General features: G+C 38.1%; 17 protein-coding genes and 3 long non-coding RNA genes across 31 annotated transcripts; 16 read left to right on the top strand and 4 right to left on the bottom strand.

Annotated features, from left to right (window-relative positions):
• Window positions 1-9,926: 9,926 nt before the first annotated feature.
• LOC306897362 lies at window positions 9,927-10,744 on the top strand. The gene is made up of 3 exons (XR_013787000.1): window positions 9,927-10,017; window positions 10,094-10,203; window positions 10,279-10,744. It is a non-coding gene; the product is annotated as an uncharacterized lncRNA (long non-coding RNA).
• A 5,422-nt stretch (window positions 10,745-16,166) lies between these two features.
• On the top strand, window positions 16,167-16,990 carry LOC306898091. Its single transcript, XR_013787080.1, has 3 exons — window positions 16,167-16,257; window positions 16,334-16,443; window positions 16,519-16,990. It is a non-coding gene; the product is annotated as an uncharacterized lncRNA (long non-coding RNA).
• A 632-nt stretch (window positions 16,991-17,622) lies between these two features.
• Window positions 17,623-24,567, top strand: slc43a3a (solute carrier family 43 member 3a). Its single transcript, XM_079462996.1, has 12 exons — window positions 17,623-18,051; window positions 18,143-18,272; window positions 18,876-18,922; window positions 19,049-19,125; window positions 19,189-19,281; window positions 19,407-19,546; window positions 20,847-20,980; window positions 21,098-21,238; window positions 22,669-22,776; window positions 22,863-23,049; window positions 23,156-23,276; window positions 23,649-24,567. The coding sequence occupies exons 1-12, from the start codon at window positions 17,853-17,855 to the stop codon at window positions 23,790-23,792; spliced, it is 1,521 nt and encodes a 506-aa protein (XP_079319122.1). The 5' UTR covers window positions 17,623-17,852; the 3' UTR covers window positions 23,793-24,567.
• cabp2a (calcium binding protein 2a) lies at window positions 23,963-34,153 on the bottom strand. Of its 3 annotated transcripts, none has more exons than XM_079462998.1 (7): window positions 33,936-34,145; window positions 33,171-33,356; window positions 26,218-26,248; window positions 25,703-25,837; window positions 25,429-25,538; window positions 24,992-25,139; window positions 23,963-24,749 (listed from the first exon to the last, which is right to left on the bottom strand). In XM_079462998.1, exons 1-7 carry the CDS (start codon window positions 33,996-33,998, stop codon window positions 24,724-24,726), a joined length of 699 nt encoding a protein of 232 aa, XP_079319124.1. In that variant the 5' UTR covers window positions 33,999-34,145; the 3' UTR covers window positions 23,963-24,723. The 3 variants fall into 3 exon arrangements, with proteins under 3 accessions (XP_079319124.1, XP_079319123.1, XP_079319125.1); XM_079462997.1 differs by lacking the exons at window positions 33,171-33,356; window positions 33,936-34,145 and adding exons at window positions 28,501-28,719; window positions 29,035-29,343; XM_079462999.1 differs by having other exon boundaries at window positions 23,967-24,749; window positions 33,171-33,341; window positions 33,936-34,153.
• A 6,366-nt stretch (window positions 34,154-40,519) lies between these two features.
• On the top strand, window positions 40,520-50,346 carry vwa11 (von Willebrand factor A domain containing 11). Its single transcript, XM_079462129.1, has 17 exons — window positions 40,520-40,611; window positions 40,987-41,175; window positions 41,965-42,243; window positions 42,344-42,437; window positions 43,378-43,506; window positions 43,723-43,909; window positions 44,914-45,083; window positions 45,328-45,440; window positions 45,663-45,779; window positions 45,881-46,054; window positions 46,309-46,441; window positions 46,546-46,695; window positions 46,821-46,913; window positions 47,228-47,493; window positions 47,603-47,736; window positions 48,016-48,175; window positions 48,250-50,346. Exons 2-17 carry the CDS (start codon window positions 40,987-40,989, stop codon window positions 48,643-48,645), a joined length of 2,784 nt encoding a protein of 927 aa, XP_079318255.1. The 5' UTR covers window positions 40,520-40,611; the 3' UTR covers window positions 48,646-50,346.
• A 519-nt stretch (window positions 50,347-50,865) lies between these two features.
• On the bottom strand, window positions 50,866-56,420 carry LOC306897008 (uncharacterized protein). Its single transcript, XM_079461449.1, has 4 exons — window positions 56,077-56,420; window positions 55,456-55,604; window positions 54,900-55,011; window positions 50,866-54,770 (listed from the first exon to the last, which is right to left on the bottom strand). Exons 1-4 carry the CDS (start codon window positions 56,405-56,407, stop codon window positions 52,678-52,680), a joined length of 2,685 nt encoding a protein of 894 aa, XP_079317575.1. The 5' UTR covers window positions 56,408-56,420; the 3' UTR covers window positions 50,866-52,677.
• A 381-nt stretch (window positions 56,421-56,801) lies between these two features.
• Window positions 56,802-67,822, top strand: LOC306897119 (uncharacterized protein). Its single transcript, XM_079461599.1, has 8 exons — window positions 56,802-57,462; window positions 57,692-57,819; window positions 61,511-61,619; window positions 61,923-62,978; window positions 63,687-63,807; window positions 64,065-64,438; window positions 64,581-64,702; window positions 64,867-67,822. Exons 1-8 carry the CDS (start codon window positions 57,195-57,197, stop codon window positions 65,941-65,943), a joined length of 3,255 nt encoding a protein of 1,084 aa, XP_079317725.1. The 5' UTR covers window positions 56,802-57,194; the 3' UTR covers window positions 65,944-67,822.
• Window positions 67,823-68,243: 421 nt separating this feature from the next.
• Window positions 68,244-74,681, top strand: LOC306897292 (uncharacterized protein). Its single transcript, XM_079461908.1, has 7 exons — window positions 68,244-68,312; window positions 69,187-69,500; window positions 69,749-70,281; window positions 73,445-73,519; window positions 73,593-73,682; window positions 73,819-73,923; window positions 74,577-74,681. Exons 2-7 carry the CDS (start codon window positions 69,209-69,211, stop codon window positions 74,655-74,657), a joined length of 1,176 nt encoding a protein of 391 aa, XP_079318034.1. The 5' UTR covers window positions 68,244-68,312; window positions 69,187-69,208; the 3' UTR covers window positions 74,658-74,681.
• A 486-nt stretch (window positions 74,682-75,167) lies between these two features.
• On the top strand, window positions 75,168-80,153 carry LOC306898159 (uncharacterized protein). 6 transcript variants are annotated; one of them, XM_079463431.1, is made up of 8 exons: window positions 75,181-75,311; window positions 76,003-76,337; window positions 77,102-77,204; window positions 77,536-77,927; window positions 78,054-78,576; window positions 78,688-78,755; window positions 78,885-78,928; window positions 79,388-80,147. In XM_079463431.1, the coding sequence occupies exons 2-8, from the start codon at window positions 76,026-76,028 to the stop codon at window positions 79,449-79,451; spliced, it is 1,506 nt and encodes a 501-aa protein (XP_079319557.1). In that variant the 5' UTR covers window positions 75,181-75,311; window positions 76,003-76,025; the 3' UTR covers window positions 79,452-80,147. The 6 variants fall into 6 exon arrangements, with proteins under 6 accessions (XP_079319553.1, XP_079319557.1, XP_079319554.1 ...); XM_079463432.1 differs by having other exon boundaries at window positions 75,187-75,258; XM_079463427.1 differs by having other exon boundaries at window positions 75,168-75,311; window positions 77,536-78,576; window positions 79,388-80,152.
• Window positions 80,154-80,355: 202 nt separating this feature from the next.
• On the top strand, window positions 80,356-82,146 carry LOC306898063 (uncharacterized protein). Its single transcript, XM_079463292.1, has 4 exons — window positions 80,356-80,729; window positions 80,988-81,326; window positions 81,419-81,460; window positions 81,675-82,146. The coding sequence occupies exons 1-4, from the start codon at window positions 80,699-80,701 to the stop codon at window positions 81,821-81,823; spliced, it is 561 nt and encodes a 186-aa protein (XP_079319418.1). The 5' UTR covers window positions 80,356-80,698; the 3' UTR covers window positions 81,824-82,146.
• Window positions 82,147-85,818: 3,672 nt separating this feature from the next.
• odam (odontogenic, ameloblast associated) lies at window positions 85,819-91,224 on the top strand. Of its 2 annotated transcripts, none has more exons than XM_079462947.1 (6): window positions 85,819-85,995; window positions 86,622-86,679; window positions 88,936-89,238; window positions 89,364-89,681; window positions 89,759-90,040; window positions 90,133-91,224. In XM_079462947.1, the coding sequence occupies exons 2-6, from the start codon at window positions 86,628-86,630 to the stop codon at window positions 90,438-90,440; spliced, it is 1,263 nt and encodes a 420-aa protein (XP_079319073.1). In that variant the 5' UTR covers window positions 85,819-85,995; window positions 86,622-86,627; the 3' UTR covers window positions 90,441-91,224. The 2 variants fall into 2 exon arrangements, with proteins under 2 accessions (XP_079319073.1, XP_079319074.1); XM_079462948.1 differs by having other exon boundaries at window positions 85,843-85,995; window positions 89,759-90,012; window positions 90,133-91,204.
• Window positions 91,225-91,752: 528 nt separating this feature from the next.
• scpp9 (secretory calcium-binding phosphoprotein 9) lies at window positions 91,753-93,489 on the top strand. The gene is made up of 9 exons (XM_079462949.1): window positions 91,753-91,875; window positions 92,055-92,130; window positions 92,316-92,453; window positions 92,524-92,643; window positions 92,732-92,797; window positions 92,872-92,922; window positions 93,016-93,066; window positions 93,143-93,217; window positions 93,317-93,489. The coding sequence occupies exons 3-8, from the start codon at window positions 92,385-92,387 to the stop codon at window positions 93,188-93,190; spliced, it is 405 nt and encodes a 134-aa protein (XP_079319075.1). The 5' UTR covers window positions 91,753-91,875; window positions 92,055-92,130; window positions 92,316-92,384; the 3' UTR covers window positions 93,191-93,217; window positions 93,317-93,489.
• Window positions 93,490-126,226: 32,737 nt separating this feature from the next.
• scpp5 (secretory calcium-binding phosphoprotein 5) lies at window positions 126,227-128,540 on the top strand (the record flags this gene model as incomplete). The annotated part of the gene is made up of 10 exons (XM_079461929.1): window positions 126,227-126,280; window positions 126,394-126,441; window positions 126,743-126,811; window positions 126,896-126,949; window positions 127,041-127,109; window positions 127,337-127,366; window positions 127,453-127,491; window positions 127,608-127,658; window positions 127,781-127,870; window positions 128,250-128,540. 10 exons carry the CDS (start codon window positions 126,227-126,229, stop codon window positions 128,322-128,324), a joined length of 579 nt encoding a protein of 192 aa, XP_079318055.1. The 3' UTR covers window positions 128,325-128,540.
• Window positions 128,541-134,956: 6,416 nt separating this feature from the next.
• On the top strand, window positions 134,957-139,707 carry cnga1a (cyclic nucleotide gated channel subunit alpha 1a). The gene is made up of 7 exons (XM_079461936.1): window positions 134,957-135,461; window positions 135,576-135,746; window positions 136,202-136,261; window positions 136,349-136,495; window positions 137,129-137,233; window positions 137,511-137,617; window positions 137,725-139,707. The coding sequence occupies exons 2-7, from the start codon at window positions 135,589-135,591 to the stop codon at window positions 139,200-139,202; spliced, it is 2,055 nt and encodes a 684-aa protein (XP_079318062.1). The 5' UTR covers window positions 134,957-135,461; window positions 135,576-135,588; the 3' UTR covers window positions 139,203-139,707.
• Window positions 139,708-150,861: 11,154 nt separating this feature from the next.
• Window positions 150,862-181,736, top strand: tacr3a (tachykinin receptor 3a; the record flags this gene model as incomplete). The annotated part of the gene is made up of 5 exons (XM_079461598.1): window positions 150,862-151,494; window positions 160,314-160,502; window positions 162,440-162,590; window positions 177,434-177,630; window positions 181,481-181,736. The coding sequence occupies exons 1-5, from the start codon at window positions 151,127-151,129 to the stop codon at window positions 181,734-181,736; spliced, it is 1,161 nt and encodes a 386-aa protein (XP_079317724.1). The 5' UTR covers window positions 150,862-151,126.
• A 12,535-nt stretch (window positions 181,737-194,271) lies between these two features.
• On the bottom strand, window positions 194,272-285,648 carry LOC306897037. Its single transcript, XR_013786974.1, has 5 exons — window positions 285,626-285,648; window positions 195,230-195,299; window positions 195,011-195,136; window positions 194,825-194,900; window positions 194,272-194,443 (listed from the first exon to the last, which is right to left on the bottom strand). It is a non-coding gene; the product is annotated as an uncharacterized lncRNA (long non-coding RNA).
• On the top strand, window positions 205,994-210,467 carry bdh2 (3-hydroxybutyrate dehydrogenase, type 2). Of its 2 annotated transcripts, XM_079461525.1 has the most exons (10): window positions 205,994-206,063; window positions 206,549-206,623; window positions 207,421-207,499; window positions 208,077-208,173; window positions 208,317-208,425; window positions 208,622-208,682; window positions 208,936-209,049; window positions 209,140-209,198; window positions 209,755-209,847; window positions 209,973-210,467. In XM_079461525.1, exons 2-10 carry the CDS (start codon window positions 206,552-206,554, stop codon window positions 210,024-210,026), a joined length of 738 nt encoding a protein of 245 aa, XP_079317651.1. In that variant the 5' UTR covers window positions 205,994-206,063; window positions 206,549-206,551; the 3' UTR covers window positions 210,027-210,467. The 2 variants fall into 2 exon arrangements, with proteins under 2 accessions (XP_079317651.1, XP_079317650.1); XM_079461524.1 differs by lacking the exon at window positions 205,994-206,063 and having other exon boundaries at window positions 206,281-206,623; window positions 209,973-210,322.
• Window positions 211,118-220,887, top strand: LOC306897984 (sodium/hydrogen exchanger 9B2). Of its 3 annotated transcripts, none has more exons than XM_079463174.1 (14): window positions 211,118-211,370; window positions 212,073-212,263; window positions 213,006-213,219; window positions 213,345-213,515; window positions 213,929-214,071; window positions 214,551-214,678; window positions 214,765-214,940; window positions 215,204-215,310; window positions 215,415-215,564; window positions 215,643-215,751; window positions 217,175-217,234; window positions 217,912-218,048; window positions 218,204-218,387; window positions 219,573-220,887. In XM_079463174.1, exons 2-14 carry the CDS (start codon window positions 212,168-212,170, stop codon window positions 219,632-219,634), a joined length of 1,737 nt encoding a protein of 578 aa, XP_079319300.1. In that variant the 5' UTR covers window positions 211,118-211,370; window positions 212,073-212,167; the 3' UTR covers window positions 219,635-220,887. The 3 variants fall into 3 exon arrangements, with proteins under 3 accessions (XP_079319300.1, XP_079319302.1, XP_079319301.1); XM_079463175.1 differs by having other exon boundaries at window positions 211,339-211,370; window positions 212,077-212,263; XM_079463176.1 differs by lacking the exon at window positions 217,175-217,234.
• On the bottom strand, window positions 222,245-225,322 carry cisd2 (CDGSH iron sulfur domain 2). Its single transcript, XM_079463400.1, has 3 exons — window positions 224,913-225,322; window positions 223,531-223,745; window positions 222,245-223,281 (listed from the first exon to the last, which is right to left on the bottom strand). Exons 1-3 carry the CDS (start codon window positions 225,013-225,015, stop codon window positions 223,192-223,194), a joined length of 408 nt encoding a protein of 135 aa, XP_079319526.1. The 5' UTR covers window positions 225,016-225,322; the 3' UTR covers window positions 222,245-223,191.
• suclg1 (succinate-CoA ligase GDP/ADP-forming subunit alph) lies at window positions 225,408-236,963 on the top strand. Its single transcript, XM_079463399.1, has 9 exons — window positions 225,408-225,650; window positions 226,938-227,038; window positions 228,646-228,762; window positions 229,021-229,233; window positions 229,966-230,023; window positions 231,464-231,547; window positions 231,649-231,800; window positions 234,824-235,012; window positions 236,603-236,963. Exons 1-9 carry the CDS (start codon window positions 225,617-225,619, stop codon window positions 236,627-236,629), a joined length of 975 nt encoding a protein of 324 aa, XP_079319525.1. The 5' UTR covers window positions 225,408-225,616; the 3' UTR covers window positions 236,630-236,963.
• Window positions 285,649-287,836: the final 2,188 nt, after the last annotated feature.

Raw genomic sequence — 287,836 nt, 5'->3', positions numbered from 1 at the left:
TCATGACTGGTATCTTTCGTTTTTTTTAATTTAGTCTTTGGTTGACCCCTTGGAAACAGATGAATACTTTATGCATTAGGAGCAAATGAACAGCATCAAAATGAGCTGACTTCACATAATGGTGGCAAGGAAATCTTATGCCGTTTTTATTTTTATACTGTTGCTTTCTGGTTTATTAAAGTAGAATAAAACAGACAGGACACTAATGTGCACATATGTCAAGATATCCAGTATAGCTGATGAGATCTGAGGGGCTCGACAAGCAAGTTTTTCGTGTCTTTGATAGGAAATTCCCGAAGTTCAAGTTTTTGACCCTAAAGTAAACGATCTGGATTTTGCAATCTGGAGTTTATTGCCTCGACATTTCCTACACATCAAACTCTCCGGTACTTCTGTTTCTATTTATTTTATTATATGCAGAAATGGATTAAAACAATTGTCAACCATTGAGAGAATTATCATAAAGAATGTACCATATTTTAAAATGATGATTATTTGCCTTATTTCCATGCTTTTCAAGGACCTCAAGGTTTTTGGGACCTCTGATCTCTTGCACTGAAGAACTGCAACATTTTTATTCTAGCTAGAGGTGTGACACCACAAATTCTATGACATGTTAATTGTGGCGTTTGTTTCATTTGCCACTGTTCACGAGACAAGTCACACCATGTGTGGTTTTACTTCTAATTTATTTGTATACGCATATTTAATATTGTTTTATTTATGTGTGCGTATTCTGATATTTATGGATCTCAAAATGTATGTGTTTTATAGACAAATATGACCGTAAGGTTCTGTGATTACATAGCATATACAAATAGATTGACTCAATTATTTTACCCAGAGCTCCACCTATTGGCCATTTATGCCTCTTTCATTTTTGGAAAAAAGTCGTTGGAAAAAAGTCCCAAAATGTACACAACGTGAGGAAAAAACATAACACATTGTTAATAAGTTGTCACACAACAAGAATATGTGAAAAACTCAATTTTGTCAGGGAGAACCTTGGCCATTTATTGAATGTATTAGGCTAATTATTTTTTTTCTTCATTGTATTTTAGAAACCACAGCCTTCAGACACACACAAACCACTTGAATATATTTAAGTGTGGATTTAATCAGAGTAAATCAATGCTTGAGAACTACATCTGTTGTATTACATTATTTCTTGCTCGATATTAAAAACTTTTTGATTGAGGCTGAGTTTCTCTTACAAATGTTTACACAGATCAATGTTTTCAATTTAGTGTCCCTCTCAGTGTTAACTCATTCTTACTACATGCATTCATGAGCATTTCCTTCAGCTATCTGAACATTATGTTAGACATTCACGTTGATGCACAAGCAGACGTTTTTATTCAAAGCAACGTCCAGTGCATTAAACAATTTTTTTATCAGTACAGTATGTGTGTTTTCCTGGGCATTGAACCCACGATCCTTGTACTGCTTTTGCAATGTTGTATCTGGGCTGCAGAAATATTCAGACTGTTCCTCTGTTTTGAAGTCATGTTTGAGCACAAAACTACTACTGATTACTGACCTGAAAGTCATTGTTTTGCAATTTATATCATACAGTAAATATTGATAGCATACATATTTCATTACTTGCACTTATTGATCTCATATACTATGATGTTTTTTGGGGTGATCAATAAATCCCTGCTGAGTTTTACATTTACTGGTCCCTGTGATGTTATTATATAGGCCTATATGTGTTTAAACAAATATACTATTTCTACAGTTTCCTAAATTAACTGATTTATAAAGTAAAAATTGTTAACTACACAGGGTGTATAATAGGTGCATGCTTGTAGGGTAATATGAATTATAAGGACAATTTCTAATAAATGTTAGCATGTTATCTACCTTTTTCATGATACCATTTGACACACGTGCACTGATTGCAATGCTGTGCACGCACACCGTATGTATGGCGCTCGCTTTGTGTCATTTATTTCCTTACCCAGCTTAAAGACGTGTTAACGTGCGCGTGACATGCGTGTGGAGAACGTGCGTTCATCTTAACGTCTAAACTAACGTAACGATTCTTTCTGAGTTTACAAACAGAGTGCAGGGTGTGCTCATGGTGGTATCAGTTTCGTAGTATGGTATTGCGCAATGTTTATTCTTTAGCTTAAGAGACTTAAGAAAAGAATAATAAGATATATATATTCAAACGGCCAAAATGGCAAGTGGGAGTAACAAGGTTGGTTCGACTTTTTTATTTTTTATTATTGAAATATAACAATATAACAAATGCACAACACAAAATTCAACAAATCCAGTTGTTCCTTTCTTTCTTTAAAAGGGCATAAGCATAAACATATTAGACAACCACAACGATAATAAAATAATATAAAAATGATATCACACAAAGGGGAAGAATCATAATGACACCGCTCTATTACAGTTTTTGCCCATTGCTTGAACACTTTTTGCAAAACTTCGGCTCATTGTGTCAAAACTTTACACACAAGCACACAAGAAAAAAACTATTCACATTTATGTCGAATTAAAACTCTGCTATCAAAACCTAACAATCCTTTGTCAAAATATCACTCTGATGACAAAATGATACTCACTTGCATCATATGAATACACTTTTAGATTAGCAGCAACACACAGTGTACTTTAAATAAAACACTATGTTTAATTTTCACTGTTTTTAATCAGTTACCATTCTGTGAAGCTCCAACAAAGGTTTTCAAAACAACCAAAAATGAAAGTACTGAAAGGTTACAAATGACATCAACTCAATACTGTGCATCACAGTACTATACTATACTATACTTTACAGGACAGTACAGTACAGTAAATGCAGTAACACAAAAAATACAACAAAAATATAACCAAAAATACATTATTGTTCATACAAAAAACAGGCCAATTGTACATGGCTGGGATAATGGACCCTGTCGTCTGTCTGGCCACAGGATCTCATCAACAACACAAGTGATATTTTTATCTCCTGCTAAGCTTCTGTGAAGATATCATCTTTTGTGCTGAATCCATCCATGATTTGACCATACCTAAAGGGCATGTGAATGTGGTTGGTGGTCATATACGTGCCATGAAAAATATTCAATAGGGTTTGGAAATGGCGAGTAAGGTTGCAAGTATACTGATCAGGGTTGGTGAACAGCAAACCTGTACAAGTATACAATGTGTATAAATGCGTATACAGTTCTACACTTACAGAACCCACCACACTCTTAAAAAAGGTGCTTCAGAGATCCTTCGATACCATAGAAGTACCTTTCGGTTCCACAAAGAACCTTTAACATCTGAAGAAACGTTTTGTGTTTCAGGTATAGTTACAAAAGCTTTAAGTTTTGATACTTTGGTCTAAGCATGCATGTGGCTACAGTGTTTAAGCAATGGAAAAAAACTGTAAGATTACTTAATGGTTCATGTTTAAAAAAAAATTAATAAACATGAATATACATTCTGATGTTCTAAAAAGAAAATTTCTCTTTTGAGAAATGCATTAACTGGTTTGCAAATCTTAAGGGTGATTCAATAAATGTACCTATATGACTGAGACATTTTTTTAAATGAAATACAGCCAGAAAAAAAACAGTTTGTGCAAAGGAGTATAGTGATTTCATTAAACGTTCCTGAATCAACGTCCTTTGTGATCTCGGATCAACACTTTTTAAATTTATATACTTTGTATATCTGTGCTGCAGCATTACATTCAGTACAAAATCAGTGGTGTAGTGGTTGAAACGTGCTACAAACGATTTTGACTGTGCTGAGAAGTAGGTTCGAATCCCATATCATATATGCTTCCATTTGTTTTTGAGAAGTGAATAAATCAGTTTGCATGTGATAGCTCACACGAGGAAAAATTGTTCTGAATTTTTGAAGAGATTCACACTTTAACTGAGAATCAGCAAATCAGTTTTGATCAACAGGCCATGTACTTTTAGATAAATAAACTGTTAAGAATTTTACATAATTTGCCAAAACACATGCAAAGACTCTTTCGAAAAACGAGCCAAAAAGGAACAACATTAACTGCTTTTAAAACACCTACCTGTAAAGAAAATGTTTGCAGATAAGATAATCACTAATATTAAATTGCAAATTACTTGTTGCTAAGAGTTAGCTTATTAAGACAACTGATTTCCATAGCTAAGGGATAACGTAGACCTATTAATGTAAGAAAATCGTTTCTGGATGGAAGACTTGTGTTTAAGCTCATACCTAAAGAGAATTTAAATGGATCATTTGATTTTGGTTCATAGACAAACCTGTTTTGAGTAATAATTATGGCAGTGATTGGACACAAATATCTGTGTATGGCATACAATCATTACTTTCAACTGGAACTTTAAATCACCGGATAATAGCCAAGAATCAGTCATCTTTTACCTGAAACAAGATAGATATGTTGGTAAACATTTTAAGAAATAGTGACAGAGAACTTACTTTGAAGTTCCCTCTATACAAACCTATCTCCAGCTTTAGTTTGGTCTTTTTATATCGTCAATATCGTGTATTGAATTTTTGATTTTGCATTCATTCAACTTGAAATTTTATAGCCATGGGTGTACCTTGTGTGGAGAGAAATGAATTATTCACAATACATTGTGACATTCTTCTGCAACTGCTAATGATGTTTAAAAATGTTTTCTTCTTTGGACAGTCATCTGAGATTCTTCAGTGTCCTATATGCAATGAACCCCAATGGTACTAAAGAAACGAATTGTCTTGTGAAGGAAATGTATATAAAATGCTGTTTACTGTAACAGTACAGCACAACGAGCGCTTCAGAGCTGCGTTTAATATGGAATGAACGCGTCAAATTACACTCATGCACAGTATTTAAAAGCCATAATAGTATACCTTTTTGTTTATGAAATTAAGTGTGTTAAATCCTCAAAAATATAAGGGGCAAAACATGAGGGTGGGTCTTGCCCCTAACTCTGAATGAATGCAGCTTCCTCACGGGTTCCTGAATAAACTGTCATGCCATTTTAATGTCTGAATTCTTTTTAAAACTGAAAACCCAGAGTATCCCGTTTTCTCGGGTAAAATTACTCTGAGTTTGCACTTACCCTGCTTTCTGAAACGGGAACTGGGTCTGTAGCCTACTACAAGGATATTGTAAAACATAAATCCATTGTGTGACGTAAAAAATCATTAGTAAATGTATTTTTTAGAAAATAAGAAGAATATACAGCATTCTCCAGGCGTATGGAAGACTATGGAATGCCATTTAGGCAGAAATGTCTTTAGACGTAACGTACAGGCGTTATTGCGCCTATATGGCGTTCCAAAAAAATGACTAACTAGCACAAACACGCAGTGGCGGTTCTACACGGAGGCCTAGGTAGGCCCGTGCCTCTGTAGAAATGTCCCTGGCCACCCCCGTGGCCACCCCCGTGCTGACCAAAAAATAAGTATCAATTAATTATGATTTTACATGCGAGCGCCAAAAGCGGTATGGCAAGCCATTTTGACATAAAATACGCCTGGCTGTACTAGTCATAATTTAGTTTTGACTAGTAAAAATTCCGATTCCAGATATCTCTTCTGTAATTTTGAGTCGTCGCAATTGGAATTAGTATATCTACAATGTGATTATTACTAGTCATAACAGGCAATGAAGATATCTATAATGTTATTCTGGCTATTCATAATATACATTAGAGATATCTACAATGCTGTTTTGACTAGTCATATTCTTCCATTGACTTCCATTGAAAATATTTTCAGATATCTACAAATGTGTTTTGACTGGTAGAAACTGCAATTAAAGATATCTATAATTCATTTTGTACTAGGCATAATTCCAATTAGAGATATCTTGAACTAATTTTTACTAGTGATAATTCAATTAGAGATATCTCTAACTGAGTTACCACCAGTAGAAATCATAATTAGAGATATCTGTAACTGGTCTTTGACTAGTCATAATCACATTTAAGATATCTTTAATGAATCATTTTTAAAGATATCCAAAACCACATTTGCAGATATCTGAAAGCAACTTATTACTAGTCTTATTTTAATTGTAGATATCTTGAATTGGATTTTTGACTCGACAAAACTAAATTAGAGATATCTTGAATTGAAATTCTTCCTAGTGATATCTCATTTAAAGATATCTGCAATTTAATTATGAATATCTCAGTCTGATTTGTAACTAGGAAGATATTTCTTTGGATATATCTTCATTTAGCTTGGCGACAGGAAGAATTTCAATATAGATATCTGGAATTAACATTCTAACTAGTCAAAATTACTTCATAGATATCTAAAATGAATGCATGCAAATACACTTTTTCTAAGCCCCACCTTAAGCGTTTTTAACCAATCCTTCCTTGGAAACTGTTGTCAGCTGCCATTTTGTCAAATAATTATATAATAAAGGTCTTACATTTTGTGTCATTCAAACTGCTTCATACAAAAGTCATTTTAAAAGAATGAAAATAAAAACTTAGTATAAGGTATGCAGAGGTATTAGTAAAATATCGTAATGTTGGAGATTTGGGCTGTGGATTAAATAGTGTTTGCCTTTATTCCAAATGAACTCATGTAAGATAAGCATCTGTATAGGCATCATGTCTGGTGCAACAATTTGATTCATTTGTAAATATTTAATTGCACTGGACTCATCACTGCACACAACAGAACATCACCATCATTGATCTCTTACTATAATATAATACAATACTCCCACCTTGTGTGTAACTACCTAAAGACACAACTTAACCTGCATTAACAATACATACTGTATGCATACTTATAAATGCCATTAATGAATGTTAAACTATGATTCACTTGTAATCTTCTTCAAAAAAAGTTATATATTTTGTATATATACAAAATAAATTACAACAAAAGAAGCAGTTTGCTGATCTTTGTATTTATTGAACATTACACATTGCTTGGTCCGTTTTGTCACAAGACTGCAATTAAAATCTCAGCGCTATCCAGACATGCATGTTGGACATCTTTTACCACATGAATGCATCCAAATATTATTTAATAATCACGTAAGAAGCATACTTCATTCGGTTCTTTTCTCTCCTTGACAAGTTACAAACGCTGTCTACTGTTGTTAGCCGTTAGCACTAGGTATAAGGAGGGGTAACCCTTATTTTAGTTAGATGGAAGGGTCTTTAATACATCCAACTGGAGAAAGCGAAACAGCTAACAAACCCATAGACATCCATTTTAAAAACTAGCCTGTTGTCTCCTTGCTGTGTTCCGATGAAGCTAAGGTGATAGCATTAGCCGTTGCGCTTTTGGCTTTGGCTCTGGTGTAGGGGAGGAGTTGAGCAAATTAAGTTTCACGTCACACAACAGCAGATTCGACTAGGAGCAGGCACAATTCAGATATCTTAAAATATAATTGTGACTAGTCGAAACTGAATTCGAGATATCTTTAAATACTTTGCGTATGTGTGACGAGATAATTGTAGATATCTATGACATCATTACAGATATCTCAAATAGAGTTTTGACTAGTCAAAACATATTTACAGATATCTCGAATCAGATTTCTTACTAGCGCAATTATAATTGCAGATATCTCTAATTATCAATTTGACTAGTGAAATTACAATTATGACTCGTCGAAATACAATTAAAACTATCTAAAATATATTTTATGGATAGTCAAACCCAAGGTTTTTATGTCAAAACGGCTTGCCATACCTGCGGTGCTGCTCGGCTCAGCAACTACTCTTGGAGAGCGGAGCTACAATTTCTCCTGGTGCAAGAGTCGAAGCAGGTAAGAAAAAATTATTTGATCTCATAAGTGACTTGTTGTTCTTGCACATAACCATGTTACTTTTGCTCCTTACATTGATAATAAAATAAAGTTTGTAAATGTCTGGTTTCGATATGTTTAGAAACATATTAAGCGAACTTATTGAAGCAGAAGCGAATATCTAAATGTCAGTATCCTTGCTACTAGGTCTACACAATGCCCTTACGGAACAAAAATATATGGGAATATACTTCAAAATGTAATGCGATATAGTAGCCTACATAATGCATCCTTTTTTTCCCGAATAAACAAAAAAGTGAGAGAAACAAATCAAGGTGTTGAGGAGCAGGTAGAGGGAGAGCCAGATGAGTCAGTGGAGGTTGGAGAGAGAGCATGTGATTAAAGTAAGGGCTCTGACACAGAGAGGGAAATTCCAGAGGGTGATGAGCATGAAGAAGAGGGTGAGGAGGAAGAAAATATACAGGGACAGAGAGGGGAACAGCCAGAGGGACAGAAAATGGATCCATGTGGATCAAGTACTGCACCATCAGGTTTGTGATGAAGAAGGTCTTTAGTATTTGCAAAACAGTGCAATGATAATTTCCTTGTTGGCCTACTGTGTGTCCTTAAAATGGTCCTTTCTGCTGTAAATTCCTTTTTGTGACAATATAACTCTAATGTTTATTATTTTAAGTAAATACTTGGCTTATAAATTGAAATACATGTCGATATACATGCATAAGTCGTTAAATGTGTGTTTACTGAACATCTTTCTACAGATATCAGCAAGTCCAAGAATGATGTACCAGTCTTGCCCTGCCATCTTGAATATATTCCCAACCACTTTGATGGGGGACAGAAAACGGAGCTTCAGGCCAAACTGGTATAATCCAGCATTGTTATGCCAAGTTAAGTGTGGACTCAACTGTCCACAATAGGAAATGGCACATTGTTGTACCCTGGATGCATTTTTTATGGCCCTACCTCTTTTGCACCTGCACTCACTCTTGCACTATGTACAAAATAAATGTTTATATGATTGTAAAGTAAAATAAAGTTTGTAATCTTTAAATATCATTTGTTGCAATTTTTTTAATGTGCCCCTCTGGTTAAACACTGGCCCCTCCTTGGCCCCCCTAGTAAATTTTGTCTAGAACCGCCACTGCACACACGTCTCACTGAACGTCTAACTCCGCGTCTTAATTTTTTTTAAATTCTTCACTGCTAGACGTGATTAAATCACGTCTAGCAGTGAAGCGTCCAGTTAGGCGTCACGTGTCATTCACGTGTAGCAGTGAAGTCATTTGTTTTCATTTTTGCTAACACGTATTGTAACACGCTACTATACAAGGCTTAATACTATGGAAGGCCATTTAGGCAAAAATGTCTTTAGACGTAACGTGTACAGACGCTATAACACGTGTACGCGTTATTGCACCTAAAGACGTAATTTCGTGTACAGACGTTTTGGTTTAGCCAATTGTAAGCCCCAAAACGGAAGGATTTGCATAAAATTGATTAAACATATAGCCGTGACGTCATCGTTCACGTAGCCACGTGTCATTCATGAATAATGCATTTAAACGTGACGCGCCATTATGTGTGGCATTGCATATAACTGCGTACACGCGTTATAGCGTCTGTACACGTTACGTCTGAAGACATTTCTGCCTAAATGGCATTCCATAGTTATCTGGCATTCCATATTATGCGTGCTAGTCACGTTTGCTAATGACACAAAGCGAGCGCCATAGTATGGAATTTACAACAAGTCCTTCACATGGCAGACATCCACGTCAATTAAACTTTAGTTCTGAGTACAATATCAACACAAACATAGTCAATTTAACGGAGAATCAAATAGGTGTACGGTCAAATAGCTGCGAATTATGTCAATTTAAATCTCGATTGACATAGTTTTTATTATTGCTGCGGGCGAGAAAGAATCCTCGTAATGGGTTTATTTGAAACATTTACAGTCCTTAAATCGAATGTTGTGTATATCAGAATTAATAATGATATTATATCATTACCCATTGTAAGGTTGTAACATCATGTTGTTTCAGAGAGATTAGTGCGCACAGATGTCGTAATCTGGTGTAGCGGGTACGACCGAAGGCGTTAACCAAGAGAAGGGGCGTGGCTGGAGGGATAAAGGCAGCCGGTAGGAAGGAGTTGTGAGTGTGTCTGTTGCTGGCCGGCAAGAATAGCGGGTGACACACCGACTCTCAGGTGGATGTTGTTGCGTGGTAGACGGGTCTTGTGCAACACTCAAGTGGAACTTCGAAAAGGTAACCCGTCTGATTATGGTGGTGTATAGGATGGTGGTTTTAATAGGATAAAGTTTTAACGTGTTGTATATTGTAGTTTGGTGACGTCGGAAGTAGGTGGATGTGCATGCCGGAATCGTGGAAGTGTTTGTGCGAGACCGTGTGCGAGGGCGCACATGGGCGGGGCTCATTGGACTAGTTATACGGGTATGGAGGGTTGTATGATTAGGGAATGTGGAACAAGGTTTTAATATAATAAAGTGGTTTGTTTTTCCTTTGCAGTGTGGCAACAGCTATTTGGACTCAGTGTGGCCTAATCGTTGCTCTTGTTATTCCTTTATTTTTGGGGTTGTTTTTCAGTTTTGATGTATGATGATGTTTCCTCTAGTCCGCCAGTAAAGCAGGGTATTTCGGCCTAGTATGGTGGCCCAGGCGGACTAGTTATTTCTTTGTTTGTTTGTTTGTTTGTTCTTTTGTTTCCTGTCAAACTCCTCTCACTGTGTGAGTACCACAGGGATGGACGGTAAGGTGCTGTAGGCAGAGATGAGCCATCTATTAACCGTATGCAGAGTGTTTCACTATGGTGTTCCTTTGAAGTTATTTTATGATTTGTTTGTATCTCTTTTCTTCAATTTGGTTTGCTGTGCTGTGGATGTATGTGAACGCTCATCTCTGCTGAGGTAATTTGGGGACCATCCTTGTGTGTAGCCTTTGTGTGAGTGCCACCAATAAACTCTGGCAACTTTTACCTGAACCGGTTGGGTGTGCGAGTATTCATTGTAACATTTTGGCGTAGTCGGCTTTTCTTTATTGGTGGCATAAAGATAATTTTGGTGGGAGTAATTGTTTTTTATTTTTGGGGGGGTTAACAAGAGCAACCTTAGGCTGTGGTGGACGGCGGAGATTGTGGAAGGATTCGGATTACATCGTTGGAAAAGAGTGCAAGTGGCTCTATGGATTCCGAGCAGCAAAGACGGGAGGTGGATTCACCAGCCTCTCCAGGGTCTTCAAGTGGAAATATGGCCAATGCTGACTCAGCTGTAATGGACAGAGGGCAACAAGTGTTGTTTATTCAACAGGCTGAGAAGGTACCAAAATTCTCAGGAGTTTTGAATGGGACTGATGCTCTTACTGTAGAAGAATGGATTGAACTAGTTGAAATGCATGTTCATACTAAAGCTACAGCTAAAGAGAAAGCATTGTGGGTGTATAATCATTTAGAGGGTGCCGCTCGATTAGAAGTTAAATATCTCCCAAAGGCAGAAAAGGAATGTGTAGAAAGTATATTTAGAGTGCTAAGAGAAGTTTATGGGTGTTCACACTCTCATATTTCCCTGCAACGTCGATTCTTTAATCGTAAACAACGGGAGGGGGAATCTTTGTTAGATTATTCCCATGTTTTGATGACTTTAATGGATCAAATTGTGAAATCAAACGAACTGGCCGAGGCTAAAGCTCAAAAAGATCTTCGTGACCAATTTTGTGATGGGGTGAGAGACCAAACATTGGGTGTGAGACTAAGAGATCAAGTACGGGCAAATCCGAATTGGACGATTCGTGAAGTACGCAGGGAAGCTGTTCAATGGATAGCACAATGTGAGGGACAGTATTTTAAACAAAAGCCAAAGGATACCCCATATTTTTCTGATGAGGCTCAGGTCACAGGGTTCAATGAGCAGAAACCTGTAAATCAATCTGAGTATGCAGAACTTAGAGCTCTAATTGAGGCACAGCAGAGTCAGTTGGATTCCCTGGTAAAGGCACTAAACCCATTAAAAATGAGTGTAAATGCTCCCTCCCCTGCTCCTCCCTCTAGAAATAGAAGGAGGGTGGAGAGCGAATTGAGATGTTTTCGGTGTGATCAGTTGGGTCACATGGCACGTTATTGTTCTGCTCCTCCACAGCTTAGGGTAATACAAGCAGGAAAGGAAAATGTGACTCAACAGGGAAACTAGAACCCGCCAGTGTGCAGAGCCACACGCTGGTAGGGAAAGCACCAGGCTCTGTTTGTGAGACCACGCGAATACTTGTAAGCCATTGCCCTGTAGTAGAGGTGATGTTTGGGGATAGGATAATTCCTTCTTTGTTGGATACGGGGTCAATGGTTACAACTATAACCGAGGGTTGCTATAATGAGTGGTTTTCTCAATTTCCGCTGAAGAATTGCTCGTGGTTAGACCTGAGGGCGGGTAATGGGTTAGAGTTACCTTATCTGGGCTATCTGGAATTAGATGTCACGATTTTGGGGAATTACATGCCAGCTATGGGCGTACTTGTAGTGAAAGATCCCAAAGACCCCCAGATGCGTTTTAAGAAGCTAGGAACACCGGGGGTGCTAGGAATGAACATTATCAAGGGATTTTATCAGGAGTTGTTTCAGCAACATGGCACTAGCCTCTTTGACATTCCAGTAGTGCAAGAGTTGGACTCGGGATGGAGAAGAGCTTTGAGGCATTGCCAGGTTGAGGAAACAATCCTGAACTCACCCGAAGCCTATAGGGTTAAAGTGCGGGGAGGGGGCTCGGTGCATGTGGAGGCGGGGGCATTAACATTTGTCCCCGTCACATGCCCTAAGGTCCCGTCGCAGGGGCATGTTGATTTTTTGGTGGAGCCGTCGGATTTTGAAGAGGGCGGGTTGCCAGAGGGGTTACTGGTATCGCCAGCACTTATCCCTTCAGACAATGGAGTGGCATATATACCTGTGACTAATGTGGGCAATTCAGACGCGTGGTTAAGTCCGCGGAGGGTGGTGGCACGGGTGCGTATAGCCAATGTAGTGGGCGAACAGTCATCACAAAATGAGTCTGTAATTCCATCTAGCGACAGGGGGAACACTACAGTGGCGATTTCTCAGCAAGCTGAAGTGTTGGAGGGAGGGTGGAATCTTCCTTCCTTTGATGGGTTGAATGAGTGTGAACAGTTGAGGGCTAGGGCCCTGCTGACTAAGTACCGTACAGTGTTCGCAAAGAACGACTTTGATGTTGGTTGCACTAACCTAATAGCACACGAAATTCCCCTTTTAGACGAGACTCCGGTTCGCCAACCCTATCGGCGGATTCACCCCTCACAGTATGAGGTGGTGAGAGCTCATATTAAGCAGCTGCTGGATAGTCAAATCATCAGGGAGAGTAGTAGCCCTTATTCATCTCCAATTGTGTTAGTGCAAAAGAAGGATGGAGGTTTGAGAATGTGTGTGGATTATAGACAGTTAAATGCCAAGACAAGGAAGGATGCTTTTCCATTGCCACGGATCGAGGAGTCTTTGGATGGGCTCACTGGGGCAAAATGGTTCTCTACGCTGGACTTAGCCAGTGGTTATAGTCAGGTGGAGGTGGCAGAGAAAGACCGGGCTAAGACTGCTTTCTGCACCCCGTTTGGACTATTTGAATTTAATAGAATGCCATTTGGGCTATGTAATGCGCCTGGTACTTTCCAGCGCCTTATGGAGCGTATGTTTGGAGACTGTCGGTACCAATCAGTGTTGTTATACCTGGATGATCTAATTGTGTTTTCATCTTCGGTGCACCAGCACTTGGGGAGGCTGGAAGAAGTGTTTTGTAGGTTGCAGAGACAGGGCTTGAAGGCAAAATTGTCTAAGTGTAATTTTTTTCAGACACAGGTGAAGTACCTTGGCCATGTCGTCTCGACGGAGGGGGTGGCGACAGACCCTGATAAGGTTGCAGCGGTGAGGGAATGGAAAACTCCTAGTGACTTGGCAGAGCTACGTTCTTTTCTTGGTTTTGCCAGTTACTACCGCAGATTTATTGCAGGGTTTGCAAAGATGGCAGCACCGTTACATCAAGTAGTAGCGCAGTTAAGTGTGGCAAGGAAGCGGGGTAAAACCCAGAGGAAGCCTATTGCCTCATGTTGGAGTACAGCGTGTGATACATCTTTTGATCAGCTGAAACAAGCTTTGATTTCCGCTCCGGTTTTAGCCTACGCAGATTTCCAGAAGCCATTCGTGTTAGAGGTGGATGCCAGTCACTCGGGGTTAGGGGCAGTATTATCGCAGGAACATGATGGGCAGCGACGACCAGTGGCGTTTGCGAGTAGGGGCCTTAGGCCATCAGAGAGAAACATGCAGAACTATAGTTCAATGAAGTTAGAGTTCCTGGCCCTTAAGTGGGCAGTCTCTGAGAAATTTAGGGAATATCTGCTAGGGTCACCCTGTGTTGTGTACACGGATAATAACCCTTTGAGTTACTTGAATACAGCTAAATTGGGAGCAGTAGAACAAAGATGGGCTGCCCAGCTAGCCGCATTTGATTTGACTCTGAAGTACCGCCCAGGGACCCGAAATGGTAATGCGGATGCATTGTCTCGTCAGTATAGTGAACCACAGCTGCCTGAGACGTCAGGGGATATAGTAGATGCGCTATGCTTTGGTGTTCAGGCAGAAGTTTCTACTTTCCCAGGGTGCTCCGAAGTCGAGTTGGCTAGGCTACAGGAACGAGATCTGGTGATTGGGCCGTTGATCCCGTATTTGAGGGAGGGGCGGTTCCCCGGTCCAAAGGAGCGATCAGTGTTTGGGGTAGGGACAAAGGAACTTCTCAGGCAGTGGGAGCGCCTGAGGGAGAAGGATACAGTGATGTATCGTTGCCTGCACACTCCGGATGGAGGAAAGGAGGGTTATCAGTTAGTTTTGCCAAAGTGTTTACAGGAAGAAACATTGTCTAGCCTCCATGACAAGCATGGGCATCAAGGTGTGGAGAGAACTCTGCAGCTAGTGAGGGGACGCTGCTATTGGCCAGGTATGACGAGGGATGTGGAGAAGTGGTGTCAAGAGTGTGGTAGGTGTATCTTGGCTAAAGCCGTGCAGCCTAAGGTTAGGCCCTTTTTGGGAAGCATCCAGGCGAATCGGCCCCATGAGGTTGTAGCAATAGATTTTACAGTGTTGGAACCAGCATCTGACGGCCGAGAGAATGTACTGGTGCTAACAGACGTTTTCTCAAAGTATACCCAAGCCATCCCTACCAAAGACCAACGGGCTAGCACAGTGGCAGATGTGTTAGTGAAGCACTGGTTTAATTTGTTTGGCCCCCCTAGTAGGATTCATTCCGATCAAGGCAGAAATTTTGAGAGTAGCTTAATACGGCAGCTGTGTAAAATCTATAATATTCAGAAGAGTCGTACAACACCGTACCACCCACAAGGTAACGGGCAATGTGAGCGGTTTAACCGTACCTTGCACGACTTACTACGCACTTTACCCCCCGATCAGAAGAGACGCTGGCCACGGTACCTAGCGCAATTAGTCTATGCCTATAACACCACAGTCCATCAGTCAACGGGTAGGACGCCTTATTTTCTGATGTTCGGTAGGGAGCCCCGTCTACCGGTGGATTTTCTGTTTGGAGAGGAGACTGCAGAGGGAGACGGTGGGGTGGAAGATTGGGTGAGGGAACATCAGGAGGTATTGGGGAAGGCCTATAGGCATGTAAGGGAACGGTTGCAAGCAAGGAGGCAGTTACGAGATCGGAATTACGAGCCCAAGGTAAATGACACTGGTATAGGAGAGGGGGAGTTTGTGTATACCCGTAATCATGCCATTAAGGGCCGTAATAAGATTCAGGACCGGTGGGATGCCACTCTGTATAAAGTGGTGCGGCAGCCTAGGGAAGGGGGTGCCCCTTACACTATTATCCCTGTGGGCCAAGAGGGTCCAATACGACAGGTACACAGAGCGGAACTCAGGGGTGTACCCGCTGCAGTGGTGGGGATAGGAGACCGTTCTGGGGCCGAAGGAGAGGCCCAGGAGGAAAGTGAGGTTCATATGGCTGATTGTGAGGTAGAGTTTCACCCGGTGGCGATGTCCCAGGATGATTCAGGGGAAGAGAATGGATCTCCAGACTCACCGGTAAGCGATCTTGGAGAGGAAAGGGTGTTTGAAGGGATAGAAGACGCCCCGCAAATAGGCAAGGGTCCTCGCAGATCTGTTAGAAGTACTGCTGGTAGACATTCAAACCCCTATCGGTTGCTAAGATCAGCTGGGGGAACGGAGGAGGTAGATGATTAGAAAAAATGTTTTTTTCATCGTCGGGTCGCCGATGCAATTCGAGGGGGTGGAATGTAGCGGGTACGACCGAAGGCGTTAACCAAGAGAAGGGGCGTGGCTGGAGGGATAAAGGCAGCCGGTAGGAAGGAGTTGTGAGTGTGTCTGTTGCTGGCCGGCAAGAATAGCGGGTGACACACCGACTCTCAGGTGGATGTTGTTGCGTGGTAGACGGGTCTTGTGCAACACTCAAGTGGAACTTCGAAAAGGTAACCCGTCTGATTATGGTGGTGTATAGGATGGTGGTTTTAATAGGATAAAGTTTTAACGTGTTGTATATTGTAGTTTGGTGACGTCGGAAGTAGGTGGATGTGCATGCCGGAATCGTGGAAGTGTTTGTGCGAGACCGTGTGCGAGGGCGCACATGGGCGGGGCTCATTGGACTAGTTATACGGGTATGGAGGGTTGTATGATTAGGGAATGTGGAACAAGGTTTTAATATAATAAAGTGGTTTGTTTTTCCTTTGCAGTGTGGCAACAGCTATTTGGACTCAGTGTGGCCTAATCGTTGCTCTTGTTATTCCTTTATTTTTGGGGTTGTTTTTCAGTTTTGATGTATGATGATGTTTCCTCTAGTCCGCCAGTAAAGCAGGGTATTTCGGCCTAGTATGGTGGCCCAGGCGGACTAGTTATTTCTTTGTTTGTTTGTTTGTTTGTTCTTTTGTTTCCTGTCAAACTCCTCTCACTGTGTGAGTACCACAGGGATGGACGGTAAGGTGCTGTAGGCAGAGATGAGCCATCTATTAACCGTATGCAGAGTGTTTCACTATGGTGTTCCTTTGAAGTTATTTTATGATTTGTTTGTATCTCTTTTCTTCAATTTGGTTTGCTGTGCTGTGGATGTATGTGAACGCTCATCTCTGCTGAGGTAATTTGGGGACCATCCTTGTGTGTAGCCTTTGTGTGAGTGCCACCAATAAACTCTGGCAACTTTTACCTGAACCGGTTGGGTGTGCGAGTATTCATTGTAACACTGGATTAGGCAACTGTCCAAAGGGGGCGCGCGCAAATTCCAATTCAATCTTTAGATTTAAACCAAATTTAAAACATAATATTGTCAAAAACTAAATTTATATTTTGGCCATTTTTTCATTATAGCTATACATTGACATAAATAAACGACATAACATTTCTTTACGGTTTTTACACCATCAAAGCGGGGGGAATATAGTCCACAATTCAGGGTTTTGGCTGTGGAGCAAGCCTGGTCCGGCACCTGCGAAACCGATCCGGTACCTCATTTGGCAGTTCCCGCTCCTCAAGCGCTAGAATGCGTTCGTGATGACCTATTTCATTAAAAAGCACGTATAATAATTATAATGGCAATAACTATTTTATTTGGATAATGAACAGGCTATCAAGTTGTTGCAATGCGCAATCGCTTGAGCTGTGACTTCATCAGAAACATAAAAAAACCTGTGATTAATGGTCAAACAGATATGAGGTCATTCGAGTAATTCCAGTCATTTACAAATGAAGCACTACCTACTTCCATACTTCTGTATCCACTAAATACTATGTCACGTTGTTTTCAACAGTTGATCTTTTAGGTCCCTCCCCTGAGAGGAGCATGCACAACTTCACAAGATTTTATCTCTAACACATAACTATTTCTTCTTCTGGTCATTTGTAAGAGTAAAGGGACAAAGGGAAAAACAAAGAGAGATTCATTTACATTTAAAGAGGTTGCATTTGCAAACCAATATTGTGCAACGATTATAAAGGCAAACTGATATTGATATACAGCACACTCTTCTAACTCAAGTGAACAGTTCAAGAGTGGCTCCTGACTTTAGCCGTGTGGATGCATAAGATGCTGGGATGTAAGGAAAAAAACGTGATGAGGGTGAGATACAAGCTGACCCTGGCTAGCGGCCTGCTGGAGTGTTTATGTTTCGCTGGCATTGTGTTTGGTTGGGCATCACTCATGTTTGTATTGAAGTCAGAGGGCTACTTCGGTGATCTTTGTGTCAATGTGACAGACACTAGTGGAGAAAGCTCAGGTGAGGCTATTTGAAAATTTATTTTTTAATATGCTTCACTTTATTATGCGTTTCATCATTGTGCTTGGTTTGTTTCTTCATTTTTCATTAGATTGCAGTCCACAGGATGAGAATTTCTCGTTAGTCTTTACTGTTGCCTCGTTCATGAACAACTTTCTCACTCTGCCCAATGGATTCTTCTATGACCACTTTGGCACAATGGCCACGCGGCTTCTGGCTATGTGAGTTGGACCCTTATAGCATGTAAAATAGAGGTCAAACATTAATTAACTGCACAACAATATCCATGTGCGACGGAGCCATGGAGTTTATCTGATTGTGAGGGGGTGTGCCTTAAGCAGATAGTAGACATCAGCATGGGCGTTTTGACTGGACTCCACAAACAGGGCTGTCCAGCTAAACAACCAAAAATTTAGCTTTTTGGATAAACATTATTTAACCTAAATTTTTTGATGTAAACATGATTTTGGGGCTATATGTCCATAATTTCAGAAGAATTTTTTTGTAAATGTTCCATTGTTTATTAAATAAAACACTTGAATAACAAAATAGTTGTCACTTGAATAACAAAATAGTCATTGTTTAAAGGGATAGCTCACAATAATGAAAATTCTGTCATCATTTTCGATCAATGCAAGTCAATGGGTACTGCTGTTGTTCGTGTTCTCCAAAAGAAAGACAGTCATACAGGTTTGACAAGAAGGTGTAAATGATGACATACTTTTCATTTTTGGGTGAGCTATCCCTTCAACAAACACACCATAGTAAGGCAATTATAACCGAAGTATTGCACATTCATCCTCATATGTTTTATGTTTTTGTAGAATTCTTTATACCACAGGCACCTTGCTAGTGGCACTATCCAATCAAGGTATAGGCCAAATCTATATTTATTACATACTAAACAATGCTAATTATAAACTAAATATTACAAACATGCAGACTATTCAAAGCATTTTTGTCAGAACTAATCTTTCTTTTCTTTCCTCTCAACCAGCTCTCTCTCTCCTGCTTTTTCCTGCTCTATCCTTCATAGCTGTGGGGGGAATTCTATTTCTAATGACGAATATGCAGGTATGTCTGTGAACGATTATATTTGATACATTTTATAGTGCTTTTACAGTGTCTATGTTACAGGTGGGCAACCTGTTTGATACTCACAGATCAACCATTATAACCATCTATAGTGGGGCCTTTGACTCTTCATCAGTAATTTTTCTCATTATTAAGGTAAGCGGTCCGTTTAAGAAAGGTACTGTATATTAAGTAAGGTACTGTATATTTACATTTTCATTACTTGTACATCTATGACCAGTTTTAAAATTCATGACTTAAATAAATCATCCTTTTTGAAGGTGCTGTATGAGAGAGGAGTTTCTCTTCGCTCCTCATTTCTCTTCCTCTCAGCTTGTAATGTTATTCATCTCCTCCGGACTGTCTTTCTGATGCCGAAGTCACACATTCCCTATCCAGTCCCAGAGACCTACACGTATGGGTCAGTGAATTTATTTAGAGTAGGCTAATATGTCTTATGTGTGACACACACACGCACGCACACACACACACACACACACACACACACGGGTTGCCAAACAATTAATCACGATTAATCACATCCAGAATAAAAGTATGTGTTTACACAATACATGTTCAGTATGTGTACTACTTCTGTGCATATTCATTTAGTATTTATAAACACTAAAACATACACAAACAGTACATGTATATATATTTAGGAAATATTAAGATATTTATTTATATTTACCAATAATTTAAATTATATATATATATATATAAACATTGATTTTCTACATATTTTTCTTAAATATATATGTCATGATTCCGCTATCATGTCATGTTTATTCTTGGTCTTGCAGCGGAGTCATGGCATAGCCTTAGGTCTTGTGTGAGAAAGACATGGCTTTGTTTTGATTCTGACTTGCCATGTGCTTTCTCGTGTCTCGTCAGTGTTTCCCGCCCTTATGTCTCGTTAACCTTCCCTGAGTGTTTCAGTGCCCGCAGCTGAACCTTGCAAATAATCCTTTGTTAGTCTCCCTATTTAATGCCCTCTTGTCTACAGTCTTGTGCTCGTTTGTTGTACATGTTTCCTGGCTTGTACCTGTTTCCATGTCGTGGTCCTGAAGATTACCTTGCTCCTTGTTTTGATGCATGTTTAGTTAGTCTTAGTTATCATAGCGTTAAGTATTTGTCTTTTGTTTTATGCCCCCTCGTGGGAAGTCTTTGTTTTGTTTTTGATTCGTGCCTCAGTTCAGTTTTCCCCCCATCGTGGGTGTATTATTTGTAATTTGTCTTTTATTAAAGTCTTTGTTAAACCTCAACGTCGCTGCCTGTAATTGGGTTCTTCCCCTAACCAAACCGTGACAATATGTATGTGTGTATTTTTATAAGCACAAAATGAATATGCACAGTAAACAGACATATATTATGTAAACACAAACATTTATTCTGAATTCAAATTAATCGCGATTCGTCATTTGACAGCCTTACATAAAAACATGTAAAACATCCATGGTACTTCTATGTATTTTGTTTTTGGCCATGGTATCAGATTATACCATGGTATAGGACCCTTGACCTACTAAAATATGTACTATGTAAAATATAAACATTTCAGTAGCATGTACTGTACTGATATTCCATAAAGTAACCATGATTTCATTGCTATATGTTTATGTTAAGGAATGTTTACAGTTAGTAAATTGAATAGGCTAAATAAATCATAAACAATTCATACCCTCAAAATGATTCAAATGTAATATTGTTTTGCTTTTTAGCATGAGCTGTGCCAAATCAAACAGCAACAATGTTGAAGAATACGAGGCAGAGCGAGAACAGAGTTTAGATAAAGGCGGATGTGAAGATGATGAGCCACTGGAGACTGCAGACACGCCAGACAACTCTGAGAAAGGCACTCGTCTGCCATCATACTGCCAAACATTGGCTACTGATTTTTTTCTTTAAATGGTTTAAATTGAAATATTGAGCAATTAGAGAACCTACAATCACATTTTCTTCTTTTTTATAGTGAGTTTAAAGAGCTGTGTTCTGTCCTGGTTCTTCTTGTGGCATCTGGTATGGCTGTCAGTCATGCAACTTCGACATTATTTCTTCATTGGGACTCTGAATCCAATGCTGAACAGACTGGCCGACCAAGACCCAGTCGCTGGTATTTTCATTTAATTTCATGCATCCCAAAATTTGTTCATCTTTCATTGTGGGAGGAATGTGTTTAGATTTGTATAGTTAAAGGTCACAAGGAAAACAAAACTTTGTTTACACCACCCAGAGAGGATCTTACCCCTCCCCATCTTGGCACCTCAGACCACATCACTATCATGCAAATGCCTGCATACAGACCGGTCAATAAAGTCACCATAACAGATCAAAAACAGATACAAATGTGTCCAGAAGGGTTGTCAGAGTTACTTCAAGACTGTTTGTCAAGCAGGCTACCACACACAATAACATCAAATGGGGGCCTCCCAAAGATGTGCGCTTAGCTCCCTCCTCTACACCCTGCTGACCTACGACTGCACATCGTCACATGACTCCGACCTCTTCATCGATTTTCGGTACGACATGACTGTGGTGGGTCTCATTACCAGGACAGATGAGACAAACTACAGGAGCGAGGTGAGCCAGCTGGTGCAGTGCCAACAATCTCTCGCTGAATGTGGAGAAGACGAAGGAGATTGGGGTTGACTTCAGGAGAGTACACACTCAGCATGCTCCTCTGACCATCAATCGTGCGACTGTGGAGAGAGTGAGCAGCACCAAGTTCCTGGGGGTGCACATCACTGAGGATCTCTCCTGGTCTAACAACACCGCAGCACTGGCCAAGAAAGCACAGCTGCGTCTCTACTTCCTCCGCAAACTGAGAAGAGCCCCAGGCCCCATCATGTGCACCTTCTACAGAGGCACCATCGAGAGCATTCTGACTAGCTGCATCACTGTCTGGTATGGCGCCTGCAACGCGTCCTGCCGCAAGACCCTCCAACGCATAGTGAGAGCAGATGAGAAGATCATTGGTCCCCTCCCTCCAGGACATTTATGGAGCCCATCTCACCCTCAAAGCCCTCTGCATTCTAGGTGATCCCACCCAACACACAGCTTCTTCAGGCTGCTGCCATCAGGGAGGAGACTGCAGAGTCTCCAGGCCAGGACCAGCAGATAAAAGGAGAGCTTCAACCATCAGGCAGTCTGGAAGCTAAAATCCCTCCCACCCTGCTCCCCCTTCTCTCTCTTGCCCCATGCACCACTGAATTCTGACCACATCCGCAGGTCCTTCCACCCCCCCACAACCTACACTGACCCACTGACTAGTCATTTTATGCAGCATCGGCCTGCATTAAATATCCCTGCTTGTAAAGTTGTATTTTATATATATATATGTTTTTATATTATTTAATTCTGTGTAGTGTTATTTGTACGCACAGTGGGTCTGAGAGTAATGCAATTTCAATCCTCTATATGTACAGTATGCACTGTACATGTGGCAGAATTGACAAAAAAGCAGACTTTGACTATTAGAAAGCACCTCATTTTGTTACAGACTAGCAAGCTGACCGAAGTCCATCCATGATTTTTCTTTCTCAGTGAGCCAGTACACCAATGCGTTTGCCTTCACTCAACTTTGTGGAGTTCTCTGTGCTCCCTGGAATGGTCTTCTAATGGACAGACACAGAAGAAGACCACTAGCTCCAGGTCAGTTGACCAAGACATGCAAGATCCAACCTTTTATTGACACATTAACTACCAAAGATACAGGTTTCTTCATCATCATTTTGTAGGCCTGTCAGAACGAGAAGCAGACCTGCGCTCCTCCATTCTGTCTCTCCTCCTCACCTCCCTCCAGTGCCTCCTTTTCTCCATCTGTGCCAGCGTTCCCCTCCTCCCTCTCCAGTATCTCACCTTCATCCTTCAGGTCCTCAACCGTTCTTTTTTATATGGAGGCAATGCTGCATTCATCAGTATAGCGTAAGTTGATAAAGTTTATGAGAGGTAGAGCAGACTGCAACTTATTATAAATTAAGTGAATTGTAATTGAGTGGAATTCAGTGCAACAAATGCAAATTTCTCACAGGTTTCCTGTCCATCATTTTGGAAAGCTATATGGTCTGGTGATGTCTCTGTCTGCCTTGGTGTCTTTGCTACAGTATCCATGCTTTGCGCTCAGCCGAGTTCCTGGAGGAGATCCCTTTTATGTAAGGAAGGAAAAGTTCAGCCATTATGCCTTTTCCCCCCTTGAGTTGTTCCAAATCTGTATACGTTTCTAAGTTCTGATGAACACAGAGAAAGATATTTGGAAGAATGCTTGTACAATTCTTGGCCACCATTGACTACCATAGTAGGAAATTTTTAAATGTCTTTATTTTGATGAACACAAAAGAAGATATTTGGAAGAATTAGGAAAGTAAACAGTTCTGGAGCACTTATACCATTGTAATTGTCCCTGCTATACATTTACCTTACATTTCCTACATTTTTCCTACATTCCCAAAGTGTAAATTTGCCACAATAATTTGACTTTCTATGGACTTTGAAAGTTGACTGAATCTCTGTTTTTCTCTTTGTAGGTGAACATCATATTAACTGTCCTGACTCTCTTGGCCTTCATACACCCTCTTAATGTTTTCTTTCACTGCAGAGAGCTGTCAAAACAGAGAGAGAACTTACAGAGCATGTCAGAGTCCTCAATAACAGAAACATCAATATATTAACTTAAATCGTGGCTTTCATCTACAGGAGTACTTGTGATATGATTATGCATATCTATCTAGGTATTTTGTAAAACGACAAAAGGAAAACATTTACAATTGTGCATTCAAATGACTTTGTATCACCACTGTCTTTCTAAAGAGTGAAAAAAACACTCAGAATACTCAGAACTCATTGTGATAGCCAGAAATGTCATATAATTTAATTCAATGTAATTTAAATATTTACAACCTTTTTCAGTACAGAAATGACAATGAAATACAACAAAAGTAACTTAGCTGTAAATGAACAGAGCAATATTTAGAAAAAAATATCAGCTTACACATAATAATGGAACATATGTTATGGTAAAATGGGATTCAGAGACATGGGTCCTAAAAGATCTCCAAAGAATGTTGTGTGATAGCCAATTGTGCATCAGGAGGAATGCAAATAACAGTTCCTTTACTGGGAAAGCATTAACACAGCTTTCGAAGACTCATGGAGTAACCTTAGACCCATTAGCCAATGGCCCGCTTTCCAAAACAAATAACACTGATTGATACTGCCGGTGCATGCCATCCCACAATGCATCTCACAGGTTTAAAAAAGTGCATTCAGTTCACTGATCAAGAATTTCATGTAAAGATGCAGAAAACATGGTGCAGGCTATGGTTTGCGCTATATATGAAATGCTGTATTGATTTGTTTTAGTCTGATTTGATTTCATCTTATTTTAAGTTATAGTTTACGTCATTGAAAATTTGTGGAAACCATGAATAAATAAAAGATATATGGAACACTTTCCTGCTTTTTCCTCAAAACAAGCAAGTAAATGAAAGAGTTATTTTGGAAAAGAACTATGGTTTTAATAAGTAGCAATTACAAGGTTTTTATTTAAAAAAAAGTACTGCATTACACTTCTCATAACTCCCTTTTCGTACATTCTCAAAGTTAGCGAGACATCATACGCACAAACTCTGTGAGGGAAAGATAAAAAATTGGTTTAGCTGTCCATGCATAAAATGTATTTGCAGCATTAAGTTAAAAATATGCAACTTTAAAATAAAGGATGGACATATTTGCATCCGATTATTTTTAGGTTTAGACTAGTTTGAGTTCATTATGATATCTCAGACTAAATCGGGATCAGTGGCATTCGGGCCTACAACTCATTTGATCTCAGATATTTATTTTAGGTGCCATTGAGGACAACTCTCACCTTCAAAGTCGACCAGCCCATCTCCATCGAGATCAACATCCCTGAGGATTTCGTCAATCTCTCTGTGGTTAAGCTGCTCTCCCATCAGTTTCTTCATGGCTTCCCTTAGTTCAGCCAGACTGATCTGACCATCGCCATTGGAGTCAAACTTGGAGAAAAGTGTTTTAAAGGAAGTTTGTGACAGTCACTAAAGGTCACTAAAATGACAACAGTCTGTGTTTAATATTTTATTGAATATTAATTGTACTTGATTAAATTAAAACTAGATATTGATTATTTTGTCTACTGGAAGTTATAGGTTAGGGACACATAACATTTGTTTTTGCCGCTGAAACAATCAGAAAAAAATCGGACCTTTTAAAGACAGAGTTTTTAGTATAACATGTGGTAAACACAATATGTAAACAATGCTTTATTCAGTAGCATGAAACACCAACCTCTCTAAAAGCCCCCCTCAATTCTTTCACCCCGATCATGTCTGCTGTCTCTGCCAACATCTTTGGTCCCATCAGATCTACAAAGTCCTCAAAGTCGACTCTCCCGCCACCTAGTGGACAAAGATGTTAGTGTAAGTATCAGGTATTACCTTAAAACCTGGCTGCTCAAGTTCATCTTTTCCTAATTCTAAACGTAGCTTTGTAGAAATAGCTAATCGTTGGCTCCTTACTAGACTCCTTATTCGCTTTGAATATGAATAAATGCAAATCTTACAGATCTGCTGACTGAGTTCAATCAGCTCCATCTCCGTGGGCATGTATCCCATCGTCCTCATACACTCGCCCAGATCCTTACAGCTAATGAAGCCATCTTTATCTTTGTCAAACTCTCTGAAGGCTTCCTTCAGCTCTGAATAAAGAAGAGAGACGGAATCTTCTTTAGTGTGTTGAAATCAATATCTAAAGTCTAGCGAGAGGATTCAGAGGGATAAAGGTACAGAGACCACTACCATTTGTTAAAGGGACAATTCACACTAATTTTCACTCTTAACTAGTAGCCCCTGTTTATTCTTGCTGTTGGGGAACACAAAAGGAGATTGACAGAATTGTTTACATAATTTTTTCGGGTGAACTATCCTTTTAAATGTATGTTGACACGGTGGTTATACAGACAAATAAATAGACAAAGGCAATTGGGATGGAATGAACGGAGTCAACACTATTTTGGTTGGTGGGTAAGGTTAGTCAACAACATAAAACGCATCCGTGATGTTGGATATTTCTCTATACCTTCAATTTCCTCTGGACGTAGATCCCTGTCCTGTAATGATTGTAGGTTTCAAAGAAACATACAGAGACAAACAGTGAACACACAGAAAAACAAACATACTGGATGTTATGTGAAAATGGTTAAAAATATAATAGTAACTCCAATGTACTGTGGCATAGATTTAACCATAAATGATTTACCCAACTAAAGGTTTTGTTCATTTATTATATAATTTTTTATGTATTTAAATAACATAAATCATGCAAACATTTCAAGATCTGCTTTGCATTTGAAATGTTATAAAAATGGTCTCCACAGTCAGGTTTATACAGTATATTGGAACAGCAAACCTCAACCACACCTGTCGTGTCGCCCCACACAACACAACTAAAACATTATAGTAATATGCTGAGATATTGCGTGAGGTTTGAACTGTATAGTTCCACACAAGTGTTACGCTATCATCAACTATATTTTAGGTTTTCAGGATAGACAGGCTTTTGTGTTTAGTCAGGGATTTCTGGTTATGGAAATTCTGTCATAACATCAATGCACAGCATAACTCCATCCAAATATGAACAAGTAAACAAGCAGAAAACTCCCACCCCTAAAACCAACATTACATAAGATCATAGCAAATGGCAGACTGATTTAGAGTTTGATCTGTGTTTTGGCAGTGGTCATCCAGAACATATTCCCACAGCTGGCGAGTATTTAGGCTGATTACTACCATGAATTGGCAAGCATGATGCAAGAAGCAGTCTGATGGGGTCACAACAGTTAACAGATTACAAGGGTCCGGGTTGCCAGGCAACAAATAGAGTTGAACGGAGTTCAATCTGCTTTGTGCTCATCGCCATTATAACATGCAACTTTAATACATCTTCACGTTTTAACATTTGTTTTAATGACAATCCCTTGTTTATTTTTTTATTTTTATTCAGATACACACCTAAAATAAAGGGATACCATAGGAAAAGTCTATATTTAGTGTTACCTTCCTTGGCACCAAACACACCCTGAACTATTTTGGGGAGACTGTCCAGAAATCATTAGATTAGAATAATAGATCAGGGTTTCTTCACATTTAGATTCAATTTAGCCAGGTGCCTTTAATTGCTCAAGATTAATTTACCTATAGAAGCTGCTTGTTTTGATGTTTTAATACTAAATAAAAAATCCTGTTTTTTCTAGTTGTGGTTTAATAAGAAGACTGAGAAATAAATGATATACGCTGACTATTGCTTAAACCCCACTGCTGAAATTCAATGGTGCCCTAAGACTTTTGCGCAGTACTATATGTATTTATCACATGCTACTCTAAATTCGGTGAATAAGAGACAGCCGACATCAATCTGAAACAGTATATAAAGAACTATAAATGTTTTGTCCTCATACTGGAAAATCTCAGAGATGCTTAATGAAACATGATGTTGATAGAATTGTCAACGTCCTATTGAAATTAAATATGAATCTGATAAAAGTTCTACAGCATTACTGTTTTTATCTGGTCTTGCAAAATAGGTAAAAAGTACCCTGTATGCTGTACTACACTTTTGCTTTGATCCATAGAGCTCAACTAGTTTGACAACTAGTCAATTCAGACAAACCCACTTCACCATTATGTCACATTACATATATTTATATATAAAAAAAACCTTTCCCTTACTTTTCTCCAATAAATAAAAAGTTTTTTCCAAGTGTATATTCACATGTGATGAATCATGCCAGGTTGTTGAACAGAAAACTTGAATTTGTTCCTCTCACCTTCTCTATTGCATGACTTAAGATTCTGTACAAGTTCCGAACCAGGACACATTGACAGATGATTGGTGGGCGATGAATCAGCATCCTTCAATAAAAGTGAGGCAGGTGATGGGTCTTTAAAGTGATATTTCCCCTCAAAAATACAAATTCTGCCATCCTTTACTCACCCTCTTGTCATTTCCAACCTATTTGGAGTTTCTTTCTTCTGCAGAACACAAAATTATTTATTTTGAAGAATGTTGTTAACCGGCACCCATTCACTTGCATTGGTATTAACAACATCTTCTTTTATATCTTGTTTTGTGTTCTGCGGAAGAAAGAAAGTCATATAGGTCTGAAATTACAAGAGTGTGAGTAAATGAAGACAGAATTTTCATTTTGGGGGGAACTATCTCTTTAAAGAAGTGATGGAGCAAATGATGGAGGGGATTATGGGACTTGACTCAACACAGGTTAACAGGACATTAGATGCACAAGAGAGATGATGTTTGGTGGTACTTCTGTGGGTCCCGAGAAAGGTAAGTGCGTGTACATACGAGCTGAGCCTGAGCGAAGCTCTGCCGGAGGAAAATGCAGGCGGGGCCCACGATGTTATGTAGGACGGTACAGTTCTGAACCAAAGCACATATGGGGTCGTCAAATTGCCTCCTTTCCCCTAACTCTTCATCATCCTCATCCTCCGCTGCAGCGTCACCACTTCCCCCTAACACGGCAGCTGCCAGTGGCACTCCGCTGCCCTCCATGGGTAGGACCCCCTATGCGTGGAACCAATTCATTATGCATCGATCCATGTGATCATACAATTCCTGACCATCTGTCCCTCAAAATGAGTTATTGTGATGTTATTGAATCAATAAACAATCTTTAAATTGAGCTAAAACTACTTTGTTTAGATGTTAATCACACAAAGCTAAAATGTGTGAACTACATTTTGTTCAACACACATAGAACTAGAACATAAATATATAACCTTGTCTAGCCAAAGTGAATCAAAGTCCAACTCTACAAGCTCTACAAAACTGGCTCTATGTCCTCTCTGCACGTTTCGCCATTTAAAACGAATTTCTTACCTTCTTCATGCTGCTTCTTTTCGATGGCTTTGCTCCCATTATTTGTGTTCTCTCTGCTCCAACACTTTCTTTCCTAGTGTTCTTTCCCTGCCTCCCCCATCGCTCACTTGTGGTTCCTGCGCTCAAATATTACATAAGATTTAACGCCAAACGCAAACCCCATCCTTGTCGAAGGAGGGGGCGGAGCCGCTTAAAGCAGAGGTGAGGGGTAGTGATGTTAATACCACTAAAACAGTCTAATACAGGATGTTTTTGGACCATCGAGACCTGTTTCTTCAGCCAGCAGTTTATTCAGTACACACTAATCCCGATTCTCATCATACATGATGCATCTGTTGTACATTCTCTCTCTCTCTCTCTTCCATTCTCAATCCTTCTAATTTGTTCTAACTTGACCGAGAGTGAGAGAGAGCGACACAGAGAGAGGGAATGATGGGACAGGCAGACAGGGGTGAGAAAGGGTTTCATAATCCTCAACATTCCAGATTACATGGAAAGTGGAATACAGCTGCAGCGCTGATGAGAAACTGTTGCATTGTAGAAAGAGAGAAAAGGTAGAAAGTCATCAGATGGACTTTAGAAGCGTGATGAGGGAACGAGAGGACATAGAGTCAGGCCAGTCTTGGCCAGAGAAAATCTATTTAACGTTTTCAGATATATAGGCATTTCAGCCAACGACTCAAAACTGAAAAAAAACATTGAACTAAGAAGTATTTTAGGAACCATCTCGGTTTAACATGTTTTCTGTAATTCGCAACCCCGAAATCATTGTATGTCCAGTGAACTTGTTCTTGGCCTCGGAGGTATCATTACAAATGAACTTCACAGAGTTTATCATACATCACAACCAGCAAACACTGGAAATGAAAGGAGGATTGAGGTCTATGAGATTATAGGGGTTTAAACGTGTTAAGATGACTACAAACATGTTTTCTTCTGAGATCCGTTGCCCTCTCACCCCTTCCACTCAGCAGTGAGAGGAGATTTTGGTGCAGATAAAGGCATTACATGCGTTCAATCCCACATTCGTGCAACATTAGCATTTAATCTCATTAAATTCCATGATAGACTTTTTTCTTTTTTTCTTATTACAAGATAAAGTTGCAGAGCATACCAAAAGTATCTTAAACAAAATAATAGTACCTAACTAAGTAACTGTTTTAGATACTTATGTGTTTTCACATATTAGATTGTTCAACATTGGTGTTTATTGATAGGTTTTTTGTTGTTGATTGATTTTAACACTAACAGTGTGAAAAAAATCAGGATGTTTCATGTATTAAGTTTTACGTGCATTATTTTAAGACTATTTTAAGGGTCTTTTTGAAGGAATAATATATTTAACTTAATTTCACACTCGGTAACTGCATTGAGTAAATCTAACCACGAGGGGGCACCAGACAAACATAATTGATACAATGCACTGGCGTTTAAAAAAGTGAAACAGACCAACACACAATTTGCACTTTTTAAAATTTGTTTATGTATTGTTAAAAATATATGAGTGTTTACTTCTCTACTTTTATTGTTTTTAAAGTGTAATGCTTGTTGCGAGAGAACAGAAGATAGATTCCAAAATGTTTTCATTAGCTTTCCTCCACATCTCTAAGAAAATGGTTTGTGCTTTGCAATTCAGGCATTTCAGCCATTTGTTTTTTAAAGATTACATAATTGGAGTAGATGTAGGTTCAGATACCTTCTGTACTTTAGTGTTTGTGTATATGTATGCTATAGAGGAGATTTGTGTTGTCTGCTGTGCATTGGTGGGCTGTCAATGGATTAAGGCCAGTACCCAAGAGATGAGCGAATGCAACAGACAGAAAAGCAAAGAAAAAAGGATGTCGCTTATAGAATTATATATGTTTGTGTAAACAATGACCGCATTTTAATTTTTTTGATGAACTATCTCTTTAACACGCTTAAGGTTCTGTCTTTATTAGTGTTGTCTTATTATAAAGCTATTCTCTATCAAGTGTCTGATAAATTAAAATGCTTTTATGATGGCCAAATCTGTAGTGTTAAGCAGAGTTCTTGTGGGTGAATCCATTTTTAACAGGATCTGTGCTTTTGAGTGTTTAATCTCACTCATGTAATCCTCTTCTTCTCAATCTTTCTATTATAATTAGGGTTTCGAGCCCGAAGGACTGAAAACCTATTGTTTTTGTAGTGATTTTTATTCTTCTTCTTCTTTTTCCGCCTTAAAACGCATCGCCCAGCCCAAACCGTAAATCGTAGAAACTCGAGACTTTGTCAATTGGTTGTATCTGTGCAGGTTACTCAGATACAGTGAACCAGCCAAATCGGCCCATAGGTGGCGCTATAGTGATGGCCAATGCGTTTGGGATGTCGCACAACAAAGTGTTTGGTGTCATTGGAATCCTTGGCTCCAAACTCCAAACTCCAAAATGGCTATCTCCGACTTCATTTCCGGTATGCAAATTCTTTCGCTAATTTGCATTTTATACCAAAAAAATTAACTAGTCCCTGGATTTTTGCCCGATAGGAACCAAACCAACGCTGATGAATTTTGTGGAGTGTGAATGTAAATATTGAAATTTCGACTCGCTAGGGGTCGCTAGGGGGCTCTAAAACGTCTGAACCGATAGTTGCCTATTTCACTAAAATGGCCATACCTAGAGAACGGTTTGAAATATCTTCACGGGGCTTAGACCATTTAGGAAGACCCTCAGTCCGGGGGCACAATAAAATTAACTCGGTTTTTGGCCACTAGGTGGCGCTATAATAGCAAAGAACTTGAAAAGGGCTATAACTACGCAACCGTTTGCCCGATCGACTTATTATTTGGTATGGTGTGTCTTTGTGTCATGCACCCTGACTGTATAAAAGGACTTTGGCGTTTCTCAAAAAACATGGCCGCCATCGGCCAATGAAATTTTAGCACTCAATAGACAGGGTTAACGGAGGCCGATCAAAATGACACTCGCTGGGCTTGTTCGTGTCCTGGTCCTGAAGGTCTGTAAGAAATATGAACTCATTTGGCCACTGGGGGCGAAATAACGTTTTTGGAGTGCTTAAACAATTGTGTATCACGTGACATACATCTCGGCCTAGGAACTTCAGACTTCTTGAGTTTGAAAGCACCTTCTCTTCAATTTAAAAGCCAACAACAATGAAAATCGGATACTCATAAACGAATTGTCCAAATGATTTGACAGTCAGAAAAATAAGATTCTTGTAGTATATGTGCATGTTTCTGTAAGCATGCATAGTTTCTATGAGTTGATACCTGTCATTTTTCTGTGCGTGTGTGTGTTGGACTTTGATCCTTCATGCGTGTGTTGAGGTGTGAACCCCCTAAACTGTTCATGAATGCATGACTGCTTTTGACTGCCTTAAAATTCGAAACCCGGTAAATGCTGCTTGCAGCTTTAATTGTTCTTATATGCCTTACGGTCTTTGATTTTCACTCTTTCCGCCTTCTCAGGTTTGTACTTTATTCCTTTCATCTATTGCTTGACCACTTTAGATTACACAACCTTGCACGTTTATACTTCTATTATACTTCAATTATAGTTCACAACTTCATATTCAAAAACAGATTTTGAAAACAAAGTGACATGTCAAAACAGGGATGAAAAGGGACTTCCGTTTCATTGAGGAGATACCAAGAAGAAGAAAAAAAACTAATGATCTACACAACTGACAATATATAGACATTATTCATATTTACAAGCAAATGGGCTACAGCAAGTATGCCGTATGGTGACCGCATTTAAATAAAACCAAACTAACTTACCAAACGCACAAAATATTAAAGAGCACTGTACACAAACTCAACCAATAAATGCATCCGGCCCTTTAAGAGATCTTATATCATATTATGATTTGATTATTTCCATGCAGCTAGTGAAAATGAATGGTGACTTAAGCTGTCAGTAACTCATAACGAAACGAAGTGAGTTTAATTGAACTACCTCATTGAAGTAACATCTTATCAAGACATTTCAATAATGATATTTCTAAATGAGCACACAACCCAGACACTGCCCAAAGTTCTCTTAAACATCTTCTGTCTTAGTCTAGACAGTTCAGCAAGCCCAAAGGTTATTAAACACAAAAATGACCATGACTGAAGACAGAGCAGCTCATACATCACAAGCAAAAAAAAAACATACCTGACCAAAGACAGATGCCACAATAGGTCTAAGCTTCCTGCGCTCTGTCTCACATTTGAAGGGTTCTTCTTCGGGTTCAGTGGGTGAGTTCAGGCTGAGGGTCTTTGTTTTCGGTGGCCTTTTGAAGCTGCCACCTGAAGAAGTGCTCCATCTCCTCAATTTCTCAATCTTCTTCCTAAAAGACCCCTACATTTAGTGTAAGGAGATGTATCCTTTTAGCCAGCAAGTAAATATATTTACAAACCACAGCATACCACATCTTAAATGTATTTGCTGTGGCATAAGATTAAAAGTGCATTCAATTCTGTTACTGTTATTTATTGACATTAGCAAAACGACAGATAATGTTCCCAATCAATAACATTAAATACCGCGAGAGAGGATAAACTGCACGGCTGCCGAAACCATCTCGCGGTACTTTGACGGACACCTTACGTTTGTAGTTAAACAACAATGTTTTTCTGTTCAGACTAAACTGGTGGAATGTTCTGAGAAAGATTTAACAGAGAAGACTGACATTTGTTATTTTCTTAGCAAAAACGAACAAAATGCACGTGCCTCGAGAGTTAAATACGGGTGCTTATAGACACTGCACTTATGGCGAGAGGGAGTTAAAACAGGCGCGAAAAAGTGATGGTGCATTTTTTTATCAAAGGAACAATGATTATTACTGAATACCATTTTTTATATCGTACATTGATTACACTTGTATTTTGTATCATTCTACACGTTCTCCACCTATGCTTAACCACACAGCTCACATACCTTTTTGACAATCTTGTCCTCCGGGATCTCAATTGTTTCCATGCTGCCTGCTCCCATTGACATTTTCTTCTGAGATGGGCATTAAAGATTTTCTTTTACTCAATTGACCGTTTACTCTGCTCAGATTTTGTTGTAGTAATGCATTCTCCATCTCCTGGACATCACTTGCCCCTCCCCTCTCCATCCAGCCCCTCTCTCTCTTTCTCTCTCTCTCTCTCTCTCTCTCTCTCTCTCTCTCTCTCTCTCTCAATCATGGTCTTTATTGCTTTCATTCACCCTTAATCTGTTTGTTTTTAATACTGTCTCTTCATCTCTCTCTCTCATTCATACGCTTTCTTTGTTGCCCGTCTGCTTTAGAGGTACTGTGGTCAAATTAAGCTCTTATTAATAAGCATAACTATGAGATAACATACACCTTGTCCATTGTTAATGTGTTGTTTTTTTAGTCAAAGTATTAATAGCTTATTCATGACTATTATTCACATTAACAGTTTTTTTGTCTTGTTTGGAGTCGATTTCTTTTATTTCACATCGACTGTATTTGTCTCACATTATGTATGTACAGTATGTGCTAAAAGTGTTTTCACTAGAAATCAGGAAAATGGTCCATTCATTTCATTGTTTGCGTCTGATTTAATATTTTATCCCGTCTCCTGTGCTCTCTCTCAAAATCCTCTTACATGTGCATATTCTTGTCTATATTGTTTTATCTCTTATGGCTTCCGTTTCCAGAAGCCAATGCTGAAATATGAAAATTGTTCTTCAAACCCAGTTGACATTTATCAACCTCTTGGAGTCATACGAATTACTTTTATAAGTGGATGATTGGACTTTTTGGAACTTCAGAAGATTGGTATTACCTATATATAAAGCATTCAATATAATAAAAAAAAACGATTGATCTTTGTCTTTTCATTACAGTTAAGCATGATACGTGTCATGTCAACGACTCGTGCAACTTTTCTGTGAATGTGGAAGAGAATGCCATGTGTTTTGACATCAACAATTTATTTAAGGGTACAATCATCTGAGTTGTTGTATGTTGTGTGTTGCACAGACGGCGCGTCACCCACACATATACAATAATATTACGTAAAACCAGAAGTGGAGTACGAAGGAAAGCAAATTCTGCATGTTACATATAATTCCAATCTCAAGATCCTTCCCTTATAACGCTCTCATAAATGCTACGGATGTGTTCAAACGATAATCTGATTGCTGTTAATATGGACATAACAATCAAGTCATTCCAGGGCAGCTCAGTGTAATAAGAGCAATGTTTAAAAGGACAGGGAAAGAATACAAGGTGTTATGGGATAATCATAAATGATGAGAACTAGGATACAGTAGGAATGGCAATGAAATTAGCTAAATAATCATTCTTATTTGTTCTCATAAAATATAGCATTTGTAAATTAGATATATTGTATAGATCAAATATTGAGCACCATTTGGTTTCTCGTTGTGCTCTGACTGGCTGCAAGCTCTATGCACACACAGTGTTAATACCACTGAAAGCATCTGTTTTGTACAATTACAGCAGAGCTCACTCTTTTACAGCTTAAAACATGAACTGTTCCGTCTGTCCGCTCAGTGCTCCTTCTGTTCACCAGTTTGCAGTTATTTTCTCTAAATAAAAACTCTTTCTAGCTACAGCTGCTAATAAGAACTGAGTCAGCTCACAGATACGGTGGGAGTTCTCTCCTGTAAAGTCCAAAGGTCTGAGACCAAATTAAAGATGTGGCATTTCCTCAATCATTCTTGAAAAATATGGATCAAGTTTTGCACAAATCAAAGCACGCCATCAGCACTAATGTATAGATCAAAGTAAGTAGTTATACGAAAATTTACGTAAATAATGACAGCAATGTTTCTTATGATAATGTTAATACACTAAAAGAATGTACAGATTTGTATTTTTATCTGTTCCCATAATTAATACCTGTAAAGATGGAAATGTTTTTAAATAATGTTATGTGTGTATGTATGTGATTATGTGTTGAGATAATCTGAGCAGTAATGTTGTATATATGAATGTGCAGGGGGGGGTTAATCTGTGTGCTGTGTGAGAGCCGAGGCAGGAATATGGGCCATGTTGGTCTTTGATTGAGGGATTTTTGTTTTTAGTTTATTGTTTTTTTTTTTCACGAGCAAGGACACACTCTCTTTAATGCTGTCAACAACCTGAGAGTTAATCCAGCATGACAATGGCTTAAACCTGTAGATAAAAGAAATGGGATATAGGCTATAGCAGTGGTTCTCAACCTTTTTTGAGTACCGGAGACCATCATATCTCACACCATCCTCATAGAGCCCCAACACATCCATTTTTATTTCCCCAGCACAACAACAACATATTTCCACTAAATTAGAAAAAGTAAAAAATAGTAAAGTAACAAGAAAAAATAGTAAAGTAAAAAGAAATATTTTGTTAAATCAATATACAATATTGTATTATTGCTCCTGTATGACATATTGCTCTATTGCTGCTTGAACTCTCTGTAAATCGCTTTTCTAAATATTTCCCTGCGCACTCAGCAGTCTCATAGCTTATATTTTCTACCTTGTTTTTTTTAAGTTGCCATTATTACTCATAAAAAGTAGGTAGTGCAGGTAGAATGTACCCATTATTATATACTGTAATATAAATTTTCTAGTCTTGCTTCATGACGTGTTGGTCTTTATGTTTTTGAAGTGTTATTCTTTGTTTTTCATTCGTGTTATTCTATCCTTGCTTCATGAAGTGTTTATCTTTGTTTTCTTTAAAATGTTTGTAATGTTTTTCTCTATACGCGTCATACCACTCTGCCTTTGCCCTCGAGCAAGGGCCAATATGTTCTGTTTGGAATAAGGCGCATCACATCTCGTAAACCAGCTCGGCATTCTTGCTGGGGGGCAAAGGGAGGGGGTGTCACGTTTGAATACTACATAAACTCTGTGTTCGGGAGAGAGGAGGGCCTTTTTTCTGTTCCATGCTCATTGCTTATGATGCAGATTAAACAACAATACAATTAGAACCTCATGCCTCTCTGTGCGTTGCGTTTTTCTGGGCTGACTCACCTAGTTTAAGGAATAAGAAACTTCCACAACAATACACTGCTAAAAAAATAAAGGGAACACCTGATCGTCCTGAACCATCAGGACTATCAATCAACTCGATAAGTAAGCATGAGTGATTGTGAACCATTTTCACTTGTTTTGGTGCAAATAAAAGTGACAACAGTTACACTGGAGAGACAACAACAAGGGTGGTCTGGGGAGGACCATTCTCAGAGGGTGCTATGAAGTATTGGGATGAAATCCTCAACTCTATTGTCAGATCTTATGCTGGTGCTGTGTAGAGCCGTCCTGGTGCATGATAATACCCGACCTTATGTGGCCAGAGTCTCTAGGCTGTTTCTGGATGATGAAGCCATTGATGACATTGACTGGCACCTCACGTTCCCCAGACCTAAATCCAGTTGAGAACCTCTGGGATCTCATGTGCCATTAAGTAGCACCATAGACTGCCCAGGAGCTCACTTATGCTCTGATCCAGGTCTGAGAGGAGATTTCACATATGCCATCTCATCAGGAGTACGCCCAGACATTGCGGGGAGTTCATACGGGCACGTAGGGCCATGCACACTGACTAACATTATGAGTTTCTGTGGTAAAACTTTAAAAGTTAAATGAACCAATGTTTCAATTTTTTACAGTGATTTTACTGTTATTCCTGCCCTGAATGTGTTTATTATTTTGGCTTTCATTATGCAAAGTATGTAAGTGAAGAGATTTAACCTGGATATTTTTTTTTCATTGAGATCTAATGTAGTGTGATTTGGGTGTTCCTTTAATTTTTTTGAGCAGTATATTTTATTCGCTGACCAATATTTTTAGGTAGCATTAACTGATTTTAATGGGTTGTATTTAACACCCTCCAGAATAGTTTTTACAGTGTTTCAACTTAGAAAAAAGATTATGGGAATCGAACACTGTGACAAACTGTCAGCTTTGTCAAGGCATTTTCTACAAAGTCTGCCAATAACTGCAAATTTGGTGTAGGCTATATCAGATCGATACAACAATTTTGGTTTACATCAGATCGATACAACAATTCGATTTGTCAAGAATTCTCATTTTCTGGATATTTTGTACAAGTTTTTAGCAGTTTGCACCAATAATAAAAACCAGGAGCGAGACATTAGAAATCAAAAATACAAAAAACAAGCGATCAAATTATTAATTCTGCGTTTCAAGCACTGTCTGTAATGTGGTTAATGTCCTTACAGCTTATTTGAAGCTCAGTGGTAAGGGCATGACACTAGCAATGCTGAGGTCGTGGATATGATCACAGAGGTTTGCACATACTTAGAAACAAATGTACAGTGTAATGCAATGTAAGTCACTTTGGATAAAAGCCTCTGCCAAATGCATGTAAATGTACAGTGATGGGATGAACTTCTTAAACTGTCTTCACTCAAGCGCGCTGACAGAGACTGTCTGTGAGTGATACTGGGGAGCGAGGGGGAAAGCACGGAGCGCATAACGCTTCATTAAACCTCTCAAGATATAGTTATGTTATATTGCATTTCTGTCAATAGATCCTCCAAAAAATGACACCAAGCTCATTTAAGACACTAGTCAAAACTCTGTCAAATTTCAAGTTGCTTGCTTCATTCGTGCTGTTTAGCTTGCGCATAATTTCCCCTTGTTTCGTGTTTGCTATAATACTTAAATAAGAATCCCGTACTTAATTCATATCCAAGGTAGCTTATTTATGGGTACGTTGTGATAACAAAAATGTAGTGTATGTTCATGCTAAGAATGCACTGTTAAAATGCCTTTGAAATTAACTGTGAAATTCGGTAGTTTTCACAGAAAAAAACTGTTGTCAGAAAACGTCTGTTAAAAATATATATATAAGTAAAATAAAATGTTTCTATACTTTTACTTTATATATAATTTTATTTACGGAAATACCCTGCCACACATTGTAAAACTGTCAGTTAAATTAACAGTGAAAATAAGCAGTTTTTACGAAAAACCCCGCCTTACATTGTAAAACTATCAGTTAAATGAACAGTGAAATTCCGTCATTTTTACAATAAGTTTTAAGTCCACAAAAACTATTACTATCTTCACTTACAGACACAACTGTCACTTTATTTCTGTAGCACGTCTACAAAAGTTTGTATAGAAAATGAACACAAGTTTACATGTTGATGGTTCGAAGTTTTTTTCGATGAAAAATTAGTCCCTTATTGGACAATTCTCCTGGAAAACTACGCATCATCCATGGAGAGCGGAAGAAGGAGCATGTGTACAAGTCACTTTCACTTGTGTGCAAATAATCGCACAGCTTTATCTGTCTTTTATAAATGTGATCAAACTAAAGACTAATGATATTTGAAGGTTTTTTCTTTTCTGACAGTTAATGTTTTATGGGTCACCACTATGCTGAAGAGTGTTTTAGTCAAGGTCAGGTATTGCGTTACTGATGTTATGCTGCATGTTGCTTTTTTAACAGGGACTTTGATGGTTATTGATGGTGTATTACTATAAATAAAATAAGTAAATGTAATGTTTTCACTTTTAAAATATAAAAGTCTCATATTAAATAGGTTCATACACAGCTTAAAACCCTGAGGTCTAAAACTGCAAAGCTGTTTCCTTGCCTTTCCGGCATTTTTTCGGAATTTAGCTGGCAAGCTGCCGCTATTTGTCCGTAAAAACTACGGAACATTTTTCACAGTGAGCTTCTTGTTATAGTGTGTGGGAGCAGTTCCTGTCCCAACCAAAACATGTTCTTAGAAAACAGCGATTCAATTGTGGAGTGTGAAAAATGGAAAGAGTCATGTTGTTTTGCTTAAGACATTATCTGCAAATAGAGAACCCTTGATTATAACTTAAAATTGTATTAGATAATTAATATTGAAAATTTGCAACCCCCTCAGAGAATATTTGATCTAGAATTTTATGGCTGTTTATCAAAGAAAAACCTTTGGTAATAAAGATAGTGTAAGTGACTCATTTACTTTATTCTGTGATCGAATAAATTCAAGGCCTGAAGAAAAGGTGAGGTCAAGTTTTGGAATGTTTCCTAGGATCATAATTTAGGGTTTGTATGCTCTCCCCAAGAATTTATCGAGGTTTTATGGTGGTTTAGGTCCAATGACACTTATTTGGCTTTCATATCTGGAAAAACACTGTGATTTCTAAATTATCTAATACGTTGTCGTGAAAGTTGACAAGCAGTTTTTAATACTTTTTATTAGTTCGATTTTGCAAAACCGAGTGTATAAAGGGTATAACATTGATTTACTGTATGTCCAAAATTTAAATCACAAAATATGGACACACAAAGTTTTAGAAGGATAGGAGCGATACGCTATTTTGATGCTCAGAGATCAGTTTTAAGGGACAAGAACTGTTAAATACACGATTAAATTTTATTTATTTACTGAAAGCATGTAATACATATGGTGGTAAAACATATCATAACATTTTATTTCTGTATTTGATAATGTAATATAGACCCTTCATGGTTAATTATTTGCTGAGCTTTGACACTGGTTAACTTTTGGACACTGCGGGATGTGACGAGTATATACAGTATGTGTGTGTGTACATCATCAATTTGCAACAACAAGTCATATCGGTGCAACAGGCGGTTTGAAAAAAAGGATACTAGAGAGTAAGGCAATCTTTATTCTTTTTAATAATTCATAAGCAATGAATTGATTTTATATTATTTTCTCTTTGAAGAGTTACATTTAATTGGTTATTTGTTAACATTAGTAACATAAACAATAATCAATACTTCTTAAGCATTTTTTTAAAGTCAAACAGCTAACATTAACAAATATTAACAAGGCTTAACAAATGCTGAAAAGTCTACTGCTATTTGTTAGTTCAGGTTAGCTAATTTACCAATGTTAACAAATACAGCCTTATTGTTAAGTGTTACCCCAGGTTCTCCCAGTTTAATAAAACTGAAAATTTGTCAAAGTAAGACAAAGTAAAATAACACTCATGAAAGAAAATGTTTGTCTGTGTTCTGTTCATTCAGATGATGATGAAGTCGTCAGTGTCTGCTGTGGCCCTGATGGCATTAGTGGTCTCCAGTGCCCAGGCATTCCTGTCTGTTGGGGGTAATGGAAACACACATGTAACCATTACTGGTAACGCCATAATGACAAAGATCTATGAGGTGTGTAAAGTGGTGGCTGAATCTGAGGGAAGAGAATTCAAACCAACAGTGAGTCGTGTTCAGATAGTTTGTACTGTTATTCAGCCTATATTTTCATGTGTGAATATTCAGATTTAAATGTATGCTTTAATTTGTTGTTATGAATGTGTCAGTATCAGAGGTGGACAGTACTTGCGTATCTCAAGTATGTTTTGAAGTATCTAAGTTTTTACGTTAGAACATTTTTCTTTATTAAAATGCATAAAATTGAGTTTTACGCCAACATTTCATAAATACATGTAAAAAGAATTTAATACAAAAAATCTATTACTTTCTTACTAACTTAAGAAAAAAATAGTATTAGTACTAGATTTTGAAGTATCAAAGGTAAGAGCTTATATATATATATATATATATATATATATATATATATATATGTATATGAAAAATGTAGTAGTAGAATTCTCCAAAATAAAAACACAGTTTGAAAAATGCAGAAAAATACTGTAAGAAAGTACTATCCACCTTTGCTCAAAATAAGAAGTTGTTTTATAAAATTATTTTGTTGTTTTATAAAGAAGCTTCAAAAGGTTTTTTGTCTGTAACAGCATTTCATGTGGATTTTTTTGTTCGAGTAAGGTTTCTTATCATTTTAATGTTTTCCTGTTTTCGGGGTCTGAACAGAACTGAATGAGTCAGACAATGGAGTGATTTCATCACTCGGAACCTCTCTTTAGTCAAAATTAAAACAATTTAGACAGAGATTTAAGTTATTATTGAATCTTCAGAAGCCTTTTTCAATGTACAAAATTATGTTTTGGTAAACTATTTGTAATGTTTTGTTTCACCTAAACTAAGGGGTCATCAGTTGAAGAACTCTTACGTGCCTGCATGGGAACGGCCATAGGTGAGGTTTCAGGGGCCAAGCTCCTCACGGTATTGAATCAAATCTACATGCAAAACGGCCTGGTGGATCACGACTTCATGACTATCGCACCACACCATTTCAACAACGAGGCCTTTAGCGAGGGACGTAACCTCATCATCCAAGGAATAGCAGCCATTAAAGCTAACGTCCGCGCAGACAACCTTCAGTCAGCCCGAGAAATACTAGGCAGAGTGTGTCACACACTGCAGGTGCGGAAGAACCGGATGGCAACATGTTCAAATATTTTTAAATATGTTTTATAAATTTTTAATAGTAACCACTGATTAATAGTTCAATCTTTTTTTTCAGGATTTCTACAGCCACAGTAACTGGGTTGAATTGGGTTACAAAAGTCCATATGCCAATCTCATCAGACCGGATCTTACTATTGAGAACACAGCAGGTACAAACAACCAGTGGGTCGATGATGTGCTTTAAGTGTTGACAAGGCCATGTGTAACAGCTCTTAAAATCTATTTTTTAATTATAACTGTAGGTTAAAGGTTAACTTGGAGTGATAAAATAATGTCACACCAATGTGTAAATATGTTGTAAAATAAATCTGTGTTGACTGTTCCTGAATGGTTTTAAAAAGAAGGAAATGTAATCACTTTTACACATCCACAATAGCTCTTATCTGAGTCCATGTCAGGGTTATTAAGACTTATTACCTGGCTCACTCACATAACATTTCCATTTTTTTTTCTCATGTGGCACAAATAAGATCCTTTAGTGTGATACCTGATCACATTGTCGAGGCTTGTTTCTGCTATAACAACCGTATGCCTGTACTTTATCCCTTACTAAAACTATATTAACATTAATTAAATATTGACCTAAATATTATTTAAAAAACTAACTAGACTGAGGAATAAACTGAAGTAATATTAAGTTAAATATAAAAATGATACGAATAAAATAGTAACACTTTACTATAAGGTTGTATTAGTTAATGCATTAGCTAACATGAACTAACAATGAACAATACTTCTACAGCATCTTATTTCATATTAATTTCAGCATTTACTAATACATCAACAAAATGAAACTTTCCAACTGTTAACATTAATGCACCATGAACTAACATGAACAAATGTGTACGGATTAATACAACCTTATTGCAAAGTGTAACTAATAAATTCAACTTAAATAATAACATAAAAAAATAATGACAAACAAAATAGCTAAAGATGAAACAAAAATGTACATACAAACATAAAATATAAAAAAACTTTATTGTTATTAATAAAATGACAATAAAGATAATAAAAATAATTGATGTTTTATTGATGTATGCTGCTGTGGTTGGATCGTATATAAATACATAATTTTTTGACATCCAGATCTTAAGATGCCAACATGCAGTGACTGTGCCAGTGGCCAATGCCCAAACCAGCTACAGCCTGCTATTCTGAATGGAAAGTACCTGACTTCAGGATACATGGGGTTGTTCTCTTCTGTCAAACCTCAAGGTGAGGAGACAGTTCAGGTTTCTACCTTCATAAAGTTAGTCATAGAAGCCTGAGGATGAACTTTCATTTTTGCGTGAACTGTCCCTTTAAGTTGCTTAGCCTAAACATTATCTGTATAGATGAACATGTTACGTACTCATTATATTTTTACATTACAACATTATGTTCTTGATATTACATTTTCATAATGTATTTTTTTCATGTTTCTGTGAAAAGGTAAATGCAGCCATGGTGGGGACGCTGATCTAAGCAGTACCCAAAATCCTCGTGGCGGAATCAGTAAGGACGAGAGCCACTCTTATAATGCAGATCTGCACAATACTGCTGTAAATCTGGCAGCCGACGCCACCCTGGAGCTGTTAGAGGATGTCCGCATTGCTATAGGTGACAAGGAGTACCTTCGGTATGGGGCTAGATTCCCTAGATGCATACACTTAGATAGCCACCTATATATCTAACCATCAAAACACACACTGTAAGGAATTTCTGTAGAAATTACAATATTACTGGCAGCAGATTTCCAGTAATGTAATTTACTGGCAGCTGTCATGATTCTCGTGGTGAGACACGGAGAGAGGACCCAGGTGCAGACAGCGGGTAAGGGGTTAACAAATAATTTAATAAATAAAACAAAGACCCACGAGGGGGTAACAGAACAAAACATGGATACAATAACACGACTAAGACTAACTACACAAAGACTTAAACTCAAAACAAGAACTACAAATACACTGAACTAGACTTGACAAGACACATGGACTCACCACACAACCACAATGAACCAGCACAAGACAGAAGACACAAGGGCATTAAATAAGGGAGCAAATCAAGAGGGAAACAGGTGAAGGGCATTAATCAATAACGAGGTAACAAGAGGATGGGAACAAGGACGAGACAGGAGAGAGAGTATGGAAGGCCATAAGAACAATTGCCTCTCTCCACACAAAACATGAGATTCTGTCATGATCCTGCCACTAAACCAAGAGAAACATGACATGATGCGGCAGAATCATGACAGCAGCAGTTTGTTCAAAGATAAATGATCATTAAACACTAATAAGTCTTTATCCTTACAGAAAAACACTTAAATAACAGCCTCAAAGCATTCTGGGAACCAACATTTGAAAAAAACTGAAAATGGTTTGCAGGTCACGCTTTGCATGAGGCCGTTATTTTGCAACGATAAAGCCTTGTTCATGTTTAATGTTCATTTGTCTTTGAACAAACTGTTAGCAATAAATTTGATAATATAAATCTACAGTAAGTAACTGGCAACTACCTGCATTATAACTATGGCAAAAATGTTTACAGTGCATGAGATATTCTGACAGTATCATGCAAATTATTTACTAACATGGTAGGTATATGATAATATCTAACTCATCCCTCTGTTTCTTCCTGCATCAGACTGATGGGTGTAGCACGTTCTGTAGTGCTGGCTTTTGTTATTGATACTACAGGTAGTATGGTTGATGACATTGTAGAGGCCAAGAGAGTTGCCTACAACATCATTGACAGTAAAAAAGGAACTCAAGATGAACCATCTGAATACATTCTAGTGCCGTTTAATGATCCAGGTGAGTTTAAAACTCTGTCGACAAGGTTAACTCAAAAGAATTGTCTTTTTCCATAATTTGCAGGTCTTTGATCGTATTTCAAAAATCTGTGAAAAATCTGTAAAACATTTTATTTTTGAGCATTCTGAGATAAAATCAGAGCAGCATGGGACCACCATCTCATGCCATAATTGTACAATGGTATTGCTATAGTACATGGCACATTTTTTAATAATATTATAATAGATTCTGTTTAAATTTGTAGAATTCGGACCACTAATGAGGACCAGAGACCCAGATGTGATGAAGTCAGAGATTTCTAATCTCAAAACTAATGATGGTGGAGACCTACCAGAAATGTGCTTTTCAGGTCTTCAGGTATTGCATTTTTTCAGCCAATCAGCTTGAATCATTACACGTGAAGGATATCAAATAAAAACTATAAAACTGTGTTTGTTGTACAGTAAAAAACTTTTTTCTTGTATTATGTATTATATAATATTTTGTATTATGCTTTATTAATTTTTATAAATGTAGACTTTAGATCAATACAAACTACACTCACTATTTACCCAATCTCTCTTTTTTAAACCCCTACAGTTGGCATTGGTAGGGGCACCCTCCTCCTCGCATATATATGTATTTACAGATGCTCCACCTAAAGACGTAGGGCTACAGAAAACCATTATCTCCCTCATCCGTAGCACCAAGTCAACTGTAAAGCAAAACAAAAACATGCACAAAAAAAATTTTAAGCTTTAAATAACTTTCAGCGATTTACAGAATGTTATAACAATGGAAAATGTGCCTCTGTCCAGGTGTCTTTCTTCATGACGTCCACAAGAAGAAGAAAGAGGGGCATGACACCGCGCACAGACTTTCAAGTGTATTATGATGTGGCTTTGGCTTCTGGAGGTCAAGCAATTGAGGTCTCCAAGTCCAGCCTCTCTCAGGCCACTGACATCATTGTTGACACCTCTACTTCATTGCTGGTACATTGGTCTAATACTCATTTTTAAACTAAGAGCAGAACTAGTTTTTTTATTATACAACATTGCCGTTAAGCAGGTGGTACACTCTAAGGTTGTTACTTCAGTACAAACCCACAATGCAAATTTTTAATGAATGAGGTAACCAAGTCAGTCCTTTACATTGTTAAACTATTTTATATTTCGATGTGTTGAAACCTTTTTGAGAAATGCAACTACTGCAATATTGAGTATCACTAAAGCTTTTTCTGTGTCAGGTTACAATTCTGCAGTGTTCCAGGAGTCCAGGACATGTTGAGAGTTTCCACTTCCTGCTGGATGAGTCTGTATCTAAGGCTACAGTCTACGTCACAGGAAATGGTCTTGAGTACACCCTACGCACCCCTTCAGGTAAATACAGACCCAATGTACTCTTAACTACATGCTTCATGCACAGCTTTAAACCATCCAAACATCCATTTTCAAATGAGTCAAATGTAACCTCCTTGCTCCAGGTTCATCTCAATCTAGTACGGTTTTAAACGGAATGCTGGGAACAATTGATAAAGTTGGAAACCTGCAACGAATCCAGTTGAACGGAACTGAGAAGGGCCTGTGGCACATTGACATGATGTCGACTCTGCCCTACACCATAAGAATCACCGGTGAGATAAACAAACCTAAACTAAATGGACATATTGAGATTACATGATCTTTACTTTTTTGTGCTTTCATGGTATACTGTTGTATAACTTTTGTGTTTAATCTTCAACAAGATAATGTTTTTCAGGTCAGAGCACTATTATGTTCATTTATGACTTTGTGGAGGAGTTCAAGGTACCCCATCCTGGTTACGCTGTTATAAATGGACATCCACCAGCAGGTTTGAACTATTTTCGTGTTAAAACTGTTAAAGAATTGTTAACTTAAATGTCCAGTCAGTAATATCTAGCGGCAAGGTTGTGAATTGCAACCAACCGCTCACTCCACACCTCCCTTTCAGGGGACCTGCGGTGTATGTAAATAGAAATAGCTCATTCTAAGGTAATAAAAACATAGTGCTTCATTGTTTAAGCTCTTTGTCCACCTCTTATGACAGTTATGTGTATTATGTTGCATTTATATCAATAGATCATCCCAAATATTACGGACTGGACCTGTGGATCATTTACCATTTGATCATTTTCTTTTATAAAGGCTCTCCAGCTAAGCTGTTGATAACGCTAACTGGAGAGAAAGGTCCGGAACTTTTGGAGGTACAGGAGGTATCTCTCGTGGAGGTTTCTGGGCTTGCGGTGTCTAAAGGAACCATAGAGAAAATGAGTGATGGAAACGTCATGGTAACAGTGACAGGGGTCCCAGAAGAGTTTGTCGTATTGCTAAAAGGGAAAGACATGACTTCCAATAGCCTGTTCCAGCGACAGACCACCACGCAGATGTCTCATTCCAAACTTACCATCAAGGTAGAAACGGCATCCTTTGCTGGAACATAAAACATCTGATTTTTATGATAAAATTGTCTTTGCAGACATAGTAAATTGACATTTATTTACTTTGCGTTTCCTGCTACAGGTAACGGCAGATGGGTCCATGCTACCTGGACAAGAATTTCAGCTCAATTTTACTGTTACAACCAAAGGAACGGGTGGTGTCTACACAATTCGTGCAAACAATGACAAAGACTTCAAAATGAAACACACCTCAAAGTAAATTTATTTGTAAAGGAACAGTGCACTCCAAAAATATAAATGTTGGTAACCAAACAACATAGTCTCCCATTGACTTTCATTGTATGGTCCCAAAACCTACAAGACATTTCTCAAACTATCATCTTTTGTGCTAGACAGAAGAAAGAGATATTTTGAATGACATGTGAATTAATTATGAGAATTTTTATTCTTTGTTGAACTTTCCCATTATAACTCTATTATGACTGAACTCTTACATTAGCTTGAATGAGCTCTTCTGTTTTGTCATTATCACAGACTCACTCTTGAGAGTGGAGGCAGTGCTCAAGGCAAAGTGTCTCTCACTCCTCCTGTTGACACTGTCTCTGGCACAGACGTCACTCTCACCCTTGAAGCAGAGGCTCCCGGAGGAACCGATTCAAATTTTGCAGTGCTTCGTCTTTCTGTAGTCTCAAAGGTAACCTCACACCTAGCATTAAGAGGCATTTCAGGTGATATTTCTCTTACGCCTTTACTTCCCCTTCCATCCAGGCGACCGACTTAACACCTCCAGAATGCAAGATGTTTGACATGCAGGGGAATTGCTCATCCTCCTCGTGCAGCTCATCCATCTGGGAATTGTCCGTCAACATTACGGATGGGCAGGGCAGTGGTATCGAGAGCATCACAGTTCAGCAAGGCAGTGGAAAATTCACCCAGAATCATGTGGAAGATGGTGGTGTAACCATGGTGATGGGACATTTTGAGGCCTCGTGTTGTTCACCTTCAGTGACTTTGACATCAGTCGACAAGGTGGGAAATGTTGGGAGATGCTATTTTAAAATAGACACCAGTGCTGGCTCCGCCCTCGTCAGCATGAGCCTCCCGTTGTGGGCGTGTCTACTTGCATCCACCTTGAGTTTGCTGTGTGACACTTTCTCTTTGTGATAAAATAGGGATCATCTAATTAAATATACAAAATGTCCTTCACTTTATCTAAAAACACAACAAGCTTTGAAATAGTACTATGAAGTAAAACATTTCAACCAAAGGATTAATAGAAATTGCCTTTTCAAACCCTACATAGTCCAAAAATGACTTATGTTGACAGGTGTAATATGTTGAAAAGTATTTTTCATTAACATGGGGTTGTATATGTTTTGTAAGGTGACTTCATGTGCTTCATGTAACAATATCTAAACTTGATGGTTTTATTCAAGTGTAAAATAAGTCATTGGGTTACATAAAAATGAAATTTCAAGTACTTTTTTGGTAAGTGGTGTCTTGTTTTATTGTTGTTTTATCTGAGTTGTCAAAATGCTAAATAATGTTGCAAATATGTTTTCTAATCTGCAGTTTGGCCTATTTGTCCCACTTAGGTAATACCCTACACAGTGTAAACATAATTTATGTAGTCACATAGCCTACAACTAGAACGTATGTGTAATGAGGGGTCGGAAGCATGTGGATCCATTTGCAGATAAACTTTAATAATCAAGATCAGGGTCAAACAGGCAGTGATCAAACAACAGTGGCAGGAATATCAGAGGCTGAGCAGAAACAGAAACGATACCAGGCAAGAGTCAGGGTTGGCAGCAAAGCAGTCGAAGTTCAAGAGAGCAAGGCCACAAGGGCAGGCGGCAGAGAATCAACAGTAGTCAAACAATCCAGGATAATACACAAATGGTCACAGAATGGTCACAGAATGGTCACAGAATGGTCACAGAATGGTCACAGAATGGTCACAGAATGGTCACAGAATGGTCACAGAATGGTCACAGAATGGTCACAGAATGGTCACAGAATATCAAGGTTAACGCTCAGAAATGTTAGCTGGGACAAAACAAGACTTTGCAATGAGTAAGAGTGTAAATGCTGCTTAAGTAGAGCAGATCATGGAGAACACCTGTGCAGGTGATTAGTCTCTATGCGGGGTGCATGAGAAATGTTGTCCGGGAAAGTCAATACTCAGGAGAGGGTGGCCATCGGAGAGAGTCTGATTCATGACAGTGTGTATCATTCATAAATAGGTGCAATTACAGTTTTTATATACAGCATAAAGAGGCTGTATCTGAAAACGACACTCATTCCTGTATAAACCTTAAAACCCGTTTGCATCTTTTTTTTCTAGGCATGGCTGCCTTGTCATTTGCAAAAGGCAACAATATATGCTAAAGAATAAAACCAAATAAAGAGAGATTATTTTGGCCTATTTGGCACTAAAGGCAGTAATAATAATAACAAATTGCGCTATTTATTTAGCCACCTCAAAACCAGCAAGTGCATGCATTTGTGGATCAGTGCACGCATTTGTGGATGGCTCTCTGTGCATTTGTGGATTTTTAAACATTTCTAACCTCAAAGCGTGCACACAATCCACAAATAGGTGGACTCCACCCACTATCTACGCAAGCCAATCGGGTAACTTTCGCTTTCGTTGACCAATAGGGTAACTTCAGCCAATCACGTTTTTGCACTAAGATTCAGGGAGCAAACTTCTGTGTCTTCTGTCCTGTGCTGGTTCATTGTGATTTGTGTGGTGACTTTCTGTGCCCTGGCAAGTCTCAGTCTCAGTCCTGATACATCCCTGTTTTGTTACCCCCTCGTGGGTTTTTGGTTTATTATTTATTATTAAATGTCCTCACCCGCTGTCTGAGTCTGGGTCCTCTGTCATTGTGTCTCACCCTGGGTCGTGACAAATATAAAGAGCACTATACATTACAGCCAGTGTTGGGTAAGTTACCCTGAAAAAGTTATGAATTACTAGTAACTAATTACATATTAGATTACTGTACATATTACTCCCTCTAAAAAGTATTTAATTATTTCTTAGTAATTACTTTCTATACTCTACATTAACCTTGATTTGAATTGATTCAAGGGCATGAAAAGGCTTTTTTAATTCATTCAAATAAATAACTACATAGATTATTAACTGACCAAATTATACAAATGTTAAAAGGATACATTATACATTTTAAAGTTAAACTTAAAAATGTTGTTTTCATTCAAGTATTTAGTTCAATTACATAACTGTAATTAAATAACAGAAAAAGAGTAATCCTAACTTGACCTTTTCAAGGGAAAAGCAATTAAATTACAGTAGCTAGTTACTTTGTAACTTACTCCCAACACTGATTACAACACATTTATAAATGCAGCAGAAATAAAATACAATCTGTATTCATGCTTTATTATGTATTTTCTGCTTAATCAACATGGATGTATTTACAAAATCAGAATGACTTTCATGAATATCAAACAGAAGATATTTGACTAAGCTATCTGGTGTAGGACCTACATCCCTGCTGTTTTTAATGTCTATGCAAAGATTTGCAGTTACAGGCTTTTTTTTAATTTAGGAACTATATAAGCAAATCATTGCAAAATATTTTTGACAGGTTCCTGAATGAAAAAAGCTTAACAGAGAATCTACTTTGCAGCTGTTACAGGCCTTTCTCAATCAGGAACCTGTCAAATAATATTTTTCAATGAATATAAAAGCTGTAACCAGGAAGGTCCATTTGAGCCTGTTGTAAAGCCTCTGTCTGTTTACATTGTGATAGTAGATAATGCAGCTGTGTGTAGAGCTATGAAGTCATTAAACTGAGCACATCTAATTTTTGATGAAAAAATACTAATACTCTATTTATGAATGTCAGTTCTTTAGTATAATAGTTTATCAGAATTCTACCGTGCCAGACTAAACTAATTGAATGCAACTTTTTTTTAATTCGTTTTTTTTTATAAATGCTCTGATTATGACATTGCATCTTTTTTTACATAAACATTCTAAACTTTATTTTTCTAAGTAAAGGAAACAATGGTGTACAGTACATACAGTGTACCTCACCAGTTTGGGAAACCCCAAGTACCCCAGAGTGCGGTTTGGTGTCGCCCTGCCAACTTTAACTTGCATTGGATCAGCTTATTGATTTAGACAAGTGTGACGCTTTAGACAAGTTGAATGAGGATGTAGACAACAGTGACAATAAACAACCGAATAACAATCATAGAACGAACGTTAGTATGTTAAGTTTCATTTAGTAAAAATGTCAACAATAGTGCAAAGTTGGGGTTCCTAGCAAACATTAAAGAAATTCATATGCACGAACACAAACAGTGGTCTGGTTACATCAAGTGCAGAACATCTTTGTGTGTCAAAAACGTATAGCTTGGATGCTATGGATTCTGCTAAAGGCATAAATGTATAAAATGTACATGTTTACAGTTTTATAACAATAAATATTAGCACAGCGTATGGTCACAATGTTGTCAATAAATGTAATGTCTTAAATAGGAGTACTGTGAAACAAATACGGGTGTGAAATGTTAAAGAATGTGATGTTTTCTATGAGACACTGCATTTGTAAAATTACAAAACGGGCAGTTTAATATATATAAAAAAAACATATTCTTCTCTGGTTTAAATTTTGTGGTGCTTTTTCGTGTTTGCTGGAGATATGGTTAGTCCATGACATTTTCTAAAGTGTAAAAAACAACGAACATTTTAATTGTAGAAGTTAAGACACCGTGGTACGAGCTGCTTCCGAAAGCTTACTTGTTGCCTTGCTGCCCTAGCTGTCTATCAATGACTTCGGAGGCAGCGTGTTACGAAACTTCGCCACGTTAAATTCTCAAACATCATGCTAAACATTTAAATATGAAGATAAATAAACTTTTTGACTATCCTTATGCTGTCCTTATAATCCAAAAAGCTGTAAAGGCATCACACTTTTCTTCACCAATAAGCTCCTTCTGATCATGAACCAATCAAAGGTGAAGTGGGCGGGGCGACACGTGTCGCTCCTTCCAAATGTGTTGCCCCGTCCCCATCATCCAGACTGCACTCTGGGGCTACTTGGAAACCCTGCTGCTGTAGAAAGCTTAATTTAACACTGTCATTAATTGCCACAAACCTTGAGTAGCAGCTTGTAAATTACTTTAGAAACAGCACTGTCTCTGAAAAATATTTGTCTTTTACAGTTGACCGTCTGTATTTTGAATTGCCTCATGTAACACATGCTGTGTGTTAACATGTTTCTTGAGATGGGCTGACTGTGTAAACCGTTTCCCGCATTCCTTGCACTCAAACGGTCTCTCCCCTGTGTGGATAAGCTTGTGTCTTTTAAAATTACCAAGATCCACAAATCCTTTCTCGCAGATGGGGCAAACGTAGCGTTTCTCTCCTCTGTGCCCCTGCATATGCATATTCAGAGCAACTCTGTGTTTAAACTTCTTCCCGCATTGAGTGCAAGAGAATGGCTTCTCGCCAGTGTGCATACGCATATGTGTAGAACGGTCTGCTTTAGCCAAAAACCTCTTCCCACAAACCTTACACGGAAACGGTCTTTCTCCGGAGTGGATGAGCTGGTGTTTGGTAAGCGTAAAGTGGTAAACAAAACTCTTTCCACACTGCTCACACTGATACCGCTTCTCTTCGGCATGTACCTTTACATGCCGGTTAAGGCCTCGAACACTAGGGAAAGCTTTTCCACACTGGGAGCAGGTATATGGCCTCTCACCTGTATGAAGTCTCATGTGGTTCTCCAGGGCGGAGGCGTTGCTAAGGACCCTTCCACATTCAGAGCATTCTGTACTCCTATACAATGTTTTCCCAGACGTTTCTGGTAATGTTTGAGGAATATTTGAGGGAACAGTTGAGATGGCAAGTGTTGGTTCACTTACAGATTCATTCTGAATCTTGTCCAACCGCGTATCCTTGACTGGAAATGTGTTGTCGTCATTTATTGGTGTGGATGTGGAAAAAGTTTGTGTCTTTAGTCTAGACTTAAGTATGGATTTATTGTTTACGTCATCCTCTGAGGGGTCACTTTTTTCTGTACCCCCTGATACACTACAGCAAGTGGAAAACAGTACGTCTGCTGTTTCCAAAGGCCTCTCTAAATGTGAAATGGGTTCTCTCCCTATAACAACATTAGAACTGGCGGAAACTGCAGCTTGTTGCTCTTGCGGTGTCAGCAGAGGTGCAAGTTTCCCAAATGGATACAAATGATGCATAGAGGTATGATCTGGAGCATCTTGTGCCGTTATAACAATGGGTGAGTGCAAATGCAGAGTATCCAGAGATTCAAGCAAACCTGATGTATTATCAGGTGGAGAATAAAAATGGTCAGAAGAGGAGGAGAACTGATCCGGTTGTGTTGAATATTGAGATTGCATAAGTGTAGGATGATGGGGTGGGTTTAGAGTATCTGTCGAAGGACCTGAAAGTGTGGGGATGGATCCCTGAATTGGTGTTACTGGATGGTGAGGAGCTGTAAATGGATTATGCGTCAAAAAATAAGGTTGAGTTGCCTGAGACGGATTGTGTTGTGGTACCAATGGAAACTGAAATGATGGACTCATCTGTGGAGATGGAGCATAAACCTGGGCTTGTGGTGGAATAAGATTGGAAGATGGAATCTGACTCTGGACTGGTGATGACATAATGGTCTGTGGTGAAAAGATGGGCTGTTGAGTGAGTTGTGAACAACAGGTTAACAACTCTGTAGACTGACTTGTTGAAAGAGTTTTCTCTGTATGTGTAACATGTGACTGAACAGGATGTTTGGAGAAATTAGTCTCCTGTAGAGGAATGGTGGGTTGTGCTAACTGGGTGGAATGGAAGGTGTTTGGATAACAGACATTTGAGGCAAGACCTTTCTGATAGAATAGCGTTACGTTTGATCTTTTAGAATGTTGGTTTGATTGATGATGTACTGCTGTTTGCTTGGTTTGAGGTATTGATGTGCACTCTGGAGCACCAGATAGTTCAATCATTGGCACAGATAAGTTAACCATAGAAACAGGAGTTTGGGTTGAATTGGCATGATGTTTTGAAAAGGTTGGTGCAATGTCGCCTGCTCTTTCTGTCTGCTTTTGGGAATATGAGTCTTCAGTTATTTCTAAAGATCTTTTAGTTGTATCTCTGGCTGACTGTAGATGCTGGTGGGATTTGTTAGCAAATAAATTCACTCTGTGACTACAGGAGGAGGTCATGGATTGAGGTGATTTCTCCATAGAGATATCATGGTGGCTGGTCATTGGTTGTAAAGCTGGTGGGATCACAACTGTGGATAAAGAATTGATTAAATTTGTATTATTATTTTATTATGTCAACTGGCACTTCAACCGATCATAGGATCATTTAAGAAAAACTAATGATGAGATTATGCTTAGATGATGAATGTCTCTTATACCCCTTTCCATGGTTTCCTTATTTGGGTCTTTGCGCACCAGTATTGGTTCAGCACCCTCTTGCTTCAGTAGAAAGTATCCTGGTTCATAGTTATTACATTTAGTCTCCTGGGGCTGCAGACACAGGGCATAAAATCAGACAAGATTCAGCGATTAAACATTATTTACCCTATAATCAAATATTAAAGTGATAGTTCACCCAAACACCCCCGCTTGTGATTTCAAGCCTCTTAGACTTTTTTTCTGCAGAGCACAAAAGAAGATATTTTGAAGGATGTTGGTAGTCTAACCGAACAATGGTGGTACCCATTCACTTTTATTGAACAGGCACAAAACCAATGTAAGTCAATGGGTTCGGCTGTTGTTTGGTTACCAACATTTTTCAAATCTTCTTATGTGTTCTGCAGAAGTAAGTCATACAGGTTTGAAATGGCAACAGGTTGAGTAGGCTAAATGATGACAGAATTTACCATCTACCAGCCGAGATTAAAACGATTAAAAATGTTCACATTAAGATCTCTGTTCAAGTTCTTGGGTATATGACGTGTTATTTTATACCTCTTGTTTGATGAGAAGCAAAGCAAGCTGTCTCCTGCCATCCTCACTGGCACATAGATCGGCGAGATTTTCACTCGTGAAGTCTCCCATGCGAAGACGCTGTCCACAAGGATGAGTATTGCAGCCCTGGTCAACCAAAATTGGCTTTTCTGTAAAAAATTGAAAATGAAAACTTTTATTACAAAACTAGCAGAAATCTATTTCAAATATTTTGTGATTGATGGTAAGGCTACTCCAGTCACCTTTTTTCCCAACATATAAAAATGACAGGTGTGCACAATAAATAATAAATATTCAAAAGCAACTTATAACTTGGGTACAGTAAAAAATGCATTGTTGCAAAGCAGCTTTATAGAAAACACATTTAAGCACAAACAGTAGAACGGCATAGAGACAAAGAACAAACAAATACATGAAAATGACGCAAAAGCAGAAGTCTTAAAATACATTACAAAATGCATGATAATACAGCAAATCTCAAAACTACGTTAGTTTGACTAAATGTAAAAAACGAATTGTCTAAAGGATAATAATCGTAACAAGACGTTATCCTTTTCCAGGAAGTGTTTCATGCACGCCATAACTCAGAAACATGTAACGCTAAAACGTGCAAACACATACCACATTGCACGCCAACATCTCGATAAATAGAGACAACACTCCGATTTCCCTCTGTCGTGTTTCTCTTTTTTTCTGGAATGGATGAATCACCTGTCGATAGGTTGGCATTCTCCTGTCTCAACTGCACCAACTCCGCTTTCAAGTGCTGTAAAGAGACCTCAAAAAGCTTCGTTGCTTCCCTCACAGCAGCCTGTAATATTGTTTCCATTACAGCCCTGAATTGGGTTTGAAACCCGTCATAATGTACAGTCACAGTCCCATTTGGATTCATTTTCAATATATTAGCAGACGTAGAAGAAGTTTGTTTCTTTGACAGCCGAGACGATAACATGAGGCATCCAGGGGAGGGCGGTGTTTTAAACTTCCGCACTGAATTTGAAAATACATTTATTCAGGGTATAGTGCGTTGACGTAGGAGTGAACTGTGTGTCATCTTTTTACTGACATTCAAGTGTCATATGAATGGTTTAAGTGTTGTAAAGAAAAAAATCTAAAATTTAGATGAATGCTTTTAAAAGGTGTTTTCAGTTATGCTGCCTTCACTTCCCCTCGGAAATTCGATAATTCCCACTAAGTTGAACTGTGCTCTTTTAATGTTAGCAGATACTTGTAATGTTTTAATGTTATTAACTGCAGACGTTACATCCGGGTTGAAGTGGTAATTACCGAATTTCCGAGAGCACGTGAAGGCAGCACAGCAGAGAGTGTGTCCCTAATTTGTATCCGTTGCTGCAGGAAGTACTAACAGTAATGCAACTGCATGCCAGACATCCTGCAGGAATAAGACACTTCGCGTGTCATCGCTTTTTTAATATGTATGTCATAATGTTTATGAATTATGAGAGTAAAAGATTGTTAGTTTTGTAACGCTTTTTAACAAGTGGCCAATGATGCTAGTCGTTAGCCTTTGCTACCCAGCAAAACAAAACATGATTTAGCCAAGCGGTGAAAACAGCAAATTAACCCGATTCCGCAGAAACGCCTGCACACCAGAGCAGATCATGTGAAATTCCAATTTAAACGTGTAAACAGGAGTTGGAGGATACATTTTTGACACTTTAGTCTCGGTTGGTTCAACTCGTTTTCTTCCATATAACGACGATACGTTACTCTTCATTATGTCCGACCTCATACACACATTTCAGTCACAGCTGTCCGGGGTCATGGAGACCGTTTTTAAAGCTGCCTTATTTGAGATCACCCGTCTGGTGGAGGAGAGTTTCATGAAGGAAATGTCCCGCAGTCGAGAACAGGTGGAGACACTGAAGAAGAGGCTACAGTGGAGCGAGTCCAGATGGAGAAGTCAGGAGACACGACCCACGATGTTTGCAAAGTGTGGCGACGGCCATAGATCTAAGGAGAAGGGAGAAAAAACATCACCCTTAGGTTTGTTTACAATCCCTGACATCTAGATTACAATTTCAGTGACATTTGTGATCTTATAACTGTATATTGGTTACACTTAAGAGTTTTGGTAGTAATTGTTAACGTGCAAAAAATCCTTACTACACGTTTCTCCAAGCATGCTTTTTGCCACTGAATGGGCACTGAAACATTGTTAAAGGACTGTTTAATCAATGCCCTCACAGTTGCATTCACCTTTGTCCACATGTAGAAAATGATGGTGGTCTCAAACAGGAGTACAATCTAGAGAGAAGCCGGGGGAGCTGTGAGCTGGAGACTGATACTCTTTTGGGAAAAGAAAGATCTGAAGACCAAACCAGTCTCAATAGCACAGCAGAGGTGTGTATGCTACTCATCTTTTTCATGACCTATAAATGCTTGTGACCTGTTCCTATGGGGGCTGTAGTCAAGTCCAGTTTTGTCGAGTCCTAGACTAGGACTAGTCGAGACCGATTACATATGAGACGGTCGGGACAGAAAAAAAAAGAATCTTCTTCAAGATCACATACTTCCTTTATAATGATCGAAGGTATAGCAATTTCACCAGTCACATAAAGCCAAAGTGCAACTTTAGGTTTTCAGTCTTTTTATTGTAGTGTAACAATCACATTCTGGGCCGCCAATGGAAAATGTTCCCATTCTCAGCTTATTTACTTATCAGTGTTAACTGCTTTTGTAAAATCACTCTTGCAACCGCAATAAATGTTGAAAAAAGTTTCAACAAACCATCATTGTTGTGATCAGTATTTGCTTTAGTTGGGTTCTTGATTGCTCATGGGTGCATTGTGTTATTGATTTGATTGTGAGTGATTAAAGCAGTGGTATGGCTTATTATACTTCTTTGAACTGACAAAAAAATACACACACACAAACGTTAAATTGGTAAATCAATCAGACATCAAAATTCAGTGTATGAAACTCAACAATGGTGACAATCAACAAAAGAAAGCTTCATTCCACAAGGCATACTGCAGGGATGCAAACTCGTGGGTTTGAAAAAAGTGGACAATAATGCTAGACCCCCCAACTCTATATATATATATATATATATATATATATATATATATATATATATATATATATATATATACATATATATATTAGTAATTATTACAATTTGTATTTCATTTTATTCAGTGCACACAATCAGAAAAGTCAATGGTCTGCGACAAGTGTCTAGGATAGACAACCATATGAAGAGTTAATTTGCAAAACCATATAACTCTTGTTTTTATTAATTTTCATAAATCATGTTTACACCAGCTGTTTAAACGATATTACTTGGAATGGACATAAGGCTGTAAGATATGGGTAAAATATCTAATTGCGATTGCGATATTTTCATCTGTCATAAAAAAATTAGGATTGGGTTTTGATTTTCAGAGTATTTCGCATTCCGCAAGCATTTTGACAATTCAGAGACACCGTACAAACAAGCGCCAAATACAAAAAATACATATTAAAATTTACTTAAGTACAATGGGCCAGCCAACGTGTTTCTCAGCATTATACTTAACAGCACATTGCTTCTCGTGTTGCAGGCAGCCTCGCTTCACCGCCCGACCACCACTCGCTATTACTCTTGGGGATGCGTTCATCTATCTACCTGAATTACACAGCATACAGTGAGGGAAATCATTATTTGATCCCCTACTGATTATTTAAGTTTGCCTGCCTACAAAGAAATGAAGGGTCTATAATTTTTATGGTAGGTTTATTTTAACTGATAGAGACAGAATATAGAAATAAATCGGGGACATTTTTTATATAAAGGTTATAAAATGATTTGCATTTCAGTCAGTGAAATAAGTATTTGATCCCCGAGCAAAACAAAACTTTTTAGTTACTGGAGAAACAGGCCTCGGTTCTATCTCGTTTATAATAATGTTGTTACATTTTCACCTCGTGGTCAATACGCCTTATAGGCATATTGAAGTAGTTGGTGCAAACTGCCCACTCCCGCTGTCGTCGCAAGTTGTTCTTGCAGATTCAAAAAATTGCTCAGACAAGAGGGTTCAAAAAGTTAACTTTATTTTCGCATGCCACACAAAGTGAGATCTTCCCAAAGCATCTAAAAATACAATGTTTTCAAGTCCATAGTTATAGTGAAATCCCTCAAAGGAGGGGTTTCTCTTAAACCAATCAGACCTGTTTCTGTTATCTCCTTTAACTTGTCTTGTCATTCCACCAATAGATTTATGCATTGGTCAAGTTTCAAGCTTCAGAACCTACAGACATTCCTGGAGTTTACTTTGCTGTGCTCTTAAAACATAAGTGCCAAACATGCTTAATAAGTGTAATTAAATGATCAAATTATAGTATTGAATCATACACAACCATCTTTGACTAAATATAGTTTCAGCTCACTCAGATCATAACACTAATACATAAGTATTCTAGTTTCTCTATGAATACTTCTTAATACTATTAAAATATATATGTGATCTTGTAAAACCATTAAGGGCAAGTATATATGTGAATATGTGATATATTGAAAACATCTAAACATATTCAAAACGAGTATATATGTTGACGACAAATATATATGTGTGGTGAATAACAACGTGTGTACTTTTAACCGTAGCAGGCACTCTTAACTTTTAACCGTAGCAGGCGCCGCTAAATCATGTACCCCTTCTCTGGACACCCTTCCTGACCTTCCCTGGACACTCTTCCTCCCTTCCTGACCAAGTCCAAGTCCAAAAATATGTCAAAACAAATATATCATGTGCCCCTTAACACCTTGCCAGATGCTTCCCTGGGAGCTGCTGCCCTGGGAGCCCATATATCTCATGGGCCCTTTTTCATGTCCGGAAAGATGCTCCATACTCCATGGGATCTCATATATCCGCAAGATGCTTATTCCAGATGCCCCTGTGAGCCGGCAAGCCCATGGCCTCTTGAGAGATGCGCAAGATGCAAGCAACACAGAAAACAGCTCAGAAATTAGAAAACCGCTCAGAAATTACACAATACTGCATGATCAATGTTATCTGTATATGGTTTTCAATGACACACAAGTAGCATATTTTAGTGTAAAATGATTGCTTTGTAAATGAGCTCAAAATCCCAAAAAATTGTACACTTTGAAAACAAATATTACATTAAAGGTTCTTGCCCGCATTGGCTTTAAACGTGCTGTTGTGCATTCAACATGTTAACTGTTTTGTTTTACTTGGTGATATGTGAAATTAAGAATGTTATTATAATACTTAATATTGAGCTTCATTGCGTTTTGGCCGTGGTGGAAATTAGATTATCCTTGAATAAAGATACATTTATTATAAAAGCTTACCCCCGACTAGGGAAGTATACAAACTGTGGTTATGGTATACTTTTCTAAAAACACTTAAATGGTAGAACGGTTTGCTCGTATAAGGACAGAAAGGACAGTTCATGGTTATTTTATTTTTATAATAGTGTGTTCTTGAAACTATCAGGCATATGCCGTCACTTTAGACTGGCAAATTATCCTTATTTGAACCCCTGTGATCATAACAGGTTTTTCTAATCCTTTTGGTTCTAATTATTTTGGTTCTAATTATTTAATGTTAACTTTACTATTTCCTATATTTGGCTCAATTCTCCACCTATATTGCCTTTCTTGTTATATTATAAAATTGTATAACTCTTGTTGTAATCTCTTGTCATATAATAATAAATGTATCACATTGAATTTCACTGTAATGAAAGTGCAAACACTCCCTTTGCGCCTCCTGGCCGAAATGTTGTGAACTGGTTTCACATGTAAATGTTTTAACTGCCGCCCTTCCCCAACTGCAGCGGTAGAGAGCATTCTGGTTGACTACCTACTGTAAAACGAATCCAAGACAAGTCCGAGACTACAGAAAAACGTCTCGAGTCTGGACTCAAGTACTACAGCACTGATTCCTATAAGGAACTGTTCCTCGATGGCTGTATTCTGTAGGGATGTACACAATGCATTATTTGCATAAAGTGTGTTCAGTTTGTGATTAAATTACATCTCTGTCAGAATAAAACATGCTTTCTGAGTTTGTGCTTTCTACAGTATGCAGATGCAGAGGATAGGAAACTGGACTGCACACTAAAAGAGGAGGCTGTCTATATCACCACAGATGATAAGGAGCTTCAGGAAGGGTGGAAGCTGGATACTGAAGGTGTGGTTTAAACGTATGATGAAATTGGAGTAGTATGTTGATAGAGTTGGAACAGAATCAGGTGCTTTGTGTTGGAAATGTCTATGTCTGATAACTAGCTACTGATCTCTGTACAAATGCTGTACATAGATATATATTTTAAAGTGTCAGGTATATGTCATTAGTTTTGTTTCCACTTTCTATGTATTTTATGCACATTTTGGGATCATGGGTTTCAGTAGGTTGTTAAACATTTATAAAAGTTACAAAATATTCTTAAGTGTCACTGACTGCTATTGTTTTTCTTGTTTTTTTATCCAATAGCTGAAACTTCAGATTTCTCAGCTCACAATTACAGTGAGCAGGAACTGCAGCAGATTCAGGAACACTGGAGCTCTGGACTTAGTCCGACTACTGACAATGAAAATTACGCAAGTATTGCAGATGTCCAGGGACTGTCATACCCAACACTTTACAACACAGAGGACCTGACTATCTACAATAAACTGGACATGGGAGACCCTAATGGTCTTGGAGAAAGAACTGAAGAGACATTGGGTAGTATGGTATTGGTTGAGCCCATTTCAAATAGCCTAAACATGGCAACGGAAGGTGAAAGACATCACAGTAGCTCTTCCAATAAAACTAAGAAAAGAAATAGAAGCACGTTGTCTGCACAATGCATTCCAGAAACACAAAACTTTGATAGAGACACACACTGTTTACTTATTAACGAAAAAGGACACTTGCAGGACATGAGTACCCTTACTGAAGTTCACAGTGCGATTGCAGGAGATGCTGGACATAGAGGGTATTCACTTTATGTTGGAGATATAGCAAATGATCCCCTTGCTGGACTTTATAAGGAACATACATTAACTCTTAATGATGGACAAGTGTTAGAACTCAATGAAGGCGCTTCTCCAAAAGCCTACCCACTTTCTCATCGAGTCAGTTCGGATGACGCATACACATGCAACCAGTGTGGAAAGAAATTCACTCAAGCCTGCAATTTGAAGGTTCACCAACGTGTCCACCAGCAGGATGGTCTGCACTTGTGCAGTCACTGTGGCAAAGGTTACTCGTCATTCAGTGATCTGCGCAGGCACCGATGCAGTCAGACCGGAGACAAGCCTTACACCTGCACGCTTTGCGGCAACAGATTCAGCCGACTGTGGAATCTCAAGCTGCACAGACGCATTCACACGCAGGAGAAACCACACCAGTGTACTGTATGCAATAAGAGCTTTACCCGGGCAGATATCTTGAAAGTCCATCAACGCACCCACACGGGAGAACGGCCGTACTGTTGTGGTATCTGTGGCCTCAGCTTCAAACGGCTGGACCACCTTAGGTCACATCAGCGCAAACACAGTGCTGGCATATACAATCAATGATCCAGCTGTACCACCCTACAGTATTATGTTTAATACGGATATAATACAAGACTGCAATTGTCTGTTTATACAGTCATTTTCATTTAAGATGAGCGTATTTATAGGGGGATATGTTGACAGAGATGGGAAACCTATATGCATTTCTATTAAGGATTACTCCAGTATGTAGTTCCTTGCATTAAATGTCTGTATCATTTCATTTCTGCAGATTTTTTTCCCACTGTTCATCAAATGTTGTTATTTATTTAAGACTTATTTGAAAAGGGAATCAGATTTTTACATTATGGATATGTATTTGTGTCTTTTTGGGATACATAGTGATTGATATTAAGATATGAATCACTTTAAAGCAGTCACAATGCAATGTTTGTTCACAGTTTGGTTGATGAAATAAACATGAATTCAACACGTTGAATTCATTTTATGGTGCTTAATATGTATCTTTGATTTGACCAATTCAAAGACGAGGCAAATTAATTGACATTAACATATGTATGTGGTGGTTGCTCAATTACATCTTCCAGATAATTATTATCAAAATGCTTTGTTTATTTTACTGAACTCTTAAAATGTGTTTAGAAAACATAGCAGTTCACAATATTTTGTTTTAAAGCGTTGTTGAGAAGTGAAGATCAGTGCCTCAATTTCATCAGCCGTAAAAAGCGAATGTTAAAAATCACGCGCATTGCAGCTTTATCCGTCAAGGCCACCGTACAACTCGTGACGTCAGTCACAACAACAATTACTGTCCGTCTGCTACTCCGTCGTGATATGTTGAATGATGTTTCAGTGAAACGTCGTGTGGTTCACGCGTATGTGAAATAAAATCGTAATTTCCGTAGCCATATGATCATATTCCGATGAGCCGCGCGCGCGCTTAGAAAACAGTTATGCTCGCGTTTCATACTGCCAAACAGACGAAAAATGCTAAATGCTAACACAATTTATTATACTGCTATTCTATGATCAGGGTGCAATTACCTGCTAATAAAGTTGGAACAGAGTGAGTGTTCACGCGTGGATTCCAATAAAAACACAATGTCTAAAATATATAACACGTAAACAACAGAGATCGGTCACGGGATGATCGCTGTCTGTCGTTAATTTATCGCTGTAGGACCGCAGTCTGTGAGAACTCTATCCGCAGAGCAGATACAGGAATGACGGACGCGCTGGTCCTCTCGTTCCAGACCCAGCTGTCTACGGTCATGGAAACTGTTCTCAAGACAACCATGTACGAGATCACGAGGTTAGTGGAGGAGACCTTCCTGGAGCAATTGGATCGAGGCAAACGAGAGGCGGATGTATTGAGACGGAGGCTGATCCTGTCGGAGGCCAAGATGAGGGAGCGCGAGAGGTTTAAGAGGGTGAGATGTTTGGACTGTGGTCGGACAGCAGTCTCCAAGAGAAGAATGCTGAATAGAGGGCCTGAAACACAGAGCAGTAAGCTAATTAAAATCACTTGTGTAATTGTCGAAATATTGTCACTAAATACCAAAGTACATTCCCAAGCTTTGCATTCTTAATGTGCCACATTAAAGCTTGGCAACAGACTGGAGTCCACTCACTTTTTTCTTTTTTGAAGGTTTGGAACAACCACTTGTTATAAAGCAGGAGAAAGGTTCAGACAGTGGCTGGAGATGTATCAAAGGACGCACATTGTTAAACCAAGAGACGTCTTCATCTGTTCTTGATTCAAAGATAAATGTGTGTGTTTAATACGGTTTACAACTACTGAACAGTTCCTAAATTATTTTGAAGCAAAATATATTAAACCAATTCTACTTTATTTTATTTTCTGATGCACTTTAACCATTTAAAGCTGACATTTTTTTGTGCGGTCTCATTCATGCGCTTTCTATCAATAACAGGTTGGTCAAGTTAATGTACCTAAAGTTGGAGAAGTGAAAGAGGAGAACACGGAGATTAGAGACACAGAAGATTCTTCAAGCAGTGAGACTTATGGACTCAGCAGTTCAGATACTGAACGGAGAAACCTGAATGACAAAACATGTGTTGTCACTCATACTGAAAGGCCTGGGGATGAGGTGACGCAAAGAAACCAGTCGAAATGGCTTGATACCAAACCAGATCCTACAAGACGCACATCTGTTCCTCAGCCAGACCTAGTCAGAGTTTCACCATCTTCAGACGCTCAGGGTTCAAGACTGCAGTTGGCCAGCCTAGACTCAGGACCCATTAAACAGGAAGTTGTTGTGATGCTTCCACCGGACTGGGAGGAGATGGAGAGAATTACTCCTCAAATGGTTTCTAAAAAGGCACAGTTGGAAGTTCAGCGTGGAGATCCGCTCACCACAAGACCTCAAGTGGAGAAGCAAGTTCAACGTTCTGGGCCTCCATTAAAGGTTCAGTGCCTTGCACCACAAGCCATGCAGCAACTGCCATCAGCCAACCAGCCATGCAGATCACCAGTTAGGAAGAATACAAAAATAGTTTTACAACCCAGTGCAGATGTGTCAGATCAAGGTGCCATGTGTGTAGACAGGATACATCCTATCTGCAAAGGCCTTCCCACACCCAAACCCTCTCATGTCCGTCAATACACAGATGGAACCGGTACGGGTGAAAGGAGTTTCAGCACCATAAACCCAGGAAGGAGTCTCCCACAGGTGGTCAATTTAAGGGTTCAAGGGGATACGCGGCACAATTCGCAGAGGGCGATACACAGTTGTAACCAATGCGGAAAAGGTTTTTCTCATCTGTGTCATCTAAGGGCTCACCAACAGATCCACACAGGAGAGAGGCAGTTCTGTTGTACAATCTGCGGTCGGAGCTTCACAAAACTGAGTAACTTAAAAGCACACCGCAGGGTCCACACGGGAGAGAGACCCTACATCTGCACTGCCTGCGGGAAACGATTTACCCAAAAATGCAACCTGAAAAGACATCAGAGGATTCACTCCGATTTCACAAACTCTAGCACATGACAACAAGTGGAACTATAATAATAGTAATTATTGGAGTGTGCCCATCATTAATGTATTTTCTTAATATCATCATCATAACATTTGTGCTCAATTTTAAGCCCGATTTATTTGCTGTGCAAAGTGACTGGATCTCTCAGGGTATTTTTCTACTGTCATATAAGAATCACATAAAGCAGGGCACCTTTCTTATACATAACCGTTCAAAAGTTTGGGGTCACCTCACAAAAGGTTTCTCTTGACTACTTCCATAATTGTTCCATAATCTCGGGCCGGTAACTGAAAAGCGCGGTCGCCTCCTGTTTTTACCCTAGTCCAAGGTACACGTAGCAGGATGGAGTTAGCAGAAGTTAGCAGATAGACCAACATAAAGAGAATTACAATAGTCAAGCTTCGATGTAACAAATGCATGTATTGCTACTTCGAGCATCTTTAAAGACAAGAATGGCTTTACTTTGGAGAGAAGACTGATAGGGTTACAACAAGACTTGACGAGAGAATTGATATGCTTATTAAGATTATTGTCCATTGGGTCCAAACAGAATTCAGTTTTGCTCTTGTTAAGGCATAATAAATTAGTTGCTAGCCAAAGTTTTAGTTCATCCAAGCGATCCAAAATGTGCTTTTACTGTAAAATTACTTTTATAGACAAAAGTATAATTGTGCAAACATGTTAGTCTTTTCATCAAAAACTAACATTTATTTGAAAAAAAGAAAAATAACAAAGCAGTCAATAAGAACCCAGAATAGATGGTAACATCCTTAATACTGTATAAAATCATAACTCAACAAGCAAGTAAAGAAACACATTTCTATATATTCTAGTCAAAGAATGACTACACTAAAGATGCTTCTTTTTAGAATTGATTTTGTATTCCAACAATTATATTTGGAAGTGAGTGAGTAATTAATTTTCTAAAATCTGTACAAATATAAATAAGTCAGTTAGTGACACTTAACTTTCGAACGGTATTGTAGTATACAGTGAGCCTTGTTTTTCCACTTGAAAATTAAGCTCACTTCCTCACAAATTTAGCAGAAAGAATGGAAATAAATGTGACTCATTGTGACAGTTTCATGAGATGTGCCAACATTTCGGTATTCTTTAGACAATTAGAATTTTCCCTGTATATAAGTTGTGTTAATCTCTATTCGAACGGGACAAACACAACTGAGCTCTTTTTCTTAACAAATGGATTTGTAGCATTCACTCTGGATTGGTGAATATGCTATCTACTGTGACAGCATTACGGGTTTTGAAACAAATCTGTTTATAGAAAAGGATAATCTGTGCGCCACACAGGACATATTCTCTCTGCACTTTGTTTTGTTATCATACTTCAATGCCTTATGGTTAGATCCAGCTAATGTGATGAGATATGTAAGCACGTTCAAGGGTCTAACAGAGTTACATGTTCAAATTTAGTAGAATATGCAAGTACAGAAGTATGCGTGGCCCCTGAATACATTAAATGGCATAGCTCCAGTGTACTTTAGAGTTTAAACAAGGATGATTTAATGTATAGATGGCATTCAACCTTTGTTAAGTGTTTTAAGTTGAACTAAACGCCACACACTGTGTTACACACTAAATCCATCAACGCATGTAAATGATTGGTGATTCAGGTATATTACAACAACCACAGGCTCTGAGATTGTAACTAAAATCAAGTATTTTTTTGTGAAACGTAACTGTCTAAACAATGCATTGGGCTTTAACCAGTGATACAATTACATTTTAAATGGACCAAATGTTTAAAGTGTAGGAAGTTGTCTAAAATAATGTGCTGTTATGTGTCTTTGGTTTCTGTCATATTGCTTCACGTCATTGTGTGATGTTCAGGTCAACAATTAAACATTTCTTCCCAGACTGTTTGGTACTAACCTGTGTACTGTTAGTATGTGTTCTTTTCTTCCCTTTATTCTCTTATGATTTACAATTTGTTTGCACTGCTTGAAGGGACACAATTTATTTACCTTCATCGTTTAAACCCTGTACATGACTCCTTTCATCTGTGAAGCACAAAATGTATTACGAGAAAGGCCTTGAGTCCATACAACGAAATACGGGTTTTGAATGACAACGGGATTGAGTAAATCATTTCCTTTTGTGGGTGAGCTGTGCCTTTAAGAAACAGACTACCGGTGTTTCTCAACTATAGCGATAAAGCCTCATAGTAGTTCTCAATATGACTTAAAATATTAAAAATAAGACAAAACAGTTAAATATATTTATTTTTGTTTGGGTATATAAAATGTAATAGATTTTGAGATACGACAAGCTCCAGGATATTTTGTTTAGGTAGAAATTGTGAGTGGGAAAGAGGCGGGTACTTTGGGGTCCGGAGTCAAATATATCAGAAACAAACAAGGTGAAGCATATGCTATAACTCGATATACATTTTTAAACGGAAAACCAGCCGGTTATCAGACGATTCACTCGAATGAAATAAAGTCCACCAAACCAATGCGGGGCGCTAAGAGAAGAGACGACCGAGATATTTGTTTGTATCCGGGGGCGACACTGTGTAAATGATCATAAAGCAGTTTCACCAACCTCTTTATTCGAACCATTCAAATCATTTTGTGTGAAATCTGCTCTGCACATATCGTTTTCATAAGGTATGTAGACTACGTGTGAATAACCGTGTTGTCATCGTCTAACGTTTAGTGTTTAATGTGCTGTAAACAAAGGGCCCGTTGACACTAGCATGCTAGTAAACCGAGGGAATATATACATATACATACCAACACGTTTTAATAATACACCGTTGGAAATAAAACACACATCACATTCTATGTTGTATATTGCACGTGGGTTAATGACAACAATAACAACATAACCGAAACTCCCACCTATAGTGAGAGAACGCGTATAAACGTAGAACACAAAATACGATATGATTATTACCAATCTCACAAATAACATGTGTAATTAAATTCAACATATTTGTGATTAATAACACGTCTATATCGATGTATTTCTCGGTTTACTGTAGATGGCAAGCTGTGTTGCTGTAGCAACGCAAAGGTCATGAGTTCGTTACCCAGAAAGGACAAATACTGAATAGAAATATGTTAGAGATTCATAACACGCCTTGGGCCGTTTCTAATAAGCGCCAGTCAATTGTCATACCAAAAACGTTTTTGGTGGATTTTGGTTTTAATATAAAATAAATATAACAGAATTTTATTTTTAATATATCCTTTTTGAGACTTACAAAATTGGTATTCCATCCCTTAAAGGTGTCCTCGAGGTGACAGGACAATGTCAGAAGCCCTCTTCCTCACATTCCAGTCGCAGCTCTCCGTTGTCATGGAGAGCGTCCTCAAATCAGCCATGTTTGAGATAACCAGGCTGGTGGAGGACAACTTCCTGGAGGAAGTGGGTCATGGTAAACAAGAGGTGGAAGTTTTGAGGCGGAGGCTGCAGTTGTCTGAGAGCAAACTGAGACAGACAGAATATGAACAGGGGAGGAAAATACATTGCCCAGACTGTGGATGTGGCAGGACGGGAGCCAGCAGCAACAAAGACACCCAGTCTGTGGAGACGATCCATGGTAAGTCAGACTGAATAATTCACCCAAAACAAAAAAGTCAAGATTGACTCACACTCGAGCTGTTCCGAACCTGTTGACATAGTAGCTTTTGTTTCCATTGTTTGCTTTTGTAGTCAATAGTGCCCCACAACTGTTTGGTCACAAGCATTCTTCCAAATATCTTGTGTTCAGCGAAACAACAATTTACACATGTCCTTTTGTGCTAAATATTTTTTCCTTTCTTTTCTTTTCATACATGCTTTGTTTAGGCCCAATCCTAGGAGACCAGTCAACCAATGAGCCACCGTTGACCCAACCCGTGCCGAGACAGCAGAGTAGACATCAACCGGAGTCTAAAATACACACTGCAGCACACTCACATTCTAAAGACAAGCATGAAGTACACATGCAGAGTGTGAAAGATATCACTACACCTAACTCCAATATACAGATTCCTCAGGACGTTCTGCAAAGTCTTCTGGGTAACGCACCAGTTCAGAGTGAGTCTAGTGAGGCTAAACAAAGAGTAAGAGACAAATCTGAAAAAGACTGTACACTTGATAAGGACATGAGCTCAAATCACTCAAGACTGTTACACAGTCCTTTGGTTCAAGAGGCTTTGGAACCATCTTCACCGAAGAAAATAAAATCAGAGACAGAACCGAATGTTCTCCCTGTCAAAGAAGAGGAAGAGATTGTTCCGGTGTGGGAAGGTGTCAACAGGGATGATGTTTGCCATGGAGAATTGGCTGATCCGAGTCACGGAGAGCTCAGTGGATCTTGTGATCAGGAGGAGATACAGGTAGACAGCTTTCCAGATCTAAACTCTCTCGACATGCCAGATGCCACCTCATTTTTCACACCCTATTCAGTCAACACATTGGTACATCAAGGTATTAGGGCACAACATAGTAACTTAAGCACAACAGAGCTGGGGCTACCCAGCATTCCAATGAGTTCAAATTTGTTGGTCCAACAAGAAAATGGACAAAATTGTACAAGGCCAGATGTATCTGAAAGTTGTGCCTTTTACTCTCACAGTGTTGTTTGTCCGGGCGAGAAAATAATCAGCCGTGCACAATACCCAAGGCATTTCTCCCAGGACAAACACAGGATGCCAGCAGAACAAATCCATGCAGAAAGATCTCACCATTGCACCCACTGTGGGAGAACTTTTGTGAGAGCATGTGACCTCAGGGCTCATATGTTGATCCACAAAGGCAAGAAACCGTTGAACTGTCCTCAGTGCGATCAGACATTTGCTTACAACTTTGAGTTAAGGGTTCACCAGCAGCATCACTCCGGGGAGAGACCTCATGTCTGTCCGCACTGCGGCAAGGCCTTCGCTCGGCTTAGCAACTTCAGGCAGCACCAGAACATCCACACGCGGGAGAAACTCTTCAGCTGCACTCAGTGTGGGATGAGGTTCAATCGTGCCACCAACCTGCGAGTTCACATCAGAAGACACAGCCATGCAGTGAAGACTTACAATTGCCCTCAGTGCGGAAAGAGCTTTCTGGGTCCCAGGCAAATGAAAACTCATTTACTGAAAATCCACGGAAGAGGAGTGAAGTAATTTTAGCGGTTTTAAACAAAATTCGTCTTTTATGACTTCATTTCGTTTTAAATTCTCTTTGAACTAATTCTCATTTAGCCAAATGTTTACATATTAAAATGATCTGCTCTGTTCGAGAATATAAAAAATTCCCTAGTTGGCATGTTTGATCTTGGAGAATGGACACTAATTTTGGTTTCTTCAATGTGGGGACATTGTTACACATTGATTCTGAATGATAAGATCTCTAGGTCAGCCAAACCGCACGCGGTATCAGACACTATATCAGTGGTTAGAGCTCAAGAAGACTGAACATTCTGGCAAGCTAAGAAGACCGCTGTCTGACCCTAACTGACACAAAAACCACACCTTGAAGTCTTATGCATGGGAATCTTCTTTAAAGAATACCTGTTGTGCAGGAAAATAAATAAACACTCTTTAAAGTTAAAGGAATAGTTCAACCAAAAATGAAAATTCTCATAATTTACTTACCCTCACGCCAATCCAGATGTACATGACTTCCTATACTTAGTTAAACACAAATCATTTGTATATAATTTTAAACCATATTTTAAACTTATTAAGTGACACAGAAACAAGTACATCCAAGTTCAAATATGGCGACACATTAATAACGTCAGAATCTCATTGGTTCTTGTTTGACCCTTGATGAAATGTCATGACAGTTATTATATTAATATATTTTTTAGCAGCGGTGTAAATTACTTGAGTACTCTTACTTTCAAGGATCAGCGTTTTTTACTTTGTAAAGATTTAAATTCCATACATTACAAAGCATAGCATATATCATATATTTTACTCAACTGCATTTGATAACCACAATTTACATAAAAAGTGCATAAAACATCAGAGTACTCCCTTTTACTCAAATCATTGTACTCAAAAAATGTGTGTATTTTAGTCAAAGTAGATTAAATTAATTTAAAGTAATAAAAGTGCTTAAAGTATTAAAGATACAAATATTTATTACTTATTTTATGTATAAACAAAATAGTTCATGAAATGTAGTCGAGTCAAAAGTATAATATATGCTTTAAAAGTGAAGTAAAATTTTCCCAAAGTAAAAACACACTGATAAAGATACTCAGGTACGTTATATCCCTGATATTTAGCACCCTGATGTGGTTCTTTTGGTTTCAAAATTGATAAATAAGCTCAGTTGTTTTTGTCACACACATCTATTGATTTGCTTCATAAGAAATTTACTAACCCTCTAATGTTATTTAGATTTTTAGAGATGTACGGATGTGCTTTTAAGTCCCATATGAACATGGCATGATGGCATTTTATAATACAAGTATTTGTTTGTCTTTAAATAAAATAAATCTTTTACATTTGGAATGGCACATTTATTTTTGGATAAATTATTCCTTAAGATTTCAATTTTCAGAGTTTTCAATACACACGGCCTGCATTTATTAACTGAGGTGATTGGTTTACTTCATCAGGATTCTTTTTGTGGTATTATCAATGTAAAGTAGTGTAAAATTGTGTATTTAATGTTCTTATGTATTCTCTTCAACAACAGTGTTGACCTATTTTCTTAAGTAAAAATTTGTTTCCCTTTATATGGCACAGAATTTTTTTTTTGTCCTTTTTGTGAAAGGAATACTTCCCGATGTTTGCAGTGGAATTGTGTCTTTAACCCTTTAGAATTATTTTGATTATAAAGTTTCATCCAAAACCTTTCCTTTTGGTTGTGATTTGGTTCTGTTGATAAAATTCAAGGTATAAATACCATTTAGTTTAATGACTGCTACCATGACTCCCAATGTGGCACTTCAATTCATTTTCATTATAAAACTGCTTTATGTCATTCCTTAAAGGTCATCTACCCCAAATTCTCCATTCTAAATTTTATTCACATTAGTCAATGTCCTTTTCAGTATTTTTTATGTTAGATAGTGGCATTCCGTTAAGATTCTTACATAATCTGCTGTTTCTCATGGAAAGGAACAGACTTAATTTATTTCCTAAATAAAGTTTACTATCTGATGGATTTGTTTTCTTTTTTCTCAGCAAATGGCGGACTTTAAATGACTGAAATGTTTTATGTGGATAATTTAAGCATGTTACTTGAGATTAAAAATAAATATTTATATTTCAAGGTCAAACTAATGCATAAATTCCTGCATAAATTTGTATTCCTAAAATTAATGTTCCCATAAAAAACACTGCAAATGAATGTAGTTTAACTGACAACATATAAAATAAACAATATAAAAGGACACCATGCTCATGATGGTCTACATAAATATGCATTGCATTCATTTTGGTAAAATGTAATACCACGAGTACGCATTTGATTGCCTCTAAAAGTCGATAAATGCTTATGAAATATGAATATTTTCAAACTGGATTACTTATTTTGGTATTGTGTATGTTGTAGATTTCCCGAAGGTTTGCAGAACTCCCTTCCCCAGAACAAGGACTGCACTCCATAAACAAACAAAGAACATTCAGTGTAAGCAATTTAATAAAAGAAATTTGATAGTCATTGATCTACCCATTTCATTGGTCTCTTGTTTCTTCAACAGGTAGTGGCCAGGGAGATCTTGACACAGTTTCAGGTGTGGCAGAGGGCATGCTATAGCAGGAACATTGAGTGGGCTCCAATTACAGCAAAGGTTTAATCCTCTTCATTTATTGTATTTAATGAGCTAATCTGTATTAGTAACAGGTCTCATTGTTTCCTGCATGATCCAACGTACACGAATATAAAGATATTGTTTGTAGCGAATAAAGTCCCCATTTCCTGCACAGATCATTTCTGCCCTGCCACAGTTGTACGGAAGAGAGACAGAGGTGATTGTACGATGTACTAAAATGCTACACAACCGCAGGGATTACCTTCGAAGAAGAGCAAAGGTTGGAGTTGTACACATTTGGTTTAAAGGCTGAAATGACGTTTGTTTAGCTAAATTACTGATATTTCAAAATAATTTGTACTGAATTATTCATGTTTATACTTCATATTTTGTGTAGATTATTATAAAAATGCTGTGAAATCACATTTTTACAGCTAGAGTATGTTATGATTTTTGGGTTATTTTTTGGAGAGTTTTCGAAGAATATGGTACCTTATACTAGGGCAGACAAAAATCTGATCTCAAATTTCTTTGATGTGTAAAATTTCACAGAAACCGATGTGCCACAATTTTATTTGAATATGAGCTACCTTTTTGTTGCACACCAGCCTGTTATTGTGTTAGATTCTAGCAAATTCACCTGTAATTATGTGTCACATAACAGACAAATTAGTTGGTCACTATAAGGCAACATCCCATACTTTGTCACCATGTTCAATGTTGCCTGGGATCCCCCAGGACCAAAAACTGAGCAGGGAGTCTCTCAGGTTGATGAATTAAGCCTTAAACCCTCTTGATTGTCTAAATGAAGCTTATGACAAGTAATTCCACAAGTCTTTTTTTACTATTTTAATAACATTTATTCTACAGTCTCAATAATTCTCAGTTGAATTGTATTTATTTTAAAACAAAGTTTCTTTTCTTCTGCTTTAGGAAACTGCTGTGGAGAAAAATATTTTACCGATGGGCCAGAGGTATCTTATTAAAAGAGATAATCTTCAAAATGTGAACTAAATAAAATTTAGCCGTGTGACATTTATTTAGTGTGCTTTGGTTTGTTTTCTTTTATAAAGACTATGTTTATTTTATTGCTGCCCTTCAGTGTAAAGCAGTCTGTATGAGTGAATGTTGCATAGAAGGGGTTACAAGAATTGAGACTCTGTGTTTAGAATAAAAGCACTTTAAGTAGTTTGAGTACATTGCACATTTTCATCAGATTCTGGGAGTTTGGCTCAATATGTTATCCATTCCATACAAACATGAATGAATTGTCCTCATATGAAAAATTCGCAATAATACTATGTAGGCCTATTATATGTATTTTCTAATTATCTGTACAGTTTTTCTTATGTGATAAATGCACATGCTTTTATCTCCGTTAAATGCTCACATAAATATTTCCTACAAAAGTCATTTTTTCCCGAATGATCCTTTTTGTCCAGAATACAAAGCAGAGAACAAATTCCACAGTACAAATGCATTATATATATATGTATATATTTTTTTAAATAAAAATGATCTGGTTCATATCAGCTTTGGGCTCAAGCGGGAATCAGGTCACGCTGCCGCGTGTTTCCCGTCGGTCAGTTATGCAGTTGCGCCGCTTATCGAGAAGGTGAGCGACAGCGCCAGTCTCAAACAAACAAACAATACATTGTTTATAAAAAGGTAAGCTTATATCGTTTTGTGTGTTTTTGACTTTGAGTGTGCGCTGGTGGTAGGTTGTGGTATTAGGTTATTTGCGATGCTTTATAGAATGAGCACAGGCGCCATCATCGATGACCGATTTCAGTTAAAGTCTATTGATAAAGTGAGGAACTTTCCTAGCAACGCGGCAAACCTGTGCGTAAATATTAGAGCGCACGTAACGTTAACCGCTCTATGTTTAGGTTAAAAAAAAGACGATCGATAGATATTAAACGCGAGAACATCTTTTGTTACTTTCTGGGATATAAAAATCAGTTGGTGCTTAGCTTGCTTTGAAAGGAATGGACCTTTACCACGAGATATGCCCACGTTCACGTGGTTTTCCTCAACCATTTCCATGCAACAATTCGTAACAGTTCCTAAGGTTTCTTCACGTGATGAATTCAAAATGAACAGGCACAAACAATAAGGATTTTAATAAGGATCAAATATGTGTAATTACCCATTATTTTATTACTGACATATGTTTTGCATCCTACACGAAGCAATAATTGTGCATAGCAGTTCGTTTATTTGAGTAAAAGTATGTTTTTTGTTTTGTTTTTTGACACATCAGCTACCATGTATAGTTGTGCTACCAAATACTGGGGTTATTGTGTTGATTCCATTAAATGTTTTTAATTAAAAGGACCTGTTTCGCCTTCTATATAAGGAACCAACAACCAACCCGGCACAATGGAGGTGGAGGATGCTCTGTCGGCAAAGTTCGGGACTCTGATCGAAGGCCTCATGGTGGCAACAACGGCAGAAATAGTTAAAATGTTCAGCAAAGTCCTGACGGAAACCAGGGTGGAGATAAGCAGGAGCTGGAAAGAAATCGACTCTTTAAAGCAGCAGCTGGAGGAGTGCAAGCTCCAGAAAACAGAGGCCATCATCACAGCACAGATGTTGTCTGAAATGAAAAGTGAAGATGATGAGGTGGAAGTTTCACGTATGGTATCTCAGCCTGACGTACAGGACGCTGATGCTTTCAGGCCACAGGCTCAGGTTAGTGGGAGTGAGTAGTGTGGGTTGGGTTCTGTCATTCTTGTTTTAACATTTAGTGCACTGCCAAGTGGTGCCACAGCCGTTTAATCCAAATTTGGTTAAAACAATCAAAAGTGACCTAAGAGTTTTGACTTGGCTGAAAAGTTGTGTCCCCGAAGATACTCTTAAAGCTGCCATAACACACGCAGTTTCTGCCGATCTCGTATTAATCTTGAGTTCCTATAGAGTAGTATTGCATACTTTGTATCTTCGAAGAGTATTTGGTTTGATCACATTTATAAAAGATAGATACAGTTGTATGAACATTTCTGGAAAAATACGACCTCCGTGTGTGGGGGTACGAACTAAAGCACGAGCACACAATACATCATCGCATTGTCCCTGCATAAATATTGATTCACTATAAGTTCGTATTGTTTACATTATGCACGAACACGCCGATTTCCAAATAAACACAGATATGACTTGGTTACACTTACCACATGCGGCTCATGTTCGACATCTTTTAGCGCTGGGACCAGGGATCCAGACTTATAAAAAGTTCAAAATCCAGTTGGAGTGCTGGGGGAGTGTATCCAGCGCAGAAATACTATGTCCAACTCGTTGATGTCCAACAAGTTGACTATGTTAAGCATGAGATGCCTGCATAATTAACATTGCAAATAAGTCAGAATGCATAAAACACTGTGCATGCCCCCTTTAACATGTATTATGTAGATTGTGAAATGTCATTTCTTCATAATCACCATTTTACACTTCTTCAGGGTTCTGAAGACAGAACGCAGATTGTCTCAGTGGAAAACCGAAGAATCAGTGAGGGGTATGCTAACACCAGTGGACCAGTGACAGCCCAGTCAAGCAATACAGGTGCTTGAGACAATAAAGAATATGAATATGTTTAGAATATGTTACATCAACAGGATCCATTCTGCTAGCTATGCCAAAAAAAATTAAGGTTTAAGTATGTAATGCGGATTTAAGGTTTAGATCCATATTACTATTTCTCACACAAGGTCTTACTTATCTGCTTGGCAGGAAAATGACTTTGTCCGACACTGAAAGAAACGGAGCTTTTATTCAAATTCCAGCAGCATTTTCCCTGTCACAGAAAAAACTGAAAACATTTTTTATTACTATTGTTTGTAGTATAAATGTTGATGTGATCCCACCAAATTGTACTAATGTGTGTTTTGTGTAGATGCATCGTCCGCTGAAATAGACTATAGCTGTGGAGCTATCAGCCCACCCCACAGCCAGGAGATCCACGGCACACAGACGGTTGCTGATCCCATATTAGTTTGTCCATCTACTAACAAGTCGCAAGTAAAAGGAGACATTGCCTCCTCAAACAAGCCCACAAATAATACTGTTGCCAATAGACCTTCAAGCACAGGCGTGTTAACGGTTAACCCAAAGTCAAAGGATATAAAACCAGTGGTGAAAAGAAGAAGATTAATGAAAAAGCATGCTAATGACATGGTTGTTCGCGCTCTTCGAGACAGGCAGCACCTCAACATGCACAGACGTTGCCTGTGTTGTACGTCGGACGAGTGCGACCTCCAGTCGAGCCCCACCAGAGCCCATCACCAGGTGCCCACTGTATACATTTGCCGTAAATGTGATAAACGGTTTAAAAGTAACATCCTGTTCAAGAGTCACAAGTGCTCAATGCCTCAAAGTTGTGACAGGTGTTTGCACAAATTCGTTACAATGCAGGGGCTGTCCGCACACGGTCAGGAAGTCGGTCCTCCGTTCATCTGTAGTCAATGCGACCAGACATTCGCCACCCAGTGTGATTGGAACCTGCACAAAAAAATCCATCCCAACGATGGTATTGCTCAGGAGAGTAAAGAGAATGTTGTCGTAAATGCACACAAGAACATGAAATCTCAGCTACAGGTTCGTCTTGAGAGAATTTCAGACTCTCAGTTGGAGGCTGCTTTATGCACGAAAAGCGATTCTTTGCATGACAACTCGACCAGTTGTGCCAGCAAAACACAGGAATCAGAGCCCGGTGTAACAGAAACACTTTTAGACTCAAGTGTTGAAGAGTCAACTGACAGGAGTGTAAATGCAGTGATGTCGAGCTCCACTTGCCAAACTGAGTTACGTGAAGATGCGCTTGGCCTACAGTCACCCGTCACACATGGATCTAATAATGTAAAGGATGAAGGAATGTCTAACAGTGGAAGCGATGAGTCAGGGCTCTCTTCCTCTCCAAGAAAGCGGAAAATGCCAGGTATATAATGATATAACGTTATAAAATTATCAAAGTTAATTGAGATTAGTTTGGTGACTTAATTTATTATGACTGTTTTGGAAGGTATAATTGTTCATATTTTTCATTTAGATTGTTCTCATGATGCATACAATGGTGTGTTTCCTGTTGAAAAAATTCTGAAATGGAGAACCAATAAGGTAGGACAAAATCTGATCATTTTAATGCACTACCCCATAAGCTTTGAATCATAGATGGAGCTGAAAAGAAACTATTGTGCTTGAGCTAAAAAAAACTGATTGTGCTTAACCATCATTTCATTTCAAAAGGGAAAAAGTGAAGTTCGGGTCAAGTGGATGCCATGCTCATTGTGGTAAGTTCTCTTCCCACATCAGTTTTTTAAAAACAAAAACTTCGTCTTGGCAAAATCCCACTGTACAATCTATTCTTGATAATATTTTATATAATGAGAGAGCAATCTAGACCACTTCGGAAGATGTAAACATTGCTGGTTCAACACTGGTCCAGAAGAACTTCCGGTTTCTGCTTTTTAACACTGCACAAACGTTTCAACAAAATACTACCACATTTTTTTTAACTGAAACAAAATGTTAAACGAATTTCTTAAACATTCTGTCATTTATGCAAGATTTTAGAGGATCATATTTAAACGGATAATATTTAATAAGTAAAAACTGAAACCGGAAGTGTTACTGGACCAGTGTTTACATCTTGCGAAAGTGGTCTATATTTAACTACCAGAAGAATGTAAAATGCCAAAATTGAAAGCTAGTATGTATAATGAATCAATATCTTAATTGTCTTTTGTTAGTGGAGCAAAATTTCAGAACACATGGGAGCCAGCAGAGAGCTTTCCGGACTTGTTGGAAGACTAGGGGAAGAGAAACCAAAATGATTTTAAAAAGTTATATTATATTGACCTTTTAGGAAATCCTGTGTTTACACTATAAGGATGCACGAGCTGCAATGCAGCTTATTTAATGAACGTTTTGCCATATCATTTCTGTTGTATCATATTTCTTGAAACATGTTCCATTGCCATTTCAAACCAAATGACAGCTAACCTAGTGTGTAAGGCGTAGTGTTACTTTAACTAAATGGGTCTTAAGTGCCTGAGATGAAAACCATTTTTTGTAGCTTGTCATTTTGTGATACGTTTATAATTTAGTTTGTGGATTTAAATGTATTGTATGCACTCATTAATATTTTCATCTTTCTTAATCTCACTTCATTGTTTTAGATGTTTGTGGTGAACCTTGCATTGCATTTTCCTTCACCCATCAATTGTATTTGAAAGTGCCGTTGGCTAAAACGTTTGTGATTTATTGTCTTCAAATGAAAATGTTTATTAGCAAAGCCCAGTTAATGACTGCCTACTCTCAACTTTATTAGTTCACTGATAAATACAGAAATTGTTATAGCAAATTTGAAACATTTTATTCGTGTTCAAAAGTCATGTTAAGTTTAATGATATAACCATTGGTTCACACAATTTTTGTTGCAGGCTTATAAATTGAAGTGGTTTATGTAAAAAAATATCCATAAACTTGAATAAACAATTCTCAAATCTCAAAGTTGCAGAAAGCGTTCTCATTCATACCACCCTTACACGATAGCATGCTTTTTAACGGATCACAGTTATAGTTTTCTCTGCAGACCTAACATGTTAACACTGAACAAAGTGGAAAAACAATGGTGTATGTTGTGGCTTTAACGCCCACAATGGTCTTAGCTATGTTTGTGAAACTTCCTTTGACCAAATAACTTCCTGCTGCAAGAGGGGACTCGAATAAGTTTTTGAAGTGTGATTTGTTTTAAATGAGAACCTGGTCCCAGAACAGCAGCCTGTAGTGAAACCTACTATAGAGGAAATTATAAAAACAGTTTGGTTTCTGAACATGAAGCATAAGAGAACCTAGCATTGGAAACAGATCCTTTATTAGTAATAGTACTAATAAGGCTAAACATATTTTATAGGGGATTAGACTAGAATACAATAACAATGATGAAAGTTTTGACTCAGACAGGGAGTGGGTAGTAAACAGAAGTGGTTTTATTTCCCCTAACTGAAAGTCTTCTGATTCTTTAGAAGCAAACACTGGACTATGTCTACACATCCACAATGGGATTGTCACACCTGACCGCTATAACGGGTAAGATTTATATAGCAAAACAAATAAAAGTGAAACAGCAAAAACTATTTCAGTGCATCTAATGCATGTTATCTATTATGTGATTCAACTAAATGGCACCTAATTTAAAATGTTACATATTTTTTTTCAAACGGTTATATTTTTAATGCTAAAGTGTAAAGTATTCAGCAAATGATTAACCAAAACACGGTTAAAATGGCATACTTCAACGTTTATTAAGGAAGTTGCTAAGGAACCTTTATCTTCTCTTTCTATCAGTTCTCATCTTCTTGCCCTTAAAGCATTTGGGAGCAGTAGAGATGAAAGAGGTTAAACTTGGAGACGTGGTGTCGATAAACTGTAATCTCTCGTTCTTCAATGAAATCCACTGGCTAAAGATGAGTGCCGAGGGACAGCCAACCTCTCTGATGGTCACAATTTTAAAGCATGATGGCAATTTGTCTCCTGTCTGGAATTCAAAGCCGTCTCATTTTGAAAATTTTGAAAAGAGTACTGGACTGAAAATCCACAATGTCTCTACTAATGACCTTGGCACTTACTACTGTGCAACTTTTAAAGGAAAAGAGATGAATTTTGGCAACGGAGTGAAGATATACAGTAAGCGTGGATGTTTCATTTTTATAAATAAATGAAAATTACTACTTGTTATTAGCACGAATGTTCTACTTAACTTTCTGTATGCTTTTAAGCAACCCACCAGGGCAGTAAAGAAAAAGAACAGCATGTTCAAGGTAAGAATTGCTTTAGTTTAAGGACAGGAGACACACCAAATGCTCGGTTGGCCTACTAAAGCAATACGAAAAACATTTATTTAAATGAAGGATCTCTTACTTACAACATGCAAGTGCCTTTACTCCCCTGACCCACTGCTGCTTGTATAAATTAAATGCAATATATTTTTAAATGTATTCATCTTGATAATCTGAGACTCGGGTTTATCCTCAGGTTTTGGTGGACTCACTCTACATTATCAGGCATTTGCAGCAGTGCTGAGTTTTGGCGTACTGGGAATGCTTCTGGCTGTTTCTGTGGTGCACCTAAAGACCAGGACAAAGAACAATGAAAAATTGAATAGACAGAATATCAATATTTAAACATCCGGATTTCATTCTTCTTTAACATTTCAATAACCTTAATTATTATCTTTCTTGTTCATATAAATAAATATAAATGAAATTAATAAGCATCTTAGGGTTGGCAAATCTTAATTTACCATGTTTGTTTAATATTTATATGAAACAATACTGGTCAGTACAAGCAATATTGTCATAGCCATTTGTACAATTAGAAGAAAAAAAGATCACGTAGCAGTGGCGGCTGGTGAAAAATATTCTCGGTGGGGCTGTGCCATACTTTTTTGTTTCCGTAACCATCGCAATAAAATTTAACACAAACTGCAGGACAGCAGTGCTCAGTGAAATAGTCAGTAATTATTTAATGCCAATATTAAAAAGTTGAGGCATTCGTACACAAAAACATAAACATCATGATGCACAAACACAAGCCTTTTATTTGCATTTAAACTGAACTTGTAAACAATTGACTATTTCTACATATAAGTAACATCTTTTGGAAAGGCTGTTGGTGCCATTGGTAGTAAATAGGCAACACAATATGCATGCTGTCAGAACAGAGTGGAAAGTGGACAATAACATTAAATTATTATAAAGTTTATAGGAATTCTTACACTGTATAAAGGATGTATAATATAGAAATGGATATCAAGTGGCTGAACTCAAACCTTTGACTGGAAGAATAGCATAAAGTATTTTATGATCAAACTAAATGTAACTAATTGTTAATGTGCTCCAGAACTGCAACAATTAATTGATACAAAACATATATACAGTAATATTAGCAAACACACTATTAACATTTTTTAGAGTACCATATATAACTGAATGATTTTTATGCTAAGGTCAACTATATACAAAGAAACGTGTGTGTGTGTGTGTGTGTGAAGCTACGGGAGAAGCCGCGCATATACTGCTTCCCTTTTTCGCTAGCCTGCTGTTTGATTGAGAGGTCAGGTTGATCTGGGCCCAGCTCTTTCACCCGAACTTTCTCCGACAAAGTCCTCCTCTCAAACGGATCTTGGAGGAGAGATTTCACCGAGTTAGGGTTGGGTCTTGGAGGAGTAACGTCCGCGATCGCCATTGTCGTTTAGTAAAAATGGCGCCCCTAGAGCCCAGTCCTTATTTTATCAGGGCTTGGGGCGATAAAATGATCGCCCTTCTTGGATTCTATTTAAGAACGCTGATTGGCTAAATTTTATGTCATACATTCATATCTTAAATTAGCAATTGGCTTAACTGCTACATAGACCCGCCTCCTTGGGGCGCTTTCTCTATCGCCCCAGAGCTGATGAAGCAGTCAGACAGGCAGAGGAAAGGTTGCAAATATGATTTTGTATCATATTTTACATGTATTACTGGGTGCATTCCATATTTAAAACACACAAATATTGACATACTGATGTTTTTCTCATTATTATTACTATTTTTGTTTTAATTGTTTTAATTTTTTTTGTGGCTTAAGGGGGGCGGCGCCCTAGCGCCCTCTATTGGCCGGCCGCCACTGTCACGTAGACAATGTCCAAGTGATCACTAAATTTTCACCATAAAATTAAATTTCATCATTTACTCATCCTCTTGTAATTTCAGACCTGCATGGCTTTCTTCTTCCGCAGAAGATAATAGAAGATCTTTTGAAGAATGTTGTTACTTGCAACATTCACTTACACTGGTTTTGTGTCCACATAGAAGTGAATAGGCCAGTGCTGTTCGGTTACCAACATTACCAAGAGGTTTAGTAATGATGACAGAATTTTTCATTTTTGGGAGAACTATCACTCTAAGAAAGTGTAAAGACAAGATTAACAGTAGATGGCGCTATAATGTTTATTTGCCTTCACAGTTAGGGTAGTTATACAAAAGGAAGGAGGGGGGGGGGTTATTTGTCTTTAAAAGCTGGCACCAAAAGGGTCAATATATACAAATCTTTCCCATTTTAGATTTTGCTCTCAAGGGAACTGCATTTGAATGATATATGGCAGTAATTTTTGGCTCAAGTTATGTGTAATTTAAAAAACATAGCCTACTATGAATGTCCAGTGGTTGTTTGGTTGAGCATATGTTACAATCTCTTAGAATAATCAGCACTTGTTGACATCTTGAGTGGGGAGTAGGGGTAATCACTTCTTTGGGGTCGTCGGGTTGGCACACTCCTTCCTCTGTGTTTCGTTGATAGGCCCACGACACCTAAAAAGGGCTAAACAGCTACATTTGGCGTCCCAGGTGCGCATCCTGTGATTTTTCCCCTCTCCGCCCATTTGGGATCCTTCCTTAAGTTCCCTTTTAACCACAGCCTGTTGCTGCCTCGCTCAGCAGCCTCTGGCAGTGACCCTTGTCGTAAGGCCTTTCCTCTGACTCCCAAACCCATCAGTGGCCTAGTTGTTGCCGTGGCTACAAAACCTCTGCATGTTGTTGCCTAACAATTTATAACAATTATATTGGCCAAAAATATGTATTTCCAAACAATTTGTAGTGACCTACAGTGTCAAAAAATGGCAAGGAAAAATGGGATGCCTTGTATGTGTTGTATATTGTCTGCCTCATAGACCGCGGAACTGGGGGGGCCAGGGGGGCCACGGCCCGGGCAACTTTTGTACTCTGACAAACTATCTGATATGAATAAAAGCCTAAATTGTATCCGTGTTTTTACGAGCCAAACAATACTAGTCACCACACAGCTTCACTCACTCTCACCAACTGCTGCGATAAAAAAAACTTACACTGACTACTGCATTTTGATTTGAAATTAGTGTGCATTGTTTATCAACTACGACGTTACGTCGACGTAGTTACTAGGTCTGTCATGTGAGAGCATCGTCGCGAGCTAACAGCGGGCACCTGTTTAACCGCTGGCGGCATTACCAGGCTGCGACAATGAAGGGACAGAAGTCAATGTCAGATTTTTAACAAATAAACTGGCAAAACAAAATGAGCAAACTACTCCAGCTTCCACTGTCGCCTCAACAACAGACCCGGAGCGTCCATCTCCACCACAGACTCAGACGAGCCCGCTAGCTGCTCTCCTCCGGCTTCAAGCCAAGCTACCGACAGCCACTGTACAAGTGAGTGCTGCGGGGGATCTCACAAAACCCTGCTGTTCTTATGAAGACCAAAAAGGTACAGGGGACTGGGTCTTCACAACGAGCAAGATCAGTTCAATATCAGTGGTTCAAAGATTTTAACTGGCTGACATTTTGTGACACGAGCGGAAAACTGTACTTGTTTTGTGGGTGTGAGTGTGTGTCTGTGCGGCTCTGCACATCAATCTGATAATAATGTCTTGACTTGTGATGATAATGACTATGATGTTGATTTAGATTCAAGGCAGCAAGATGAAGTGTGGTTGTGGACTGGATGTACTTATTGTGTTTGCTATAGTTTTATCTGTGCGTTTATGTGTAAATAGGCCTGTTGTGTGTGAATGTAAGTGGGATCAGAGGGGTTAATCTGAGGAAACGTGTGTGCGTGTTCATCATGTGTGTACTGTAGATGTGACTGTGTGGTGTCGGAATAAAATAAAGTGCTCCGCAACGTTATTTAATATATCAGTAATATTGTCTGTTTCAATGCATTTGCGCCCCACCCCCTCCGCGTGACTTGAAATTATGGCCCCCCCTTGTTCAGATGCGTTCCGCGGTCCATGGTCTGCCTGATGAGAGAAGGGCTGCCAGTGATGGTTGTAGAGAAAGACTGATGGGGCAAGCTGATTTTTGATAACAAATAAACAGACAGAGTTATATTTTTTGTAGCCTTACATTTTTTCTTTTTCCTTCAGTTTAATGACATTATTTGACTGTAGGCTTTAGCTGCTTGCTGTAGAGAAAGCACACTATTAAATAGCGTTGAAACAACAGGTCCGTGTCTGTTTTTCTTGCATCTTTTTCCAGTTGTTGGGTTTTCAGGTTAAATTTTAAACTGAACTTTTCAGCTATATTTATTTTCGTGCAGAGGTAGAGTCTTTATCTTCTTTGCATTATTATGCACAGTCTATGATATGACACATATGCCCTTTTTAGGAGTGGGCGTAAATGCTATCCTCCAGGAAGGAAAACAACTTCTTTAAACTGCGGAAATACAAACAAATCGAACATCTAACTTAGCAGAATTAGTAAACATTGTGATATATGTTTTGAAAGAAGACTACGTCGGATTTGACATCCACTGGGAAATCTAAAAACGTGCAAGGAAATCAGGTAACGTAAATGATGTGTGTGTGCAACGGAGGCCATATAATGAAGAGCAGAGGCTAGAGATTGCGGTTTTGACCGCTGGTCTCCCACTGGTCACACGTGCTTGTCTACAATTAAACTTAAAGACACGAATATCCACCGATTTGCGTTAGAAACAGCAATGAGTAACGATAAATATGAATACTTTTTTCTACATATGAGGGAAGCTATATAAGTTGACTCGCTTAAAATTAAACTTTGAAATAAATCAAAGTTAGTCGGGAGATCATAGAGTGAGTGAGCGATTAACAACCAGACAAAAACCACACAGCTGGCCACTTCACGTTACGTAAAGAACACATATTTAAAGACGGGGGTAATTATGTTGATATAAAATGAATTTCGTTTTTCTACATTCTTTGACATCTGCCAAGTAGGCTACACAAGTGGTCTGCACATAAGCATGACACAGTGAGTCACACTTGTCTTTTGCTTATGTTTAAATAACAATGCAAAATGGTTTAAAAATGATATATTCAAAAGAAACATGATTCGAATCTTATGAGGAAAACGGAAACAGTCCTGTGTAATTCACATGTCATGTCATGTATTTATTTAGTTTGTTGTTTATTCATGTTTTTATTTTATAGGCCACTATGGTTTCATCTAGGACCATTCTGAAGGCTTTCCCATTTATATTCATCTTAGGTAAGATCCTGATATCTATATTCATTTTGAATGTATGGGGTTATATTGTGATGACCCTCTTTTAGCTTATCTGTCATGATTCTGCCTTCTCTTGTCTTGATTTTCTGGTCTAGGGGCAGAGTCATGACAGATCCACGTGTTTTATGTGGAGAGAAACATATTATTGTCAATCAGAACATAATATGCGTTCTCTCCTGTCTCGTCATTTGGCCCCGCCCCTCTCGTTTCTAGTATAGCTTTCCTCCTGTGTCTTATTACCAGGGTTCTAAATTAACTTTTTTGATCACCAGCCAATGTGGCTGGTAACTTTCTAAAGTTACCAGCCAATCAGAATTTCCACTAGCCAATTTTTTTCGGGTGAAAATATGAGTAACACTGAATGCATTTGATCATTTTATTAACAATTTTGGCATGAAAAATACATATAAAGTACAATACATACAACAAAATATACACAGAAAGTGCATACATTTCAAGTTTGGGATTTATCTACAGTATCTATCTTTATATCTATCTACAGTATCTATCTTTCTATCTGTCTTTATATCTGTCTTTATATCTATCTACAGTATCTATCTTTATATCTTTCTATCTATCTTTCTGTCTTTATATCTGTCTATATCTATCTACAGTATCTATCTTTATATCTTTCTATCTGTCTTTATATCTATCTACAGTATCTATCTTTATATCTTTCTATCTGTCTATATCTATCTACAGTATCTATCTTTATATCTATCTACAGTATCTATCTTTCTATCTGTCTTTATATCTATCTACAGTATCTATCTTTATATCTTTCTATCTATCTTTCTGTCTTTATATCTGTCTATATCTATCTACAGTATCTATCTTTATATCTTTCTATCTGTCTTTATATCTATCTACAGTATCTATCTTTATATCTTTCTATCTATCTTTCTGTCTTTATATCTGTCTATATCTATCTACAGTATCTATCTTTATATCTTTCTATCTGTCTTTATATCTATCTACAGTATCTATCTTTATATCTTTCTATCTGTCTATATCTATCTACAGTATCTATCTTTATATCTTTCTATCTATCTTTCTATCTGTCTTTATATATATCTGCAGTTTTAATCCTTAGGCTCTCCTGATGACTTCGGGCACTCTCATGGTCCTTTACTGCCTCGACTTTAAAATTAGTAGTTCCTACCACGAAATTGTTCGTTTTGTTTTTTTCTTTCGCGTACATGCGGCAATCCTGACAAAACATGACGACATTTTCGTGATCAAACACAAGCCATTCACGACCCGTCAGCCATTTGGCATTAAATTTTATTTTCTTCGTTTCTCTGTTGATATCCTCATCCCCTGCCTCGTTCCTCTTCTCGCCCCCAGAAGTCTGTCCCAACCACCGCCTCATTTAGTTTAGCTAATCTTAACTTTATACTTTACTTTGCTAGCTAGCTAGCTAGCTATCTAGCTAAACTCCGTCTTATTTCAGTCTGCTCCCTGCTCTGGCTCCGTTCGTTTCCATGGTTTCTCGCGCTGGTTTCACTACAAACTGCGCGCAGCCAATGGGCGTATGAAACGTCACCACGTAGCAATACGAAACAGTGTTCTTGGGAAATGTAGGAAGTACTGTCAGGTGGATAAATGCATAGGATAAATGACCGAGAACAGAGCCTTATGTATCATGCATGTAATGCCTCATGCATCACCGGCCAAACTGGCTAGTAAGTTTTTATTAACACCCGCCAAAATGAATTTTTACCCGCATTTGGCGGGTTGGCGGGTGTTAATTTAGAACCCTGCTTATTACCCATACCTGCCCATCGTTATCTCCTTTGTTAGTTTCCCTATATATATACCCATTTGTTTATTGTCTTGTTGCTCGTTGGTTGTATATGTTGCCTGTTCTTGTAAATCTTGTACCTCGTGGAAACTGTTTGCTCTATCCCTACGCTGTGTCCCAGCGGTAGTATCCTGTTCTTGTTACCCTCTGTGAGTTTTCATTCTTGTTTTTTGCTGTCTTTGTTATCCCCTGGATTTTACCCCCTCGTGGGTTTTTGTTTTTTTCATTAAAATCCGTGTTACCCCTTATTGCTGCCTGCGCTTGGGTTCTTCACTACCTGTTCCGTGACATTATCACTGGTATAATAGTCTATCATTAAAAGCAATTACAAAAAGTTACAATAAAAATGTTAACGTTGCTGAAAAGTCTTCACTGTTATTAACAAATCATTGATCTAAAATGACTTTTAAATGCAATTCTTTCTTATCTGCTAGTACCCGCTCTGTCTGCAATATCGAAACCTGTTGTGGTGAATCTGAGGGAGACCGCCGTTCTCATCTGTAACTCAACATGTAACAGGGAACTCTCATGGAGATTCAAAACTAACAATGACAATCTGAAGGTTTTAAATTGTGTCCAAGGTAACTGTTCAGAGGGAGACGGCTTTAAGAAAAGAGCAAAGATTGGCCATGGACATGCATCTCTGACCTTACTCCCCGCTCTGTACAATGATGAAGGCTGGTATGAGGCACACTGTGATTCAAAGATTCTCTGTACTGTCCACTTGGATGTTTTGGGTTGGTCCTTACTTATTTAATCCTTTGTTCTGTATAATGCAAAATGTACATAGATGAATGAATATGCAACCATGTCAACCCACTGTAATACATGATTCTCTGTTTTGTGCCTCTCCAATGTTTAGTACCCACTACTGTGAACGCCTCAGTCCAACAAAACGTCACATTACCCTGCTATGCACGGACAGAGAAACAAATTGCTGATGATGCCGTGAACATCCTCTGGAAAAAGGACGGCAAATTATTTTTAGAAGTCAAAAACGGACATACAAGCTATGGTTCGGGTTTTACACAGAGGGCCTCGGTTTCATTGAATCATTACAGGGATGGAGATCTTTCTCTTTCCATATCCAGGGTCACTCCATCAGACAGTGGATTATACCAGTGCTACTACGAAACAGAGGAACCGGGGCATCCTGGTGCTGTGACACTCACTGTTACAGGTTCATAGATATTCCTTCGTACATAGTTTTTCCTCAATTACAACTTTAATTACAACTTAAATTCTTATTTTTTCAAGCTCATCGAAGCACCACTGAAGGACAGATGGGTGATGATCTAATTCTTGATCTGTTCAGCTTGGAGGCAGTGGCAATAACTTTCAGCAATTCTGAGGGCGTTGGCATGCTGGTCTGCAGTGTTGATGGAATCAACTCCATATGTGACCCCAAATATAAACACAGAGTGGGTGTTGTAAATGCCTCTCTTGTGCTGAAGGGATTATCATCCTCAGATAGTGGAACATTTACTGTGAAAGATAACATGGGTGATATCGTGAGTGTCTGCATTTTAACTGTGAAAGGTACATTTTCCGAAGTTTGATTGTTGTTTTTTATCATTTGGAATTGGTCAGAAATTGAATTTCTAAAAAAAATATATTTGTGTTGTCTACAGGAGTGCCCCAAAGACATCACTGGATAGCATTACTCATTTTTTTCATTCTATCCACTATTTTAATTGGCCTGATCCTGTGTCAACTTCATAAAGAAGCACAGCAACGGCAAGAACGGGTTAACAATCGGCTCACTACTGTGGAAATAGAAACAACACCATTGACAAAAAATATCGGATTGTCACAGGAAGAAACAAGACATGGTGTTCCTGAGCCACCTGATGTCCCTCACACACCTGTAGAAGAGACCAGTCCTGAGATTGTGATGCCTACTGACAAGCAGGACACTTCAGTGCAAGGATTTAACTGACTTCTTCTTTAGAATAAATGGATCGGTTTACTTTTCTCAGTAAAGGGCACTTTTTTAATGCTACAATGCTTGGTGGCAATAATTTGGTGGAGAGATTTTTAGCTTAGGACTGCTAGATGTAGCTTTAGTGAGATGTTTTCATGCTGAGACATGTTTCCATGATGGCAAAAGCAGAAATTCAAGTAAGGTAGGCCCAAACTAAAAACTTGTTTGTTCTGTGGTACTTTTTAACTTTTAAGCTTTAGACTCTGTTATTTTACTTCTGCACTTTTTATATTTTTTACGGGTGATTTATGTTATTTATTCTGCTTTTAATGTATTTAATTTATCCTACATTTAACATCATGGCTTGTTTCTCCTTTCAACATTTCATATCCGCCATATTTTGTCAACTGTCGTAGTGTTTAAAAGGCTGGGAGGGGTGGAGTGAGCGGTTGGTTGCAATTTGCTGCCGTAGAAAAAACATTAGTAATGTGTATCCTTGAAACAAAACAATGGCACTGACATATTTTAAGATATTTCAGGGCAAGTTATTTTCAGTTAAGACAGCTCGAAATTCATTTTAGTCTGGGACTAATCTGAAGCCTTTTCTGTGAAACCAGAAACCAGAATAAGTCTGTCTTACTTATTCCTTGCAATACTGTCAGTGTTTTCATTGACTAGAGACCATCAAGTTACATTAACATATCTCAGTAACCACTTCTGGTTTTAATTTTAAACATCACAGTGTTACAAATAATAGCTGCTTTTTATGAAAATAAAATTATTACAAAACAACACGTGCAGCAACGTTTTAATCTCTTTCATGTATGTAGGGCATACAGTTCTAAATAATTTTTATTATAAAGCAGTAGATAATATACAAGGTATACAAAAATAACCTGTAACAAACCCTTAAACTGATTATTACAATGTAAAAAGTTTTTTTTACCAGTTTGTCTTTACCGATGTCTCAAATTTGAAATATTTGTAGACCTCTGTATCACAACCTTTTTGTTTGTAATACAGTTTAGTTTTACTATAGTCTAATGTTAAAACAATGCAACGTTATAGGTTTGAAATGGACAATGCAAATGCATACACCGATTTTTATTTCATACAATTAGAATGCAAATTTAGTTTAAGAGGAGCACAATGGTCATAATTATGAATGTGCTGTCATGCCATTGACCGTGAGTGTGCACATGATGATGTCATGGACTAGACAATTAAACCAGCACAAATTTGGCCAACATAATCCCTGTGGTAGACTTAAAATACCTAAATAACAAAACCATAACCATCAGTACAACTACTGTGTCCTAAAAAATAGCTTAACATATGGATTTGTACTGGCCTGTCATTGGCTGAACAAGATCACACAACTCCATAAAGAGCTTTTGAGAGGCAGAGGAGAAGAGATCGCTGCCACTGTAAAGACTGAAGCAAGAAACAGGTGGGTTCCAGCAACATTTCTGAATTCAGTTTAAAAGAAGAGTGTGTGTCAAGGGTTATATGGAGACAGACATCTAATAGATTTTGGGAAAGGGGGCCATGAGGACTTGAGAAACCCTAATATATCCCATTGTATGTGTTTTGTATGCCTAATATATTCTACATGTACGTTTTGTTCAGATTGAAAAATGAAGCTATTTCTTATAACCCTTTTGTTTATGACGACAATTGCTCAGGTATGTATTAATTCCATTATGTTTCATCACCTGCTACTTTGAATCTATTGCTCAATTCTGATCTGAGCTGAGTTTTATTAATTTGTATTATTTTATTAATTTAGATTACTTCAGACAAGGTAAGATCTTTTCCTTATATAATTCATTGTCATTGTCAACAAATGAATTGTGTCATTGATTTACTTTAAGCTGAACTGGTTTTCAGAAACTTCGTCTGATCAATGGTCTGAACGGTGGTCTGCTTACTGGTGCAAATGGAGTTAACCCTGTTCTGATGGGGGGTCTGAACACACCTCTGCTTCCAGGTGGTCCTGCTGTTTTAGGACAGCCACCATTAACACAGGTAAGACTTCTCGAATTATTCTTGTCTGTGGCACTTCTCAATAAAGCTAATGTTATTTTGAATCTGACAGCTTGGGCCTGCTGCTCCGCTCCCCTCATATGTACTTCAGCCGTTGCCGGTTGGAGGAGTTCCCTTTGGCCCGCCCAACGTTGGACCTCAGTTCGCTTCCCCTTACTTTCCTCCTAACTTGGTAGCAGTACAATGCATACTATATATTCACACCTTAATGAATCTCAGTTGGGATGTTTGTTAATGTGTTTCTGTTCTGTAATAATCAGGGGCTGCCGTACTACTTTGGTGGACCCCCAAATCAACCTATAATTCCTCAACAACAACAAGTTGGGGTATAAAGTTATGTTGTTTTATTTATATTTAGTCCTTTTGATCAACTGTGTGATTCATTTATGAATGTTTTTAGGCTGGGCAGAATCCTGGAAATACTCAGGTGTCATCACTGAACAGATTTAAGGTAATTTTGTGTATAGACTATAACACGAATTATAGAAACATAAACTATTAAACCTTTAGATTGCATTCTGACTGTTCTTTTTATTTTTCCCAGCGTTCCTTCTTCAGAAGAACCACTGCAAGACCCCCTGTCTCAGTCACCCAGGTGAATCTGAATCTTTCTGAAATCAAACAAATGCAACTTTGACTGTAATTCTGACTCTGTCATTTGAATACTACAGATGTCAGCTCCGGTGAACCCTACTGTGCCTAGAAATACTGTTGGGTAACTCTGAGTTCAGGTTTGAATAACCAAGGTATGTTTCATACATCAAAAATCACATTTTACAGAGACTTGAATAATAATATGAATACTCTTCCTGTATGTAATGTAACTTTTTTTGTTCTGTTGACAGACACTTTCAGGAGATCTCTTCTCGGCAACCTTAGTTTAAAAGATAAATGAAAAACTAAAATTAACATATTAAAAGAGCCTTCTGTATTCAAGTATACTCCTCTCTAAACGCTTAACATTTCTAATGAATGTCTATATAGAATTGTCCATGTGAAATAAACAGATTTTTTGATGAAAATGTGACTCTCATTATTGGCTCTTTTTTACCATGGATGTTTGCTGCTTGTATTATGGTTAATGTCAAAACAACTATGCTGTACATTTCTAATGCAATGTTAAAGAAAACAGTATGCGATGCCTCAAGAAATCTAAAATTGATAGAAAAACAGATAGTAACTGTATATAGTGTATAGGCCATTAAATTATTAACCTACACCAATTATAAACTTCTAAAATAATGTAATAAATGTCTCTGCCTCAATAAAATGTATTTCTGGTTTTGTATAGTAGAAGTATTTAAGGACAGTCAAAGGCTACACAAACCCCCAAAACCTCACACAGACTGTTATCTCTGTATCTGTTCTGCCCCCAATTACTCTATTTTTTACAAAAAAAAGAAAATACATAAAATCTTGTCACTATAATTATTTTATATAGGAGGTTGTAGATATGTTGAAGTAAGTGGCGTTGCTAGGCCCTTTTTAGGGGAGCTAAAGCCCTCCTTAAATTCTAGTTTAGCCCCCCTAAAGTTTTGTGAGTAATTATTTAATCTGTACAATAATTACAGAGATTCAAAGTCCCCTTTAAAACTCTTTTTATAAAAAATGCATTCTTACCACAGAGTGAAGTGAACGTTATAAGCAGAGTACAAGGTGTGCGCATTAACATGACATCTGCATCTTTGCCATTCTTAGTTATAAATGCAGCTTACATAATATGATGCGGGAGCGATACCAGACCCTTTCCCATCCACTGCAAAAACGTTTTGTCTGTGTTCACCCTTCGTCACACTGTTAACTTTGTTAACATTACCCCCAGCAAAATGAAAGCATTTCACAGCAATGACGGCATACTGTAGAAAACAGTCATGATGATATTGTAGCGCACAGAAATGTGTCATTCTGATGATGTGCTGTTTTATTTTTCTGCACATAGTTATAGAGAGCGGTCAGTAGTTTGAGAGCCCCGGAAAGACAACAGATAGAGCTACTGTAGTTCAACCTCGTGCGGCTGCTGTGTTATGCATTGTTCTGGGTTCAAAGAAAACAAAAGTTTACCTAGAAGCTCTTTGTCGTTTTTCAGATGCGTCAGTGTTTTTATTATTAATTTAAAATATTTTGTGGATGTAATAGATGATTCTGGTTGTTAACATGTGATGACTACATGACATGATTAAACATTGAGCAATACTTCTTCAGCATTTCTTTCTCTTAGTTTACGTTGACTTAAGTATTTACTAATGCGTTTTTTAAATCAAAAGATGTGTCTTGTATTTACTCATTCACAATGTGTTAACATGAACTAATGATGAACAATTACATTTGTTTATGTAAGTCAACACATTTTCTATGGGACCTTATTAAGTGTTATCCATTAAACATATTACATTTTTGTAAACAGCATAAGAAAGGTGATTTAGCTGTGCATTAATATTACCAGTTAAACAGTTTTCCTTGTATTTGCACACCATGCAGCCCATTTTTTCATTTCGAAATAAAAGTATTTAAAAACCAAAAGGTAATCACATATTTCTTAAAGAGAATGATTTAATTTTTTACTTTGTCAGCCAAACCATAATTTGGATGTTTATGTCACAAGACAAACACCTCTTTAGTTTGCTGCAAAGCTCCAGAACACTCTGTGGTTTTTGGAGAGAATATGTTGCCACAAATGACACAAATCCTCAGATATCCAAATATGTTCAGGATGAGTTATTGTGCTGTGGGCATTTGGGTCGAGTATAGTTTTTTACATTTTAATTTTACACTTTGATGGTGAAATTTTGCTGAATTTTACCATTGTTTTGTTCCTGATATATTATGATCACTGGTCTTTAATGTGCTTTAAGATCGATTATTATATTGCCATCTACTGGCATGGTCGAAGACTTTTGAGCATACAAAAGAGCATATAAAACATTTCAGCCTAATTCCTCTGTCTGGAATATTCAGCCTGTGTAATCACTGAAAGGTCATACACATAAACAGCATTATCATTATATTTAAAGAGAATGATTCAATCTGTTTACCTTGCATTTAACTCAGACTATAATTTGTCTCTACATCACAGAAGATGTATTGGCCCAACAATTCTACTTACATATACGCTAACAGTAACTTTATTTTTATAAAGACAAATTCAATTGTAACAATCATGTGTTATTATGCATTCACATATTATAATATGTTTAAAACTTTGGTTATTTAAAGATTTAGATTTAAATTTGGTGGATTTATACAGCATGTTATGTTAAGCTGTACCTTAATGACTTCATAAATTGATTTTGAGAATTAAGTTATTATGAACAGTCACCAAAGAATTTGTTTAAAAACAACCATTATAATCATTATCATGGATCAAAATAAAGTCAAGACTGTGCTTATTTATAACATTTTACATCACCTCAGAATAGCATCAGCACAGAAAAACTCACCACTTCACAAAGCGTGTGTCATCAAACACACAAATAAACAAAGACATTAATAAGACCGATAAACAGCTCAGGTTTTAAAGTCTTTGGCTGTAATGATATATTGGATGTGCATGGGCAATTTGAGACACATGACATAGTAACAACACTTAACCGTACATTATAAATGGGCTTGTCCGGGTTTAAAAGCAAAGAGCATAAGACCATGAAAGCTATTTAGGAGTATTCCTAAAGATTTTGTTTCTCAGTTTTTACAAGTGAATAGTATCCTTCATGAGTTTTCACTCATAGCTTAGGAAGATGAAAATTCAAGTCATCCTTTACTTGGCCGGTGTCCTCAGTTTTTGCTCTTGTGTTCCTGTAAGTGTTCATCTTCTAAATAACTATACGATGTTTTACCTGTATTGAACATCTATTAACAAATTGCAAATGCTTGCATTTCTCAGGTCTACCAGCCTCAAATCAGAATATTCACAAGTAATAGTAATGAGGTATTTTTGTTTTTAAATGACATGACATACTTTCATTTTAACAAAGCAACATCTACAGTAAAGTGTTCTTTCTAGATTTTGCGTCTCAATGGACTCAATGGACTCAATGAACTCACTCTGGCAGGTGTTGGTTTGGGTCAAGCACAGGTACATTAACATCCTACAGTATATAACCTGAAATAGTAATGAAATTCAGTAAATTATAGTCTATATTGAATTGTGGCATGTTGCTTATAAAATTAAATGTGTTTATTAATCTATTAACGTGTTTATTTTATATAGAAATGTAATATATTTATTGGATAATTTATTTGCATAATAGCTGTAATTTGCTCTTGTTTACTTTCTTTCTCTTATAGGGTCCATCGTTTCTCTCTCCCTTCATGATTCAACAGCAGCTGCCGCAGGTGCTCAACTTTAACCCCTCAGTGCCTGGTCCCTTCTTACCCCCACAAATAAACCAGCTGAATCCAGCCCAGTTCCCTCCGTTACAGCAGGAGCAGCCCATAAACCGCCTCGGTCCCAATAACCCACAGGTACACATTACTAGAGATGAACAGCTATGTTTGTATTGATATGTGGAATATCTGTTCTGCTGAATAAGAAACTGATCAATGCTAAAGTCACATTTTGTTTGTAGGCCTTTCCATACTTCCTGACTAATCTATATCCTTTGAGAAATACTCCTGTATGGCTGCCACCAAACCAGATCCCTGGTCCAAATATTCAACAGCAGGCTGTCAGTCCACCAATACAACCAGTCCAGGTACTGTGAAGACTTGGATACAGTTCTGTTTTTATTCACAAGCCTGAATATTGATCAAAATATCACATTTTCTTTGTTGTTACATTGAAAGCATCTGAGTAAAGATTGGGCTATTAATAAGATAAACATGTAAATTAGCTTTTCAAGTTAAGTAATATAGCAATATTAAACCATTAAAATATGTGTTGTATTTATTTTACTTAAAGGTGCTGTGTGTAATTTCTTGTTGGACAGAAATGCAATATAAAACACATAACTTTGTCTTCAGAGGTGTATAAAGACCTTACATAATGAAGCGTTGTGTTTTTATTATTTTGGAATGAGCTATTTCTATGTGCACACCTATGTACAGGTCCCCTTGCATGCAATTCGCCATGTTGTTTCTACAGTAGCCCTAATCGGTAAAAGAAACGTAATCTTATTCGGCAAAGAAACGAAAACGTGACAGCATTTTGTCCTGTGGGAGCAAACGTAGTGCTACAAAAACGAGGGGTGAAGTGAGTCGTTGGTTGCAATTTGCAACCTCACCACTAGTTTACACTAAATTTCATGCACTGAACCTTTAAGTGGCACTTCATGTGTTTTCTTTATAAAATGTAAAGGCTATTTTTATTTAATTTCTCAGAACAGAGGAAAAGCAGCAGACCCGAGTATAACGGCTGCTCCGGATTACCGAGGTGATCGACCTGGTCCTGGAACTGTAGAGGTAATTCTCATGTAAACTTGGATCTTATCACCAAGTTTTCTTGTATTGGTCTGTACAATAATAATTGTAGAATATTTGCATGCAATGAAATTGATTAAAAACAGAAAAAAATATATTTATTAATCTATTCCAATTGGATAACAGGGGCATCCTGGTTTTTCACTGTTTGGGCCATAGTTTCTCAGATGATCTTGTTGCTAACAAGGTAATATATTTTATCAGGTTCATTTCATGTACATTACATTATGAATATGTATTTCCTAAATTCATACATTTACTCTGTTGTTGTTTTTCAGATTTTCCAGGAGAACCCTCCATATGTTTGTTTTCTTGCATATTTCAAAATATCAAATAAATGAATAAACTGTTGCTCAATTGCATTTTTATTATTATAAGAACTTTTTTCCTTTACCGTTTAAACTTGACAAGAGCATTGCATTCCATAGATCAGATATCAAGCATAAAATATGTGGTATAATAAACCAAAATAGCAGTTAAATTGAACACAATATCAAATTCACAGCGATCGTGTTAAAAGTTGAATTTACAGATTCTAAAATACATAAATAAGCAAAACAAGCAGTATTACGGTGTTAATATGAATTTAAACATTTAACAAATATATTTTAGTGCAGTTAAATAAAAGTTAGATGCTCTGTCACCTGTGGAAAGAACCAAAACAACATAATTAATGCCAGATATTAGTTGATATAAGAATATGTTAAGCATAGTGGCAATCTATACCAGTGTATATGAGTATTATATGGTTCCTCCGTGCCAGTTTGTGTGACCCCTAAGTATTATCAGACTCCGCCTGTAGATCAGAGCCAAAACAATGTGTAAATAAGAAAAACATGAGTATGAGTATACTGTATACTGTTAAAATAATGGCAAACGAATTCAAACATTAATTTATTCTCAAACGAAGGACTAAAACACTGACCTTCATAAATGATGGAAGCTGCAAAGAAGACAATACATAAAAATAAATATTAATTATATATATACACATTGAAGCTATACAGAAAAAGTCATGACAGATACTGGCTAGATGCTTTGTTAAATACCTATAACTGATATTAATAAAGTTACTCTTGATTACTTACAAGCTGTGTAATGCCATACTCAAATGAGATTCTTTGCTGTTGGAAAACATATGCAAAAGGGCTGTGATGATTGATTCATTTATTTGATTTAAATGGCATTTCGTACCATATTGACAAATTATAGTATGTTTTAGTGTACTGTATATTTAACCTACTGTTGCCGTTGGGTTATAGATGAGCTTCACATAAGGCTGGTAAATAAAAAAAGATATTCAGATTCGGGAGTTGGTGCATTATTGAAGTATAATGCAAACAATGAGAAATGTTCATTATGGTGTGGTTACCTGAGGGCCAGTGGGAAAATAACCATACTGTAAATTATAATAAAAAACATCAATTAATTAATTTTACAACAAAGTTAGGAGTAATGTCTCTTATGAGAATTTAAATCGTATATTATAAATTACCCCCATTTCCTGAGGCCTTTTCAGTGCACCCTGTAAATAATTCATATATAATGTAAAACACAACTGTTCATGAAACATTATTATTATGAAACGTTAGCCTATTATAAGGGTTTGCTACCTTCGGTGGCTGCTTCTGCTCTTTTCCCTGGTGAATATCATGATTCGTAAGTTGTTGTGTGTGAAAAATTTTAAGTATTTTTAAATGAACTACTAGAACAATCACTCACCTTTGGCAGGAGAAAGACATTCTCTCCCTGGAAACAAAATCCAAAAGGATTACTGTTTTTATTTATTTTATAACATTTTTATATTTTCTTTTTGGGATTTTTCGATTTACAATTTAAATTAACAATAGTTGAAGAACTTTTTTACCTTTTTAAGATGGTAAGTGCTGACATTCTGTCAAAGAAAAATAAAATGTTCAATTATTAAATACAAAGCATTTTTACTTCAAATGGCATCCTTAAAACAAACACAACTACGTTAGCACCAAGAGTTTCACTCACCTGCCAAGTCACGTTTTCAGCCTATACATACAGTTTAGTGAAATAAAACAACATACTTAGTTACTGAAAATATCAATTAACATTTATTTATTTCAACATTTCAAGATATGAACATTTTACCTTGAAGATAGGGAGGAACTGCCTGTTGTCCTATTACACCAATAACAACGTAAATCAATAAATACAATGAAATATATATTACAAAGAAAACAATAAATATCTGAAGAAAGCAAAATCGTTCAAAAGGAAAGATTCACCATCATATTGGGGCTGAGAGGTTTTCCTAAGAATTGGTCCATTTGATTCTCTCCTGCTCCATCTACTGGACTTTGAGGAGGATAAATTGGCAGCATCACTGGCTACAAAAATGTATCAACACATTAACATTAAAACATGTTGAGAGCACTGGGTTAGCATTCCCTTTTATGGATTATATATTATAAAAAAAATTTACTCATTTAGTCTATATCTTACTTTAAATGGTGGTCTACCAGACTTGCCACTCCGCTGTGATTTTCCGGATACTCCCTTTTTATCCCCCTGTCTGCTTCTCCATGTACCTTGCTCAAACTCTTCACCCTAACAATTGTATTTAGATTTTTTGATTAACATAATTTTTTTAAGAATAGAGTAAATTTTGAGTAAATAGAGCACAATTGCTCTCTTACCCTGTTTCCTTTTCTATTTTGACCAGGGAATGTTGGATCTGGAGACCCATCATGGGCAGCATGGGCTTGTTGCTCAGGTGCATCCGGATTCCATGGGTTCATCTGTCCTTGCTTCTGTATAGTATATTAGTGTCAATAACATGTGCATAAACATATCTTTCAGCATTTCACTGTTTTGCACTTTTAAACTAATGTTTTACAAAAACGTACAAAAGCTGAAGATCCAACTTTTTTGTGCTGCCATCTTGGTCGAGGGTCGGGGAAATGTCTCTCTCCAACTTGGTTGTCTCTGTCACTTGGCTAAAACATTAATGCATAAAAGTCACATATCCTCAATATATTGCAGAAGTAGTGTTTAAGCAACAATAACACTAACATACATTGCAGTACAGTATAAACTTCTAAAAATATATTTTTTTAAAGTTTTACTCACTTGAGCTGCCACCACAGCAAATAATAATGCTACCACAAACCACATTGCTTCTGTAAAAATTGTAAATTAAAATGTTACATCATCTGCAAAAATAATAACTTAACATATTGTTAAAGACATATTTGTATCTGCTCTGTTACCTTTTCAGCGTTTCCACCTGTTTCCACTTCCACCTGTCTTCCTTCTCTCTTTATAGCAGCTGATGGTTGAGCAATCCTTGTTGTTGTTTTCAATGCATTTGTTATGGCCAAGTCAGTTATTATCAGTTATCAGATAAATTGTTAGTCTCAACTAATAATACTAATAAAATTTATATTATATAAGACAGTATGTAGGTCATGCAAGCATATGATTCATAACGTTTTCATATTCTTGATTCCAAAGGATGTAAGTGTATTGACTTTTTGACATTTCGTCTGTATTGCAATGTTAGCTTGAGAGATTAAACAAAACCACAGAGGAGTGTCAGGCGTGGGAAGGATGTTACAGATTTGTTGTCCTAAACCCTCCTAATGTTCAAGGATTCTCCTGTCTTTGTATTTAGCAACAGAAATGAGGGTGAGGTGTCTGATCCATGTAGAGATGACTCAGCAAAGCTTAACATGTCGTCTAATATTACTTGTGAATTCCATAAAGTGCTCGTGTAAGAGATATGATAAAGTTGATATCACTTAATCCGTGGATGTGCATTGTGGTTATTTAAGAATACATGACTGGCATCACACATCAAGCATCACACAGCGTTGTGCATTAAACATAATTATCTGTCATTAGACCAGATATTCAGACAACCCAGACATTGCATGAAAAAATATAACAAAAAAGCAATTAGACATGCATCTGTTATCCCTTAGATTATGTGTTTAAGCATTGTGAAATTTTTTTTTTAAATTGAACAGAAACGTGGTGAATTGCTGTATTTAAATCTTCAGGCTGTTTAGATTATCACAGTTCTTGAACCATCAGGACGAAATATATCCTGCTTAAATATTTTTAAAGGATTTTGACGAAACCTGCAGACAGAAACATGAAGATAGTATTGTTTTTTGCATGCATTTTTGGTCTAACTTTGGCCTTTCAGGTAGGTTTTGGGGGTTTTTAAGTTTAGTTTAGCTGTATAATGTGCATAGAAAAGTAATGAAACTAATGATTGTTATGATTACTGTAGGTTGAAGTTGATCAACAGCATTTGGGAAGCTTAGCATCCAACTCTGATTCCGATGAGGTTTGGCAAAAACGAAAATCATATTTATGTGTAATTAAATACATAAAATGTAATTGACTGTGTTTGTTGTATTTCTCTTTATAAGATTGCAGCTGTATTACCCCTTCTGCGTCACCTGACCCCAAACCAAATTCTCCAGCTACTGTTGACTCTATTCTCTGGGACTGAGTCTCCAGCCCCTACAACCCCTGCTACAGACCTGACCCCGACCCCTGCTACAATCCGTGCACCTGCCACAACGGGTTAAGATCTGCACCCTGCTGAGACATCACAAATCTGAGTCGATAAGAAACTATTTAAGAAAACTTTGTAATTGATGTCGAGAGCAGACTATAGTTGAATGGAACTATACAATAGAAATACATCAACAAATGTATTAGAGTGAATTAGAAGTGTATTAGAAGCTAAATATGTCATAAAAGTAGTTTGATGTGTATACTGTTTTGATTCTAGCTATATTTTCTTGATTTTGGTGACATTTGTGTATTTCAGTAGTTTCTTAACATTAAAGCAAATGCTTACATCTCTTTTGGTTACTGCATTTAGTCTTTTATTGAATTTGAGTAGATTTGTCATATATGGCAATAAATACACATAATACCAGTGCAACTCACAAGAATCCAAAACTGAAAACATTAAATCAATGTATATTGGCAAGCAATTTCGATATACAACACATCTTATATTTCTTATTTCTTAATTTGTAAAAGATTTATGAGGTACGTTATGCAATACTGCCCATGCAAATACCATCCAGCATCATATCACTGTAAAACAAAATGTAATTTATTGATTCTCTGTCGCTTACAGACAATTATGAAACAATTCACCATTTTCACACAATTATAAACACATTCTCAGAACAATACACCAACTTGCACAAACCCCAGACAAAAACGTCCTCCTTTTGCAAAGGTTTAACCATGTTCTCATTCAGAAAACACAAACAGTCATATAATGAACTGAAGTGTCATGATGCAAACTCAAATAGAAAACATTTGGGAAGAAGCTGAGGATAATATCAGTAGGAGCACAAGTGGAATTGGCATCTTACTGTATAATCATATACAGGGCTTTATATCTCAGAATATCTCAGAAAATATTCTGATTATACTTTTAGTAACCTGACAAAAGTAAGAAGAAGAGGGAGAAACATAATTGGCCACGGAGCTATTTTGAATGTCCCAGGCCAACATAGAGGCAACCGTACTCTCCCTTCCCTAACCCCATTGAATTGTTTTTTTGGGCGTGGCGGTGGAAGGTTTACGATCAGTTGATGTCAGGATATCTCTCATTCAAGCCATGGAAGAGGCCTGTGACCTAATTGATGCAGGGTATGTGCAAGGATGGATTCGGCATTCAAGAAGATTCTTTCCTTGCTGTCTTGCGAGAGGGGAATTCACCTGTGATGTGGATGAAGTGCTATGGCCAGATCCATCTTGGCGAAGAGATGAGGCTTAGCTGTTTATATTGTTTTTATTGTAATTATGCTTTTGTTTTGTCTCCACAAATGTTTTTGTTCGTATACTACAGTTTATTGTATTTAGAGTGTTCTGGTTTTCAGTTAAAAATGGTTTTCCAATGTGATGAGAAATAAATATTTTCATCAATATGCAGTATACTGGTCTTGTGTTTACTGTTTGGTCAATATATTTATGTTCTTTCCTGTAACAATATCTCTTAAAAAATGAAACCCAGATTATATCAATAGAAGTTTTACAAGTGTTTAAGATTAAGCACAGGAGTGTGTAAGGGGTTCAAACAGAATCCGATTATATGAACCATACCATAACTGGGTTTTGTAAAATAATTTATTGTAAAGTTTTGAAGAAAGTGAATCATTTAGCAAAATATCTGAAATGTTCTGCTAATTGTGTAAGTAGGTGTATAAACTTTGTGTAGTGTTTTGAGAAAATAAGCCTTGTTTCTAAAATCGTGCCTAAGCAATAGTAAATAACTGTAAACCTTGATTCTATCTGACTTTTGCCAAGTTTAGAAGAATTCAGAAACATGCACATCTTATGCATTTAGAGTTTTCAAAATGCCTGTACACATTTTGACTCAAGTGAAGTATTTTTCTGACTGATAAAACTCTCCTCAACTATAATAAATATTATTATTACACGAACATGCTGTCACGAACAGATGGAAGACCCAAGAGCAGATGCGTTAGAGTTCAGTTTATTTAATGAAACAAAAAGGCAAACAAAGTTACGCGGCAGTACAGCCGGAGTAATGCGGGAGAAGACAGGAATCGTAGTCGGGCAGGCGTGGGTCGGTCGAGGCGCATACAGTATCCGTACAGGGAGAAGAGAGAGCGTAGTCAAACAGGCGTAGGTCGGTCGAGGTGCGAACAATAACTGGAGACAGATGGCAAACTCTTAGTCGGAGCGAAGGATCGGAGAACCGGGAAGACAGCTGTAGAACGGCAACTCCTGAAACACAACCACCAGAACGAGCTGGGGGAAAACAAGATTAATCACAAGACAGGGTACGACCGATTGATGTCCCATAAAGGAAACAACACACTGGCAACGGAGGAGAGAGTTGAAGGAGAATATAAAGCAAAGGGAGGTAATGAGAAAATCAAGACCAGGTGCGCGAAATGAAGAGCGCGTGAGTGGAAACAGCTGAGCGTGCACAGAAGTGAATGGTAAGTCAAACCTGAACCCTGACAGTACCCCTTCCCCCAGGCGCGCCCCCAGGCGCGCCAGAGGAAAGCGGGGCACGACGGAGGTGGAAAGCCTCAATAAGCGAACGGTCCAGGATGTCCCGGGCCGGGACCCAACATCTTTCCTCCGGACCATAACCCTCCCAGTCGACCAGATACTGGAATCCCCTACCACGGCGCCTAGAGTCAAGCACCCTCCTGACCCTGAAGGCGGGAGCACCATCCACGATCAGGGGAGGAGGGAGGGAGACCGGGGAAGAAACCAGGGGAACATGAGGAGAGCGACCGACAGGTTTGATTTTAGAGACATGGAAGACTGGATGCACCCGGCGAAGAGGACCCGTCAAGCGCAGCCGAACCGCCACCGGGCTGATGACCTTAACGATCGGGTATGGCCCAACATAGCGAGGGGCCAGCTTGCGTGCAGGGACCCGCAAAGGGAGGTCCCTCGTAGAGAGCCACACCCGCTGGCCACAGATGTACCTGGGAGCCTTCCTCCGGTGGCGGTCAGCGGCCAGCTTGGTGCGGTCCCTGGCCCGTAGAAGCGCCTCCCTAGCCCTTTTCCAGGTGAGGCGACATCGGCGAATAAACGCTTGGACCGAGGGGACCGCAGCTTCGGGAGCCTGGGAAGAAAACAAAGGCGGTTGGTAACCGAGGCAACACATAAATGGGGACAACCCAGTAGACGATACCGGCAACGAGTTGTAGGCATACTCGGCCCACGTAAGCTGCTGACTCCAAGAAGAAGGATTGTGAGAGGCCAGGCAGCGGAGCAACCGACCAAGTTCCTGATTGGCACGCTCGGACTGGCCGTTAGACTGCGGGTGAAATCCCGAAGACAGACTGACAGAAGCGCCAATTTGTCGACAGAACTCCCGCCAAAAGCATGAGACGAACTGGGGCCCCCTGTCGGAGACCACGTCCTCCGGGAGACCGTGAATCCGGAAGACATTATCAACGACCGCCCGGGCTGTCTCCTTAGCAGAGGGGAGCTTAGGAAGGGCCAGGAAGTGGACCGCCTTAGAAAACCGGTCCACCACCGTGAGGACTACCGTATTGCCGCTGGAAATGGGGAGACCAACCACAAAATCCAGCGCAATATGGGACCAAGGGCGGGAGGGAACAGGAAGGGGTTGGAGCAGCCCGGACGATGGTGCGTTCAGGGACTTGCTTTGGGCGCAGACCGAGCATGCCTTCACGAACCGACGGACGTCCTCCACCATGCCCGGCCACCAGAATCGCTGGCGGATGGCAGCCAGCGATCTTCTGATGCCCGGGTGGCAAACGAGTCTGGAGGTGTGGCACCAACGGAGAACAGCCGCGCGAACCGAATCATGTACAAAAAGTAGATTCGCTGGACATCCCTTAGGGACCTCGATTCCGCTCAAAGCTCGCTTGACGCGATGTTCAATTCCCCACGCGACCCCCCCCAGCACGCACCCAGAGGGCAGGATGGTGTCAGGTGGGAGCGGATCACACAGGGAAGTAAAACACCGCGACAAGGCATCTGGCTTGGCATTCTTAGATCCCGGCCGATACGAGAGCACGAAATCGAAGCGCCCGAAGAAGAGTGCCCAGCGAGCCTGTCTGGAATTCAGCCGTTTTGCGGACCGAATATATTCCAGATTCTTGTGATCGGTCCACACAATGAAGGGGATGGTGGATGCCTCTAACCAGTGGCGCCACTCCCCCAGAGCCAAGCGAACAGCCAGCAGCTCTCGATTGCCGACATCGTAGTTCCGTTCTGTGGGAGACAAACGATGGGAAAAGTAAGCACACGGGTGTAACTTATTGTCACGAGGGAAAACCTGAGAAAGAACCGCCCCAACCCCCACCTCCGATGCATCAACCTCCACCACGAACTGCCGTGTCGGGTCCGGGGTAACGAGAATGGGCGAGGAGACAAACCTGCTCTTAAGTTCCTCGAAAGCCATCTGAGCAGCCGGCAACCAGACAAACTTGCTGTTGGTGGAGGTTAAGGCAGTGAGGGGGGCCGCCACCTGCCCGAAGTTCCTGATAAACCGGCGATAAAAATTTGCGAAGCCCAGGAACTGTTGTAAGGCCCTGCGGGAATCAGGCGGCGGCCAGTCGGAAACGGCCCTTACCTTCTCTGGGTCCATGCGGATCCCCTCGGATGATACAATGTGTCCCAAGAACGGAACAGACTGGCGGTGGAAGTCACACTTCTCCGCTTTAACAAACAGCTGGTTCTCCAGCAGTCGGTGAAGCACCCGTCTGACGTGCTGAATGTGCACCTGGAGAGAAGAGGAAAAGATTAAAATGTCATCCAGGTACACAAATATGAACTTATTGATCATATCCCGCAGCACATCATTAACAAGCGCCTGAAAGACGGCCGGGGCATTAGAGAGTCCAAAAGGCATGACTCTATACTCAAAATGCCCCGTAGGGGTATTAAATGCCGTCTTCCATTCATCCCCCTCTCTTATGCGGACCAGATGGTAAGCATTGCGAAGGTCCAGTTTCGTGAAGAACCTTGCGCCCTGCAATAACTCGAAGGCCGACGACATAAGTGGCAACGGGTACCGATTCTTAACGGTTATGTCGTTCAGTCCCCGGTAATCTATGCAGGGACGCAAGGAACCATCCTTTTTCTTCACGAAAAAAAACCCTGCACCGGCCGGAGACGAGGAGGGACGAATAACACCAGCTGCCAGAGAATCACTCAAATATTTCTCCATGGCTATCCGCTCTGAAGCGGACAAGGAGAAAAGCCGGCCGCGCGGCGGAGAAGTGCCCGGGAGAAGGTCGATAGCGCAGTCGTACTGACGATGCGGAGGAAGGGATGTGGCCCGGGACCTGCTGAAGACCGCTCGCAGGCTATGATAAACCTCCGGGACACGAGCCAGGTCAACTTGTTCATCCTGTAACACAGAAGGAACAGAAGAAAAAGCAGAACCAAGACAGTGAGCATGACAATACACGCTCCAACCAGAAACAAAATTATCTGCCCAGTTAATGGCAGGGTTATGTAACGATAGCCACGGGTGACCCAAAATAAGAGGAACGACAGAAGACTTTAATACAAAGAGAGTGAGCTCCTCACGGTGGTTGCCGGAGGTGATGAGACCTACCGAAGTGGTGGTAAATGATACCGTGCTGATCACCTTGCCGTCCAGGGAGTGGGCGAGAATGGGTGGATGGAGAGGAAAAAGGGGAATCCCCCTCTCACGAGCCCAGGTCTCGTCCACGAAGTTGCCTTCCGCCCCTGAATCCACGAGGGCCGATTCACGGAACGAGTCATTGACACAGGTAAGCACGACCGGAAGAAGGGTACGCGAACCCAGGATGGGGGAGATGGAGGTGCCGCTCGCCAGGACTCCCCTCTTTACCGACGAGCGCTGGCTTTTAACGGACAGGCAGCCGCTTGTGTCCTTGTCCCGCACAGTAGAGGCACACTCCGTCGTTTATGCGACGCATCTTTTCCTTGGCCGAGAGGCGAAGTCTGCCAAGTTGCATGGGTTCCGCTTCATCAGGAATAGGGGGTCTGCGAAGCGGAGCCCACGGATCCAACTGAGCGGTAGCTGATGACCTGACTCGCTGACGAACCTCTCTCCTCGCATCCAGCCGGATGGCCAACTCCACCAGTCCGTCAAAATCCCCAGGGAAATCCCTGGCATAAATCTCATCCTTGATTTCGCTGACGAGTCCCTCTAAGAAACGTGCCATCAGAGCTTCGGCATTCCAGGCACAAGTGGCGGCCAGGGTACGAAACTCGATCGAATAGTCCGTCACCGACCTACTGCCCTGTCGCAGTGAGGCAAGATGTCGAGAAGCCTCCCTCCCGAAGACTGAACGGTCAAACACCTTGATCATTTCCGCCTTAAAATCCTGAAAGTCGTGCCTGTAGCAAGCCTGTGCCTCCCACATAGCTGCTCCCCACCCGCGAGCCCGTCCGGTAAGAAGGGAAACCACGAATGCCACCTTGGCTCTATCAGAAGAGTAGGTGCGAGACTGGAGAGAAAACACAACTTCACACTGCGTGAGGAATGCTCTGCAAAGGGTGGGCTCACCGTCGTACAATGGTGGGTTATTTATCCGGGGCTCAGGAGGTAGTCCTTGAGAGGTTGCATCGAGCTGTAATGTGTGTTCCATCCGGGACGAAAGATCATTCACCAGAGTGGACAACGCATCCACCGTCCGCTGCGTTGCCGCTATGCCTTCCTGATGATGGCCCAATAACGCCCCCTGCCGCTCCACGGCCGTGTGCAACGCTGACGCATCCGCTGGGTCCATGATGGCCAGTGTGTTCTGTCACGAACAGATGGAAGACCCAAGAGCAGATGCGTTAGAGTTCAGTTTATTTAATGAAACAAAAAGGCAAACAAAGTTACGCGGCAGTACAGCCGGAGTAATGCGGGAGAAGACAGGAATCGTAGTCGGGCAGGCGTGGGTCGGTCGAGGCGCATACAGTATCCGTACAGGGAGAAGAGAGAGCGTAGTCAAACAGGCGTAGGTCGGTCGAGGTGCGAACAATAACTGGAGACAGATGGCAAACTCTTAGTCGGAGCGAAGGATCGGAGAACCGGGAAGACAGCTGTAGAACGGCAACTCCTGAAACACAACCACCAGAACGAGCTGGGGGAAAACAAGATTAATCACAAGACAGGGTACGACCGATTGATGTCCCATAAAGGAAACAACACACTGGCAACGGAGGAGAGAGTTGAAGGAGAATATAAAGCAAAGGGAGGTAATGAGAAAATCAAGACCAGGTGCGCGAAATGAAGAGCGCGTGAGTGGAAACAGCTGAGCGTGCACAGAAGTGAATGGTAAGTCAAACCTGAACCCTGACACATGCAGCTAAAAGTATATTTTATTCAAGTGTTTAAGTCTAAAACGCATTAATTTTTTAAAATCTTTTTCCAAAAATCATATTTTGTATTATGTATCATGTTTTTATTGTGTAAGTTAGCTGTATTTTTTAGTTATTACAGCTTAAATAAAAAAAACATTTGATCGGAAATGCAATGCACAAAAAAAGAGTTATCTCATTTTGGAAATAAACTCTTCATATAGAAATCAAGACATTATGTTTTGTCCAATTTTTTTAATTAAATTGGTTAAGTGTGTGTAAATAAAACCAAATATGATTTAAAACTTTAGTAATGTGTTAGTAATGTGTTATAGATTAACATATTTTCTAAAATTTCAAAATAATACGAGGGCAACGTAAAATCACACTTAAATGACAGGGACCAAGAAAATTTTAAACAATCAAATGAAACAAAAGCAAGATGATGAATTGAAAACGTACACCTCCTTGATAAAGATAATAATTTTCAAAAACTGAAAATCATATCACATACACCCATAAGGTGTGCCTTAATCTTCTGTTGTGTTTATGTGTTGCAGAAACTCAATTTAAGCCAAGTTTGCATTTCATATACATTCAGAGTAGAAACAACCATGTGAATCATTTTCCTATTTCTCAATTGTTGAGTAAAGTCTAACTTGCCAAATACGAAGTGATGCTGAGATTTGTGATCCGATCTTCTGATTGGTTAGTTGCATGTTTATAATGTGTATATAAAGCATCTCTCACTGCTGTTAAGATACTATACCTGCACTGGAGAATTTCTTAGTTTGCCACAAAGGTAGGAATCAAAGTTTGACTTTACTTTTTTTAACAGATACTTACTGTAGATTTAACATTTTTATATGACATTACAGATTATCTGGAACCATGAAATCTTTCCTTATCATCGCTTGTTTCATTGGGCTCTCATGTGTTGTGCTGGTGAGCAACTTTATTTAGCTTTTTTGCCTTTTGACACCTCAAGAATAAAAAACTCCTGACAAATTGTGAACTTTGATTATGCCATATGAATCATTTCCAGAACTTGAACCTAATAGTTACAAAATAAAATAATTTCTTTCAACAGGCAGATGATGAGGAACACAGGGAGAAGCGAAGCCGCTCCTCAGAGGTAAGGTTGAATACCAAACTGCACAAGATCTCTAATTTAAATGTATCCATCTATCCTCATGGTAAATATTCAAAGCAGTGCAAATAGTTACAAAAGTTATAGAGGTATATTGTGAATATGTTGCTCATGTGAATTTGTATATCTTTTCATGTGTGCTTTTATTTTGAAATGTTGTATTACATTGTTGAATGACTGTTAAAAGGCATTCTTTATATGTGCTTTCTTTGGTATTACTACAGAACTATGGAGGATTTGGAGGCTACTACAACCCTGTCCAATATCAACGTCCCTATCCATATCCATATCCATATCCATACCCTAACAGGCCTTACATTCCCCAGCCACCCCAGAACAACAATGCTCTCCTCAGCCTTTTGCCATTCCTGCTAGCCCAACTGGGCGGTGCCACTGCCCCAGCACCTGCTCCTGCTCCTGCCCCTGCTCCTGCCCCGGCTCCAGCTCCTGCTCCTGCTCCAGCACCAGCACCAGCACCAGCACCAGCACCAGCTCCTGCCCCTGGTGGTAGATGAGTCACCAGCTGAAACTGAGGATGTGTCCAGTTGCATTCATATTCTTGGAATATTGTAATATTTGACTTGATACTCCTGTTCTTGGTGTCTTACAAAATAAATATTGCATCATTTAATCAAATATGTGTGTTCCTATGATGCTTTCTCTGAGTGTGAAGTGTAACCAACTGAAGCATGTTTAAGTATACAGGTCAAGCAAATCTCATTTTCATAATTTCTCAATAGCGTTTCTTCTTAAACGCTCCAAGGATGAACTTGTTTGTGATTTAAGGCAGGGGCGGAGTGTAGGGATGGCTTTTTGGGGCTCAAGTCACAAATGTTTTTTCAAAAGCCCCGAATCACCCAATTAAAATGTAAGAATTCAGTGGCAGCATTCAGCTTTAAACTCGGCCCTCCACTCCAGTAAATTTGACAGAAGAAAACGTTCAGATTAAAACAAAGGTAAATTATATGTGTGCAAATTAAAATGCTGAATCTTTTGACATTTAACACACTTTTCAAATCGGTCATTATTACATTGGCATCGTCATTACTGTGAAAGTCTATATTTATGGTTAGTTGATGTGAAACTGTTAGCTGATGCAGAGATTACCGGTTAATGTCTAATGTTAACACTGGGCGAATAGGCTATGTTGCTCAATGTGTGCCGGCCCACTGTTGGGATATAAGTCATAATTTTTCACCAACTTGTTACTAGCTATTCTCGTGATTTCTGTGTCTTATAGTAACTTTCTGTAGCTGCAGCAGTGGAACCTGTGGCTAGCGCTGGTCAAGGTCAAAAAGTTGACCAATCAAATGAGAAAGACAGAGTTTACGCAACTCCAGCCAATCAAATTACAAATCGGAAAGCTCTTTAAATGCTGAAATGCTCATAAACTGTCATTTTATGTAAATTTAATATATTTTAGGTGTTTTTCTTAAATATTGAATCATATATATATATATATATATATATATATATGTGTGTTTTTATTAACATATACATAATATACACGCCGCACGCATGTACACACACACACTCACACTCTTACACTGTTCCTGAATCTTCGAGGGTTTCCCGGTGGGCAAGGTCACGTTAACTGAAGAGCAAGATATGGCTATCGTGAATTTGGTTTTGGCCAATAATGCTATTAGAATTTGTGAAATATACCCAACCACATCCTTAATGATGCCACAATGTTTCCCAGACATAAATGCTGTGAGTCCCTTAACAATAAATTGATTCCTACAGAATTTATTTTGTATTTCGTACTGAGTACAGTGATACTGCATTCACAACCAGCAAAAAAACTAATAAACACAGTCAATAAAAAGTTTGGTTTCAATATTGCTTTTATTTTTACTGTGAATTTTAAACTTCTCTCTGCCAATTTATTTCAACCTTGTACAGAAGTGTACAGAGGATATCCTGAAAGAAGAGCTTTAGGTATTGAATAACTGTGTATGATATATCCAAAAATATAACATTATTGTAAAGGTGTTTGCAACAGAAGACAAATGTTTGCTTTTGAAATGAGTTCGGTTTGTGATATTCCGCCATCTTGGAACGGTCCACTGACGTCACTCACAGTTGACAAGAATGCCCTAAGGCCAGAGTCTCATTTACTTAGCATATTTTGCAGTGAAGGGTGATGACATTGGGGTTATGTGATCGTATTTTTTAGACCTGGTTAGAACTCTGGCAGCTGCATTCTGAACTAACTGTAGTTTGTTTATTGATGATGCAGGACAGCCACTAAGTAGCGCATTACAGTAGTCAAGTCTTGAGGTCACAAATGAATGAATAAGCTTCTCCGCGTCAGCAACACATAGAATATTTCGTAATTTGACAACATTTCTAAGGTGGAAGACATTTGAGATGTGATTTCGAAATGTAAGGTTGTTGTCTAATATGACGCATAGATCTTTTCCTGTATTTGTTGGAGAAACAGTATAGCCTTCAACTTGCAGGTTATAATCCTAAATATTTGGCTTAATAATAATTTGATAAATATTATTAGAATTTAAAAGAAGAATATTATCAGTCATCCAATGTTTTATATCTTTGATGCACTCTGCCAATTTGGATAGCTGGAAGGAATCATCTGGTGTTGATGAGATATATAGCTGAGTATCATCTGCATAACAGTGGAGGCTAATTCCATGTTTTCTAATAATGTTTCCGATCCCTGAGGTAATCCATAATTTACTTGCGTTAGATTTGATGATTCCACATTTAAATGGACGAATTGGTATCTGTCTGTTCTAGTTCATTGGGGTCTAAGTTTGGTTTCTTGATAAGATACTTAATGATGGTATAATCATATAATGATGGTAATGGTTTATTATTAGCTGGTCAAGTCATCGAGTGATTCTGTATTTATCGGTATGGTTATTAAAGGAGTCAGATCTGGCAAGCTCTTTGCGAAACTATCTTTAGTACTCAAGGAAATTGTTCTACCCTGTCGATTACGAGTTAAACGAGTGATTCCTGCAGTGCGCAGTGTACATGATATAAGATAGATCGGTGACATCGTAACTTTGAGGAATAATATCTATATTGGTTAGATCGGCTCTGTGAGATATAATCAAATCTAGTGTATGATTAAATCGATGAGTGGGTCCATTGATCCTGCTCAGTACGAGAGGAACCACAGGTTCAGACATTTGGTTAATGCGCTTGCCTGAGGAGCCACTGGCGGGATGATACCGTCTGTTTGTTTCCAAAATGAGATAACTCTTTTTTTTTTCATGTTTATTATTTTGTTATCATGATTTTATTGTTAATTTGCTCTTTATTTTAGTTATTATGGCTTAAATCAAAACAAACCAACTACCCTTTGATTGATATTACTTGGATTGCACAATAAAAATATTTAATGATTTAATATTTTAGTAATGTATTAACATATTTTGAGTTGCTGAAATTTGAAGATAATTGGCGGGTTAAAGTAAAATTACACTTAAATGACGGGACCAAGAAAAACTAAAAACTAGCCAGACGATGAATTGAAAACATTCACCTCCTTGATAAAGATAATAATTATAATAATAAAAAAAACAGAAAATCATAGTCACATACACCCATAAGGTGTGCCTTAATCTTCTGTTGTGTTTATGTGTTGCAGAAACTCAATTTAAGCCAAGTTTGCATTTCATATACATTCAGAGTAGAAACAACCATGTGAATCATTTTCCTATTTCTCAATTGTTGAGTAAAGTCTGACTTGCCAAATATGAAGTGATGCTGAGATTTGTGATCCGATCTTCTGATTGGTTAGTTGCATGTTTATAATGTGTTTATAAAGCATCTCTCACTGCTGTTAAGATACCATACCTGCACTGGAGAATTTCTTAGTTTGCCACAAAGGTAGGAATCAAAGTTTGACTTTACTTTTTTTAACAGATACTTACTGTAGATTTAACATTTTTATATGACATTACAGATTATCTGGAACCATGAAATCTTTCCTTATCATCGCTTGTTTCATTGGGCTCTTATGTGTTGTGCTGGTGAGCAACTTTATTTAGCTTTTTTGCCTTTTGACACCTCAAGAATAAAAAACTCCTGACAAATTGTGAACTTTGATTATGCCATATGAACCATTTCCAGAACTTGAACCTAATAGTTACAAAATAAAAGTATTTCTTTCAACAGGCAGATGATGAGGAACACAGAGAGAAGCGAAGCCGCTCCTCAGAGGTAAGGTTGAATACCAAACTGCACAAGATCTCTAATTTAAATAGCATTTTATTTATTTATCCATCTATCCTAATGGTAAATATTCAAAGCAGTGCAAATAGTTACAAAAGTTATAGAGGTATATTGTGAATATGTTGCTCATGTGAATTTGTATATCTTTTCATATGTGCTTTTATTTTGAAATGTTGTATTACTTTGTTGAATGGTTGTTAAAAGGCATTCTTTATATGTGCTTTCTTTGGTATTACTACAGAACTATGGAGGATTTGGAGGCTACTACAACCCAGTCCAATATCAACGTCCCTATCCATATCCATATCCATATCCATACCCTAACAGGCCTTACATTCCCCGGCCACCCCAGAACAACAATGCTCTCCTCAGCCTCAGTCTGCTAGCACAACTGGGAGGTGCCACTGCCCCAGCACCTGCTCCTGCCCCGGCTCCAGCTCCTGCTCCAGAACCAGCTCCTGCCCCTGGTGGTAGATGAGTCACCAGCTGAAACTGAGGATGTGTCCAGTTGCATTCATATTCTTGGAATATTGCAATATATGACTTGATACTCATGTTCTTGGTATCTTACAAAATAAATATTGCATCATTTAATCAAATATGTGTGTTTCTGTGATGCTTTCTCTGAGTGTGAGAAAAGAAAAATGAAAACAAATGTTTGTGTTTATATATTAATGTGTGTGTTTTGTACTGTATATTTGTGCAAAGATACAAACACTTTATATACATTCACATACATTTGTATCTAAAAATAATTTATTTTATGTACAAATATATTTTCAGTATTTTTCTTAAATATATATAGGCTATATATATATATATATATATATATATATATATATATATATATATATATATATATATATATATATGATTGTGTTTTTATAAACATATAGATAATATACACGCCCGCCCGCACGCACGCACACACACACACTCACACTCTTACACTGTTCCTGAATCTTCGAGGGTTTCCCGGTGGGCAAGGTCACGTTAACTGAAGAGCAAGATATGGCTATCGTGAATTTGGTTTTGGCCAATAATGCTATTAGAATTTGTGAAATATTCCCAACCACATCCTTAATGATGCCACAATGTTTCCCAGACATAAATGCTGTGAGTCCCTTAACAATAAATTGATTCCTACAAAATGTATTTTGTATTTCGTACTGTGTACAGTGATACTGTATTCACAACCAGCAAAAAAACAAATAAACACAGTCAATAAAAAGTTTGGTTTCAATATTGCTTTTATTTTTGCTGTGAATTTTAAACATCTCTCTACCAATTTATTTCAACCTTGTACAGAAGTGTACAGAGGATATCCTGAAAGAAGAGCTTTCGGTATTGAATAACTGTGTATGATATATCCAAAAATATAACATTATTGTAAAGGTGTTTGCAACAGAAGACAAATGTTTGCTTTTGAAATGAGTTCGGTTTGTGATATTCCGCCATCTTGGAACGGTTCACTGACGTCACTCACAGTTGACAAGAATGCCCTAAGGCCAGAGTCTCATTTACTTAGCATATTTTGCATTGAAGGGTGATAACATTGGGGTTATGTGATCGTATTTTTTAGACCTGGTTAGAACTCTGGCAGCTGCATTCTGAACTTACTGTAGTTTATTTACTGATGGTGCAGGACAACCACTAAGTAGCGCATTACAGTAGTCAAGTCTTGAGGTCACAAATTAATGAATAAGCTTCTCCGCGTCAGCAACACATAGAATATTTCGTAATTTGACAACATTTCTAAGGTGGAAGACATTTGAGATGTGATTTCGAAATGTAAGGTTGTTGTCTAATATGACGCATAGATCTTTTCCTGTATTTGTTGGAGAAACAGTATAGCCTTCAATTTGCAGGTTATAATCCTAAATATTTGTCTTAATAATAATTTGATAAATAATATTAGAATTTAAAAGAAGGACATTACAAGTCATCCAATGTTTTATATCGTTGATGCACTCTGGCAATTTGGATAGCTGGGAGGAATCATCTGATCTTGATGAGATATATAGCTGAGTATCATCTGCATGACAGTGGAGGCTAATTCCATGTTTTCTAATAATGTTTCCGATCCCTGAGGTAATCCATAATTTGCTTGCCTTAGATTTGATGATTTCCCCATTAAAATGGACGAATTGGTATCTGTCTGATAAGTAAGATCTGAACCATTATAGTGCCTGTCCCTCAATACCAGTATAATTGTGTAAGCGATCTAGAAGTATGTTATGGTCTACAGTATCGAATGCAGCACTAAGGTCAAGCAGGACTAGGAGTGAGATGTTACCTTTATCTGATTCTATAAGCAGGTCATTTGTAATTTTAACCAGCGGAGTTTCATTACTATGATGTGGTCTAAAGCCTGACTTAAATTTTTCGTGTATGTAGTTATTTTGTAAGAAAGAGCATAACTACGAGGACACTACTTTTCCTAGTATTTTAGACAGGTAAGGGAGATTTGAAATTAGTCTATAGTTTCCTAGTTCAATGGGGTCTAAGTTTGGTTTATAAGATACTTAATGATGGTATAATCATATAATAATGATGGTAATAGTGCCCCATTTGCTGGTCATGTCATCGAGTGATGATGGTAAGGAGTCAGATCTGGCAAGCTCTTTGCAAAACTATCTTTAGTAGTCAAGGAAATTGTTCTACCCTGTTGATTACGAGTTAAACGAGTGATTCCTGCAGTGTGCAGTGTACATGTTATAAGATAGATCGGTGACATCGTAACTTTGAGGAATAATATCTATATTGGTTAGATCGGCTCTATGAGATATAATCAAATCTAGTGTATGATTAAATCGATGAGTGGGTCCATTGATCCTGCTCAGTACGAGAGGAACCACAGGTTCAGACATTTGGTTCATGCGCTTGGCTGAGGAGCCACTGCCGCGATGATACTGTCTGTTTGTTGCCAAAATGAGAAAAAATTACAAAACAATGTTGTTTATTTTGTTATAATGATTTTATTGTTAATTTGCTCTATATTTGAGTTATTATGGCTTAAATCAAAACAAACCAACTACCCTTTGATTGATATTTATTGGAATGCACAATAAAAATAAATCCATCCATTATGTTTTCTCAAATTCTTTTACTTAAATTGTTAGGATTGTTTAAGCGTGTAAACAAAAAAAAATATGATTTAATATTTTAGTAATGTATTAACATATTTTGGGTTGCTGAAATTTGAAGATAATTGGAGGGTTAAAGTAAAATTACACTTAAATGACGGGACCAAGTAAAACTAAAAACTAGCCAGACGATGAATTGAAAACGCACACCTCCTTGATAAAGATAAGAATTTTCAAAAACAGAAAATCATAGTCACATACACCCATAAGGTGTGCCTTAATCTTCTGTTGTGTTTATGTGTTGCAGAAACTCAATTTAAGCCAAGTTTGCATTTCATATACATTCAGAGTAGAAGCAACCATGTGAATCATTTTCCTATTTCTCAATTGTTGAGAAAAGTCTAACTTGCCAAATATGAAGTGATGCTGAGATTTGTGATCCGATCTTCTGATTGGCTAGTTGCATGTTGATAATGTGTTTATAAAGCATCTCTCACTGCTGTTAAGATACCATACCTGAACTGGAGAATTTCTTAGTTTGCCACAAAGGTAGGAATCAAAGTTTGACTTTACTTTTTTTAACAGATACTAACTGTAGATTTAACATTTTTATATGACATTACAGATTATCTGGAACCATGAAATCTTTCCTTATCGTCGCTTGTTTCATTGGGCTCTTATGTGTTGTGCTGGTGAGCAACTTTATTTAGCTTTTTTGCCTTTTGACACCTCAAGAATAAAAAACTCCTGACAAATTGTGAACTTTGATTATGCCATATGAACCATTTCCAGAACTTGAACCTAATAGTTACAAAATAAAATAATTTCTTTCAACAGGCAGATGATGAGGAACACAGGGAGAAGCGAAGCCGCTCCTCAGAGGTAAGGTTGAATACCAAACTGCACAAGATCTCTAATTTAAATGTATCCATCTATCCTCATGTTAAATATTCAAAGCAGTGCAAATAGTTACAAAAGTTATAGAGGTATATTGTGAATTTGTTGCTCATGTGAATTTGTATATCTTTTCATGTGTGCTTTTATTTTGAAATGTTGTATTACATTGTTGAATGATTGTTAAAAAGCATTCTTTATATGTGCTTTCTTTGGTATTACTACAGAACTATGGAGGATTTGGAGGCTACTACAACCCAGTCCAATATCAAGGTCCCTATCCATATCCATATCCATACCCTAACAGGCCTTACATTCCCCGGCCACCCCAGAACAACAATGCTCTCCTCAGCCTTTTGCCATTCCTGCTAGCACAACTGGGAGGTGCCACTGCCCCAGCACCTGCTCCTGCTCCTGCCCCGGCTCCAGCTCCTGCTCCTGCTCCAGCACCAGCACCAGCACCAGCCCCTGCTCCAGCCCCAGCTCCTGCCCCTGGTGGTAGATGAGTCACCAGCTGAAACTGAGGATGTGTCCAGTTGCATTCATATTCTTGGAATATTATAATATTTGACTTGATACTCTGCAAAATAAATATTGCATCATTAAATCAAATATATGTGATGCTTTCTCTGAGTGTGTAGTGTAACCAACTAAAACATGTTTAAGTATTCTCCAAGGATGAACTTGTTTGTGATTAAAGGTACTTATAGTTGTTAGGATCGGGGTGTGATGGGACAGAGGACCCAGGCACAGACAGCTGGTAAAGGGTTAACAAGACTTATTAAATAATAAAGACAAAACAAAAACCCATGAAGGGTAAAACACATGACAGATAAACAGGAACATAGACTTACTACACCAGACAAGACTAAAGACAACACCTGACATAAATTACAAATAACTAGACTAAACTAAACACAGGAACACAATTGCATGAATAAAAATTAACCAGCCCAAGACAGAAAACACAAGGGAATTAAATAAGGGATCAAATCAAGAGGGAACAGTTGTGGGGCATGAAATAATTTACAATCAATAATGAGGAATCGAGAGGGCGGGACAAAGACGAGACCATAGAGCGTGCATGACATGTCAAAACAAACAATAACATGTCTCTTTCTACACTAAACGTGAGGCTTTTTCATGATCCTGTAACCAGACCAAGAATCATGACAGAATCCCCTCCTTAAGGAGCGACATCCTGGTGCTCCTCAAGGTGACAAACAAGACGAGACAGACTATGACACAGACAAAAATCAGGGAACCATAATAAATAACAATGGAGCACAAGAGTCCAAGGGGGAAGTCCAAACAAGTGCAAAACTGGGGAAACAAAAACTATGGTGCCGGCTGGACCGGACGGGGTTGCCGGCTGCACTGGTCGGGATTCCGTCTGGACTGCAGGAACTGGATACCAGCGGCCTCAACCTTGGAGGTGAACCCATCGGCAGCTTGACACAAAACACTCATTTATTTGAAATAAAACAAAACAAAAGACCCACGAGGGGGTAAAACAACAAAACAGGGGAATATAATAAAAAAGACCAAATAGGTACGTAGACTAGCTAAACTAGACTAATACAATACTTGACAAAACTACACTCACTAACTAGACAATCCCTTACAGGACACAGTGCAGGACCAGGACATAAAGTATTTGCAAACACGGAACAAAACGGACTTGCACAGGACAGAAAACACAAGGGTGCAGGGCATGAAATCATTAACAATCAATAACGAGGAATCGAGGGGGCGGGGACAAAGACGAGACAGGAGGACACATGGCACGTCAAAACAAGCAATGTCATGTGTCTTACACAAAACATGTGGGGTCTGTCATGACCCTGCCACAAGGCGAGGAAAGCATGACAATGAGAGGCAGTATCATGACTATAATATTTTTAAGAAAACAAACTACTCTTAGTAATAGATAATTAATCTTATTAGTTTCCCATCTGACCTTTTATAAAAGGTATTTTATTTCTTAGACAAATCTGAAAGTTCTTTAAATACTGAAAAGCTCAAAAAAAATTATTTTATGGAAATTAAATTGCTTATACATGTATCACCTTTGTATGTAGTAATTTTTGTGACTTGCATTACAATACAGTGACAGATCAAATTGTAGTAAGCTGAAACCGAAATATATGAAACCTAAATATGATAGATACAGGGAAATTAGATTTTTACGTAACAACTGCATGCTATACTAGTTCTAAAAGTGAATAGCTTGTCTTTTGCTCAGCATATCCTCCAGCCATTCAGTTAGCCTACCCACATTTCTTAGTGTTCTTAGTGCACATGTTTTGCCTACTATAAATTCTAAATATCATCATGGCATCATAAGAATCAAACAAGAATTAATAACAACGTTAAAAATAAGAAAAGTTCTTTACCGCATGTGGCTAAACAAACAGGTAAAACTCACCGTGGACCTAAGATGCACATTGTAAAACATTTACAATTTAGTTTTAAACATAAACTTAACTCTATAGTTCTTATATTTTCTTTCATCAAACTAGAATATCTTATGTCTCTTTTATTGTTAAGTAAATGTCACTGATGCTCATTTTGAAGTGTTTCAATTTGGATTAAAGCAAAGATGAACTCAAATTTAAAAAAGTAGTATAACGTAGTTAAATCCCTGCTGCAAAACTACAACAACGTCTTACAGTGATATCACCATCAGTTAGCCCACGCTAATAATATTATTGCAAAAGATCAAGACTATAACCAGACCTCAAATTAATCACACTTTCTGTTTTGCAAAGATTAAGCCATGCAGACATTTGCTACCTTGGTATCAGTCTCGCAAAAAAAAACAGAATTATAAGAGATCAGTAAATCCTCTGAAGCAATGTATCCAGGTAGGACATCAATATTTCTAAGAACAGATTACCATTGCATTAACCGACAGACAGACTTAAGACATGGGGATCAAGACATGACTAAACATTGCTATGCCTCCTATAATGAGGTTTGTCTACATGATGCGTGTGATCGACTTTTTGATCAGTCCATCTGAATGCTTTAGCAGGACAGACATATCTCAGTGTGTTTCTTCCGAACTTCAAAAAGACTCAATGGCTAGCAAGACAGTAAGACTTTATTTTCAAATCCTTTAGAGTTTACACCTAATGCATGTAATTAGTTTTATAGAAAATATGTATTGGGTATTGCATTTAGTTTTTATATTTTACATTGAATGGACAGTGGGAAGAGCCACCAAACAAAGGATAGAAAATGCAGTACTTTTTAAATACTGTGTGTTCTTGGATTTGACTTACAATAATCTTTCAATGTGGGCTTTTTGTGCACAGTTTGACAGATACTGTTAAGTGAATTTCTATTTGAATTTGTATTCAATCTCTCTCTTCTGCTCATGAGTGACCCTGTGTGGCTAACTATGGTACTTGCATGGAAAATTAAACGTGTTGGTTAAATATTAACTTCAGTATGATTTCACCCAAGATGAGTTGCCATCCGAAAATGAGTCTCGTTTTACTGACCACACTGTGTCTAATGATCACCGGTACTGTAAGTAACTTTTGTTTTTATTAAACAGAATAAAATAATTTTATTTATTACATTCATGTCATAACATTATTAAATCATAACATTATGTTAATATTATTTCCAGTTTTGCGGTCGTCATCATCTTTGGAGCTTCTCTGGCAGTGATGAGGTACTCCAGTCATTTTAAAAGTTACTAATGCCATTTTATGTCATTTCTAAATCTGAATCTGAACATTTCACACTGGAATTTTAATGCAATATGACTCTTTAAACATCTTGCACTAGAGGAGCTATCCGTACCCCTTTCCTTCTGCTTATCCAAACCTGCTGAGGCCGGCTCCACCTGGTCCTCCGTTCCCGCTGTGGCCACTATTCTTTGCCCTGCTACCGCGTCCTGCCCCAGCCCCGGCACCAGCACCAGCCCCGGCACCCGCCCCGGCACCGGCCTCAGCGCCAGCACCAGCACCCACACCTAGCCCCACTGTCAGAACTACCTCCCGCTGTGTAGATGCTGGATGTTGAATGCTTTTAACAAGATCAGTGGGCATTGATTGTTGGCCATGCATTGGTACCAAATAAGCAAACAGCTTCCCTTGTTGTGCGAACAAACAGCAATGGTTAACATAAATGCTGATAAAATGATATAATACAAAACATTTTGAACATATGATGTTATGTCCGTTTTGTTCATTATAAGAGTCAAGTATTCAACCCTATTGCGGTATTACACACTACGGTACAGGTGACAACATAACATGAGGTGGGTATGTAATTTTGAGATTGTCTTGGGTGGGACAAGAAGTCCTGAGTCACTAGTTATTAACAGTAGCAGATGTCTATCTTCAGATGTGGCTCCAAATGTCTGACTTGCTTCACCTTAGTCTGTAGAGGAAGTGTCATGACTAGGAGTTAGTGAATTTCTTTATTTCATTTTTAATGAAATGTACTAGTGACTCCTGACTCCTAACTTTGGAAAAATATAATCAGTCAAAAGCAAGTATTTTAACCTCAAATAAATCTGGTGACAAGGGCCTGAAATAAATCATACAAATACTATATTGTGTCTGTTATCACAATTACCATCACAATAACTTAAGAGTTTTTATAATCATATTTGATCAAATGTTCCTTTATTAACTTGGCTCACTTAGACATCAACTTAACCACAGAACAAACTCATCTCAATGTCTTTTATTATCTGTGTATGTGTATCTGCATTGTTTTTCATATTTGGTTATTGTGTCAATAGATTATTTTAATGTCTTTGATTGGTTGCTTGTCTAATGAATACATTTGTCCTCACATTAACTTCAAGGTTTAGGCTATTTGGGCTCTTTTAAAAAGTTTAAAAGTCAATTCATATTTTGATATAGTATATGCTAGTCATTTAAGCAATCATCTGTGTTCATTCAACCGAGATTACTTTTCTTTAGAAACATTTCACGGATGCAATTTGTACAACAGTTCTTTCTGGTTCTCAAATCTGATTGGCTGAGAGTCATGAGACATTCCACCAGTAGCACCACGGTTTCCGATTTATCCATAAACTTGTGCCGTCGAATGGTTGTGGGCCTGGGGCCTTGTGCCTCTGGCCTAATCACAGCCATCCTGTTGATTTGTTGTACATTAACTATTAGATCTTAATTTAGGTTTGTATATAACACAAGGTAATAATATTGTGAAAAAACTATTGATCCACATGGATACCTTGGCCATACCTGTAGCCTCTTCGGAGTTTAAACGTTTTGGTCCCGCATTAAGTTAGGTGTTAGGTCAGTGAGTCTTAGTGTTGCGCCAAAGAAACAAGCTCATGTCCGAATTCAGGGTAATTGAAGGATATTTATGTTTTGGTTAAACTATTTCTGGAAATTAAATTTAACTGCTGACTTAAACTTACACTAAGCCCAACAATTTCATGCGGTCTCATACAGCAACTTTTTTCTTGCATCTTTGCCGTCCACACCACAGTCAGAGAAAGGCGCAGTCTGTCTTGTTTATAGTCTGTGAAAAGACAAAACCAGCGTTAAAATGTTTAGCAGGAGGAGATCTTCTTGTCCCAAGCTCATCATTCAAGTAAGTTACAGTATACTGAAAATTGCCTAACGTGCTTAGAGAATACGCCCACAGTAAACTCTCAACACTCGTCTTCTCAGCCCATTTAACGTCTAACAATCCAAAGAGAAACTATTAATTATTATATTCAAGTCTCTAACTAGGCAGTTTCCTAAGAATAGATATACAACATGTCCATTTGAATTCAGTTTCCATTGTTACTTTCTCAACATTTCAAACCATACTTTGCCATTGAAGCATTTTGTATAGTTATAGAATGCATAATATAATGGGAAAACAGAAGATCTCGAGACAGCATTTAGGATTTCTCTGCTGCTACAAATGACCCTTCACCTGGAGTTTGATTGACCGATACTATAGGCCCCCCGGGGTCAGAATTAGCTAATCCTATAGCAATTTCAATGAGGGGAGTCGTAATCTGGCGGGGAGTGAAAGATTTGGCACAATACATAGACTGCCATATGATCCGCGCTGAAGGACTGCATCTCATCTGCACTGCCAGAATTTTAATGGAGATAAAATCAGATCTTCACGGACATAATCATAGTTTCACCCGTTGCCTAAGCGTGTCAGAACCAATAGCGTTCTGCCGTTACAGCAAGCATCACCATAGAGTAGTTTTATAATCTGTAGGCTATAGCTTCGATCTTTCTTTTGTTTGCTTTCACATCCTGGATTTAGACTTCAAATACATATTGCAGACCGTCTAATTGTTTTTGTAATTCTTTCAAGAAATTATTATATCACGGTAAAAAAATTAATTTTTTAGTTTAGCGGCGGGCTTTGCGAAGGGTCAATTACAGTCTTTTACTTTTTACAGGAATTAAAACAGAGTTTCTCAGAGATTTCTTTATTGCTGTAGAAATATAAAACAGTACTGTTTAATCATCCTGTTTTTAGGTTCTTGAAGAAAGAATGAATGTCTTCATTTGTTCGAGTCCTAGCAGAGACAGGAGGCCATTCTGTGTAGAGTTTGCATGAGAGTTAGTGAGTGAATGTGAATAAAATTGTTGTTTTTACATAACTGTGGACATTATTTACGAATAATGGATCAATGGATTACAAGGATCATGATTCATGAATATACTCATAAAAGCTCTAAGAAAATAAAAAACAAAATCAAACCATTCTGTTTAAAAACACCCAAAAGCATCTCCCATTCTTTTTGGTTCAGTTTTCTTGTTAGTTCTACAGTTAAAACCATTAAGTATGTGAAAGTACTGTACTTAAAGATGCTTATATCAGCAGTTCTCTCAACTGTTATCATTATAATAATACTGTACCTGAGACACAGACAGACAGCGTCTGACTACAGGTCATTTTCTCAATAACAATCCTGCGCCACCTGTGAGGTCATGATAAAGTCTTGGCAGAGAGGGATTGGCTATTCGCTAATCCTGAGACCAAATAAAAGCAAGAACTTTCTCTTGAAACCAAACTCCTATCCCACAGCCAGCTTCACCTGCAGCCAAGGTAACTAACATGTTTCATGCACTGTACTATTCTGGTAGCTTCCTACAGTATGTTTTCCTTAAAATTCAAGAGAATCTTTTTGAACCCTTCTGAATTGTCTGTGCAAGGTCTGTGATCCCGTAAGCATGTGGACGTCTCTCCTTTGTCTTCTTCTGGCCGGTGCGGTATCCGCGGTACCAGTAAGTACACACTCTTTACTTTACATCAAACCCTTGTGAAAGAATGTCTCTCAGGTTGTGTCTGGCTTGTCCACATGATGAAACTGATTCTTTTTTTGTGTGTTTGTGTTCAGCTTTCGCCGTTTTTCAATTATCTCCCTCATTATGGCAACCAGGGACAGGTGGGGCCGACCGCACATGAACATTCTGGATGGTTCTATACATACCTTACATGATATTCCCTGAAATGTTTAGCTTTAACCATAATAAACACACCCGGCGGTATGATGAAAATAGCTCTGTAATTTGACATGCATGATGGCATGTTACTCCCTGACATGCGTTTATATAATTTATAGGTTTAACAGTCATAAATAGCACATTCTGGGCTTGCTACGGAGCATGTATAGAAATTACTAATTATAACGTATAACTCGGTTCTTTTTAGGACATCTAGTAAAAAAACTTTTCTGTGATTTGAAGGGAACTAACGGTGTCTTCCCTGGCATGCCATCACATCCTGGTATGAATGCTCCTATCAGCATGGAAATCGTAAGAGATCTTTTTTTACTATTCTTTCATTCCATATATCTAACTAAGCAATATGTAAATTGTGTATTTTTATTGGTCAAATAGATATTTCCTCAGCGGTTCCCAAATAAGGCAGCAGGGGGAGCAGGTGGCACCCAGGTGAGCTTGCCTTCATCATCAAGCATGTCTAGTTGATCTGCAGTCACTTGCTTCTGTGTAAACTCTGGCGTGACTATCTTTCTCTTCTTAGACATTCCCTACTCAAGCTTTCATCAAGTACTCTCTCCCGAAAGCCCCGGGCCGGAAGAGTGTGGAAATTGTGAGTGAATAGAGAGAGAGGCTTATTTCAGCCCCAAGGCTGACTTTACAAGAGATGTTTAAGTATATGCTGTGTAGAATCAATCCAGTACAGCTCCAGTTTTTGCTTTTAAATATTCTCTTTTAATGTGTAAATAGAAAAAATTACAGAGATAAATATTACTGCTTGTGCCCTGAAGGTTAATGCAATTTAATAAATGTGCTTTTACATTTTTCTTCGCATTGAAGTTCTACCCTTATGACTTCTCTCAGCACCAGGTAATATTTTAGAAGGTTTTGATCCTTAGAGTTGTATTTTTTACAGGACTGCTAGTTTAAATTATTTTGAATTGATTCAATTTCAGGATCTACCAAATGTTCCCCAGATTCCTCAGCTTCCCAATGTAAGTATTTCAATTAAAATGGCAATTTGAAACCGTCTTATTGAAATAAACATGCTTATGTTTATTTTTTCATTATGTATATATTTTTATAATGTTGTTTATGTTTAAATGTATAGATCTTTCCCTTCGAGTACATACCACAAACAGCTGCTCAACAGCCACCCATGGTGAGACAGTTTTACTTTGTTGTGGTAAATGGTTTGACTATAAAAAACTAAACGCTGGCACCGTTCCAGAAATTTGATAGAAAATTGTAGGCAAGCTCTTTTCTTTTGCTTTTTTTACACAGGTCCCCCCATTCCAGGATGGCGCTCCGCAACCACATGATCCTCAGCAGCAACCCCAGCAGGAGCAACAGGCTCAGACAGGACAGGTGTGTGTGGGATTTCAAAGCCTCTGAATTCATACATCTCTGAAACACAACCCTCCAATAAAGCTCTGATTTGACAACATAATTATTCCTTCAGTTCCACGTTTAGCCGGGATGTGTTTAACCAAAATGATAACTTGTGGGTTGGTCAGCACATTCAGTACAGATTTTGTATGCCACACACACATGCTCTAAACTCAACATTTGGCTTGAATTCATTACAAAAGTGCTTGTTGTGTTTGCAGGTGCAGCCATGAAGATCGGTGAGATACTAATTTGGTGGATCTGAATTTTATTTATTTGTCATAATTTTGAAGTGCCATAAAGTCTTTGAACATTTTCAGCATCACACATTCATTTGTTAACACATGATTTCTTTTGCCCACAGTCTCGGAGAGAAAAGACATCAAACCACAGGAGTCTGGAGCTGTTTTTGTCTAACGCTAATGTACCATTTCTCTAGAAATAATTTAAAATGAGCTGCTTTTTAACATAAACAATTTATAAGAAATTAACTATATTATGAAGAACTTTTTATAACCATGAGCGTTCTATAACCCCGTAAGATATTTAAAATGTGTCGGATTTTGTGAAAGACCATATCTGAAACATCATAACTGAAATGTTAACTCTAAATATTTCATGTAAGCTTAGAGTCATTAATAAAGTGGATTTAACAAAAACAAAAATTGCACTTTCTGTGTTTTTATGTTCTAGTGGAGTGTGACAGTATACAAATTTTTTTATAAAAAAGTAAAACTAAACAAATGAATATAAGATAAATAGGAGCTAAAATAATTAGCTGCACATAATATATGGATCACAAAACCAGAAGTTTCTTTCCACACAATGCACCGTTTAGCTGTATTTATACTGTAAATATACCTTCATAGATGCTTATCGAATCAACCACAGACTCTCGCCTGTCAAGCTTGAACTTGCTGCTGTAAAATAAGCATCTCACAGCCTGATTATAGAGTTGATGAAATTATTGTTGTCAGATTTAGAAAAGATGTGATTTTGTTTGAAGATCAAACCGCATTTATTATGGTTGTACGAATAGAATGGATAAAAACAGAAAAGTTAATGGCAAACATACAAGTAAAATATAAACATTTGCACACTTCCCTCACCCATATACCTCTTATGCAATTTGGAAGTAAGTCATCATTTTGAGTCATTATGGTAATACAATAGAGTATCATGATATATATATATAGTTATATCACGATCACTTTGAGGACCTGATCACCATATTTGGGTGTTTTGTCTTCACTTTGTGACTTCACACCTGTACTTGTGAATATAAAAAATGAGCTTTTTAGAGGTTGTATTAAATAACTAAGAACAAAATATAACTATGAAATAAATCAAAAGCAGTAAGATAATAAAGTAGAATAAATGTCATAAGAACCAACATAAGAGTATAAAAGCAGATATCAGCGAACAAAGTCTTATAAAGCACCACACTACACCGACAGAAACAACTACTTAATTTGTAGTAAGTTTTTGCAAACAAGTAGAATTACTTAAAGGGGTCATATGGCGCGAACACGTGTTTTTCTGTGTATTTGGTGTGTTATAAGTTGCCCTAGCGTGTATTAGACACGTGAAATTGCAACAATTAGTGTGTCGGAACAAAAGATGCATTCAATCTAAAAGTGAATGATCACCTAGACCTGCCTGAAACGCCCCGTGTAACCACACCCCCACAAATCTACGTCAGTTCGTGGTATGATTCGGCTGCGCCTACCTGTCAGCACAATTGCTTTGGTACCTAATGTTCCAAATATGTTAAGAGGCGTTACATGCTTGCAGTATCGACCAATCACTACGCACTGTTAAACTTGCCATTCATAGCACAATTCAGAGTGATGAGCTTTATTAAAGATCTGCGCGTTTAAACACAGAGGAGATACAAAAATGCACGGTATGTGGAAAATACAGCGTCTTTTTCCTTAAATCATGTATACACATCGCATTACATCTAAAACAAACAATAATATTCATTTTAGTGAAATCTGGAGATGGAAATTATCACAAAGATCCTGTCAGTGTGATCACAACAATGAGACAAAAGATTTACAACAGTTTCAGCAAGTCTACAAATAAGAGTTCTGTACAATGTGTGATTTGAGCTTTGAATTCATTGTTCATTCAACATTGATTTTATTCAGACTGATTCAATTGGAAAGGACCTGTCCACTGTCATATACGGCCCTAAGAATTGCTTAAAAGGGGATAAGTCAAATTTGGGGTCATGAGCCTTGGCCATTTTCTTCCTCGTGAGAAATTGCCCTTTTTCTGGTGATTTTTTTTATAAATAAATATGTGTGCGAGCATGTGTATTTCTGTTTGTGCACAGCTTTTCCTGTCAAATGAATACAAAATATCAGGTCAGGTCGGGAAATGTTGAGAGTTACGATGCCTTTCTCCCACCAGCGTCTCCACGCAGGCGCGCAGCACAGTTGGGTAGAACACATTGTTTGGCACATCAGGCAGAGAGCTGCAGAAGTGAAGCCCTCCCTCCTTTCCAGTAAGGGTTGTCTTGGTGTGGAGGTGAGTGGTGATGAACAGACGGGTTTGTGCCTCGAATTCACAGCTAATTATCCAAAAGACAGATATTTGATAACATCCATCACTTATGAGCTAATGAGTTAGCAAAATTTAGCTAAGGCAGTATATCATTGGCATACATGCTTACTTAATGGAGAAACGACAGCTGAATACAGGAAAATTAATAACGTCATCGGAATCGCAAGTAATATGCAAATCAGGCATTAAGTAATAAAATATGCTAACTTGCAAAGATTTGTCAGGCAATGCAGATGAATAGGATTAACAAAATAACTAAAGCATGTCACCAGTTATTTGTAAATAGAAAGAAAACATGAAAGCCAAATAGATCAACATCTTAAAGTTGAATAGTACATCAAGTGTTCTGCCTTAAACAATAACTTGATAAGTTTGATGTCAGATAAGTTTGATGCCTTTATGATAAATATTCCCAATGAGTTATTACAGAAACAATTGATTTAAGTATGAATTGTTTTGGTCCCCACCACTTTTCAAAACAAAGTTACGCCACTGGCTGAAAAATCTAAACAGCCCTCCCTCAAATGTGAAACAAATTTCTTGTCATCATCGATCAGTGCGTGAGTGGGACTCAAGTGTATAACAACAACAACAAAAATATTATTAAAAATAATAATAGTTAAGCTGCTGTATTCTTGTATTTTGTCAATCCTTTTTTGTAGTTTGTTTTAATTTTTTCGCAGGATTTTGTTTTGTAAAAGAACAAATTTGTACCCATTGCCGTTTTCAGTTGTTGGTGTCCCAAATACTCCAACTCCGTTGGCTTGTGCGAAATAAACAAATTATCAATGTAAATATATCATGTTACTTTGTGCAGTAATTTATTCTAAATTGAAATTTTAGCATAGAAAACATACACATTGTGGCTAAGTTTCTTCCGTTTTTGCATGCTAGGGCGTTCTTTTGATCAAATATGATTTAGATCAAATATGGTTTACTAAAAATTCTGTTTAGTAAACAATTAAAACAAATATTAAAAGTGGCCTTTTTTCCACTTGAGCCCATGCCCCTCAAAATGTCTGTGCACGTCCCTGACAGGCGGAGAGTTTGCCCAGAACAGTTTCAACAGTGGTCATGACAGGAATATATCTACAGTACCTAAAACATAAGAAAACCACAGACAGGCAAATTTGTCTAGACATCATTTAATTTTTCCCTCATTCTTTTTGTACACCACGCAACATTTTACAGAGTATAATTATACATAATAGGTCATTAACAGTTGTAATTCCAAACCTGTTTAAGCAAGTTTCAAATGCAAAAATAGATTTCACTTTTTGCCTGGACCTGATTGGTCCGTTTCTAGAGCTGGTAAATATATATTGCAGACTCTGTCCGTAGTTATGCATTCCGCCTCAAAATCCAAGAAGTTAACAAGTTGACCTTGTGAATTCCAGGGTAAGATCTTCATAATTTCTTTATTTTTCTTATTTTAGGATTACTTTTTGTTTAAAAGTACTTTTATTGTGTAAATCTAACAAAATCTAGTGTTTTTAATAAGATATAAAGTTTTGGCTGGTTTAAGATGTATACTTTAAAAACAAGTCTTACTTACAAGTATCTTGTTTTAAGAATGCATTTATATTTGACTGAAAAACAAGACAAAAATGCTTTATGGAGAAATACATGTGTTTGTGATCCTCCTTAAATATGTTTTGTTAAACGTGTGATGTGCGTCTTTATCTGTGTCAGAGGACAAATATGAAGATCTTTGTGTTCCTGATGTGTGTCTTTGGCTCCTCACTCGCTGCCCCTGTAAGAACTTCTTTTATTTCAGTTCATTCAGCATAAAACAGACTTACCTTGAAGACTTCTTACAAATAAGTATTTGACATCTTTCTCTTGCTTTGCATGTTTTAGGCACTTGACAGTGGCAGCAATGAGGTAAACTCATGTAACATAATAATAATGGATTCTAATGTGTAGCCCAATGTTTTGTACTGTAATCTGATAAGTGTGCCTTCCTGCAGCAGGCAGCTGTTAATAATGCTAACACTGCTTTACATTTGATGGAGCTCTACAGAATGATAGGAAAACTGCAGCAACAGGTCAGCAACTTCAGAACAGCTAGATGAAGGCAAAATATTTATAGTTAAATGTATGAAAACAACTTGTAAGTAATAATGCCTTTTTCCTCACACAGGCTGCACCAGCTGATGTAAATATGTTCATTATATCACATAACATATTATATAACATTTAAGACATTTTATTTTGTATTATTTTACCGGATAAATGTTGGTCCCTGTCATTTCTTTCTTTTTTATACAGGGTCAGTCTCAACTTGTACCTCAAGCACAGCAGGTTAGTAACATGCTCTCAATGGACAGTGATTATTCAACACAATACATAGTTCAAATTGTCATTCATACAATTTTTTCTATTAGTTTTAAAAACAGTAACAGAGTAACTCACAGTTAATGGCTTTTCTATCTTCTATGACCCTTTCACACATTATTGTGTGCCCAATGCAACTCTATGGAGCAACCGTGCAATGCCATGTTTTGGACAACAGTCCCGCAGCATGGGATGGTGATATGAGTTCTTAAAGGGATAGTTCACCTTCAAAATGAAAATTCTGTCATTATTCACATGCCCTCTTGTTATTTTAAACCTGCATGAGTTTCTTCTGCAAAACACAAAAGAACATAATTCAAAAAATGTTGGTAACAGAAAGCTGTTGGTCCCCATTTACTTGCATTGGTGTTGTGTCCTTACAATAGAAGTCGATGGGGACTAACGGTTATTGCCAACATTTTATCATCACACAAGTTTAAATGTCAACAGGGTGAATAAATCATGACATCATTTTCTGGTGGTAAACATGGATATGCTGACCCACTAGCTAGACTAGCACAAACCAATAAAACCTTTCAAGAAATTTCAGCAGGAGCATCAAAACAATCACTTATTACTTGTCTTAACTCGCATAATATTGTATTTTTGGGGTTGCAATACTTATTATAGTTTGCCACTTTATTTTGTGTTGAGGATATCATCAGCTTTAATTAAGATGAGAACATTTCTTTCAGGAGTTCAATCCGGCACTGCTGGCACCCAGAGGAGAAGGATCAGATGAGGAAAACACAGTAAGTTATTCTGTCTTTTTACTTTAAAGATGCAGGTTTTTCTTTAAATGATTAATAGAATTGTTTTAAATATTTTTAACATAATGTACTGCAGATTTTAGCTCCATTACTAATCATCTGGTTCTCCCGACCGAAGGCCTATACATTTTCCCCATAGATCGCAAAAAATAAGATCTGTGATTAACAAATGTTCATGACGTTTACACGTTTTGTCTTTACAGATTAACACAACACAATCACCAGAAGTAAAAAGCTAACATGATGATGCTATAAACAGGCTACACTGGTCGCTTGCTTTATTATTGCTTTCAAACATCAAACATTATTATAATATCAACTTTCTCTTTTTATTTCTGTCAGCAATTTAATGGGTTTAACCCTGCAATTGGTGTCCAGCCCGCACAGCCGGCTGCTCCACTGAACTCTGATGAGGCGGAAGCAGCAGAAGAGGCTGAAGAAGTGGAGGTAGCAGAAGGTGCAGAAGCTGTAGCTGAGCCCACTGAAGCCGCCCCAGTTGTCGAAGCCGGTACCACGAATGACATCCTACCCGTTGCCGTGGACGTTACCGCTGCCACTGCTTCCGCCGCTGACCCAGCTCCCGAAGTCACTGCAGCTCCTGTTGCCGTTGAGCCATCTGCGGTACCCCAGGAACCTTTGGTCGCCGTAGAAACCGACACCACTGTGGTGGGGCCTGATGTTGCCATTGGTGCAGAACAAGTGGTGGTGGCTGTAGCTGCTGATACTGTTCTGCCTGTGCAGTAAGGGATGTGATCACAAGCCCCGCCCCTAAGATCCTAGCCAATCAGTGACACTGGTGATGTTAAGATCACACCTTTGTGATCACGTTATAGGACAGGGACTGGCTTAGATCGAGGGGGTGTCAAACTAGCCTGCTGGAACAAAATACGGCACATTCCCATTGTGTTGTATGTGAAATTGTTGCCTGGCAAATGTTTTTGTAATGACCTCATTGTAAGATTTGAGCCAGTACTGTTTTACATGTTTCATGTTGTACTTTGTAATTTCGCAGTATTCTTTTAATAAAATGTGTGTTGCTGCAGCTACTTGTGTGTGTCAATGCATCGGGGGAAAATGAAATGTGTATGAAAACTAAAAAGTTATTTTCTATACTTACGAAAACAATGACCTGTAAGCGTCTTGTGTGATTCTGGCAATTGTTCTTTGTAACTGCAATAAAAAAAAGTGCAAACCCAAAAGCTAACAAACAAAAACAACACTGAACAAAATAGCATGCTTCTGTATTTTGCATGCTGGCTTTTAATCAAGTTGTGGTCGGCTGTGAAAGCTTTAAGACTGGCTGGTTTGTTTTAATAGGATAAAGCAAATCTGTGTAAAAGTGCTGACTGGGCCGATGTCTGCTAACAGGTCTTTCTCTCTACTCTCTACCTTTACAGTGTAGCAAACACATGCACACAAATGACACCGATGTGATGTTTAGACAGTACAACTACATTAAAATTATACATAATGAAATGTGGCCTGTCAGATATTCCTTCAGTGGCACTCTGGGTAATCCATTTAAACATCAAACTAAATTTGGGAAACCTGAAAGAAAAACATTTAGACTAAATTCTAAGTCTAGTTGCATTAATATGTGCCTCGGACAAAGAGTTGGATGTTTTGTTGGATGGATTGTAAATTATCCTTCAAGAAGATAGGGAGGGAACTTTATCATTGTCACTCTCGTCTCTCATTAATCTCTAAATCCGTCTGTGGGTCATTGAAGTCTAGAACATCATTACAGAGCACAACGGAGCCAATGAACCAACAGCGTACGGCCTCTTTGAAAACAATAGATGTAATTTGACCAGACAGTGAAGGTCTGGGTGCAGTTCTCTGATATTCATCTGGTCAAGTTAAAATGGGAAGAGATTTTGGTTAAAGGAAAACCACCGGTGAGTGTGACCTGAATTTCTCATCATTTGTATTAATTGATCCATTTTGAGCATTTTTCTTACAAAATAGAACACCTGTAAGCTATAAACTGTTGTTTCATCCCACTGTTTCAGCTTAATTTGAAAAATGACTATTGTACCTGCATCAGAAGATATTGCAGTACCACCCCAAATGTCACCAATAATGGAGGTCGACACAGAGGAGGACCAAGAAGACCTTATTCCTTCTCCAAATGCAGGACGCTTGTTTAACATCAACATCAACAACAGCAACAACAATGACAAGTAATCAAAGATCTCTTATGGTGGTTTTGTATATAGTGTACTGTACATGGTTTCAGCGGCAACAATAGAAACAGACGTGGCACATTTGTGGCACAAATTTAACTTCTTGTAGACTGGAAACAATCAATAACTGTTGAGTAGTTTTAATGTTATTTAATACTTAACATACAATTAAATATAAAATTAATTAAATCCAAACACAGACCAGAAGTAACCTTCGTGTCATGCATGTACGTTCCGATGAAACGGTCTACTGTATTTGCATATACAATACTGTACGACAAATCCAACCGTGGATTAACATTAACATAGAACACTTTGACCCAAGGGTAAAACAACTGAGAGTTTCTTTAGTTGTATGCATGTTTATTGTAGATATACATCTGTTTTGTTTGTTATACATATGGATAATCTTTTCGCATTACTGGCATTATTATGTTTTTTTTCATCCATAGAGAAGAGAAAAAGACCAAGAAAAAGAAAAAGGAGAAAAAGGAAAAGAAGGAGAAGAAAGAGTAAATCAAAGTTTTTCCTATGTGCAGCATTGTAATTTTAATGCCAAGTATGTTTTGGTGTAATAACATTTTTGTGCTACTGTAAAGGAAAAAAGAAAAGAAAGAGAAGAATCAGAAAAAGGAGATGAAGCAGAAAGAAGAGAAGGAGAAGGAAAACGAGAAGGAAAAACAGGAAAAACAAAAGGAAAAAGAGAAAGAGAAGGAAAAAGAAAAAGAAAAAGAAAAAAAGGAGGGGTTGGTATCAGAATGCACATTTTGTTTTTGTTGTGTTTCACTTAAATTTTTATTGTTTCCTTAGGAAGTTTATCATGGTGAATACGAACCATACTTTACCATCGAAAGTACTCACAAAAAAGCAAAAAATATTTTCACACATTTATAAAGTTCATTTTTGCATTATTAAGGTACTGGCATAACACTGAGCTCAAAACAACAGTTTAACTTAACAGTTACTAAAATCGAGTCGTCCAAAACTTCAGAAGTGTAAATTTGATAGTTTTTTGTCTTTTATAACTAATACTGTGCTCACGAACCAAGTTCCAGACGTAGTCACCCATCAATGCTTCATCTCACCTTCCCTGTGCTACAGACATTTATAGATTTTTCTGACAGTGGCAATTGGAACAATTGGAACGTACTTGTTCATTTGCCATATACCGATATATCATAATTAATGATATAAGTTAAAAATTTACTTGAGCTAAATATACACTAAAACATTTATGCTACATGAAGACAAATATTAGCACGATAATTAGCACCACCGAATTGTTCACTGTGATTTCTATCTGTGATTAATTATCTATCAATTTTAAAGGGTCAAAGTAATAACTGTTGATTATTGTTTATTTCATGATTTTTCTCAAGGCCTAAAGAGGTGTTTGTCATTAACCCAGCGGGACTTCTGTACTACCAATGGCTGTTTATAATCACCATTCCTGTCATGTACAATTGGACAGTTATCATTGCAAGGTACAGAAAGACTTCAAATTTCATGTCTCAGATTATCATGGGCATGACCAGAGAATAGAATACAAATGGAGTGTAAGAAATAATGTACAGCCAGTCAATTGTATTTGCAGAATACAGTACCTGTTATACTTCTGTTGAATTTCTATTCAACATTAACAAGATTGGTTCATTTAAGGAACTGTTCTAGTCTTCTTTACTCTTTTGTTGCAATGTCTGTAAAATTGAAAATATGTATTAGATTTATTCATATACTTGTTTTTTGCTGCTCTGCGTGTAGAGCCTGTTTTGAAGAACTGCAGCATGAATATCTATGGATTTGGTTTATCTTGGACTACACCTCCGACCTGCTTTACTTGGCTGACATGGCCTTCAGAGCACGAACAGGTGAACTTTAACCTTAATCGTGGTTTAGAGTATCTTTTTAATGAAGGATTAGAGGTAAACTGCTGATTTGTTTGTGACGGTACGACTTCATGTCTTTCTTTAACTAGGTTACCTGGAACAGGGCTTGCTTGTCAAAGACGAAAAGCTTCTGCTTAAGCGGTACACAGATAGCCCCCAGTTCCGTATCGATGTGGTCTCTATGATACCTACAGACATCTTGTACTTTTTTTTGGGCTTAGACTACCCAGAGATCCGCATTAACAAGCTACTTCGCCTGAACCGCATGTTTGAGTTCTTTAACATCTCAGAAACCATGACCAACTACCCCAACATTTTCAGAATCTGCACGTTGGTCATGTACATCATCATTATCATACACTGGAACGCATGCCTTTACTTTTCTTTCTCCAAGTCCATTGGGTTTGGATCAGATCCATGGGTGTATCCCGCACTCACCGAGCCTGAATTTGGAGAGCTGATGCGAAAATATTCCTTTAGCCTCTATTGGTCCACCCTTACCCTCACCACCATCGGAGAGACGCCATCTCCCGAGCTGGATTCTGAATTCCTCTTTCATGTAGTTGACTTCCTTGTGGGCGTCTTGATCTTTGCCACCATCGTGGGTAATATTGCCACCATGATCTCTAACATGAATGCGGCCCAGGCTCAGTTCCAGTCACGGATTGATAACATTAAACAATACATGCATGCGCGGCATGTCAGTAAAGACCTTGAGGATCGCGTCATCAAGTGGTTTGACTACCTGTGGACTAACAAGAAAGCACAAGATGAAAGAGAAGTGTTGAGGTATCTGCCAGATAAGCTACGGGCAGAGATCGGCATGAAGGTGCACTTAGATACCCTCATGAAGGTTCGGATATTTGCGGATTGTGAGGCGGGGTTACTCATCGAGTTGGTGCTAAAGCTCCAGCCTCAAGTCTTCAGCCCAGGTGACTACATCTGTCGCAAGGGTGATATTGGACGGGAGATGTACATCATAAAGGACGGTAAGCTTGCTGTAGTGGCCGATGATGGTGTAACCCAGTTTTGTGTTCTTGGAGACGGTAGCTACTTTGGTGAAATTAGCATCCTTAGCATAAAGGGCAGCAAAGCCGGAAATCGGAGAACGGCCAACATTCGAAGCATAGGATACTCGGATCTCTTCTGTCTGTCCAAGGATGATCTGATGGAGGCTCTAACAGAATATCCTGAAGCTAAGAGTATGTTAGAGGATAAGGGGAGGCAGATTCTTCTAAAGGATGGTTTGCTGGAGCTGGACCCCACAAAATTGAAGCCGGATGAGAAGGATTTAGAGTACCGTGTAAACCGAATGTACAACACGCTGAACATCATGAGGACCAAGGTGACAAAGCTGATGGCAGATCACGAGGAGACACATAAAATCATCAAGAAACGCATAGCAGAGATAGAACGCTATGCTGGGGAAGAGGTGGAGGATGAAGACGAAGAGGAGGAGAGGACGGAGGAAACAGATAAGGGTGGGGAGGGGGAAATGATGGAGGATGGGACACAGGAGGAAAAGACAGAGGAAACGACCAAAGAAAAGGAAGCGGACGAGCCATAGAACGTCATGAGACCATAGAGAAGGGAAGTCTTGAAAAAGTCATGGATAAGGATATATTAACAAACGAAATAAATTAATTATTGTTGATTTTTACAACAATAAAAGAATACAATAATAAAATAATTCCCAGACTTTCTTTCAGCCCATGTATCATATAATACTCTTGTTATGGTCTTATATGTTCCAAATGAAATTAAAAGTCTGTCTTCATTTACTCATCCTCCTGTATGACATTCTTTCTTCTGCAGAACACAAAAGAAGAAATTTTGAAGAATGTTGGTAACCGAACAATTGCAGTACCCATTGACTTCTGTTGTAAAGACACAATATCAATGAACTATGAACATTCTTCAAAACATCTTCTGTTCATCTTTTGTGTTCTGCAGAAGAAATAATGTTTAAAATGATATGAGGGCGAGTAAATGATGACGGAATTTTGCTTGATGGACACAAGAGTGCAGCAGAGAGCCAAAAACTGATTAAAATCGGACAAATTCTCAACCACAGATGCATCATGTCATGTTTTGTATCCAGATCCTTAGATCACTAGTCATAAAAGTTTCTTTCTGATCTTTACTAAGGATAAATTTGAAAAACCGTTTTGTTCATTATTTCCCCCATGTACATATTTCCTTTAATGTAAGTTAAACCGAATCCAATGTTTTTATTAAGAGATGAGCGGATGGGGTAAACAAATTGATATAAAAATAAAAAGGAGTATTTTAAACATGCTTCATGGCAGTAACTAAGTCAATGTTTTGTTGCAACGTTCAGTGTTTACACTTTCTCTGGCTGTTACTTATAATTATATATAAAAATATTATCTATGCATTTGAACTGGGATTTTAACACACTCTGAAATGCATCCCATCAATTAAAAAATGTAAGGGAGTTAAATGGATTCTTCAAATATGAACAAGGAATTTTAATGGTATTGAAATCTGCATGTTTCAGTGAAATGGAACAGGTAGTTCTCTAAAGAAACAAAGATTCATAGAGACAGGTTTTTGACATTTGAGATAAGTCAGCGGTCAAATAGTGGATCACCTACTCAGCTTCTCTAATAGCTAAAAAACAGCTTCATCCACTGCCTGTGATTTTTCTCCATGTCTTAACAGTTTCCATCCACAAGATGTTCCTGTGACATCATATTTTTTTCTACATTATTGATCCTGTAATTGGAATTTTATGCAGCGGAAAGTTTCTACTTTCCAGATGGAGCTATTTCAAATGATTTAAAACACCTCTTACACTTGTGTTTTGTTTCCCATTCTTCAATTCAGTCAGGGATGATTAGGGGTGCTGTGGTCGGGTTTGATGGGTTATCTCACGTAGTGAGTGGCCAAATTGTATGTCTTGATATAATCTCCGCTTTCATTTTGTGAAGTCCCACCTGTTCTCTTCATTGCCTTTTACCGCCACTTATTGTATTTGCTCAGAGAGCCGATGAGAAAAAGAAAGTAACGGGGAAAAAGAAGGAAATGAAAAAACAGGGAAGGTATGTCTCCTGTGGGAAAGGGAGATAAAGAAGCTATTGCCTGTGATGTCAGCCATGAAAATGGTCTTCAACCGTTGTGTCTCCTGAGCGACTGGAGTTGTGCGTTTAATTAATTATACAAATCAGAGAGAACCATGTATGATTCTCTGTCAAGCACTGACAAGAGCTTCCTATTGAATTTACTTTACACAAATGTTACAGAAATTTATTCATACAATTTTGTTATTGGAACATAAAATGCATGAAGATGAAGTGGGAGGGAGGAATAAAATAAGAAATACAAAAGAGAATGACATATTCTGCTCAGATATAAAACCAATCAGGTGAAAACAGAAACACTGGTGGAATCAGTACAGATAAGAAATTAAAATTGACTGTTTTAACAGTTATTTAAACTTATCTTATTGAGAATCCTCCACCAAACACCAGACATTAACCAGTGGAGCAATTTTATCTACCCAGTTGGCCACTTATCACAGGAAAAAGCACTCCATCCGTGAGGTCACAGTCAACCTCTTTGAACAAGCTGATTGAAACAGCCAATTGAAGTTGCTGTGTGAAATGTCTCACACAAAGAAAATGAAGCAATAAGTGTCTGTCAGAAGAGGGAACACTGTGTCTCATGGTTGTTGTGAAACGCTACGATTTAAGCAGTTAATACTTGGCCAGTTCACACAAGAAATGTCATTCTCAAAACGTAGGGTACGGTGCACGAAACCGGTAATGATGAGACTGTTCGGGTTCCAAATTCACATTTAAATCCACTGATTTTACAAAACGTGAGAATCAGTAAAATTATGCAGATTTTTTCGCCTCCCACACTTTCTCATTATATCTAAAGTCCCCTTAGGGAAGACGTTGCAATCGGCGGCCATGTTTATAGGCCGTGCCCATTTTGAGCGTTGCATTTACAGAAATAAATAACTAGATGACGTATTAGCAGCTGTTTCTTTTTTTTATTTGAGTAGCAGCTGTTTCTATGGGCCACTTTACGTAGGTCGTCCAGCATGTTGGAATGGTGCGATCCAGTCTGTGTTTTTCCTGTGGAATTAGGTTACTGTTTAAGTGTTGATGCGAGTTGTTTTCCGCAGGTTCTGAGTGGAAGGATTTGTTATTTAGCTGTCAACCGTCAAATTATTTTATTTATGGAAAATCTGTTATTTTGACTAGGGAAATTAGGCCGGTAATTAATGATTTTGTTTCATGGATCTGGCAACCCAGCTCAAGCCGTTCTGATAAAACTCAAGACCTAACACTTACCGTTACCGCAACTATAGTTATACGCGTGTGTGATAAATATGGAAACTGTGTACTGTTGTGTAAACTCAAACAATATATTCGCTAAACTAACATATGACATCATCTAAAGGTTATCCAATTTATCGTGAATTTAAATCCCAATGGAGTTCACAGCCATGTCTGCACAGTGTCGTGGCATTCTAGCCAAGTTATATACATATGTCAATGTTTGCATTCCCTCCCCATGCATTGCAATGTCAGTGGTGTGTACTGTTATATGTATTATCTTTGTTATATGTGTGGCTGCGCATTGATATCAAAGCATACATTTTCTATGTGTAGAAAGATAGATTTTTTATTAATTATAATTTAAATCTGTTTTATCTACATTTACACGTTAAAAACTTTGAATAGTTTATTTTTTGTTTTTGATTACCATTCTGTTTCTCTGGATGGAAAAAATATCCCATTGAAAAGATGTGAGACAAAAAGGTGACAGAGGTTAAGTAAGTTTAAATTGGTTGTTACCAAAGAAAAAGGTTGTTGCACACTGTTTCTCCTAAACAATATACCTGCCCTGGAAAATGACATATTGGAAAAGTAACATCTTAGGTCATTTCCCCCACTAGAATGAATGCAATACGGCTCATTTAATGGCCAGGAACTGTATGCAGTGTTGCCAGATCTCACTATAACATAAGTGAGGAAAAATGTATTTGCTTTGAGAGAAGGGGATTCAGCAAAAAACAATTCAAGATTTTATTTGTCACACACAGTTCTGTCATGACAACTCTCTGATAGTGTACAAGATCTTGGCGTAATAGATCTGCTACGCTGCTGCGGCGGAGCAAGTACAGAGACTTGCTTCTGCCAATACATCCACAGCATGCTGCTGTGTGCATATAAGGAATGCTGCGGCTGCACATATAACAGGAGTTAACCCCCATAGCTTACGTGATCACCTTGTAGCAGATCTATACAGGTGGAGCTGGGGAAGGAGGAGGGTTTCTGAAACGATTTTTGTGCTGGTCTCCACACTCTTTGCAAATGTTCCAAATGGCTGTTAAATTATTCTTCGATTGAATGTGCCTGGAGTTGATAAGTGGATACTTAACTTGTACTGAAGCAACGGATCACTCCAGAACTTCCACAAAATATTTTCCAATGCAATGCTAGATTCAAATGATCACTTAGGTTTAGAGATAGAAGACCTGTGCCTTTTGTTTTTTTGTTTCAGATCATGTTACTTTCTTTCATATTCAAAAGTCTCATATTGCTCAGCTAAATGAAAATTGAAAGTCTATTTAGCTGACTTTATCATAACTATAAGTTCTTTAACACTGATTTCCTTTAATAAAAAACACACTGTCCTCGCCGATCTCATCTTAATTTTCATAATTGCCTGCAATTGTGAATCTCCCTTGATGCCCATTTTCAGGCATGTGTCGGTTCCCCAAGCATGATAAGAATACTCTGGGTGTAATTTTAATTAGTCTTTTCAACGCCAGACTCGTTCTTGTTGTCATACTCCAAGCATTGCTAAATTAAGCATCTTATCGGGACTTGGTGACATTTGCGTCAGTCTTTTGTCTGTTCCCAGAGTCTGTGATATAACGTTCACTGGTTAGAATGCCAAGACCTTGCCAGACCAATGAGCAAATGGGACCTGGGGGAAAATGTGCAAATTTTTCCTCTCGTACTTCATGAATGCCAATATTTGATTTCAGAGTTTTTAGTTAAGTAACAATGTTATTTGTAGATTTTTATTATAGAAGTGAATGGTGTCAAACACAATCAAACGGATAAGTATGGTCAATAGAAATCAATAGCTGAATTATTATTTACATAAAAATACAAGCAAAACTGTTTAAAACTTAACTGAAGACTATGCAATTACATTTCTATATTTCACTAAATTCAGACTTAGCGTTAAGGGATATACCCTTCTGGCTGAATGACAGCTTGTGCAGGCATTGCTTGTTCAGAACCCGATGATCCATGCGGTATCCCAGCATGATTTAAGAATGTTCCAAAGAGCATTTTGTGTGCCTCAGCTGAAGTAAGGAAATCTGACCTTTTGTACAAAAGAAGTTGATATGGTCAATGTAATACATTTGTTTGCATTTGATCACTGACCTAAACAATGAAGAATATTTCCCGTTCATTTATATCATATTCCCAAAACCTTCTTATTTTTGGTTTTAAGTTTTGAAAAAATAAAAAAAATGAATCTACCACGTGATTTTGACAGCGGGAGTAAAAACGCACCCTGATGCTACACATTTGAAAGCTTCCATTTTTAAAGATGTGTTTGTGACAGCCATGAAATCTCAGCGATGCCAATGTCACTTACATTTAGCTGAGTGTTTGTGAGAGGAAGAGTTTTGTCAATGTATACTGTCCATGTGGCCTTTGTGACTGCGGAAGAGAAGGAGAACGTGGGAAGCATGGTTACACTGTACCATTTAAAGATCTATAGGGTTGGTACTTTGTGAATAAGAACAAGTATCTACGTTTTCACTTTCTTTTGTAATTTCTAAAGCTTTCATCAACGTGTTCAAACTGGAGACAGACTTAGAAAGCTTTCTAACAGCCTGCAAATGAAAAGTCTGTGTACAGCTGTCTTGTTTTGCCTGTTTTATTACAGGCTTTAATTTTGCCAGCCACAAAATGTATTAGCCACTTGGTTTCAGATAAATTAATTTTGCCCTGACTGATGCTTATATCTTTTGTGATACAAAGCACTACTGAAACCTTAAACAAGATAAACATTGCCTAAGACATTACTTTAGAAAGTGCTTGACAAATCTTGTGGCTTGACTTGCAAAATTTGATAAGAGGCATTCTGTCCTATAAATTGACTCACAATTCAATTCAGATTTATTTCAATTTTGCATTGTTTCTAAAGTGGCATACAAATAGATCAGAAACAGAGGTATTATGAAAAATGTGTAAATACATGGTATTATTGCAATTGTTTCTTAATACGATGTATATTGATGAAACTTTTCAAGTTGAAAGTTTGTAACTGAACTGTTCTATTTGTATTGCTGTTGTATTGTTCTATTTTGTTCTATTTTGTCAATTGACGAAAGATGACTGAATTTATGACATACATACATTAAAATTGAAACCTTTTCAAGAGATGGATGTGCATCAGAAGTAATTGTGATTTTATCAGAAGGTTAGTACTTACAGTACTTCATGAAAAGAAAACGAATCAAAAATGGTGCATGGTATATAGTTTGTGACCAAGGTTCTATTAGTCTACTAAAATTAAAACCTTAAAAACGTCTCTGTTTATTGAAAATGAAATAAAATATTGACCTAAAACGTTTTGGAAAAACTCAACTATAATCTGATATGTTGCCTCAAAAATAAGCTGAAATAAGGTAAAATAATTATAAACAAAAACAAAAATTAAATTCAACTCAGATTAAGCCAAACTGTGAAACAAAGCAAAGATTTTTCTGTGGCCTCAAACATTACTTTAAATAGATGTTTCTTAAAAACAGTGCTTCAATAAGGGAATTTGGCTAGATCAGTTATGTTCAGCAGCATATGTGTTTCTATCTCTGTCTTTCAGATCAGTTCCCGACCATTTCAGACTACCGAATGAGCCGCTTTAGTTTCTACAGAGGTAAGAAAAGTTAAAACTATTGAAGAAACACTTAAAATCATCAAATATGTTGAAATTGTAGCTTTGTTTCACAGTTTGGGAATCGATTTTGAACAGCAATGTAAGGCTATGAGGCATTGCGACACAGCGCACATGGCCAAAGTGTAACTTAACTTACGCACAAAAAACTTTCACTGACAAAAAGATTTGGTTTCTTTATTCCAAGCTTGCAAATATTAACCTGATACATTATTACCTGTCAGGGTTCAGGTTTGACTTACCATTCACTTCTGCGCACGCTCAGCTGTTTCCACTCACGCTCTCTTCATTTGGCGCACCTGGTCTTGATTTTCTCATTACCTCCCTTGCTTTATATTCTCCTTCAACTGTCTCCTCCGTTGCCAGTGTGTTGTTTCCTTTATTGAACAGCAATCTGTCGTGTCGTGTCGTGTCGTGTCGTGTCGTGTCGTGTCGTGTCGTGTCGTGTCGTGTCGTGTCGTGTCGTGTCGTGTCGTGTCGTGTCGTGTCGTGTCGTGTCGTGTCGTGTCGTGTCGTGTCGTGTCGTGTCGTGTCGTGTCGTGTCGTGTCGTGTCGTGTCGTGTCTCTAATCTTGTTTTCCCCCAGCTCGTTCTGGTGGTTGTTTTTCAGGAGTTGCCGTTTCGAAGTTGTGTTCCCGGTTCACCGATTCTGCTTCCCGACTTAGAGTTTGCCATCTGTTCCCAGTATCGATTCGCACCTGGCCTGACCACGCCTGCTTGACTACGCTCTCTCTTCTCCCTTTACGGACATTGTTAACGCCTCGACCAACCCACGCCTGCCAGACTACGATTCCTGCCTCCTCCCGCATTTCTCCGACTGTACCTGTTTGTTTGCCTTATTTTTTGCCTTCAATAAACTGAACTTTAACACATCTGCTCTTGGGTCTTCCATCAGTTCGTGACAATTACCAATCAGAAATGCCTCAGACATAAGACTAAAAAAATCTTTCCTAAAATTTGACTGATACTATTAGTTTTCAATAAATACATGAACAAATAAATAAGTTTAATAGTCCACAATGCTGGTGTATATACAAACTCAGTCAGGAGGCTCTGAAGCCTTGCTTTGATCACTTTCTGTTTCATGCTTTGTTGTTAGCTCTTGTGAAATGAAAGCATTATTACACTTGTTTTCTGGAACTCAGGCTAAAGTATGCACTGCGTTAGACTCCAGGTACATACTGAACAGATTTGTCTGTTGGTGTGCCTTTGGCAAGCTTCTGAAATTCATTGAAAAGCCTCCATTACTGTAACCATCAATTTTAAGTATTTACGATTGTGACTGACAATACCAAAAAACTAAAGTGGTTGCATGCTTGAAATGCAAACGGAAGAAAAATCTTTGAAAACAAGGGCAGATAGAAAGGCTAGGGCACCTCTGTGGAATGCCTCACAGTTGCAGGATTATGGATGGAATAACTGCATAACAGACTCAATAATGTCCTTCAGATAGCTTTAAATATTAACCAGTCGGAGATGTACTTTTCACCCAGCACACATACGTCTGGACAACAGCACCTTCCAATGTGGTCAATGACCCTTGACTTCAGAGATAACAAGGTGTTTTCTTTTTTTAAGATGGGGTTTAGAAAATGTGCAACAATTACATTCACTCATCCTATTCGCATTTTCAGGAAAATGTGAAATGTAGCTTTTTCAGGCTGCAAACTACATCATGAATTATTTTGCCTTCAGGATGCAAGTTTATCACATGTGACAAGTGCATTTTGGCCTCTGATGTGTTATTTGGTGATTAATGCACAGTATTTATAACCCGCTTTTATTCTCTGTACTCACAAGGGGAAACTTATGGGAATGTTTGTGTACATTGGTGATTGTCTCTTGGTATTGTGACCCTGGGGCTGAATCAGAAAGGGTGACAGGTGAAGCCTAGGAGGGACCTGTGTATTTCCGCCTGACATTTATGAATGTGGTAATTGAAAGAAAGAGCAGTCTAAGTGTGTTTTAACACACGTCTGTTTTACTAGCATTCCCACCATCATTAAAACTGTGGAGGTATTGTGTGGTAGTCCCTGATGTCGGGGTCACCCTACATGTAGCCCATGAATAGAAACCTCCATACATTTTTTAAGAGTTGACCGATATGTTCATGGCCCAAGTGCACTCTGGGAGGTATGGCGCCTTTTGCATTTTAACATTGAAACAATGGTGTAGTTACAAAATGTAACAACTTGGTGTTGACCAAATGCATTCAGTTGTATTGATCACGAAGAGTTATTGTTTTGCTTACAGAGAGAGCACAAAACATCTGTAATAATTAGTCTTATACAAACATATTTGACACAAATAAAATTTTAGAGCTTTAAATGAACTCTACTACATTAGATTATATATAAATCATCAAGAGCTCTTTAAAAAACAGAGGCTTCTTTGGCACCGTGCCACAGGTTATCTTTAAGAAATAGCATTTTTCTCCAGCCCCCTGCTATCCCCCCAGCCACTTTCTGTTTCTCCCTCCATCAGCCCTTTTGGGCAATTGAATAATTTACCTCACTGTGTAGGTACGAGCAGGCAATGAAACACTCTTCTGTAATTGCTCCATTATTTTCTTCTGTGCTCTGATTACCATTCTGTAGGCAACTAATCCCTCACCCTGCCTTTCTCCATGTTCTGGGAAGTAGACTTGGGTGATCTAGTCTATATATACAGTGTCCTTTATAGTGTTGATGTTGAATTAGAAAGCAATATGAACATGGCTTTGGCAGACACGGCAAAGCATCACCACTTCAGGAGAATATCCTTGTCCCGAACAAAGAGGGAGGCTATCACAGAGATATTTACTTATTTATTTTACTGATCCTCTCGCATGCACGACATGGGAGGAATATGACATTTGAGGCGTGGACTGGTAGAATTTATAGTCTGGTGGGAAATCCTTACCTTTTATTAAGACACAGAGAGCGAACTCTGACCTCTTGTACTCCATGTACCTTTCAGAAGTTTCTAGCATTGTAGTTTTGTCTATGACAGTACGTTTTTTCGAAAAGCATGTTTTTGCCATAGATGCCCATTTTATAGGGTGGAACATATTTTAGCCTCTTTTCGTCTTCGATTGCATTTGGTGGATGAAATATGAAGAATGTTAGTGTGAACAGTTTATTTTTGACTGATTGAGTTGTTGGAAAAGGGGCTTTATTCAACCATCATGAATGACATAATTGCTATCATATTCAGCAACCTACTAATACATATACATTTACATTTATGCATTTGTCAGACACTTTTATCCAAAGCGACTTACATTGTATGGTTTATGTACATTGATCTCTCACCATTGGTTTTACAACATATATTTGTTGAATAATGAATCCATATTCTGAGTAGCAGATGACTGTATAGCCACAACGAAAGGGAAGCACATTTGCAATGCAAAACAGGTCCCATAGCTCAAATGCTTGAAAACACAGTAGTAATGCTGTTTAATGTCAGCCTTTGGCATTTCATTCACAACAACAAAAATAATCTGTAGTTAAGGTACTTTGATTATTGCACTCTAAAAAATGTTGGGTTATTTGCAACCCAAATACAGGGTCAAATATAAAATTTTTCTGGGTTAATTTAACTCATGGGTTGGGTCTGTCCATTTTAAAACTATATGGGATTGAGGTTGAAGCCATTACATTGCATTTAATAAAAGTACGTACAGGAGAACAGCTGTTATTGCTAATAATAAACCCAGATGGTGTAATCAGAATGTCTTGTATCACCCTGATGGGGTTTATTTTAGTCAAAATTACCACATGACTACATTTCTTATGTTTATTGCATAATTAAGATATAACATTTCGTTACACTGTACTTGTATATGTGTAATGACAATAAAGTTGAATCTAATAAGACAGAAAATATCGCTTTATTTTGTATTAGTAATTATTTCGGGACTTAAAACATTTAGACAGCAATTGTTTAAATGAGGTCATATGGTGTGAATATGTGTTTTTCTGTGTCTTTGGTGTGTTATAAGTTGCCCATGCAAAATGTTAGTGTCAGAACAAAAGATGCATTCTATCTAAAAGCGAATGCTCACCCCTGCCTGAAAATTCTCGTGTAACCACACCCCCACAAATCTACGTCAGTTTGCGGTATAATTTGACTAAGACCACCCAAATGTTTGCGCAAGTAAGGTGGGCATATACCTGTCATTTAAATTACTTGGGGACCTGACGTTTCAAATATGGTAAGAGGCGTTACAAACATGCATGGTATGTGGAAAATACAGCGTTTTTTAACTTGAATCGTGTATACACATTGCATTACATCTAAAACAAAGGATAATATTTGTTTTAGCCATGTCATATACCCCTTTTAATCTCAAAACGTGCAATTGTAATTGATGAATATCAAGTATTCTGATAACACAAAAACGATCTAAAATCTAAATCACTTCTTCATAAATGATTCTGTCAGCAGTTTTACACATATTTTTATGATTTCCACTCAACCACACTTGTTTAGAACCTTATCAGTTCAGTTTGGAATTGTTTATCTGGATTAACTGTTACCATCATAATAAACTGTGTTCTTGACTAAATAAATGTAAGTGATGTTTAGTAAGAGTCGTTTTGTTTGATAACGGTGAACATCTGCCACCACAGATCATTACATGCAGTTGCAATAAAATAACTAAATCTCCTTGAATCCATTTTTCAGGTAATGGGGTGCTAAAACAACTGCAGAGCTATGCAGAGAGTGACTAACATATTAGGCAATGGTTTGGATTAAACTGCTGGGTTGGATTTAATGTCATAAATATTTTTACCCACAATGAAAAGCATGAACATTATAGAACCAGGAAGGAATTTGACACTGGCATTACGAGTTTCATAAACATCATTGCATGTTTTTATTCGCAATTTATGGACATGCCTGTGAAGCTCTTTTAAATATCGCAAGTTTCACTGTCTAACAAAATTTGGATCATTGACTGTGTGCTGCATAGTTAAACAATTTTAGGAATTCAGTGAAACAAAAAATGTTCTTCTCTGTTCCATCATGATGTCTTCCCTTAAGTTTAACCATCATTTATTTTCCTTCCTGCACAACCCTAATCGAAAAACTGATGTTCAAATTCTATTCTAGTTGCCATTAACCTGTTTTCTAAATGTATTTTATCTATTGATTAAATTCAGGGACCCGGTCCCATTTGTCCTTGTCACTGCTTTAACTCAGCACTGGGAATCGATCATTTTCTCTCCCTGTAGCACTAGTTAAATCAGCTTGTCACATATTGTGCAAGTCACTGCATCTGACCAGAGAGTCTGTGTTGCGCACTCGTGGCTGCGTTCAACAGGAGGAAATCCACAATTACGCACCTTCAAAAACTTCAAAGCGGTTTAAATATCGATACGATTGATCCTTCATTGCATAGCCACACTACAGATCGACCACAAGTGACCATTTTTTGCTTGGGCGAAAGGCTTCTTGCGGGAGTCTGGAACAGCGCGCAGTCTCCAACCTCTGCTTTCTTTGAGATTTGTTGTTATTTTTGTAATTTTGGAACGTTTTCGCCATGGCACCGCCACAAAACGGATCTAACCTAACGGGTAACTTTACGAACCAGTTCGTGCAGCCGCCGTGGCGCGTCGCGCTCTGGTCTGTTGCGTACAGCTCCATCCTCGCCGTCGCGGTGTTCGGAAATCTCATTGTGATGTGGATCATTCTGGCGCACAAACGCATGCGAACTGTCACCAATTACTTTCTGCTCAACCTTGCGTTTTCGGACGCATCGATGGCCGCTTTCAATACATTGATCAATTTTGTTTATGCCACGCATGGCGATTGGTACTTTGGAGAATCCTACTGCAAATTTCACAACTTTTTCCCCGTCACTTCTGTCTTTGCGAGCATTTATTCCATGAGCGCTATAGCGGTTGACAGGTAGAGTACACGCGAGTTGACTTTAAATCACTTCGAAAACTTGATGTCATGAATATGATTTATGTAAATGAGGGCTGCAGGACTAGAATAAAAACACATAAAAGACCCCGACTAACCATGGTTTTAAAGTCAGCCAGGGATTGATAACCAATTTGTGTTTGCTATATGGTTTTTACCACAAATACCATAGTTAAACCATGTTACCTGCTTTATTATTGACAAATTATTTAACATGTCATCTTTACACATACCCTCACTGGATTTTCAATTGCAGTTCTCTTCTTGATCGATGACATCTGTTGTGCTCCCTCTTAGTTTGATAATACCCGACAATTCTTTCATGGGTATACATTCATTGCCTACATTTGAGAAAATAGGAAGGGGTTTGTTCAATTTTTGCTGTTTTGCATTCTTCAATTTGTTTGTGGTGTGTATTATTTCATCTGATGCCTCAGGTGGTCTGTCACACAGAATGGCTGACTTTTTGCAAAGTGGCTGAACAATGATCGTCGATCTGTGGGCTTTTTAAAGCTTTCATGGACATGTTGCAAATTGCAGACGCACATTGATTCTATTAATGGAACTCAGTAACACATGTCAGTGCGTCCCATTTCAAACCATTTTCATAAATGCATTTTTAGAACAAGCTGGCAAATTCATTTAAATTTGAATGGTTATTAAAAAAACAATACTAAAGCCCCTCCCATAGCTCCACCGTAAACCTAACATCACTGTCAAGACAGCAAATCGTACTAAATGATATTGCACAAATCGAATAAGCCACCTATTAAAATCGCTTTGACTTCCTGTGAGATTGTGTTGGTTAGAAAGATCTTTTAGCCTAAATTAAAAAGGTGTCTCATATCATACAGTCCACGACAAGGAAAAGCAGTCTAACATCAGGTTTACTGTTGATGTTGGGGAGGTTGAAGAATTTTCACAATATCTACAATTGCTTATCAATTTGGCAACTTGTAAAGCATATGTCGAAAACATAAAACTTGGTCTAGAACATTTTTCGAGGTTTAAACCTTTCCCTTTTCTCATAAAGCACCATGAAGTCCAATTTGGGTCAAACATGTTGGATACTAAAATGGATGCACAGTAATTCAATTGTAAATTAATTCTTCTCACTCTCTTATTCTTCTCACCTAGTCGATAGACTGAATTGAAAGAGACGTAACTCATTTAGCACTACCAGTGTGCCGAATCCTGATTCAAGAACAGAATCCATTGATCTTGATTTATCCTTGCCTTTAATAAGTCAAGAACTTGAAAGAACAATAAGAAACAATGTGTGCTAATACAACAAAATAAAATACATTAAGAAATGCATGGAGGACTAGGCTTTGTAAAGCATAAACCATTAAAAACAGACCAACTATGAACTTGTAGAAGCCACAAATCAATGTGATTTGTAAGAAATATAAAAAATATGCTTTTTGGGGGGAACTACACTACCCATAATTCTGAAGAAAGATCTTTGCTGATCCACCAATCGTGAAAGTGAACTGTGCTTAAAGAGCTCAGCAGCGAACACTGTTTCCATAAAATATTGCAACACATGTAACTGAGTTGTATATATATATATACAACTCAGTTACATGTGTTGCAATATATATATATATAAAGAGTTTGGTTCGGATAATGAGATAATCTTTCAAAAATCCTGTTTTATTTCATTTTGCAGTCCAATTAATATAAATCAATTTACCGGTCAATCTACGTTCCTACTCTCACCTATGGTCATGAGCTTTGGGTCATGACCGAAAGGACAAGATCCCGGATACAGGCGGCTGAAATGAGCTTCATCCGCAGGGTGGCTGGGCGATCCCTTAGAGATAGGGTGAGAAGCTCGGTCACCTGGGAGGAGCTCGGAGTAGAGCCGCTGCTCCTCCACATCGAGAGGGGTCAGCTGAGGTGGCTTGGGCATCTGTTACGGATGCCTACTGGACGCCTTCCCCGAAGGTGCTCCGGGCCCGTCCGACCGGGAGGAGACCCCGGGGAAGACCTAGGACACGCTGGTGGGACTATGTCTACCCGGCTGGCCTGGGATCGCCCCGGAAGAGCTGGAGGAAGTGTCTAGGGTGAGGGATGTCTGGGCATCTCTGCTTAGACTGCTGCCCCCGCGACCCGGCCCCGGATAAGCGGTAGAAAATGGATGGATGGAATTAATATAAATCAAACTGCAGTTGGTTTGTTTTGATTTTAGTCATTATCACTCAAAAAATACAGCTAGCTAACACAATAAAATGTGTTAAAATAATAAAAAACAGGATTTTAGTAAAGCAATAAAAATATTGCTTTTATAAAACGTTTATTTCATGTGCGTAGCAGGTTTCATAAAATAAAGTAAATTAAATAAAATTTAGGCTATGTGGTGCGGTCAGCCGTTATAAATCAGGGTATTTTATAACGGCTTAGAACTCCGCTCAGCCAATCAGAATCAAGGACCAGAACAGACCGTTTTATCTCATTTTGAAACCAAACTCCATATATAAAACATTGCAACGTATGCATTTGAGTTTATATATATATATATATATATATATATACAGCTGCAAAAGAAATTAAGAAACCATTCAAAATTTTTATTTATTCAGCATTTCTAGATGTATTGTGGCCTTACAGCCCAGCGTCTATTAAAATTTCAACAAAATCAAACCAAATCAAAAGTGATAAAGTCATCCAAAAGCAATGTGAAAGACACATGGAAACTGATCAAAATCAAGGATATCGCATAGAAAACACCTGTTTCTCCAATTTCCATTTTCTGCAGATAACAGTAAATAGAAATAATATTTCTATAAAAATAAAAAGCAGTTTTAAGTGCATCATTTTGGTCTGAATCAAACTGTGATTAAGTTGTGATTCATCCCACAGCGGGATAGTTAATCGATTCTTTTGAACTAAAAATACTTTTGGAATCAATGCAGCTTAGAAAGTGTTGCAGTAGAAAATAACAATTTCCTTTGTAAATGGAAGGAAATCAAGATCCGACCTGCTGCAGTAAATTGTGGTCTATAACACTATCAGTTCTCCACTGAGAGCCGAGTCTTTGCCATGGGCTCTGCATCAGAACTTCAGAGCTGTTAGAAGTTTCGTTTTTCTTTTCAATCTTCAAGATGTCTCCCCTATAGGTAGAAAAAATGTCCAGTTGAATTTTTAAGCTTGTCTTCTCACCCCTTCAGATATCATGCTGTGCCATCTAATCATCTTACCCCTCTGCACCCTGCTGCCATTTCCTCATTTCTCCTATGATTAGACATTGTGTGGACTATTAATATCTCACTAACCTCCTTCACTTCTCTGTGAAAATAATGAGTATTAAATGGGAAATGTGTAGTTCATCAATAGCCTTTCCAGATACGGACGATTAGTTTGGTGCGGAACGCAAGCGTCCATAAATTTAGATACTTACTAAGGTAATTTATTTTGTTTGCTGTTAAAAAGCTATTCCAGCATGAGCGGTTGAGTTCTGCATCTAGGATCAATAGTACAGGCGTTATGTAATGTTATAGATTAGAATGAGTATAACGGTAGTCATATGCAACACGTTTCATAGTTCACGCTTTACAGACACCTTTTGACCCATTGTTTACACCCAGTGGCGATCCGTGACTCTTCTTCAGGGGAAGCAGCAATGCGAAGCTCTGCAAAACATGTATTTTTCCCGTCATGTGTGTGGCACGTCATGTCAAAATACGTGCCTTCTGCAGACTCGTCAAAAGGGTTTTTAATAAAAGAGACGCTTGCGTTTGCTAGATTCTTGTGTCTCATGTGTAATCAGGGTAAAGTGTTAAAGCAGTGTCTTCTGAATGCGAGCGTCTATTTATCATAAACATTCGACGCGTTATGCAGCAGGCATGTATTTTGACATGATGCTTGATGCACATAGGTTCACTTGAAGCGCTGAACACGTATTTTGAATTCCTGCTTCCCCTGAAGAGGAGGCACCAGTCGCCACTGTTTACACCTATTAAGTCTGTGATCCAGTCACAAGTGGATAGCCAAGAAAGATTGCGTTCACACCTTGTATTACCATGTGCCTCCTGTGACCAACTTGTGATCGGATTTGTTAGATCAGTCACTGCAAGAGATATAGGCCTGAAAAACATAGCAGCACAAAAGGCATTTCTCTCACAAGATCCTTTGAATAGAATAGGATCAATATCATTACATTGTTTCACATGACCACAGCAATTGTAACCAATGGCTCAATCCTCCCCTTTTAAGCGCTGACACAGGACAAAGATGTTGTCACGTTTTCGCTTCTTTCCTGAAGGAGATAACATTTATTATAACATTTATTTATCAAACCTGCTCTGTAAAGAGGGGTTTGTCCGTTTAAAATTACTGCAGAAACATGGCGAATTCCATGCAAGGGGACCCGCAGTGTCATTTTAAGGAAATACAATTATTTAAGCTCTTCATTCTCCTCTGAAGACACAGTTATGGATATTATATTGCATTTTTCTCAATAGATCTTCCAAAAAATTACACACTGGTCCTTTAACACTTGGTAATGCTGTATTTAGGACTAACCGGTTGGGCTGTCTAAGCAGGCTTAGAAACAAACTTTTTCATCTAAATATTTTTGCATTTTGGGGCTATGCATGGAAACCTAACGTTTGACCATTTTAGAAACTAGTTAACTTCAAAATTTAAGTTTTTTTCTTTTAAACCTCAGGCCATCCCGCATGTGTTTTAAAGCGCAACGAGAGGTACGTGTGAGAAATACATTTCTTCTTTGTTTTCATACACCAAATGTTTTGCCATCGATAAAGCAACTGAAGTCATTTGGGTTACTTTTATAATGGATGTATTTTGGGTAAAGAAAGTGACAAATATTTTCAAAAAAGGGAAAAGAAAAATATGAAGATATGTAACTATAAGTTAACTTAAAATATTGGGTGAACTTTTCCTTTAATAAAGACTAACTCCCTTTGCTGCAAATGACATTTACATTTAGTCATTTAGCGGACGCTTTTATCCAAAGCGACTTACAAAGAGTTCAGGGAGCAAGAAGCGATATGTCATAAACATTAGGTGCTAATACAAAGTTACTAGTTTCAACAAAAGCTAGACTACTACCTGTTGAGAGAAGAGAGAGGGTAAGTGTACTTTTTTTCGTTTGTCTGACAAATGACAGCTTTCATTGGCAACTGTTGTTTCAAATGAATGGAGGAGTACACCCTCTTATTGATTTTGAGGGTAATGCGTTCGTGTAGCTCAGTGGTTAGAGCATGGCGCTAGCAACGCAAAGGTCATAGGTCCGATTGCACATACTCAGAAACAAAAAATGTATGTTGGATTAAAACGTCTGCTAAATGCATAAATGTGAGCCAAATGATTCAATGCACCAATTCAAAACTGGGTTGTTACTCTTTGCATAATTTATTCCAAATATTTAATTTAGTAAAAAAGTGATTGATTTGTGAGTTAGAAACAGTTTTGACTCTTAAAAACTGTGTTTGAATTCAGTTTTTGCACTCAAATGTGCATTTTTTTTTATTTCACAGCATTATTGTGGATTACTCAAGGCAGATTCCAGGTACAAACGTCTCCCTGAGACCAAATATTATTCACAAAATACAAAGTGTGTTTTTAGCTTTATCTGAAAATAGGATCCTCTCTGAAAGAATATACTCTAAAGTTTGAGGATATTCCCTGAAATGTATTAAAATGGTGAATGTGGATACACTTAACTCAATGTGTTTCTGCAGGGTAACCTTAGCTTTTTTTAATTGAGTAAATCAAGTTTATCAAATGGAACATTCATATGATTGTATTTCAATCATAAGCCTATTCAGTAAGTGTAGCGGCTGAGTCCAATATTATAATTGATTCTCTTCTTGGGTTTGTATAAGATAAAAATGCTTAAATAGATGGGCCAGGAAACATGAACTCACTTTGCATCACAAGTCTGCCATGTGATGATTTATATTCTGAAAGGTGGGTTTCCTTAGAGGATGTAACTACAAGGCTTTGTTTTTTTTGGAGAAGCAAATTGAATTAAAGGGGACAAGTTGTGAAATAAATTGATCACGCAAAGATTTTAAAGTAAAATAAATTATAATAGACTCAAAAGCACTCTATGTAATTTCATATGCAAAAAGAGTGTTTATTGTCAAGGAATGGACAAGGAGAACCCAATACCAGGCAGCGAAACAGGGATGACGGGGTTAACAAGGACTTTAATATAAACAGAAAACAGGAACAAAACAAAAACCCACGAGGGGGTGACAACAGGGTACACAATAAACTGAACTAACTACAGACTAAACACTTGACAAGAATTACAACTACAAAACACTCACACTGACTAGACTAACAACTCAAAGACATAACTCAAAGACATGGCATGGCATGGCATAGCATAGCATAGCATAAAGCATAAAGCATAAAGCATGAAATAGTAAGGCATACCAGTACACTAGATGCAACGAACGAGCACAGGACAATGAACACGAGGATGTTTTAAAGGGAGACAGACAAAGGATAATAAACAAGGGTCAGGTGCGGGTACTGAAACACTCAGGGAAGGTTAACGAGGAAACGAGATGGCGGGAAACACTGCCGAGACACGAGAAAGCACATGGCTTTCTCACACAAAACCTAAGGCTATGCCATGACTCCGCTGCAAGACCAAGAATAAACATGACATGATAGCGGAATCATGACAGTTTATACTGTATGCGATGCAGTATACGGTTGCGAAAAACAGCCACTTAATTCTGAAAATCAGTGAAAAATAACATCAAACATTAAAAACATAATGGCTGCAGAAGATTCTTGATATAAAAAAGCAATAAAACACTGTAATACAAGCCCTTTGAAATTAACTAGTCCTTTATAATCTGAAAACGTCAAAGGTGTTGTTATTTTGCTTTTGTTATCATTTCTGTTTAGATAAAGCCACTAAAACATAAGCAGGAGAATTACATCAGAACCAAGAGAACCAAATGCAGTCAACACTGTTCTTCACAGTTATTTCATTAAAAAATGTCACAGTGCTTATGTCTCCAGGCCACATATCACAAACCCCACACATGCTGTTGCGTTAGTCGTTTATGTTTGCTGGTAGCCAGTCACTGCCTTTGTGCTCAGAATACTTGTGACGTGTGCTGGAATTTGCAGCGGGTCAGTGCGCCTACACGCTTGCATTTGGGAGAGAGTGTGAGATTTGTGTTGACACCACTTGCCCAGACAGTGTTTTCTGTGAAATGGAAGTTTAATTTCACTAGGGTTGGCATTGCCGGTGAAAAAAAATCCATTCTGGTGCATTCAGCGATGTACATGAATCTTTAATACAACTATAATGCTCAACATTTTTGACGGATAGTGAGGGCCAGCAGGTTCAAATTCAGTTCAAACAATTTGTCATTTGTAGATTACACTTTAACGTGCTGTTATTTAGAACGGTTATTATAGATTAGCTGTGTTGTATAAATGTAGCTTAACAACACGGCAGCACACCACAGCACGATATAATTATTCCTTTTTAATTGCAGCTTATTAATTCATTAACATTTCTGGATATTTTACAGACATGCTGTGGTTTTATCTAATGCACATATGTATCTCTTATTTCTACCAACACGTTTCCATATGTTATATCTGCGCTGGCTATATCTTGGGGCTCTGTAAGAATAATTGTCTGTCTAACAAGCAATTTACGCTACAAGAGTCCTTAACAAAGCAAATAGCCCCTCTTCAGTTTTGAATGATTCTGAATATGTTAACGGGAGAGGGCACATGCACATTACGATGTCATGTGATTGGTGCCTTCATGACAATTGATTAAATGAATGCTTATTTGCCACATTCCTGCCATCCCTGTTTTATTGTTATTTAATGTTTTTTTCTTTGTTAATCATTGTCCTTAAAATGTAAATTCTGTCATAATTTTCCCACTAGTTTGAAGCCTTACTTACTTCTTTACGATTACAGCAATTGAGAATTAAAGTCCAAGTTACCCCCACAAGAAAAAGAATCTGTCATGATTTAATCAACCTCTTCTCATTTCAAACCTGTTAGATTTCTTTCTTCTACAGAACATAAAAAGATGGTATTTTGAAGAAATACGGTACCCATTGAGTTCTATTGAATAGACACTGATGCGCCGTTGTTTGGTTACCAAAATTCTTAAAAATATCTTCTTTTGTGTGGCCTGGAGAAGAAAGTAACCCATACAGGTTTACAATGAGCGGGTAAGTAAATGATGACAGAATTCAAATTTTTGGGGTGAACTATCCCTTTAGGCTTTGACGCATCAAAACATTTAAAAAAATGTAAAAAAAAGGGTCTACTGTCTTGTGCACCAAATTCCAAATCTTTGAATTCCAAAACGTGACAGCGTTTTGTGAGGAATACCCAAACTAAAAAGACCGACCATATTCTAGTTTTTGCCTTTGTGCTCCATTGATGTAAGTCAAACATGTCTGGAATGACACGAAGAGAGTGAATAATGATGGAAATTTAATTAATAAGGGAACTTATCCTGTACTGACATGCCTGGTAGCTTGAATTCTTAACATTCTAGGTTGAAACATCCTAGTGAAAGATGTAACTCCTCCTGCAGCAGTGCATATGCGAACACTCGGCTCTTTGATGTGAGTCATTATCAATCTGCTATTAGATCAGTACACAACTTGGAAATTTAAAATCGCCCGACCGTGGTGCGTCTGTGATGTATTGTCGCTTTGATGTTGTTTAAAGCTGTAAAGCAGAGTGTTTTGAATTGCGGACACCGGCGCATTCATAAGCCGTATCATAAACTGACAGATGAGTCTGAATGGTTTGTTTGTGTTGCGTAGGTACATGGCCATTATCCATCCTCTGAGATCACGTCTCTCAGCCACGGCCACTAAGGTTGTCATTGTGTGCATCTGGGTGCTGGCTGTGGTTTTGGCCTTTCCTCTCTGTTTCTTTTCAACCATCAAGAAGTTACCCAAGAGGACCCTTTGCTACGTTGCCTGGCCCAGACCTGCAGAGGACCCTTTCATGTGAGCACTCTTTATATTATTATTTTTAAAAATACCTTTGTGTCTTAAATATTGTTTTATTTAAAATAGTAAGTCAACATTGTATAGATGCTTTCTTCGGATGCGCGCGCCTGGACTGCAGTTAACATCTGTCGAATTTTGTTTGTTAATTTGATCAAATAAATAATTTGTTAAATGGGTCCTGTAGTTTTGTCGTTTAAAGAAACTTTGGAGCTCTAATTGATGACCGCTGGGTGCTTCTGACCTCTGAACAGCTGAGGTTTGAGAGCAACTCTCTTATATCAGGCTGCACAACCATTTTATTATCAATCAGCCGTGTAAGAATGATTGACAGGTCGGATTTGCCTGCAGGCCACCAGCTGAAGAGCTCTAGCACAATGTACTGCAGGGTAAAGACATATTATTTGTGTTAAACAGTTTAAATTTGCTTTGACTGCAGTCCATCTACAATGTACCAATAATAGTTCACAAAACAAATGCATTTGTGACACTTAATAATAGGCATATTCTTGAAATTAATACAAAAGTTGCTATTAAGACTGAAGCTTGATGCTACTGTACAATGTTTTGCCATCTAAATGACACTTGGAAATAATAATACAATATTTTAAGGGAAAGCTTACTCGGTCTTGCGTCAGACAGAGTTTTGCTATGTCCGAATTTTTGGGTTCCACTGGGCTCTATCAATATCTCTTGGTTATCACTTGGTGTTACAGCACAGGAACACACTTCCTCTCCATCTATGTATGTAAAGTATGTTAGAAAAATACGTTCGATGTTATTATACAACATGTGTGACCCTGGACCACAAAACCTTTCATAAGTCGCACAGGTTTATTTGTAGCATTGGTCAAATACACACTGTATGGGTCATAATTATCGATTTTTCTTTTATGCCATAAATCATTAGGATATTAAGAGAAGATCATGTTCCATGAAGGTATTTTGTACCTTCATACCGTAAATCGATAAACATTTTATCTTTGTAAGTGGATGCAGCAAAATCGCTAACAAAAGTGACTAGAAAAACATTCCTAAAAACTTCGCTTGCTGATGTCCACTCTTTGAGAATTACCCACTCAAGTTTGGTATATGTACTGTACAGCTTATGATTTCTGCTTTCAGGTCAATTTACTCTGCAACACATCATTACAACGGTAAGCCCACATAGAGCGTTAAAACAAACTGGTTTCTTCTCAGCAACCGCCTGCAACAGCGCCTCTGATTGACAACTTTAAGCCGATTTTCTCAATGTTTAAATATATTTGCACCCTCTGATTCCAGACTTTCAAATAGTATCCCAGCCAAATATTGTAATTTCCTAACAAACCATACATTAATGGAAAGCTTATTTATTCAGCTTTCAGGTGATCAATCTAAAAAAAAAATGGTTTTGTTGTCCAGGGTCACTTAAGGTTAATGTTTACACTTAATGCGTAATGTGTATAGTTTAGAGAATATTTTTTTTATTCAAACATATTAGTACTGCAGCAAATACCACAAGAAGTCTTGTTTAATAGCAGTCTAACAAACCCAAGTGAAATATAGCAGACTGTACACTACATAATACTGGGTTACTTTCAATTCAGCGTCGTCAAAAAGGACACTGCAAATGATCCTACAGTGGATTATTTCATCCCAAAATTTTGTTTTGATCTATTGTTGGCTCAAATGTAAACATTTCCTGGGTTTGTCCGTTTTTGACTTAATGTTGCATTGAAAAAAAAGTTAGTGTGAAAAACTCACCGGAAAGTTAAAAAACGAATAAAAATATGTAGCAAGAAAAAGGAGGTAATATGGATACTTAGAAATGAAACCATAATAATGCACAAGACATTTAAGATTTTTGCCTAGTATTTTTAGGAAAATGTCATGATAGTCCTAGTTGGAAACCCCTGACATACTGTAGGCAACCATGTTTTTCTCTCTTGGTCTAGGTATCATGTTATAGTGGCAGTGCTAGTGTACATTTTGCCTCTGGTGGTGATGGGTATCACCTACACTGTTGTTGGCTTGACACTGTGGGGAGGAGAGATTCCTGGTGACTCATCCGACAACTACCAGGGCCAACTGAGAGCCAAAAGGAAGGTGAGCAGTTCATGTTCTTCTGCAATAGTGTACAGAAATGATACTTTATGCTTGTATTTATCTTCCTACATGTATTGTCAAAGGAATAGTGAACAATTTTTGTGTAATACTTTGTGTAATAGTTTGGGTAAAACCCTGCACACACTTTCTGAGATCTGTTGTGCTGTGGGAACCAGCACAAACATACAAGCATACACATCACATACTCACATTTAATGGATCAGCGCTGCACTATGTGGGATCAATAAGATTCAACATAAAAAAAGTAAATGAAAGCGATGGCCAGCACAGCAGGTAGTGAATGGAGGAGAGAGGCAGACAGAGAGATACAAACGGTGATCAGATCAGACGGGGCTTGTTTGTGATTTCAGCTATTGTTTGTGTACACCACAACAGCGCGCCTAAAAAATTTGGTGAAAAATATGAGACAAATCATGATGAAAGAGAAATGAGCCAACCAATGTAATAAAATTATTCTCAGAGGAAAACGTTATTGGTCAGAAGTTGCGGTTTCATTGCCCATGAGATTTACCCATATTGATTTCTCATTTATGTTTCATTTATGAATCTGCAACGTCACAGGTTATTCTTTGAACATTTCATAGAGTGAGACAGTTTTTGACAGGTACGTTTATTTCAGGTACGAATTTTTGATCATAAGAATAGGGAAGGTTTATTGAAAGAACAGATGCATGAATTATGAAAACCTTGTTATGTTGTTACATCTCTTAGGGCATTAAAACAAGATTTGAATCTATTTTTCACATATATTTTACTTTCTACTACTCATTTGAAGAAGTGACTGTAGGGTAATGTTTCATGATGTACCAGTGCTATGGCAGTATTGCGATGCTTTAAAACACCTGCAATGCCACTCTATTTTTTAAATGGTAGTATCGTATTACCGTAATTAAAGTTGCAAATGCACATTAATATTCATTTTTTCTTACATCTGCCTTTTTGCGATGTTCCTAAATGGATCCATGTTTTTACAATTCAGTGAGTCATTTATTAAGACACTTGCCTCGTTCTTAAAGTGATAGTTCACCCAAAAATTCATTTATCATTTACTCACCCTCTTGTCATTTGAAACCTGTTTTACTTTTTTTTAAACGTTGTTGACCGAACAGCGACGGCAGCCTTGCTTTGGTTTTGTTAAAGAATATCCGAGAGAAACAACTTCTGAAATAAGAAAAATGTAGGGCGGAACTTGATTTCTTTCATTAGGTGTTTATTGGATCGTTGAAAGTTGGCCGTTGCCATCGAAATGGCATCAGATTTTTAAGCCAGTTTGCAATATCATTCAGTTATTGAAGCCCCGCCCTTGTGCTATTCCTCTTGACTGGAGAGGTCGTTTCGAGGGGAGATGATGTAAACGTTTTAGCAAATTAATAAAAATTCCTAAACACTAGTGTTTTTGAGTCTATCACTAGTAGATATAAAATAATAGGCAAAATAAAATAAAAATGTTGATTTAAGATTACTAGGTTTCATTGATTTATCAACTTGTGTTCCAAATGCATTAGAAGAACAAATACGCTTATGAGAGTATTAAGAAAGCACAGTGAACATCCAGTGATACGAAAGGTGACAGACAGAATTTTATGGTTAATGCAGCTAGCAGGCAACCCTTAGCTAAATTAAAGCCAGACGGTCCATTAAGTATGAACAACACACCTCTTGTTTATGATTTTACAAAAAACTGACCAAATTAATAACAATGATGATTTTAGGTTTTCATTAGAACACATCTGTTCATGGGATTTCCAAAAGTGTTTGCCATCCTACAGCTCAATAGCGAACATGCATTTAAACGGAATCCGCTTTTCAACCCATTTTAAGGGTTTGAGAATCAGTCAGCACTGGAATACGGCCACTCACCGGTTCAATAGGCATTATATATATTCTACATTTTAATCAATAGCGTTCAGAACTGTCGGTCTGCCGGTTAGATGTTTCATCAGAGGCTGGCGTGATGGCTCTATATTTCGATCTACAGCACATCTCGCTTGCTCCCTGCGGCTACCCCCACCACGTCCCTTCCCTCCATTAGTGGCTAGATAGCATGCCAAATATATGTACTAGAAGCCAGTTAGCTCCTGCAAGTCCAACATGCCCCCACTTTATCTGATGTGTAAAGGTGATCGTGGGAACCCTGAAGCTGGAACATGTTTTTCAGCCTTTAGAAAACCTACAATTAGGGTTCAGGACATTCTCATTTCCATTGTCAGTTTAAATGGAAGTCTTTGAGAGGATCTGAGAAGCTGGTGGTTGAAAAACACTCATCTGTTTAGGGCTTTGTGTATTCATTGACAGGCAAGAAAAAGCTGTGGGGGGAATGGTTGATTTTCTTTTCTCTGAGCGTGAATGAATGACATCGAGATTTTAATGGAGTATTGGAGTGGAGATGTTTACAGAGCATCAGCGTTGTGTGCACATTGCACACTGAAGTAGTGTGTACCATTATGCAATACACAAGGTCAAAGGATTTGTGCAATTGAGATATATATATATTCAGTTATGTTGTTATAATAACAACTGATCCAGTAGGGGGAGAGTGGGTGCGGGAGTACCCCGATGAGATGCCAGCTTGGTTGAGCCTCGATGTACTTGCTCGGTTGAGCGTCAAGGCGCTGGCTCGGGTGAGCTTCGTCGGTAAGAGGTGCAGCATCCACGCCATTTCTAACGGCTGCGGGGCTTTGTAAAGGACTTTCGCTGTGATGGTGGGGTTATTTCGGGCAGATGTCAAGGAATTCCTCCTCATACCTTTCCAGAGGACGGCCGTTGGTAGAATATCCTCTGGAGAGGTGACGCCGACATATTCCATCTCTGGAGGTCCGTTCTTCGGTCACAGAACCCCACAGATGAGAGCTAATGAATGTATTTATCAGGGTATAACAGAGAACAGGAACAACAGAGAACGGACAATGAATGCATGATAACAAGGGACAGGTCCGGGCGTGATGGGAAATGGAGTCCTGCGGGGAAACACGAGAAACAGGCGTGGGGACAGACAAGACTGTGACAAATCTGACCCTAAGGAAAGTGATAATGTGAGTTAGGGATTTGACAGCTCTGTTGATGGGTTTACCTTGAGACTGTGAACATGTCACAATGGTTGCCTTCACCTTATTCTCAGGGCATGTTTGCCCTGTTTTTTTTAAAGGTGTTGTGTGTGTATTTGAGAGGACAGACAGGGTGAGAAAGTTTCTTCATTCTTGTATAATGGCATGGGATGCTAATCATAGTAAAAAAATCTAAATGGAGCTAACATATCGTTGTCCTTCTCAGTGGCCGTTCTACATTGAATTGCACCCCGGGCGAGACCACCTTTGAGCGCCACCTTTATCTTATTATAACAACATAAGTGAATATATATATATATTTCTCAATTACACAAATCTTTTGACCTTTTCCTGTCCATCTCTGTTTATTTGCCACTCGACAAAACAGATTTCCCATCCTCGCCCCAACACTGCCACTCACGTCACGAAACGAGTGACGGCCAGAAAGACTAAAACCGATTCACCTTGGTGAGGTGACACATAATCGTTTTGTATTACTTATTTTTTATATGCCATTTCATACAATTCAGAAAAACAAAAATGTGCAGGAACTATAGGCCTGCAGCAAGCTCCTGATTGGTTAACAAGGCGTGAATTTTTCGCCCAAATTCTGATTTTTCAACTCGTGACACGTGAACGCTCATTTCACGCCATGCACTTCATACGCGCGTATCGCACCGCAAGTAGGTCATCGCGTCTTTGCATTGACTTAACATGTACATCACTCGCGCTTAACGCTTCATTCGTGTTCGGTGTGTACACACTATTACCCAGAGTTGAACTTTCCCCTTCACACACTCACGGCACCTTCTCAGAATGCAGGGGCGCCAATTCCACACACAATGAATGAATGATAGATAATAGAAAACCGCTTTGCGGTGGCCCAGAGGGTTTTTATTTTTAATGCTCGTGCCGGTGCCGCCCCTCATGTGACATGAAAAAATGCCGTCCCGTGCCTAAAACCGCCACTGGTCCTTCTGAAAGCCTTGAATCTTCATATTTCATGACTTTTATTTTTTGTCAAATCATTATTTTTCGTCACCCTATTTTTTCCCAAATAATTAACCAATAAAAAGTATTAAAAAGTGCTTTTTAACTTTGAAACATACAGTATTTTCATACAAAAATGACAGCATTTTTTTATTTCATTAAAAAAACGGCTGATTTGGACAAGGTTTCAGAAGAACACTGACAATATGAAATGATCAAATAAATGGCTGTTTACTTAATAGCGGTGCAACGGATCGTAAAACTCATGGTTCGGATCATATTATGGATTTTGGTTTGCGGATCAGGATCACTTTTCGGTTCAGCTAATGCTCATCATAGTTTTAATATTATAATATTGAGTAATATTGAATTTTTGAAAATACTCAACAGATAAATTGAACAGAGAATATTCTTTCTAAACAGTTCTGTCATACACAATACATTGTGTTCCAAATTAAAATGCAAATTATATCTTTCTCTGATTCTCCTGATTACTCGATGCAAATGACGGTCAGTATAATTTTCAAGTCATCAACTGCAGCATTAGGAGATCATATTTACTGAAATCAAAAGCTATTTCAATCAAAAACATTAACTCTGCCTATTCCTTGCTGGCGTCGCAGCCTTGTTGGGACATGGTGGTCATCCACCAACCATCAAGGTTTACACGGCACTTATCAGTAAACAAGACTGTTTGAACTGTATTAGTCTTCATGTATGTGTGGGCCCACTGCAACCGTTTCTGTTTGCGAGTATCGGTTAGGGGTGGCCGAATAGTCGGTTTATGCACAACTGCAAGCCTCTGGAGGATCCTACACCTCGAGGCACCAGCAGCTTCAAATACCTGTTTGATGCTTTGTAATGGCATTTTAGCAGCTGCTCTCCTAATCCAATGAATTTGTCTGGCAGAAACCTTCCACATTCTGCCTTTACCTGCGTGAACCCATCTGTGCTCTAAATCAGCCACAATTCTCTTCACAGTACGATGATCACGCTTAAGTTTTCGTGAAATATCTAATGTTTTCATACCTTGTCCAAGGCATTGCACTATTTGCCCCGTTTTTCCTCAGCAGCGCAATCCTTTTTCTTTCCTATTTAGCTTGAAACCTGTGGCCTGCTTAATAATGTGTTACGTCCTTCTTAAGTAGTTTTCTTTTATTTGAGCTCAACTGGCAAACTAATTATCACAGGTGTCTAAAATTGATTTCTGTGATCCAAAGAGCATTGTGACACAATACCATAGCTTTCCTGTAGCTCAGTGGTAAGAGCATTGCGTTAACATTGCAAGGTTGTGGGTTCAATCCCAGGGTATTGCAGATACCTATGTATAAATCTATAAGATAATGCAATGTCAGTCGCTCCTGCTAAATGTAAATGTAAATGCATAATAATTTGGAAAGCAGTGTATGTGTAATAAATAAATGTTAATTTCCAAAATGAGAACTTTGTTATCATGTTTTTTTATTTGGCATTCCAATTAATATCAATCAAACTAACAGTTCAGTCAATCAATCAAATCAAACAGTTGGTTTGTTTTGATTTAAGCCATAATAACAAAACAATACAGCTAACTAACACAATAAAAACATGAAAGCATAATGCAAAAACATGATTTTTTGAAAAAGGCAGTTTTCTAATCCTCAAATATTATAGAAATGTGTAGTCAGAGTATACAGCTGACAAATGGATCTCTAGAGATCAGATTATAAATGTGACAAGTGTTATGAGGTGGCAATAATTGAGAAATTCTGGCAATGGCCAAAGTAATAAGTGAATATACGATTTTTCCCCTGCATACTTGATAAGTCAGGTTTGTGGGGTTCCCAAATGTTTCAATCCGGGACCCACCTGTCAAGGTTCCCCTGTCTGCACTACATCCTGGGACCCTAACATGGTCCTGGCGGGCCTGCGTAAGGCCCTGTTCGAGCCCCTGGAGAACCCGATCTTTCTCTCTAATGGTGAAGATGCTTCTCCTGTCGGAGCTCGACTCCATCAGGAGGGTATGGGATCAGCTCTCCTTGTCCAGTGGGTGCCTATAGAGTTGCGGGTATCCCACGTGGGCTAGACCACAGCCTGGCCACATGCCAAGAGTCCCACCACCCCTGCCTGGGACTAGGTGGGGAACCCGCGGGCAATCCCCCTGGGGGGAAGTCCCAACCCTCTGTGTCTCCAGTATGTGCCCTGCGCCTCTACTCGGACCGAACACAGAGCTCTCGCTCTGAGCAGCTCTTTGTCTGTGTCTGGGAACAGCAGAAATTCTATAAGGCAACTGCATGCCGTATTCTTTACATAAAACATTCTGCTCCTGAAATACTTAATTACTGTTGTATCGTCTCAAGGGATATTTTACACATTAAAAGTGTTCAAAACTGTGATATAACTGAATATGAAACCACAATAATTATTTGTGACCGCTGGGGACAGCAGACATTCTGTGCGCTGATTATGCAACCTTGAAAGCAAAATAAATGCATGCTTTCTTCGCGCCATGTACGTGCCCCTTGCGCATCCATTGTCCATGAACAATAGTCTTTACCATCGAGTTATTATGCGTTATTAAAGTATTGTTTTCCATCTCCCCTTTGTCCACACCATTTTTCAAAAACAAAGTTGAGCCACTGGTTCCAGCCTTGATCAAAATGTGCTTTTGTTGCTTTAGTTTTATCCAATGAAACAACTACCAAGAAAATACAGACGGATATGGACTGTGATAGTGTTGTGGCTCAGGCACTTAGCTCTCTGCATTGGATGAGATAAGCGAGACTTCACAAGTGTGGTTTAGTGATTGCTGTTAACAAACTATGGCAGCAGTGTTTGTCTTCCGGCAGGGCTGGATTGATGCTACATGCTCTAAAATTTTTATTATAATTGCTCTAGAAATGTTAAATGGGTCGACAGAATGATCTCGCATTTTTTTTATAATTCACTTGACGCACAATGTCACATGGCACACAGACATAAAGTAGCACAAACATGCCCTGTTTTCTACTATTTTCTACATGCTACTATTTCCTAATTTCCATCAAGATCTTACAATAACATTTATGTAGCTGAATTACCATGTTCAATTTCCGGCACTTGTTATATGTCATAAAAAACAATTTAGGAATAATTAAACTAAATAGACACAAAGGGTTTCCCAAGCCTCATTCTATCGACTATTCAATTATGAAGTATTTGTATATATTATACAGGAAAGACGCTGTCCATTTATTAAAAATTATTTTAAAGACATTACAGCTCAATTTACCTCACCCTTTGTTTTGTGTTATATTCGCTTCAAATCGCGGTGGCTTGACAGGCTCATTTGCACATCAATTCTGATTGGTCAGTTTACGGACAAGCAGTTCCTGTGTCCTGTCATCATTGCATCTATACTAACATAAAGCAGCAGTCCATTTCAAAATCAGTTTTCAGGTTTTAACATTAGACTATATATAAGGTAAAATTATAATTTCACTTTCATTCTGTGAACTATATTTTACATTTCTAATAAATAAACCTCAACAAGTTTATGTTTACTTTTAAGCAATATTTGTAGATGTGATAACCTCGATTTTTAGCTCATGTGTCTTGTCATGCTGTCAGTCATTGACATTGCTGTTGGATGACTTTATGTCACTCCTGAGATTTGTTTAAATTCAACAGACACTGGACTGGTATGCCCACATTACATCTAGAAATTATTATTTAATGAATCTTGCTCAGAGGCTACATAAAAACATACTCTATGCTTAACTAATGTTTCGATAATGTTTTATGGTAACAATAAATGTGTAACACAGTTCAATAAAAGGCAAGAAGGAGGTGGGGACCTGCGAACTTTGAACAACTTTTAATGAAATAAACAAACAACAAAACGAAAGTAAAGTAAAATGCCGACAGCTCCCTCACGGTCGACTGCCGGCCACAGAAACATAATAAAACATATCTTTAACTCAAGATACTACAACACACTTTACGCTCTATGCAACTGTAGTAAGTGAAAATAGCCTCTGCTTACAAGGCTGTATATAGACTCTCTGTATATTTTATTTCTTCCAAAAATTGGTGTAGACCAAATTGACTTGACAAAAAGTGGTGGGGACATGTCACACCCACAAATTATGCATGGAACAAGATTAGCCGCTACCATTTGGACATAAGATGTGACCCCCGTTGTCTTTACCTCTATTGGTGATCACTGCATCACAAGTCATTCGCATAAAGCAACGCTTTTGTTTTTACTTTTTCTTGTCAGGCGAACACATACCGCAGAATAAAATATTCCCATAAAAAAACTTCTGTGTGCTTGTGACAGCACATCACTACAGTACTGACACAATCAAAACAGATGATGTGAGAGTATTCTGGACAATCATCTCCCTGCACTGGGATCCATTTTCTCCACACCTGTTTTTAGTACGCCATCATTTTCTTTAAATGAGCATTCAGATTGATTCCAGCACTGCTGGCTGAAATGAATACATCAATGCACCATTACGGCCAGTGTCAAAGCCTTTTTATCGCCTGTCATCTTTGTGTGTGAAGATGCTGAAAGTGTTTTTTCATTCGGGATGTATGACTCCATCAAGATGCTCTTGATTTGACCATTTACAACCGACTGACTTTATCGAAGAATTCGACCGTTATTTACATCATGTATCTGTATTTCAGATGAATTTTGTTTTGCAGTGAAATGTCAGTTCGCGCAAAATTTCTTCTATGAATAAATATATTTTTTCTTTTTTGGGTGAACTGTTCTTGTAAAACAGGTTGTCGCGCAGCACTATAAAATAATTACATTATCACAATATGTCTGAATAAAAGGATGTGACCATGCTGATGGAGTGTATGAGATTAAAGATTTAAATTATCTGATTATATTGCACATTTTATCGCTAGTGGAAACTATTATGTAGTGTGCAGACTCATATATTGGTCTTGTGGACTTTCTATTGGATTATATGATTTGACAGCACTGACTTAACTCTTATTTTTATAAGATTATTAAAAGGTTTGTTAATAAGGTTTGTAAAGGGTTTTCACAGATACACTTTTACTGCACAGTTTTTATTATTGTCTCCTTTCTCAATTGTAGATTAATAGCTCTTCTGTAAAGCTTTTTAAATAGACTAAAATGTTACAGATAATTGCATACTAAGTGGTGACGTGGTTTCTGTTCACAAGCCTCTGTTTGTGAATACCACAATTCTTCAGACAAGCAACTGTTTCTTACATTGAATCATCATCAACACTGATTATGATGGAAGTGACAGTGAGTGTCAGATAAAGTCAAGAGTGAGTTAATTTACCTTTGCTGTTGGTATGTGATGAGTTTACACCTCATTTTTATATTTATCTTCTGGTTATGTGCCTCAATCCAATAAGATTGTAGGGTTTTGATGTTTATAGTGGTTTTACAAAACAAAAGTGTTGTTACTGTAGTTGGTCATCACCAGAGTGATGTTATTTTTATTCATTGCATAAAATTGAATATTAAAAACAGTATGAATTCTCTGATAAAATGTACAGGTACATTTTTGCGTTTGCTAAGAAATGTTTGTTTGTCAAATATCTTACCATTAAAATGTATTAAAATTGCTTGCTAACTTTGACAACACGGTATTTAACAATTTTAAAACTAAAAAGTAAAACTTTCAGAAAAAAACAGCAAATTTAGACATCCGTGGTTTTCAAAGGATAGCGCTGACATAAGCACTATAAGCACTGAACATCTGAATTAAATTTTTACGATGTTGCATTGTTTCAAAGCAGCTTTAAAAATAAAGAACTCACAGGAAAATATATAACATACATATGAAATGGAATGCATGGCATTACTGTGAATATTATTGTGCTCATGGAAAGATAATGTGGTAAAACGTTATATATACTCTTAAAAATAAAGGTGCTTAACAGCGATGCCATAAAATAACCATTTTTGGTTTCACAAAGAACCATTAAGCCAAATATCCTTTGAAGAACCATATTTTTTACAGTAGAAAGAACCTTTTTTCCCTTCAAAGAACCTTATGTGAAACAGAAAGGTTCTTCAGATGTTAAAGGTTCTTTATGGAACCAAAAGGTTCTTTGAAGAGTCGAAGAACGTTTTGAAGCACCTTTTTGTGTATACTGTTCATTTATTCAGCTTTCAATCTTAACAGAATGAACTGCAATAATTCAAAATAGAAAACAAGCATATTTCAAACAGATAGTAATGTCCAAAAGCATTTATTAGCAACAGATTTATTAGCATAAATTGCTAATGGATAACAAATTTTGATTTAGCCCTCACTAGATAACTCAGACCTGCTTTCTATTTTAAAAAGATTGCCTTTGAAATCCCTGCATTTCCCTATTAGTAATTCAACCACTTTATTTCAGGTAGTGCATTGACTAAGCAGTTGCATGATGTGAAACCTCAATGGGCTGCGCTCCACGGGCCAAATTAGTCAGTGGTATAACACAGACGTTTTGTCACTCTTGGGAAGATGGAAACCCACCTTCATGATAGGTTCATTTTCAGCTGCTCCTGCCTGTCCTTCTGGACACATTGATTTGCATTTCAACCTTCCTCGTGCATGCTGACTGGAGAGAAAGCAGCCTGGTTGGTCAACCATATCGCTCAGTTATATGTCATAAAAAACTATTTAAGAATAATTAAACAAAATAGACACAAAGGGTTTCCCAAGCCTCATTCTATCTACTATTCAATTATGAAGTAATTGTATATATTGTACAGGAAAGAGGCTCTCCATTTATTAAAATGTAGTTTTATTACAAAATTTATGACATTACAGCTCAATTTACCTCACCCTTTACATCTATCGAATAATGCAAATATTTGCATAATCAAGCGTCTTTTGTCTAGTCCTTAAACCCTTACAGGATGATTTAATGTGTTTCAGAATTTTGACAAAAAAAATCTACTTTCTACTTTCAACCAAAATGGTTCCTGACTTTGTTTCCTCTCTGTCCTATCCCTTATGATATTGTATGGACTATATCCGTGTATTGATCTTTATCACACCATTGTCCAACCTTCATTCTTCAACACAGAAAAATATCTACAATCTCTATTTGCCACAGTTGTCTGCTCCTCATTCAAGCGACAATCACAAAATGACATCACTTCAAGTCAACTTTGCTTTTCTCTGTCCCCAAATCGAAGAGGTAGTGTGAGATAAGACAAAACAAAGGAGATCCACGGTCTAGGTTCTTGAGTCCTGAGTATGTTAAAACTTCTGTCTAGAAACCAGATCAGGAGAGAAACACTGGTTAGGAGGTGAGCGTGAGTGGCAATCATATGAGTTCTCATTTTACCCCAGGACACCTTCTCGCTTTCACCTCCTGCCTCAGATAAAGAACAACATCAGTCTGTGAGAGCCACGACTTTATTCTGGGGAAAAAAGTGATTTGGGTATGGAATACTGATGATGTCTGGAGAAAATGCTGTTTTTATAAACATTTTGTGTGAGTGACTGAGGGTGTCTGTAAATATTTATGCTTCACGTCATTGATTTATTAAAGCTGGCTTCATATTTCATATATCTTCACAATTGGTATGCTCATTATAAATCTTGATTCCTCACGCTGTGGTGTTGTTATAAGGCCAAAAATAATCCTAATGCTTAATGCAAAATCATTCATTACAAGAGGTGCGTTTTTTTATTTCCTGTGTTGGTATTTGGATAATTTATTTGAAAACGGCAAGTTCTAGTAGGTTTAAGGTTTGTTCAGCAGCATAATTTGCATGCGCCATACCATAAATATTTAATTAAAAATAGTTTTGTGCTTTAAAAGCAATTAGCTATATGAGGGGCTGTACTTTATCGTAAATAAATTACAGCTGAAGGGCTTGTTAGGTGTGACACGAAGCGGTCCTAGTTATGCTCTATCGTGAATAAAACACAACTATTGACCAATCAGGGTGAAGGACAAGTTTTAACAATTTTATAAATATAAAAAGCTGCAACATAAGAGCTACAACAGCTGACTGATTCATTAAGCATGTTATCTAAAAAATGTTATCTCAGGACTCAGGACTCAGGACTCAGGACTCAGGACTCAGGACTCAGGACTCAGGACTCAGGACTCAGGACTCAGGACTCAGGACTCAGGACTCAGGACTCAGGACTCAGGACTCACCGGGGCGACAGATCAGGGATGAAGACAAACGATCCTTCACAGGACAGCAAACAAAAGAGCATTAAATAGGATAGGAACAAAGGGGTAAAAAGAGGGCAACAGGTGAAGGGCATGAACTCATCATGGGAGAATGAATAAGTAAACAAGGGGGCGGAGCTAAAACGCTGGCAAATGCCATGTGCTTCCAAAACAAACACAAGAAATGGGGCTGTCATGATCCCGTCGGCCAGAACAAGAGATACAGTTGCAAGGAGGGAGGGATCATGACATTGCGCTGTAAAAGGATCAAGTTATTATTAATATGTTACTGTACATGAAGTTTTCGTCATAAAGTGTAGATATTAGATCGTTTATGAAATATATATTTGTATATTGTAATGTGAGAGTAGTAATAGATATTTGATGTTCATTCCTGTGGAGAAGCACTAAAGACATCTTGCTCAAAATTGAGTTGGACCAGCTAAAGCGCCACTTGCTCGCTTTGCATGACAGCATGAACAAAATAATTAAATTCATTAGTGGAGTGAGGCGGACGGCTCCTCCAATCAGACTTTGTGATGTGGCTACAGAAACAATTCACATCTTGAAGGATGGGAAATGGATTTGTTATGGCAGAAGCCCCTGCTGGCACACCACAGACTCCACACATGTCCAGAAAGACACTTGCTTGAAGAGAGAGCAGATATTTTAAGGATGAAGAATAAAACTGACAGAATGGAGAGCCACATATCGGCTTGACACAAAACACAGTTTGACAATTGTTAACAGTGCTCTGAGTGTAAAAGTCTCACTTGATAATCAACAATGTTGATTTGATATGTAATGCGATAAAACGGTTTATTCAACTGTGGAATAAAAATTTGTTTTCACACTTTTAAGTCAATTTTAATGCCTTTTTCTTAGAGGCATAGTTCACCCCAAAATGAAATATTCTTCATAATTTACTCGCCCTCATGTCATTCCAAATATGCATGACATTCTTTCTTCTGCACACGGAAAACACGCTTAGGCTTTTGATCTGTAGTTGCTTTAATGTGTGACAACAACCAACCCTGGTCTTCCTCCATTGCAACGCAGAGCACAAATGTGTCATGTTTGCTTAGAGCAAAGAGGACGTCAGCAAACTTCCACATGTGGTGTCCTTGTTCAGCTGGCAATGTGTTGCCTGAGGTCCTGTTTCTTGCAGATGCATTGCTTTGCACAGCTTGCTGGTAGCACTGCCGGGCTTTTACTAACGTTATCTGACATCCCTGGGTGCTTTTGGGCATGCTGTATGCTGTGGGATTTGAATGACAAGGAGTGTCTTAATGAATTATTGTTATGAATACAAATACAGCCATAGAACTGTAAAAAGGTCCTTCAATGTTCTCCCTGCCAATATCATATCACACCATAGAGTTTTTTTATAAATGTAGCGAGCTGACTATGAAGGCAGTATTTACGGCATGTTACAAAGACCGTTGCATAAAGTGGGAATCCTTATTATACTGTTTCCCAGAATGCATTGCACACGCTCACTATATTAAAATCATATACTGTATATGCTATGATGATAACCCACACATCTACAAATAAAGGCGCTTCATGATGCCATATACTGTAGAAGAACCTTTTTGCCGAAATGGTTCCATAAAGAACCTTTAACATTTTTGTTTCACAAAAGGTTCTTTGGGGCGAATAAAGGTTCTTTAGATTACTAAATGGTAAGAAAGAGAAGGATCTTTAAAGAACCTTCGACTGAATGGCTTTTGTGGAAGCAGAAATGTTTTTTCTCTGGCATCGCTGTGAAGAACCCTTTTTTAATTTTATTCTCACATTTCTGGGCCTCTAGATTTATTTAAAATGTACAGTCGGCTTATTTTATGTCACTCCTGAGGTTTGATTTAGTAGACACTGGACTGGAATGGCCACAATACATCAAGAATAGCTGATAAAATGAAAATTTGAGATGGTCTTTAATTTTTTTCCGCATCTGTATACTAATGCTATAATGATATTGCATATATACAACAGTTCGACGGCACAAGTGTGTTGATAAATCAGAAACAACATCGGAGTGTATTTAAAACCCTCCGGTTTTTAAAGGAAATGGGGAACTACTTTCTTCCGCCACAAATCCAATCCCAGCATAACAGTGAAACCTCCGGTACTGATTCCAAAGTCTCTTATTTTTTCCTAATTTTTGCTGTGCTGCTTCAGTGAAGGTATAAGAGAAATAACAGGCTGGACTTGTGTGTTAATGAAACTCATCCAGAATGTGTTAATCCCATTGCACGTCGGCACTTTACTTTGCTCTGCGAGACGTTGCCACGTGCAATGTTTTTATGTTACTATTTCTCTTCATCTCTTCTTCATCTGATGAGCTTTCATAGTTGATATCAAATGATATATCGATGAAAAAGGCATCGCTCGCCATGTCTCTTTAGCTTAGCTACTTGTCAACTAATTAGCTTTGCGGCGGAGTGATACAAACAGTCAGTGAAGCGGTTCAACGGTCAGTGCCCATGATGATCATGGTGAAATATATCTCACGGCTATCATTCAATCAGATTCGAGAACCAGAGACTGTACTTTATATAATAACATTATACTTAAAAAACGTTATATATTGTCAAATATATGTTATTTTTCACTCTCTTTCTTATTTTGTGTTTCCAGGTGGTGAAAATGATGATCATAGTAGTTCTGACTTTTGCCATCTGCTGGCTCCCGTACCATGTATATTTCCTCGTGACCGGCTTGAACAAGCAGCTGGTGCGCTGGAAGTTCATTCAGCAGATCTACTTATCAGTCATGTGGCTTGCGATGAGCTCCACCATGTACAACCCCATTATCTACTGCTGCCTGAACAGCAGGTAACACACAAACACACATTTACCCCTGAAGCTTGTACGCACGCTTATGTGATATATCATCCCAAAGGTGTTTTAAGTGAATAAGTGCTCTCCTTCCCACATCAACAGAAGACTTGAGAGAGTGCTCAAACAAAAGATTTACAGCGTATTTTGTCATAGCAACATGACTGCTGTTCCCAGTCTTATTATAGCATGAAGTAATGAACGCCCTTACTTCCTGTGAAATGTTAATCATAAATCAATGATTGAAAGAAAATATACTTTAATTATCACTTGGACTGGAATGAATGCACTAAACGTACATGGATTGTTGTCTTGGTTAAGGACAAACGGCGCACTTGAATTTTTAGTAATGAATTAATGAATAACTAAGACATGTGTACATTGGATGTGGCAAAACGAGACTGCTTTATTGCAACTCAGATTGTGTTTTAAATCGACCCCACTCGAGTGTTGAGCATGATACAAAACAACCGTAGCACTGTTGTCCTTCTGAAACCTCATATCTCCATATGTCATTTTTTTTATAAATCATTATTATAAGTTACCCTTTCACTGGGTTTTGCAAATATCTAACCAACAAAAAGTTTTAAAAAGTGCTTATCTGTATTCTTAATCATATTCTGACATATTTGTTGTCCTCCTTGCTCTGAATTAAACTCATTGTCTTTCAAATATCAAATGTGTGATTTGAATGCTATGAATTGTATTTTTTTGTATTTTAATTAACTAATATATCAATAGTAAGCTTATATATAAGTAACATAAAAAAAACATGATAACATTTTAACTGAAATTAATGCTTTTATTACAAGTAAACTTTTAAAAGTGAAATTCTTTGACAAAAACTTTTGTCATTCCAAAATACAGTACATTAATCGCACAGCGGATTGGTCCACGAATTACAAGCAGGTGTAAACCGTCTAATGCCACATTGGGTGTAGATGCAAGTTATATGATTGTGTATATAATGTTACTATTCGAAACGAGAGAAACTATAAAATTATCCCTGTGTCTCAGGTATTGTTTAGTTAAAAGCTTGCTGTACCATACTGTAAAAGCATGTTATATAGTACCACCTAAAATGTAGCTTTTCCGGCAGTCTACCAGTGTAGAGTGGCGACTGTTGCTGTCTACAATTATGTGTATCAAGCTGGGACACCCATAGAAATTACTTTGTGGAGTGTTCAATTTACTTAAAATAAAATAAAATAAAATGGTCAATTATTATTTTTCACAGAATATTGCAGTGTTAATTATACAGTAAATTATCTATAATTTGGCTGAAGACGTGATCACATCGCGCATTCTGTCAAAACCTGCTCTGAAAGTCAAGCAGAGATACAATAGAAGAGAGAAAGAAGGGTCTGTAACACTTACAATTTGCTAACAACATCAATTACCATCTATTTTAAAAAAACTAGCCTCTCGTCTTCTTTCCTTCGTTCTGCTGAAGGCATTAGCCGTTACGTTATTTTGGCTAAAGGTTGCTGGCTGGTGGCTTTGAGTCAAGTCAGAATCACCGATGCGTGTGTCATGTTCTCAAACAACACACCAGTTTTACTGCATGTATGCATTGTTGTTCTTTTGTTGCACACGTTGCTTCTATTGTTTTCCGCTACTTTATAAGTCGCTTTGGATAAAAGCGTCTGCTAAATGACTAAATGTAAATGTAACATAAAGCCATCTGATTTATGAAGAAAGCTGTCATGTTTATTTCAATGTCAATGAACATTCACCACAATCAACTAAATGCTGATTTCTTAAAAGTATGCGAGGTTCATGACAAAAACTCATTAACGTTATCACAGAGACATGTCCACAACCATAAACAGTACATGAAGCCGCATGAAACCAAACGTGATTGGTTGCTTGACCTGTAAGTTTAAGGCCTGCGAAAGAGGCCATTTTAACTGAAAGCCAAGGTTTCCAGACCTTCAGTATGAATCTGCTCCATGCCTTTTAATTACGGGAAATGCATAAATGGTGTTTTCACAGGTGGTTGTTTTAATGAAGTCAAACCCTTTTACATAAAATTTGAATAGTCACTGCAAAATTAAGCATTTTGTGCAGCAGAAATACCAAAAATCTCAGCAAAATCCTGTGGGGACTAAAAAACTCCCCCACCCCTTAAAACGACATTTCTTCATTGCATGAGGTATGTCTCTACATTAAGGCAAAACTATACTTACTGTCCAATGATCAGGTTTCCAACTTCCTATCAAATCCCAAAGAGTGAAATCAAGCCCCGCCCATACGTCTGAAGAAAACACCACCACAACTTCCGTTTCATGTTGACTTTAACAGAAGTTATTTATTAGAAATACAGGGACATGGCATGTGTGTTGTTTGCTTGACGGCAGTTCATTTTCTTGTGCAGTTTATTGGAATGACATTTATATTTTGTTTAATCAATGTTGGCATTTGCAAAGTTATTTTCCTGTCTGTGAGTGTAAAACTGCAGTCATCCAGAAACCCCCTAATGGATTTGTAGTTTTCAGATCATGCTAACACTTGAACAGTGGTTACAAAAGCGGTGTCACTAGACCTGGTCACAGAACTGTCAATTACCAAATTGTTCTACTCTGCTAAAATGCAGCACCTGCTACAGTGTAAAAGTATAGTAAATCACTGACAGTATAATCTATTGCATAATGTTAAATATCTTTATCACAATATCATAAGGTTTCTTGTAAAATGTTCGCAAATGAACCATTGGTGGATAGCATAGGCGATACAAGCACGTCAAACAAAGTTTTAGTCGGCCTTTTAGTTTTTCAGCTTTTTTACTTTTATATTTATATACAGTATATACAACGATACTGTTGAAAAATAATGAATTTACACCATTCTAATGAGCCATGTGGTGTGGCCAAGTTTGAAAATTAACATCTTCGCTCTTTATTCAAATAGGCCTATTGTATGTTATTAAATATATACTTTGTATTCATGATGCATAGTTGTATTTAGAGTATAAACTAAATCTTTGCTTTGAGAATAATTAAAGGAGTCTTGGAAAAAGAATCACAGCAAAACTTATTGAGTCAAGACCCATGAGAACAGCAACAAAAAATACAAAAGCGTATCAACAAATATTAATAACAGATCAAATGTAATCAATGTTTGCTTTTTTTTCTGTGAACATGTTGTTTTTCTATTTTGTATATAAGAGTAAAACTCATATTCCCTTAAAAGATCTAATTTGTCATTTTACCACATATTTTTGTCCAAGGAATACTAGTTGCACCATTATATTGGCCAATAATCGGTATTAGACGATAAAGAAAAATGTCTGATATGTCAATGAAAAGTGGACTTATGATTAACATTCAGAAAGTTAAGTAATATGAATTTAATTAGAAGCGGCAGATATCCCTCTGAATAATCGGCTGTCAGTATCGATGGAGAAATTTTGTATGCAGGAGTATTCATGTCGGTGGGGAAATTTTGTGCATCTCTGATAAATGCCAAAGTTAAAAGGTTTGTCCATTTTTTACTACACACGTCATGTTTTGAAGGTTTGCTCTAACTTGAGTGTGCAAAAGTGTTTCTTTCTCAAACAGTTTCTTTTCAAGACTTTGTCTTCAATTCTATATTTTTCCTTGATCGTTAATTCATTCTTGAAAATCTTGATGGCTGAATAGCAATGAACAGCTATTGAAACAGTTTTTCATTTATTTAGACTTTGCCTCATGATATTACACTAATGTACCAAGCATCAGATGTCATTTATGTTTATTGATAAAGGGTGATTTGCCGGCAGGCAGGTTAATCCCTGAATACAAAAATGTACAATGTTTACTGCCCAGATATTTGTCCAGTTCTTCATTCTGCTTTCCTCCGCTCTTAGGTTCCGGGCCGGCTTTAAACGGGTGTTCCGCTGGTGTCCGTTCGTGCAGGTCTCTGACTACGACGAGCTCGAGCTGAGGGCCATGCGTCTTAAAGTGGCGCGGCAGAGCAGCATGTACACAATGTCACGCATGGAGACCACCGTCGTTGCCGTGTGTGACCCCTCCGAGGCCTCCGCCCCCCCTGCCCGGAAGAGCCTTCACAACCATCAGTACAATGGTTGCTCCAACACTGCCCCGAAAGAGGAATTCTGCTGAGATAAGATTCATACTGAAGTATCAAGCACAACAATTCTAATGAAGTGTCTTGAATGAGAAGTTTTTTCTCACTTGCCATTTTCATCATATCAATAGTTACGTGTGCAGATATTAAAGACAATACAATCATGTATTTCTGAAATGTGTTTTCTGAAGTATTAGTTTCTTGTGGGGAGAAAAATTACTTCACATTGAACATTCAGCCCTTATCATTTCGAAGACCTACAAGGTCCTGCATCCCAGGAACACTTTGTCCGTTCCAGAAAGCAAAGATAGAGGTTTCCCTTTGATGTCAATCAGGAACCGTGTTCTCTTTCATCATGCATGACTCGCGAGTAAGGTTAGCATATAACATAAACGCCAAAGGTTTCTTTTCTCCCAATGGTCGAACGTTCTGTTCTTTTTAAATTATCTCATGATGTTTTAAACAGTTCAGGATGACCTCACATCATGAGCAGGGAAATCAGTAGGTGGTGCAGCTTGTATCTTCAGAACACCAGCTACAGTATGTGGTGAAATGATGGGCGAAATTTGTAATGCTTTAACTATCTCCAATTGACACTAAAAACACTTTTAATTGATCAGAAACAGATTTGTATAGTCTCAGACTTCAAACATTTCTAAATGAGATGAACATTTCCATCTAATGGCAGAAGAGCTGTTTGTAGCATACTACCATACTGCTTGTACAAACCTATAGTATATCTGCAACACACAGTATACAGTATGTACTCTTCGAAGTATCCAACGCTTATATATTTCTAAAGATTATTTCGCAAAAAAACTTACTAGTTTTTGTTTTTTAACATTTTACACATACTTTGAAGATGTGAAAAAAATGCTTTATTGTTTAGTCATGACAACTTTCTTGATCCACTTCGTGTTGTTCCCTTGTTTTGATTAGACTATTAACTCTACGTTAACAAGTTAGCAATCCTAAACTATTCTGTATAGGCAGTACACATCATGCCTACAAGCTGTTTTTACCATTATTGCCAAGGGTTAAAAATCTGTTTATTGAATACATGGTTTTATAATCACAGGGGATCACTAGTACTCTAAGAGACTGACCTGGCGAGGAAAACCATGACATGAGTAAGGTGCCATTGCAATTTTTTTGGTGGAGTATCCCTTTAACTGTGTATTTATGTTATACCCTTTTACCTTGTAGAGATACATAGACAACTCTGCATTATTTCTTAGTACCTTAAATTATTTAAGGCGCTTGTCACAAATTCCGCACAGCATGCTTAATTTTAGAGATCCTTCAAAACTCTCAACCAACACACAGATTTCCCACATTAACATGTCCCTATAGGACTCATTTGAGTGCCAAAAATGATAGACAGCCTCAGAACTGGGATGTTTACATGCCCATGTGCAACAACAAGCACATACTTTTCATATACTGACATACACATAGACAAAAAAACTTCATGTTCTTTACTACATGTATACATTATACATACTATACTGTCTTTATTTATTATGTTTGCTTATTTTTAAAGTTTTTTAAACTTAATTTTACCTGCTTTTACATGCAATCGGGCCGTTACCCAACATTAATAAACAGAAGGCAAGCTCGATAGATTTCCCATTAGCCTCAGGCTTTGACTGGATGGGCATGAGAAGTGCTAGACACAACCTTGAACTCGACGTTTTGCTGTGGGAAACATGTCTGGAGGCTTTGGTGTGATCACCCTTACTACAGTACGAATTGAAAGTTTAATGGATTTTTTCCAGGTGAGGAAAGGCAGCTGAGGCCAAACCAAAAAACTGTTTTGAATGAGGGGTGACACTTTTCGGTGTTTATGTGCATGCAAAGACATTCACACACAAATGCACCGATACCACATATATTTTAGACATAAAGGTGCATGGATTTGTTTTTTTACACTCACTTCAGTTCTAAAAACTGTGTTTGATATGCCAAATTTTTCATTTTTAAATAAATAATTTTAAGTATTTAGATAACAAATACTTAACTAGAGAGAGAATCATCACATTTATAATATTTTTTGGCAAATGATCAAGTGTACAAATATAGTTTAATGATTCTTATACAGAGGGAGAAAATAGATAAAAAACAAATGAACTTTGTCTTTTGTTCAAAGCTTGATGTCATTTTGTGGCCTGATATTTTGTCATGTGTCAGTCTTGCTTTCTTTTTTGCACTTTTGTAAGTTAATGTGTAACTAATGTAGTTTAGCCTGTTTTTTTAATAAAGGACATACAGTGAATGTGCTAGACAATTTGAAAGTATTAACCATGAATGTAGGTTTCAACATTGGCACATTTCAATAGTGTTGTAAAACTGTGTTTAACTTAATGGACAACAACAGAAAACAATACTATTAGCTGTATGATACATTATACAATGTATGAATGATCTCACAATACAGCCATGATCAAATGTCATCTATCTTACTAAACAAAGTAGAGTAGAGTATTTCTTGAATTATTATGTAAGTCATGTGTTTAAATACCATCTTGTGCCCTTATGATGGAATGCAAACAGCAATTCTAGATTTTGAATCTCATTTGTTGTGCTGAGTATAATTAGGTTCTCGTATCCTATTTAATAGGCCATGCAGCTCTTTTGTAAATACCTGTGAGTACAAAACGCTGTATTTTGTGTAAACACACATAATCTTGATGTACCTCAGTGATCTGCTCAAGGTCTTATTAGACAGTGTCGTTCAGCTTCATGCGAGCTGTTCCTAGCAATTTAACAAACGCTTTGATATGAATAGTTCTGTAAGTTCACCACTTTGTACTTGTGGAAATGTTTGTTCAGGTAGAGAGTTATTACACGTATTATCCACGTATTATCCATTATATTTTAAAATTATTCTGTTGGGTTAGTATATGCTCATATTTTGGCAGTCTGTGCTGCATTGTAGATAGCCTGTGACAGATGAGCTTTTTCACTGAATGTTAAATATGTCTGAAGTTTTCGCTACTTGTTTACAATAAACCTTAACTTACTATTTTACATTTGTTCTTTCAAATGGCTGGAACCGTTTACAAACATTGATTTAAAAGCAAAGGATAAAAACTGTGGGTTAAAGTTCACTTGTTACAAAATGCTTGCTGTTATAATAATGGTGTTGTCTTGCATATGTGTATTAAATTGTTTATTAATTTGTGAATTTGTGTTGTTTACATGCTCGTGATCTTTGTTTATTTTAAATGTGTCAAAAAAAGCTCTGTGCTGCCATTGATTTTTGACTTTAAATTACATGTATTGTTATTGCCAAACTGTGTTCAAGAAAATAAAAGTGTTCAACGACTTTAGAAAAATAAAAAACCAATGAGCATTTGATCATTTGAAATCCCAATCAAAAACATGTTTTGTTAACACTGCTGTTCCTCTGATTAAAATAAGGTCAAAATTCCCTCCAGATTCTATATGTTTATGATTCGTACAGCAGCAGATGGTGCGGAGCGGCTTCTGTTCTCATAAGACCAGACAGAGAACTTAAAAGAGCAGTTCAGAATCACTGATGTGTGTGCAGGTTTTCTGTTCAACCTAGTGTAACTCAAATGAGACTAATCCCCCATCCTCCCGTGATAAGACCTGTGTATCTCTGAGCCGTTCCCTGCTGACCTGCTTTATTTCGGCAAGAAACATTCACAGTTAAGATGAGTTGACCACTGATATCTTACAGAAAGCTTTACGCATTTAACACACCAAACAGGTACAAAATAGCTACAATCACTTTAACTATATTTGTTATTTGTACATAATCATTAATGCAACTCTGCCATTATGCTTCATTTTTTACTGGTAAACTTAAAAGTGCCTAACGCTGTGTGATGGCACGATTTACCTGCAGTGTGGATAGAAATAGCACATTTAAATATAATTAAAATATAACAACGTAGAGAAAACACACAACCCTTATGTAACAAAGATCCATAAAAGGAAGGAAGGAGACTGGAACCGGCAAACATAAAACAACTTTTAATTAATAAATATGTACGTAAATAGACAGCCGGCAGCCCCCTCACTAAAAGCCAGACCTGGTCCTCTCTCACTGACGGTCCGGTCGCTCGTCCTCTTATGCTCCCGGACTCCTCCGTGATACGAGAGCCTCGGATCCCGGCTCTCGTCCCGTCTACTTCACTACACCTTGTAATCCAGACACGAGTGAACAAAGAATACATCGCCGCAGGGAATGAAAGAAACTGGGAAGGTTAAATAGTGGCGTGGGGAAACAATAACCATATGTGGGTGATGAGCCAATCAGCCTTGTGAGTAGCCTTACGGGGATGCAAGGAAGAGAACCAGACACAAGAGAAGAAAAAAAAACAAGCATGACACTCACCACAGTTTCTTCAAATTGCTTCTTTAATTACTAGTGATTCCCTCCCAGAGAGTTCGTATCCTCATGATCTATCGGGGAAGTGTTACAACACCTTTGTGGGGTGACTCTTCAAGTGCAACTTGTCACTAAGCAACTCATGGTGTCTTGATTATCCAACTGAAAACCAACTTCAGATTCTCTACAGACATAGATGCAAAGGCTTATCTCCATTCGTTTGAACTTATCGCCATAAGGGCTCAGGCAATAGTGAGTATGTTACACCCTTCTTAAAAGAAAGCGTAAGACTTTTAACAGCCATCTCTCCCTACAGTGATAATGTGATCTGACACTGTGAGCCTGGAATGTAAGCCTGGAATTTTCACGACAGGGATAATGACCCTGCGGATCCAAACCCAACCGCCACTGGCCACTGACTCGACAGCCTTGTGCCATTTAAGTGGGATAAGCTCTGCAACACAGATAAGCTCCTTCTGCCATACAGACAGGGTGGAGAAATGGTTATAAAATCCACATACAACAGGACATTATGAAAAGCAAGCAAGGATTTCAAGAGAAACTCAAACCCTGAGTGACATAATACGGCTGCAGCAAGTAGATGCTGTGATGTTAACTACTTCGGAAAAGTAGAAAACATTTGACGCCATATCTCAGGCCCCACTGTGGACAAAATAAAAAAAAGATTATGGGTTCAAAAGGGTTCTTTTGTCTTTTGTTGTGTCACACGCTGTAAGTCCTAAATCAGCCACCGTATTTCTTCGAAAGGGAGTGGTAAGCGGTGGAGTGAGCCTCCTTGCTAGATACCCCTAAATTCCATACCATAGAACTGCTTACATCCATTTGCACTGTATTTATTCCACAGGATGCCAAACTACAATCTGTCTGTTGTGAGCTATATTGAACATGGCAGGGGAAGTGTAATGATATGGCAGCTCTTGATCTCATGGGATGCATTTGTTCTGATGATAGCTGTATAATGACCAAAACACATGATGTCACATCACTGGACCAGGTGCACTATGTACCCATTCATTCCGTAAAATCCCATTGGAATGGAATGATGACTATGCATTCAAAAAAGTCTAAAGCATTTTGACTAAAACAGAAGCCGAATGACTATATGTACCATTAAAATGTGTTTGAACTTTGTGATGTTGCTTCAAGGTTCCAGTTGTTCATACAATTAAATTTCTCTGTCATGAGCACTTTAAAAGCATTGTGAAGTCAAAAAAAATATTTGCACTCAGTTTACAGTATGTGGCATCTGTTTTAGTATTAATTTCAGGGTGAGGGTCAAATACAGCTCTACTTTCTTACCAGATGTACTGTTTGGGATGGTTATAGCACATGCTAACAATAGAGTCTTTAATGGTTACTGTAGATTTTATAAGTGTGTAGATGAGCTGGCATGTGGTCAAACTCTCTAATGTCTTAAGAGCTGGGGTTTAATTTCTACGAATATCTTATATTATTTATCTCTAATTCTCCAATAACAGAATTACCTGTGGTAAACTACGTCATGCCATAACAATTCTATTCATTATTATTTTACTGTTGCCACAGAAATGTGATGTGAGGTATCATTTCATTTTGTGACAGCCCAGAGCCAGGAAAGATCGAAACAATATAATTAGCTGGAACATGTCTCCTATCACAGGCTTAGATGTGAACGGCCATAATGGGATGAAGTGTGAAGTGCAGGGACATGCTTGTATTTCCAAGAACACATTGAACATTTCTTTAACATTATGTGGGGCAATTTTCTCAGAAAAGGCAGAACAACAATTTGCAATATGAATAAAGTCAATTATGTCACTGCCAAATGCTGTAATCTTTAGAAAATCTATTCACATCTTGTAATTTAGTATCATCAGCGAGCTTGTGGGTGCTCAACTGAGCACTTTTTATAGATTTGCATTTTCTTCACATTCAGCAAGATTTATTATATGTTAATTAATAATCTTCAAAATATAATGAGTTTTGGGTAATGCTTTTGTATTATTGTGGCACAGCAATATCGCATATGTGCCTTGGGTAATTTTCAGAGGCCATTTGGGGAATAAAAAAGTCAAAACAAAAGAAAGCTTTGGCTTCCCAGTGTACTAGCTATTACTACCCTCCTGCCACTTGACTTGGTTTGATTACCTGGAAATGGATGAAGAAAACTGGCTGTTAAATCAACAAGAGGCAACCATATTTGAAGAAAAGATTAACATGGTCTTCAGTATCTGGCATTATTTCCCTTTGTCTCACATCAGCAGAGCAACAAACACATGGGACGTTCACAAGTTTATAATAATACCAATCAGATCAATGGGCTTGTCTCTTCCGCAATCATGCTTTCATGTTACCTCTTGACCATTTCCCATCAGCATCCTGGTGCTGAAACTCGGATTAAGAGATCCCTCTGAAGGAAGTGCTCTTTTTACAATAAAGACTTCAATACAATATAGATTACAGTGGAAAAGCAAATGTGGAACCTACATAAGACAGTAAGTTCATTTTCTTCAATCATCTTATCTGCTCCTACATTGAGAATATGCATATTTTCTTCATAGAAAATGCTTGAAGCGCGCAGAGACAGCATTACATCTTGTAGATATATGAATGGGAGAAATTTCAAATGTTCATGTGTGGGCTGTATAAAAGAGTTACTTACATGAGCAGTTCGCCCAAAAAGGAAAATTATCTTAAAATTCATTCTTGGAACTCCTCTTCATGCCATCCCAGATGTATATGACTTTGTTTGTTCAGTTGAACAGAAACCAATAATCTTATAGATGCAAAACAGATTTTGACATTTTAGAGGTAATAAAAAATAGAAAATAGTTCAGTTGCCAGTTCAGTACCAAGAAAGAGGCCCAATGACATGATTTGCCTGCAAAAACATCACAGAAAAGGCTGTTATGATGTATATTGATGTGTTTCTTCTGAGGTTTCATCTCAGAACAACCCATACACGGGAAAACCATTTTTGTCATATAGCTTTCAAAGTGCCTTCGGAAAACCTTCATAAAATCATCCTGCACTATGATAAGTTTTAGGATAAACAGCAGTTGCAGAAGATATCAGTGTCCTTCTGACATCTCATGATGCCTCTGGCACCATAAATTCTGTGAGCAGTCCTCCAGAAAGAAACAACAAAGAGAATTAAAACAGATTGAAATGACAGAATGAAAAATGGCTGGTAAAGGAGATTGGTTTTCAACGCTGTTCTTGGAATGGACGAAATAGCAATTCTCTCTGAGATAATTATTCTGTGTGCAGAAATTATACCAAAACTACAAAAATAATCTGTTTAAAATACTTATTGTACAGTATGTTTATGTACAATTTCAAGTTTTTAGTAACAGACCAAACATTTTGGTGCATGTTTAATATCCGCTGTGTAAACTAATAAGATCAGTGTGGGCAGGGCTAGTGTATTTTATCCGTCAATCTTTTATAATTTGTTTATTTGACACAACAGATGTTAAATCAACATATTGGTAAACGAAGATTAATTAGGCATGTTTAAGAGTTTCAGATAACACGATTGATGGTGCCTTGTATTTCCCTCTGTTTTTTTAAATCATTGCACATGGTAAATTGTTAGATATCTCTAGTGTGACTCCTCAGGGTGCAAAAAATATATATTCTGGAGAAATGTGCTCTGTGTGCATTGCATGTTGTGAGCAAAAATCTATACATATTTTCAGGAGTTAACCCAGACTCCATATTCAAAATGTCCATGTTTCCTGTATATGATTTAAATGTATGGTTGTTGGAAATACGGAATGGAATTTCATGCTTGCTTATTTTCTTCTAGTCACTGGAGAAAAATCAATCCGCATGTAATGAAAATCTCTTTTAAGCATGGACGGTCCCACAGGGCACACAGCTTAATCTTCTGGATTCATCTCGTCACATTCGCTGGATTCTCCTCTTGGTATCAACACCTTGGCACCATACCTGGTTACAACACTGAGAGAATCTTCAAATTCATTTTCGAATAATCCATTCTTTCTCCAGTTATTTTTAGATTTTGTCTGGTTATTACTTCCCATTTTTGTAGGTGCAAGCTGTTCTTTCTGTGTTGTAATCTGTAGTAATTGGATACAATTCGCAGATACATCCACTTAACAGCGCTGCCTCACATGGAAAAAACTCCCAAAACCCTCAAAATATTGAGTAGCCTACCAAGACTTTCAAGAGCAATATACATTTAATTTGATCGCTTACACAAATATGTTACAATAAGAAACCTGGACACCATTCTGTCCATCCTTGTATTTTTGTGTATTTTTATTAAGCTGGAAGTCCTTATTTTAAGAATTATTTGTATTTTGAATACATTTCACAGTTTTACAGAATGTTTCTCCAGTTCAAGCCAAAGCGACTGAGATATGGACCTCATAAATTACATTCTCTGGCAAGGACACAATATGATTAGTATTTAGGGTTCGTATTTGTATGAGTAGTCATGTTTTCATTCAATTTAATATGTCTATAAAATTACGTCAGAATTATAGATAATGAATCATTTAGTATTTTTTTAAATTAATTGATAGTCTTTGAAGTGCATCCTGAAAGGCAGAAGCGATATACACAGTGATCGGCGAAGTGTGCTTGATGCTTTAATTGATATTGATTTACTTGTCTAACAAAGCTTTTTTTATCATACATCATTGAATAGCCTTATAAAGTAAACACTGTTTAAACAAATGTTTTATAGTCACATGTAAAACTGTACACTTATGTAGATAGTTTAAAGACAGTGTGTATACTCATCAAGTGTATCTGTATTTTATCATTTGTGAACTGCATAAAATATTAATTGAAATGTGAAAACACAAATGATTTAAGCATTAAGCAGATAAGTTGTTTTATCTTAATATCATAACTGTTTATAATTTGAGGACTTTGGCTTAAGCTATTGCCATTTTTTGCAGCAAGCCAAGTTATAAAATAAAAAATTTAAAAAGATGTTATATGGTTAAAAAAATCTGTCATCATGTTTCTCACTGTGAGTCTTTTGTAAGATCTCTTTACGGAACAAAGGAGACTTCCTTAATGACATCATGCTCCAGAAAGTGACATAATGTTTTAGTGGACAAACTTCAGGCCTTTATTTTGATACTCTTTATACTCTTGAGAGTATGGAAATAATGGATTTTTACCTTTTCACTTCAGAAGTGATGGAGATAATGTTAATACTGCATTTACCACTGTTTCATTTTAACTTCAGAGAATACAAAAGGGCAATGATCACATAATTGTATCATCCTTTTTTTGCTTTAGCCCCCGATGAGTCATAACCCCTCACTCCGCTGTGATAAAAATGTGTTTTAAATAACTAAAATGAATTTGGTTTTGGTCCTCATACTTTTTAAAGCATCAGATATTGGACATTAGTGGTGTGACTTACCAGGCGGATCTGTGTAACGGTTGGTTCTCGCTCTGGTTCCTTTGCTAAAATGCCAGCTGTGATTTGAACGCCCACAACATCCTTTTAAATGCCACCCATAATGCCACCTTCAGAAGTGCACTTCGTGCTGTAAATGATCGCATGCTCAACGTAGAATGTATTGTTTCAATAGCAATGATTCGATCTGTGGAATAAAAGAGTGGGAGGTGGGGGCTTCTTAACATATTTTTTCCTGCAAGTATGAAATGATTGACAGCCAAAATACAGCTATATTAGCATATATATTCGGCCAATTCATATCCTGGAAATCTGGAAGGTGTCACGGTGTCGTGCCGGATCGAGACAGACGAGAATGCAGGTTTTACAAAAAGACAGGTAACTTTAATGAACAGACTGGTACACGAAACGCAAGACAATCATTAACCGACAGGGGAACAAAGGAAACACAGGGTATAAATAGTCTTAAATGATGACAATGATCGCTGGCAGGTGCGGGAAACGGCGTGATACAAATGACAGACAGGTGCGGGCTCGGGCTGAGGGTCCGGAGGCTTGGGCTCGGGCTGAGGGTCCGGAGGCTTGGGCTCGGGCTGAGGGTCCGGAGGCTTGGGCTCGGGCTGAGGGTCCGGAGGCTTGGGCTCGGGCTGAGGGTCCGGAGGCTTGGGTTCGGGCTGAGGGTCCGGAGGCTTGAGTTCGGGCTGAGGGTCCGGAGGCTTGGGCTTGGGCTCGGGCTGAGGGTCCGGAGGCTTGGGTTCGGGCTGAGGGTCCGGAGGCTTGGGTTCGGGCTGAGGGTCCGGAGGCTTGGGCTCGGGCTGAGGGTCCGGAGGCTTGGGCTCGGGCTGAGGGTCCGGAGGCTCGGGCTGAGGGTCCGGCGGCTTGGACTCTGGGCTATCCGGGGCCATGGAACGACTGGTGGGTGCCGGGCTCCCCGGATAGGCAATGTGCACCCCCCCAAAAAACATTTGGGTTGGCCCCTGGGGTTCCTTGGGCTCTGGAGAGGGCTCGGGCACGGGTTCGGAGGCCTGGTGAGGCTCGGGCACGGGTACGTAGGCCTGGTGAGGCTCGGGCACGGGTACGTAGGCCTGGTGAGGCTCGGGCACGGGTACGTAGGCCTGGTGAGGCTCGGGCACGGGCACGGAGGCCTGGTGAGGCTCGGGCACGGGTACGGAGGCCTGGTGAGGCTCGGGCACGGGTACGGAGGCCTGGTGAGGCTCGGGCACGGGTACGGAGGCCTGGTGAGGCTCGGGCACGGGTACGGAGGCCTGGTGAGGCTCGGGCACGGGTACGGAGGCCTGTTGAGGCTCGGGCACGGGTTCGGAGGCCTGTTGAGGCTCGGGCACGGGTTCGGAGGCCTGTTGAGGCTCGGGCAAGGGTTCGGAGGCCTGTTGAGGCTCGGGACTTCGTGGAGGAGTGAGGCGCGGTCCCGGAGTGAGTCAGAACAACCCCCACGCGGATGACCGGTACCGGACGCGAACCGCTCAAGCCACCGTCCAGCTCCCCAACGCGGTCCACGGATTCCTCCCCCGGGAGAACCTGATTGATCAACTCCTCCAGGGGAAGGTCGTCCGCGTACGGGAGCAGAACGGCGGCGAGCAGGTCGTCGTCCAGACCGGTCAAAAACACACGGTTAAGTGTGGGATTGTCCCAACCCACCCGGTAACACACCTCAACAAACTCCTCCACATACCTCTCCAGTGGCCGTCCGTCTTGAAGAAGACCCACGAGCTGGTCCACTGGAGAGACGTAGATGTAATCCATTCGTAGGTCGGTTATTCTGTCACGGTGTCGTGCCGGATCGAGACAGACGAGAATGCAGGTTTTACAAAAAGACAGGTAACTTTAATGAACAGACTGGTACACGAAACGCAAGACAATCATTAACCGACAGGGGAACAAAGGAAACACAGGGTATAAATAGTCTTAAATGATGACAATGATCGCTGGCAGGTGCGGGAAACGGCGTGATACAAATGACAGACAGGTGCGGGATAGCAAATGAGTCCATGGGGAAAAACAGGCAGGGAAACGGACGGGAGTGTTACAGAAGGATGAACAAATACGCTTAATATAAAGAACCAAGACGTGTAGAAATCTCTTTTAAAACATGTGTTAAGTCAAACTGTATTGTTGTTTGAAGGGTTAAATGGAAATTACAGTTAACACAAATGTGAATATATCAAACATGGACGTGTTTTTTATTTAGAACACATGTCCATGCCAGCATGATGTTATTGTAAAGTAATATTAATAGTATTATTTCTCTATTTCTGGAGAGCAGTGTAGACAGCTATTTACTCCTTATAAAATTTGTTTAATCACTGTAAAAAATTCTGCCGTAATTTGACGGTAAAATACTGGCAGCAGGGTTTCCAGCTGCGGACCGTTATTTTACGGTTTCACTCATTTACGGCTTTCTGTAAATTAACGGTAAAATCCTGGCAGCAGGGTTTCCAGCTGCGAACCGTAATTTTACGGTTTCACTCATTTACGGCTTTCTGTAAATTAACGGTAAAATCCTGGCAGCAGGGTTTCCAGCTGCGAACCGTAATTTTACGGTTTCACTCATTTACGGCTTTCTGTAAATTAACGGTAAAGTACTGGCAATATGGTTTCCAGCTGCGTACCATCATTTTACAGTTTTATTAAATAGCATATTTTCAGTAAAATACTAGCAGCAGAGTTTCTGAATGAATGCTTTTTATTTAAATAAATTAAACAACAGACTGGCAAAGATGAGAAGAGGAACCATAAAATTACCAAACAGATATGTTGTGCATAAAGAACCCAGTCTATAGACATATTTAAACAGATAAAAATTTATTATTATTTCTCCATAAACAGATACTGTGCAAAAAGAACAGTCTATAGACATATTATCTAAACTTCTTAAACAATAGAAAACATTGTATTATTAAACCTTGAATGGGCAAAGAACTTTCCACCATCTGTGACCAACTTCACATGCTGGTAGTCTGAAAGATAGGAAAAAAAACTTTAAGCAGAGTATCTATAGAAGGTATCTCTAACCCTACTCTTGGAAAGCTACAGTCTCGCCACGGTGTTTAAAATGAATGAAATGTGCACTGTGTGTCGATGGTCACGTCAAACAAATTGCCCCAAAAATAACGCAGACTTGTTGCATGATGATGCTCTGCCTGTGTAACTTGTGAATTTTCGTGTAACAGCCACGACTATGCTGATCCATGAGAAAGACAATGGAGCTCAAAATTATAAAAACGCGGTGTGTTCAGCAACACAGAGTACATTACTTAATAAAACGGCCTGCTTTTATAACAGAATGCAATTCAGTAGAGAGGCAACCTTTGGATTAACTGATGAATATTTTTACTCACCACCTTGCCGGTCTTCTTGGAGACCTTTCCTCTGCAGGTATTGGAGACTCGTTCTGGTTTAATTCCAATTAAGCGTCTAGGTTCAACAAATTTTCACAGAATACAATAACCATTTGTTAATCATTCTGATTGAAGAATTTATATACACTAAACAGTGAAAGGATGGAAAACTCTTAGAGGTCGTACCTTTGAAGAAATTCTTAAGTGCAACCAGCCTCCTCCTGATACTGCAGATGGAAGATGTACACTCAAATATAATACGGCCCTCTAGACTAAGCATCCATCTTACAACATTTGCCTGCCCTCCAATGTCTAAAATGAAAAAAAAAAACATTTACATTATAATTTCAATGAACTGCCTTTGAGATTGCTTCATTTGAACAACCGGTTACCGGTGACACTAACCGAGCATAATCAGACGAGGACTGGCAGGTAGAATGAGTGTCTTCTCAACATCAGATGAAGATGCAGTAATCTGTAGAGAAAACACAATACATGGAAAAACATCAAAAAATTACTTCAATACAGAATTTTTATAAATTACTAGTGGAAAGAAAATGCATAAAACAAGTCCATCTTCATGTTCCTGAAAACGGGACCGCTGAAGATTGATAAGCAGGTGGGCCATCTCTGTGTTATCCGTATGGGACAGAACAGTCTTCATTCCTCCCGTCTCTAATGTGTGATTTAAGGTGCTTATAAAAGGTCCTTCAGAGTTTACACCTGACTTGACACAAAAAAAACATTAGATGTTAATTCAAATAAGGTCACTGACACAGATCGGATAACAGTGAGTTACTTATTGCAAACAGGCACAATTAAACCTGACATGAGAAACATGCATATGTCTCAGAAATGCAGGTGTAGTACTACATATGTGTCCACAAAGCTTGCAAAAAAACATTGCTTATCTTTAACACCACGAAACAGCACAAGTCTGAATTTCATTCATTTATATCTGGAGGGATTTAACGTTACCTCAGGTAATAGTCACTTTACGGCAATTTACCAAGTCTTCTTGGTCTAGCTAACGTACAAAAGCATACCACACATGTAATATATTGCGCTAACACACACAAAACTGTATTTTTTACTTTATTTGAAGTTATTAAGTAAATTATTATGTTATATATCGACGTTGTACTGCATGCGCTTACCGCCAATTTAACGAAGCAAACCACCAGTCTACTGTACCGTATTTGCAACAGAACGTGTGTGTGGAGACACAAAACTCATTTAATAATCAAACTTGAATCCCATGAGTTTCTTCAGACGAGACTTGAAATAAAATGTATGCAGCTACGAAAACCGCGAGGTGTCACACTGACTAGAATTCATTCAGCAGGTCCGCCACTGACTCTTGTGCTGCGGAGTAAGAACCCGAGCGGCGGGGGAGGGGAGAGCAACTAGACTGGTTTAGTTCCCATGATCGACTACCTTGTAAATAGCTTCAATTTGAGATTGAATCTGTAACGTTTCTACTACAACTTTTAGTCAAGGAGTGTCGTTGAATTATCTAACAGTTTCCCCCTTCCGCACCGCTTCTGATGCTCGTCAGTGGTGGCCATTTGAGAACTCTCTGGTTTGTGTGTCAGTCTAGGTAATTCGCGCCACGCAGCTCAGTCAAAATATATAAGTTTCGAAGCGCAATATAATAAAATAATAGATAAATACAAATAAAAACACTTACCTTGACAGTGTCTTGGAAGATATGGCCGTCTCCTGGCGTACTCGTGTTCTCGTTGACTTGTAAAAACGTCATCCGTAAATTAGCTAACGTTAGTTGCGCAAGTAACGTTACTGTTGTCATCGAGCCAAGAGCTTCAAAATATGACTGTTTTGTGTAACAAAATGTAGTTTTGAGAGTTGTTTAGACGAGAATGTATGTGTATAAAGTTCAGATCTGCTGTCGTTTAATAAAGATAGCGTCTATTAAAAAATTTGCTCCAACTGTTTCGGACAAGTGAGTCGATTTCACTTATGCACCCTGTCAGTACACGATCCGTTCCACCTGCACGATCCGTTCACGCATGCGCGTAATTACGTATTAGAAAACGTCATGGTTTTCCTACACTATTTGTACCGTGACGCAGGCGATGAAACGTTTGACGGCAGGCGGCACAACTGGCGGCATATTCTTTGTTTACGTTTTGAAATGTCGCTTACGTTACCATGATTACGATGTGTTTATGTGGTTGCCAATCCAAAATAACAGAGTTGTTACATGAACATAGATGATTTTGGTTTCATGTGGAATAAAGTATTTTTATCGACTGCAAATCTTCAGTTTCATCCAAACTCCATTTTGCGATCCATTGTATAAAGTCTATTAACCTTACCGTGTTTCGATCTAAGGTCAGTAGTATTGTCAAAGACAGTTTGTGTCGTTTTTTAAATTAAAATCTGATAATACTAGTTGACTTTATGTAGTAATTTATTAGTATGGGCCTATATATAGGCTAATATATCTATCCATTTAATCTAAATTAGTAAAATAATCCCTTCAATGTCGTTTACAGAAGCCAATAAGGAACATAACACGCATGTCTAACTAGACTGTAGTTCTTTCTTCATGTAAATTATAAAGTCAGGGGAAACATTACAGTATTTCAAACTGACTTGACAGAACGCATAGTGAAATGAGACCAGGTGGAACGAAGCGAAGTAAATTGAGTATTGTATTTTATTTAACAGTAAAAAATATAAATAAAGTAAAACAAAGCTGCGCAAGCGTGGAACAGATCGTGCAGTGTCGTAAATCGTCGCAAAACAAAATCATCATTTGCGCATGAGCGGTTTCTACAACGTCGTTGTGCGCATGCGTGAACGGATCGTGCAGGTGGAACGGATCGTGTACTGACACACCCCGCCCAACGCAGCCTCACCTCGGCAAGTCTTTCTTAAACTCACCGCTGGCTGTGATGTCTCTGTTAAAGGGTGTATTTTTTATGAATACATTCTGAGTTATCATACCCGTTAGCCTTTCTCTTCCAAACTTTATTTCTATATCATCGACTGTATTTGTCTAAGGATCATCGATACTTTAAGGTTGAGTAAAACATGGGGTCATTTTGTTTCACCCCTGAAAAAACCCTTTAAATAGGGGATTTAATTATGTTATCCCTTTAATTATTTGTCCATGGGGAAATTGTTTTAACTGAGGGCAAAGTTAAATTGTACAACTTGTATATTTCTTACTGTGCAAACTTATTTTACTTTGTAATAAAGGATTGTGTAAATTATCACAGTAATGTTTTGAATTACTCTGTTTAAATGTAAATCCAGACTAAAAAAAGATTAACTCTGATTGCCTTTGTTTGCTATACAGCTCTTTGCGGTTAAATTCCGTAAACAGATTTACAGTTGAATGTTCTAATTTTACTAGCGAGTAATTAATTTACAGATCAATGGCTGTAAATTAACATTATTAAACCGTTTTTTAAAAGAACAGTATTTTGCCGTTAAAATTGGCCGTATTTTTACGGTAATATTTTACAGTGATAGATTGATTTTATGTCTAATATGAAGTACCACGCTAAAAATATTCCGTATTCTCGACAATTTGTCTTATAAGTGATATTTAAAAGAGAGATTTCAGCTATTTCAGATATTGTTCCCTAAAGCTGGTTGTAATCAATGGTGCTTTATCTGCACGAAAGGGACTAGAACTTAGAAGAACATTTTATCAGAAGTGTCCTAAAAGCACATCTCATTTTGAAAATTCTAATTACATGCAGTCCAAAAGTATAGACATCTTGTGAAATCCCCCTGATCTACAGGGACGGAAATCTGAACTCTTCGGCTGTGATATATGCTCTCGCCTTCTGCCTTGGTTTATGATCTGAATGCTGAATTTAATTCAAACTGAATGCGTAATGACGGCGCTTTAATTGGGAGGGCAGTTCATTCTTCCAGTGTCTGTCTTTTGAATCCTGTTGTAGCAGGATGGGACGCCTTTGCACGTGAAGCTATTGTGGTGGCGTCAGTCTTTATTAAATGTAAGATAGCTTTAGGAAGAATTGAGTTTACAGACGTTGGTAAACGGTGCTTCATCAAATTAGTGCAGTATGAGCTGAAAGATTGTGATACACATGGTTCTCTGATTGCTTCAAGGGAATCTACATACAATAAACAGACCAGCTATAAATAATACTCCTTAATATGCCAAAAACACGAGATGTATACATGATGCAAAGTAAACACAGTGGATAGTAAAATGTTCCTGTATATTCGAAATTACGATAATGGATGAATTCTTAGAAATTCATTAAGGGCGTTGCATAAGAAATCCATTTGCACAAAAGATCTATAGCCAATCACCTTGGTGCTCAGGGGGACTTTTTCTGACATTCAAATCACATTAAAATGCTAAATTACAAATTACTACGCATTCATATTAAATTGACATTGCATTTATCTGTGTCAATGAATTTTAAGAAAAATCACCTTGTTTGTTAATGCTATCTGCAATACCAGGAGATGAAAGCAGTGGAATAAGTCAAACCCACATTCAGCAGTGCTGATTCACATGCAGGGCAGAGGATGGAGATGGAGGAACCTCCAGTGGAGCTGTTTAGTGCAGCTCATGCTGGAGACTGAATCAATGGATTGGAGAATAATAGATTTTAGTTTACAAACCTGTGTCTTATTCAGAGTCTTGCTCACTCTGGATGTGTGGAAGCCTCTGCTTTCAGGTTAATGTTTAGCAGGGTTTTGGTAGAGATGGTTATTCTATCACTGATTTTATCCGAATAAAATCTGCTTGCATTAATGCTGAATGCATTACAATTCAGCTTATCACCACCAAACATGCCTTGATGTTGTTTACATTTATTATTCACCAGACACTTAAGATTTATGAGTAATTGGAAGGAAAATCCAATTTTAAAGATAATTTTTGGTTGACCTTTTAGACTTTTTTTATTTATCATTTTATCAGATGCACAATGTCAAGCTTAAACTGGGTCGCAAGTGTGGCACAATCTTATTGTAAGGAGGAGTTTAGTTGCGCTACAACAAACGTATTAATACAATTTTATAGTAGGCCTAATAATTTAATTATAAAAAAGAAAATCCGAAATACAAGCAGTAGTACTTGTGATAATGATACAATTGTAAACAATCACATCGACAAAAGTCCTTCTGTTACTTCTTAGTATTTCCAAAGACAATAGATATTAACAAGATGCACCACTGCCATTACAATGAATGGGGAGAGATTGCAACGCTCAATTTGGCCGCTCTAGTGAAGGAAGTCCCGCCTTCCGGTACAAATATTCAATCGTCAATCAACAAAAGCTGACAGAACCTCCCCCCTCAAACATTTTGTTTTACAAAAGTTCTGATAAAGTTCATATAAATTGCGGAAAAATAATGTTTTAGGTTGCATCAGCTACTTCGCATGCAAACAGCCCCGCCTAATTCTACAAGAATCCATCTACTATACTACAAGGAAAGTGTCAACTGTCTTTTTTCTCTATCCTCTCGCTTCTTTCCATGTTATTCATTATGTGTCCAATAGAACAATCTGTCCAACAAACCAATGGGCCATTGAGCAATGGCTTTTAACCCAGATTGCTCCAGGGAAACTCTTGCTGCAATTAGTATATTATAATTACAGCAACACTCAATGTAGAGGCATCAGGTACGGAATTTAAAATTAAATGCTAGCTGATTTATTCTAGCGGTGTGCTAAGAATGCAAATAATGATAGGCTATAGAAAAGTGGGCAGGGGAAATAAGTTTATAGGGCTACATCTGACATGTGGCTAAATATATATACTTAAAAGTCTATCAAGCATGCATTCAATTGCCTGGGTGGTTTAATGCTTTTATGGAAAGAAAAAGCAGTATGCTCTCTTCTCTCTTGGGTTAAAATAACTCAGCATTTTTTGACCTCTGAATGAATGAAGAACAATCAGGTAAGATTTAGTAAGTAAAATTCCCGTCGATCACCCCTGCAGTACAGCTTTTGGTCAACAAACATGGTTATAAAACTTAAACTTTAAGGTAACACTTTTCTCACTATTAACTAGTTGTTATTAGCATGCATATTATTGTCATATTGGCTGTTTTTTAGTACAGCACATATTCTGCATGTCCATACTCTACATCCCTAATCCTACACCTAAACCAAACAACTACCTACTAACTATTAACAAGCAACAAATGAAGAGTTTATGGAGGGAAAAAGTCGTAGTTAAAGGTTTGTTAATAGCAAGAATTGTTTCCTATATTCTGAAGTGTGACCAACTTTCAAATAAAATAATTTCTACAGAAATTCCATAATTGGCAAAAATTATAGATTTACTAGATATATCCAGAGGGTTCTGCCAGTATTACGTCCACAGAACCCCAAATGGTACCTCAAGAATCTTTCAATATTCACAAGATAATAATAAAATAATTAATATTTTTTTCATAATGATGAAAAACATTCATTGTTTATAAACCTTCATCATCATTACACAATGGATGTGTTGGTAGCAACGTCGTATAAAGAATGATGAAAGAGCGTCTACACTAATGGTTTATCTATAGCAAAATGTTGTACATGCCAAAGTTGTAAATGACTGCTCGCTGAGACATACAGTAGCTAGAACAACGAATCTCCTTCCTTAATATTGTTCGGCTCAGATTCATTACTAAAGAAATGACTTGATCTGCAATGAATACTATTGAAAAAATAGATTAGAAAAGACACCACCTTTACCCAGTTATCACTTGTGATTAATCAAACCAGTCGAGGCCATTTGTGTGAAAGCGTAAGATAAATGTTCACACACAAGTTATGCTTCTGCTGGAGATATCAGACAGTTACATTCTTCTCTGCAGCTCACACTAATTTTGTTCTTGATTGATGATATGTCGGATCACAGAAATACAGAAACAACAAGAAATAAATCTAACGAACACCCTTTCCAGTTAAGTGTCAAGATCAAACATTGGGAATATTTCAGTGTTTGTGCACGTTTTAAACGTATGACTTTATAAAAGCTACTAGTTACACATTTAGAATCGATTGCTGGAAACTAAAGGTAAAATCTGTGAACTAGTAAGCTGTTGTAGTTAGTCATGCTAACAACCTGCTTAATCATTCTAGCAACCTGCTAATTCATGCTACTAGCGACATGCTAAATCATCCAGCTAGCATCATGCTAAAACTTAAGCTACTTTAAACTTAAAAACTTTTGTGCTGAATCTACTTCAAACTTTCTGGTCAGGCTAAAAATTACATTTATCAAGATTATAACCTCAAGCACACACTATAGAACGTTAATTGAAAATGTCACATTTTAATCCGTAGGCCTATAGTTTAAAAACTAATTTATCATCAAATATGTTAACATTATATGTAAGTTCAAGAAAAAAAACGTTTTTACATTTTAATGTAATATATTGTCTGCTTTATTTTACACTTCAAATGAAAATTGTTAATCAAAAATACATGAAATATTGCATGTGTTGTCAAAAATGCAATATTATAGGAATACAGGAACAAATATCATTATTAATACACAGCATCCAACGTTTTAGTTGGGTTCATCTCAAAACCACCAACCAGTATATGCTAACCGGAAGCTTAACTTCCGCACTGAACTCGTTCCAGAGCTCCGTCACTAATAAGTGTCCCACCGCAAACAAAGTGTTTGTACTTTGTGAGAGACTTTTATGTCATTAAATAGGGATATAGTGATACCAATTTTAAATGCCAAGTACGAGTAATGATATCTTGTTTCTGGTACCAGATTCCTGTACCGATGCCTGTAACTTTTACAAACACAGTGAGACAAATATAAATTGAATAGATTAATATTTACAAACAACTCCGTCTGAAACACATTATGAAAAAATACTTATTTAAATATAATTTTAAGTGCTTTTCACAAACTTTCACAACAAATTTCGGTCAGTTCTGTCACATGAGGTAATGTTATTGGTCTATTGGTCTTTGGCCAAATCAATATAATTCCTAAATAATATATAATAATATGAATAATATTTCTTACAAACATTAATGATGCTTTTGCAAGTTGATCCGAAGCTTCCCAAACAAACTTTGAAATAGTTTCTGGTGAGACCATTATTAGCGGTAGACCGTTGTCAGTAGTTGAGCCAGACAGGACTTTCAACTGAGGAACAAATATAATTGGTCTCCTTTGCTGGTTCGTGGACCGCACGTCTTGGCGCTGAGAATTGTATTCTTGGAGGGCTCCATGGTTTAGTATTACCTACTTATATACTAAAATCTACTCCTGACCTGTTGATGATTAATTAACTATCAATTTACTGACACTGTGGCTCATAACCTGTTAATGCATCCATATGTCATGATTTTACTTGAAGGGACCCGTGACGATTCATTCATTATTAACTAGCTGTTTACTGACATTAGCTCATGACATGTTAATGCATCTTTATGTCACGATTCTTTCCCAGGTTGATTGTGAATTTATCATCTAGTGCCTTTAAAGAAGTAAATGAAGAAGTACAGATCACAAACTAGCCTGATTTTGTATTGAATGAAGCTACAGTAGGGCCATGTTAATGGGAAAAAACTGCATAAAATCACTCAAAATATCAATATCACATCGTCATTTCACTCTCAATAAATGGTGAAAAATTTTAATATGAGGACCACCACTAATCCACCATGCTATCAAAAGTAGTAAAAGTGTGATAAAATTGTACATGTTAATTCTACAAAAGTAGAAAATATTGCAAAAGTAGTCATCACAAAATAACTTCTTGTTCTTAATTAAGGGTCGATTTGCTAAATTTTACTTCAAGGTGTTAATTCATGCATTAACTAACATACATGTACTAACATGTAGTTAACATGGGTAGCATTAACACATGAATCCTTGTGACTCCCGTTATTAATTCTAGATTACTCCATTTCTTCATTCGTCATTATTGCATGTGGAAGTAAGTATTAATTCAGATAGAAGTATATGATTATTCATGGACCCTTATCGCAGAGTGTTACACTTATAGAAATAAAAGCTAATAATCATTAATAATTATATTGTATTTCCAAATAATAATTTATTGTATTTAAACATAAACATATTTTATATTGTGCAAAAAAGGAAATAACAATATGCATAGATTTAGCACAAAATTCCCTTGCATGGCTTGTGTGTCCTTGTCTTGGACTCAGTACAACATTCTTACTTACATGATATTGCTTAAATATTAAAAATTGACAGAACTCTCATTTCTCCAATATCTTTCCTCAAACATTTTCTGTAAGTCTTCAGTTCCTTTTTGAAAATGATATATGGGCCTCTATTTTCAAGAAAGCAAATGCTACTGGTTCTTTCAATGCTTAAATAACATTTGGTACGTCAAAGTTATAAAACACATCCACTATCTGTTCAGACACACTGCTCTGTCTATTCATCACTAAATCTGAAAGCACAGTATCTTGTGTATGTTGCATAAGCACAAGATACATATGATGACATTGCTTTTATACTCTCATATTTGCTCGGTATACTTATTCATAAATATCTGTTATAATAAATCCACTAACGTTTAAAGGAATGGGCGTCTTAATGGTGTTAAAAGAAAGAGAGGCCACTTTTTGGTGGATCAATAAGTCTTTAAAGGTTTCCTATAAGACATCCACCGAAATACGAGACACTCGAAGTATTGGTATCTCCAGCATTTTTTGAGGTTTTTCACGCCTTGGAGTTCACAAAACATTCATTACAACATAGTAAGGGGGACAATGGGATAGCAACATTGTACTATGAAGATTAAAACAGTTTGCTTGTTGGTCTATACATGTTGTACACTGAATTGGAAAACTGCCATGACTGCATTGACCAACCAAGACTGGATTGGGGTCCAAGTCACAGTGTTTTTTCTTCAGCCTTTTGATTTGATCCTCGTGACACTGAGTGTGCTTGAGTCATGTCAGGTGAGGCCTTCTTTCTTAATACAGAATACAGAAATACTAGTACCGTGCATGTACCGTGTACATAAGTTAATATAGGCCTACAGAAATCACTGCATTATGCAATCTTGTAAAGAGAAATAACCTTTGAAACCAAGAGTTCTTACAGTTATAGTACATAGTTATTTCAAAATAAAAGCCAGTTTGATTGCAGCATCACAGGGTTTAATACAAAATTTCAGTTTCCAATTTACAAGCGCTATATCACACCTAGTAACCCTAATAAAGTACCATTCTTAACAATGCTTCAAAAATAATACATTCTATCACCAACAAAAAGTGATGTTAAAATATATAAAACACAGCTGTTCTACATATCTATAATAATATTACATGCTAATATGTTATTAATGGTTTGGTAATGTTGCTGTCAAAGTGATGCCAATTGAATTGAGTCAATCTGTGAGTGTGAGCTAATGTCTTACCTTCAGAAGAATGATTAGAGGCATATGTTACATTTCATCATTGTATCTCTCGAGGTTCTGTTATAATTATGACAAACAGGATACTTAAGAATAACATTTACCAACACAAACATACACACATCAAAACATCATTTTATAGCAATACACATTGGTTTTAAACCACTGTTATCCCACAAGCCAAGTAAATGTAAAGATACAGTTAGTCATAATCAGACAGATAACATTTTACATTTTTGCATTGTAAAGATTTTTAATGACAATTTAAGTGTAGTTGCTGTAAGTATAATCAAATGTTTAGTATAATCATTTACAGACCTGCTTTAAAGTCCCAGTGAAAATTTAAATTACAAGGCCTAATTTTTCATGAAATATGCAGAGAAGTAGTTAATCAATGTGGGTCATTCTCTTCTAAAATGTGCGTGTCTTAAAATCCATTTCAAACTGCAAAGGCTGTTTATATACATCCAATCAAATCTCAGAAAAACGCCCATAATTTTTATCATCAGAAATTCCATTTCACTCGAAAATGCGTATATTTTTATACGGAAGTAAAAACAGTCGCATTTTGCGGTTAACGGGGACTTTAACATTTAAATTGCTTAAATAAATTGGACGAGTTAAAGTCATGTAAAATGTTGCCATGCAATATTGATCACATCATTTTCTACAGTGTAGTCAGTGAACAGTTGCGAATTCGGAGCACATAATGTTAAAGATGGCTAAAGAAAACACACTTTAATTTCGCACAAAACATCTGTTACAAAATTATTGTAAGACTTTTATTTTGATATGACATTAATACTGCGCGTGAGTTCTTGTGGCAGTGGAGTGAAAAGAAGTTGACAGTACTGTGAGTTGCTCGAAGTCTTCGTTTTTCATGAACAAGTTCTGTCTGTACGATAAGTTTTCTCTGGCGGTAGTTGTGGGTATTCGGAGCGCACAAACGTGAACAGTTTCGATCAGTCTTTTTGTTTTTCACTGTTAAAAGTCGTGCATAAAACTTGTCACGTGACATTTGATTCAATCATTTTCAGTTCACAAACTATCGCAAAATTGCGCGATAAATCACTGCAGATCGTTTCCTGTTTGCTCTAAACGCGTACGATATCAAAACAACTGCATGGCAGTCCGTAACGTTACTTGCTTACGTTAAATGGATCGTGCTATGCGAAAACGAAAGTTCCCCATAAAACATATAAACATATCTGGCAGATCAGAGTAAAATCGTAATTTAAACTTGAATCAAATACACGTTAGACCAGTGCTTGAATTTCAATGTAATCAAACCATTGGACCTATTTCTGTTCTCTCAACATGTTGGGGATCACATTAAAGACAATGGGTCGTCTGGACGGGAAAGTGATTGTGCTGTCCGCTGCTGCTCAGGGCATTGGAAGAGCGTCTGCTATTGTAACTATTCATTTGCTACTCTCTACATTCAAAGCCCGACTGAGTTCACTTCCTCTATTCAGCTCTTGAAGTTTATACACTGCAGCTCATTGACAGCCCCGTGTGCCACTTTGACGAGTATAATAAATGGATTTACTATTGTCACGAGTTTCCCATTTGAATGAAAGCTTGATATGCAAGGGCTGTCAAAATGACACTGTGATTTTTGAGGCTGTCATGTGGGGATACATGATTCTTGGACATATAAGTGTCAACACTAAATTAACTTCTAGTTATGACAATCCTATAATTAATCATTAGGAAATGAAACAATGATCTTAGACCATTTAGGCAAATTTGATGTCTGTGAACAGTCTGCTATCGAAGGATTGCTGGAGGTGGTTAAGCAGCACCTGCTAGGTGAATACATTTCCATTACAAATGACTATTGCAATGAGTTTTAAATGAGGAAAAACTAGAGATTGAGGAAACACATTAGCCTTGAGCCAGTTGGCATGTTATATAAATGCAGGCACTCAATGAGGGAGTTATGCCATAGCATATATTTATATTTATGTGACACAAACATTTCACTTGTATGAGGCTATTCATAAGATTTTGCACACATCTATTAAATAAATCAAAATTGTTTCTTAATATATTATGTACATATAGGATTCCTTTCTTTTTGAGTAAAACTGTTTTACAGGCTTTTGTTAGTCGGGTTATAATTTTCTTGTTTTAGCATTTACATGCAACCACAGTGTGCCATGAATACATCCTTTTCTGTAAATATGAACACCTATGCCCCTATTCAGGCATTTGCAAAGGAAGGTGCCCAAGTCACAGCTACGGATATCAACGGCGAGAAACTTAAAGAGCTGGACGGCATTCCAGGTGATTCTCAATATTGAGTGGATATATAGTGACACCTAGTGGAATTTTGTGAAACAAACGCAGGTGGCTCTAAGTATTAACAAGATTGTGATTGCCTAGCTTTTATACAAACAAAAATATTCATTTATTTAGGATTACAACCTTAAAAGGATGTTTGAATGCATTACTATTAACACAAATGTGCTTAATTGGAAATTACAGAAAAATGAGCATTAATATGCAATGCATTATATTCATAACATTTATTTTTAAGAATAAAAATGTATTACTATGAAGTATTATTATTAATAACATTGATTTGCTTGCTCAAGTCATATAATTCATTTTACTGTATAAAATGCATGTGTGTTTATCATCAATGTTTAAACATTTATTTCGAATCAACCTTTGTGATGAAAGCTCTGGTCATACGTGCTTGCGTTTTCATCCGGTCAGGCAGCTCATTTGATCTTCATACCTATCTGCCGTGTTGGAAAATCCCATTATGCTAGAAACATATTGCTTTACTTATGTTTTCTTATGAAGGGAAGCTTCTCTCAGGCTTCTGTCTGATTATTGATATTCTCATCTTTTCAAGGTATTAAAACCAAGGTGGTTGATGTTACCAAGAAGGACCAAGTGGATGCCCTTGCCAAGGAGTTTGAACACGTGGATGTGCTCTTCAATATTGCTGGGTTGTTATTGTCACATAACAATTGAGAACTTTGCAATACGTCTGAATATAAAACAGTATTGTTTATAGAATGTACAAATACGCAAAACTATGTTTTGTGAGCCTTCAATTTGTCCGGTTATTAATGTCCTGTTTTTTTCACAGATTTGTCCATCACGGCTCCATTCTGGACTGCGAGGAGTCGGATTGGGACTTCACCATGAACGTGAATGTCCGCAGCATGTATCTGATGATCAAGGCCTTCCTCCCCAAGGTCAACTTTTCCCTTTTAGGATTAACCTAGAACACTCTCTCTTTTTTTACTTAAACCCTATTTTCTTTTGTTAATAGGGAAACTATCTATTTTAAAATTTAAGAAAAAAATGTATTCACTTCTGACAGGTAGCAGGATCCTGTCTAATTTAAAGAATGTAATTTTAAGTGATTTTCCCTTATTCTTTTCCACACAGATGCTGGCTCGTAAATCCGGAAATATCATCAATATGGCATCTGTGGCGTCTAGTATCAAAGGTAAAAATTGTAACCTGTTGAGACCTATTTACATTTTTGACAGTGAATTAATGGGCTGCTGTAATACATCATGTTGTCGATTGAGGTTTGACCCTTTCCTCATATTTACATTTGATGATTGACGTTGTTCCATGTAACTGTTGGCATATTATTTTACCCTCATTATTTCCAGTTCAGCAATTGTTGATTGGCTAAATGCCTGGTCAGGTGAAGTGTGCCTGTCCTCATTGCTTGCTTTTAATTGCGTGTCCAGGGGTTGTGAACAGATGCGTTTATAGCACGTCTAAAGCCGCTGTCATCGGACTGACTAAATCAGTGGCGGCTGATTTCCTCGAGCAAGGGATTCGCTGCAACTGTGTGTGTCCTGGTATGCTGGTGGTATATTTCTTTATTAGCTGTGTTATACATGAATGTTTATCTTGAGTCATTTTGCGCTTTGTTTTGTTGACCTTTACAGGAACGGTTGATACGCCATCATTACGTGAGAGAATCCAGGCTAGACCTGATCCAGAACAGGTACAGCATCACTGACATGCACCACAACCCTACACCGACTAGAAACACATTAATCTATAATGTAGGTTATGTTTGGTGCAAAGCTTTTTAATATTTATATTTCATATGAACTCTCGGGTTAGAAAGCTAACAAACATCTGAGGCGCAGGCAGAATTTTTCCAAAGCAAAATGAAGCACACACGAAACAAAGCATTATTTGAACTGCATTTTGGTTATTTAATAACAGCTTATCAAACTGAGTTTATCAAGCTTAACATTTGCAGTGTGTATTTCATATAAGTAATTACTCTTTTATAATAATAAACATTTATTTAAGATATGTTTTTTAAACAAATCACTGAGACTAAATAATGATGGAAAACCATCTATGCTTAAGGTTCGTTCGAGCACAACAAATAGTATTATAGTCTGCATTGTATACAATACATTTATTCAATATCCTTGAGCAGTTTTTTGCAAGCCTGACTGCTACAACAAAATACGTTATACATATAGTGACATGTTACAGTCATTCTCTTCATGATACAGTTTTGGTTTCTATCTTTCACCGCTCAGGCTTTTACAGACTTCATGGCCAGACAGAAGACGGGTAGGTTGTGCACTGCAGAGGAAGTGGCACATCTTTGTGTGTACTTGGCTTCAGATGAGGTGAGCATTGTAATTGTTGGATAGCCCGTTTTCTAATCTTTTAGATTGTAGATTTAACAAACTGTCAACATGTTGGTAATGATGTTTAAACATACTCCTAAACAACATGTTTTTTATATCTGCAGTCTGCCTATGTCACAGGAACAGAAGCCATCATTGATGGAGGATGGAGGCTCTGAGGACATTTGTTCTTTCACTAAATAAACATGCATTCAACATCCATAGTACTGGTAAAGAAGTAGTATAGTTAAAGTTAAAGCTAAAATTAGTAAATTCATTCTCAAACTTTGAATTCTGCAAGACAATCACAGTCTCTTGTACTCTTAGTAAATCCTTGTCTTGATTGCAATCATTTGGATTTTAAGAAGATTACAAACTCCAGATTATGCGTATAATTTTTCATTTTATATAATACAATATTATGTAATTATGTTTTTTTTGTTAGAATAAATGACATGCCCTAATGCAAACTGTGCGATATGATTCATACTATGTAATTCAAAATTCATTTTGATTTGAATTTTTATTTTTATTTAATGTACAAAAAATAAGGCTAAAAAGACTTAAAACAGAAACCTAGTATTACCTAAAAACAGTAAAAGAAAGATGTAAAAGATGAGAAATTACTCTATTTTACAATTTATTTTGCACCTAGATTGTAATAACTGACTGCATGACTGGATAGGCTGTGAACAAGGTTGGCATTTGGGATGTAACCTCGAGGAAGGTTGGTGCAGGAAGGGCGGAGTTTAAATGGTGAAAACTTTACAAACTTAAATATTTTAAAGATTGATCTCGAAGAATGTGGACAAATATGGGGAAAACTGGAAAAATAAGTAGTGGAATGGCGAAGCGGCAAAGCTGTGAATGGGCCTGATTGGGGCGATTGTGAGATAGAAGAGAGTGATGATAGTATTGAAATGGGTCAAGATACAGCGAGATCAAAAGGTAAGAGAGGGAGTGAATTGGATTAAATCAATACAAAGAAAACTAGAAACTATTGAGTGGCTAAGGTGCTAATGGTATTCTAGCGATTGTGTGTAAAAATGAAGAACTTTCAGCTAAAGTAACATTAGGATACTTGAGATACAAAGTGAGATCGCATAATCAACATACGAAATGCTAAATTACAAAAACCGGCAGCTCCTGTCCTCAGGACTGTTCAGCGTATGACGTCACAGCACCAAAGGGCCATCGAAGTTTTGACTAGAAGGGTTTTGTCTAGAAGGGATACAGCTCCCTCCACTGGGCATGCGCACTTCTATGCCACAGTTTTTGGTCACGCTGAAAACAGTCGATCGATATTTTTTTATATTGTAAGGTTAGGTTAAGGGTTGGGTTTGGCGAAGGCGTTAGCTAATGTAATTATATGGCGAAAATTTGAGCCATTTACGACCGTCGCTGTATCCCTTCTAGCAACAATCGTGATTGGTTCATTTATGCACCGTAGGCGGGATTAGTTCACACTTCCGGATGCGGCTAGCGGGTCAAGAATAATCTAAAATCCACAGTGTTGGGGTGAAGTGCGTATATATTACTTTTCTTTTTAGCTCAATTTAGATGTATACATGTGAGAACATGCTAAACAGAGTATTTCGTGTGACTGATATTATCAATGTACAATCAATGTATTTTTATAGCGCTTCTTGCACGTTTTCAAAGCAGCTTTACAGAAAACACTTAACTAATAGAAACGTGTGCAGTAAATAACTAACGTTTCATCTGATAAAACATTGCATGTTATTATTTTAATGTGAGGATGGTTTATTATGACAAAATATGCGATTACACAGCCATACCATGGACAATAAATACACGTAACGTTACGGTAGGCAGCTATTGACGACATAAGTCACGTTAAACTAAATCAATTAGTATTCATTGAAAACAAACAACTGTAAAAACCTTTGTAATGTCCCTTTCACAATGACAGGTGAATGATCGTTGTTTTCAAGTATCCAAGGGACACGCCACTGACATATTAGTCTTATAAACAGAGACCGACCATTTGCCAGTCCGATAAAAGACCATATGGTCCTAGCGTCCTGTTCAGTCCTGACAATCCGATTAACCTGTTGAATAAACCAGTCTCTTCCTTTCCTAGTCAGTTACTCATGATATCCCCGCTCTAAACGGCACAAAGTTCATTGATATCACTAAATCAAGTGTTACTAATATGAAGGAGTGTTAATCTAATAACATTAGTAAAGCTAATGTTTACTCAGGTAGGGTGTGGATGGAAAGAAGCCTGTCGAGAGTGGCCATGAGCCTGTTTCATGGTTAGAGGAGTCCAGAGAGGATAGATCTGAACCGCAGAGCCATGGAGGATAATGACACATCCAGACCTCATTCAACATACTCCACAAACTCACACAGGACTGAGGATGGAGCCTCCGCCCTGGGAAATCATACCGACGTACGTTCGAATTACCTTTTGATAGTTTTAGGGTGTTTTAAGGCGACTTCAAAAGTGACATTTAAAGATTATTAATGTAAGCTTCTATAAAACTACTGTATGTGAAATGGACTCTTATGGAGGACCATTGAAAACTAGGAATCATTTATCAATACAATAATTTAAAAGTAATAATGTAACTGGATTGATCTCTTTAGATAGACATTTTAATAGTCTGTTTGTATAATTTATGATTTAAAAAAAAGATTAATTTAAATGTATCTTTAAAGCATTAACTGTCCTACCTTTCATTAACCTGTATAAAATGTTTCTATGACGAAAAAACTTTTCTGCAACAAAATATGTTTTCTGGATGTCACAGCCTGACAAAACATTAAGGGACGTTAATTTTGTTAGAGTAAAGTCTACTGTTTTGTACAGAGTTAACATCAATTATTATCCGTAAGTATTTCTTATTTAGTTTATAGCATGATCTTATTTCTCAAAATCCATCTCCCCCTAAGGTGTTCTCAGGCTTTTGGACCATATATTTTAAGGATAAATAATAAATATTTGTCATCAGGAAATGCAAATGCATTAAAATTGAGCTTATGTCACATATCCATGCACTTTCACTGCTGTTTGTGTCAAGAAATATGTTAATAGTACCTTCCTCCAGAGGCGCTGTTCGTGTTATTAATGTCAGTTGTGTTGCGCTTGTGTTCATAAAATGAACTGTTCTGTCTTCACTTTCCCCCCTCAGGATCACCTCACAATCAGTCAGACAGTCTTGGTGGTTGGTAAGCGTTCAGAAAGCACCAACCCGAGCTTAACCGAAGAGACAATATACGTCCCCCGACTGCTGTCATCAGTAGATGCATGCACCAACACCGACCCTCCATATAAATGGTGCCCTTGGCTGCGCAGATTATGCCCCTGTCCACCCAGAGGCCTGCTGGCCAGCATAATCACCAAAGGTTAGAAATATGCAAAGAATCATATCAAAAATCATTTCATTTAGACTGTAGACATTGATGTCCAGCTTGTTTCTGTGATTACCAGTTCTGTACAAATATAAATAGATTTTTTTTTTTATTTGCAGTGATCATGGCTGCAGTACTCTTTGGGGTGGTGTGGTCCATCACAGAGAAAGAATGCCTACCTGGAGGGAATCTCTTCGGCATCGTAACATTGTTCATCTGTTCAGTGGCCGGAGGAAAGATGTTCGGACGCATTCGTTTGCCGAAACTACCACCGTTACCTCCTCTGCTTGGTATGAGATGTTCTGGAATCGTAAGCAAATAAAGTTTGGAATAATTTAACAGCTTACTTTATGTACTGTATGTACTCTGCTATTTTTGGAATGGATTTAAACATTCTTTTTTAAAGTAAAAAAAAAATCTTGAAGAATTTAAGCTATTAGTTTATTTTTAAATTCAAGTAAAACTTACTTTTTCAGCCAATACCCTCAAAACGTTGTGGTTCATTCCATTACTAGTGTTACAATTACATTTTAGTACAACTGTTCAACTGCTCCAAGACAAACTTTCATTGTTATTTAAGTGTGTTTTATTATGCTATTTTTTGTAATTGTAGAATGGATGCTGTGTGAGAACTGTAATGGATAACTCTGGGAATTTGGTTTCACTTATTCGCTTTTGCTGTCTTCTCCATGTGTGTCTGCAGGCATGCTGCTGGCTGGATTTGTCCTCAGAAACATCCCTGTGGTGACAGATGCAGTTTACATTGATGTTAGATGGTCTTCTTCTCTGAGGAACATCGCTCTGGCTGTTATTCTGGTCAAAGCTGGCCTGGAATTAGATAGCAAGGTGTGAAAACAGTGTAGAACTTTTGTAACATTTTACAATAAGGATCCATTTGCTACATAACCTGAACTAACATAAATAACAATGAACATTACTTTTGTACACAAAATGTTAATTTTTACATTTGCAAAACATTTCTTAAATCACAGGTAGTTTATTAATTCATGTACAATGAACTAACATTAACAAACCGTTTCTAAACAAATTATATTGGTATTAACAAATATAAAATCCATTTCTCATTGTTACATTCTAGCTTTAACTAATGCATCAACTAATGCTCATAAATAGATAAAGAATCAGAAGACTGAATAGAAAAAAAACTTTAGCCAAAAGCTGATTTAAAGGCTTTTTAATTACTGAAAGCTTGGTGGAGTTTTCATCAAGGCAAAATTTAAATAAAGTTTTTTCTAAAGCAGGTTTTAGGGCTATTCTCATAGATTTATTAACTGGCTGGACGTGAATGCTTTTATTTGTTTCAGGCCTTAAGGAAGCTAAAAGCAGTGTGCTTACGTCTGTCCATCCTTCCTCTCACCTGCGAGGCAACCACTATGGCCGTGGTCTCCCATTTATTATTGGGTCTGCCATGGGTCTGGGGGTTTATTTTAGGGTAATGTAATATTTCTAATAAGACATGAAGCCCTTGTGAAAGATTTACCACTAGCAGCCTAACTGCACAAATCTCTCTGCTCGTAGTTTTGTTCTTGGGGCCGTTTCTCCTGCGGTAGTGGTTCCATCCATGCTGCTTCTGCAAAAGGACGGTTATGGAGTAGAGCAGGGTATTCCCACGCTTCTCATAGCGGCCTGCAGCTGTGACGACATCATTGCCATTACCTTCTTTACCACCTGCTTGGGCGTAGCTTTCGCCACAGGTAAATACATTGAAAAATGTTATTTAATAAATAAACATGCTGGACTGCTGATGCATTTGCTTGCAAAGTGCTTGCAAACAGTATATGAATTGAATTATTTAGGAATTGAAATATAACTTAATTTTAAATAATTTTTAATGTAGCCTTCTGTCTCTAATGCATAGCTCACATTCTACTTTAATGAACAGACAGATTTCCCCCACAATCTGTACACCGTTAGCCATTTCCTTTTATATAAGAGTGTTCTCTGTCGCCCTCTGTAGGCAGCGTGTGGATAAATGTACTGAGAGGACCACTTGAAGTATTAGGTGGTGCGGTCACTGGTGTGGCCCTAGGGTACTTTCTGCATTATTTCCCCAGCAGAGACCAGGTTAGTGCACAACAACAACCTTTTGAGCTACATACGAATATTGACGTTCTCTTTCACGGTAACATGTTTTATTATTGTTTTATGTCTTTTAATGCACCACACAGAATAACCTGTTGCTGAAGCGTTCCTTTCTGGTGTTGGGGCTGTCTGTGTTTGCTTTGTTTGGCAGTAACGTGGCAGGGATTCCCGGAGCAGGAGGTCTCTGTACGCTAGTCCTCGCGTTTGTCGCAGGAATAGGCTGGGGAAAAGATAAGGTTTGATGTCTCACAAACACTTCTTTCCTCCTTTTATTTTCGAGTTTTGTTGAACACCACTGTGTTTGTGTGTTTCAGGCTCCGGTGGTGGAGGTGGTCGAAAGGTTTTGGTATGTGTCTCAGCCTCTTCTCTTTGGTCTCATCGGTGCTGAGATTGTCATTAGTGCTTTGGAGATCAGCACTGTGTGTGAGTATCAGATGGACACTATACGTGTAAGAATTTTCCTTTGAGGTTGAAAAAAGTTCAACTTTTCTGAAAAAAACCCACCTGTCGTTTCTATAACAACATGCGAGGAACGTGATTGGCGGCCGAAACACCCGTTGGAGCAAACTTTATTTTTCACTTTCAACGACTTCTGATCTGTTGACAGAAATGCAATATAATATAGTATATACATAACTAGTCTTCAGAGGTCTATAAAGACATTACATAATGTTTTTATTGCCTAAGAATGAGGTATTTCTATCTACATACACCGCGGGTCCCCTTGCATGGAATTTACCATGATATTTGAGGCCCTACCCTTGCATATGCTCAGGCCCGTCGCGACAAGGCAAGCAAACCAAGCAATTGCTTGGGGCCCCGAGCTGGCCGGGGGCCCCGAGCTGGCCTGGGGCCCAAAGACAACAACTGGTTAAGAATAAAATGCAACGACAAACTGAGCGCCCCTTTGACAGTCAATGCAGTAAAGTGCAATGACACTTTTGTTGGGATCCCCCTCAAGGGGCCCCTTTCGTGATCTCTGCTGCCGGCAAAAACAAAACCTCCGTCGGCAGTCATGAAGCGGAATTATGCTTCAGGATCCCAAAAAAGAAAGAAGAGAAAGGAAGAGGAGGATAAGAATAAACAAGATAGTGGTAAGTGATAAATTACACTGGATAAAATAGCTCTTCTTGTCTTGGTGTCATTTTGCAGCAGGTAGGCTTGCAAAAATATGTTAGCTAACGTTACCTGTAACCTGCCTGACGGCAAATGCTGCTTGTAACGAACAGTTAGTGCAACTTCGGACGGAATATGGTTACATACTACTGTAATATGTTTTTTAACGGGATAAGGAAGATGCAGATCTGTTCCAGAATCACTGTTTATCGTATTTAATGACATGACATTGCTATAGCTTTGTAATAGGTTTTGATGAAAGTGGCATAACGTTAGCATGCTATACTAACTATTCCACCGTGATGATCTATTTACCAAATGGGGGGGTTAGGAAAACCACACAATAAATTCCGTGCATCAAACATTAGCTTGGGATGTTTTTAAGCATTAGTAACCCTTAACAAAGTGTTAGGAATATCTGGTCGTCTATCTATGTAATGTTTATAGATATTTTAAAATGGTTTCTTAAAGGTTTACAAAAAATGTTTAATCATTACCCGATACTTAATATATTATATGATAGATATAATGTGTGTTACAATAAACTGTTAATTTACAGCACTACTAATAATTAGTAAACATATAATTATAATTTCATTGTTTGTTAACAGTAAAAAGACTGTTTGCTAACAGTTAAATGACAGTAAACTAAAGATTAATTAACTATCAATTTACCATCTATTAATGATTGTTATTATTAAGTGTTACCATCTTTTCTTTCTCCCTCAAGGTGCTTTGCTTAAATTTCTCAGCCCTCAGGCTCTTCCTAAGGAGACCTCCACTGATGATGGTAGAGTGAATTTCTCTCACTGAGCTGAGCTGTTAATAGTGACCTCTTTCAATATGCTAACAGTGAATTGAGCGCGATGTTCGCCAGTCTTTGGACATGGAGGACATTGTCATTGCCTTTGCAGAAAACAAGGCTCGCAAACAGCAGTTTTAGATAATTTGCACGTTTGTGAGAACTGAAAAATGTTAGTGTGTGTGTGTTTTTAAGTATGTTGGATTTAGTTATTGTGCACTTTTTTAATGTATATTTGATTTTATGGTACAGTGGTGTTTTTTGCAAATGGTCAATTGTTGAAAATGTTATGCACATTATATGCAACAGCAGTATTTGCACTGTAATTTTATTTTATTTATGCACAGTATATGCAACATGAGTATTTGAACTTTAAACATGTTTTATTTATGCACTGTTTATGCAACAGCAGTTTATGCACTATAAACCTTTTTTATTTATATAAAGTGTGGTTGAACTTAAACTTTATGGCTATGCTGTGGTTCCTGTAGGCTTTGCGTGTGTGCGGGGGGTTGGGGGGGCCTCCATGTCCATTTTGCTTGGGGCCCCCAAATTCCTTCAAACGGCCCTGCATATGCTCACAGTTTGTGTAATGGAAATTATTGCTTGAAGGATTGTGTTAATTCGTATGAAGAATCATCAAGTATTCTGACATGTGTCCTCAGCTCTGGGTCTGGCAGCCCTGTTCATCTGTCTCACTGTACGCCTGCTCTTCACTTTTGTCGTGGTTCTGCGTGCCGGCTTCAATTTAAAAGAGAAAGTCTTTATCGCACTAGCTTGGATGCCAAAAGCCACAGTACAGGTAAATGTCTTAGATGTGTGTGTGTCTTCAGATGTAACACTCATTCCCAACTCTATGAAAAAGTATGCTGTCAGTTTGAATATAAACCAGCAGTTGAATGCCAAATAAAATGCAAATAGATGTCTCTAATAGAGAACACAATTTTATTGGTCCAGGCTGCGATAGGCTCTACGGCTCTGGACATGGCTCGCTCTAAGAATGACCTGGAACTACAAAAGTATGGTATGGATGTACTCACTGTGGCTGTGCTGTCTATTCTCATTACTGCTCCTATCGGAGCGCTCATCATTGGTCTGCTTGGCCCTAGAGTTCTGCAGAAACCAAAGAATCCGGAGTGGGGTGAGATGTTTATGCATACACATAACCACACATATGTGAAGCATTCATGTTGGCAGCATATATATGCTGCATTATACTACATATTCCTTAAAAGCTGCATTTGGATTTACAGTGGGTAAAATAAATATTGAACACGTCACCATTTTTCTCACTAAATATATTTCTCAAGTTGCTGTTGACATGAAATTTTCACCAGATGCCGTTAAAATCCCAAATAATCCATACATGCAATGAAAACAAAACAAATAAATTCACAAATTAAGTGATGTATAATAAAAATACAGCACCTTGAGAAATATATTTACTGAGAAAAATGGTGACGTGTTTGATATTTATTTTACCTGCAGTACATATTTAGATTAAATAAAGAATTTCAATTAAAAAAGTTTTATATGTTAGCCAAGTCAAGAGCCATGCAAAGCAATCCCAGAATGCACTGTAACATTCTCATCCAGGGTGGCCAGATGGAGTTCATGGACATGCTGATCATATAAAAACACATTAGGGATGCAATGATGTAACAGCTTATGTTAATACTTTTAATAATACTTGAGCGAGTAACAATTATCACTCGGTATTGTAATTTGTCAATAGAAGTTTGTTAAAGTCATTGGTGTCAGCTGAAAGAAATCCTACATCTTTATACAAATAGAGACTTAGGTCAACCAAATAAAGAAAACCTCAGAATATTTGTGTGCTTTGTGTTTGAGTTTGGTGTCATTTGCATAGCAACATGCTAACATTTAACTGCTGGCTTTGTGAACCTTTGTCAAGTCTCTGTTGAACTTCACATGAGAAATGCTATTCGTTGTGTTTTAACAGTATGCCAGTAGGAGATACGGTAACCGTATGTGTAGAAAGGCAATAGGTAAGCTAAACTCCATATCTCTGTGAATAGCATCGAAACAAGTTTCTTGCCATAAACAAGCAATTTAGTTAAACATGAAAATGAAGTTATAGACAGCAATATGACCACATCAACCACATCTTGGAGAATTTGCATGCTTACACTGGTCCTGTTTCACCCTGTGTTTGCTTTATTGTTTGTGCATTGCTTTTGACTTGGCCGATGTATTAAACATTAATAAAATTTTCAATGATTTTTACATTTGATTGTGCTAAGAAAGTTATGGTCCAGTTGAGAATTATTGTACATTGTTGTAATTGTAATTTTCTGAATTGTAGCCGTCAGTCAAGGTGCTTTATCGGCATCAGGGACCCCAGTCACATATGAAAGTGCCCTATGATGGCTTTTGGGTATTTCTGGAATGGACTTTCCAGGACTGTTCCATAATGTGAACTTCACGACTGCTAATAATAGTTCATCCTTTCAGTGGATTCTCAATCTCATATTTATAACCTGCTGAGAAGACAGATCAGACGGCTTTTGAATTCTACTTTCCTAGATGAAAACACACATGGTAACCAGCAAGATTACAGGTCATTAATAATCTTCAAAACAAACGTTTCGGAAGAGGGTGAAACACATACCATTTCGACATATTCATGTTTTCAGTATTCTTTTTCTAACTGGTTTGTTCATGTGACAATAGAAGATGTTAAATTAGACATATTACAAATGAATATGCGTTGTTTTAAACCCCCAAAATGATGAGATGTTGAATAAGAATTCTGCAAAGCCCTGTTACATATACAGTGTAATGTGGCTTTAACTATATAGGGAAATTTGTTTACAGAGGAGGTATATATCGTCGCTGTCCTTCTGAAACCTCATATGTCAAAATTTGCAGGAAGTGGAAAAACACTGTAATTTAAGAATGATTTTAAAATACTGTGTTGTCAAAGGTGACAAGCACTTTTTAATTATTTGTATTGGTTAGATATTTGCAAATCCAAGTAACAAGCATAAAGGGTGACTAATAATAATGATTATGGCTAAAAATAAAAATCACGAAGTATGGAGATGCAGGGTTTCGGATAAAATTATTATTAATGGTATTATTTATAAAATTGTTGATTTGTCTGATTTTGGGCATCTTAAGTAAAACAGTTGAACATTTCATTATCAAGTGCACAGGCGATACATTTTCTCATCATTTTTGATATTGTCGTTTTCATAAACTGTGTATTTAAATGTATTATCATCAGGGTCATGTGAATGTCTATGTAGATTGGTCTATTTTTTATGACTTATTTAGTGATTTAAGAAATACTGTTTGAAATTTTTATATTGGGTTGTCTTGAACATAATGTATATGCTATGCTGTGCTGTATAGCTCTAAAAGTGGTTCTTCACTCGTAATTATAGGGGAACCACGTTTGGTGCTATATAGAACCAATTTTTGGTTTTGGTGCTTTGGTTCTTCAGCGCTTTATAGCACCTCGGTCACACCAAAGAACCTCTGAAGAACCACTGAAGCACCAAGGTATGCAAGCACTAAACGTGGCTCCCATGATTTTGAGCAAAGAGCCACTTTTAGTGCTATAAAGCACCATTTTACACTGTTCATGTAACAATTAAATTACTACTGTTACTCATTTCTTTTTCTTAGTCTTGTTTTGATTAGCAGATGCATTGGCGCTGCAAACTAACCAACTTTGCCTGTTGGCAAAAGGCCCAGCTGATATTTGTAAACATATCCTGTTTTATCATCTAAGGCAAAACAGATGTAAATAAGCAGCACTGTTTAGAGCATGCAGTTCTGGCAGCTGTGTTCAACTACTGGGTGTGGTAAAGTGTAAAAAAACATAAAACTTGGTCTGTTACAGCTCATCACACTTATTCTAAATTTCCTCTTCTGAGACTAAACAAGTTAACAGTGACACTAGGCAAAACAGTATTTGGGGTAAAACTAAAATGTTTAATTATTTTATTCATGCATTTATGACCTCAAGACTTGACTACTGTAATGCGCTACTTAGTGGTTGTCCTGCATCATCAATAAACAAACTACAGTTAGTTCAGAATGCAGCTGTAAGAGTTCTAACCAGGTCCAGAAAATACGATCACACAACCCCAATTTGATCAACCCTTCACTGGCTACCCATTAAGTATCGTATTGACTTTAATGTTCTTTTAATCACTTATAAAGCCTTAAAGGGTTTAGCCCCTACCTACCTAACAGAGCTTCTATCACACTACAACCCATCACGCTCTCTAAGATCTCAAAACGCAGGACTTTTGAAAACACCTAGAATAACTAAATCCACCAAAGGGGGTTCGAGCTTTCTCATACGTAGCACCTAAACTCTGGAATAGCCTTCCTGATATTATTCGAGGATCAGACACACTCGCCCAATTTAAATCTACATTAAAAACGCATCTTTTCAGCCAAGCATTCACTTAATGCAAAATATGCTAAATAAACCACCAGGAGATGCTGACATTAGATATTATTAACTAGAATAATTGGATTTATTATATGAAACACCATGTAGTGTGTTTTACCCTTTCTTGGGTTTTTCGTTTTCCCCCTGTAAAGCTGCTTTGGAACAATGCAAATTGTGAAAAGCGCTATATAAATAAAATTGAATATTTGAAACATGGCCACTTATTACCAATTGAGCAATGTATAAATGCCAACATATTCTTGAATATTCCCAACCATATCCATTAATTTATGACCACATATACAGTTCACGTCACAACACGTCATTGATTTCTTGAAGATGACTATATCAATGAATTCACTCAAATTGCCTTTATAATCACAAGAATGTTAAACCAACAAATCTGTAGTAACTGTGTGATGCTATCATGTCACGATTCACATCTCTCAACAAAGTTTTAGGCACCTTAATAAACTGCACAAAAAATTCAGGCCGTTGTGAATGCAAAAAGGTGGGTATGTACAGTATACATGATGGGTATATAATATAGAGAGAAAAACAAGTTTGGTTGGTTTAACTTTTATTTTACAAATATCATAAAGCACAGTCCAGTTACCATACAAATGTAACTTTTACAAGAGCTTCTACAAGAGCCATCAAATATGACAAACCAGTTGGAACTAAAACAGAGAACATTAAGAGAACCAGTGGATTGTCAATGTCTTGAGTTCTTATCCTGCTTTGATTGTGAATTAATGCATACATGGATTGTAATGTTGCAGCATGTGTGTTCAAGTAGATTATCAAGATTGACGTTTCTTGGCGAATAATGTGTAACAAAAGTGTTGACCAAGGCATCTGTTGCGATGTAATGTAACGTGAAATGCTATAGGTGTGCCTATATTATGGTATCTTGTACTCGACGAAAATAATTTAGCAAACATTTTATAACTCTTGTTGGTTTAGTAATAATTCGGTGTAAAATGACAAACACGTTTAAAAATGTACTTCACATAAAAAAAGTTAAAGGCGTGCGATTATGTGATCTCAAAAAAGTGTCTATCACAAAGGCCTATTTCACGCTTTGCATATAATATAGCAATATTAAAAGGCAACTTAAAATTCAGACATAAATCAAGATGTATGCTAAGAATTAATTTGATACTTCTGAGACCAAGACCTGTTGGCTATGAAAACAGCTATTTTTCCTGGTCGGTTATATTGCTCACAAAGATCAAACTACATCTGCCAAGTAAATGAAAAAAGACCACAACAACATAACAAAAAGTAATCAATAAACAGATTAAACACAATATCTAGGTCACGACATTCACAATTTATAGACCTGTATGTGTCTAAACAATTGAAAGATGGAAATAGTTTTGTGTAAGTACAAAAAACAAAACCGCAGTAGGGTGAAAACTGCCTAAAAACGGACGAGAATGAAAAACAACATTGTGAGTGGTCTTCAGCGCACTGGTTACTTCTCTCCATCTCTGGGTCAAACAGGGGGCTACAGAATCTTCTTCTTAAGAATAAGTGGACCAACATTATCCCCCGTCAGCTCATTGTGTTTAATGTGCGATTTATCACACACAGGAAACTGCAAGAAGAGAAGTTTAAATTAATGGCTGATGTGACTGTGGTTAAAGGGTGTCCTGACAAAGAGGAAGCTTAAAAAAATTACACTTTTGAAAAGTTAAGGGTTTCAGTGTATCATTTTATAGTTTTATTTTGTGAACTTATAATGTAAATGTATGTGCACCACAAACAGTAATAATTTTGTTCGTATTTAGAGTATTTCTTGGAAACACTTTACTATTTTCCATATGCGTCTACCGTACCCTCTTACCGTTTTAGATCGCCAGCACCTGCAGTAGCAAACATTTGTACTCTTCAGGTCCTCTATGTCGATCTCATTTACCACTCTAGGGTTTTCCTTTTGAATCTTCAGGTTGATCAGACTATCCCTTTGCTTATTTTTCTTGGGTAGGAAAGGCCGGATTGTCAGATAACCCAGAAGAGCCAAAATGCCTAACATCGGCAAGAGCCGCAACCACTCTGAAACTGAGACAGTCAAATAGCAAAAGTCATTACATACTGTAGTAGCATTGTCAATTTCAACTGAACTTATTAGTATAGCCATTTTAACCAGCTTGACAGAAAATTGTCAAGAGTTACATATCATGATGATTGCCTGTATTGAAAGACACCGTTCTTGCTACAAATGAATGATCCATGTGAGATGATTTGAAATGAAAAAAAGGTACACTAACCCTCTTCTCTCAACAGGTGGTCTAGCTTTTGTTGAAACTAGTAACTTTGTATTAGCACCTATTGTACTATTGCTCTTTTTTGACATATCGCTTATTGCTCCCTGAACTCTCTGTAAGTCGCTTTAGATAAAAGCATCTGCTAAATGACTAAATGTAAATGATTTGCAGTTTTTTTGTTTTCAATTTTTATTTTTTGTACAGGGTTTGATAAAATGGAAGTATTTTTCAATCATTGATATATGCATCATGTTAGTTTTATTAGTGCATGTTAGTCTCACATGTACACATTATAAGTATTAAGTAAAAGACAATGCTGAACTTTTTAGTGGTATATGTTTCATCTTAAGTGGTCTGTTTCGAGGCTACTTTTGAGATGCATAAATTACACTAAAAATAATGACAGATGTTGTGTAATTGGCAATGTCAAGTGCACTGTAATCATTTAATATATGGCACATCCATGCTACACGATGAATTAAAAATATAAGGCGAATTAAAGTGTCCATATAAATGCTCATTCAATTACAGTATTATATAATAACATAAAAGTTACATTTAATGTCATTTGCATGATCTTAAAACTTAGCAGTTAGAATGTCAAAGTTAAAAAAAGCTCTGGTCACGTTTGTTTGAGGCACAGCATTCAATCACATGATTTATACGATTTGTTCCGTAGATAAAACAGGCACCCGCTTATTGAAAATCTGTTGTATGGAAAGGAGAATCGTTTGTACTGTACAATGTTTAAACATTCCTTTGAATGGGCTTAATGCACTACACACTGTAACCTGTCTATCGTCTCCAGCCGTTAACGTTACACAAACAATCGTAAGGTTATTAAGACTTAGTAAGGAGTAATAAACAAAGAGACAATTAACGTTACATCCCTCTTTCTCGTGCAGACATGTATTGGGATATCCTTAACTTTACACGTGACATTTTGTGTCAAAACACTAACCTGTAAGTCGCACAAAACCTCCGATCGTTTCTGGCAGTGGCAGCTTTTTGAGGTAGGCTGGAAGCTGTGTTTTGATCATTCGGGAGATAGTTTCTAACACCATCTTGAATGACTTTGTGCACTTCTAATTGAGACCCAGCGATATATTTCCTGGGATATTCCATTCAACGTCATCGCGTTAGTTCAGTTACGTAGTCGTTGCCGTTTGCACATTCAGAGATCCGGAAGAATAACGTAGTTCTAATCACGAATACGCGTAAATTCAGGACGCGCCGTAAAGACGCCAACCAATCAGCATCTGCAGAGTTGGTTGAGTCCGATTGGCTCCTTACAATATTTTATATTTAATTGCGCTATTTAGTTTCCTATTGAACAAACGTCATATTTGTTTTAGGAAGACACTCCACTGTAAGAAAGAATTTGCAAGAGACTTTTCAAAATAAAAGCTCACTGGTTCAGGCCGCTGTAACGTTAAAACAACATTGACCAGAATGCATTGCGCTGTTAGAAAATCACACTTTGTGGATTCATTTTTCATGCAAAACTAAACTCATTTTAAAAATGCACATTATCGGAAAATGAGTTTTAAATGCTAGTTCGACACGCCATTTTAGTGCTTCGTGTTTTTGCAGGCACCTAGCAGGACTACTATCCACGCTGACGTTTAGGTCCATCCATCCGGTGTCATTGGTGAATGACCGAAGATGTCTCACAGCAGGTTGTTTGCCCGGTTGCTCTGTAAGTAAAATCGACATGAGTGTTGTTGGGTTTTAAACATAATGCTGCAGTTGTGCTGACATTGTTTTATCAACTAAATTAACCGTAGAAGCCATTTATCTCTTATTATTTTGGTTAAACGCACAGCTACGTTAATGCTAATGCGGCTGTGCTTTTCTTCTGAGCAGTATCATAGCTTGGTATGTTTAACAGTGATCTTATGAACCATGGCATTTAACGTTACTGGCTGGTATGCCAAATATTTACCTCATCATGTGGTCAAATTTTATTAAGTATTAATGTATGGTAACCGTAGCATCTGAAAGACTTGCAAACCTTCAACCTGACAGCAATTACATTTCATATAAGTTTGAGTATATTTTCATGTTGTAAAGGATGCTGTTTATGTTACTGCTACCAATATGCCCAGTGTTTTTTTACTTAACTGGGTTCTTATTCTTTATGATAGGTTACATGTATTACTATACTGACAAACCTATTGCTCGTGTGCTTTACGGTCTTCAGTACAGAAGATCTGAAAGATCTTAAGAAACTGTCTAAATAAACAAAATATTTTATTACATCCAAGCAAGGGTGAAGCGCATCAGACACTTTTGTGTCTCTGGTTGCTCTTGTGCAATTCAAGTGTTTGTCAATGATGGAATTTTCTTCTAGGCCTGAACAGAAGGCCATGTTTACACACTTCTCTCTTAAAACATTTCCATGTGTGCATTATGCTATACAAACGTCACATGCAATCAAGTTTATAATTCACATTATGTTGATATTAAATGTTTTCAATTTTGTTGAAATGTCCAGATAATGGCATTCCTTTTGATTATCTGTCATTGGCTCCAAATGAACTTTAACCTCAAGATTTGTGGAAAGACTTTCTGATCCAGTGATCGGTTATCTCATACATTTTTAATCTTTGATTCAATGAGGTTGAAATACCTGTTACACTTCCCTGATCCATTATAAGCACATTGGAATGCCAGACAAAGTTCTTGATGCAGATTTACGCTTTGTGCCTCTCTTGTTTCCAAACTATTTCAGGTCTTGACCTTTGGTCATCAGACCTTTTGGGACATTTGGCCATCAGACCCTATGAGACCATTTGCCATCAGACCTTATGCACATACTGTACCAATAATGTAGTTACCAAGCTATAGCCTAGTATTTCAAAGTTTCTTGATTTTGGTCAGCATAGCTGAAAATCTTAAAATGTTGAATAAACAATTTCTTTATAGATCTGCATCTGTTGATCTGTGTTTTCAATTGCATCCCTGTTGTTTCTTTAATTTGCAGTGCAGCATACTGGGGTGAGACACTGTTATACTGGCAACAGGAAGAACCTTTACATCGACAAGAACACTAAGGTCATTTGTCAAGGCTTCACAGGCAAACAGGTCAGTAGCCACAGTATGTGTTCTTAATTGTAACCCCAAATCTGTGTGCATAACGATGAAAAAACATGGTTTTGCAGTTGCAAGCTTTATAAGGTGGGTGTAAAGTCACATGTTTATTTGACAGTCCAAGATAACGTTTATAATGTTGGCTCATAATTGTATCCATCAGTAGACTGTAGAGCTCAATTTATTTGTGTGTCGCTTTTAATGATAATGGGTTTCATAAAAAAAGGAATATGGCATTAACCTTAGTTCCACAACACTGAATTATGCTTCCACACAAAAAGAAAGTTAACCTTGGCAGTTCTGGCTGTGTATCACCTTCATGTCTACATATCTTTTCCAAAGGGTCCCAGCATTTTTAACAAGATTACTGAATATCCTCACAGTTACATTATAAATTAATCTTGGGGAGAAAATTATAAAACAATAATGTGACCTTTTAAAAGTGTTATTTTAAGTGTTTAGTTTAGTTAAGTAAGGACAGAAACAATTGTTTTACATTTTTCCCTTTGGCCTGTTACAGTCAAACCGCTGGCTACAGTATCCAACAACTTTACTTTTCTCACCCCTGGAGATTTATATCTCTCATTGTATTCCTCTCCCTCTCCTTCACCCTCTTTCAGATGACTCCGTGCCATAATGAAGGGTTATTAAATGAAGTTTTAATGAACACTCATTATAATTAGAAGCGGTTGAAGGATGACTACAGTGTCATTGCTGCATATTAACATTGCTCTTCAGCTACATAAGCAAACCATACCTCAAATTAATCGCTGCACCGTTAACAGAGGCAGCGTGCGGGAAAAACGGCAAAGTTAGCACAGTGCCTCCGTGTTAATGAGTGCATGAGAACAAATGATGGTAGAAAAGTTGGCAATGGGTCGCAGAGAGGGGAGATGGATTAAAATCTTGCCTGTTCTTCCTAATTATATATGAAACATTATGGTGTTAGGTATTGAGGGTACCGGTGGCCCTTGCCTTTACACTTATCTGCAACGTTTCAAAATACTCTGTAATAATTAACATGGAAGCCGTGCTGGCGGGAGGTTAAAGTTCTCAACGTATCATTTGCACAGTCTGTTCCAATCTCCTTCTTTATCATTTTTTATAATCGTTAAGTCATTTTTATTCCTTTTAATAGAAAATGTTTCGCATTGAATAATGGCTTTGATGAATGTCCTGTTCACATGGCTTTTTTAAGATATACACCCTTAAATCGCATTTAGTCAAAAACAGACACAAAGGTAACCCATGTCAATTGTCAAATTGACAAAGTCCGCTTGATGTGCTTGCACTGTAGTTTGCTAATAAAGGAGCTTTCTTTGATTTCAATTCTTCTGTGTGTCATGAATGCCACCTCCCATTTCCATAAAGTAAAAGTTCTCCTAAAATAACAATTTGGTCATCATTTTTGTCATGTCTTTAAAACCCATATAACTTTCTTTCATTATTATAACACACAAAGTAAATGTTTATACTGCTGTTGTCCGTATAATATAAGTACAAAAAGCACCATAAAAGTGACAATTTGACTTTAATGTTGTTTCAGCCGTGTTGAAAGGTTTTGCTGTCCTGAAAGATCTCTGATTTCTCTCTGTCTCTAGGGCACTTTTCACAGTCAACAGGCTCTGGACTATGGCTCTCAGTTAGTAGGAGGGGTGTCCCCTGGCAAGGGGGGGAAAACACACCTGGGTCTGCCAGTCTTCAACTCTGTCAAGGAGGTAATTGACTGTGTGACCGCTGACAGTCTCCTTTGAGCCACAGCGACTTTATGGACAGCTGCTCTCATTCTCTAAGTGATACCAACAGTAACAGAAATGTTAAAGGCCAGAAGCCTTTCTCTGGCAGTTTAAAGGCTTGATCACATCAAATCTTCTACGAGAAAATGTTACAAGTTTAAATCTAACTTTCCTAGCTTTCACATAAAGAATATAGGTGTGTGTTTGAATGAGTGATTTGTATGTGCTGTTGTGTTTCAGGCTAAGGATGGAACTGGAGCTGACGCCACCGTGATCTACGTGCCGCCTCCTTTCGCAGCGGCCGCCATCAGCGAGGCAATCGATGCAGAGATCCCACTGGTGGTCTGCATCACAGAGGGAATCCCTCAGCAGGACATGGTGCACGTCAAACACAAGCTACTGCGCCAGGGCAAGACACGCCTTGTTGGCCCAAACTGTCCTGGTGTCATCAATGTGAGAACCACACCGATTCAATACATTAATCTCTCAATCTTCTCCTTCAGTCGGTGCATGTATACTCAGCTGAACTGTCATAGGATGTGTATTATACGGGTTAATGTATAAATAATGCTGATCCCTAAACTACATAGGCTGTAATAATATTAGGGGACATTTTGTTAAAATCAGGATCTTTCTTGGATGCTTTGGGTAACTTTTCAGGGTCATGAGGTTAGCCAATCTAGAAATGAATAACAGAAGTTAAAGGGAATGTTGAACTTAGCAAATATAAAATGTTACATTTTAAATAGATCATGCAAATTAAACCATGAAAGATATTATCAATGGCTAAAATAAAATGCATCAAAAGTGATAGCCATTACTTAGCTGATTGTTTCAATTTCAAAGTGAAAGCACCTTATCGAATTGAAACCATTTAAAAAATAATTTACAATATAATACATTTCACTTTTACTTAAATACATTATAAATTATATCATATTGAATCATATTAGTGGTTACTGTATAATGTGTAGCTTAGGGTGTTGTTTCAAATCAAGATTTAGTTTTTTGCGGGGGAAGGCCAGGGGTGGATACTGTGCTGTGATGAATGATTTGTAATAAGTCAACAATATATATTCATTAACTCAAAAGGGTCCTTTTGTTCATGTTTTGGATTGCCTGCTGTAAAATATATATATATATATAACAGAATCTGACTTTTAGTGGGTTTTTTTCTATTTACAGCCTGGCGAATGCAAAATCGGAATTATGCCTGGACACATCCACAAGAAAGGAAGAATTGGTAAAAGTTTCACTGGATGACCTGTTTGACGCTCCATCTCTGATGTTTAGTGTTCTCAGTCAGAGTTTGTCTTAACTCAAGGAGCTCAGTGCATGACAACACATGTCAAAAGTAGAGATACAATATATTGCCCGATAATTGGTATCTGTTGATAAAAGCAATTCCGGTGCGTCTCTAGTCATCAGTCAAAATAATTTGTGATTTTGGCATTAAACGGGAATCTGTATTTCAGACAGATACGCTTTTCCAAATAGGGCTGTCACAATTATTTCTCATAACCACAATTATTTAGAATCCTTAGAAAACAAGGGTGATCTGCTGCATTCTACATCCACGGTCCTTGATCTGCAACCGCATTCAAATAACATTTCTCCGTCATTTGAGTTGCAATAGATTTTTATTTTTTGTTGTTGATTTGTTTTGCTTCCAGACTTGCTGCATCTTCACAGCAAGACCCTCATATCTAGTTTAGGTGCTCAAGGCTGAAGTCACTCTACAGTAAATAATATGAGTTATTTACTTCATTGATTAAATTAATTATCATTAATAGTTACAATGTCAAAGCCTTACAACAGACAAATAATCAAATTTTTTTAATAGACAATTAATCTTCTGCCATATGTCGTAATTGCGATAGCCCTATTTTTATATATATATATAATGTATTGAGTGCGCCCTCACATTTCTGTCTCAACTGGCCAGTGGATTCAGATGTACACAGTATCATAAAGTTCAGATCTCCTCGCGTTTTCAAATCAGAGACTGGAACAGATAGCTTCTCATACTGCGACAAAACATTCACATTAGCAGCTGAGCAACTGAAAGAACATCTGACGATTGAGTGTGGCGTTATCAACGGCAAGATCATGGGTGTGATCCAAGAGAATGTACAAATTGATAAAATGAGCTCTGAATACACATTAGTTTAAAGTGTCTTTTGTAGCTAATAGCTGATACTTGTTTTTAAAGAGCTCTCTGGAAAAGTAGTTAAAGGTGAGCTCTGTACCTGTTCCTGTAATGAAGGTGGTGACCTCTTAAAATATCTGTCTGGAAATGTAAATCGGTTTAGCAGGTTGCCCATCTCCAGTACCATTTTTGTACTTTGTTGGTTACAGTTGACATTTGCAAAGTTATATTTCTGAATATTTAACACTACCTCAGTAGCAGATAATTCAAAGACATTTATGTTGCAAACAAAGCATTTACAGAATTTATGTAGAGGTCAGAAGAGCCTTTTATGTTGTATTGGAACAGTATTACGTGAGCAAGAATTCTGCTGTTCTACGGCTAACCATGCTGATATTCATTCCAACTGCATGATTGCAAGTGTGATATTTCTGACACAGCACTTAGTATTGGCAAAGTAGAGGTCTGGAATTGATAGTTTTATAGTATAATACTTAAATTTCTTTGCATTGCTCTTTTCTCTCTTTTTTTTAGGTATTGTATCTAGATCTGGAACCCTTACGTATGAAGCAGTACATCAAACCACACAAGTGGGTCTGGGACAGTCGCTGTGTATTGGTAAGAGCAACTCATTCGTATTCCATTATTATATCATGTCTTAAGCTACAGGAGAGTGTTTGAAAAAGCAGAGGTCTTTAAATTTATTTTCCTTTTTTCAGGTATCGGTGGAGACCCGTTCAATGGCACTAACTTCATTGACTGTCTGGAGGTGTTCCTGCAGGACCCCAAAACTGAGGGCATCATTCTCATCGGAGAGATCGGAGGAGATGCAGAGGAGAATTCAGCAGAGTACCTTAAACAGCACAACACTGTAAGCTGATTTTCTTACTTCACAAAAATTGGAGAAAATAAAAACAAAAAGTTTTTTGACAACAATTACTAGAATATAGGTTCAGGTAAAAGAACCATATCTGTTATTCACACAAGCAACAATAAAATGTATGAACATGGATTACACTTAGCAGTTAAAGTAAAAGTGTTCTTAGATTGATTTAATTTATTACTCTTCATTTGAATGCTTACTATAGTTTTAAAGTAGGCAAGTTAGGAAAATGTCCAAACGATGTAAAATTAAGTCCTGGCAAAAAACGGAACTTGTAACGGGAACTTGTGCATCCCACACTTGGATGTACTGCTGGCCGAGTTTCTTTACCTTAACCCGTCTTTGTTCCACAGATCTATTAAACTCCCTTTCCCGGAGATGTTTGCTAAATAATAAAATATTGTGCTGCTCTTTTGAGTTTTCGAAAGTTGGAATGTAATAGAAATTTGGTCTGATGATTATATGAGATTCTTCTATGAGAAATCTTCTATGAGGCACCTCCTCACATCTGCAGGTTTGTCCGTGAGCTGCCATGCTAGTGCAAACTGTCAACAAACACTTTGTCATTCCATAACGACTAAGGCAGCTGGTTTAGTCCAAAAATATGCAGTACTTTTTGCATTTGGGTCTTTTCAAGGTAGGATCAAGTTCTCACCACAGACAAACCACTCCAGGTTTCGTATGCTTATTTGGTCCGCTTTTGGTGCGCCCTCGAGTGCGATTGCTACATTCACACCTGCCCAAGAAGAAAAACGCACTCTAGAGCGATTTAACTGTACTAAATGAGTCAGGTGTGAAAGTACTCATAGAAAGCAAGCGTAGATTCCGTGAATCCTGCCACTCGCCCACTCCTGCAGGAAAGGCGCTCGGCTGATACAGGCATATTGTATATGGCAAAATGACTCACAAACGTTCATTTTCTCAAGAGGCCCTCAGGCGTCCAGACATGGGTCAGACTGAGATAAGCTTCGATAATGCGTCAGCATTACGGTAACCTCAGTACGGTTCCATCAAATCACTGCAAGTACGTGAGTGGCATGGACGCAAGGCAAATTTTCAAGTGGAGCTATTAGACGTTTCAAAAACACTCCTTCTTTCTGAGAAGCAGACCTTGCATGAGAGCTCATTTTATTGCCAATTTGAACAAAAATAGCGAATTGTCAACCTGCAATTTCCAACCTTGTTGAGAAGTTTTAGTTGGTGAAAGTCAAAACTCAAGTTTTGAGAACATAAGCATGCATGCTATTCCACCCTGTCAGTTAAATTAGTGATGGAATTGATTCAGTGAACAATATTCTTCAATAATTTGTCGAGATAATGAGAAAAGTTCACCTGAAAGGAACAATTTCGTACGATTTGCGACGAGGTAGTTTTTAGTGAACGCTGTCAGGATGGCCTCGGTCGTGAATAATGGCAATCAATGAACGGTCATGCTACATTTCATCTGTAGGATTTAGCTCAGGGTGAAATATTTGCCAGTTATGAAATTTTCTGCCTGTGCAGCTGTTAACAAGACCTGAATTGATCAGACTGTAAAACGCATGGTGGTCTGATTAAGGACCCCAGACAGGGATGATACATCAGATGAGCTTTTAGGCATTAATGAAGGTGGAAATGGGGAAAAGGGGATGGTAAACTATTGGCCGTAGAAAAGTGATGTCTAATTTGTTGCTGTATGATATATTTGTCTGTCATAGTTTTTCAGTTTTTTTATCTGAATTGCACTGGCATGATGGTTTGGGATGACTATAATAATTGACCTTTAGTTCATGGGTGAATTGTTCCATTAAGACCCATGTAAATCAGCATTTAAGATGCTGTCAAATTGATTGGAGAATGTCTTAAAGATTTTCAACAGCTTGAGGGTGAGTAAATGAAGACTGAATTGTCATATTCACTTTCTTTAAGGAGTTGTCCTTAAGATTATCAGGTATTAAGCAAGATTGTCTTTGACTGGCGGCCACATTCACTTCATGTTCTCTACTTGAAGTCTGCGGTCCCATTTAAAGTTTGCAGTAAAATCATAAATTGCCAGTGAAGTTAAGTAAGAACGTTTTTTGTTTGGAGGTGCTAATTTGTACATTAGAAACAGTGCTGGATGAAATGAAGTATGAATTCAAAGTTTAACAAAGGAGAACTAACCCTTGATGTAATCCACCAGAAGAGATGCTGCCAAATTCAAGTTTCTTAGTTCTACTTGATGTTTAAAATGTCTGCTCATCCAGTCACTCCCACACATTTGACCATATTGTACAGTGTATGCTTAGGCATTTATCTTCACTACGTACAGTATATACACATCTGTGAAGTGCAGTTTAAGGCAGTAAAACAGAGATTCGCCTCCTGTTATTGTGTTTGGCTGTGATGTTGCATATGTTGTCTAGGGGTTTAAAGTTTTTTTAAGAATACATTAAAAATGTAGTTGTTGCTGACAGTGACATTAATACACCGGCAGTTCTTCTGTGAAAATGTAAAAAAAGTCAAAATCTTGAACTGAAAAATAATCTTTTCTTATTTTCTTACAGAAAACACTTTTAAAGAATTGAAAGAATATTTTTTTATATTAGATATTTTAGAGGAACCCAAAAAATACTAGACTAAAAAGGATTAAAAACCGTAACAATATCCATGCACGGAAAAGAAGCGAGAGCACATAGCTGCTCTGCGTGCAAAAGTGAAGTCTGCAGGCAGAGGCTCTCTGCTCGAGTTGACCTTTGTGACTTTGTAGGCGGGACAATGGCAAAAGTCTCCTCTCATTTGATTTGATTTGATAAATGCGATACTGTAACAGGCAAATACAATAAAATGTTTTGATAATGTGTATTGAGGCAGTTATTAGTTTCAGTGTGTACCTGGTCTCTAAAAAATTATATCGTAGCATCCCTACTAAAAACCTCCACTTGCTGGATCTAATGTTTAAAATTTTTTGCCAGACACTCAGACAACCTTATTGTCATTGACCCGTCATATTTAAACCCATATTTCCTTTATCATTGTTATTACATCTGCAGGGTGCCAATGCCAAGCCTGTGGTGTCATTCATCGCTGGTCTGACCGCTCCTCCTGGAAGGAGAATGGGGCACGCCGGTGCCATCATTGCCGGAGGCAAAGGGGGTGCCAAAGAGAAGATCGCCGCCCTGCAGTCTGCAGGAGTTGTCGTCAGCATGTCTCCGGCTCAGCTGGGCAGCACCATGTTCAAGGTGAGACGGCTTTCTCGCCGCGCAAGTCGATATTTAAAGAATTAGAGCTATCACACAGAGCAGCCCATAGCACAACTTCTGACTGCTCAACACGCTGTTTTTCAGCTTCTGGAGGTGCGCCTGACAATGCAAACACGCTGAGAGCAACCATTAATGGCATTCATATTAGAAATGCAATTTATTCTTTTTCTTCCTCTCAGTAAGAAGTCACGCAGCGGTGCCTGCATGCTGAGCACCCGCTTTAAAGCAGATTCATTGGCATGCACCGCTCCAGCCAAACAGGCTCTCCGAAATGCACCGTTCTAAGAGCCAAACCGGTGAATGATATAAGGGGCCACCTCAGATAATCGCAGCAGTTTTAACCGTAAGATATTTAATATAAAGCTGCAAGGCTAAACAGGAAATGAACAAGGCTCTGTTTATATTGCCGTGTTAGCAGCTCGGCCTCTTTATCTCAATTTATCACAGCCAGCACTTTTAACAAGATGTATAAAAAGTGAAAGCGTGTATTATGCTCATTCATCATTTTATCCTTTCATTATCAGTGCTAGCAAACCCTCTTTCCTCTCCATCGATACCATTTTCTTTCCTCTTCCATCGCTCCCCTGGATTCTAATTTGTAATCATTGGAATTAATGATGAAAAACACTCCGGCTGCTTGTTAATTCTGCAGCCCATTGTTTTCATACATGTGTGTTTATCTCACTGGTGTGTGTCACCCTTATTAAATACACATGCCCTAAAGTCAATTGTGTGTGTCTCGTCGGTTTTCCAGGCCTCACATGTGCACGCATTCATAGACTCAAGTTATTATACCATATCTGTCCAAATCTTAATCTGAATATTAACACTTTCATTCTTTTTTATATGGTTAAACTCAATTAAATTGATCTTAACTCTGTTTTGTCATTGACAGTTAAATAGCAGTTATATTGCCAAATATTCTGGTGTACTGCTACACACAATAAGATATCAATAACACTTCCGTTCTCTCTCTCTCCCTCTTTGTAATAATTGTGTAATCAAAAAAAATCTTTTTTTTTATTTCTTGTTTTCATTTAAATCCTCCTCTTTGTCATCCATATTGATTTCTTGTGCACTGCATGGCCACTAGATGGCAGTAGAGCGATTTCCAAACACTTCATCTTCATTTCTGAAACTGACATTTGCATAAGGGAGTTCAGAAGAGAAATGAACAATTCCGTCACCCTTATATAGGAAAAATATGTTTTCAAGCACAATTCATCACCCGGCAGCTGTTAGCCTTAGTAAACTGGCTACACCTCACTTGAACAATCTGCATTTATCTTGTGCATCAAATGCTTGTCTTTTCAACCCGAGCATATTTTATACAGCTCTATTTGTTTATTCTTGGCTTCTGTAGATGTCGTTGTGCAAGTAGAATGGGAGCTTCCTCCCTTCTTAGATTCACAGTAAATAGTCGCTGATACAACTTGCCTTTTCTTCCATCTCATAACAGACTTGTCGTAATTCAGTTGCAAAGGAAATTGAATTTAAAGTGTTTTTCCAGCTAGTTGGTTTCTCAACCTTTCCAATTGAACCCTTTTTGCTCTTCCCTCATCACTGCAGGAGTTTGAGAAGAGGAAGATGTTGTAACTTGTTAGAGGGAGCGTGACCCACACTGGCCTCCCCTCCTAAGGACCTTCTTCCCAGCTGGAGACCATCACCTTTCTCCGGACTCGACAATGCGCACACCTCTGTGTTTTCAGTTGATTCTATAAGTACATGTTCCATATTTGCACCAGAGGAAATAAAACCATTACAGAATTTATCACAGCCTAGACGTCCACTAGACGCTTGAAATCCTGCCACACTTGGAGCAATGTAAATCATGTTTGCTTTTTTGTGATAAACCTGATGCTGTTTGAACTCCATCGCTTATGTTCTCTCCCCCTCTGAAACAGAAAATATAACGTATGATCTGATACTATCTTGTAGTACTTCATTTATTTGCCAAATTAGTTTGTCTGTGCTTTATATAATTTTAATGTTATCCTTTTGCCAGTTTTTGCCGAGAGGTAATGTGTGATTTTTGAATTCAATCGCTGTGTGGCAAAATGCCATTCTCGGCTCGCATTCATGTTGAGCACAGAATTAATTTGCCACAAACCAACGCGGTGACTGACCTTTCGATCCTTTGAGTACATTAATGTTATCTTCGGCTTTTGAAAGCAAAGATGGTTTTCCTGAAATAATTTTCAGCCTCTGCTTTGTGCTGCTAGTGCAATTATAGATTTGAAGAGAAATGCCTGTGATAATGTGGAAATGACGACATAGGAAACGGTACCTGACAGTTGTAATAAAACCTGCTCCTTTTTCATACACAGTTTCATTCAAGCTCGACAAAATGCGAGACCTAAATGGACCAAATGACTGAAATTTACATTGCGAGGAAAAGTGCAAAACCACATGTCACTTTTAGCAGGGATTTTCATTCAGTGACACGGGTTTATTAATTCTGACATTCCTCACTGGAAGGGAGAATGTGTGTAGGAGGATTTTTTCTTTTTTGCCCCATGATTGCATCTCTCCTGCCTAATGACACACATTCACATTTTACTCCGATAAAGAATGAAAATGCAAGTGCGTTCTCATACCAGGTGCGTTTAAGAAGTGCTCGGTGTTGATGAATAATCTCAACCACAATTATGAGGTTGCACAGGTTGCCGGTACCAAAAAAAAGTTCAAGTTCTCCCAGATTTCAATAATAACAATTTCTGTGATCGAGTGGGAGGATGTCTGCGTGGAAATGGCAACACACGCACTGTACTCTGACTTAGTTTTTGCGACCCTACAGTTGAAAAACGAAAGAATGCGAAGAAAAATGATGAACTGGCATGGATCATGGTATCTTGCAGAAAAGGCAAGTACATAGAGTAACGAATGATCATACAATCTTTGAATGAAAACCATGCAAGCAAAATGTGTGCAGGAGTACCGCCTTTTATTTTTGGATATATGTTTTCAAATATTTCAGCTCATTAGTGCTTGCTAGAATGTTCCCTAGGTTAAAATAAATAAGTAACAACTTTTTGAACAGCACAGTTGTTTGGAAAAGTTAGATATTAAGAGTTTTGTTTATTAGTTATAGACTGTTTCAGCAGCAACAACACAGACAGGTTACGTTGTTCAAACTTAAAAGACATTTAGTCGAGGCTGAGAAATAGATGCTAATGGAGCCCATAAAAGTCCTCTACCACCGGACATCTTTCTGCGCTCATCTTCATTTCCGTCACAGTCGGCCTATGAAGAGATTATGCTGTGTACATATTCTTACCAATTATGTTCCAATCTGCATTAGAGAAATTACCATAATATAGATTGGAGGTCACATTTAAGGCTTTATTTGTTTGAGGGCTTAGGGTATCTACTCTCCCAGAAAGTTAGCGTGGCAGAGCTGGCACTCATTATCTTTGCGCATAGTTAATGAAGCAGTGCTTCGGTACGCACGCGCTTTCTCATTCATACCTCACTGCCTTCCATTTGGCTGTGAATAGCTGCAGGTTGGCGGAGTGACAAGAGATAACTGAAGAAAAAAGGAACTGCGCTTTTTCACACACGTCTACCCATTGAACTCTTTCAAACACATACACGCGTGTCAATGCGCAGTGTGAGCAAGTTACTGACACTTGTTTGATATTGGTGGGCTTTTTGATTCAGATACACTTGCGTGTTGCATATGACAAAACGTTCAGATCTGAAGATTAGCCAAATTCCAAATGTGTTGGGGAGTGAAGCAGTGCCAAATTTTATTTGGACAAGGAGAAATTTGATGGGGTGAACCTAGAACCGTTTGCATTTAACTGGAAATAAAAGAAAGTGTTTAAAGACTTGATTTAAAAAATGTCTATAGTAGCCTAGTCTCCTGTAGCGCTGCCTGTGCTGAAGCAAAAAGCATATTTTCAAAAAAAGATAATCCAGATATAATAAAAATAGGCCTACTTTATTTTACAGTCGAAGCAGTGACTGTTGGTTGGCTACATATATTTAACAGTGTCATTGATCTAATAATTCACGATAACTTCCATTATAGACCACTTCTCAAGATATAAACACTGGTTATAGATTTTCTGTTGGTTGCATTTTGTACATTTGTGTTAAAAACTGAAAAAAGAATTAACATTGTTTACATCTTCCAGAGTGGTCTATAGCCTTACAAATCATGCTTGATTTGCTCATGGCTTAATAAATTAAAATAAAATTAACTATATTAAATTGCATATTACCCCCTTCCTGTGTTTGTAGTCTCTGAAAGCGAAGCATATATTCAACAAAATATAATTCGTGCAGAATTAAGTCATAAAGAAACATTAATAAGGATCACATGGCCAAGTACTTTTCATTTTCAGCGGGACCGCAATTGGCCAGTCGGTTGGGTACATGATGTTTTTTAAGGTGTCTGAAAGTAGTGTAGCGCTAACATGCTTGCTGTTTTCAAAAAGGGCTGCATGCAGTTAAAGAAATTCATCTCTCCAGGGTAGGCAGACTGCAAGTATCTAAGTGTGGCCTTGGTAATATCCTTTGCTTGTCTCTATTCCTCCCACAGCTCCCATAGTTAAAGCATTACCTCAGTCTGTATGGACACAACTGCACAATCAATCACCTGCCTTTTAGACAAATCAATGTCTGCTTCATGTAACAGCTGATAGAGACTTGTAATAGTGTGTAAATCCCATGGTTATAGGCTGAGGGGTTTGTAGCACTTGAATGATTTACTCTTAAATTGTTTTTGTGTTGTCGGGAGCCAGTGTTATTGGACAGAAATGCTCAAATAACTTTTATGGTGGTCCTGATTTACGTGAGATTTTTTGAAAATGGATATTACACCATTTGTGTTCCTTTTTGCAGGAGCTGGGCATCTATTTTTGTTATAACTTTTGTTTCCTGCTTTAAAACACAGAAGTTGCATAATGCGTCCATTGCGCCCCTATTAAATGGATGAAAATAATAAGAAAAATTATTCACCCTTGTGTCATAAATTATGTATATGAGTCTTATTTTCTGAAACAAAAAAGAAGATATTCTGAGATGTTTTTATGGCCACACAATGGAACTCAATGGGGGCCAAAACATTTTTCAAAATATCTTCTTTTGCGTTCTGCAGAACAAAATCATACAGGTTTGGAATGACTAAATGGTTAATGTGTGTTTGGGTCGATTTGGATAAGCAAATCAGCACAACGGCTTTAAATGAAAAAAATAGTAACATTATACTGATACCTTAGTGCTTTTATGTAGCCTATGAATATGTAGTCTATTCATAAATTGCCTGAGCATCTTTTCAGGCACATTTAGTTTTATTTTCCTCATTAAAAAGTTTTACAACTTAGAATACATATACAAAAATGTTTTAGATGATCCGTTCAGACAAAAATGGTCACATAAAGCTACAAATTACCATCTAGTGAGCTATTATTATTTGTGATTAGTGAATAATCATTTAGTCAACTATTCCATTAAGAATTTCACATATCTGCCCCCTTAGTTCTAGTAAAAAATAACACATACAGTGCAACCCTTAACAAGCCGTAACCTACTGGGAAATCAGCTCTGTGTGTCAGGGGCCGTGTGTAGCCATAGAGACACAGAGCCACCAAAGTACTTGTAACAAGTTGCTCATAATAAATAAAAAAACATTTAGAGCATTCTTTAGCCAAACACCAAAGACCCTTCATTAACTTCATACATTTGTGCCCAATGTCACTCGGCACACATGTAGATGACTAATATATTCCGAAAGGTTTCAAGTGCGCATGATCTGTACAAACCTTTCATTACAGGTCTAACGCGAAAAAAAAAAATTCCCACCACCTTTCCAATCCAAGAAGTCATTAGGCCAATGGTAAGTGCTATTCAGTCTCTGATAAGTCTGCCTGGGTTCTTTTTACAATGTCTCACAAATGGTTGTTAAATTTGACACAGCATACAGCTCTGCTGTGCGAAAGCGATGGGACTTGGTTGTTGAACGCCATAAAAAAGATATTAACCGTGCTCTGTTTCCCATAAAACACCGCAAATGATCGCAAGAAATTTCAGAGGAACAAACGTAAAGTATGGCTTCTGTGCATATGGATGATAAAGCCTAGGTTTTCAAGTCTGTGTAATTGTGTATTTCTATTTCCAGACACGTGCTGTGAATGTGAGGATTGAGGTAATGTAGTTAACATCCGTAGGCGTTTAGTACATATCCATCTGTGTAATTAGGCGCTGCTGAGGTAAACATGTAGTGATTTACAGATAGTGTGATTCATTTCTGCCACGGCGAGGGTTGTTCGTCACAGTCTTCTTAGATAAGCATACCTGTGAGAGAAGCGATAAAAGCGAATAAAACAAAAAGCTACTATTTGCATGAGGTATCGTTTGAACGCGAGTAACAGTGTCTCAGGATTGCTTAAGCACTTTAAAACACTATGTGGAAGTGAGAAGAAGAATCAGTAGGTGTAGAAGAGAGTGAGCAGGTACTCGTAAATAGATAAAGTGGCTCCAGGAAGGGAGGATTTTTGCTCTGCCACAAGAATATGGCTTCATTTCTCACGCTTGCGATGCTGATGAGTACAAAGCGAGACGATTCTGTAGGAATAAGCTATTGTTTTTACACACGCTTGATAAAATGTGTTTGTGGCTTGAAAGGAAGAACTCTGTGCTAATGCGCTTGTGAAGCGGCTGTGATAGTCGCAAAATAGATGAGAGGAAAGTTCTTTATTCATTTCCACTGAATTAACCTTCTGTCAACGAACGACTACATCGCCCGTCTCTGCTAACATTTCGTTTAACTGTTGCTTTTTGCAACTCTGCTACACTTTCATTTTATGTGTCCACATTACTTCTGCTGTGTAAATGAGCCTCTACTATTATTATTTGTGCTATTGCTGCCTCTGACAATATTATTGGGAGCTGAATTCTGAATGTGCTCCCTAGCTATAAAAAGATATTGAGCTACCTACATTGAACAAATTTGGCTGAATAAGATGTGTTGTTGGAATTGTAAATGTTCTGGTATGTAATGAATTTGAATTATGTCAATCCTGATATTATGTCTATATTCCACCGATTAGTTGATCAGTAAGTTTATTAGACCACCTGTCATAATAAAGAAAAACAAGCATTTTAGGAATCTGTCAAAAACTTGTTTAAAACTAAACACTTTATTGTCTTTTATTAGGCAAAAACAAACTGAAACAACTTAATAGTCTTCATTCATGTTATACCAAATTTGTGCCAGCTCTTTTAGCTTCTCTCAGAAATGAAGAGTAATATCAACCATTTTTTGTTAAAGCAGTAATGTGGAGATTTTAGCGGCATCAAAGATTTTATATCTATACAGTTGTGTTCAAAATAATAGCAGTTTGTTTAAAAAAAGTGAGTAAAGCTCAAAATCCTTATTACAACTTTTATTTCAATACACAAATGCATTGGGAACACTCCACATTCTATTCAAAATCAAAACATGAAGACAAAAGGATCAAATTTGTTATTACTCTACAGAAAGTGAAGAAAAAGGGATGTTAGGCTGTTCAAAAAATAGCAGTGTTTTCATTTTTCTGTACAAAGTCAAACATTTACTGTATAAAATGAAAATGCTTTTTTCTTTTTTTCAAGATTTAGCGTTCTTGTGAATCACTGAACTAATATTTAGTTGTATAGCCACATTTTCTGAGAACTGCTTCACATCTGTCTTACAGATCCAAAAAGAACAACCTTGCTTTCATCAGTCCACAAAATATTGCACAATTTCTCTTTAGGCCAGTCAATGTCTCCTTTGGCAAATTGTAACCTCTTCAGCACATGTTGTTATTTCAACAATGGGACGTTGCGGGGGCTTCTTGTAGATAGCTTGGCTTCACATAGGAGTCTTTGCCAATTTTACTATTCTTTGATACATTCGAATGGTAGTTCACGAGTTCGCCCTCGCCGATAAACAGCTCCTTCTGTCACGGAGTGTGGACAGAACCCAAACGCAGGCAGCAGAGTTAAATAACAAAAACTTTATTTAAACAAAAGACCCTCGATGGGGAAAACATGATCTAAAACAAGACAAAAGTGTAAACTAAAACTTCCCACATGGGGAACAAAACAAACAAAGTCCTTTGAATAATAAATCAACAAAATCCACAAACTTAGAACAGGAACAAACACGATAATCCATAGACAGGAATAATCCAACAAGGTGACGTGAGGAGGTACGATAATGACAAAATGACAATGAACCGACAAGAGACAGAGGGAAAACTGGGGCTTGATAAAGGGAAAACACTAACAAGGACTGATGACACAGGGAGAGTGGCCACAGGTGACAAGGATGAAACACTAAGGGAAAGCTAACAGGAGGATTGCACGAGGCAGGTGAGGGGACTGAAACACTAAGGGAAAGATGGATCAGGGCTGGAGACAAGACTAACACTAATGGACTGCTAACAGGGAAACAAGGGGGCGGGGCTAAAGGATGTGACACCGGAGAGAGAGCATGGCTTCTCAAACCAAAACAATGCTCTTTCTCCACACAAAACACATGGGACTGACATGATCCTGCCACAAGACTCGAAAACCAAGACAAGGAGAGGCAGGATCATGACAGAGCGCCCGCCTTTAAGAACTCCTCCAGGAGTTCTTCAAGATCACACTAAACATGACAAGACTGACAGACAGGAGGACAGACACCATAAACACAGAACAGAACACACTAGGGGCAGGGCTGACATGACTAAAAAGGGATTGGGGTTGGACAATAAAATAAACATCAATGGGAAGGGGGGAGGCGGAATTGGTGGGAAAAACTTGGGAACATAACTGGGTGGGGACTTAGGAGGGACAGGACCCTGCTTCCAAGAGCTGGGCGGAGGGGTGGGATAGGAAGGCCTGGGCATGGTAGGGATACCCTTCACGGAGTGGGAGGAACTAGAAGGGGTAGGGCATGACAGGACGGCCGTAGTAGGGAACGGCTGGGGCAAGGCTGACTGGGTTGTAGGTTGGAGGACCGGCTGGAGGGCCGGCTGAGACGCCGGCTGGAGGGCCGGCTGAGACGGACTGGGTGCAGGACGGACCACCGGACTTGACGGGACCACCGGACTTGACGGGACCACCGGACTTGACGCGACCACCGGACTTGACGCCTGGGCAGGGCTGAATACCGGCTGCTGGGCAGGACAGGATGGTGCCACTCTCCTCTGCTTCTTCCTCTTTGACCGGCTCACAGGACGTGTGGCCGGCTGCAGAGTAGCGGTGGGGGACCCCACTATCTCCATGCTGGAAGAGTCGGACGGGGAGTCCCACGACTCCCTCCGTCCACGCCTACCACGGAGGCTAGCTGGTGGTGGAGCAGAGGGTGAGGAGAGGCCCACGGCCCCGATTCTCAGGGAACGACTCTCTGGGATCGGAGGCAGGAGAGAGTGCGAAGCCGAGGGGCAGCTGGAGGCAAGACTGCTGACCAGTTGCTGAAAGGACCCCCGGATCAGCCTCTCCCGTTCCTCCAACGGTGGAGGCTTAACGAGGCCTGCCAGGAAGTAGGCATTCATGAGCGTCTCTGGCAGAAAACCCCGTCTTGCCACAGACGCTCGAGCATACTCACTCAGGGACCTCTCTCCCTGAGGCTGGAAAGGACCATCGCCCCGCTGTATTAAGTCAGCAGTCGACTGCCACCAATGCTGGTGGTCCTGGCTGGCAGAGGACTGCTCACGGTCCCTGGATGCCTGCTGGGTTCTCTGTGGTCGGTTCATTCTGTCACGGAGTGTGGACAGAACCCAAACGCAGGCAGCAGAGTTAAATAACAAAAACTTTATTTAAACAAATTACCCTCGATGGGGAAAACATGATCTAAAACAAGACAAAAGTGTAAACTAAAACTTCCCACATGGGGAACAAAACAAACAAAGTCCTTTGAATAATAAATCAACAAAATCCACAAACTTAGAACAGGAACAAACACGATAATCCATAGACAGGAATAATCCAACAAGGTGACGTGAGGAGGTACGATAATGACAAAATGACAATGAACCGACAAGGGACAGAGGGAAACTGGGGCTTGATAAAGGGAAACACTAACAAGGACAGATGACACAGGGAGAGTGGCCACAGGTGACATGGATGAAACACTAAGGGAAAGCTAACAGGAGGATTGCACGAGGCAGGTGAGGGGACTGAAACACTAAGGGAAAGATGGATCAGGGCTGGAGACAAGACTAACACTAATGGACTGCTAACAGGGAAACAAGGGGGCGGGGCTAAAGGACGTGACACCGGAGAGAGAGCATGGCTTCTCAAACCAAAACAATGCTCTTTCTCCACACAAAACACATGGGACCGACATGATCCTGCCACAAGACTCGAAAACCAAGACAAGGAGAGGCAGGATCATGACACCTTGTTGGGATAGATGGTAAAGCATGGGAATGCAGGTTATGCGTATTTGGCGTGTTGTACAGGGAGTGGGCTCCGAGCTCGCCGGATCTATCCGAACCCGGAGCACTCTACCTTGCTCAGAGCAAGTGCTCCGGGCTCGGAACCGGCTCGAGCCCAGAACGGTCGGGCGGTCGCTGCTGCGATACTGGCTTCTTTGCTGGTAGTGCCTGCTGCTACAGAGCACTTGTTGGAAGCTCGGGCCCCTGCAGGGGGGCAGCTGCTGCGATACTGTCTCCATGGTGAGTGGTGCAGTCTTCGAGACTTTGAGAACAACGTTGTGAGATGGAAGCGCTGGCTGCCTTGTTAACAAACTGTATTGTGGTGCCGCCTTCAGCAAAGAAGACTGGCTCAGCCGAGCCCCAGATGTGAGAACCATCTCCTCCGGAGGCGTTCCCGGGTGACAAAGCTGGACAACTGGTAACTGTAATGCGACACCTGCTTGAGTCGATTGGTCCGAAGGTGATGCGATCTTCAGGGAGTCACGCGTCAAAGTGGCTGGTGGAGGTTCCATCGCATGCGCTGGCATCGCAGCGGCTGTGGCCAATGAAAACGTGGGGCGTGCCTGTTGAAGAGAGAGAATGGCAGTCGTTTGCGCGTTGTGCGGAGAAAAGCTTGTGCTAGCGTTGGCAGCGGGCCAAGATCCAGGGGCGGGAAAAGCGAATCTAATGGTCCGGAGACCAGCGCTTGTGTCCCCAGCGGAGGCAGCCTCACGCTGGAGAACCAAGAGCCCGGGGCGGGAAAGGTGAATCTAACGGCGGGCGCTTGTGCGTCTAACAGAGACATGCTTGCGCCAGCGGCAATACAAATTTTGAATATATTTTCACCAGATTCAGATTCACTACACTGCTGTAGCCCATCCCTTGTATTATAGACTGTTTTGAGGCCACGACAAGGCCTGCTGTGATCCAGAACTTTGTCCATCCTGCAGCCCTCGTCTCTTCTTGTGCAAGAAGGAAATATACAGCTTTGCCCTCTGCGTCCAGGTCGAGCAGTCAAGCTGACATATCACTCAAAGCTAAAATGTCTTAACTGCTCACGTTAAAAAGTGCTCAGCTCCAGGCGCTGCCTTCAAAGCTCTACCATTCCGTTCCCCGGCCATTTTTATTTCATAGCCTTCCGAATTCATGATATTGGAGAAGGCAAAGTGCTCGTATAACACAGAGTAGCAAGAAAGCACGTGGCCCTTGCTGCTCACTTAGCGCTAGGATAAGATTAAACAGGTTCTGTTTTTAGACTTCAAAAAGCTGTACTTGAGTTCCTCTGGTTGGTTTCCGAGTTCAGTCTGTGATTACGCCCGGGTGTGCTTACATTGAGTGAAAACGTCTGAACGTTTCAAAGCTTCGGAACACATCACATCCCATTTCAAAGCGTCTGGCTCCCCGCGCAGTCACATGCTAATGCAATTGAACCTCTACACACATCCGTGCTGATTTCATCAAGCAGCAAACACCCGGGCTGCAACTTAATATGGTGCAGACGAAAACAGAGTCTGTCTTTCAATACTCACGAAAACATGAAATGGTGAGAGGGCTCATATCATTTCACCTTAGGGATGTCATTCATCTTTGTCTCCCTCTATTACTTTCGCTTTCTCTCTCTGCCTGATGTCCTGAGCTAATTTGATGGTGGAGTTTGCAGTCTAGTCACTGATTAAGGCATCTCCATTCATCACCGTCCCGGTGAGCGTTTCGGCTTTGTGTTGTTCGCTCACGAAAAGAAAGCAATAGCCTTGCATCAGCGTGACAGTTTTTCATTATAAACAGTTTACTTACCATCACTTATCCATCCGCGTGATGAGGTCGTCAGTCATGCGGCAGAAAGGCAGATTCCATCACGTCGTGAAATTAGGAGAAGTGCCACTTCCTTGCCAACTTCCCACCACTCAAAATAAGACCACAGTGTCAAAATAAACAAGTCCATTTATCTTTTTGATCGAGAAAGTCAAATGGCATTTGGAAAGGCTCTTTAAGGAGGACCGGTTTGAGCACATTCGGCATAAGATAAGCTTTTTATTTTAGTTTGTATGTTTTGTCATTATCATTGAAAGCATTCATTTTCTTGTTTTCCATTACATGAACAATGCCTTCATTAGCACAAAAGATAAAACGTTAGCAGAAGAACACTTAATATTTGGTATCTTGAATATAAATATATACGTGTTTTCTGTAATTTTCCTTTGCGTTCTGACAAAACTGGAACTTTGATATTAGACTTGTTATAATGTGCATACTTTGTGGATTTGGATGTTTTAATAATTTTATTAATCAATCAACAATATGCTTCTTTTGTGCTGAAATTCTATACCAGGTCACTTCAGTGGTTATAGGACAGTATGCCAAATATTGTCCATTGCCTTATTTAAAGAACGTATCTTTGACAAATATTTGTGGTTTATACAGTTTCTCGGTGTATTGAGTTTAGTCTCATAATCACTTCTATTTCAACTCCCTCAGACTAACTCAAAGAAAAGGAAATAAGCTTGCGCTTATTCTTCTGAAAGATTTTGACAGTTCAGCCAAACAAAATTTTGAAAGACAAAAGTTGAGAGAGAGAGAGAGAGATGCTGGATCTAGAGAAATAGGAGGTGGGTACAATTGTGTCTACTGGAAAGGAATTGGTACGTTTCATTTCAAAGAAACTGTCACAGTCATAAAACAATATAAGTCTCACTGTTATTACAAGCAGAAATACAAAGATTTAAACTGTAGGTACTCTGAAAAAATGGAAAAGCTGAAGAAATGAAGAAAAACTGCATCTCCCATTCCATGGAGAGAGGAAGGCCAGTACATTATCCCATTCATTAATCCATCAGTCCAATTAAAGCCCAATTTTTACTTCTGTGACGTCGTAGGCAACGTGTTGGTTTTCATTTATACTTCTGCGTTGTTGTTCATGTCGACAGGCAATGACCATTAGGCGTCAGCGTGTGTTGCTTGTTTAACCAAGACAAGAGCCAAAGAAGCAGCTCGTTTGAGAAGCAATAGCAGTGATAGCAGCAAGTAAACAGTCACTTTTGTTGCAGTTTTCGTGCTTTTTTTAGGACCTACGCACGAGCATAAACTGAACTTTATTCAACCTTACATGAGTACAGTAAATAAAGAAGCTTGGATTTTTGGAAAAAAAAACTTGTTTGTTAAGTGTAGCGTCAAATTATAGTGACAAACTTGTTGACAGCTCTTTTTTCATAAACCATTCAGGTTAGATGAATGCAATGCTCAGGAGATCTTTTGAGGTTTAAGAGGAAATCCATAAAAAAAGAAGTTACTTTTTGTGTTTAATTGTTGGCGATTAAAGGTTTTCAATGAACATTTATCGAGGGCTACAGACCTGGAACCAAGTTGATATCGAAATATGGAATTTTGACCAATTTGACAATTTTTAAAGGCGCAAAACAGGTCTTTACGTTCTCTGTTATATTTTCAGGTAACGTTTGTATTTGTCAAATGACCTTTTAAAGATTCACAAAAATGCCATTTGGGACCTAGCTCAAATTGATTTGGTCCCTCTAGTCTTAAACAATTTCAGTATTTCCCTTTTGTGCTCTTTTGTTCACGGTTTATTTAGTTGGTTGGTGCTTTCACTTCCTGACCTTTTTGATATTGTCTGTGTCTGTCTGCATCTCCAGGACGTCTGGTGTAATTGCATGTTGATGTATGACAGTCTCAAGGTTTTTGGCACTTTCTGTTCTCAGCAAAATCGAACTCTTATTTGACTGCCAGTGAAGGGGTGCTTGTAAATAATGTAAAATTTCAGGGCTGCCATGTTGAATTCTCAACTCACTGAGCTGATGTCCTTAAATGGCTTTGTAGTGAAAACAGACACGTTAAATATTAGCCATGGCACAGTTTCTATTGTAGACAAGCTCTATTTTGGTTATGACTATCACGTCGGAAGCGGTGTAGATAACTTTAGTTTGGTGATAGTTATATGGTTAATTCGGCTAGGTTTACTACAATGTCAAATTTTTCCTCATGATTTCTCACCCTCATGTCATTCAAGTCAAGTCAATTCAACTTTATTTATATAGTGCTTTTTACAACTTTTATTGTTACAAAGCAGCTGTTATTCTCCAAACTGTACACAAAAGGAGAAAATGAAAATGAAATCTACATAGAAAAATAGAATTCCAGGAATTTCCCAGGGTTTCAACTGTTCTCTTTAATGTTAATAAAGCCAGAAAACCAAAGCTAGTTTTAGCCCTCAATTACACACACAAATCCTACGTCACTGAACCAGTTCTCTTATTTAAATTCCTTTAATCATTTATGTGAATCTTGAATTATAGATTTTGTTTACGGTATAATTACATTATGTGTTTAGATACATTGTTCTCCTCTCTCTCTCTCCTCTCATCTCTTACCTATCTTTACCTACATAGAAAGATTTTCTGAAATCAGGAACGGTTAAATGCAGATTCAGTCATTATTTAATCACCACGTGTGAATGAAATGATTTTATGAACAATTTTTAACCATTAACCAGAAATGTCCTCTAACATGGTAACAAATACAAAACGAAAGTGCGGAGCATCAAACAGGAAGTTACTCCATGGAGAGGTCAAGAAAATGTTTGGTTGTTTTAATACCCATGTGAAGCATTTTTAACAGGTTTCCATGTCATAGGTTTATTGTCACATTCATAACTGTACATATTCCTCATAAATGGGTACATTCAAATTCTAATAAAATAACTTTTTCTTATGTTCTATTAAGAGCCATCCGTTCTCCATTTGTCAGGTATTTTTGCATCTGGTTAATTCACAGAAATCCTTCAAAGTATGTTGTCTGTCAAAAACATGCATCATTTTAGTCAGATCCACAACGCATTCATTTTCTCTTTTAAAATAGAAAAGCATACATAGAGTGATATTTATCTGATGTCTGGAGTCTTTTAACAGAGAACTTGTAAAATATAAACAGATGATTCCAGATATTGGTAACAAATACATTCGCTGAGAATTTATATGTTAAAGTTTTGTCTGAAAATGTCACATCCATAACGCCGGAGTTGCACAAATCTTGCCCCGTACTATATTTTTGGGCCCAACTGCAGACTTAATTCCTAGACCGATTTACCTGGTAAAGGGCGCCACTATCAATCCAAGTCAATACACTGGCCACATTTAGTGGAGGGTAAATTAAATTCACTAGCGTTGCTCGATGTCTCAGCTTGCCTGATATGTAGAGACAATTATTTGTTCCCTGCAGACAGATGGCACATAACGTCCGTTCAGGTTACTATTCCATTCTAATCGTTCTTTGCTTTTGTTGTCATTTATTTATTCATTAATCAATAGTACTCTATTACGATCCGTCGTGACTGTATCGTTAGATGAGAAATAACACGTTCATTTGCTGCAATGTTTTATGGCTCCCCCGAGTTTAACAAGGACTCGCTCTTGCCAAAAAACGGTTACAGTGTCTAGCCTAAAGACCCTGGCACTGCTTTAAAGAGGATATTAAAAAGTGCCCTTTAATCAGAGGTATAGGGAGGTTGGAAAAGTGAGATGAGAAAGAGATGATTGGGAGGCCATGAATCACCCAGCCTGGGGAGAAACGAGTGGAGTTCGGCTGCTGTTTTTACACTGCAATTTGTTGCTGTCGGCTTAATGGTCATTGGTCAGTCTGGTGGCTTTCCGCAGACTGCGATGCTTTACTGTGATTTACATTCCTTATAATGGGCCCGGTAATGGCTCTGATGGACCTCTGTCACATAGTTTGTTCTCTTAATACTTTCTTGGCCTCCCTTCAGGGTCTCGCTGCTAAATATGCGCCTCTGAGAATCGCAACGTTTGAAGCGCACTCATTTCTTGCACAACACGTCCTCCGTGTAATGCCGTTCAACGGCAGTTAGAAATCCAAACATTCTCAAAGTTGCCAAATTCGGTGTAAGGATTTCGAGTTTAAGTCTTGAAATGGGGTCATTTCCTTCCTTTTCATTAAAATGATATATTGAGATTGTGACTGGAAACGTATTAGTGGCTTTGAAAATGCTCCAGTGTAAGTGTCGGTTATGCAGCATCATTTCACCTCTGTAATTGTTAAAAATGTTTTAATTGATAGATGTCTATAGGAGGGTGAACCAGACAAGTGGGGTACAGCATTGGTCTGAACATTTAGATTAGTGAATTGAGAAAATAGGATTTCTTTCAGTTTTTATCACATTGGCACATGGGGCATGATAACAATACCAACGCTTGCTTAAATCAAATTTCAGTTTAATTTCAAATGTTATTCTGATATTTTGATAAAATGGGAGACTGTAAAATGTAACCATTATTTCATTGCAAACTAGTCCCTATTGTTTTACTTTTAGTGTAGCCCTAATAAGCATTAAAGTGGTTTAGTGTTTAGAGCATGACGCTAGCAATGCCAAGGTCATGGGGTTGATCACAGGGGATTGAACATAGTCAGAAACAAATTAATAGTACAATGCATTTTAAGTCGCTTTGGATAAAAGCGTCTGCCGAATGCATGAATTTAAATGTAATAAGGTTTGGTTTGAAATGACTTTAGGGTAAATAAATAATAAAATGGTTCATCAAGAATCTCTACAGTTTTCAAAACCAATTTGTTTAGTTGACCATTGTGCATTTAATTCTTTATATTTGTGTGTGCTGTCTAAGGTAACCTTGATAGAGCCCTTCAAGCTGGAAGTTGATTGTGTGTTCATTGGGGCACCGAGGGAGATTACCTGCAGTTTTTATTTAGTCCCCAAATTGATCCATGTGAACTTTGGGCTGACATTATTGATGGCAGCTTTCTGGCTCTAAGCTGCTTGCTCCATCACAGAGAGCTATCTGAAATCGATAGGGGCTCCTCTCTCCTCTCTCTTTCATTCTTTCTTTCTTTCTACTCGCTCTTTGGTTTTCTTCCCAGATCGTCATGTGTGGTGAGGGGTCCATGCTGTGGCCCCTGCACTGCGCTCATGTGTGTCATATGGCCAAACTCCCTGCATCTCCTGCCGTGAGCCGGTGATCAACATGATGGTGCTCTCTTCTCACAGCCAAACAGTCCCCTGTGGTCACTCTCTCTCTGTACCTCTCTTGCTGCCTTTGCATGTACAGTGGGGTTAAAACGCCTGAGACGACTTTCAAATATTGACTTTGAGTTTCATTCTGACCTCAGACAAATAGACATTTTTGTCCTTAAAATAATTTTAAACAAAGCTTTATAACACAAATCAAAATTGTAGTAATTTTGTTTAGTGTCATTGCAGTTGGTTATGAAAGTAAAAATAAAATAATCCTATTACATCTAATATAGTTCTATTCCATGAATTGATTTTGAAATTGTTTATATTTACACAATTTTGGTTGCAGGGTTTTATTTTTTTAATTTGTGAGTCAAAATGCCCTACATGGAAGATCAATGTTGTTTTCATTAAGAAAAACACAGAAGCAAGCTCAAATGTTTTACCAGTTTCATAGGGGTGGGCCTTCAGTTTAGCCTTTTTCTGGTAATTGTTCATTTCTGTACCAGTACATATTTCATTCTTTTTTAACAATGTACAAATACAGTACGCCTAAGGATATGTTCACATTTGACTTCTTTTTTAAGCTGTCAGCATCTGTTTTACATTGTAATCCTATAAAGTAAACCTTGTTTTAAAAAATGTCCTGACTGCTTGTTTAAACGCCATCACCGGCGTCTTTTTCGTCTTTTGAAGTTGAAAAAAAGTGACATTTTTCTTTTAAAACAAAAAACGCCCTACGTCAAACGCATTTTTCCCAGCTGACCAATGACATGCGAGTAGCAAGATCTGTCATTTCCAAAAGCACATGCCAGGAAGATTGGTCAAGCAGGATCAAGCTATAATAAATAAAATGGCTACCAAAACACCAAGTCGAATTTGAACATTGCCTGAATCTTTTTTGCAAGAGAATAATAATTTTGTTGCAGCCTTAATGGGGTCCATACTCTAAGTGTCAGTTTTAACCGCCTGCTCTATTATACACATAGCACATTTTCAATGTAAATTTTAAAGAGCAACGCATTTAAGATTTAGCATTACGCATCTCAGTGTGGTTTAGCAGTGATGTGCAGTATTCAAAGTGCAGCATTTTGTGGACAGAGCCTCACACTTAATATTCAAAATCTGCATATGAACGTTAACATGACATTTTATCATGTTAACCCACATAACATTATCACCATAGCTAATGCACAAAATAGAATTGGGCTAATTGAAGCACACACTCTCACTTCAGATTATTTCAATGTACAGTAACAACCCACACCAACATACATGACAGAAGTCAGATCCTCCTGCTCTCCTCAGGGAAATTACATTTCCACAGGCAAATTACGTCAAACAACCTGACAATTTTATGTTGGTTTGAGAACAGCTAGCGTGAATGAAGTGATGAGAGAGAGAAAAAGAACATTAATGGTTCTTATTTCTTGTTTGCTCCCTCAATCCTTTACGATTCATGTGAAGCTATTTGTTTAGAATGAGCGTTTGATTGAGATATTGGACGCATGGCTCTTTGAAGTGAAGCTTCTTTCCCCTGAAGAGGTTTGTGATGCTGAAACATCTTCTTTATAAAATGGAGTAGGGAAGAGGTGGTGAGTGCATGCTGGAGAATGAAAGAAAGCTGTGCGTGGAAGGAGAAAAAAACATCTATTGGATTTACTTAATTTTAATGTGTACATCGGGCCCACATGATCAGATTGTGTTGAACAAACTTAATTTTCCTTAATAAATTTTTGTGTGTCAGAGCAACACATTTAATTTATAATACACTAGTTAAAACAATCGTGTTGATTGAAATTAAATGTGTAATGTTGAAGTATCTTGATCAAGTCATAGGTACCAGATGTTCATTTGTAATTCCAACTGAATTTCTGAATGCTAATATTATTATATTAAGTAACTCTAACACGATTTCTTCTTGCTTTAAGTAAACTTTATCCAAATGTATTGTCACTCTGTTTAAATGTATTCATTTAAAAATCATTCAAATACATAGGGACTAACAAAAAAGGCAAATAGTTTTGTAATGAAACCTGGTTGTTTTGACAATAGTAAACGCATCAGTCGAACGAATCTCAAAAAACATACTGCAAATACAAATCACTTTAAACCACAAATGCTGTCTCAAATATCTCAAATATGGATGAAGAACAACAGGAATTTATAAATCTAGTACAATTGTCCCAGTAGAATACGAACAACAGTCAAATTCATCTCAAATATTAAGAAGAACAGGCATTAATAAATCAGTAGTAACTGTCACAGGACCACGGAGATAGTCAATAGTGTTACCACAATAGTCACTGTCGTGATCCTAGTCCTGTCTTGGTTTTGTGTCCTGTGTTGTTTTTGTCGACCTTGTGGGGAGCCGGTTTGACAGCTCCGCAAGTGTTCGGTGTCTACGTCATTTGCCCCGCCTTCCGTGTCTCCGTCAGGCTTTCCCCCTTTGAATGTTCTTTGGGTTACCAACCTCCTCTGTTCCCTTCTCAGGAGCTCGATGCTGTGGTTCCCTCTGCTCTGGCCTTCGTTCGGCACTGTCGTTGCACTTGGACGAGGGCCAGAGGGGTTCTGGCCCGAACTTCCCAGAGTACTATGGCAGCGGCCGATCATCACCAATCCTCTCCCCCGACCTACAGTATGTGTGTGGTCACCGGGTATGGCTTACCACTATGGACCTACCTCTCTGGGTACCCTCTCGGAAGTTGGCTCCCAGATTCATTGGGCCATTCTGCATCACCAAGGTGGTTTCTCTGGAGGCCGTCTGGCTCAAGCTTTCTCCTAACCTTGGTCGAGTTCACCCTTTTTTTCATGTTTCCAGGGTCAAGTCCGTTGTTATTACCCCTCTCAACCCGCCAGTAAGCGCCCCTCCTCCCCCACGCATCGTGGACAGTTCGCCGACTTACACCGCCAGGAAGCTGATGGATGTACTTGGTCCGGGCCGGGGGTATCAGTACTTGGTGGACTGGAAGGGTTATGGTTCAGAGGAGAGGTGTTGGGTGCCATCTCGCGGCATCTTGGACCGGTCACCTGAGGCGTCCAGTGATAGTGTGGGGGGGTGATCCTAGTTCTGTGTTCGTTTTGTGTCCTGTATTGTTTTTGTCAAACGCCTTTTCGCTCACCGGGTTTCCATCACCTTATCACCCGCACTCATGCAGCTCGTCCCCATTAGCAGCCGCCTCAGCTCGCTCATTAGTTTTCACGTGTAGCTTGTTCCCGCTGTTTAGGGTCCCCTTTATTTAGTCCCTCTTGTCCTCTCGTTCTTTGTCAGATCGTTGTGTGTGTTTGCTCACTTTCCTGGCCCCTCTTGTCCTAGAATTCTAGTCTAGGCTTAGTTTACATATTCCCTGTGATTTTCCAAGGTTAGTCCTTTCAGTCCTCGTTCTCTTAGCTCATTGGCGTCTTGGACATTCGTACATTTCACGCTGTTGGCATTTCTCCACCTGGTGGTCATCATCTCTCGCCTGGCACTGGCCGGCGGGTCGAGGCTCTCCCCACCGTGCTCTCTCCCAGTGAGTTCTACTTCTCCTGGACTGGGTCTTCAGCTGTTTCTTCCTCTTGTGGTATCGAGATTTCCTCTGATCTCCCGAGGTGTTGTTTCTGCTCTCCCGTAAGTCCCGGTGGGTCGAGTCCTCTCTCCGCCCGGCTTACATGGTTGTTTCTCAAGACTGGTCAAGGTATTGCAACACCTTTATACCTTCACGGACAACACCAACATCCTTGCATGTTGGAGAACATAAACTCCAATAGTGGTGTCTTCAATTGCTTTCAAGATACTGACTTAATCCATGTCCTTTCATATGATAAACCTACAAAACAAAATATAAAGAATCAGTTAGGTGAACTACAAGCACATCCTTCAATAATTCAGACCACAAAAACACAAAACAAGCATTTTCAGTACTGTCTGTCATACAGCTCAATGTTGGTCACAAGCCCTAGTTTAAAATTACTAGCTGCTCTCCTGAATAACGTGTACATGTCAGCCTCAGATCTTCATGTGTTAGCTGGAGAAGTAAATGAGTTGGGAAGACGGGCAGAGATCTCTTTAGAATATTACTAGACACTGACTGACAAAGTAACACGTGGGAGTGGAGAAAAACAAGTCACTGCTATTCTGTTCTTCGCATGAAAACTAGCAAGGTTTAAATGATAAGGAAATGTCACCCAATTATGAGACATGTCATCCTATTGCTGCCTGACAAGACTTACTGGGTTTTTTCTGAGAAATTGCTGCTTTTTGATTGGTCGACTAGCATTGGTGGCGTGAAAGGTGGTTTCAGTACAGTCATACAATCTGCATACTGCTTCAAATTAGAGCCAAACATGAATATCGTCACTGTCCTTCAGAAACCTCGAATGTCCATAATTGCTGTTTTTCATGAAATGGAAAAACACTGTGTTTAAAATTATTCAATTGTTATTAAAAATCAGTGTCATCACTTCTTACTTTTAAGTGGTTATATATTTGTAAAGCGCAAGTGACAAAAAAAGGTTGATTATTAATAAAATCTAAATCAAAATCACCAAATATGCCAATTAGGGGTGTAAGGGTAGGCCTACATATATCCTTATCGAACCGTCACAGGCAACATTCCAAATACATGTATAGTCATCATTCCTACGCCCTGCTCCTTCAAAGGGCAGAGCCCTTTGAGTTTAGACTTTGGAGTGAACATGGAATGCATGTAGACGTTTGGAATGCACTTGACAAAGAAAGCGCCATCATTTCCTCATTATCTTCAGCTGGCATGTTCCTGTGACAACAAAGCATGTCCCTCAGCAGACGTTGTTGTTTTAATTGGATAACGTAAGCATAAAACCTAACTGCTTGCAAATAAACAATACATTTTACATTTTGAAAATATATACACTCACCTTAAGGATTATTAGGAACACCTGTTCAATTTCTCAATAATGCAATTATCTAATCAACCAATCACATGGCAGTTGGTTCAATGCATTTAGGGGTGTGGTCCTTGTCAAAACAATCTCCTGAACTCCAAACTGAATGTCAGAATGGGAAAGAAAGGTGATTTAAGCTATTTTTTTAAGCATGGTTGTTGGTGCCAGATGGGCTGGTCTGAGTATTTCACAATCTGCTCAGTTACTGGGATGTTCACGCACAATCATTTGTAGGGTTTACAAAGAATGGTGTGAAAAGGGAAACACATCCAGTATGCAGCAGTCCTGTGGAAATGCCTTGTTGATGCTAGAGGTCACAGGGGAATGGGCAGACTGATTCAAGCTGATAGAAGAGCAACTTTGACTGAAATATCCACTCGTTACAACCGAGGTATGCAGCAAAGTATTTGTGAAGTCACAACACACAGAACCTTAAGGCGGATGGGCTACAACAGCAGAAGACCCCACCGGGTACCACTCATCTCCACTACAAATAGGAAGAAGAGACTCAAATTTGCACGAGCTCACCAAAATTGGACAGTTGAAGACTGGAAAAATGTTGCCTGGTCTGATGAGTCTCGATTTCTGTTGAGACATTCAGATGGTAGAGTCAGAATTTGGCATTAACAGAATGAGAACATGGATCCATCCTGACTTGTTACCACTGTGCAGGCTGGTGGTGGTGGTGTAATGGTGTGGGGGATGTTTTGATGCACACTTTAGGCCCCTTAGTGCCAATTGGGCATCGTTTAAATGCCACGGCCTACCTGAGCATTGTTTCTGACCATGTCCATCCCTTTATGACCACCATGTACCCATCCTCTGATGGCTACTTTCAGCAGGATAATGCACCATGTCACAAAGCTCGAATCATTTCAAATTGGTTTCTTGAACATGACAACGAGTTCACTGTACTAAAATGGCCCCAACAGTCACCAGATCTCAACCCAATAGAGCATCTTTGGGATGTGGTGGAACAGGAGCTTCATGCCCTAGATGTGCATCCCACAAATCTCCATCAACTGCAAGATGCTATCCTATCAATATGGGCCAACATTTCTAAAGAATGCTTTCAGCACCTTGTTGAATCAATGCCACGTAGAATTAAGGCAGTTCTGAAGGCGAAAAGGGGTCAAACACAGTATTAGTATGGTGTTCCTAATAATCCTTTAGGTGAGTGTATATTAGTGCTTATATATTATATAGCATTTGATATATTGTATGCCCATATAGAAAATATTCTGGGGGCATTCATTTTTTATATAAAAATGAAAAAGAAACTGCTTGGGCTGTAACATGCAACTTTAGTTTTCAAACAGAGATGAAAATATTTAGGGAAAAGTTTTAGAATGCAGCTTTAAACTGTAAACTTCAATATTTTTTTTTTACCACATGTGACAATTCTGTGAAATAAAACATTACAAATCCATTATAACAGTCTACAAATAATCTCATATGTCTGATCAGTAATTGGTCAAAATTAGTTTGGACAAAAAGCTTATGTTGGACAAATGCATTTGTGGCATGACTATGTTGAATTCCTTTGAAATGCGATCATGTAAATTCCTCTTTGTATCTGTTTGTTAAAAATTCAAGTTTGTAAATCAAAGGGAAGATCATTTCTAAATTCAGAATTAAACTCTGCCACTTGATCTTTTTATTTCACAAAGATGTGAAATGTCCACATTGACATTTGCATTAGACTTACGCAGCAGTCACAGCTTTGTTATCCCGAGTGTGGAAATGGGCTTAGTAAGGACAGAAGAGAATTCATTTATGAGATATGCATATTCCATATTTAACAGAGCAGAAGAAAATGTCCATTCCGGCTCCAGACTAAGGGGAAAGATCTCCAAAGGAAAAATTGCTAAAATTATGCAAAAGTTATCCTTTTGACTGTCCCTTGGTTTGCAGGAGAGCTTTCTAATTCAGTCTTTTTTCATTTTTAATATGAAACTACAGGTTGTATAATTCATAGGAGGTCTAAGGGTTAGTAACCCAATTGAAATGCCTCAGCAGATTCGATTTGCAAGTCTTAATGAACTGTTGAATATGAACTGGTTTATTTTTTAAACGTGACCAAGGCTAGTCAAAGCTCGGGGTATTGAGCCCATGTATTTTTAATTCATGAAAAGAATTTACTTTGCCAAGATGAGCATGAGAAAAGTCTATAAGAAAACAGTGTTATTTTGTTTTCATACTGGGAGTCAAATGATTTATTTTGGAATGATGAACATATGCAGGTGTCTAAAGGAAATGTTCTCTGTGACTTTACCATGTCCACAATTAAAAAAAACCACAATCATATATTTAAAGTCTCAAAATTATATTTTGCTCTCTCAAACCACACAAGTCCACATCCATATAGCACATATACTGCAGTCTCTGCTCCCCTCTATTCTTATAACTTTTCTTCATTTTTACCACAGTTTGTTATTAATAGAGAGTATGCATTGACGTCACTTTCCCACGTGAACATGCCGGGACACGCTCCCTTGAGCACCAGGACATGTTCCCCTGAGTGGTAAAACACGCAGCAAAATGGCTGTTTTACAACTCAAGCGGGCGCGTTCCATCATGTTCACGACACATGCATACCCTCTACAGCTTTAGATTTTTTTATTTCTGTCACCTTTCTTTAAGTTCTCCAACAAATATAGACCCATTTGGTAATACATGTGTTTTCTTCATATCATTAGCCGTGACCAGGTGTTGCTAAATTGGTTTATTTTAGTTTCTTTTTAAAAAGAAAATCCTTGTGGTCCAAAAAGCATATAAACAAACATGTTTTTTTTGTTATAACGTTATGTTGTGCTATGATAATTTGAAACTAAATGTATTATTTTTAATGAATGTTTATTTTGTGTTTGTATTATTGTGTTGTCACTTTTTCTTTTTCTGTTGTAGTATGCGTATGAAGGCTCCTCTGGGCCACCTTATACACTGTCCCATGAGAAAACCTTGGAGAAAGCTTGAAGGTGTAAGTAAAGAAAACAGTATAATTGAGAAAAGCAATTTATTTAGCTTATTTAAAGTTTCGCAGGGCATTTAATTATCCTTCAGTGAATGATTCCTTCAAGTTTGCCACCATTCCATAGAGCCAGAGAAGTAATTCTCTCATTTAAACAGCGTGTTGCGTTACTTTTTCTTCCGGCCTGGCTTCTCTCTCTCTCACTCTCTCAAACATACCTGCTTTTCAATGGATCTGCTTTATTCACCTGCTTCATGGCTCATTTTTCACAGAGCAGCCAATTGAATAAGGCTTAATCCCGCAGAGAATACTGGTGTGCTTCCAGTTCATTCTGTGATTGACGTCTGGAAAGATCTAATCGAATGCAATGTATTAGCAGGATTGACACTTAAATGCGCCATTCTGATTCCTGGAGTCGGAACAAGGGTTGGTAGGCTTGTGGGAAATTCTTTTTTACTGGCGTTTTCAGATGAGCAGAAAAGGAGTTGGCCACAAAAACGTCAGGGGAATTGCTTTTTGCGTAATCAGTCTGGAAAACGACATTTTCTAGTTCACTTCGTTATTTTCTCAAAAGATGTCAAACGATACATGACTGAGATCTTGGAGAAGGACAGTAGATGTACCTGAAGTGTATTTAACATACATTGCCAAAATATTGGGATTAATGCTGTTGGAATATCAGATTTTCATAGATGAATATTATGGAAAAACTTTTCGCAGTAACTGCATTATTGTAATATGTCTACTGTTGGAATGTCAACAAGAGATTATTTATAAATTATCAACCAGTTATTTATGATATTGAGATTATCATATGTGTATTTCACAATATCAAATACAGGTATTAATATCCCATTATTAATATATTGAATTAATACATACATTTCACCAGTAATACATAGAAGCTTGCATACCATATCCTTAAAAATGTAAATGTTTCTTAAAATATGACGTCTTGACCTCATAAGTAGCCCATAGGGAAGTGCATGCATAGTGTTTTATATACAACAAACGCTGATGTTAATTATCATAGTGCTTTTTATTGAACTTTAGCTTTGATTTGTGATCTGTGATCTCTACCCATCATGAAACATTTCTGTTTCTTTCTTCTTGGCACCATGCAGACTTTTTCCCGCGTTTCTGTTGCCACCAATATAAATGTGTCAGAAAATGACTACATACGCTCAACACACAGACCTTGTTTGATCCCTTGCAAACAGCAGAATGTTTAGTCAGTCCGAAGGATCACATTTGAGAAACAGATTGAAAGTATTGACATAGCTCAAGTTGCCTGGTTACCGTTCCATCTTAATGTTCCAACTGTTTTCCACGGTTGTGGGTCTGTTCATGCATACTAAAAGCTTTCTATACTACGAACCGACTGGTTCTAAATCAGTTTAGGTCAGAAAATGTACCATTAATTCAACTGTTAAATTTGTTTGAGGTTGAGCAAGCGTTGTACTTGGGCAGATTCTGTTTCACCTTCTCTAAATGCAGATGGTGATGACATCAGCCAAGAGCACTTGCGAATTCATGTCTGCCAACTAGAACTGGCATCTTATTTGGCCTCTGGCCACAGAGGACCAAAAGACTCTCCACTGACTTCGATCCATTTTGCAGTAACTTCCATCTCAAAAACGATTTCCTGGTGAATATTCAACAACAATTTCCACTGGTTCCTTTCCACTGTGCCTGTGAGGTTAAAACTTAAATGAAAAGACAAAATCAAAGTGTGCCGATGAAAGGGTTTTTGCAGCGTAACGTGCCCAAGGTGCTCAACATATTCCAAAGCGTCAGCTGAGGTCAATCTAATTGATTTTCACTTCAGGTGTAGAATTATTTACCTGCTTCTTGTATTTCATAGAATGTTTATGATGTAAAGGTGAAATCAAAATGGAAGCTAAGTGCAACTGAAATGTGTCCGAATAAACTGAATGAAAAAGGACAAATACATTTTGTGATTATAATGAATCAGAGGATAATTTTATTAGATAATAATGTAAAATGATTATGCACAGATTAGACTTTAATCTGTTTAAAGTCCAAACATAATTCAAAACTATATTGTACAAAATGTATATTTACTGCTTCTTATGATAAGAAATATCAATTAAAATAACACACTGATAACACCAAATATACAGTTAAAACAATTAAATATATAATGTTTCTTAAAGTTGTTCATCTTCAGGATCTTTATTAAACTTTTACGCCAATGTCTTACATCCCCCACTGTGACCAGCGCCATAACCACCACGTTAGCCACATAAATCTCACTAATTGAATTTGCATGTAGATGCCCAGTTTGATTTACAGCTCCGTTTCGGGGTTGGGCGAACTGGAATGGATTCAGCTCTGGATGCAACATTAACTCTCTACGCTTTAAATCAGCACACTACAGACAGACAGTGGTTGCTGTGTCAGTACGGAAGGGCATGTAAAATACACGGGGCTTTTTGGGTAACCTTGTGAGAAGTAGTTAATGATTCAAGCACTCCAGCTGGAGTTGGAGGAGCTGTGTCTGCACCTGTCAGCTTCTTCTGATGGATACCAGAAGATATGGCTCTGCCTGTGTTTCTCCGTTCTCTCGTTTAGCTTTTCCCACCAGTTCCTGTAATAGCACTGCAGGGAATTCTGATATGGGAGTAATTCTACTTATGTAAAAGCAGTTTTGCTTTAACGATTGTTAAAAAGTAATTAATTAAGCAATTACACTGAATTCCTGTAAAAACAGACATTTTCTGCTAGCTACGGCAGAAATAAACCATAAAATAACAGTATTTAACTGTAAAATTAAATGTTTATTTACTAAATAAACTGTAAAAAACCTGTACTTATCAAAAAGTAATATTTCTATAGGTGGAAAATCTGAAAAAATAAATTTTTTTTACAGTGTAACATGGAAGTTTGATGTTTAAATATTGTAGACAATACAATGGGCAGGCTGTGTTAATCGGTCTGTTTAGTTGCTAATAAAATATTTGTACCGGAAGTTACAAAATCATGCATGAGCAGTAACGTTTGTTATTGCTTTGAAACCGTCTCCGTGAATAAATATCAACCCTTGGGGATTAGTGACTGTAGTTATGGAAACACCCAAAATTCATATAGGCGAAAAGACACCTTTACCACCAACATCAAATCATTTAAATACACATTAACCCAGAGCACATTGCAGGACCGCATTTCCTGAACAACAAGATCTGATTATCACGCTCTAGTCTCTCCAACAGGTTTTACAAACATAACGTTTGGGTTAAAAGCCTCTCCTTTAAATCTCGCCATGAACGCTTTAAATCTCTTCAGGTTCTTTTATGTTCCATTCCCCACCCCGCCGTTCATCTCCTCATCCTCTCCTCTGCCTGCAAAGACGATAAAAGAAAAAGAAAAACAAAAAGTTTGGGGCGAGGGAGAAATGAAAAGAGAGGGGGAAGCACCTGAAATGCTCACTGTTTTATTTATGAAGGCCCTGCCTGCCACGAAAGAGACAAATTACCTTTTAACAATGTGAAATAGAATTTTGTTTACAAGGCTGCGCTTCCCCTTGCTTTTTAAATGAGATTTCTCAACACTCCCATTTATATCCCCGGGCATTATCATATCAATCTCTCAAAGCCAATCGCTCTTAAAGCAAAGAGCAGAAAAGAAAAGGAGGTATCTCTTCTCATAAAAGCGGCCATTAGGAATATTTTCTTAAGCTACACCTCTAATTCATTCCGATCAGGGCTTTTGTGGCTACAGGTTATTTAAAGAGCACTTACGGTAGACCGGGGGAGTCTGACCCGTGGTAAGAGGCCATGCTTCTGGATATCTCCGGCGCTGTGTGGCCATCTGGAGAAGAACAGAAGGTTAAAAGTATGCAAAGCCTGTAGTGCTGCAAAACAGAAAAAGCAGGATAGAGAAAAAAGAGAAGATGAGGAGAGAAGCACATTTTAAAAGTGTGTTATGGCTCTTGTTGTGAAATGGTGTTCTTCCCATATTGCACACGTCCTATAAATCAACACTTTTATTTTGGTTTGTTTATTTAAAGTTTGACAAGACAGGATATTGCTGAAATGAGTGAAACATATACATGCTCCAAAACTAACATTTACTAATATAAAAGCAATAATAAAATGTAAACTAAAAATATATAAATATAAATACAAAGATACACAGCATAAACATTCGTTTTTTTCTTTTTGTGCGGCATAAAGTCTGAGGCGCACCTTCGAAATCATGTACATAATATGAGCGTCCCAAGACAAGTCAGAGAATATTTGAACGACAAGCAATTTAAAGGTAGAAACTCTACTAATTGCGTGTCCTGAGACAACAGTGAGTCCAGGTAGGGATCCATTTATAACTCAGCGATTGTCAGATCATCAGCGTATTTCACAGGAATTACCTGTTTAAACAGATGACAAAATGTAGAGGGCATCATTTACATTTAGTCATTTAGCAGACGCTTTTATCCAAAGCGACTTACAGATGAGGAAACATTGGAAGCAATTATAACAACATAGGCAACAAAATACATAAGTGCATCAAACTAGTCCATTAAAGCCTAGCACAGTATACAAAGCTAAGAATAGTGAGGTTAGTAAGTGTTTTTATTTATTTACATTTTTTTAAAGAAGGAAAGGGAAGAGAATTAGGAAAAATCAATCAGCGACGTGTTGACGGAAGAGATGCGTTTTTAGGCGTTTTTTAAAGATGGCAACCGAGTCTGCTGATCTTGTAGCAGCTGGTAGATCATTCCACCAATGTGGAACAAATCCAGAGAAGGTACGGGAGAGTGACTTTTTTCCTTTTTGGGATGGTACCACTAGTCGTTGTTCTTTTGCAGACCGCAGTGATCTGGCAGGTACATAGATCTGAATTAGCGAGTGGAGATACGATGGTGCAGACCCGGTGTTGGTCTTGTAGGCCAGGAGCATAGCTTTGAACTTTATGCGGGCGGCAACAGGGAGCCAGTGTAACCTGATGAAGAGCGGAGTTACATGCGCTCTCTTTGGTTCATTGAAGACCACTCTTGCCGCCGCATTCTGGATCATCTGGAGAGGTTTGATTGTGCAAGCAGGAAGTCCAGCCAGAAGCGCATTGCAATAATCCTGTTTGGACAGGACAAGAGCCTGGACTAGGACCTGCGTAGAGTGCTCCGATAGGAAAGGTCTAATTTTCCTAATGTTGTAGAGGATGAATCTACAGGACCGGGTGGTGCTGGCAACATGACTTGTGAGGTTAAGCCGATCATCGATTACCACTCCCAGGTTTCTGGCTGTGCTGGACGGTGTAATCGTTGATGAGCCTAGTTGAATAGCAAGGTTGTGGTGAATCTTTGGGTTGGCTGGGATCACAAGTAGTTCTGTTTTTGCAAGGTTTAGCTACAGGTGATGATCCTTCATCCAAAGCGAGATGTCACACAGGCATGCTGCGATGCGAGCAGCGACCGTCCGGTTGAAATGACAAGTAGAGTTGTGTGTCGGGGGGGACATCAAAGTCCCCCCTGAGGAACACCAGCTGAAACTGGAAAGGAATTGGACACACAGGTGCCCCACTTCACCTATTGCTCTCTGTTATCCAAGTAACTCACGATAAGCCATAGAGTTGCCATCTGATGTGGAAGTCAGCTAAGGAATGTAGCAGTTGACAATGATCTATAGTCAAAACCGGGAGAATTATTTTTGCTTCCCCGACAATTTATTTTGATATACTTTCTACTTAGCTTAAATTTTATATTAGGTGTTGCTTTATTAACAGCTAGGGTGGCAGACAGTGTCCCTCTTTTTACATTGGATTTAAAACAGGAATTGTGCACCTGTTTGTCCTTTGTACAATATCTGCTGTGTGATGGTCAACTCTTGGGCTGGTCCATGTATATTTTCCCTTTTGACTAAATATTCTGTTTAATCTTGGCTGTTTAAGGCAAGTATACAAGTGGAGTCAATGCCTGTGCAGATTAGATGACACCGGTGAGAACCATTTCCAGATTCATGATGCTTGTATTGTCATAAATGATGCGAGGCACAGTCATGTCACACTCACTTAAAGTCCCTGTCAGGGGACACTTGAATCCTACACCCAGAACTGTTCGCTAGAGAGCAGTTTGCTAGAGTTTTGGAATGTGAACACTTTAAATCAATTCAGACATCAGACTCTCTCTGATGTCCAAAGCACATGTTGCTTGTAATGTATGTTGTGAAGGCAAAGGACTCAGGTTAATGTACTTACGTACTTCAGCGTACAGTATTTCTATTTGGCCAATGCATCAAGCCCAGTCATCCTCAATTGGTGGACCCCGGCCGGATCCGGACCTTTGCTTTGTTTCATCCGGACCACGAGACATAGTCTAATAAACAATTTAAAACATTTGAAAATTTCGACGGTTTAAATTTGGTTGTACAAAAGCAAAAGAGAGGAGCGACAACAGGGAAGGCCGAGAAAGGACCAGGCCTGGACTTTATGTATTGTGCTTGTGTGGCCGGCAGTCGACCGTGAGGGAGCTGCTGACATTTTACTTTTGTTTTGTTTGTTTGTGTGTTTATTATATTAAAAGTTGTTTATGTTCGCCGGTTCCCGCCTCATTCCTTCCTTTTACTGAACCTTGCTACAAACAGTAAAAATACTTTTGCTGGGTTTTCACAAGCAGGGTCACATATATCCAAGTGGGCTCAATTGACTGAATATATATATATATATTTTAAACATATTGTCCGGACCTCTGTTTGGAAGAAATAATTAAGACCGGATCTCTTTGAACGTTAATTGAATAACGCTAGCCCAACATTTCCTGTTTTGTTTTTAAACAATAAACAAATATTTGTACAAAATACAACCAACAGATTTAGAACAAACATCTTTAAGACTTACTTATATATATACTAAATAATAATAAGTAACAGGAAGTTCTTCTGGCCCAGTGTTAACGTCTTGGAAAATAATCTATATTTTTTTAAATGTTATTTGTTCAATTCATCCAAACTCTACTAATTTTTTCATTTACAGCTTCCATCATGCATGCGTTATCATAAGATGTGTTTTTGAAAACTGACTAACTAGGCTTAATCAAATACAACTTGCTGATTTAATGCAGACCAACTCAGATATCCATCGTGGCCGCAGAAAAGCTTTTTAAACACTGTTTAGTGTAAACTACTTTTTATGCACTCTGTTGAAAATCAGTTTTACAATTAGACAGGCTTGATGTGGACCAAGGCATTTCTAGTCTGAAAAAGAACTTTTGCATATCAAAGAAGGTAGCAAAGGTAGTTTGAATATCAACCGTACGCTAATTTTAATGTCTGCATTTGCATAACCATCTGAATTAGGCCAGGGATGTAAAAAATGAAAGCTCCCTCCAGTCATAACCTGTCAGACCAGACACTGCTTACAATTTGGTTAACAAATTTGATTTACAACACCAGAGGCAAAAAAATCTTAAGGACTTCAGGGGGAGTCTGGCACAAAACAACAAACAAAACTTGTTTTAATCTCAATACGGAAACAAATTATGCAAACAAGTACAAAAGGGAAAGTGCATTTACTAACACCTTGAACAACTTGCTAAAGGTGACAATAATTGTTCATATCTGAAGAAGAATTCTTACCAAATGCTGTGTGCCTATGAGTGTGCCAATTGGATATGCCAATAAAAAATATCACATCAAAACCATTATATCTTTATTTTTAACAAATGCATCAAACCAAACCACTTTTTCATTTATTACATTCTCTGCATAATAAAATAAAGTATTTTAAAGTATAGTACATGCAGCAGCCCGAGTTTGTTTCTTGGCAAAAAATTGTTCTTTTGCATCTGTTTAATTGATTTACGTTACTGCATGGTCTCTAACTGACAGAGGTGATTTTCAGACACGGTGCTTTAGTTCGAACTCTCAGCCTGTTCTTCTTCTAATGAATTCATTCATTTGCAAACAGTTGAACTAGCCTGTAATTGATATTTTTAAGTACCATCTGGAAGGTGCAAAAAGCACCAATTGTTTTCAGCTCTAAACGACTCAAAACAGGAGAGAAAAATATTCCCGGTGTGAGGGGCTTCTTTTTTTACGTGTTTTGTAAATATGTAAATATCTGCAAATTAAGGCTGTTTAAATGGCGCTCCTGCTTTCATTAAAAGTTATAAACTGGTAACATTTCCACACCTCATCACCCTTGAAAAGATGAACACTCCCCTGGATAAAATTTTTCTGTCTCATTTTGACTGCAATTACGGCATTTTTTCTGATATATCTCATTGTCTAACAGGGCCGTTCATTTTCCCCACGAAACTTATTGTGACATTGCAACCTACTGCTTATTGCTATGAAGATGTTTATGATTTGCAGAATCCTGCCTATGTATTAACTTGTGCATAATGCTGTCAGGAAACAAAGCTAATGCTAACTAGGACAATATATCTTTAAAGAGATTTACTCAAAAGAAAACATTCTGTCACAATTTACCAGACCTTAAAGGGATAGATAAACTTGTTGTTATGTTTCTTTGTTTGGTTGAAAAATATGGAAGAATGTTAGCAACTGATATTTGTGGTGCACCATTGACCTTCATAGTAGGGTGAATTATTGTATATTTTTCGTTCTGTTGAACATAAAAGAAGATATTTTGAAGAATTTAGGAAAACACAAAAGTTCCGAGCACCTTTGACATAACCGCGATTAATGGGAGTCTTCCAAATATTTTAAAAGAACAAATACATTTAGACAGGTATGGAACCATTTGAGGTGGAGTAACTAATGACAGAATTTTCATTTTTGGGTGAACAATCCGTTTAAGTGGTCCCAAACCTGTATAAATATTGTTTTTTTGCTTAACACAGAGAACACAGAGAAAGAAAAATGCAAGGATGTCGGTAACCAAACAGTTCTGGGGCACTGTTGACTACTATAGTAGAGACGAAACTACTATAGGAGTCATTGGTGCCATAGAACTGTTTAGCTTCAAAATATATCCTTTTTTGTTCAACAGAAGAAAGGATTTTAAACAGGTTTTGAACAAATTAAGGGTAAATGATGGCATCATATTTATTTTTGGGATTTCTCCTTTGAGGAAAATCGCACAATTGCAGTAAACAGTCTATTTAGCAAAACACACCACAGTGCTTTTATAATGAATATCAGCAGTTTTAAAGATTAAGATCATCTTGTCATTGCCATGTGATTGTGTAATTTTATCTAAAAGGTCCTTTGGTGCATTTAATGTATTTACTCACCCTTAAAGTGATACTTCAGGCATGAAACAACATTTCCACATGTTTTACTCCCCCTTAAGGCATCCTAACTGAATATGACTTTCTTCTTGAAGAATAATGTAGTCGTAGTCATAATACCACATATCATTTTACTTCCAAACGGAAGAATGGGATTGAATGGGTGTCAGGTTCTTTAAGTTCCAAATAGTGCATCCATAGATCAAAGAACTGGTCGACACGGCTATGTGGTCTTAACTAAGGTCTTCTGAAGCAAATCGATGCATTTAAGAGAAATATCCATACTGACAGTGCTTTTAATGTTGATCTGTAGCTTCGGTTATCTCTCTCCTGGCTGTGACCCTGAGGATTGTTTTTCCTGGAAAATTATGCAGGCATTTCGTAAATTCTGGTGATGAACGCTGCATTTTTCATTTTGTTCCAAAAAGATGCCGTCTCCCCTGCGCGGGAAAACAAGCCTCAGGCGCAGGAGAGGTATTTTGTGCTGTAAATTAAAACTACATGTTTATTTTAAACTGGTAGGACAATCTGAGAGGGTATCTTGCGTTTTAAAATTCAAATCAATTTAAAATAATTTGACAGAACACAGGCATTTTCGTAACTGAGGGCACGTAACTCCACTGGCCTCCCTGCGTTGTCTTTGGTCAATTTTAACCAACGTTTCATTTCGACCTTGCGACCCCCCGGGGGATCCCGACCCCTACTTTGGAAACCCCTGGTTTAGACCACAGAGCTAAGACGAGCAGTTATTTTATTGATGGGTATACTTTTTGGAACTTGGTTGCCCATTCACTCCTTTTCTACCGCTTGGACGTAAAATGACACGTAGTAGTGTAACTCCGACTGCCTTATTCTTCAAGAAGAAAGTCATATTCAGTTAGGATGCCTTGAGGGGGAGTAAAACATGGAGAAAAGTTTATTGCCAGAAGTATCCCTCTAAAGGGATAGTTCTCCCACAAATGAAACTCTGTCCTAAATTACTCAACCTCAAGTTATCCCAAGTCTGTTTAAATTTCTTTGACAAACTTTAACAACCAGCGATAAGTCATACTTGGCAATATACAATAACTGCAAGTTACTAGTTTCCACAAAAAATCTAATTGCATGTATACATTTATTGCTAATGAAATTCTCTACCTGTTGAGCTACAAGAACACATTTGATGAAATCTTCCAACGGAGTTCATCTTTACATTTTTTGTTATTAGCTATTGCACAGTATTGTATGTACTGATATGCAAATATCCTCCTCATCCTAATGTGTCTAATTTGCACAGATAAAAAAAGCATTTGCGGAAACTGACTGCCCCCCGGGACAAGACTTATTTCAAAAACATTTATTTAATTGCCACTTTAACTAATCTGATTTACCACACCAGTCAGACTTGCATGAAAATCTTTATCTGGCGCACAGCTTTACACATTCAACCCCTTTCGTCTTTGCACAAAGTAACATTTAAAATATAAACAGATTATTTAAAGTATCTTCCACTGATATGGTGCGGCTCATATCCCATACCCCCCTATTCTGTGAGTGACTTGAATTAAAGGGGTGATTTTGATACAGCTCATATTAAACCACCGACCTTTGCTGCCAGCTTGTTCATTTTCTAATTTACTCTAGAGTCGTAAAAAAGGCTTATCACATAAAATTGCTCAGAAAATGTGTAACAGACATGCCCATAATGAATATTTGTTAGGCTAAATAAAACATTCACTCCTGTGCACATGACACATTTTTGGCTACATCTATAGGGTCAGGGTTTGGCTGGTTAGAATGGCCAAGTTAGACCCTGCAGGGTTAATTATATCACTACACAATCTGGTTCTAATTCCCCGTTGACAGAATTTCAAAATTAGGAATGTATCCTGAGAAAATGACATTTTGGACGCATATTTTTCAGCATTGAAACGCCCCTTCATCATGGTGACATCAGCAGACACTTTAAGTCATTTTTAATTCGTGGCTGCACTTACAACCAGGCGTAGCTTATTTCATGTCGGAAACAGATCTAAAGTTAAGATGGACTGCTCCTGTGAGGTACTGTAGAGGTTTTAAAAGACAATCTTTAAAATGTGGACCGCTTATCTCAAGCAAATATATAACGAACATTAAACACCACTAGACTGAGTTCAATTAGATTCATGTAATCATGAACACAATGTATGGTCTTCAATAGAAACGCGAGACAGTAAGAACTGGATTTGCAAGGATTCTTTTTACCTTAGTATTTTACCGATGTGTTGTCAAAAATCTGTTGCAACATCTCACATCATGTGGACATATCATCTAATGCTGGATGTAAACTAGGTGTTTTTTCCACTTATCGTCTTAAAAACAAAACGTAGAGAAAATGTTTAAAAATGTAAAAAGGTAGCGTTTGGATGTGATCTTTATTTTTATTAGATTAATGGCCAGCTGACAATAGCCTAGCTTTATACAGTATGTGCACGTTGTCCGTGTAACGCTATGCAGTTCGCTTTAAAATTCTAAAAATATCGTTTACTACATCTTTAAAAAGCACACAATTGACATAATGTAAAGATATTACATATGTCTGCCAATTTGGTAGGTAGACATCGCCCAGCCCTACTTGTGGATAAGGTTGTGCAATATAACCACCAGTTAACACATATGATCAAAGGAGAAACACTTTATTAATTGCCCTCACAGGTGCATAGATGAAAGTACTCTCTTGATCTTCTCTTAGAAAAAATGTGGGGTTTCTGCTCATTATGTACTGATTTGCTGCGGGTGTGTTGAATATTTGAAGGGTCAATACTAAATTACCCCCCTTCCTCGTGTAAGAGCACAACTATTAATCCAGTAGATGATTCATCAAACTTTAAAGTGTGTGTTCGGGATCAGGTGAGGTTATTGATTGTAAGGAAATAATTCTTATCATTCTCTTTTTCTTATCATCATTTTCTTATAACCCCTGCACTTTAAAAACGACCAAATACTGTGCTGTCAAAGCATTTTTTTAATGGTTAGATATGCGCAAGGCCCAGTGACAAACATAAAGGGTGACTTATAAAAATGATTCATGGCAAAAAATAAAGATCACAAATCAGCACATACAAGGTTTCAGCAGCGATATGAAGAAACTCTCAAAAGCATTCTGAAACGGTGTCAGTTATACTCATAATGCAACTGGGACATGTCTTGTACTGTGGGGCGCTCAGATGTTTGCTCTTCGTTATCAGCTGATTATATTTGTTGGCTTCGTATTCCTTAATGGTCAAATAAAATAAATAAAAAAGTGATCTGCGAAGACAGATGGAAATTACATTGGCCACCATTATAATTCTACATCATTCGACTGCCTGCTGTGTTAAATCGATATTGGCACTCACTCGTGTGGGCAGCCATGCAGACGTAGATCCTGTGGGAAGAAGATCAAACCTGTGACATTTCCCATGTTCTCAAGGTCACCGGTCTTGATTCTCTCTCATTGAAGCTGGTATAGATAAAGACAGATCACCCTGATATATACTAATAGAGGGACATTAAAGGAGTGCCAGCGCCAAAATGCCTCATCGCACACTTCTCAGCAGAATAAATGACCTTCGCCGTGTCTCGCCTCTGTTAAAACGATCACCTCTTGCTTCTCGAGCAGAACTGACGTCTTATATTCGCACATCGCTTTACAATGTGCCGCTGCTGCTAATAGGACAGAATTTAAAGACACGAGAGGCGTCTGTCATTGTGTCGAGTGAGAATGTAGGTTTGATTAACAAGGGCTCATTTGAAGAGGTCATTTTGACAAGTTAGGTAGTTAGCGACTCTGTCTAAAGTCATTGAGATGGAAATGTCATGAAACGAGCATGAAGCGAATGAATTCATAAAGCATTGCATGAATTTGGGATTGGGATCGGAATTTTTGTACGAATAGTTATATGAACGTTGCATGATCATTTTAAAGAGACTCCGCCCAAAAATTCTGTAATCATTTATTCAACCTCAAGTTGTCCAATCCTCCACACATTTATTTGTTCTGATGAACACAAGGAAAGAAACAATTGCTAAAATGTTAGCAACTGATATTTCTGGGACATCATTGACAACCATAGTACGAAAAAGTAGTGTATTATTATTATTTTTTGTTCTGCTGAGCACAAAATGAGATATTTTATGGGAAAAAGGAAAGCGACCAGTTCTAAGGCATTTTTAACTACCATTTAAAATTTTTCATGAGAGTCAATGATGTCCCAGAAATGTGAGTTGCTAAAATTTTTCTAAATATCTTTCTTTGTATTCAACTGAACAGAGACATTAATACAGGTTTAGAACAACTTGGGGTGCGGGTGGAGGGAGTAATTCGTGACAGAATTAAAGTTTTTGGGTGGAGCATCCCAATATCTTCTAGATTAAAATGAGATTCTTCCCAGATTTTTCTTCTGAATCACACAAACAAACACAACATATGACCCCAGTGTCATCCAGTCTTAAAGAGGCAACTCGTATTAGCTGTGAAATTTACTAGAAAAAAGCATATTTTCAACAACAATATTCCTGGGGATATTTGTATGCAATGTCTTTTTCGCAGCATCTCATCAAATTTACCATGAGCAGTATACACGCTGTCTGTCGGCGGCAGGTCAATTCCCACATGTTAGTTGACTTTAACAAACTTGAGATGCACGCTCTGCTATGACTGCTGGGGTGAATATGCAATTAAACCTGCTGGTTAACAAGAACACCTGCGATGAAGGAAAAGATTGGCAGTGCGGCGGAGAGACTGCACATTCTAAATTTCATTAGGGATCAAGAGGACTGCAGAGGGATTGTACAAGCTTTTTTCTGTGGCTCGGCTCTCCGTCAGTTTCTGAAAGACATCTTGCACAAGCAGAAAGTGTAATGAAGTACATTTATATTGATGTTTTGACAAGGCAGAGAGAAGCCGAGCACACATGTAGGGAACAAACATTCAGGCTTACAAAGGCAAATATGTGTCATTCACAATGGGACTGACCTTTGTCTTATTGTTAGCTCAGCTTACTGTATCCGCATAAAACAAAATAAAAACGTTTCTTTATCTTTAGTCACCTTTAAGTAAATGATATGATAATTTCCCATTTTTCCCATTTTCTCAGAGGATTTGATGGAGTTCTAATTGTATTTCTATGGGAACAGAATTGTTGCAATATTCTGAATAAATAAACTATAACCTACAAAGAAATAAAGAGAGTTTCACAAAACAATTTTAAATCCACAAATGGTAAAAAAGTGAACCATACACACTACAGTATATACTGTATATTAGACGTTCCACAAAAATAAATGGAATTCACACCTCAATACAATGAGATTTGGAAATAAAAAATATTTAAAATAAAAAATATTTCTTCACATTTGTGGATTGCTTTCTGCACATTTGCAGATTGCTTTCTGTGAATTTGTGAATCACTGCACGCATTTGTGGATCAGTGCATGCATTTGTGGATGGCTCTGTGTGCATTTGTTGATTTTGAAACATTCCTAATGTCAAGACGTGCGCACAATACACAAGTGGACTCCACTATCTACTCAAGCCAATCGGGTAACTTCCGCTTTTGTTGACCAATAGGGAACGTTCTATCTTCAGCTAATCACCTTTTGCTCTGCACTAAGATTCAGGTAGCAAACATGGCGGCTAGTGGCGGTCGAAAATGCGTGAATACCTAAGAAATGAGAATGGCCTCTTCTTTATACTACTCAGTAATGATTGGTTGTGTTTACAGCATTGTCCAAATGTTAGTAACAAACGACTGAAGCATTTATGACTTGATAAAAGTGTACACCCCAGTCCCTGCAGATCTCGGTGACTAAAAACTATAAAAAAGACAAAATCAACGCAAGAAACATTCCTTCACCGTGACAGCTCTACGTTCACGACAACATTACAGTACATTACCCGTCACATGTCTTTAGGATGTGTGTGAACGCACGCACAGGTTCCAGAAAATCATTTGCAGTTCGAACCAAAATCAACCGATCCCGTCATCCCGGGACACATCTTCCGCATATTTTCAGGGATCTCCTGAAATGCCCTGTAACATCCAGTGCTTTTTGTCTATTTAGATTTACATATTTGGCAGACGCTTTTATCCAAAGCGACTTACAAGTAGTTTTTTTACAGTGGCACATTACTGCAGAGCAATCAGGAGTAAGGTGCCTTGTTCAAGGGCACTTCAGTCATGACCGGCTGGCACTGAGATTCGAACCGGCAAGCTCCTTCTGATCACAAGCTCCAACGCTCTAACCACTGGTTTTTATTTGCCAATAAATAAATAAATAGTATTTTAAAGCTGTCGTGTGTAAATGCCATTCAAATAAATTTGTAAATATTTTTTATTTCCAAATCTCATTGTATTTATTTGTGAATTCAATTTATTTTTGTGGAATGTCTAATATATATTTATGGTTAGCTTTTTTGCATATGTGGATTTAAAACATATTTGTGAAACTCTATATTTATTTGTGGATTATAGTTTTTGGGTCAATTGATTGGATTGGAAAGTCCATATTAAAACTGTTGCAGACTTTTTAGACGAATCTGAGCTCAGTGTCTGACATTGTTAAGATTTCTTCTGAGACTATTAAAAACATTTGTGAGATCTCAGTTTTTCTCAGGAAAAATATCTATGCAGGATACTTAAACAATTTGCTCTATTTAATCAAATTGGTGTAGAGAAATTGATTCTGTCATTTTTCTTATGAGTCTCCATTCTCTTCTTATGTAGACTCTATAAAAGTGGCCTTATACACTTAAATTATATTAAACTGACTTCAAAAATCCAACTGCTATTCACATAATATAGAGATGCTGTTAAATTTGTTTACATTCCTTTTTTATTATGGAAAATTTTACTTCTTTTAAAGATTCTTAGATTTTAGATGTATGCATTTGGCAGATTCTGTTATTCATTATGACATAATATTAGCTTTTTTATGTTAATTTGATTACTATGAATCAGCTAACATGTAAATGACATGCATCTCACCTGTGCCCAACTTCATCTGCATAATTAACACGTTGCACTTGCAGGGCAAATACCTTCTCTCCGCTGCATTGAGAAGCTGTCACTAGATGGAGACCTTAATCTAAAGATGTGGAAGGAGAGGAGAAATGGGGTGACTGATGCATAAACATTGTCACAAAGCAAAGTCCTTTTAGCGCTGAGCTGCTCTGCTGGGAGCAGGAAGACAATCCCCCACTTGCATCTTCTGTCTCCCTCATACACACCAAAGCTGTACAATCGATATGGCCTGCAGTTATTTGTTTTTATACGCCATTGTCCTTTGGGGATATCTATGGCAGATAGAAAATGCAACCCCATTATTGCAGGTCTGTGTCCTTATCACTGAACCTTGTGTTGTATGAAGTTTACACATGAGTTCTCATTAGAACTGCTGGGTTAGTTGCCTGGCAACAGTGAAAAGAATCTATCCTCTGTTCTCCCTCTTGATATGCAACTTTTTTTGTGGATGATCAAAGTATATGTGCAAAAGCTAAACTGCTTCGAATTTACTAAATGTAGGGAGTTATGCCAAAGTTAATGGTCGATTTGCACACATTGTTTCTCCCAAATCAAGCTTTTTATTTCCATCCTGTTATACAATTCCCTTTCTGTCGGTCTCTCGCCATTGTGTCCTCCACTCGACGAAGTATAGGCATTCCATCCATCATAACGCACTGCTTGGTGCCAGGCTGAGCAGAGCAGCCTGCCTCCTTAGGCCGGGTACTACCTGAGCACTTAGTGTATAGCTCTAACTGGACCTAGAGCTCCACACGTAGTAACCCCCCACAGGGCGGTTCCGTCTGATGTATCCTCATGAGCCAGCTCCCATGTTGGCAGCCCATGGCCTCCACCTCTCGTGGTAAAACCGAACATTGTTCCCATTAGTTCTCTCCTGCATGCAAGACCATGTAGGTACCTCCACTAAAACACCTCCCTGAGGTAGGAAGTGGTCTCCTCAGGTGAGGGGGTAGCGCTTCCCAGTGCTCCTTACAGTGTTGGGCTGCCTACTTAGCAAGGCCACCGCCTGTACGGCTGGTAGTAAGAACCTCTCGTCGTGGTCACAAGAATTGATGTCTTACTACACCACTGGATGGTTACGATCGGCAAAGGCCGCTCATTCGTGACTCGCCTGTGCCGGTCAGTGTCGTTCCGCTGGAAACTGTGACGCGGCGCAGCACGTTGTATCCATCATGCCACGAGCACTGCACCGGCCCACTGCAGCGAATGAGGGTGCCTCTCAAGTTCCTCAGCCCAAAAAGGTAAATGAATGGGAACTGGCGTGCCGTCCCATTCGCCAAGTTTATTGGCCTTTTCAAAGTATAATCGGAGATGATAGGTTCTCAAGTCAAACCCCATTCTGTCAGTCTCGTTTTGTGGAAACTTTGTGAGAAAGACTATGTGTGATATTATGATATATCCTAAGCTAACATATCATCTTTTCTATGTTTTTCGGTGGCTTATTTGCTCATGAAGGGTGAAAATTAGGTTACGGAAATACTAATGTGGCTTACAGTTAACCTGGGTTTGCTATGTGACAGAACCTTCAGCCCGCTGGAGAAGCTGTGTTTTAGTAAAGGTCCTTAATAAGGCCTGACAGGCAGGCATCTCGCTGGAATAGGCTACCGATGCATGCCGCCTGGTAAGGTGATGGACGGTCACTGAGCAGTAGTCGCTTATGTTTGCACCAGAATTTAACACATCTAACTGAGCAATAACGCCTCTGCACTTCACTGCCTCCGGATGGAACCTTAGCAATGTGAGATTTACCTCACAGACAAAACCCATATGTAGTGTAATGTGAACTTGTTTCTCAGCAAATGCTTTGATGTTTTTTTTTACGAAGGCGGCGTGATGTATCATGCTTTCCAGACACAACAAATCCCCATACGCTTTCGATTTTGACCTGTGATGAATGAGTCATGGGAGTTTGCAGAACTTTTATTAGATGTGGAGATGTTGAAGGGATAAATCTTTCTCTAAGCACTTTGTTGTAGACATTCGTCAAACCTTTGGTTAGTCTTGGTACACAGAGTCTCTCTCTTTCTTCACCCACACACACACACACTTTTCTCTCACTCAGGCTTTTGATTTCCTACATTTCTCTGATTATAGAGGAGAGGAACATCAATTATTGAAGCTTAGTTTTCTATGAGTCACCGTGTTGCTGAATTAGCCAACTTGCTGATTTTCTCGCAGGCTGACTAGAGTCTGATATCTATCCAATATATTAATCCATCCCTCTGACAATGCTTATTAAAGGGTCCATCCACCCAAAAAGAACAATTCCGTAATCCTTCTTTCTCTATTGTGATGTATATACAAGTAACACAGCATCTGAAACTTATTTTATTTATTGTTTTTAGATTTTGTGTTCATTTTAGTTACATTTCAGCCATTTTTTGGTTAACTTCAAGTTTTTCCCAATAATGAATAAAACTCTGCAATATTCCATTAAAAATAAGAATAGTCATTTTGATTCTATTGTAACTTTAAGCAAGTATATAGTAGAACAGTTTTCAAAACTGTCTCCTTACCCTACCCCATTTGCAATAGTGAGCTTCTAATAAAGATTTATCATATGAATTGACGTATATATAAAGTAAGCTGCTGTTTCATCTTCTTACAGAGATGGCACTATGGAGGCATTGCAGGATCATGGATAGTTTTGATTTCTACGACACAGCACAATCTACCATTCTGTGCATGAACCTTGACGGTCACTTGTTATGCTTAATAATTTACCTGCAATTCATAAAGAATGACAGTTCATTAGTCATTATCTTTTAATTGCTGCCGTAAAAAGATCTTCAGCGCCATCACTGGCTATTTGAAAGGAGGCCTGGATTATACTGCCATGATATTAAGAAAACAGCCATAGACACTTGCTTGGTAATTTCACTAACAAGTTTTATCTCCTTTTGATTAGATTCTATTTTTGTTTCTCCAAACTGCTGCCTTCGGGCATGTTTTCTTGTTCTGTTTTGTAAGTGGTTTGTGTGTGACAAACATTAAAGCTGTCAGAATATTTTACAAGTCAGCAGGTTTGTTTGTAGAAAGTTTCAATGCGTACTGTTAAAAGAGCATTAGTAACTGCGACAAAACCATTGAAGCATTAGTTATTAATGTAACAATAAACTAGTAAGTAATTGTCCTGTTTTTCTGTTTTGTGGACCTTAAGGTTTGTTTAAAGACACTGATGATGATAAGTGACGATAGCATTTGATCAAAGGACTGAACAGAACAAACTGCACTCAACAGAAAACGTTCACAAAAAAACTACACAGTTGCAGGAAAAGTATGTGAAGCCTTTTATGATCTTCAGCTACATCATAAAAACGGTCAACAGTTTACACACAACTGACTGTATAATACACAGACAGTCATTCATTTCAGTGTCTTTATTTAACACACAGTGAATAACTTTCAAAGTGCATTGTATTCTAAGGATGTCTGGTGGGAATCAGTCTCTTGAGGTCATGCCCAAACATCTCAGTTGTTTTAAGCTCAGGACTCTGAATGGGCTTTTTCAGAAGGCCAATGTTTGTCTGTCAAAGCTATTCTGTTGTTGAGCTGACCCGGAAGTACGTAAGTGCCACGCTGGTTCCCTCGACTGAAAGCCTATGCATTTTTTCCATAGTCTTTTGGAAGATTTCAAAAAATAAGCTCTGTGATTAACAAAGGTAAGGTTTATGATGTTTACATGTTTTGTCTATCAAGATAATCTTTACAAATGTACACCACATTTGTTACTTTTGAAGCTGAAATACAATCGGCAGAAGTAGAAAGCTAACACGATGCTATGAACAGACTACACTTTTTGTCGTTCGATATCAACATTACCGCCTCCGAAAAGTCTTTCAAACTTTATTAAAAATGTGTTCCCTGGTAAGTAATTACCCTGTGAATGAATCTGCATCTACGTTTTAAGACATTTGTGCCACGTTGCATTATATGTGAGCTTTATATGCACAATGATGTCTTACATCCCCACCAAAGGTAGTCACTTTAAGGAACTTGTTAGCACCCACTGTTTTTAAGACACAATAACGCTTAAAAAGTGGCATATCATTGGTGTGTTTTGTGTCATAGAATAAAACGTGAAAATATTTTTTCAAGGTTTTGTTTACCACAGACCTTATTTTGGGCGATTTACCAAAAACCCATTCAAAAAACCCATAGACGTAGGAGTTTTAGAATCGGAAGTCCTAAAATGCTAATTCGCTTCCGGGTTTTGCATGTAAATATACGTCATCTCTGAGCCTTCCTATTGGAACATCACATTTTGGTTAACTTCATACGGTCATAGAGACTTACATTCTCCTTATTATTAGTAATATTTTTATGATGTTAAAACATTTAAGGGGTTTAGGTCCTGAGGCTGAACAACTGACTTTGGTTAACTTTTGGAGGTGTTGGGGATGTAATGAATTGCAATAAATTCAGTTACATAAAGTAATATGCAAAAAGGAAATTATACAAGAAAATCAACATTTTAGGACTGTATAAGATGTCAGTGAAATCAGTTTCTGCATCTCCTTTTCTCGGCCTGCTCAGTTCCCCTTACAGAAGGTTCACTTAAGGTCTCTGTGATGCTGAATGTTCTATCAGGCTGCAAATTCGCGACCAGGGTGGACAGTCCAGGGCATCCCACAATTGCTGTTTTATCTTCCGCTCAAGTGTCAGGATCGGAGCTGGCCAGATGATGTGGTGGCAACAGAGTCCAGAAAAGTGTAATATATGTTTTTATAGTCAGTAACACCCTGCATGAGCGTAGGACATGGCAGCGGCAGGCTGACGGAGGCTGTCTTTGGGTTACATGCAGACGCTGAGATGCGTTCTAGGCAGAGCTCTGGAAGTTCTGTAGCATTCTTCAAGAAACACCTAAGGTCTGAGGGCTCTCTGTTGTAGTCTAGATCATAATAGTTTAGACATTCGAATAATAAGATGAAAATGTGTTTTTTATGAGTAATTAAATAAAAAGATGTTTAAATCATGTTATTAATGAATGTCATTTGTTTTCTTACGTTATGTGCTTTGGACGCACTGTATGTGTTCCAGCCTGCTGCTTGTGAACAGACCTCAGAGTTGTCAGGTGTGAGACTGTGACCTCTGTCTGTTTTTGCTCCATCTAGCTGATTATCCCTCAGTGTCTTAGCAGGTAATATTCTTCCTCTAAGGCTGGATTCCATAGTGGCCTAAGGTTATTTATAAAATGTCAGCACTATGAGTGTGAGTACTTGTTCAATAGGTACATTGCATTAGCAGCACAAAGGTCATGGGATTGAGGGAACACACATACTGATTCTTTGTATACCTTGAATGCGCTGTTATTCACATTGAATAAAAGCATCTGCCAACAGAAAACAGTAAATCTAGTACTGACAAATCTTTTCGAACTTGTACCTTTAAAAATGTCTCTCTAGTTCATAAAACAAACCCTAATGATTAATTTACCTTCTCCATTGCGCTGACCATGCAGTAAATTTGATGAAACATCAAAAGACAGGGATTTCAGGAGCAGGTTCTCCCAGTTCTCTCTGCTCTTTTTGGCTTTCAAAGTGTTCAAAAAGATCCAGAAATGTGTTATAAAACACAAATTGACCAATTTGCTGCTATTATGGACTATTCATATGCTCTTAGCTACTGTATCCAAAACAGGATGTTGATATCAGTTTAAATGCAAACAAGCATCCAGTGTCCATTAATGTCAGCAGATAGATAGGTAAACAGACAGACATACAGACAAATACATTTACCTGTATACTCCAATGAAATGAAATGTGAAATATACAAAATAAGTACCTGTTTTCGAATCAGAAAATCTTGGTAAATTAAAGTGATAGTTCACCCAAAAATGAAAGTACTGTAATCATTTCTTTATCAAAACTGTGTAAAATGATTTGTTCTGTTCAACACAAAATAAGATATTTTGAAGAATGTGCAGTTCTAGGGCACCAGAATATATAGAAGTCAATAGTGCTCCAAAACTGTTTGGTTTCAAGCATTCTTCCATACAGTATATCTTCCAAAACATAGGTAAGGAACAACCTAAAGGTGAATACATGATGACAGAATTAAAATTTTTGGGTGAACTGTCCTTTTTAAATTTTTTGCCAATGTACATATTTCTATTAACAGAGTAAATGTCCTATGCTATATGTGGCCAATATCTAAAGTGACATAGGATTGTGTTAGATCAGTGACTGCTTGGATGTGGTAAAGAACACAAGAGCAGTGCATTATAGTGAGAGACAAGGCTTGTAAAATGACCCCTCTTAAATCACATCAAACATAAGAGCTGCAGCCGGCAGGTTGGTAATGTGAAGGAAGAGAACCAGTTCATCTGTGTTTTGTTTTTTAATGGTGCTCTCAGATCTCATGTTCACCTTTTTTCATAAAAAAACGCTTTACACGTACAAACATAAACACCATTTAAACGTGGGAAAACTCTTGTATGAGAGTTTAAGATTGTACAATACTATATCCATATCAACAGCCATTAAAGGGATAGTTCACCTAAAAAAAAAGAAAAATTCTGTCATTATTTATGACTTTATATCTTCTGCAAAACACAAAAGAAGATATTCTGAAGAATGTTGGCAACTGACTTGCATAGGTTTTGTGTTTGTACGATAGAAGTGAATGGATACCATCATTGTTCGTTTACCAACATACCAACATCTTCAGAAAAAAAGGTGTGTTCAACAGAATAAAGAAAGTCATACAGGTTTGAAATGACAAGAGTAAAAGATGACAGCATTTAAATTTTTGGGTGAACTATTCCTTTAAAGGCTCTTTTACTTTACATGGAGAGGGATAACCAACATCATGAGATGGCATTCCCAGCCGAAAACATGTCATTTAAAATTCAAAGCCTTACATCGGAAAAATAATTGAATAATGTCCGGCTGTGAATTCAACAGTGTCATTGATGGAAGACAAAATATATCTGGCATTGCATTATAATAGCTACACTACCTGAAGTTCTTTAGAGTCATAAAAAGTCTGTATAAGAGTATCTGCAGATTCAAGAGTTATGGACAAATACTCTTTAGATTTCAATTCGTAATTGCCAAAGCTGAACACCCACCTAGCCTTTGTTATTAAAAGCTGTGCCAAGGGGACCGTTTTAAGTGCTGGTACCAAAAAACAGAAGTGACATTTTAAGTGTATTAGTAAGTATATGATTACATTAGTAAGGCAGCAGTATGTGTTATAATGGATATATTTAATCACCTCCTTAAGTGTTCTGCATAAACACAAAGATACTTACTGCCATAAATTCACATTTTATGATTCAGCTACATGTTTTTACAAAGCCGCTCCACCCACAAACAATGCCAAAGACTTACATACAGTAAACATCTAATGCTCCATAAGAATATAAGTTACATTCCAGTATAACTGAATCTTGGGGCTGTAAAATGCAGTGGACATTGGATTACTGCCTCGGCCGTTTAAGATCTCTGTCAGGCGTAGCAGGCCTTAGAGAGAATCGTTAAACAGACCGCAACCTGCATTATATTAGATCACAGCTCCTTTCCTCAGTCACACCGGTATTGGACGAGAGACGTAGAGGAGAGAGAGAGACTCTGATACTGAAGCACTAACTTTAGAGAAGCAAAATTAGAGAGGGGTTCTATGTCAGGGATGCATAAATTTGGCCGATGTTAGCAGGTCCTCAGGGACCCCCACAGCAATTACTATCAAAAGCGCTGTTTTATGTTGACGCAATCCGCTTCCCCAGAGCCGCCCGCACGCCGCTCCTCATCACCGCCGTAATAAATCAATTTTCATCCTTCTGCCACCAAAGCCCACTTTACCAGTACACACGATCGCACACACACATACACAGAGTCTCACTCTCTCTTAGCTACTCGTTCTCCACATGGACTTCCCTTCTTCTTATACACAAATGTGACAGACTAGCGTCCTGCCCGGCATACCAACTCAACATTACCCACACAGGTTTAGTTAAATATGTAAATGAGTAGATTTAATATCCATTGATTTATATTTTATATTTAAAAGTCCACATTTTTGGAGGATCTATTGACAGAAATGCAATATAATATACACAACTATGTCTTCAGGGCTATATTAAGACCTTACATAATGAAGCGTTATGTTTTTATAACACTCGAATGAGCTATTATACACCACGGGTCCCATTGCATGGAATTCTACAGCAGCTGTAAATGGATAAACTGCTCCACACAGAGTGGTTTGTAAATACCTTCAGCAAAGAAACAAAAACGTGACGACATCTTAGTTCTGTGTGAGCCACCACAGTGCTTCCTAAGGGAGGGGCAAGCAATGGATTGAGCCCTTGGTTGTAATTCGCATCCTCACCACTAGAGCCACATTGCTCCTTTAAGTTTGGGTCACATAACGTTTATGTTGTTGCCAAGACCTCTACTCGAACTGTCAGACATGTACCTGCATTTCTAAGCAGGTCCTATATTAACATTATTAATGATTACTTTACAACTTTAAAGGTTTATCTCAGATCTCATGTTCACCTTTTTTTCATAAAAATATCACCATTTAAACTTAGGAAAACTCTTGTATGAAATGTATGTTTGTATAATACTATTTTCATATCAACAGCCATTAAAGGGATAGTTCAGCCCCAAAACTAAATTCTGTCATTATTTATTTACCCTCTGTATGACTTCTATATCTTCTGCAGAACACTAAAGATGTCATGATTCTGCTGCATCATGTCATGTTTCTCTTGGTTTAGTGGCAGGATCATGACAGAACCTCATGTTAAATGTGGAGAGAGACATTATTGTTCTTATGGCCTTCCATACTCTCTCCGGGTCTCGTCATTGTTCCCATCCTCTTGTTACCTCGTTATTGATTAATGCCTACACCTGTTTCCCTCTTGATTTGCTCCCTTATTTAATGCCCTTGTGTCTTCTGTCTTGTGCTGGTTCATTGTGGTTTGTGTGGTGAGTTCCTGTGTTATGTTAGTTTAGTCATGTGTAGTTTATGTCAAAGAGTTAATTTAAGTTTTGTTTCAGTGTAGTTAGTCTTAGTCCTGTCATGTTATGTATCCATGTTTTGTTCTGTTACCCCCTCGTGGGTCTTTGTTTGATTATTTATTAAATTATTTGTTAACCCCTTACCCGCTGTCTGCACCTGGGTCCTCTCTCTGTGTCTCACCACTCGAGAATCATGACAGAATGAACCAGCCATAATCGGACCCAGCAGACAGAGGGATCGTTGTGGCAGCAGTTGAGACTGCCGGATTCCCCTCCAGGGTTAGAGGTTGCCGGACTCCCTTCCTGGGTCGAGAACGCCGGACTCCCTCCTGAGTCGGGGCCGCCGGACTCCCTACCAGGGTTGAGACTGCCGGATTCCTGCTCAGGGCCGAGACCGCCGGACTGCCTTACAGGGTTGAGACCGCCGGTCTTCCCTCCAGGGTCGAAGCTGCCGGAATCCTGTGGCCACCAAAGATCCCCAGCCGGGCATTCCAGGTCGGTGCAGCCGGGCATTTCCGCCCGGTGGAGCTGGGCACTCCCGCCCGGCGGAACCAGGCATTCCCGCCTGGTTGAGCCGGGCTTTCCTGCTTGGCGGAGCCGGCCATTCCAGCCCGGTGCATGCGGCCATTTCAGCCCGGTGCATTCGGCCATTCCAGCCCGGTGCATGCGGCCATTCCAGCCCAGTGCATCCTGTTCGTGTCTGCCGGCTATCGTGTTCGTGTCTGCCGGCCATCCTGTTCATGTCTGCCGGCTAGTGTTTTCATGTCTGCCGGAGCTACCCAGTCCGTGTCTGCCCATGTTTGGACTTCCCTTTGGACTCTTGTGTGCCCCTTCCCTTGGACTCTTGTGCTTGCCCGTTTTGATTTATTGTATTATCATGTTGTATTGTTGCCATTGTCACAGTCTGTCTTGTCTTGTTTGTGCCTTGAGGAGCATCAGGTTGCTGCTCCTTTAGGAGAGGCTTATGTCATGATTCTGCTGCATCATGTCATGTTTAGTGGCAGGATCATGACAGAACCTCATGTTAAATGTGGAGAGAGACATTATTGTTCTTATGGCCTTCCATACTCTCTCCGGGTCTCGTCATTGTTCCCATCCTCTTGTTACCTCGTTATTGATTAATGCCTACACCTGTTTCCCTCTTGATTTGCTCCCTTATTTAATGCCCTTGTGTCTTCTGTCTTGTGCTGGTTCATTGTGGTTTGTGTGGTGAGTTCCTGTGTTATGTTAGTTTAGTCATGTGTAGTTTATGTCAAAGAGTTAATTTAAGTTTTGTTTCAGTGTAGTTAGTCTTAGTCCTGTCATGTATCCATGTTTTGTTCTGTTACCCCCTCGTGGGTCTTTGTTTGATTATTTATTAAATTATTTGTTAACCCCTTACCCGCTGTCTGCACCTGGGTCCTCTGTGTCTCACCACTCGAGAATCATGACAAAAGAAGATATTCTGAAGAACGTTGGCAACTGACCTCCGTACGATAGTAGTGAATGGATACCACCATTGTTCGGTTACCAATATACCAACATCTTTTTTTCGTGTTCTGAAGATGAAAGAATGTCATACAGGTTTGAAATGACAAGAGTAAAAGATGACAGCATTTAAATATTTGTGTGAACTATTCCTTTAAAGGCTCTTTTTAAAGAGGGATAACCAACATGACATATCCTGACCCGTCTCTCTTTAAGCTTGAGGTTGTTGCTGCCCCAGACATTTAAATGTCAGGTAAGACCTCAGAATATAGTGCCATCATTGGTCTGAGCTTTATTATTGTGGCTAGATCTTCGTGATCCCATGATTCGGTGTGATATTTGAGAAAATGGGCTCTTTGCCTGCAGCGTTCGTGTAAGGGCAGCTACTCCTTAAGAGTCTTTCTGAGAAATATTGAGCCGAAATGTCCCCCTGTCTGCACTTCACCTTGATGAAAATTGAGGAGTTGGGTGGGGGTTTACATGCTTGGAGAAACAAACTCACCGTTCGGTGTTCTGGGAAACGACAAAAGTCTCCGGATGAATATCAATCTCAGAATCTGACATTATTATTGCACTTGTACCGGAACAGCGTGTAATACATTTGGACAGGGAGATATAAATATGTATTTCGTGTTTTAATATATTTATGAGTTGAATTTACACTTTCTGTTTCCACATAGTATCAATTATTAAGCACCCTAAATATAAGAGCTCGGAGGCGGAAAGAAAAGCAAATATAGTACAAGTATAGTAAATTTATATTTTATATTGTCAACTTAAGTTAGAGGAAATGGGAGCCAGCCATACCCGCTGTACCTTTAAATGCCAACTCCTCTCTTCTCCTCTGTTGCAGTTGCTTTCCTTTTCTATTTTCCCTTTTGCTCGTCA

The sequence above is a fragment of the Barbatula barbatula genome, assembly GCF_947034865.1.
Source record: "Barbatula barbatula genome assembly, chromosome: 8".
Taxonomy (NCBI): Eukaryota; Metazoa; Chordata; class Actinopteri; order Cypriniformes; family Nemacheilidae; genus Barbatula; species Barbatula barbatula.
This window is presented reverse-complemented; position numbering and strand designations above follow the sequence as displayed.

Excerpts from the sequence above, each read along its gene's own strand:
- LOC306898063 (XM_079463292.1), top strand. The coding sequence starts at position 80,699 with ATGGGATTGTCACACCTGACCGCTATAACGG. Across the intron at positions 80,730-80,987 it reads ACACCTGACCGCTATAACGG|TTCTCATCTTCTTGCCCTTA; the intron begins GTAAGATTTATA and ends TCTTTCTATCAG. Across the intron at positions 81,461-81,674 it reads AAAAGAACAGCATGTTCAAG|GTTTTGGTGGACTCACTCTA; the intron begins GTAAGAATTGCT and ends GTTTATCCTCAG.
- slc43a3a (XM_079462996.1), top strand. The coding sequence starts at position 17,853 with ATGCATAAGATGCTGGGATGTAAGGAAAAAAACGTGATGAGGGTGAGA. Across the intron at positions 18,052-18,142 it reads CACTAGTGGAGAAAGCTCAG|ATTGCAGTCCACAGGATGAG; the intron begins GTGAGGCTATTT and ends ATTTTTCATTAG. Across the intron at positions 18,273-18,875 it reads GCCACGCGGCTTCTGGCTAT|AATTCTTTATACCACAGGCA; the intron begins GTGAGTTGGACC and ends ATGTTTTTGTAG.
- suclg1 (XM_079463399.1), top strand. The coding sequence starts at position 225,617 with ATGTCTCACAGCAGGTTGTTTGCCCGGTTGCTCT. Across the intron at positions 228,763-229,020 it reads TCTTCAACTCTGTCAAGGAG|GCTAAGGATGGAACTGGAGC; the intron begins GTAATTGACTGT and ends GTTGTGTTTCAG. Across the intron at positions 231,548-231,648 it reads GGGACAGTCGCTGTGTATTG|GTATCGGTGGAGACCCGTTC; the intron begins GTAAGAGCAACT and ends TCCTTTTTTCAG.
- bdh2 (XM_079461524.1), top strand. The coding sequence starts at position 206,528 with ATGTTGGGGATCACATTAAAGACAATGGGTCGTCTGGACGGGAAAGTG. Across the intron at positions 208,174-208,316 it reads GTGCTCTTCAATATTGCTGG|ATTTGTCCATCACGGCTCCA; the intron begins GTTGTTATTGTC and ends TTTTTTTCACAG. Across the intron at positions 208,426-208,621 it reads TCAAGGCCTTCCTCCCCAAG|ATGCTGGCTCGTAAATCCGG; the intron begins GTCAACTTTTCC and ends TTTTCCACACAG.
- cnga1a (XM_079461936.1), top strand. The coding sequence starts at position 135,589 with ATGACTATTGTACCTGCATCAGAAGATATTGCAGTACCACCCCAAATG. Across the intron at positions 137,234-137,510 it reads TGGACAGTTATCATTGCAAG|AGCCTGTTTTGAAGAACTGC; the intron begins GTACAGAAAGAC and ends CTCTGCGTGTAG. Across the intron at positions 137,618-137,724 it reads GGCCTTCAGAGCACGAACAG|GTTACCTGGAACAGGGCTTG; the intron begins GTGAACTTTAAC and ends TTCTTTAACTAG.
- LOC306898159 (XM_079463428.1), top strand. The coding sequence starts at position 76,026 with ATGGAGGTGGAGGATGCTCTGTCGGCAAAGTTCGGGACTCTGATCGAA. Across the intron at positions 78,577-78,687 it reads AAGAAAGCGGAAAATGCCAG|ATTGTTCTCATGATGCATAC; the intron begins GTATATAATGAT and ends TTTTTCATTTAG. Across the intron at positions 78,929-79,387 it reads TGGATGCCATGCTCATTGTG|TGGAGCAAAATTTCAGAACA; the intron begins GTAAGTTCTCTT and ends GTCTTTTGTTAG.
- LOC306897984 (XM_079463174.1), top strand. The coding sequence starts at position 212,168 with ATGGAGGATAATGACACATCCAGACCTCATTCAACATACTCCACAAAC. Across the intron at positions 215,565-215,642 it reads TAGGCTGGGGAAAAGATAAG|GCTCCGGTGGTGGAGGTGGT; the intron begins GTTTGATGTCTC and ends TGTGTGTTTCAG. Across the intron at positions 218,049-218,203 it reads TGCCAAAAGCCACAGTACAG|GCTGCGATAGGCTCTACGGC; the intron begins GTAAATGTCTTA and ends TTATTGGTCCAG.
- odam (XM_079462947.1), top strand. The coding sequence starts at position 86,628 with ATGGTTTCATCTAGGACCATTCTGAAGGCTTTCCCATTTATATTCATC. Across the intron at positions 89,239-89,363 it reads TGTCCACTTGGATGTTTTGG|TACCCACTACTGTGAACGCC; the intron begins GTTGGTCCTTAC and ends TCCAATGTTTAG. Across the intron at positions 89,682-89,758 it reads TGTGACACTCACTGTTACAG|CTCATCGAAGCACCACTGAA; the intron begins GTTCATAGATAT and ends TATTTTTTCAAG.
- LOC306897008 (XM_079461449.1), bottom strand. The coding sequence starts at position 56,407 with ATGTTATCGTCTCGGCTGTCAAAGAAACAAACTTCTTCTACGTCTGCT. Across the intron at positions 55,605-56,076 it reads AGATGTTGGCGTGCAATGTG|AAAAGCCAATTTTGGTTGAC; the intron begins GTATGTGTTTGC and ends AATTTTTTACAG. Across the intron at positions 55,012-55,455 it reads TGCTTCTCATCAAACAAGAG|CCCCAGGAGACTAAATGTAA; the intron begins GTATAAAATAAC and ends CTGTGTCTGCAG.
- cabp2a (XM_079462997.1), bottom strand. The coding sequence starts at position 29,073 with ATGGGAGCAAAGCCATCGAAAAGAAGCAGCATGAAGAAG. Across the intron at positions 28,720-29,034 it reads AAAGAAGCAGCATGAAGAAG|GGGGTCCTACCCATGGAGGG; the intron begins GTAAGAAATTCG and ends TTCCACGCATAG. Across the intron at positions 25,539-25,702 it reads TGAACTCAGTCAGCAGATCT|GTGGCGGGAGAGTCGACTTT; the intron begins GTAAGATTTGCA and ends TTTGTCCACTAG.
- scpp9 (XM_079462949.1), top strand. The coding sequence starts at position 92,385 with ATGGGGGGTCTGAACACACCTCTGCTTCCAGGTGGTCCTGCTGTTTTA. Across the intron at positions 92,454-92,523 it reads GACAGCCACCATTAACACAG|CTTGGGCCTGCTGCTCCGCT; the intron begins GTAAGACTTCTC and ends TGAATCTGACAG. Across the intron at positions 93,067-93,142 it reads CCCCTGTCTCAGTCACCCAG|ATGTCAGCTCCGGTGAACCC; the intron begins GTGAATCTGAAT and ends TGAATACTACAG.
- LOC306897292 (XM_079461908.1), top strand. The coding sequence starts at position 69,209 with ATGTCAGAAGCCCTCTTCCTCACATTCCAGTCGCAGCTCTCCGTTGTC. Across the intron at positions 73,683-73,818 it reads GGGCTCCAATTACAGCAAAG|ATCATTTCTGCCCTGCCACA; the intron begins GTTTAATCCTCT and ends TTTCCTGCACAG. Across the intron at positions 73,924-74,576 it reads ACCTTCGAAGAAGAGCAAAG|GAAACTGCTGTGGAGAAAAA; the intron begins GTTGGAGTTGTA and ends CTTCTGCTTTAG.
- cisd2 (XM_079463400.1), bottom strand. The coding sequence starts at position 225,015 with ATGGTGTTAGAAACTATCTCCCGAATGATCAAAACACAGCTTCCAGCC. Across the intron at positions 223,746-224,912 it reads AGGTTTTGTGCGACTTACAG|TTTCAGAGTGGTTGCGGCTC; the intron begins GTTAGTGTTTTG and ends TGACTGTCTCAG. Across the intron at positions 223,282-223,530 it reads GGTGCTGGCGATCTAAAACG|TTTCCTGTGTGTGATAAATC; the intron begins GTAAGAGGGTAC and ends CTCTTCTTGCAG.
- vwa11 (XM_079462129.1), top strand. The coding sequence starts at position 40,987 with ATGATGATGAAGTCGTCAGTGTCTGCTGTGGCCCTGATGGCATTAGTG. Across the intron at positions 46,696-46,820 it reads CTACACCATAAGAATCACCG|GTCAGAGCACTATTATGTTC; the intron begins GTGAGATAAACA and ends AATGTTTTTCAG. Across the intron at positions 46,914-47,227 it reads AAATGGACATCCACCAGCAG|GCTCTCCAGCTAAGCTGTTG; the intron begins GTTTGAACTATT and ends TCTTTTATAAAG.
- LOC306897119 (XM_079461599.1), top strand. The coding sequence starts at position 57,195 with ATGTCCGACCTCATACACACATTTCAGTCACAGCTGTCCGGGGTCATG. Across the intron at positions 57,463-57,691 it reads AGAAAAAACATCACCCTTAG|AAAATGATGGTGGTCTCAAA; the intron begins GTTTGTTTACAA and ends GTCCACATGTAG. Across the intron at positions 63,808-64,064 it reads AAACGTCGTGTGGTTCACGC|AGATCGGTCACGGGATGATC; the intron begins GTATGTGAAATA and ends CGTAAACAACAG.